The sequence below is a fragment of the Furipterus horrens genome, unplaced genomic scaffold (assembly GCF_987537825.1).
Source record: "Furipterus horrens unplaced genomic scaffold, mFurHor1.1.pri manual_scaffold_1, whole genome shotgun sequence".
NCBI classification, from domain to species: domain Eukaryota; kingdom Metazoa; phylum Chordata; class Mammalia; order Chiroptera; family Furipteridae; genus Furipterus; species Furipterus horrens.
In genome coordinates this window covers 95,801,747-96,090,104 of record NW_028327171.1, presented here as the reverse complement: position 1 = coordinate 96,090,104, position 288,358 = coordinate 95,801,747, and the positions used below count along the sequence as shown (strand labels likewise).

Here is a 288,358-nt window from a genome sequence, read left to right as displayed (position 1 = left end):
GCAAATAAAGATAAATGTATGATGTGCTCACTTCTGACAGGAGATTTTCCCTATCTAAAATGTTCTGCTTAGTTTAAGTCTCAGAACCAAAATATCACATAATGTAAGAAATTGGAAAGGAAGTTAGATACCACTTTACTGATGAGGAAACTGAGACTCCAAATGTTTCACAGAGGAGTAAGGGGGAAAGTAATTTCTTCATTCCTGATATAAAGCCCAGGAACATATGTCATATGTCTTAAACACAATGGTTTCAAACATTAATGAAGTGTGATCCTGAAATATTGCAATGTTCCTAGAAGTCTAAAATTTTAGTCTTTGCTTAGGTATCTGGAAGTAACCTCGCTGCCTTCTTAAAATTTCTTACTGGGGCTAAACAACTTGCCAGTCACTTTGCTAAGTGCCATGGATGAAATGCCGAGAAAAACAGATGTGATCTCAGCTTTCAATAAGTAACGAATCATACAAATAAACGTGAAATTACAAATGATGGAAATACTTGTCCCCTTTCCCCACTTACTCCAGTCACCTCTTACAGACTGTCCAAACCTCAGCCCAGATTTCCTTTCTGGAGAGAGCCTTTCAGACAAGGCCAGGTCTCTCGTCCCCCACCCTCTGTTACGGGACACGTGCTTATTCATTACTGTAGGAGGCCGCATCGATGTGAGGGGTGGGAACTAGACAGGCCACAGTGGTGACTTGGGTTTGTATCCATGCATGTGGAAGGCCTTTCAAGGCTTTAATCATACCTGTATTTTAAAAAGATCGCTGGAGTGTCTTCTCGTACTACAGGAAGCAAGGTTGAGGGGAGCCCAGCTACAGAGCTGTGGAAGGGGTCCAATGTGAGGTGATGGCAGCTTATTCTAAGGCATCTCCCTGAAGGGAGAAATGGATGAACTGGAGAGCTACTCAGAGAGTGAACTAAAGAACATGAGCAGAGAAATCCTGCGGGTGTGGCCAATGGCAAAGCAGTGACGGTATCTGCAAGTCTTCACCGTGAGCTAAGGAGCCTTTCTTCATTTTGTTGAATACGACGGGCCCACGGCCAGATTTGGTCCACGGGACAGCCGCAGATAGAGGCTTCAGAAGCATCTGCACGTTGGGCATCTCTCTCACTGAGCTCAGAACTGGGAGCTACTGCGAGGGGGCACTGGAGGACAGGGAGCCGCGGGGTGAGAAGCTCCCGTCCACGGCGCTGGGCCAGCCAACGTCTCTGAAGGAGCAGGGCTGAGAAGGGTCAACCTGGGTGGTACCGGAAGGATGGTAGACTGACCGTGGCATTATTGCATTTTCCCTCTGAATATGTTTTTCTTTTGTATTCTCAGCAGTGCTTAAAGAGCACTTTAAAAAATCAGATGTTGGTATCAGTGATTGGAAATATGGAAAACGCTTTCAAAATGTGAACAACAGGAATGTCCAAGCAGCTAGGGAAAGATTTCATTATTGAAGAGCTTTGATGTGGGAATTGCTGAGGGGTACTACTAATTAAAAACACAGATCTATTTATAAATCTGAACATTGTAATACAACTGCTTGACATAATGGAAACTTACGAAAATGTGACGGATGCTTTATGTATCTGAATATAGAAAAGGTAGTGTGTCCATATTAGCTTTCAAATTAGTTTTAGATCTTACACAAAGTATAGAGAAAATTCTGTTGTCTGAAATATATTCCTTGCTGATTTGGGATAATGTTGGTCAGTTGTTATGTCTATCTGAGATAAGCGAATAGTTTATTTTCAGGCAGAATAAGATTTAGCAGAAGAAAATATTAGACACAGAAATTACTATAAATTCAAAAAGATGTTTTCTGTATTATGGTAGGTAGAAAAGTTTTCTTCACCACCATAGAAAGCCAAATGGATTCTTTCAGGACACATCAAAAAGTTATCAGATTGCTATTTCTTTCTGAGATGTGTAGATTTTTCAGCCTTTCATAGAAAAAAAAAAAAAGAAAAGAAAAACTGTGGAAAGGACTAGGGATCAGATACACCTTAACTTCTTTGTGACTTTATAAGGTCTTGGATACTGACATAATCGATAGTCTCATGCTATTAAATCTAATTGAAAAATCTATCAGACTTTTTTCTTGTCTCTAAACAAATAACATTTTCCTCTGCACTCCAGAAATGATTAAGCTAAACTATGCATTTAATTCAGATTTCAATAATATGACGATGTTTACCTGACCTTGAAGGGACAAAACAACTTTAGAGTGTCACTTTATTAAAATTGGTTTTCAAATTGCTAACTAGTAGAGTCTCGAAAATATATGAGTCTGGTCATTCTGAACACATTCTTGAATTTCTTAATGCCATTCTGTTCAGTAAATGGTATGTTGTACCCACCTTCTCCACATATATTTTCATAAAAAACTCACGTTATCATCGGTTAAATTAAATAAGCCCTGACTTTCCGTGGTTATGTGATTTCGAAAACAAAGGAGAACGGACAACTGCTATCATATACTGGGTGCTAACTCTATGGTCTGTACTGTTACTTACATATGCCTTTATTCCATAAGGCAGCGGGTGGAGGTTACTGTCATAGACAAAGCACAGGTTGGCCACCTGACCGAAGTGACCCGGCCAGTGAGGGTGGAGGCGGGACCACACCAAGGCATGCTGTCACCTTGGCATGATTTTCACCTTGAAAGATCATTCCAACGTAGAATGACAGCTACTATGGTGTCTGCCCAGCCAGGGGTTGAAAAAAAAGAGAGGCCTAGGAAGCTTATACTTTGCTCTATCGCTGCACCTATTTAAGTAACGTTATAACAAAAACAGCTTAAGTCAACAAGGCGGGGGGAGAGGGAGCTTAAATCATATTTTCCTTTAAAAGTGCCATATATTACTCAGTTTTGACACACGCCGCACTGGTCTCCTCCAAGTTCAATATTCTATGATTATGTGATTCTGTTGGCTGTGGGTTTTGGTCTTATAGGAAACATTTCAAATGACTTCAGTAGGTGTTGAGTAATCCCGGGGTACGAGGAGAGAGTTCGGCTCTCCACACACCGGGGGCTGCCTTTACTAAACGCAGCCACGCCCTGCGGCGTGTCTAATGTTCACTCCTGTTGTCTTCTGAGAGAAGTGCCTGCGTGTGGGAGGAGGACGCGAAGGAAAACAGAGTCCTGGCTTCCGCCTGTGCGATGACTTCAGCTGAGACGCACAAACATCTGCGGGGTTACAGGCACCGGCTGCCGGCCGCGCGGAGCGGTCGCTGCAGCGCCGTGGGCAGCGGGTGAAGACGACCGTGGTGTGGGTGCATCGAACCGGGGGCAGGTGCGGAAAGGCTCAACGCCGCTGTCCACACTGACGCCTGGCCAATCGTAAAGGCCTTAGGTAACATATACTGATTTCAAGGCAATTTCCTTTTTATTCTCTCTATTTATGTCCCTGACTTTAAAATAGACCAATAACAGCTAGTGAAATTGAAGCAGTAATCAAAAAACTCCCAGCACACAAAAGCCCTGGACCGGATGGCTTCACAAGTGAATTCTACAAAACATTTAGGAAAGAACTAACTCCTATCCTTCTCAGACTATTCCAAAAGATACAAGAAGAGGGAAGACTGCCAAACTCATTCTATGAAGCCAGTATAACCCTAATTCCAAAACCAGGTCAAGACACAACAAAGAAAGAAAACTACAGGCCAATATCGCTGATGAACATAGATGCTAAAATCCTCAACAAAATATTGGCAAACCGGATCCAGCAACACATTAGAAAGATCATACACCACGATCAAGTAGGATTCATCCCAGGGATGCAAGGATGGTTTAACATTCGTAAATCAATAAACGTAATACACCACATAAACAAAATGAAAGACAAAAACCACATGATAATATCAATAGATGCAGAAAAAGCATTTGATAAAGTACAACACCCATTTATGATAAAAACTCTCAGCAAAATGGGAATAGAGGGAGCATACCTCAACATAATAAAGGCCATATATGAGAAACCTGAAGCCAACATCATACTCAATGGGCAAAAACTGAGAGCATTCCCCCTGAGATCAGGAACAAGACAAGGATGTCCGCTCTCCCCACTCCTATTCAACATAGTCTTGGAAGTTCTAGCCACCGCAATCAGACAAGAAAGAGAAATAAAAGGCATCCAAATTGGAAAAGAGGAAGTAAAACTGTCATTATTTGCAGATGACATGATAGTGTACATAGAAAACCCTATAGACTCCACAAAAAAACTACTCGACCTAATAAGTGAATTCGGCAAAATAGCAGGATACAAAGTCAATATTAAGAAATCAAAGGCATTTTTATACACCAACAATAAAAACTCAGAGATAGAAACTGAAAGAAAAATTCAATTTACCATAGCAACAAGAAAAATAAAATACCTAGGAATAAACTTAACCAAGGAGGTAAAAGACCTGTACTCAGAAAACTACATAACATTGAAGAAAGAAATTAAAGAAGATACAAATAAATGGAAGCATATACCATGCTCATGGATGGGAAGAATCAACATCATTAAAATGTCCATACTACCCAAAGCAATTTATAGATTCAATGCAATCCCTATTAAAATACCAGCAACATATTTCACAGACCTAGAACAAATACTTCAAAAATTTATATGGAACCAAAAAAGAGCCCGAATAGCCACAGCAATTTTGAGGAAGAAGAACACAGTAGGAGGAATCACAATACCTGATATCAAACTATACTACAAGGCCACGGTAATCAAAACAGTCTGGTACTGGCATAAAAACAGACATATAGATCAATGGAACAGAATAGAGAGCCCAGAAATAAACCCAGGTTCATATGGTCAACTAATATTTGACAAAGGGGGAAAGAACATCAAATGGAGTGAAAAGAGCCTCTTCAACAAATGGTGTTGGGAGAACTGGACAGGGACATGCAAAAAAATGAAACTAGACCACCAACTTACACCATACACCAGAATAAACTCAAAATGGATCAAAGACTTAAATGTAAGCCGTGATACCATAAAAGTCCTAGAGGAAAAAATAGGCAGGAAAATTTCAGATATCCCACGTAGCAACATTTTCACTGATATATCTCCTAAGGCAAGGGAAATAAAGGAAAGAATAAACAAATGGGACTACATCAAACTAAAAAGTTTCTGCTCAGCTAAAGAAAACATCAGCAAGATGAAAAGGAAACCAACCATATGGGAAAATATATTCGCCAATGACATCTCAGACAAGGGATTGATCTCCAAAATATATAAAGAACTCATACGACTCAACACCAAGAAGACAGACAACCCAATTAAAAAATGGGCAAAGGACCTGAACAAACACTTCTCCAAAGAAGACATACGGAGGGCCCATAGACATATGAAAATATGCTCAACATCACTAGCCATCAGAGAGATGCAAATAAAAACCACAATGAGATACCACCTCACACCAGTCAGAATGGCCATAATCAACAAATCAACAAACAACTTGTGCTGGAGAGGATGCGGAGAAACGGGAACCCTGGTGCATTGCTGGTGGGAATGCAGACTGGTGCAGCCACTATGGAAAACAGTTTGGAATTTCCTCAAAAAACTAAAAATGGAACTGCCTTTTGAACCAGCAATTCCATTACTGGGATTATATCCGAAAAATCCTGAAACACTAATTCAAAAGAACCTATGCACTCCAATGTTCATAGCAGCACTATTTACAATAGCCAAGTGCTGGAAACAACCTAAATGCCCATCTGTAGATGAGTGGATCAAAAAACTGTGGTACATTTACACAATGGAGTTCTATGTAGCAGAAAGAAAGAAGGAACTTCTACCATTTGCAATAACATGGATGGAACTAGAGAGAATTATGCTTAGCGAAATAAGCCAGGCAACGAAAGAAAAATACGTTATGCTGTCACCTATTACAGGAAACTAATGAACAACACAAACAAATGAGCAAAATTGAACCAGAGGTATGTAAACAAGGAGTAGACTAACAGTAACAAGGGGGGAGGGGGGAGGGAGAAAAGGGGGTAAGAAGGGGAAGTGTATAATCAAAGAACATGTATAAATGACCCACAGACATGGGCAACTGAGTGGGGACTGAATGTGGGGGAAGGGAGGGGCAGGATACAGGGAAGCAAGAGGGGAAAAATAAAAAAGTGAGACAACTGTAATGGAAAAACAAACAAAAAAATTTTTTTTAGTGGGGGAAAATGAAAATATGAAGAATGGAAATGCCAGTTCAGTGAATATTAGGACAAAGATTTTCCTTCACGTTGTATATTTTTCTCCCTATTTGATCTCTCCAGAGTTTGGCATTCTAAACAAGTAAGTAATGACTTAAGTTTCTTTGCATAGACCTAATAAGACCAGTTGTTAATAGAGGTTCCTTTTTCTGAACAAGCCTTTGACTGGAATGTCAAGCCTAAAGGAGACATGCTTGGGCTCATGTTGTTACCAAAAAGCCCTAAGGAACTGGGAATGACTTTCAAAGGTAATAAAAGCCCGCGAAATAAAAAGGCCTGCTGCCATGGTTGGTTGTGCGGTCCACAGCAATCTCTCCAGGGAAGGAACGAAGGTTGTTTTCCTGAAAGATGGCTAGAAGGGACCTTAAGGCACAATGGAAAACCAGAAAGACTTGGAAAGGACAGGTGTGTACAGGCAAGGATGAATGCCAGGTATGTGGCCCAGCTTCTGTGCACTGAAGAGCAGACTGAGGGCCACCCTAAATGTTCCTTGGGTAAGTTCCAGCAAAACAGAACTAAAGATCATAAGTGATCATTTGCTGCTCTTGTTATGTTTATGCAAATGAACAGGATAAATTAAAAATGGACTTAATGTAGTCCCTTTAAAGACAAGGAGAGTAATCTTAGGGAGAAAAATCAGTATTCAAGGAAAATCACAATGATCAGTGGCAGACTGTAAAGTAGGGCAGCTAACCGTCTTAAAAGTTTCTTCTCATTTAAAAAATGGTTTCACTTGAAAATTAAACCATATCTGTGATATCACCAAAGAGATTCAAGTTGCAGGCAAGTAGAATGTCAAGTGCCTTGCAACTGTATGTCTTCCCAATAAGACAGTCTTACAGATTTAGAGACTTTTTTGTTGGTTATGTTACATAAATTAACATGTGTTTTCTGTTTTCAAAGGGCATAAGCCTATGACCGCATTACCTGAGTGATTGTCTGTACGCATAAGCCTCACTTAATCCTCTCTGCAGCGCTGCCTCCGGAGACTCAACAGTTTGGCTGAACTAAATGGCTGAGTTGGTGAAGAATGGGGTGGTCTGTGGGCTTCACTTTAAAACTGAATTCTCTTTTCTATCCTAATGGCTTGGACAGAAAGGGCCCAGAGGTCTGAGAGGGGGGAAACATAAACTATTTCCCTCAGCCCAAACTAAATAAAATGGGCAAAAGGGTTTTGGACAGGAGAGATGTGCCTAGCACACCTTCCTCCAAAGAAGCCCTTTTTTTTTTTTTTTTTTTTTTTTTTTTTTTTTCTCCTAATGTGGAACATTGAAAAATTAATCCCTGCCTTTTGCCACCTAGTAGTTATGGATTGAATGATGCTTTTTAACCCTTTTTGCCAAATCTGTTGCCCCCAGAACACAACAAGGATGCCAGCCTGCTAAACCAAGCACGCCGTTGTCCTGAGACAGCCAACTGACCTGGAGTCTGCACAATCCTTCCCCATGTGGGAAGGCCACCCTCCCCTCCACACCCCCACTGTTATTAGGGATTTCTGGACCCAAGGGTAGGTAGGACGACGACCATGTCCAGCTTGAAGCAGCTAGAGGAGCTTGAGACCTTCGCCCATTGTCCTTTACAAGATTACAAAGGGTCTTAATATCTGAGAGGGAGGGATAGTTATTTTTTACGAACCATGGGTATGGACTTGGGGGGGGATGCTGGGGGAGGGAGATACTGGGTGGAGGGGAGTAAAGGGGAAAAAACTGGAACTACTGTAACAACATAATCAATAAAATATACTTAAAAAAAAATTTACATGCAATGAAATGCACAAATCTCATATGTAAATTTGCTAAATTTTGAAAAATGCATGCTTTTGGGTAACTCAAACTCCTATCAAAATATGGAGCATAATTATCACCTCAGAAAGTTTTTCATGCCTCCTCCCAGTCAATACACCCAACTCCCAGAGATCGTCGTCATCGGCAGCCGTCCGTCTCGAGAGACGATGGTGTAGCTTCTTAAGAGTCTATCTGCACCTCCGAGAATGGCTGTGCAGTCTGACTCGGGAGTGACAGTGTCTCCTCCCGTGTTGAATCGACATCTTGCGATGACGCTGGAGTGTCTGTAGCTGAAGCTACAGAGCCTGGGCAGGGTGATATGGAGGGTCTGCTGTTGCCCATGCAGCAGACCCCCCCCTCTCTTCGCAGCTGAAGGGTCCAAGGGAAAGACGGAGTCAATACAGCTTGGCTTCAGGTGCGCCGCAGGAGTTGCCGGTGTTGACTACAACGTCAAACCGCCTTAGGGACTCCGGCTCCGGATTTTCTGTCGGGGTTTACTCCCTTAGCCTTTCCCCTGAAGAGGTATGCCGCAAGGCAGCGGAGGTTTTTTGGAGTCAGTTTTCCTTCTCTGATGTGCCCTGACTGGAAGATCGAACCAGCGACACTTAGCTCGCCGGCCGACGCTCAATCCACTGAGCCAAACCAGCCAGGGGGACTCCCAGAGATACCATAGACATTATTAAATAATATTTAATATTTAGTAAATTCTTTTCACCATAGATATTATTAAGTAATGTATACCTGCATTTTTTAGAATGAGCATCTATCTAAATACATTAATATAACATTTGCTTTTAATGTGTTTATTGATTTGATTGAACTTATTCTTTACCCCTTCTTTCATATCTTACATTTAGTCTGCTTTGCTTATTTGTCACATTTCCTGTCTCTTTTCCTTTTCCCCCCTCAACTTATTTAAATATTTTATATTCTCATTTTATTTTCTAAAGGTTAATTTTGTGTGACATGTAACTAAATGTGTATTTTTTCTAACAATCAATGTCTAATTAATAACTATATTCTTCAATTGAACAAGACAAGAAAATCAGTACATTTAAAAACCTTTGCCCCCTTTCTAAGCCCCCCTATATCCTTTAATATTGTCAAGAGAGACAGTTTTGCTCACACATTTATACACAAACTCTGTGTGTGTGTGTATGTGTTCGTGTGTTTATTTCCCATTGTTGCTGTAATAGATGACCACAAACTTGGTGGCTTAAAACACTAAACATTTATTTTCTCACAGTTCTAAAGGTCAGAAGTCCAAAACTGACTTCACTGACCAATATCAAATTGTCAGAGAACTATGCTCTTTGTAGGCACTAGAGGAGATCCGGTTCTTGCCACTTCTAGATTCTATTACTGCCAGCAATCCTTGGCTTGTGACTGTATCACTCCAATATCTGCTTCCATGGTTACATTGCCTCCTCTTCTGCCTATGGCAAATTTCATTTTGCCTCTATTTTATAAGGATTCATATCATTGTATTTACTGTCCACCTGGATAATCCAGGATAATTTCCCCATCTCAAAATCCGTAACTTAATCACAGGTACAAAGATCATTTTTTCAATTAAGGTAATCTTTACAGATTCTAGGAATTAGTAACTGATATCTTTGGGGGCCCTTTTTAGACTATCACTATAAAGTCAATTCATCCATATTAAATGATAAGTCATTGAACATATTAACATTAACACTATCCAAAAGGTGTAATAAAATTGATAAATCCAGACCATATTTCTTTTCAATTACCTTAGCAAGAACTCATATTGTGAAAGTTCCAAACTCTAAGAATCCCAGCAGCAGCTTAGGCTATTTAAGGCACAATAAACCATTTGGGGGAGTGAAAAGAGTTAATAGCTTATTCTTTTGGAAAGTGGAAAGGAAAGAAGGGGAAATGCAATTAATCTTGAAAAGAGCAGGAGTCCAAAGCATACATGAAAGTTGTGCTGCTTAAGATCAATTCTTGGCAAAGTCTTGAAATTATTTTTTAGCAGACAGCTTGTTTTGCATTTATAAACAAAGTGCAGTTCAATAAGACTAAATGTAGTATTTACATATAAGTGTAAAAAAGCACACACAAACACACTATTTAATAATCTTTTTAGAAAAGTGTGCACCTAATTAAAAGCAACTGAAAGACAATTGGCTGGTGAAAATTAGGCCATGAGCTTTTTGTTGTTGTTTTGTTTTTCATAACAGACAAAGAGTCTTTGGAAGTGTTTTGTTTTGGTATACACAAGATTGTCATGGAAGAATGTCCTGTTCTTTGTTGCAGTCACAGTACTTAACACAGGCTTTGTTAACACACTCAACAGTTATTGAAGGAACAAATCAAATGAATATGCAAAGCTCCAAGGAGAATGATGGGTGACTCTCTGGGGACAAGAACCATCTCTCTTTTATCTCAACATTTCCAGTTTCTACCATAGTAGATTCTCAAAAGATGGTTGTATATTTGGATTCAATGTAATTGAGTAGGTCAGTTATTCTTTGTCATGAGACATTAGGTCATTTATAAGACAAATGGTCTCATGGTAGTTATCAAGTTAAATCCAAGTGATTTTTTCTTTACTGTCCACATGTCTATCTTTTGTTTTCCCACACAAGGACCACACTGATAATGCATGGAAGCCAATATATTATAGTGTTTAGTAATTGTATTTTTATGTACATGTTCTCATTGGATTATTACTACAACCATGTGAGATGGAAATCCTAATATCTTGCAGCTGAGTAAACAGGATCAGAGGGGATAGTACAAGGGCATATTCTGGAAAGCAGAAGATGAGCATAAGTCTTGGTGACAAATTGAGTGTTTAATCTATAAGAAGCTGTAAACATACTTTCCTAGTCCTTAGAACAGCAGTCTAGAGCAGATAGTCAGTAGATGTTTATTAAAAAGTTAAAAGCCAAATTTCCTTAACTTAAAATGAGAGTCAAAACAAGAAGAGAAATAAGAAAATAAAAATGAACAAAACCAAGTATGATACGTAGAGGCAATTTTAGATTTATTTTGTTTTGGTTTTATGTGTATAACTGATTATATGTACTTCATGGTCAAATCTCTCCAAAACGTTTATTTTTACTGAATGGAAATCTTTGCATAATTTTAAATTTCCTGTGGAAAAATGTTTTGATTATTAGTATATTAACCCAATTATGTCCTTGGCTAGCACAAGCCACGGTGTGAAGGGAAAATATTACTAAAGGGAGTAAAAATTCTTCTCAGTTCAATTGAGTTTCCATGACGGTCTTATTTATGGAATCCAGTATTTTTACTTTTTTAGAAATAGTATACTACATATATGTTGGAATCACTTTTAACCTTAACACTTTATCAGAAGTTTAGGGGCTCATAAAAAGTTTAGAGTAATTCCTTTCACATATGTTTATATACTCAATAGTTGTGTGTGGTCATCCTACGACCAAGTCTGCTCTAACCATAGACTGACTTTAGCTCAGTTGAATGATTCATTTTCTCCTTATGAACTACTAACTTAAAAACACTACCTGTCTTATGTTTATTTAGTTTGTATTTTCATTAATTAATTCAGTAAAAATTGACTATCTACTATGCAAAGATATTGTGCTAAGACTGTGGATATAAAAGTGAATAAGATAGGGACCTTTCTCTTAAGAATTTTGTTGTCTGCATGGGAAAAGATTAGGGCTGCCAGATTTACCAAATAAAAATTCAGGCCACTCAATTAAATTTGAATGTCAGATATATACATTTTTAGTAGATATAAGTATGTTCACATAGACTTTGGAATATGTTAAAAACTTTTATTCTGCTATTGAGCTGAAGTTCAAATTTAACTGACAACCCTGTATTTTAACTGGCAACCCTAGAAAAGAGACCAAGAAAAAGATAGTTTATGATATACAATATAAGTGTACATACAACTGTATGTACATATAAACATGCATAAGCACACACAAACACATTTTTCAGTAGTCTTTTTAAATACAATTGTAAGTGTTAGAACTTGGCTAAGTCCACACAGTGGCAGTAATATGTAGCACCCTGCTGATTAAGGATTTTATTAGTAGGTTTTCCATATATGTTGGGAGAGAATGTCACCCTTTTCTGTAATTTGACTAGGTCAGAAGATGAATGCCCTAGCAGGAGGGCAGACTCTTAGGCAAAAATAATGCAGTTATAAGAAAAATGTACAGGATAAATTCTTCAACCATATCTAGATTGACTGCAATGAAGAAACACTGAAGCCAGATCACAGTTATGTGAGGAGTAATTTTTAAGGACAGAACTTGTTACAAGTGTCCCCTTAATATGTTTCTGCATGGCAGCTGTGGAGAATAAACATACATTACTAATTGAAGAAAATAGGAAAATCTAAAGGTTGTCCAGAGGGAGAAAATTACTGTGGCAGAAGTCCTGGGTCTTGACCTTTTATTTAATTTTTTGTTATTTTTAAATATGCTTTATTGATTATGCTGTTACAGTTGTCCAAATTTCTTTTCCCTTTGTTCCCCTCCACTTAATGACACCCTCCCTCCAGTTACCCCCTTCCTTAGACCATGCCCATTGGTTGTGCATATAGTTCTTCTCAACATCTTCCTGTCTACTCCACTCCCTCCTACTATGCTTCTTAATTCCTGTACCATCTCCCTCCCTTTCCCTCCTCCCTGCTGACCTCCCCCAGTAATGTTCTCCATACCTATAATTCTTTTCCCACTCTCGTTGCCTACTTCGTTTGCCTTTGTTTCAGTTCCCTAGCTTCTGTTATTGGTTGTTGTGATACAGTTTTCATTTTAATGCTCATAGTTTTGATCCTCTTTTTCCTAAACAAGTCCTTTTAACATTTCATATAACAGTGGTTTAGATCTGATAAACTCCTCCAGTTTTACTTTGTCCTGGAAGCACTTTCTATGCCCTTCTATTCTGAATGACAACTTCAGTGGATAGAGTAATCGTGTCTGTAGGTTTTTGCTTTTCATTACTTTGAATATTTCTTGCCAGTCCCTTCTTGCCTGCAGAGTTTATTTTCAGAAATCAGCTGATAGTCTTATTAAGACCCCTTTGTACATAATTCTTTTCTTCTCTCTTGCTGCTTTTAAGATTCTCTCTTTATCCTTAATTTTTGACATTTGGTTATAATGTGTCTTGATGTGGTTCTCCCTGGGTCCAGTTTATCTGGAACTCTCTGTGCTTCCTGGACCGGTAAGTCTGTTTCCTTCCCCAAGTTAGGGAAGTTCTGCTTCATTATTTTTTCACATAATTTTTCAATTTCTAGTTCTTCTTCTTCACCTTCTGGCAACTCTATGATTTGAATGTTCATTCACTTATAGCTGACCCATAGGTTTCTGAGCCTCTCCTCATTTTCCTCACTTTTCATTTCCTCTTTCTGCACTGGTTGATGGTTTGTTCCTTCCCTATGTTTTGGTCTGTTGATTTGATCCCTGGTTTTCTTTCCCTCACCACTTGTTTCATATGTGTTTTTGTTCATTTCAGTAGGACTCACCTTCCTTCCCCATCTTGTTTAAGATCTTCTGTTAGGTCTGTAAGCATTTTTATAACCAGAGCTCTGAACTGTGCCTCAAAAAGATTTTCTATCTGCTGCTTCATTAGATTAGATATTTGCTGTCTGATCAGCAGCATCACTGGGATCTCTATCATGATCTGTGCCATCCTGACAGTATAGTGTTTACTTTTGCTTCTTGGGTGGGGCTATCACACTTCCTATGCTATAGGGGATGGAGCGCCATGCACTCGTCACAACTGGGTGACCCTTCTCACTACACTGTGGCATTTTCTGTAGGTGTGGGGGCTTAAGATGGATTCCTGCCATTCACTCTCCATTGAGAGACTGGGAGCCTCCTCCTCCATCCCTACCCGCTCTGAGCCTCACAGTCTGAGGCAATGGGGGTCTGCCTTCCCAGTGTTGGAATAAGAAGCTGATGAGTCTGGTCTGCAGCCAGGGGTGCTCCCCAGGTGCTTATCCCGTCCCCTTAAATATGAGTGCCTGTGCTTACCGCCGACCCACCACCATTGCCACTGCTGCTGCCGCCAGCACAGTCTGACCTCTCTGCCCCGGCTTCACCCCTCCTACCCGTCTAGATGAGCACCACTTCTTTATAACTTCAAACATTGGATTTCCATTTATTTTCTGGAACTTCTGGTTTTGTGGTAGTTGTATTCCTTCTTAGTTGTGGAGGGAGATGGAGTGTGTCAGTCCAGTCCTCCATCTTGGCTGGAAGTCTCCTGTTTTTGTGTTATTTTTTAAATAATTATTTTTCTTTTTTAATTAATAGATTAAATGTTTTTTATAAGATTTTATTTACTTATTCATTTTTTTAGAGAGAGGGGAAGGGAGAGAGAAAGAGAGAGAGAGAAATGGAGGGAGAGAGAGACAGAAACATCAATGTGTGAGAGATATACCAAGATACAGTAATCACTTGACTTTCACATTCCCTCAACTGAGGCTGTGAACCACAACCTAGCCATGTGCCTTTGACCGGGAATAGAACATGTAGTCTGTTGCTCAATCCACTGAGCCACACCAGCCAGGGCTAATAATTATTTTTCAATTATAGTTGATGTACAATATTATATCAGTTTCAGGTGTACGGCCCAGTGATTAGACATTTATATAATTATGAAGTGATCACCCTGATGAATCTAGCACCCATCTGACACCATACATAGTTATTACAATATTATTGACTATATTTCCTATGCTGTACTTTATATCCCCATGACAATTTTGTAACTACCAATTTTTACAGCTTGATTTCTTCAATCTTTTTATCCATCCTCCCAACCACCCTTCCAGCTGGCAACCTTCAATTTGTTCTTTGTATCTATGAGTTTATATCTCTTTTGTTTGTTCATTTATTTTGTTTTTTAGATCCCATATGAGATCATATGTCTGACTTATCTCACTCAGCACAATATTCTCTGGGTCCATCTATGTTGTCACAGGGGGCAAGATTTATTTTTTTTATGGCTGAGTCATATTCCATTATATATTTATATGTATGACTTCTTCATCTATTCATCTGTTGATGGACAGTTAGGTTGTTTCCATATCTTGGCTATTGTAAATAATGCTGTAATGAACATCAGCATGCACATGTCTTTTTGAATTAGTGTTTTGGGTTTCTTTGGAAAGACACACTGAAGGAGAAATGCTAGGTCCTTCTTTGTCTCTTGTTGTAGCCTTTATTATTTTTTTTTTTATGTTAGTTCTTATTTATTTGTTACTCTTAGAAAACCTCATTTTTGACTGGACTCAGACTTAGAAGTAGAAGCTCTCAGAGAGGACAGCCTGCGTCTCTTGGCAATCTGTTCCTGGCGTTTTTCTTTGGCCTCCTTCATCCTCTTAGCCAAAAGTTTAGCATATTCTGCAGCCTCTTCCTTATTTTTCTTAGTACGTTGTTTCTTCAGAGCAATGTGCCGACGTTTGTGTTGCAGGACACGTGGAGTAACGAGTCGCTGAATCTTAGGTGCTTTGGTCCTAGGTTTCTTACCTTCTTTGTTCAGGGGCTTTCTCACAACATACTGGCGGACATCATCTTCTTTAGAGAGGTTGAAAAGCTTGCGGATCCTGCTGGCTCTTTTGGGCCCCAGGCGCCGAGGCACAGTAGTATCAGTGAGACCAGGAATATCTTTCTCCCCTTTTTTCACAATGACCAAGTTGAGAACGCTGAGGTTGGCGTCCACAATACAACCCCGAACAGATTTGCGCTTTCGCTCTCCAGTCCTCCTGGGTCTGTAACAGGAATGGCCCTTGCTCAGCAGCAGGCGGACGCGGCCGTGGGTCAAGACCCCCTGCTTCATGGGGAAACCTTGTTTGTCGTTCCCACCACTGATTCGAACCACATAACCCTTCCATTCTTCACCCAGAGCGTCAGCGGCAACTTCTGTGGCCATACGCTTCTCATAAAAGGTCCGAAGTTTGCGTTCATCGTCCACTTCAATGAGTTTCTGGCAGCCAGTGGCTGGGAAAGAGATGTTCAGCTTCATCCTGAGGCCTAGCCTTTATTTTAAAATCTATTTTGTTTGATTTAAGTTTCATTACCTCATTTTTTTTCCATTTTCATTTTCATGAAATATCTTTTTCTATTGCTTTACTTTCAACCTCTGTAACTTTTTATTTGAAGGGAGTCTCTCATAGAAAGGATATGTAAGAGTCCTGCTTTTTTTCAACAACTGAATCACAAAAACAAACTGAGCACATGAGAAGAAGAGAGACAGAATCATGGATATGAAGAACATTTTGATGTTGCCAAAAGGAAGGGGGATATAGAAGAATGGGTGAAGAGGTGAGGGGATTAAGAAGTACAAATAGGTAGTCACAGAATAGCCATGGGGATGTAAAGTACAGTATAGGAAATGGACTAACCAAAGAGCTTATATGCATAACCCATGGACATGAACAATGATAGGGGGATTGTCTGAGGGAGGCGAGGTGCTAGGTGGAGGGAGACAGAGGGGGGAAAATTAGTACAACTATAATAGCATAATCAATAAAATTAAAAACAAAAAACAAAAAACAAAAACCTCCTCAAAACAAGACAAAAAATATTCTCTCGTTTTTCTTTAAACTTTGACATTTTAATTTTGTTGTGTCCTAGTGTGGGTCTCTTTGGGTTCATTTTGTTTGAGGCTCTGCACTTCTTGGACTTGTATGTTTATTTGCTTTACCTAGTTAGAAAAGTTTTCCATCATTCTTTTATCAAATAGGTTCTCAATCCCTTGCTCGCTCTTGCCTCCTTCTGGTACCCCTATGTTGCAAATGTTGGTATACTTGATATCTTTGAGGCTGGACCTTGACCTTTTAGAGGTTGCATCCAGAGAAGGAATATGAAAGTTAGACGACCAACTGGACTTATTTAGATTATGCCTCTCATCCTACAGACAAGAGAGCTGAGGCCAGTCATGATTAAGAGGCACAGTGGCTACTGCTGAAACAGATATATCTTTTCCGTAGAGTATGATAATTTTTTTCCAGTAGACAACTTACTAATGTGGTTAAAAATCACAAAGGGACTCTGAGTGATTTGTGCAATGAATAGAAGGGAGAAAATATGGAGAAAGGGAATGAGAAAAAACTAACAGGAGAAAAATTAATTTATTCTGTTTCAAATTAATGCACATTTAAAAGGATAAAAATTGTGTGGTAGTCTCTCCTACCCTATCTCTCTTGTTTGTTTATTTTTATAGTCTTAAAATTATGAGGGTTTAGTGAAAAGAGAAAATTTAACTGTCTTCCTATACTAAGAGTTTGTCAGGGGACATAGGAGTTCAACCTAGAAGCATCTGAAAATATACAAAAAGGAATTTTAAATAAATATGTTATCTATAATATATTTTAGCCTAATGTAAAAAATTTGGGAGTTGCTGTCATTGACTCCATGAAATTTTATATGACTTATTTCTGTATTTTGTTTTATTTATTTACTTTTTTTGTTTCCTTCAGCTGTAACTGTATTGTGTTCTGAACTCCAGCATTATCTTAACTTTGAAGTGTTTCAATAATCCTGGGAATCCATAAAAAATATGGTTTTCTCTGATTCTTGTCCATTGATTTAATTCTGCCCCTCTTTCTCTGGTATTCTGAATTTCCAAGGGAATATGCATAGGTTTTTCATTCGCTGATTGTCATTGGTTTCAGTGGTACCTTTCAGTATCATCCTTCACATGTGAAAATTATCTCCTTTTTTAAAAAAATGATTTTCTTCTGTGATAATTTCTTTCTGTCAATTCATTATTTTTAAAACCTCTTTTAGTCTGTTGTTGGACCTCCTGAGTTGATATTCTATTTCTCTCATGTTTCTCTGAGATTTTCCATTTCTCTTTTTTTCCCTTCTTTCCAGAGATTTCCTAGGTTTTAGCTTGTGATCCTTTAATCAATTATTGGTTTCAATTTGTTAGTATATCATATTTTTCATGTGTAAGAGGTCTTTCAGTATAACTGGCTTTTCTTTTTTTCTCTTTCAATCTCCTATACTTGTTTTATGTAAATAATAATCTCTCAAGTTTCTCTACAGATACTAAAATTTTGTCTGTTTTTAAGTTTCTTTTTGTTTCCTAAAGTATCTCTCTTTTAAAAGAAATGATTGAAGTTTCATTTTTGTTTTTAACTTGATCTTTTATTCATATTCCAAACTTCCTCAAATAGTCGGCAGTGATTTATGACTTGTTGCTGCAGGAACGTAGGTGGAGCTTCTTAACTGGTAGTTCTGCATTATGGAAACAAGAAGAGAGCATGCCAGTTATGCTTCAAGATTCCCCCAAAGCCTACATGTAGAGGGCTTTGCTCTGGAGAAACTGACATCCAAAAACTCTGCCTTAGGTAATCTCAGACAATTTATTTAATTTATTTGTGGAAGAATCCTTTGATTCTTTTTTTAGTGGGATGTAAATAACTAGCTTGGCTATGTGTTTGCATGTGGTTGGGGAAATTAGAGAACATAGTATAAGATCAATTGAATTTAAAGTTTCAGTTAGACAACGTTTGCATCTGAATTGTAAGCCTCTTCAGAGTTCTGACTCAGGATTCATTGCATTTTTCTCTTCTGGAGCCATCCCTCTGCTAGGCTCCCTTTTCCCCATATTGCTTCATCATTTGCTCCTATATTCAGTCTTCATCTTTCATAATTTTGTTAAAATCTCCTAGCTTTAAACATGTGCTCACCTTTTCTCCTTTTCTTTGGTTGCATATTTAGCATGTTTTAAGCTATTTTATTATCATTTCTGTGGTACTTTCAGGAGGTAGAAGAGATAAGCATGTGTAGTACATCTTTCATCATGATATAGAAGTCTATCGTTACATTTCCTTCAGTCCACAATGTTTGGAAAATATTTGTATTGATACACAACAATACATGAAAACTACAGAAATCTATCAGTGGTTTTCAAGGGATGGGTAAAGTATCAGGTTTGGAGACACCTGCTTAATATAAAATATTTTAAATGCACTAATTTATCACCAAGATATAAATATTACACTAAATATGTCATATATCAATATAAAGAAAGTCTTTTCTGTTCTGTTTAGCTTTATAAATCTGCAAGTTGGTTTGTTTGCCAAACCATGTCATTTCCATATAAATCTCAATCAAGTACTGGCAGTTTTCTGTTTGTTTTATTTTTGTAGAAATTGATAAATTGAATCTAAAATTTGTATGGACATGCATAAGCTTAGAAATGGCCAAGGAAATCCTGAAGAAGAAGAAAAAATCTGGAGGTGGTACTAGATAACAAGATCTGTTAAATAAACTAATTAAATAATTTATCTTAATCTTTATAATTAATTATATATTTAACATATGATATGATACAGTTTTATCATATAATTAACTATGGTTACTAATACACTGTGCTCTTGGCTCAAACATAGATAACTGACTCACCTGATTTATGAAAGATGTAACATTGCAGTACAGTGAGAAATGATGGGTCAGTTTGATATTCACATGGAAAAAAGTGTTTATCAACTTCCACCTACCTCACAAAAAACATCTGGAATTTTAAAGTATCTTAATGTGAGAGGTAAAACAATACGAGTTTTAGTAGTAAATATAAAATTTCTGTGACTTGAAATAGTTCAAATTTTCTGTGTAAAGACACATAAAAAAACCAACCATAAAGAAAGACATTAATGTAATTGGTTATATTAAGTTTCAAAAGAAACCACCAAAAGGATGAAAAAGTAATATTAAGACTGACAAATTAACAACAATTCAATGTTATTAATCATTAACGCTATACATGTGAATGTGACTTTTTTTTTATTTGAGGGTAGAGTTTGACAGGTGAAGAATCTAATGACTAAATGACTCTAGGCAAATGTTGCACAGAGACCCTGAGAGGTAAAATGTTTTCAAAGATGGGAAACCTAAATGAGCCAGGGAAATTAGAATGTAAGAAGAATGAACATGATTCCTACCTGTCACAAAAGATGTGAGAGACTTATTCATTCTTTCATTCATTTACTTATATAACAGATATTTACTGAGTGCCAACTATGTTCCAGGCATTGTTCTAGGCACTGAAAATATATAGTATGGAATGAGGCAATCAAAGTTTCTTTTTTCATGTTTCATTTATAGAGACAGGTAGGGAGGCAGCAGGAGAGGCATAAATTATAAAATAAATTAATAAAGAAGAAAAGAAAAAAAGTCCTGAAACTGAGACAATGCATCAATATATTGGGCAATGGGACAAGAGTGACCAGGGATCTTCTCTGGGGAATAGGAATGTCAACTGTCCTATGAATGGCAAGGATAAGCAAGCTCTCAGAGCTCTGGAGGAAGAACATTTCTGGCAAAAGGAATCAGTTTATGCAAAGGCCCAAAGGTCTAAAGAAGTCAAGTAGTTCAGGAACCCAGCTGAAGACCAGTGTGGCTGAAGTATAGAGAAGGGGATTAGAGTAACAATTCCAGGTGTTCTGATTGTGTTATCTCAGTAATTCTGAAGAAGAAATTTGGATTGCAATATTGGTTTTTGATATCCTGGTAGATGGTGGTAAAGTTAGATAACAAGACATTGTTTTGGGTGTAAAATTATTAAGATTTTTAAAAAAATGAATTATTAGCTCTACATATACTCATACTCATATACTGCACTGAAATGTTTAATCAAGCATATTTTATTCATTAAAAAGCATACTTCTATACTTCCAAAATTCTCATACACAAAAACAAAAACATCAGTTGATAATACAAACTTTATTATAGACACAATTCTTACTCTAGTTCACTTTCCAAACAAGAGGAATATGAACATGATGAAACTAAAATTAATACAGATATTAATCATTTCTATGAAACTAAAAAGAAAAACCAAAACATTTTCTCTGGAAACAACTATAATAGCAAAACTTACTCCAAATACAATAACAAATAAATAAATAAATAAATAAATAAATACTCTTAAAAAGATTTTAAACTTTTCAACAAGAGGTAGAATAATTTAAAAAGTGAATAAAGCAGAGAAAATATTTAGGGATAACATAAATATTTCTTCATAATTCCCCCCAAGTGGTATAAAAGAAAAAAAAGTTTTAAACAGTCTGAAAACTTTTTACAAAAAAAAATTACTGTATGTAGTTGACATAAAATCCATTGACATGATCAAATAATATTTAAATATTTAAATAATATTTAAAAATTTCTACATAAATTTATTTTATGTAGCAGCTAGTGTTTCAAATAATTGCTTTATTAAATTTTATTTAGAATTAGTTTATATAGAATTAAATATGCTTAACATTTATAATTTTAATTGAGATACAATTTACAGATAACATTGTGTAAATTTAAGGTGTACAACCTGTTGATGTGATACATTTATATATTGCAGTATGATCACCACCTTAGCTTTAGATAACACCTCTATTAGGTCACATAATTATCGTTTTCTGTGATGAAAATTTTTAAGATCTAGTCTTTTAGCAATTTTAAAGTACATAATACAATATTGTTCACTATAGTCACTGTGCTGTATATTAGATCTTCAGAACTTATTCATCTAGTTGTAAATGTGTACCCTTCAATAACATCTCCCCTGTTCCCCATTTCCAGGCCCCTGGTAACCACTTCTCTATTCTGTTTCTATGAGTTAAGCTTTTAAATTCCACCTACAAATGGTATCATACAATACTTGTCTTTGTCTGGCTCATCTCACTGAACATAATGCCCTCAACATCCTATTACAGAAGCAGAGTTTTCTAACTCTGACTATATATATATTTACCTTTACCTATGTGTTGTATACTTTCATATGATTTATATCACTAATTAGTGTTTTTTCACTTTAGCTTGAAGAACTTCTTTCAGCATTTGTTGCAAAGCAGTTTGTGGTGATGAATTTCCTCAGATTCTATTTGTCTGAGAAAGTCTATTTCTCCTTCAAATTTGCATGACAACTTTGTTGTATAGAGTGTTTTTGGCTAGCACTATTTTCTTTCAACACTTTGAATATGTCATTTCACTCTTTTCTTACCTGTGGAGTTCCTGCTAAAAAATCTGCATATAGCCTTATGGGGATAACTGTGTAAGTTTTATGTTTCTAGGACTTTAGCCATTTTTTGTTTTCTCTGGTTGCCTTTAGAAGTCTTTCTTTGTCTTTGATTTTTGACAGTTTCATTATAATGTGTCTTGGAGAGTATATTTTTTAAAATTTTTTTGCTTCATCCCAGATTTGGAAAGCTCTCAGTTACAATTTTTTAAATAAATTTTTCGACCCCTTCTTTTTCTCTTATCTTTTGGAATCCCAATTATTACAGTATTTGTGTGTTTGATGGACTCCTGTAGATGACATATTCTCTCTTTGCTCTTTTTTATTCTTTTTTCTCTGTTCTCATCTGATTAGGTTATTTCAAAGTTCCTTTATTTTAGATAATTAATTCTATCTTCCATTTGATCTACTCTGCTATAGATGCTCTCCATGCATTTTAAAATTTTCATTTATTGAATTTTTAGCTCCAGAAATTATGTTTGGTTCATATTATGGTTGCTATCTCTCTGTGAAATTTCTCATTTTGTTCATTTATTGTTTTCTTTTTTAAATTTATTGTTTTTCTATTACAGATGTCCCACATTTTCTCCCATTGCTCCTCCCCACCCAGCCTATTCCTTTTCCCACAGTCAATCCCCACCCCATTGTCCATGTCCATGGGACATTTATATTAGTTCCTTGACTAGAACCTTCCCCTTCTTACCCCCTTCTCTCCCTCCCCTCCCACCACTGGTAACTGTTACTCTGTTCCTTCTTTACTTGCCTCTTGTTCTATTTTGCTCATTTGTTTGTTTTGTTCATTAGTTTCTTGTATTAGGTTATATCATATGGTATATGTCTTTCACTGCCTGGCTTATTTCACTAAGCATAATACTCCATTTATTGTTTTCTTAATTTTGTTCAATTGTCATTCTGTATTTTCTTGTAGTCTTCAATTTCCTGAAAATAGCCCTTCTGAATTTTTTAATCAACTTACGTTGCAAAATTCCATGTCTTTGAGTTCAGTTATTGAATGATTGCTGTTTTCTTTTCATGATGACATATTTCCTTGATTCTTCACATTCCTCAGAGCTTTTGAATGCTACTTTTACATTTTAAATAAGAAACACCTTCTCAAACCTTTATTAGTTGTCTTTAGGTGCGTTATACTGTTGGTAGATCATGTTATATCTGGAATTTTCTTTGGTCTTGTATGGATATACCCAATTCACACTTCTTTCTCCCTCTTGTGGCAGAATTCTTAAGCTTTAATGTCTTCTGTGGTTCTTAAAACTTACCAGGCTGGCTGAGGGAAACCTCTCTTGTGTTTTTCAGAAGGTAGTTCTACAATTAAAATTTGTGTTTTCTCCCTTGTCACAGAACCTGGCCTGCTTACACTTGGGAGTGTCAGAGGAGCCAGCCACAGAGTGGGGAATGGTTTGAGTTTGGTATTTGAGAAGTTTGGGGTTCCCACAGTCCTGTTGGGGGACTCCTCCAGTGAGGATATCAAGAGGCTCATGGCCAGACTTCCTGCTGAAGTCCTGAGTACTGTCAGCAGGAACCACATCTCATTAATGCCCTTTGATATTCTTATCTGCCTCTTTCTCTGTCTTCTTCCTCTCCCCAGTTATGAAGGTCCCACCTCAGGACTTTGGGTGTTGCTAGAGAGAAATGGATTTCTCCAGCAGTGTCCACACATCTGGTGCAGTCAAGCACTCACCCCTCTCCTTTCCCCTCTCAGGGAAGTCACCACTGGCTAGTTCAGTCCCATGCTGTATAGCTTTGTGGGAGGGGTGGTGTTGCCAAAGTTTCTCTTACCTTCTCCGGTGCATCCAAATTTGTGTTTTTATTTTGTCCCAAAGGCATGCTATAATCTCCCCTGGGGAAGACTGGACTTATAAAACCTTTTTCTTTTGATGAGTGTCTGCTCAAATCAATACCCTTCATGTTTTCCCTGACTGTGCCTGAGAGGGGTTGAGACAGGTTTGCTTCCTCCTGCTGGTTCTGTAGCCTATACTGAAATGTATCTCCCTATTGCCAAATGCACAGGTGAGCAAGACTCCTCCCAGGACCTTTGGCATGTGATGCTGGATCCCACAACTCCCACAGAAACACTCATGTTTGTGGACAAGTGCCTAATTGTCCTTTAAAGGGGGGGGGGGGAAGAAGGGGTGTTTTACACCACATTGAAACTGACATCACTGACAATTATAGTTTTATAAGCACACTTAAATTTTTCTGGAGGCCAAGGAAAAGAAACCAGTAGGGAAACTGGTGTAAAACTGAGGAGAAGAAACAAGGGTTGTAGTTTTGGGTAATGGAGACTAAATATGAGCCACAGAAAGAGAAGTGACACCCTTGAGTTATGAGGGAAAGAGAAGAGGATAGAAGAGAATCAGGAGAAAAATGGGAATTTGACCCTATGCCTAAGTGTTTCTATTGTGGTATCCCTCTGTACCACAGACATAAATGCCCCGCTCTGCTTTCCTCTGTGAGAATGAGTGTCAGAGGGAAATGGCACTGTGCTGTAGGGCATATGGAAGGCTCTAGAGTTAGATCCTGAGCAATAAAGTCATTACATCCTTGGAAGTTCCAGGCAGAGATGTTCAGAATATATACCTATTTTTGCTCAGGCATTGTGGAGAAATGGAAGGTGTATGAGTTGGTCTAATACCCAAAAGCTTTTCAGTTCTGGGAGCAGCGGGGGACATCACCTAAATGAGGGAGGCAGTGTTGCACACTGAGTGCTGATGAAAGTGGCCATGGACTTGTTTCTAATGTCACTTCAATAAGGTCAATTTTTTAAAGGTGTTTAAAAAAAAAGTTGTCATGGGAAAGTGCCTCTCACACATAAATCTGGGCCAACAGATATCAATCTTAAAGAATATTGTGCTCTTGAGCACATCTGTGAAACTTCCTAGGAACACTTCAAAAAATAACTGAAAATGATTTTGACAGGGGAGACAGGAAGCAGGGCTTGACTAAGGTTGCCCAAAGAGATGAACAGTGATAAAATTTGTATTATCAATGTTAATGTTACCTCATTTGTACTCACAGGGTCACGGTATAAGAGGACTTATTGACAGCATGCATTTCAGTATGTCATTTTTATCTGCCTATTTCTAAAAGAAAAATTCCCAATAGCTTCAGCGTTTAGGTATAGAGGTTTAAATTCTAAATCAAAAGCTGAAACATGGTACAGATCATGTGACTTTCATGTATGAGATTCAAAAATATTTTGTTTTCATGAAGAGATGCTTGCTCAGGTGGAGGCCACATGTGCTCTCTGAGCTAGGAAGAGATGAGTTTCATTGAATGTGTACAACAGGGCTTATGTGTACACAATACACATATGTGTATGTGTATACTCCTGTCAAAATTATCAATATACTCTCGCCCTTAATTTCAGCCAAACTGCAGTGCTCAAGTACTCCTCATGGTGTCATTATGTTGTCAAAACATGCCCTGAATAGCAAATTTAGAGAGATAAATTTCCACCTTTTCTTAAAATATTTTTATCTTTGTTGTTTTACATGAAATGACTTCAAATGTAGAAGGTATCCATTATTGCTACATTTTCAGAATTATAATATATTAAGGCATACTTTTTATATGCCAGTGATGCCCTAGCTTATATCTCTAGCCCTTATTGAAACTCCAGATTCACAGATTTAACTTTATACTTGATATCTTTACTTAGATGTCTTATATAAATCTCATACTTGATGTGTCTAACATAAAACTCTTAATTTACTTCAACTTCCAAGCTTTACTCTGCTGTCTTTCTAATCAAGTAAATAACACCCCATACATCTAGTTATGTCAAAAACCTAGAAGTCATTCATCATCTTCCTGTTTCTTCTTTCCATCAGCTGATGTTTCTTCAAAAATGTGTCCTTAGTCTATCTACTCCAAACCATATCATTTAATAGCAACCTGTTCAAAATCACTGTAATTTTTCCTGTTATGGCAGCTCTTTGCCAGCCTTTCTACCTCCCCAACCCCCTGACCGCCTAAGATGCAGTCTTCACCCAGTAGCTGAAACAATCATTAAAAAAGCATAACTTACCTTCAGTCACTTTCCTATTTAAAACACTCCCACTAGGATTTTAGGGAGATAATAAATAATACTCTTTTTTAAAAGCTCTCAATTCTGGATTCGATCAAGAGATAGAAAGATTTGGACAGATAAGTAAAAATATTAGTTTTCTTATTAATAAATGCTTAGATTAACAAAGATTGCCTAGTAGTGAGCACGGCCATAAAGACCTCAATAATATTTAACTTAACTACCTATTTATTTTTCCTCATTTTAAAGTGTGGTTAGTATTTGAGGGAAGCATTGCCATGAAGGTAGAAACAAGATTGCCCTTATAAATTTCTCATATTTTTCCCAGGAGGAATTCTTCATCTTTCATTGCCCACAGGCTTAATCATTGTTTAAAGTTTAAAGAGAACAACAAAAAAATTACTTTTGCCTTAAGTTTTTGGCCTCTGACACTCCTCAAAGAGGCAAGTCTGATCTGACTAGTAATTTTCAAAAAAGAAATGGAACTTGGTGGAGATGACCTCTTTTGGAGTTTCCTATTGCCTTCTGTCCCCCATAAAGGTCTTGTTTCTGCTTTGATGGAAACCCACATGGGCACCCACAGTTGTACATCTGTGCTGGTGAGTAAGCTGGTACATTCTCTGCTTCAGAGACTCCTACTCGATAGTTAACACCCAGCTTGAATAACACCTGCTCTATGAAGTCGCTTCTAGTCAAGTTTCATTTTTCATCCTTCTCAGTTCTTGTAATAACTGCTACATACATCTGGGTTTTACCAAGCTAACCTACCATATATACAGATGGTGTTTTGTCATTTGTTTTTTTATCCTCACCCAATGACATGCTCATTGATTTTAGAGAGAGGAGAAAGGAGGGATAGAGGGGAAGAAACATTGATGTGAGAGAAACATCAGTCAGTTGCCTCTTGTAGGCACCCCGACCAGGGACCAAACCTGAAACCTAGGCAGGTGCCCTGAACCAGAATCAAACCCGTGACCTCTTGGTTTACAGGATCATGCTCCAACCAATTGAGCCGCAATAGTTGGGGGCTCTTGTGGTTTTTATGTTTGTATTTTACAACACACTCAACTTCTCAAAGGTAGAAACAGTGTTGTGGTTATTGTTTGGTTTTGTTCTGTGTATTTTTCTTCATTTTCACTTCATATTCCCAGGACTCTGGTGCAGAATATACTCAGATAATATTTGTTGAATGTATTTTCTCCCCCCTTTCCTTCTTCTTTCTTTCCTCCCTTTCTTCCTTCTTTCCTCCTTTTCTTCCTTTCTTCCTTCTTTTCTCACTTCCTTTCCTTCTCTCTTCCTATTTCCCTCTATCTCTTTCAGTCTTCTATCTTTTAAATCACCTAAATAATACTTTGTATGTAATGGGCATCTCCTTGACAAACATATATCCATGTTGCTATAGATTGAATGCTTTTGCCCCCACCCCACATTCATATGTTGAAACCTAATTTCTAGTGTAATGATATTAAGAAGTGGGACCTTGTTGTGGTTCAGTTGATGGGAGAATCATTCCATGCACCAAAAGGTTGTGGGTTCCATTCCAGGTCAGGGCACATACCCAGGTTTCAGGTTTGATCACCAGTTAGGATGTACAGGAGAAAACTGATTGATATGTCTTTCTTACATTGATGTTTCCCTTTCCCTCTCTCCCCTCTCCCTTCGTCTCTCTCTAAAATCAATAAAAATTCTCTGGTGAGGATTAAAAAAAAAAGAGGTGAAATCTTTGTGTGGTAATTAAATCAGAGAGTGGAACCCTCATGAAATGGGGAGATCACTCACTCTTCTCACCATCTGAAGACACGGTGAGAAGACAGCCATGTATGAACCAGGAAGCCAGACACCAAATCTGTAGGTGCTTTGAACTTCAACTTCCCCCACAGAAATGTGAGAAATAAATGTTTGTTGTTTAAACCACCCAGTCTATTGTATTTTTGTTACAGCAGCCTGAAAAGACGAAGACACATGTTTTATTCAATATTGTTTTATATTAATTAGTCTTAAAATCCAAATTAGATTTAAGAGGGGTTTGGATTTTATAAGTGTCCATTATCTGGGGAAAAATATTATTTTACTCTATTGTGATGTAATCTTAAGAAACAATCTAGTATATTAGCCTGTTCTCAGACTTATGAACACCGTATATTTTGATATCTCTACCATTTCAGTTGGTGTAAAACCCATTTTAAGTACTAAACAAATAACTAATAGAAGTGAAATCAGAAAAGTGAGTGTTCGTGCTGCCTATCACCACCAGAACCAATAAGTAGAGACAGTGATTGAATCTTTATGGACACTTTATTCAAATTGCTGATGATCTAAGATGGTGGATTATGTACCCTGTAAGACCATCTTACATCTCATTTCAAGTCAGCTTTTTTTATAAAGAGAAAAAGGTGAAGGTAAGGAGATTAAAATTCAGGAAAAAACGTATAGGTAAGGGATTTGGAACTCAGGAAAAAGGTTAATCAGATAAAAGCTACAATCCAGCAATTTTCCTAGCATTCCTTCATTTGTTTAGCTGTCCAGGTGATTCTTTGTCTGTGTCCTGGGCTTCCCAGATGTCTCTCCTCTGGAACACAATGGCTCAGATACCATCATGATTGTTTGCAGTCCCCTTGGGGCACAAGGATCAAATTGCTTATAGTCCTCTGGAGTCAAGGTGGGTCATATCTTCAGTTCCTGAAACAATAGCTTTTTACATGCATTTATTACTGAGCTTATTAACTACTAAACATAAAAATTTCCAACTTTTTTTAAAATATATTTTATTGATTATGTTGTCACAATAGTTCCAGCTTTTTCCCCCTTTGTTCCCCTAAACCCAGTAACCCCCTTCCCTCCAGCAATCCCACCCCCCCTTAGATCATGTCCATGGATCATGCATATAAGTTCTTTGGCTTCACCCTTTCCTATATTATTCTTTTTTTAATTAATTAATTTATTTATTTATTTATTTTTTATAACAATCCCCCCTCTCAGACTTAAGACTCTTTATAATCTTATAAAGGACAATGTCTTGAGTTCCCCAATCATAAGCTCACATCTCAGTACCTGGTCACTTTTCATTCCTTCCAATCTATATGAACAAAATTTATTTTCTGCCTCTCATCTCCTTATGCTCATCAGTCTCATCAATTTACACTTGAAACAGTGGTACACATTTTCACCAAGGTTGAAGGGCATGTTTAATATGGTAAATTGATTCATTAATTAGTAGATTTATGAGCCCATTTAACTGTAAGATCTAGTATATCTCATTCTGGAACAGCTTGATAAGAACCTTGTATCAAACTCAGGATTTGGTTTATTTTTGTCTGCTTTCTGGTTCTGCGTGCCTGTATTTTGAATCCATTCTCAGTCAGTCTCTCTCCTTGCAGCAGCTCCAAAACATATATCTTTGAAACTCCAAGTCCATGAGAAAAGGGGAAGTCTCTTTTTCTTGTCTCAGAAAACTCAAAGAGAAGCCTCAGAACTGAATTTCATACATTCTCATTTTATAGACCTAGATCCTGTGTCCATTCTTAAATTGTGACTGAACCAAATTGTGATACGTAAAATGTGTTGTCTGAATTAAGATTTGGCCACAAGTGCATTTCCAGATCCAAGTGTAAAGTCAGTTTCCCTCTATACAACTGAACAGAAGGGCAGAGGAAGGGTGACTTCCCAAACCAAAATCAGGGTCCTAAGGGCTCTGAGTGAGCAGGAGGCATTAGTTATAATGTCCAGGGTTTGAATGCCAAGGATAGAGAGGAAGTATTTGGGGGCAGATATCACTTCAGCTTTAAACATGTTGAACAGGTGAGCATAAAACTGGAGAAGAATTACAATGCTACTTGTTAACCTAAAAATAGAAAGCCAAATAAGAGGCAATAAGTGTTTATTTGAGATTCAAGAGAATAGATATTCAGGAAGCACTGATTCAGGCAGAAATGCAAATAGTATTCTGATTAGGAGGTGAAGGGGAATAATTACAAATATAAGAAATTTCTACAGGTGTTAAGCTAAGGAAGAAATTTCTATAGGTGCAGAAAAATTATAACATAGTGATGCTAATTCTAAAAAAACTTTAATTTTTTTAAAGAATTATAGTTATGATATTTGCTTTCCTATTATCTTTGCAAACAGTTGTTTGGAATACAGTGCTGCTTTAGGTTCATTCTGATCGTAATTTTGTCTAGTGTTTCCATTGTTATTGTTTGTTTGCCCAGTTTTAACATTTCAAGGTTTGAAGGGTAAGACCTATCATGTAGTTTCTTTGGAATTGCGGCTCCAACTCTGCTTTGAAGTGGGTCCACTTGTATTATTTTTCACGCAATAGTTAGGAATTTGTTCCAGTCTCCCCAAATTTCACAGTTTTATTTAAAAACCTCATCAAAACTTATAAAAATTAAAAGCCCCACATAACTAAGTATGCATTTCAAATGCAAAAATTTATGTATGTATAACAAAATATCAAATAAAATGTAAACTTATAGGTGTTAAATATACCTTACCATTCATATGTAAATTATTAGTCTTGCTATCAAGCTGCTTTTGTTAACATCAAATCCTTTAGTCTTAGAGCTTTTTCTGAGCTTTGTTTCTGATGGAGTTGGTCCCATTGAGCACAGTATTATCATCCTGTGCTTAGCTCCCAGGCTCTTCTCTGCTCTGGCCCTGTATCATGAGAATTGTTAATTCTGCTCAGTATTGTCTTGCCCAGAGTCCAAAACCTCCCCTCTGTAGGAGAGATATCCTCCCACTTCAGATGGCCTCTTAGTCCCTACCCAGTTTTTTTCCTTTAGTGGGAATGGGGTGGGGAAAGCAAAAGTAAGATGGAGGAGGGTGCTATGGGATGCTGGGACTGTGTTGACAAAAGGACTTATAGTGTTACCAAACAGAAAGAGTTCATCTACCCAGCACTAGCAGAACCAAACACTAGACACTGAGAACTGCAGTGGGGAAATATTATCCATTTTATTATGAATGGCACCATTCAGGAGAACAGGAAGTAATGCTCAAAAAAAAAAAAAAAGAACTCCCAATGGTGTGTGGGTTACAGATTGATTATATAGGGCAAAATCATAAGATATTATGGGTTGAAGCTCATGCTGGGAGCTGATTGGTGGAAGGTGAGGTAAAGGTAATGAATCATTTCTTCAGGTCTTCAGAATAGCTCTGAGGTCTATTACTGTGTTCCTCTGTCTGGAAAGTAGCATGGGGCAATTTCACTTTAGGGCTCAGTAGCTGAAACTAACTTACATCAAGATGTTATCTTTAGCCTGCTGGAGGTCTCAACTGTGTGACCATTAGTCAGGTCCAGGCTTCTGTCTTCTGCCTCAGGTGTTGCTGATTGTCACAAGAAAGACTAGGTCTCAGGAGTGTATAGACAGAAAGAAAGAAAAATGATTTCTAGAACTAGAACTTAAAGCTAAATTTAATCAGTCACAAGAACTCTCAGCTTCAGTAGTAAGGGTATTAGGCAAGAGGAAGGGATGGCAGGATTTATTTGAAGAGAATACACCCTCTTCTTTTCTGCGGCCTTTTAGAATTCATTTTTTTGTCTTTGGATCATAGTTTCTAAATTAAATTTTCTCTTTACTCTTTTAACAAATCTGAATCCAATGTCAATGGACTTCTTTCAGCAAATGAACAATATATGCTTTGAGAACTTTTTCTTAAAAATATTCTATGTCAATGTGAGAGCTCAACTTTAACAGGAAAAAAAATTACCCTTTATTGATATCAATGGCATTATTATTCATCAGAGAAGGAAAACTCTGATTCCAAAGAACCTCCGCTGCCTTGCGGCATACCTCTTCAGGGGAAAGGCTAAGGGAGTAAACCCCGACAGAAAATCCGGAGCCGGAGTCCCTAAGGCGGTTTGACGTTGTAGTCAACACCGGCAACTCCTGCGGCACTCCTGAAGTCAAGCTGTATTGACTCCGTCTTTCCCTTGGACCCTTCAGCTGCGAAGAGAGGGGGGGTCTGCTGCATGGGCAACAGCAGACCCTCCATATCACCCTGCCCAGGCTCTGTAGCTTCAGCTTCACTGGAGAGGACACTCCAGCATCATCGCAAGATGTCGACTTAACACGGGAGGAGACAGATACTGTGTCACTCCCGAGTCGGACTGCACAGCCATTCTCGGCGGTGCAGATAGACTCTTAAGAAGCTACACCATTGTCTCTCGAGACGGAAGGCTGCCAACGACGATTATTCATTCGGTTTTCCATGAGTCTTTTGCATTTTCTCCAGAAAAGTAACTTAATGAATTAAATGAAGGGAATACCCAACAAAGATTATAAACTATATCTTGGATACAAAGGTAAAATTTTAATGTAAGAGCCAAAGGAAGATTTTATAAATACTGTCTAAATATGGGGAAAGTACAGTTCAATGAGAGAGAAACAGAGAGCAAGAAAGAGAGGGAGGGAAGGGTGGAGAGAGAGAGAGAGAGAGGAAGAGAGAGAGACAGGATGTGCTTTTACACTAAGCACATGTGCTTTCTCAACAACACATTTGATATCTAAGCATAAGATTATGTTCCAAATGTCCATTTGTGTTCTTTTGTGTAGGACTTAGTACAATATTAGTTAAGACTAATGTCCTTAAGCAACAGTAATAACCTATTTAACTTTCAGTATGCCTAAAGTTCTGTAACAGTAGTAACTTAGCAGGCAGTGTGATTATGGCATTGAATAAAAAGTAACTCCAAGTTTTAATGTCAGATTCTAGGAACATATTCCTGCATTCAGGAGAAAGATCAAGTTCCCCGTATTCTATACACTGGTAACAACAACAATCTCCCAGTGGTGACTGCGTGACTGCGTGACCTGGACAGTCTTTAGAACGAGAATGGGAAAGAAACTGGAGAAAGGTGAATATACTATAAAAACAGAGCATAGCTGAAGAAGAGTTCTAAAAGACTGATGTTTGAAGAGGTATGGGGCTTTTGGTCTGTTGTTGCATAATTTCACAAGACCACTTTTAGTCTTCAATTGCTTTTTCAATCATTGACTTCCTTTGTTTCCTTAGTCCAACAGTTGTCAAATAGTTCCTCAATGGAAACTCCTGGGAAAATGTTGTGCACACTCACCACAAGAACTTGCCCTTCCACCATCATTGGTACATCCTTCCTCTTCCACTTAACAAAACATAGTAAAACGCAAATTAATGAGGATGACAACATCAGCAATTGTTCTCAGCTGAGGGTGGATTTGTCTTCAGGGAACATCTGTCATTGTCTGGACATATTTTTGGTTGTCACAACGTGTTGGAGAAAACCCCCAAAAGTCTAAATTCTGACATGTAGCCTTATTTAAATTTGTAAGAGCTTTGGAAAGAGAAACTTATATACACCGGCAAAGCACTGCTCTTCATGGTGCAAGAAGAATCCACACCCTGCCCAGGGCAGTCCCTTTTTTAAAGGGGTTAATAACAAAACCAGATAGCAGGTAGTTTTGGAGACCTCCCTGAGAGAGCAACATATCCATAAGTGAAAAGAAAAGTTAAAAGATAACAGCAGACAGTTTCTAAGTTCTATAGTTCATTAACCTCATTCCTGGGTGCTTGACATTTGTCTTTGTGTGGCATTTCAGCTTTCTGATCAGTTAGTCAAGGGTGGGGTTGCAGAGAGTTCAATAGTCACAAAGAGTTTACAGTCACAGGAAGTTCAACATCTCTCATGTGTCTTTGCTGCTGGAGCCATATTGCATTTCTAAATTGAGTTCCCATACACAACTGTAGGAATTGGGAACGCTACTGGTATTTAATGGGAAGAGGCCAGAGATATTGCTAAATATCCTACAATGCACAGCACAGTCCCCACAACAAAGAATCATTCATCCCAAAATGTCAATAATGCTGAAGTTTAGAAACCATGGCCTAGAACATAACCTTGAAATTTGTTAGAAAAGCCAACCAGAAGTAATGAAGCAGGAACTGGGGATTGGGGCCCAGAATTTGTCAGTTAAGAAGTCTTCCAGGGGATTCTTGGTGATTCTCAAGTTTGAGAACTACTGGTAGAGAGATAACCTTGAATAAATTACAATTTTTAAATAATTTTTTGCAAATTTCACTATATTATTACATTCAATTTTACCATATAATTATTTCTGAAATACTTCACAACTTAAGGAGACCATGACTGAGAACAGTTAGTTGCTTAGCCTTAGTTTTCAGAGAGGAGTAACTTAACTCACAGCCTTAGGTAATCACAATAAACTGAAAAAAAAGGGCTAAACATCTTGCTAACAAACGTATGCTTGTTACAGGGTGATCAGTCATACTCAGATGTGATGTCAGTTATTTCCTAAAGTGGTTCATTTGAAATTCTCAATGATGGAAAGTATTATAATAATAATATAGATTAATCAGAATATGTCACATCAACAAGTTTACATTATGACATAAATATAACCTATGGTTCAGGAAGAGTAAAAGATCGGTCTAAAGACTCACCGAGGGGACATTGAAGTACTTTATATTTGACATCAAGTATATATTAATAATAAAGTGATAATGTTTTGAGTGAAGATAAAAGAAAATATTAAATCACCCCCAAAGTAAACAAAACATACACTATTCAAAATGTAACCTGTGGTTTGATTCCCAGTCAGGGCACATTACTAGGTTGTACGTCAGGTCCCCAGTTGGGGGCGCAAGTGAGAGGCAACCACACAGGGATGTTTCTCTCTTTTTCTCCTTTCCCCCTCTCTAAAAAATAAAATAAATAAATAAAAATAAACAAACAAACAAACAAATAAATAAATAAATAATTTTAAAAAAATGTAACCTGTGATCAACATTAACGTCATCATTTGGAAGCTGTTAACAACACAGAGTCTCAGGTCCCACCTCAGACTCATTGAATCATAATCTGTAAGCCTCATATATTCTCCAGGTGACTCACATCAGAGTTTCAGAAGTACTACACAAGGATAACTCAAAAACAATGTTTTGTAGGAAGTAGGTCTTTCTCTTGCTGTTTTTTTTGGTATATAATAGAAAAATCTTTGTGAGTTCAGTTATTAATGACATCTGTTTTTTAACTTATTTTTTACTTAAGTATAGTTAAAATACAATCTTATATCAGTATATAGGTGTACAATATTGATTTTACATCTTTATACTTTACAATGTGATTACCCCACTAATTCCAGTAATTATCTGTCAAATAAAAATTAACACCTATCCTTTTCAAACTATTCCAAAAAATTTCAAAAAGAGAGAAGACTCCAAAATCAGTTAAAGCCACAACAAAGAAATAAAATTACAGACCAATATCTCTGATGAGCATAGGTGTTAAAATCCTCAACAAAATATTAGCAAACTGGACCTAGAAATGCATTAAAAAGATCATACACCCTGATCAAGTAAGATTTATCCCAAGGATGCAAGGATGGTACAATATTTGCAAGTCAATAAACATAATAATCAATAAACACAATAAACAAAATCAAGGACAGAAATCACATGATCATATCAATAGTGCTGAAAAAGAATTTGATAAAATCTAGTACCCATTTATCATAAAAACACTCAGAAAAATGGGAATAGAGGGAGCATACTTCAATATAATAAAGGCCATATACAAAACACTACCAGCATCATACACAATGAGCAAAAACTAAAAGCATTTTTTCTTAAGATCAGGAACAGGGCAGGGGTGGCTGCTTTCACCACTCTTATTCAATGTAGTACTGGAAGTTCTAGCCATAGTGATCAGAAAAGAAGAAAAATAAAAGGCATCCAAATTGGAAAAAAGGAAGTAACTGTTATTATTTTCAGATGATATAAAAGTGCACATAGAAAACCCTATAGACTTCACCAAATAACTACTCAAGCTAATAAGTGAATTTGGCAAAGTAGCAGGATACAAAGTCAATATTTATAAATTAATGGCATTTTTGTACACCAACAATGAGCTATCAGAAAAAGAAACTAAGGAAAAAAAATCCCACTTACCATAGCAAAAACAACAACAAAATAAACTACCTAGGAATAAATTTAACCAAAGAGGTAAAGGACCTGTATTCAGAAAATTACAGAACACTGAAAAAGAAATTGAGGCAGATACAAATAAATGGAAGCATATACTGTGTTCATGGATTAGAATTAACATAATTAAAATGACCATACTACCCAAAGCAATCTATAGATTCAACACAATTGCTATTAAAAAACCAATGGCATATTTCACAGATCTAAAACAAATACTACAAAAATTTATATGAAACCAAAAAAGACCCAAAATGGTAACAGCAATCTTGAGAAAGAAGACCAAATTGAAGGGATCACAATACCTGATATCAAACTATACCACAAGGCCATTGTAATCAAAACAGCCTGGTACTGGCATAAGAACAGACACATAGATCAATGAAACAGAATAGAGAGCCCAGAAATAAACCCAGGTCTCTCAATTAATATAGGATAAAGAGGGCATGAGCATAAAGTGGAGTAAAAATAGTCTCTTCAATAAATGGTGTTGCAAGAACTGGACTGGTACATGTTAAAAAAAAAAGAAAGAAAGAAAGAAACTAGACCACCAACTCACACCATATGCCAGAATAAACTCAAAATGTATGAAAGACTTAAATATAATTTTGACGCCATAAAAATCCTAGCAGAAAACATAGGCAGTGAAATTTCAGATATCTTACACAGCAATATTTTTGCCAATATCTTTCCTAGGGCAAGGAAAATAAAACAAAAATAAACAAATGGGACTACATCAAATTAAAAAGCTCCTGCATGCCTAAGGAAACCATCATCAAAATGGGAAGGGAACCTACTGTATGGTAGAACATATTTGTCAATGAAACATCAGACAAGGGTTTAATCTCCAAACTATATAAAGAACTCATACAAGTCAATACCAGGAAGACAAACAGCCCAACTAAAAAATGAGTAAGGGACCTGAACAGACATTTCTCCAAGGAGGACATACAAATGTCCATTGAAAAGATGTTCAATATCACTAGCCATCAGAGAGATGCAAATTTAAACCACAATCAGATACTGCTGCACACCTGCCAAAATGGCTATCATTAATAAATGTACAAACAAATGTTGGTGAGGATGTGGAGAAAAGGGAGCCTTAGTGCACTGTTGGTGGGAATGCAGATTGGTGCATCCACTGTGGAAAATAGTATGAAATTTATTAAAAAATAAAAAATAGAACCACCTTTTGACCCAGTGATTCCACTGCTGGGAATATACCCTAAGAATCCTGAAACACCAATTCAAAAGAATTTACGCACCCCTATGTTCATAGCAGCGCTATTTGCAATAACCAAGTGCTGGAAATAGCCTAAGTGCCCATCATTATATTGTGGATTAAAAAACAGTGGTACTTTACACAATGGAATGCTATACAGCAGAAAGAAAGAAGGAATTCTAACTTTTGCAACAGCATGGATGAAACTGGAGACTATCATACTAAGTGGAATAAGCCAGTTGGTGAAAGACAAATATCATATGATTTCACTTACAGGAGTAATTTAATAAACAAATTAAACTAATGAGCCAAATAGATCCAGAGGCGATAGATCATGGAACAGTCCCACAGTGGTAAGAGGGGAGGAGTGAGGAAGGGACTGTTTGAAAGAAAGAAAAGGGATTAGTCAAGGGACATATATGAAGGGCCTATGGATATGGACTATAGAGTGGGGATTGACTGTGAAAGCTGGGGGGACTGGACAGAGGAGGGTGAAGAAGATAATAATTGGAACAACTGTAAAATATTTTTAAAAGTTTTTAAAAGTCGCAAAGGTAGAAGAAGTGAGTTATGGAGGAAGTGAGCCCCCTGGGTTGCGTGGGCTCAGGAAACAAGTCACAGAGGGGAAAAAAGGGACCTTGGAACTTAGGAGAAAGAAAGCAAAGAGACATGCCCAAAGGAAGAAGGCACAGGTGGAGAGGGGGGAGGGAACTGGGCAATTTCTCTCTCCTCAGCTTCCTTTTTCTTCATCTCTGGAACGTTAGAACTTCTCAGTTATTACTTCTTATCTATGCATGGAAGGACTGCCCCCTCTAGTCTGTCAAAATTCTCTTTCTCTAAGAAAATTCCTGACCTGGAATGTGGAGGCAAACAAACACAGGAGCCTTCCAGAATGAGAAAACAGAGAAGTATGGCCCAAAAGGGGGAACAGATCAAGGTACCAGTGGGAGAACTAAGCGACGAGGAGATAGCCAGCCTAACAGATGAGAAGATAGACAACCTAACAGATGCAGAATTCAAAACACTGGTGATAAAGATGTTCACAGGCTTGACAGATATGCTTGAGTATGGCAAATGCATAAGAGAAGTGAAGGTTATGCTAAGTGAAATTAAAGAAAATCTGCAAAAAACCAATGGTGAAAGGAAGAAAATCGATTTCAAATCAATGATTTGGAACACAAGGAAGAAAAAAACAGTCAACCAGTGCAGAATGAGGAAGCAAGAATTGAAAAAATGAGGAAAACTTTCCAAATTTTGCGAAGGAGATGGACATGCAGGTCCGGGAAGCACAGAGGGTCCCGGGCGAGCTGGACCCAGGGGGGACCACACCAGGATGCATTGTGACTGAGATGCCAAAGGTGAATGATAAAGACAGAGTCTTGGGGGCAGCAAGAGAGAGGCAGAGAGTTGCCTACAGGGGGTTGCCTATAGGACTACCAACTGATTTCTCAGAGGACTCTTTGCAGGCAGGAAGGGACTGGCAAGAAGTGTTCAATGTGATGAAAAGCAACCCACAACCAAGATTATTCTATCCAGCAAAGCTATCATTTGGAATGGAAGGGCAGATGAAGGGATTCCTAGACAAGGTGAAGCTAAAGGAGTTCATCATCACCAAGCCATTATTATATGAAAAGTCAAAGGGACTTATTTAAGAAAAAGAAGATCAAAACTATGAACGCTAAAATGACAACACACTCACAACTGTCAACAACTGAATCTAAAAAATAAAAACAAAATCCAACTAAGCAAACCAGAATAGGAACAGAATCATAGGTATAGGGATCATTTGGAGGGTTATCTGCTGGGAGGGGGAAGGGGGAGAAATGGGGAAATGGTGCAGGGACTTAGAAGCATAATCGCTTGGTACAAAATAGACAGGGGGCTGTTAAGAATAATATAGGAAAGGTTGAAGCCAAAGAACTTATATGCATGACCCACGGGCATGAACTAAGGGAAGTGGAATTGCTGGAGGGAAGGGGAGTATTTGGCAGAGGGGAGCAAAGGGGAAAAAATTGGAACTACTGTAACAACATAATCAACAAAATATACTTTAAATAAAGAAAACTCTTACTTTAATTCTATTTATTCCTTCAAGAGTAACAAACTTATAACAAGTATAATGAGATGTGTAGCAGTCACAGACACATATCTAATTAGAAAACTTGATAAAATATATGTATAAATTTCTCTAACCAGTTAGCACATCCACCTGGTGTGTGTGTGTGTGTGTGTGTGTTTTTATATATAACTTGTTTACACATTTTGCTTTTTCCTGTTATTCTTCATAATAAAAAATATAGTTCAGTATTATATTAATTTCATATTTAAAAACTTTAATTTGAGTTGAGAGATTTGCTAACTTAAGTAAAGAAGCTCTAAGAATGTAAATTAAAACTTGTTTTTAATTCTTTATACTTTATCTACTTTGCTACTACAGTTTCTCAAGGGAATTCAGGCCTTGTAGATTTGTGAAGCTGTTCAAAGGACTAGAACTAGTTCTTGTGTAATACCCATCAAGAAGAAAAGAAATGGATGTGAGGGCGATCTGGCTGCGACATCTGTCACCCCATTGATCGCCAGGGTTGATTCGGCTGATCTGGCTGTCTAGGTGGGTGTCCCCTTCCTCCCTCACCGATCCATGTGCGTCCCTCCCGAAGCTGCGCTCAGTTGAAGAGGATGACTTTCCCAACTAGAGGAGAGGACCGGTCTTCGGTCAAGGGTATACGAGTAGCTGCGCTCCCTGCTAGAACCTCCAAACAAGCTCTCAAGAAGAAAAGAAATGATTAAATAAGTTTAAGAATAAGTCAACTCAAAATTGGAAGTTCTAAATTTTTTCTTCCTTTTTAAATATTCATTTGTTTATTAATTCATTTGTTTCTTTCTTCATCCAATAAATATTAATTGAACACTACTATATGCAAGTTACTGGGCTTCAGCAGTTCAAAATGGGAAGAAACTCCAGATAGAAGTGACAAGCCTGTATTATTTGCTGAAATAGTCATGTTGCCCCATGATATAAAAGACAACAGAAATTTTGTTTTTTTGCAATATGGTTTTTCCCTAAGAAATTTGTGCTTGTTGCTTCTCTCACAATAGTAATTAAAAATTCCCATCAGGAAATTCAATATTTTCTCTTCTTTCTCAATATAGATACCACATTTAATTTGCAAATTGTCACCTTTTGTGATTCATTGTTCCTGCCCTACAACTTCAGTGACTCCTATTGCTTTATCAAGGGCTTCCTCAACAGTGTTACCACTAAACTGTTAGAACCCAAGACTCCTCATGAATGAATGTTCTGTATCTTTGCCAAAACATTGCAGGCCCCAGTTTTTAAGAAATATTAAAACATACTGGAAACTACCCTAACTGCTGGATTAATAACATTAATTTTCCTACCTTGATTTTCTCTTTGATGTTGTACTTTTCACAATATTTATTTTTCCTGTTAAGGTTCTGCAATTTTTCTTCCATGTCACTATTAATGAAATCAAGCATTTATAATTGCTCAAGTAGTAGCCTAGTCACTATAATTACTTGCCTCACTTGTATACAACCTTCAACATTGTTATTAAAGGCTAATACTTAGAATGACAAGAGTAACTGTGACTTAGCAGATGTGTGGTGTTTTTACTTTTTAGTAGAATTATAATCATATTTTTTTAGAGTTCAAGAAGATTCAAGTTCAACCTTTACCCCCAAAGGGGAATTCTTTTCATGTGAAAGAAAGTAAGTTTTGTTTTGGAAACAGGGAGAAAAGTACATAAGCTGATTTTTGAACAAAATAAATGTGATATCTTTTGCAAATCTGAGCTAATAGTTTTTACTGCATTTTAAATCATTCCTAGAATCACAATTGAACACACTTCAGATAAAGGAAAAAGTAAAATAATATTTTATTATTCAAATCAAAAGCAGCCATTCCTGATACTGTTTCTCTCATCCCATTTAGTCACCTCCTTCATGTGAATCCCAAGTGCCCATACGTTTTACACATATTCATCATATTCACAGTAAGAAAACACCTCATCTCGAAGCTGTATTATTGAACAGAAAGAGCTTGTCCACTGTTGCTAAGAGAGCCAAGCACTAAACACTGAGAATTGCAGTTGAGAAACACTGGCTATTTTATTATGAATGGCACCATTCAGGAGAATGGGAAGCTAATGCTCAAAAGCCTGAACTCCCAATGTTGTGTAGGTTACAAATTGATTATATAGGGCAAAATCATAAAACACCATGGGTTGGGAGTTCAAACTCATGCTGGGAGCTGATTGGTCAGAGGTGTGGGGTCAGTACATGGCCTTTCCCACTCCCATGACTGAGGGCTAGTCAGAGGGTCTCTGGTCAGAAGGAATGTGCATTGTTTTGGGAATAGATTGTAACTCCCTCCTTATCTCCTTGTGGAGCAGCTTCCTCTCTTATGACTGCTTCCTGCTTCATGTACACACAGAGGTAATGAAGTTCCAGGCCATACGTAGGTTTGTGCAACCTGGATCCACGCTACCTTGGTCTGGAACATCTTGTAATTGTTACAGGTGGACACAGGTAACCAGGTTCTTAGTGATCGCAAACAATGAATTGAACTGAACACACAAATAGTTTATAGCAGAAAGAGGTAAAGCAGATTTATTAAGGGATAGTATACTCCACAGAATGTGGGAGTGGGCCTACTCTGAGCAGAGACTGACCCTCAGTGGCTGGAGGGATTCTTTTCTTACAGGGTGGGTATTTCCTGGCTAGGTTTGATGGGCTTTTATTGTGCATGTATAAGTAGTTATATTACTTTTTAAAAAAATTATGTTTATTTTATTTTTTTAGAGAGAGGGGAAAGGAGAAAGAGAGGGAGAGAAACATCACTGTGTGGTTGCCTCTCACTTGCCCTCAACTGGGGACCTGACGTGCAACCTAGTAATGTGCTCTGACTGGGAATCAAACCAGTGACACTTGGCTCTCAGGTCGATGCTCAATCCACTGAGCCACAGCAGCCAGGGCTATATTACTTTTTAAGCTACTGAGCATGCAGTCTCCTATGATTTTCCTTGATTATCCACTTGGGGGGCATAATACTAATTTATTATAATGCTATTATTATGAAGCAGGGGTCATGTATCATCTTCCATGCAAGTGTAGTCATGATTCACTGTGATTCAGCACTTTTCCAGAAAGTGGGGACAACCTGTCTTAGAACAGAGTCTCTGTCCTGTATCGAGGTCCTTTGTCATAGCCATGGGGCCCCTCCAGAGTTTTCTCATTCCTGAGGAACCTGTCTTAGGACAGTCTCTGTTCTGTATCAGTGTCCTTTGTCTTAGTCCTGGGGCAACTCTGGAGTTTTCTCATTCCTGACTATCTCTTGCCTCAAAATTAGCCTCAGCCTAGAGGAGGGGTGGTCTTTCTCGCATTGACCCACCACCATTGGTGCATTTCCCTGTAATGTGAGTAATAAATGGCATGTCCACATTGCCTAGTTCACAGGGTGGTTTTTTTGGAATATCACAAACACTTAAGCAGCTCCCCAGTTTAGGTTTGGTGCTCCTGTGCTACAGGAGGTGAGGTAAAGGTAATGAATAATTTCTTCAGGTCTTGAGGATAGCTCTGAGGTTTCTTCATGTGTCCCTCTGTCTGTTATCACTGAAAAGTAAGTATGGGGTGATTCTATCTTGTGGCTCAGGAGCTGAAACAACTTCTGTCAAGATGTTATCTTTAGCCTGCCAGAGGCTGGACCATGTAACCATTAGTCAGGCTCAGGCTGATGTCTTCTGCTGCCTCAGAGGTTGCTGATTATCTGAGAGAAAGGCTAGGTCTCTGATGTGGCTGGGATTGGGAGGGCGGTGGAGAGAAATAGAGAGAGGAATGATTTCTAGAGCTAGGATTTAAAATTAAAGTTAATCAAAGTCTTAAGAACTCTTGGTTTCAGCTGGAGTATGTCAAACTGTCTATAGAAACTCACTATTTAGGACCACACTTCATGACCTAAAGTGAAAGCCATTGTCTAACACATTCTTTCCTCACTGATGCTGCCCCAACTGCTACGCAAAGACCCTGGTTATGTACAGGAGGTGCTTGGGGTTGGTCTTGTTTTTATGCTGACATTGATACTTACCTGGGAAATCTTGAGAGAAAACTTCTCTGACTCTGAAGAACACTGGACTGTTGCTATCCTTACTACCCATTGAGCAGTTTATATTCATTCATTTCCAAGTGTCAGCCCTGATGCCAAGAACTTCCTAAGACAGAGGTGGGGAGCCTTAGCTTACTGCTCCCACAGAGCCAGACAGTTGCTTTCACTGTTTCTTGCCAACTTGTTTGTCCTATAATGTTTCTCAAAGTAGAGGGTGGATATAAAATGAAGTAACTCACCCTGATTCCCTGGGAGAGTTATAGCCAGTGATGACTTTTGCATGACTAAATAGGCTTGGTGCTAAGGAACCTGCCTTATTCAAAGCAACTGTGTGAACTAAAAAAGTTCTGCTAAGTTCTGCCTTCCCAGTCATCTTCCCACTACATTGTAGGTAAAAAGAAATAAAGATTTTTATTTGCTGGGTATATGTGTTATTTTTTTAGTCTCTCAGTTTACTATATCATTGAAGAAAGCTTAACTATTCATATCACAGGCTCATAAATAAGGCACTATAATAATAAATAAGCAAAAAAGACAACTAGTTGACTTGATAATAAATTCTTCAAATTATAGGCCATAAGTTCAGGAGGTACATCTTTGTGAGTGTCAGCTCAGGAAAAAGCAAAGTTATGAGGTCAGAGTGACATCCATACACATACAATTTTGCAGTGTAGCCCTTCATCTCTCTTCATAATGACAACTGTCTGCACTCAAGTCAATCTTGCATCACTCAAAATTTTTTCAACCTAGGTACTATAGATTTATGAGAGTACAAATGATAGCAGACTACAAGTGCAAAAGCTAAACAAAGCATCTATCTAGCATTGTCTTCCATGAAAGAACCATTTATTCACCACTGGGCTCCAGGATCCCCTAAGGTAAATTTTCTCTCAGGTTTCAACAAGCTTTGGAGACTGAGAAGGATATCTAGAAACAGCAGGTAGGAAAGAAAAACAAACAAACTGACATTACACTCTGCTATGCTTTCTCATTTAATCCTGAAAACAATGCAAAAAGACATGTAGACATGTAAAGGGATAATCTGTAATAATGTAGTTAGTATAGCTAATGCATTGCAGACCTTCTATTTGCACTGAGGCCTGACTCCAAAATCCTACTTCTCCGTCCTGCTGGAGGTCTCTTTTAATACTTATACTTTCTTGGACTAAAAATTCATATTTTCTTTTTAACCTGTACCATTTAAATCACAAACACGTAGTATGAACGCCATCAGTGCTAAAACACTAAAAATTTATCATGCAACTTCAAATTAATAATGTACTTTACTTTTTGGAAGTTTTTTTAATATACATTACCTCTTTGTATATCTCAACAACAGCGTGAGATAAATATTCTTATACCATCTGTTTTAAAAATGGAAGGACAAGGTAAGAGAGGTAAGGGACTTGTGGAGAATGACAGAGTGATGGTTGAGCCTGAATGTAAACCAGGGTCTTCTGGCTCCATGTCCAGAATAGCTGCATTATTTTGTTATGCTTATAGTGTTTTGTTGCGGACACATCCGTAGCTATTCTTCCTGGGGACAAATCATGAAGAAAAGGACAGCAAAGAGTGCAAATACTTTCTTACTGATCTTTGATAGTGGTTTCCTTCCACTAGCTACTTTAAGAGTTGTTCCTCCCCTATTTCCTTTCTCTTCTCTATGAAGGTCTAGGGTAGTTTATATTCACTGTAGTAAGTATTTGAGCTTTCTTGTCCTGGAGGTATGCAGCTCCTCTTTTATGACCTTATTCAGAGAGAAGTTCAAGCCAAATCAAACTATCTGCTGTGTGGATACAGAGATCCTACTGCTACCTGGAGAGCCTGTGTTGCACAAATCAGTGAAATAGCTGCCATCGTTGCCAAACTGGGAAGCATCAACTCATCTACTCATAGAGGAGCTCTTGTTCTGCTAAACTTTTCTTAGTTTTCTTGCAAAATTATCCATGTCCATATCCTTTGCCTTAGCAAGTACAAACATGAAGACTTTGCTCTTGGCTGGGGTTCTGAAAACTAGCACTGAATTTGATAACATGAAGCTTCATGAAAGAATAGATTACAGGGCAAAGGGGAAATTGAAGGCAAAATCTTGGGGAAAAGTTAACTTGAGAATCACATCGTCCAAATAAAGAATTTATTAAAAGGGTGTGGGGGTGAGTCTTGGGATAAAAAGCAGATACAAGGCTAAGAGGCCAAGGTCAAGGTGAGGAGAAAGGCCAGGGTTAGCCTAGAAGTACCTACACAGACAGAACATGAGGAGTTTTACTGAAGCACCCAAGTAGAGAAAAAAGACCCTTTTTAAAAAAATCCTTTGTCAACATCTTTGTTCCAATTCGTTTACTCTTCACTTGAGAATCTCAATTCCAAGGGGATAGAGGGAATGGATGTCTCAAGGGCTTCAAGCCAAATGAAATAGTCCATTGAGAGACTTGGAGAAAATTACCCTCAGCTCAGTCAAAAGACATTTTGGGACATTTGAGTAATACCAACAAGACATACTTAAAAATGTTAATTTTTATCAGTCAAAAGCTGATATCCAGAGCTACAGGACAATGCCCTACCTTCCTACTCATTCACTTTTCTACTACTTAAGACTTGAGTTCAAATTTGTTATAGATCCTACCCCATTTTTATTAAATCATTTATCTTAATTTACCCCCCCACATCGACTCTTGTAGTTATCTGAGACTGCAGCTCCCATTCTAGAAACATAAATAAACTTTGTTCCTATTCCTTTCTTTTTCACTAAGAAATCTCAATTCCAGTATCCTGAAAATTCAATCAACTACCAAGTAATTCCTTTCCTTTTTCCAAGATTCCCAGGAAACTCACTTTGTTCAGCAAACCATTAAACAACTATAAAGACAGTAAATAATACAACATAAATAATCTCATGTAGCAGTACATGATTAATTTCCAAATGTGCATCAAAAAGTATAAGGTAGGAGAGTGAGTTTAGAAATCATTGAAAAATTTTTAAAGAACAATATAGAGCTTTTTTCCTTTTCCTTTTGTAACTTTGGCAAATCTAAAATCATTTTGCTTAGGGGTGTGAACATGTATTATGTAATACTTGGCTTGCTTATTTAAACACTTTGGTTAGTTATATTTAGAATATAATGTATACTTGCCTTATGGAAAAATATATTATTCTTTATTAAGTTTTTCTTAATAAATTGGTTTAAATAAATGCAACTAAATTTTATTAATTGAAAAAAAAACCTCGTTACGGCTAAGATGGAGGTGTAGACAGACATGCTGCAACACCCTCCCCAACTAAGAAGGAATACAACTACCTCAAAACTAGAAACAACCAGAAGTTCCAGAAAATGAAACTGCATGGAAGTCCAGCAAACAAAGATATAAAGAATAAATACTCATCCAGACAGGTAGAAGGGGCAGAGCTGAGGCAGAGAGGATGCGGTGTGGTGGCAACAGCAGCGGTGGTGGCGGCAGTGGCAGGCGAGCACAAAGCACAGTTAAATGTTTTAAAAAGTCAGGATGGACACCTGGGGAGCATTCCCAGCTCCTCACCAGACCACACAACTCACAGTCCAGTACCAGGGAAAATCAAGCCTCATTATTTTTGACTGTCCAAACCATTGGGGGTTGGGGTGGAGGCAGAAACTGCCAGTATCTCAGCAGAGTCTGCTTGTTTAAAGGGCACCAACAGTCCTAGAATGTCCGCAGACTCATCCACTCTGGGAATGACAACCAGGAAAACAGCTAGAGAGACACCAGTCCCATACAGAAGTGGGATAAGTTCCTGGAAAAAGGGCAAGTGCTGGGCAAGTGGCATTGTTCCTTCTCAGACCCCTCCCCCACATACAGTGCCACAACGTGGTGAAACAGGTCACCCTGTACTGACAAATCCCTAAGGCTCTGCCCCTTACAACATAGTAGGAGCAACAGCTCTGCCTGGGACACAGAGACAAACACACACAGGAGACTTCTGGCCAAGATGGAGGCCTAGACTGACACGCTTTGTCCCCCTCCACAACTAAGAAGGAATACAACTATCGCAAAACCAGAAATAACCAGAAGTTCCAGAAAATAAATGGAAGTCCAATGTATGAAGTTATAAAGAAGTAGTGCTTGTCTGGACGGGTAGGAGGGGCAAAGCCCGGGTGGAGAGGTCAAGCTGTGCTGGCGGCAGCAGCAGTGGCGATGTCAGCGGGACGGCGGCAAGTACAGACACCCATATTTAAGGGGAAATGAGAAGCACCTGGGAAGCACCCCCAGCTGCAGATCAGACCTGTCAGCTGTAATTCCAACACCAGGGAAGGCAGACCCCCGTTGCCTTGAACTGTGAGGCCCAGAGGGTGTGGGGATGGAGAAGAAGGCTTCTGGTCTCTCAATGGAGAGTAAATGGCAGGAATCCATCTTGGACCCCTACCCCCACAGAAAATGCCACAGCGTGGTGATAAGGGTCACCCGGTTGTGTTGAGTGCATGGGGCTTCACCCCCTATAGTGTAGGAGGTGTGACAGCCCTGCCCAGGAAGCAAAGGTAAACACAAAATGGTCAGGATAGCACAGATCATGATAGAGATCCTGGTAACGCAGCTGACCAGACAGTATATATCTAATCTAATGAAACAGCAGATAGAAAATCTTTCTGAGGCACAGTTCATAGCTTTGGTTATACAAATGCTTACAGACCTAACAGCAGATCTTAAACAAGATGGGGAAGGAATGAAGGCTAGTCCTGCTGAAATGAATAAAAATACAAATGAAACAAGTGGTGAGGGAAAGAAAACCAGGGATCAAATCAACAAACTGGGACATAGGAATGAAGGCTAGTCCTATTGAAATGAACAAAAACACATAAAAAACTAGTGGTGAGAGAAAGAAAACCAGGGATCAAATCAACAAATCAAAACATAGGGAAGGAACAAACCATCAACCAGTGCAGAAAGAGGAAATGAAAAGTGAGGAAAATGAGGGGAGGCTCAGAAACCTATGAGACAGCTATAAGCAGGCCAACATCTGAATCATAGAGTTGCCAGAAGGTGAAGAAGAACTAGAAATTGAAAAATTATGTGAAAAAATAATGAAGCAGAACTTCCCTAACTTGAGGAAGGAAATAGACTTACAGGTCCAGGAAGCACAGAGGGTTCCAAATAAACTGGACCCAGGGAGAACCACACCAAGACACATTATAATCAAAATGTCAAAAATTAAGGATAAAGAGAGAATCTTAAAAGCTGCAAGAGAAAAGAAGAGAATTATGTACAAAGGGGTCCCAATAAGACTGTCAGCTGATTTCTCAAAAGAAACTCTGCAGGCAAGAAGGGACCGGCGAGAAATATTCAAAGTAATGAAAAGAAAACACCTACAACTATGATTTCTCTATCCAGAGAAGCTGTCATTCAGAATAGAAGGGCAGAGGAAGTACTTCCAGGACAAAGTAAAACTGAAGGAGTTCATCAGAACCAAACCACTGTTATATGAAATGTTAAAGGGACTTGTTTAGGAGAAAGAGGATCAAAACTATGACATTAAAATGAAAACTGTATCACAACAACCAATAACAGAAGCTAGGGAACCAAAACAAAGGCAAACTATGTAGGCAATGAGAGTGGAAAAAGAATTATAGATATGGGGAACATTATTGAGGGAGGTCAGCAGAGAGGGGGAAGGGGGTAAAGGGAGGGAGATGGTACAGGAATTAAGAAACATAGTAGGAGGGAGTGGAGTAGACAGGAAGATGTTGAGAAGAACTATATGCACAACCAATAGGCATGGACTAAGTGGGGGGGGACAACTGGAGGAAGGGGATGTCACTGGGTGGAGGGAAACAAAGGGAAAAGAAATTGTAGCAGCATAATCAATAAAGCATATTAAAAAAAAACACTCATTACTTTGTCCCTTGATAACCTATAGTGTCAAAGGAGAAATTGAAGCTGAACTTGAACCTGAAGAAGAATGAATAGACAAAACTCTGGAAACCCTTCTATGTAGAAGGTCTAAGGGAATTATGGAATCCATTCTGCTAGCCTTTGGGAAGATTTTACAAACCAGCTCATTTCTCTGCTTTTCTGTCTATAATGCAGTTTTGTTAAAAGTTTGAACATATGATAAAATACTTTTCTACAATGCCACTTAGAAACCAAGACACTAATGTAACTCTATGGAAAAGTTATGAAGACATTTAACCTGACTTATATCTGCCATTGAATTCAGTACTGGAAAGCACATGGTCTATACTGTATAGAAATGATCCTTTCTCCACATTTAAATCAGCTGGTAGTAAACTGAGTCTGAATTCTATGTCAAAGTTTCTAATAGTTTGATCAGAATTTCACTGAGTCAGCTACAGTTCATTAATCTGCTGACAACTTCTTGGTGGAGGGGGGATGTTAAAGAAGCATAGCATTGTCAGCAAAGCAAGTAAAAGCTACACCAAACCTAAAATGTTCCTGATCAATTACAAATTTATAAAAATTTTAGGGATGCAGGAGTGGATTTCATTCTAAGACAGCCCAGAAATCACCCTGGTAGAAAATATAGTGCCTTAACTATCCACACTTATTTAAAATTAGGCATGCAAACATACTTGAGTGTCATTTTTTATTTAAAATGCATTTTTAAAAATATAATTCAGCTAACATGAAACTGAATAGTTAGAACCAGAAGAATTTCTGCTAAGATCAGGAACAAAGTAAGAATGAATGTCCCCTCTAACCACTAATTTTCATCAATGCACTAGAAGTCTCAGCTGATGCAATAAGACAGAAAATGGAAATATAAAATATATAGATTGAACAGGAAGAAAGAAAACTGTCTTTGTTCACAGATAGCATAATTATTTATGTAGAATATTCAAAAGAATCAACAAAAAACACAACTCTGTATATTAAGAAGTAATAATAACAAGGTTATGAAATTTAAGATTAATATACAAAAGCCAGTTCCTTTCCTATATACCAGCAATGAACAAATGGAGTTTAAAATTAAAAATACAATACCATTGACATCATTACTCCTCAAAATGAAATAGATATAAATCTTACAAAATATATACAATATTGATATTGTAACAGAACCCCTGGGCTGCTCCAATTTGAAACAGAACCCACCTGATTACCCACAGCCAGAATTACCAGAGTTTAGTGAAAAGAAAAAGAACTCTTTATTTAATGGTTATATAGATTTACATTATTTGCGGATTTCTGCCGTTGTCTTATGTTCTTTAAAACACTCACAAACACATAATTCTGCCTCCCCCTACCAAACCAGGCTAGTTTCAGAAAAGTTAGAGATACAGTTTCCCTACTTCCTAGACACAATTCAGCTTTACCAGTAGCTGCCAATCATTTGATTCTGATTGGGAAGGTCTTTCTGTGTTGTGGTGCCCGCCAGCTTTCAATCCAAAATCACGTGGATTCTCAGCCTCCTTGTAAACTGTCTTCTAAAAGCCACATGGTGTTTCCCTCTCAAACAGCATGGAGAACCCTCTCAAAACCGCATGGTGTTTCCCTCTCAAAATAGCATGGAGAACCTTCTTAAAGCAGTCTGGAAATCCCCGCTAAAAATGTCTGCAGCTACTTTTTAAATCCCCGACTGCAGAGGGTGTGGTAACCAGTTCTGACCATTCACAGAACCTTACTCAGGCTCTGTAAGCTCTTTCAATACCATCCCATGGTCCAAGACCCCTCTCATCTTCCTGGGCCCTGGAAGCATAAAAGCCATTAGCACAACAATGTTACCAGCCACTAGCCCCAGGCATGCAAAGGCATCCTAAAAGCTGCTTCCTTTTCCCCATCCCCCAGCCACAAGCTCTGGGATTTTTTTTGGATACCCTCATTCTGTAACAATATGAGAAAAACTATACACTCTGATGAAAGAAATTAAAGAAGAACTAAATAAATAAAAAGAAATTCCATGTTCATAGATAAGAAGATTTATTATTGTTAAAATGTTAGTTCATCTCAACTCAATCTATAGGTTCAATACAATCCAATAAAAATATCTGCAAGTTATTCTGTGGATATCAACAAATTGATTCTAAAGTTTATATACATTGGCAAGAGATGCTGAATAGCCAACACAATATTAAAGAACAAAAGACAAAAGACCAACACTATTTGACTTCAAGACTCAACTATAAAGCTCCAGTAATCAATTCGTGTGATATTGGCAAAAGAATAGACAAGTAGATCAATGGAACAAAATAAGAAACACAGAGTCAATGGATCTTTGGGAAAGGCAAAATGCAATATAATCAACCAAAGATAGTTTTCTCAACAAATAATGCTAAAACAATAAGATATTCACATGCAAAGGAAAACAGTTATATCTAGTCAGAGCCAGTCAAGATGGACATGGGTAAACACGGCTTGCCTCCTCACACAACCACATCAAAATTACAACTAAAATATAGAATAACCATTACTCAAAACCACCAGAAATCAAGTTGAATTGAAGTCTGACAACTATGGAATTAAAGAAACCACATTCATTCAGATTGGTAAGAGGGGCAGAGATGTGGACTGAACTGGTCCTATATCCACATGTGATGAATAAAAATTCAGGAGGGATATCTCAGGAGTGAGCAGTCCCAGCCCCATTCCAGGCCCCCTAGGCTAGGGTTCCCATGCCAAAAAGATAAGTTGCCCATAACTTCTGGCTGCAAAAACTAGTGGAGATTGAGTTAATGGAAGAAACTTCTGGAGTCCCATGCAGTCCCCCTAAAGAACCCACACACAGGCTTACTCAGATTTACTCGTTCTGAGCTCCAGCACTAGGGTAGCAACTTGAAATCAACCAGTGACATTCAGTGAGGAACTGAAGTGTCTGGCATCAAGGCAGGACCTGTAGGATAGTATTCTCCCAGACAGAAAGGCTGGCAGAGGCCATTGTCCCTTTTCTGAGCCCTCTCCCCACAGAGCAACAGAGCCAGAAGGCCAGTGCCATATCTGAGACTCCATCAACCTTGCTAACACCATTTTCCCCACCCTGGAGATCCCCTGAGGCTCCATCCCACCCAAATTATGGGCCCACCCAAGCTGTTAACAGTGATTTTTCAATATAAATAGCTGGTCTTGGCTCATGCTTCACAACTCCTAAATCCTATCAAACAAGCAACAGCTGGCCTCAGTGAGCCTCCAGCCCCCAAGCCTCTTGCTAAGTGACCCCAGGACAGGCACTAGCAGCAGTCATCTTTGGAGCACAGCTTAGCTTCACCTGAGATCTCCAAGCCCAGCACAAGTAGCAGCCATCTCAGACTGCTTTATAGCTCATGCAGCATGGCTCCAGGCAGAACATAGGGAAGGGGGCTGACCTTCACCTGTACTTCCCAGAAAACCCCATAGCCTGCACACCTAGTGGTCAACTACAGACCATCAGAGTTCCACCACCCTGCACCTGCACAGGTGACACTCCATGGAGGATGGAGGTTGATGGTCAGTGATCACAGCCACTCTTCGCAGCTGATTGGTCTGGATAAATCCTTCCCATTAACCTGCCAAAAGCAATCAAGGCTTAACAATAAGAGGAGGATGTACTTAGCCCACAAAAAGGGCGTACCTTGAGTACCCACCTTGGATGATAGGGGAGGTTGTGCCACTGGATCCTACAGGACACTTACTACATTAGGTCATGCTACCAAGACAGGGAATCACAGAAGCTTTACCTAACACATAGAAACAAACACAGAGAGGCGGCCAAAAGGAGGAGAAAAAGAATCATTGTCCAAATGAAAGAGTACTTTAAAACTCTGGAAAAGAACTAAACAAAATGGAGATAAGCAATCTATCAGATGCAGAGTTCCAAACACTGGTTATAAGGATGTTCAAAAAACTTAGTGAGGACCTTAACAGCATGAGAAGGATCCAGCCAAAAATGAAGGATACACTAATTGAAATAAAGAACAACTTACAAGTAAACAACGGTAGAGTCGATGAAGCCAAAAATCAAATCAATGACTTGGAACATGAGAAAGAAAAAACAACCAATCAGAATAACAAGAAAAAAAGGAGAATCAAAGGAAGCAATGATAGTGTAAGCAGCCTATGGGACAACTTCAAGAGGTTCAACATTCACATCATAGGGGTACCAAAGGGAGAAGAGAAAGAGGAAGAAATTGGAAATCTATTTGGAAAAATAATAAAAGAAAACATTCATATGGTGAAGGAAATAGACATGCAAGTACCAGAAGTACAGAGAGTCCCAAGCAAGAGGGATGCAAAGAGGCCCACTCCAAGACACATAATTAAAATACCAAAGGTTAAAGATAAAGAGAGAATCTTCAATGTAGCAAGAGAGAAGTTAGTTATCTACACAGAGTTCCCATAAAACTGTCAGATGACTTCTCAAAAGAAACTTAGCAGGCTAGAAGGGATTGGCAAGAAGTATTCAAAGTGATGAAGGATCCCACTGTCAAGATTGCTCTACCCTGCAAAGATATCATTTAGAATTGAAGAGCAGATAAAGAGCTTTCCAGACAAGAAGATACTAAAGGAGTTCATTAGCACCAAATCATAATTATATAAAATGTTAAAGGGACTTATTTAAGAAAAAGAAGATCAAAACTATGAACAATAAAATAGCAATAAATATATATCTATGAACAATTGAACCTAAAAAATAAACTAAGAAAAGAAGAACAGAGACAGAATCATGGCTACAAAGAGCATTTTGATTGTTGCTAGATGGGGAGGGGAGCGGTGGGGGGATGAGTGAAGATATAAGGGGCTTAATAAATACAAATAGGTAGTTACAGAATATCCATGGGGATGTAAAGTACCGTAGAGGAAATGAAGTAGCCAAAGAACTTATACACATGACCCATGGACATGAACAATGGTGGGGGGATAGCCTGAAAGAGTGAGGGGATGCAGAGTTGAGTGGGGCAAAGGGGGAAAAATTGGGAGAACTGTAATAGCATAATCGATAAAATATAATTAAAAATAATAAATATATCTAGGCAGAGACATTATAGTCTTCATAAAAATTAACTTAAAATTGATCATAAACCTAAATATAAAATGCAAGACTGTAAAAATTCAAACAGATAACATAGGAGAAAAATCTAGGTGACTTCATTATAGTGATGACTTCTTTGACAACACCAAAAGAATGATTAACTAAATAATTACCTTGTATTTATTAAAATGAAAAACTTCTGCTTTTATAGGACACAGAGAATGAAAAGACAACCCACAGGTTGAGGAAAATATTGATATTTGCAAAATGCATATGTGATATAGGACTATTATCTGACATATACAAAGAACTCTTAAACTTAACAATAAGAATATAAAAAACCCACTTTAATAAAGGCCAGAGACCCAAGAAGACATTTCACCGAAACGGACATGCAGGTGTCAAATAAGCATCTGTATAAACAACAACATACCAGTGCCCACTTATTTGAATGAGCAAAATTCAAAAAACTTACAACACCAAATGCTAGTAAGGATCCAGAGTAACAGGAACTCTCATTAATTTCTGGTAGGAATCTGAGATGGAACAGCCACTCTGAAAGACAGTTTAGTAGTTCCTTATAACACACTCTTTTTTTAACTTTATTTTTATTGTTTACACTATTACAATTGTCTCCATTTTTCCCCTTTGTCCCAACTTCACCAAGCCTTTGTCCCCTCTTTCCTCAGGCCATCACCACATTGTTGTATGTGTCTATGGGTTATGTATATATGAGGTCTGTCCAGAAGATATGCGGCTGTTTAATATTAAAAGTAGAGACATTTATTGAAGAAGATACAAGATACAAGAAATATTGTTTCGGGGTATCATTATTATTAGAGCCTGAAGATGTGACTGAATTAGGGCAATTTTATGATAAAACTTTAAAGTATGAGAAGATGCTTTGTTATGGATGAATAGAGAATGTGGCCTCTTGAGAGAGAATCTACTCCTGGTGAAAATGCTATGAAGATTGTTGAAATGACAACAAAGCATTTAGAATATTACATGAACTTACTTGATAAAGCAGTGGCAAGATTTGAGAAGCTTGACTCTGAAACTGAACAAGTGGGTTCAGCTGCCTGTGGCAGCAAATGCCACACTCATGAGACAGGTTCTAGTGCAAAAAGAAAGAGGTTTTTATTTAGGTGCCAAGATATGGGAGAATGGTGGACTCGTGTCTCAAAGACCATCTTTTCTCTCTGCTAAAACCAGCAGTTCTTATAGGGATAGGGAGGGAAGGGCTTTCTTTCTCTGTCCAATCATCCTGCTAGCTATTGGCACACTCAGTGCAAGCTCCTCCCCCTGCACTGTCTTGGCCAATGGGGAGACTCCCCAGAGCTCTCTGTCTATAATAACAACTCCAATTTTGAAAGAAGTTTTGCTGTGGGTAAAATGCTATTAAATAGCATCACATGCTGCAGAGAAATTGTTCATAAAAGGAAGAGTCAGTCAGCACAGCAAACTCATTGTTGTCTTATTTTAAGAAATTTCCATGGCCACCGCAAATTTCAGCAACCACCACCCTGTTCGGTCAGCAGCCATCAAAATTGAGGCAACACTCTCCCTCAGTCAGAAGTTCAACATCATGGCGAGACTTGATTACAACTGGCTGAAGTTTCAGAAGATGGTTAGCATAAACAGCAATGCATTTTTAGTTAAGGTATGTAAATTGATTTTTTATATAGAAATAATGTTATTTATACTTAATAGACTATAGGACAGTATAAACATATTTTTATATGCACTGGGAAACCAAAAATATATGTGACTTTATTGTGGTCTTCTGGAACTGAACTTGTAATATCTCTCAGCTATGTCTGTATATATGTAGAAAACTGTAGAATGTCAATACCAAGAGTAAACCCTAAAGTGCAGTATGGACTTTGGTAATAATGGTGTGTCAATGTAAGTTGGTTGATTGTAACAAATCTATCACTCTGGTGAAGATTGTTGATAGTATGGAAGGTTGTCTAAGGGGGAGTGGACAAGGTATATGTGAGAAACTTCATACCTTCTCCTCAACTTTTCTGTGAACTTTAAACTGAACTCTATTAAAAAACACCAACAAATCTATTAAAAATTAAAAAACACCAACAAATCTATTAAAAATTAAACAAAACCTGGTACTTGCCTCCTCCCACAACCACACCAAAACTACAGCTAAATTGCAGAATAACTGTCATTCAGAATCACCCAAAATCTGAGTGGAAGTCCTACAACTAGAGAATTAAAGAAAAAGCCATGTCAAAACTGGTAGAAGGGGCAGAAACATGGAACAGACTGGTCCCACACCCACATGTAGCAGATAAAAATTGGGAGGGATATTTCAGTTACAGAGATCCTCTCTAAGAAGTGGCACTGTAGCTCCACCCCAGGCCACCTGCATTCTAGTGCCAGAAATAGAAGTCCCCATAATTTCTGGCAATAAAAACTAGCAGAGATTGAAGCTGAGGGAGATGGAGGATTCTGGAATCCCAGGCATTTCCTCGTAAAGGTCCCACACACGAACTTACTCAAATTTATCCTCTCTGAGTTTCAGTGCTGGAGCAGCAGCTTGACAGGCACCAGAGACAAATGAACAGGTACTGAACTGTCTAGCATCAGCATAAGAGCTAGGAAGAAATTTCTTCCAGACGGAAGTGTTGGTAGAGACCTGTGTTACTTTGATGAACCCTCCCTCCATAGAGCCAGCAGGCAAGTACCATATCAAAGTCTCCATCAACTTGGCTCACATGCTGGTGATTGCTTGAGGCCCCACCCCTCCTAACTTCCAAGCACACCCAAGCTGTTTCCAGTGGCTTTTCCATATGAATGACATTATTTGGCTAATGCTTCAGGTTTTTCTAAAATCTCTCAAACAAGCAGCATCTGGTATCAGCATCCTCCCTTACCTCTTTCTAAGTGGCCCCAGGCCTGATACTAGCAGCACCAGCCTCAATTTACAGCTGGGCCTCGCCTGAGCACCTCCAAACCAATCAAAAGTAGCAGCCACCTGAAGATCAATTTGTAGCTTATGCCAGGTGACCCCAAGAAGAGCACAGGTGGTGGCTGATCTTGATCTGCACCTCCCAAGGGTCCCCAGAGCCAGCAGACCCAGTGAACAGGTTCAGACCATAATGAAACATCACCACCAACTACCTCCTCAAGTTATACACTCAATGGATAGACCCAGCAGGTACCAGAGCCCTGCAGAAGTAAGCCTGCTCTGTTGAGTGGATCTCTACGTAGCTGATCCTCCAGGTGGTGAAACATCAGTGGTTGGTTGTTGCAGCCAGTCCTTGCAGCAGATTGGACTAGGGTTAAATCCCTTCCACTGATGGGCCAACACCAATCAAGGCTCAACTACAAGAGGAGGGTATACACAGCCTGCACAGTGGGCACACATTGAGTGCCCAGCTTGGGTGATCAGGGAGGTTGTTCCATGAATCTGACAGGACACTTACTACATTAGGCCATGCTACCAAGCCTGGGAAATGTAGCAGCTCTACATAATACATAGAAACAAATACAAGGAGGCTGCCAAAATGAGGAGACGAAGAAACATGTCCCAAATAAAAGAACAGAACAAATCTCCTGAAAAAAAAACTAAACAAAATGGAGACAAGCAACCTACTAGATACAGAGTTTTAAACACTGGTTATGAGGATGTTCAATAAACTTAGTGAGAACCTCAACAGCATAAAGAAGTGACAATCATAAATGAAGGATATACTAACTGAAATGAAAAATAACTTATAGGGAATCAATAGTAGAGTAGATGAAGCCAAGAATCAAATTAGTAATTTGGAATATAAGGAAGCAAAAATAGAAAGAAAGAAAGAAAAAAGAAAGAAAGAAACAAAGAAAGAAAAGGAAAGAAACGAAAAGAAAAGAAGGGAAGAAAGAAAGATCACCTAATAAGAATAGCAAGAAGAAAAAAGAATTTTAAAAATGAGGATAATGTAAGGAGCCTCTGGGACAACTTCAAGCATACCAAGATTCACCAGGTTTCCTAACCTGGTGAAGGAAGTAGACATACAAGTCCAGGAAGTGCAAAGAGTCCCAAACAAGATGAATCCAAAGAGCTCACATCAAGACACATCATAATTAAAATGCCAAACGTTAAAATAAAGAGAGAATCTTACAGTCAGGGCACATGACTAGGTTGCACGTCAGGTCCCCAGCTGGGGACATGAGTGAGGGGCAACCACACAGTGATGTTTCTCTCCCTCTCTTTCTCCTTTCCCCTCTCTCTAAAAATAAGTAAATAAAGAAATAAACAAACAACAAATTAAAAAAGAGAGAGAGAGAATCTTAAAAGCAGTCAGATAACTAAAAGGGAGCTCCCATAAAACTGTCAGCTGACTTCTCAACAGTAACTTTGCAGGCCAGAAGGGAGTGACAAGAAATATTCAAAGTGATGAAAAGCAAGAACTACAACCAAGATTACTCTCTCCAGCAAAGCTATTATTTTAGAATCAAAGAACAGATAAAGAGATTCCCTGAGAAGTAAAAATTAAAGGAGTTCATCATTATCAAATCAGTATTGTATAAAATGTTAAAGGGTCTTCTTTAAGAAGAAGAAAAATAATAAAAAATATAAACAATAAAATGACATTAAAGAAATATCTATCAACAACTGAATCTATAAAACAAGATAGATGAACAAGCAGAACAGAAACAGAGGAAAACAAAATAAAAACAATTAAATATTTGCAGAACTTAATGTGCCACTAAGAAATACAGCTTGAATCCCACCAAGTGAAACATTCTTTAATTTCGTAACTAATAACGATATCATCAGATGTCCCCATACACTCAACACAGTTTGAGCACATACCTCTTGAGGACTTTAGTAAATCTTTGCAAACATCTTCTTTGTTACTCTCTGCCCTTTATGGGGCAAATGTTGTCTTCAAATATTTTTACATTTAATGAAAGAGATATACAGATATCAGTGAGTTTCACCAAGTCACAAAGAAAATGTAAAAATTAATAAATAGAAAAGGGAAGACAGCCTAAACCCAAGGCTCTTGTATGCCAAACTGGTACTCATTTATTCTGGTCTCTTACTCTGTGAAGTGGGTAGGACATAGGGACACCAGGTATGAGAAAAATGTATTAAGTACACAGAATCCATTTGTGCTTTTAAAAGGCTTTGCTTTGTGAACTTTCCAAAAAGCTGCCTGAAGGATGGTGGCAAAACCTGTCCCATGCAGAAAGCAGAAAGCAGGTCTGTTGCTTCTCAGGAAGGTCTTCTCTGCCCCTTGGGTGAACTAACGTGGAAAATGCTGAAGAGGCCATTGAAAGAGGTTTTCACACTTCCTTTTCTCCAGTCATGTATCCACACATGTTTTCTGAGTGGCTATTATGTGAACATACTGTTCTGGAGGCACTGGAAGTATAGGAGTGGACAAGACAGAGAAGCTCTTGAAGTAAAAGAAATAGCAAATGCAAAGAAAGGTCCAAATGTGTGCAAGATACAGAAGATCCTTGTGGTTGAACCCTAGTGGATTTGGGAGAAGGCTGTGTTGGAGAAGTGGCCAGGAGGAGGAGGCATCTGAAATATCCGGGCGCACCAACAGCAGGGCGGAGCTCAATCTGGTTTGTGTTTTATAGCATTCAAACGTGTTTCCTCATGATCTTCTGTAAGGCTTCCTCCCATTCATGCCCATGTGTTGACTTGAAAGTAGATGGATACCCTCTGGCTAGAGGGGAGGAGGCCTCCTGTGGCCCTATGGCCTGTCAGGAAACTTATTAAGTTAAAAAGGGAGGGAAGAAGAGAGAGAGACAATTGAGCTCTGTTTCCTGAGCCACAGAGCTGTCACCAGGCTCTGCTGAAGGAAACACAAACCAGAGCCTTGTTTCCCACTGGCACTGCCCACCAAGGCTTCTTCTCAGAAGAGAGTTCTGGAAAAAGCCAGTTAGTTTCATTTTTACCATGCACAGTATGAGTCTGTGCTTAGAAATGGGAGGCATTTTGGAGAGCTTGTTTGTTTTTCCAGCTGCCTCTTGCATAGTTTTCCAATTAAGGAGTTTGGCATCTACTTTCTGAGGGATTTCTGTTTCATCCTATATGATCCAATAAAACTGAAGTTCCACAGTCCCCTCCCTGCACACTGTTAGTCCTGACTCCTGCTCAGGCCTCTTCTATTGTAGCTAACTCAGATTCCTTCTATCCAGCCTCAGTCACTGTCATCAGAAAAAAAATTTGGATCCACTTCTGGCTGACATCAGCTGAGGTTTTTTAAAAAGTCTCATAGAGATTTTTGTGTAAGAAGGCAATATTTATAGTAGCCAGTGTTATCATAGTTCTAAATTAAAAACTTTGCTTTTCTTAAGCTTTTAAATACAGTGGCAAAAATCTAGTAAATAAAGAATTTTGAGATTAAATTTGAGCACCCTTTGAACTTGTTAATTGTTAGGTTAGCTTATATATTTCACAACAAATGTGCATAATTCTTTAAATACTATATATAAAGTTAATTATTTTCTATTTTAAATAAATATAATTTAACAATGAATGCATAAATTCAATAATTTGAATGTTCTTATACATGTAAATACATTTTACAGACCTGGTAACTTACATTCTTGTCAATATTTTCACCTACAGTTCACATTTCATATAATGAATTTTCTCAAGAACCTTAAGCATCTAAGAAAGCAGACATACAAAACTCATAAACCAAACCATCTTAAACACATAAACAACTATAATAAAGCTAATAATAAAACTTATACATTTACATATGGTTCTCCTAAGTATTTTAACAACTTAAAATCTAGCCCTGGCTGGTTTAGCTTAGTGGATTGTGTGCCAGCCTGTGAATTGGAATGTCATCGGTTCGATTCTCAGTCAGGGCACATGCCTGGGTTGAAGGTCAGTTCCCCAGTAGGGGATGTGTGAGAGGTGACTGATCAATGTCTCTCTTGCACATGTCTCTCTTGCACATGTCTCTCTCTCTCTTTCTTTGTCCTTCCCTTCCCTTCTCTCTAAAAATAAATAAAATCTTTAAAAAACAACTTAAAATCTAAACTCATAAATTTAGTAAATCAGATTATCTTAACTTGAAAATTGACTACAAACATAAGTGGGTAAAATCCCCTTTGTTTACTATATTAGTAACTTTTAAACATCTTTAGTATGAAGCATATATAAAGCAGTAAAATAATTATATTTTCATAAAATGAATGTATACAAAAGTAGTAATATCACATTTATTTTTTATTCATCTATATATTTATTTTTGTGTATAGTCTCAGGCTTGTAAAGTCTTTTACTTAACTAAGTAGAACAAGATCATCATTTCAGGCCCACCACAGTAGCTGAGATTGTACAGAGCCCTCGGTCAGAGATTTGATACCAGTGCTTTGGACTTGGGGTTACTGGTCATTGGTTAAAGAATTAAAGCCTGGAAGATGTGAACCAATATAGAGCATATCTCAAGAAGATTTAGCTCAGGTTTACAGGTTAAGTCCCTTTTCAGGCATTCTGCCGTGTCAATGAAGAACCCATTAGAATTGGTTTAGCATATTATATAAGTCCTCACCCTTTCTCCAGTTTCACCTTAGTTAAACTTTATTAATATATACTTACAACATCATGTCACTTGATTTGGATAGATGAAACTGCAACACACACCCAGATTTTAATCTCTTTGATTCTTGATTGGAAAAATTAAGTGTTGTGTAAGATTGTAAATTCCATTGCTTTAACAACCATCATAATTTAAGCTACACAAGGCAGGAAATGAAAACATAAATCAAGTAAGTCCAGTGAAACCATGTGAATTAACTTCCTAGAACTGCTGTAACCAAGTACCACAAAATGAGTTGCTTATTGTCTCACAGTTCTGGAGACTAGAAGTCTGACATTAAGGTATCAGCAGGGCCATGTTCTCTCTGACACCTGGAAGAAACAATCCTCCCTTGCCTCTTCTTAGCTTCTGGTGGTTTGCTGGTAATCTTTGGCATTCCATGACTTGTAGATAAATCATTCCAATATTCATTCCTCACATGGAGTTCTCCCTGTCTCTCCTTTCACATAGCATTCTTTTAATGAGAACACCAGTCATATTGGAGTAGAGGTCTAGCCTACTCTAGCATGACCCCATTGTAGCTTACCTAATTATATCTGCATTGACCCTATCTCCAAATAAGCTCGCATTCTGATGAACCAAGAATGCGAGCTTCAACATGTGTTTTGGGGAGGACACAATTCAATCAATAACATCATGGTACCATCAAGGAACTGTAGATCCTGGTTAAGTAGACTTCCTCAACCTGGCATTACTGACAGTTTGGACTGGATAATTCTTTGTTGTGGGGCTGTCTGATGCATTGTAGGATATTAGGCATCATCCCTGGCCTCTACCTATTAGATTCTAGCAGCATTATCTTAGCATCCAGTCATGACAACCATAAACATCTCCAGACATTTCTAAGTGTCTCTTGGGGAATAAGAGCGTATGTGTCAAAATTGTCCTCAGTTGAGAACAACAGATACAGGGTAAAGAAACCCACAGATAAAGGATCACTGGAATTGGGGTACTTGAGGAAGTAAACAGGGGGTGTCTTAGGGCACTGGGAAGTGTGAAAATGAGGTCATGAAGAAGCAATTTCTATATTAACAAATATTAGGATATGATCACAGATGTGAGTTTCCAAGGTAGGGTGAAGACTACGTTACTAGAGGAAAAGAAGCCAGAAACTTGAAAGAATCATTGATATACATATTGTTATAACCAATAATTAGGACAGAAGTAGTTTAGGAGACAGTGACAGTCAGCCAAGAACTAAAATCTTCAAGGAGAAAAAGAAAAAGACCCGAGGGATGTAGATGACTGTAAGAAAGAGGGGGATTAGTAAATTGATAGTTTGAGATTCAAAAAAGGGGCTTTTCATGGAGTCATAAAGCAAAATGGCCTACAAGGAGCCCTAAGAGGCAAAAAACGATGGCTCCCAATGCCATACCCTGAGCCAGTAATCCAAGGAAAGCAAAACCAATGCAGGGAGCTGTAGGAGAACACCATCTCAAGGGGAACCTGGTTCATTTGGTGTAGAGGTGAAAGGAAATCTTCAGAATAAAATGTTGAAGACACAGGGGTGTCTGCTGATCATTGGTTATGAGTTCTAAGGAACAGAGTTGAAGAATTCAGGAGTTGGGGTTTGGTGGGAAGTAGAGACAGGAAAGGTGATTCACAACACCTTGTAAGATTAGTGTCTGGAGCAGTGAGTGCTTTCGAAGGGGCCAGTCTCACAGTGACTAACAAACAGAGATAAAGGCATGACAGTTTATGTTGACAAAGATGGTGCATTTGAGAGTCGTGGGGAGAGAAGTCTTACCAAGGGCATGCAAAGTTTTGGGACTCCCTTGTGATCTCCCATGATGTATTTTTCAGGGTCATTTCTCACAAGACCTTGAATAGCAGCTCTGAGGGAAGCTTCTGCTTCTGAGGACAATAGTTTCTGTCAATAAGATAGAGAAAAGAGAACCAGGGCTTTGGAAACTGACTCACCTGGGTCTGTACCCCAGTCCTGCTACTAAGAAAGAGGGGTGACATTTATCTTTTTAGATACAAGCCACCTTGTGTTTCTCTGTCAACAGTAGCTCCTGAGAAAGTGATTGTGTGTCTACATAATCATTTGACTATAGGAGAATCTCAGCACATTATCTGAAATTTTCCTAGGGGAAAGAATAGCTATGTTGGTTAAAAAAATGACATGTATATTTAAGTTTTTAACCAAAAAAAAAATCAAAATACATGCTTAAATGTCTGATGAATTATGCAGATATTAATAACTCAGTTTTATGCTCTATTTTAATATTTTTGCACTTTCATGAAACCCATGGGAAGAAATACATCTTATTTATGACTCAGAGTACATACTCATGAGCATTCAATGAATTAATAGCTGCCCTTATCTAGCAATGTCCTTTCTCCCCCATTGTTTCATATAAAAACAATTTTAAGTTTATTTTAGGATCTGAAATTTGAAGCAACTTTAATCTATTCAACAAATATTTATCGAGCACCTTTTGTGTGCCTGGCTTTGATGGCCACTGGGAATATCAAAAAGATTAAGGTATAGAGTCTGTTGCACAGGCCACTGAGTAAAACAAATGAATTGCTATATTAAACACCAAATTATAAATTTATAAAAGTCCTGTAGGATCTTAGCCTGGAAAAACTGCAAACAATTCTCAAAAGGAGGGAACACTTAAACTGTGCCTTAAAGGAAATGTAGGATTTGTTATGAAAATGTATCTTAAAGAAATGCTTCTTTAGTGGAGCTTTATTACAGAATTTTGAGTCATATAAGTAGTACTTTACCGCTTTTCTATGTCCTTGAATTTTAGAGAAATAATTAGTTTGTTTATGTAGAATCATCTCTCTGTTGGCTGCCTAACAGTAGACTCAAAACAATCTTCCAAAGGAAATCATAGGTGAGAATAGACTTGGATAAAGAAATGACAAACTAGAAAACCTTCTGGAAGTATATTAGTTTCTCCTGTATCTGCTGAGGATATATTCCAAGACCCCCAGTGGATGCCTGAAATCATGGGAGGCACCAAACAATATATATATATATACTGTAATAAAACTTCCATTGCAAGAGAAACTTTTTTAAAAATCCAATGTACTATTGCCACAAAAATAATAAGGTACCTGGGAATAAATTTAACCAAGGAGGTAAAAGACCTGTATTCAAAAATCTTTAGGACACTGAAGAAAGAAATTAAGCAATATATGAAAAAGTGGAAGCATATATTGTGTTAGTAGATGGGAAGAATTAAGTCATTAAAATGTCTGTAATGCCCAAAGCAATCTATAGATTCAGTGCAATTCCTATTAAAATACCAATGTCATATTTCACAGATCTAGAAAATATATTCCAAAAAGTTATATGGAACCAAAAAATACACCAAATAGACTGAGTAATCGTGATAAAGAAGAACAAAGTAGGAGGGATCACAAACTATATTACAAGGTCACTGTAATCAAAATATCCTGGTACTTGCATAAGAACACGCATATAGACCAATGGTACAGAACAGAGAGCCCAGAAATAAACTACACCTTCATGATCAATTAATATTTGACAAAGGAAGCAAAAGCATACAATGGAGCAAAGACAGTCTCTTCAATAAATGGTGCTGGGAAAACTGGACAGGTACATGCAAAAAAATGAAACTAGAACAGCAACTTACACCATACGCAAGAATTAATTCAAAATGTATAAAAGACTTAAATGTAAGTCACAAAACCAAAAATATCCTAGAAGGAAACATAAGCAGTAAAATCTTAGATATTGCACATAAGCACACAAAGCAATATTTTTGCAGATATATCTTCTAGACAGTGGTCCCCAACCTTTTTGGCACCAGGGACCAGTCTCCTGGAAGACCGGGGTTGGGGGGAAAGGGAGGAGGCAGAGCTCAGGTGAGCTTTGCTCTAGCTTGCTTGCTGTAGATTTGGGGGCAGGGGAGGAGGAAGACAGGAGGCAGAGCTCAGGCGTCAGGAGTTTGGGGACGCCTGGTCTAGGGCAAGGGAAACAAAGGAGAAAATAAACAAATGGGAGTACATCAAATTAAAAAGCTTCTGCACAACTAAAGAACCCATCATCAAAATGAAAAGGGAACCCACTGTATGGGAGAACATATTTGTCAATGATACACCTGATAAGGGGTTTAATTTCCACAATATACAAAGAACTAATACAAGTCAACGTCCCTGGCTGGTTTGGCTCAGTGGATTGAGCGTCGACCTGCGAGCTAAGTGTCGCTGGTTCGATCTTCCAGTCAGGGCACATCAGAGAAGGAAAACTCTGACTCCAAAAAACCTCCGCTGCCTTGCGGCATACCTCTTCAAGGGAAAGGCTAAGGGAGTAAACCCCGACAGAAAATCCAGAGCCGGAGTCCCTAAGGCGGTTCGACGTTGTAGTCAACACCGGCAACTCCTGCGGCGCACCTGAAGCCAAGCTGTATTGACTCCGTCTTTCCCTTGGACCCTTCAGCTGCGAAGAGAGGGGGGGTCTGCTGCATGGGCAACAGCAGACCCTCCATATCACCCTGCCCAGGCTCTGTAGCTTCAGCTTCACTGGAGAGGACACTCCAGCGTCATCACAAGATGTCGATTCAACACGGGAGGAGACAGATACCGTGTCACTCCCGAGTTGGACTGCACAGCCATTCTCGGCGGTGCAGATAGACTCTTAAGAAGCTACACCATCGTCTCTCGAGACGGACGGCTGCCGACGAATACTAGTCAACACCAGGAAGACAAACAATCCAATTAAAAAATGGGCAAAGGACTGAACAGATACTTCTCCAAGGAGGACATACAGAAGGCCCAAAGACATGTGAAAAAATGTTCAATATCATTAATCATCAGAGAGATGCAAATTAAAACCACAATGAGGTATCACTGCACGCTTGTAAGAATGGCTACCATCAATAAGTCAACAAACAGGTGTTGGCGAGGATTTGGGATAAAAGGAAAACAGTATGGAGTATCCTCAAGAAATTAGAAATAGAACTCTCTTTTGACCTAGCAATTCCACTTCTGGGAATACAAAGGGTACCCCCCCAAAAACTGGAAATTACTTATTAAAAAGTTGCATATTTAGTCTTATATGTTTAAACTTCAGTTGCCTTCTAAGTACTCTCCACTCGATGCACTACACTTATTGAGACATTTTTTCCACTGCTCAGAACAGTTTTTGAACTCATCGATTTGGATGTCTTTTATTGCTTCTGCTGTTTTTTGTTTTACCTCTTCCACAACAGCAAGATGTTTCACTTTGAGGACTTTTTTCATCTGGGAAAACAAACCAAAAAAAGTCACTTGGGGCAAGATCAGGTGAATAGGGAGTGTGGGGCATGAGGGGCATAATATTTTTGGTCAAAAACTGCTGAACACTCAGGGAAGTGTGGGACTATGTGCTTGTAAATCACCCACCACAAAATAGGCAAACACACCGAGTCTTCAAAAAAATTCACTAAAGCAGAATGCAGCCTCTCAGAACAACACCAGGTGGTACACTAATACAGATGGGTTCCTAGAAAAGTCACCTAGCAGGGGAAGCCTGTACTACAAGGGGCCTGCCTTGGAGAAAAGAATTCAGGTTTCTTGGGAGTATACTCTAAGAATCCTGAAACACCACTACAAAAATTATATATACACCCTTATGTCATAGCAGCATTTTTTACAATAGCCAAGATGTGGAAACAGCCTAAGTGCCACTCAATAGATAAGTGTATAAAAAAAGCTGTGGTGCATTTACACAATAGAATAATATACAGCAGTAAAAAAAGAAGGAGTTCTTACCTTTAGCAACAGTACGGATGGATCTGGAGAATATTATGCTAAGTAAAAAAGCCAGTCTGTTAAAGACAAATACCACATGATCTCACTGATGTGTGGAATCTAGTGAACTAAATTAACAAAATAGAAACAGAAGTATAGATACATGGAACAGACTGGCAGCTGTCAAAGGGGAGGAGTGTGGGATTGGATGAAAATAGTGAAGGGATTAACCAAAGAACATATTTGCATAACCCATGGGGATTGACTGAGGGAGGGGAGTGGGCTAGGGCTAAGTGGAAGTGTACAAAGGGAGAAAAAGCAGAGACAACTGTAATAGCAGGGGAAGGGTCTAATCAAGGAAAAAGTATAAGGGATCCATGGACATGAACAACAGGGTGGGGATTGACTGTGGGAGCAGGATGGTAAGTGAGGCAGGAGAGAATGGGGTAAAAATTGGGACAACTATAACTGAGCAATAATAAAATATTTTTAATGAGGAAAAAATAATAAAAATTAAAAATAAATTAAATTTATGTTGCATTATTAAGTTAAATAAGGGTTACTTGAACACAAGCACCGCAATACAACAAAAGTCAATCTGACAAAAACACTGAGACAGCTACAGAGAGAATAATGGGTGGGCAATGTATATAGCAGAGACACTGGACAAAAGGATGATTCACATCCTGGGCAGAATGAAGCAGGCTGGTGAGAGATTTCATGACACCACTCCAAACAGCATGCAATTTAAAATGTGAATTGTTTATTTCTTGAATTTTCCACTTAATATTTTTGGACTATGGTTTGATTGCAAGTAACTGAAACCATGGGAAGAGAAACCACAGATAAACAGAGACTACTGTATATCTATAGGATATGCCAAAAGAAGTACATACTGAGCTAGTGAGACCTTATCTCCCTGCCAAGCAACAGCACTGGGACTACAGAGAACACTTAAAATCTCTGCACCCAAGATACCTGCAGTTTGCTGGGGAGGGGAGACAGAGAAATTAAAGAGGAAGACAGGCAGTAGTGAGTGGAGCCAGAACATCTAGCCTAGGGAAGGGTGAGATGGGACTCAGGGGAAGCTTTCTGGGAGAGGAGGGTGCATGAAATCTAGATATATGTTCATTTTGATCAGAAGTTGCAGATACAAGCTCTATGAGGGGGTCAAGCAGGTAATCAACATGAGTGAAGCTGCCTGAGTATAAGACAAGATGTGGTCAGGTCTGTGGCAAAAAAAGAATCATGGCCAATCTAAAAAAAAGCAGTGGATCCGTGCACGAGGAGACCCTCTACAAGATCTAATAATTTTTTTTAAACTGAGTAAGATTACTCACTTTTATAGAATATTTTCTGATTTTGTTAAAATACTTTGTAGGCCAAAGAAAACACATCTGCTAAAAGATGAGGTCATTTGTGACCAACATTTGATCTCTGCTCAGTTAATAAAGTCTTTTCCCGAATTCTATATTTTTAAAAAGGAAATTTCCTTATTAGAAGTACGTAACTGTAACACCTTTTTGTGAATCAGTACATTAGATCACTTTCTCCTTAACCAGAGTAAAGGGAACTAGTGTTTTCTAAGTCTTTCTTATGGGCAAGATATCAGGAAAAGAGCTTTCAGCCTCTTAGAAAGAAACAACAGTTTTAGAATGGAATAAAGTCTGTGGAGTCTTTGAGTAAATGTAGAATGAAACACTCAAAAAGGAAAAGAAGAAACAGAGTCAGAGGCTCCAGAAGTACTCTCCTTTCTTTGTGCTCTTACCTTCTTGACAGAGTTGGAAAAGGGTGATTCTTTAATAAAAATCTGCTCTATTATCTTGAGTCAGTAATAAATTAATTTTCTTTTCCTTTTTCTTTTTAATTTAGAAACTATTGTTATCTCACAAGTGCAGTGTGTAGTCATGAGTCTCTGGATCTCTACCTCTTTCTGAATGTGGATTATAGAGGGAAGGATGTAACGAGAACAGCAAGTTAGGTAAAGGAATGAGGAAAGGGAGAGTCTGGGTAGAAGGGCAATTTGGAGCACATGGGCAGGCTTTCCCATGTAGAAGCAGCCCTGTCCCCAGTGGAGACCCAAGGGAAGGTTAACTACAGTACCTTCCTTTCTCTCTCCCTCTTCCCTTTCTTATCTGCCTTTTTTCTCCTTTACTTTACTTATTTATTTATTTTTCATTTCTTACATGAAACAACCAACTGGATGCACCAGAATATGGAGAGATTGGAGGCAATGAAATGTTAATATCACTGTAGTCTTCCAGGAACCTCTGACACACCAGCAAATATGTGCACATTTCACCAGAACCAAGGAGACAAGCAAAACCTTGTCAAAAATTCACAGAGCCAAAGAACATGTGGGTGCTGCCTGTCTTTGCTGACAGAGCCTTTAAAAACACTCTGCTTGTAGTTCTCATTAATATTACACAGACTATAAACTCTGATTTTTTTTTCTTTTTCTTTTTTTTTAAGAGAGAGAGAGGGAGGGGAAGGGAGAGAGAAAGAGAGGGAGAGAAACACCAATGTGTGGTTGCCTCTTGAGTGCCCCCAACTAGGGACCTGGCCCGCAACCCAGGCATGTGCCCTGACTAGGAATCGAACCAGCAGACCTTTGGTTTGCAGGCCTGTGCTCAATCTACTGAACCACACCAGTCAGGACTAAACTCTGACTTTTAGTTATAATAAAAGACCTGAAGGGTTTCCTGGGGGCAAAATGAGTGTTAAAAGGTTATAAAAAGGGGGTGGGGGGACCTTTGCTATGAATAACTTGTAAGTAAATGCTATCATTTCCAGGTCTGTCCTGTGTCACTTAAGAGAATCAGATGAATCTTTTAGAGGAGAGAAGCAGTATATGCTCATGGAAAATGAGTATCTCACTATTTATGCCATGATAACTAAGAGATTTGATTTTCTTCTCCAAATACAGTACCATCCTGGGCTTTACTAGTCACCAATTTCCTGCAGCTCCTGACAGCAAGGAAGCCCCAAAGCATAGATATGAGAAAATATTCTTAGCTCTAAAGATCTAATTTTTAGAAGCAAAAAAATTAGAACCATTATTAAGGGTGGATATACAGTATGGAAGGGAATAAACATTTATTTAGCATCAATGCCAAGCACAGTGCTGAGCATTGAAATGGGCACTACAGAATATGTCCAACACCTGCTTGTTCAAAAGGAGCCCAACTGTCTTATCAATGTCTCCAGCAATCAAATGCATTTTAGTTATGTCTTATGATTTCTTTTGCAATGAAAGTTCCTCAGGAACTTACAAGCCTTCTGTAGTACCTTCTTCCAAGGATTTATGTGCCCAGAAAACATCCAATACCCTTTTCTTGAAATAATTTTCCAGCCTGCCTTACTTCTTTCCTTCTCCACCTTCATGCCTCCCCATTTCTTTCTCAACTTAATGGCAGCTAATTTGAAGATTATTAGACTAGAGCAAGAAGATACTGATTGCATCCTTTTTTTTTCTCAAGTAAGTAACTCAAGACTAGAAAAAGCAAAGAAACATATTTAATGGAGAACTATTATCTAAAATATACAAACAACATTTACAAATAAACAATAAAGAAAACCAAACAACTTGATTTTAAGAATGGGCCAAAGCCCTTAACAGACACCTCACCAAAGAAGACAAACATATGAAAAGATGTTCCACATCAAAGAGATACTTCTGCAGATCTATTTGAATCACAACAGGAACCCCTATTTATTTTTGGTTGAAATACAAAACAGTATAGCCACTTTGAAAGACAGTTTGGTGGATTCTTATCAGATTAACATAAATCTTACCATATGATCCAGCATTCACAGTTCTTGGTATTTACCCAAATGAGTTAAAAAAGTTTATTTACATAAAAACATACACAGAAATGTTTATAGTAGCTTTATTCATAATTGTTCAAACTTGGAAGCAACCATGATGTCCTTGGTGAATGGGTAATTAAACTGTGGTCCATTAGATAATAAAATACCATGTAGTAAAAAAAACAAACAATCAAGACAAGACATGCAGGAATCTTAAATGCATTTTACTAAGTGAAAGAAGACAAATGAAAAGACAACATACTCTATAACCCCAATTATATGACATTCTATAAAAGGCAAAACTGTAGAGACAGTAAAGAAGGTCGGGTTGGTGTGGGGTAGGGTGTTAAATAGATAGAGATGAGATCACACAGGAAAAGAATACAAACTGAGAAAATGAGAGGTTTTATATCCAACATTTTAAGAACTGCAAAATTTATGTTAGGTACAGGAGGATGGGCTGGAAAGATAAGGGAAAAATTGAGAGCACACAGCATCATAGATTATAATGGGAGAGAGTTTCAAGAAAGAGATGCCCATGTTAAGAATTCTACCTGTGGCTTCCTAAAAGCCATCTAATTCACTAGATAACCTAATTGGGTTAGAAGTATTAATTCTGTACCTTCTCAAAGGCAAGGGAAATTATTTAACTGACTTTAAGGTCAATGGCAATTATGTTTGTTTTGAGTCCCCAGGCAGGCTAATGGCTCAAATAAAGGTAATGATAACATTAGGAAGGCAGTTTCTTTATTTGCCCATAGGAAAGTTGTTCCTCTGTAAGTGTAGAAAGCATCAGATGAATCAACTTCAGGGAGATGGCAGCCGGGACGTGAAGCTCTGTTAGGTTTTCCCAGTCTATTTTCCAGGCATGCTCAACATTGGCTTCTTCCTGCCATGGAAACTAATCTTCCTGTTTGGACCTAACTGTATTATTCTTAACGTAACCAAAAATAATAAACAATAATGTGAGGAAAATATGAGGGTTCCTGAGAAGTAATTCCAGAAAACTGTAGTCAGAAATATGTAAATCTGAGAAAATAAAAGTGTGAAAGTCTTAAAAGATATCCAGTTCAATGCAATGAACTTTCCTTCCTGACCAACCAACAACTGAACTACTTATTCCAATTGCCAAAGGCCAGTGATTTCACAACAGCCCCTCACACTCTTGAACATTTCCAATGATTACAAAGTTCACCCTTTTACTTTCTTCTAATTGGTTCTGGTTCTGTTCTCTAAATCTCTGTTATTTTCCTAGGGCTACCATAACATATTGCCATAAATGTTGTGGCTTAAAGCAACATAAATGTATTTTCTCACCATTCTGGAAGCTAGAAGCCTACAGGGCTACACTGTCCCTCTGAAGGCTCTATAGCAATCTGTTCTTTGCCTCTTCTAGCTTTTCGTGGCTACAGGCATTCTTTGGCTTTTTGATGCATTACTCCAGTTTCTGCTTTCATGGTCCCACTGCCTTGTCCTTTTCTCTGTGTGCCTCTTATAAATACACTTCTCATTGGATGTAGAGCATGCTGAGATAATTCAAGATGATTTAATCTCAAGGTCTTTAACTTAAATTACATATGTGCACTTATTTTCCAAATAAGATCACATTCTCAAGTTCTAGAGATTAAGATGTGGACTTTATACCCTTAGAAAAGAGTAAAGTGATCTGTTTAAGAACACCAAAGGCTGGGTTTTAGGTATTACTTCCTGGATAAATTCTCCATAACGTTTAGATCAAAACCTCTTCAAAAATTTATATCACATCAAAATTATTTTCATATACTTCTGCCAATTTATAATTGAAAAGACCACTTAGCTTTCCCCTAGTCTCCAGGATTTTTGTTGTAGTTGTTATTGTAGTATTTTTTGTTGTCATTGTAAAATAGAATAACGGTATGTTTTTATAGAGTTGTAGTAAATACTAAATGACATACTATATGGACAGCAATCGGCACTGCAGCTGGTAAAATAGCAAAGTACTCAATAAATATTAGCTTTTTAAAATTATCATTATTTTATAGTACTTTGAAGTTTTCAATGTATAACCAGTAACTTATCTGATTTATTCCTCATAATCTCACAGTTGACTAGGCATTACATGAGGAGACCTAAATTTAGCAAGAATTGCCTAATATTTCCACAATATTAGTTTAAGCATTTACTTTTACTTGCCCTTCCTCTTTCCCATAGTGACATAAAGCAGATTTAAAATATGTATGCTTAGCGAACCATGCAGTTTTGAGAGGGGACTGACGATGCAGTTTTAAGGAAGGGACGTACCTTGCTGCTTTGAAAGGGAAGGCTCTCCATGTAGATTACAAAGGACTAACCATGCAGTTTACAAGGAGGCTAAGAATCCACGAGGTTCTGTATTGAAAGCTGGTGACAGCATAACACAGACAAGGTTTCCCCAATCAGAACTGAATGATTGGCAGCTACTGGTAAAGCTGAACTGTGTTTAGAAAGTAGGGGAACGGTATCTCTAACTTTTCTAAAACTAGCCTGGTTTGGTAGGGGGAGGCAAGGATATGTGTTTATGGGTGTTTTAAAGAACATAAGACTTAACAGCAGAAATCCAAAAATAATTAGATACATATAACTGTTAAATAAACAATTCTTTTTCTTTTCATTAAAAAAAAATGTGTGCTTAAAAAGTAACAAATTGGGAAAATCAGAACCAAGTAAAAGTGAGCACTCATATCAACCATAATGCTAAATTCAGTCCCACCAATTGTGTGTCATATTTGGCTCTTACAAAATGTTAACTGTGTTTTCTGGATGCTGGGATATTGAGTTAATTTTCTCTCCTCTCCTCACTTTTGCTCTTCTGTATCCACTTTAAGAGCAGGGACACTCTAGTCATAGAGAAAGACAGTGGTACTCCCCCAAGGTGTGAAGTAAATATCACTCCTACTTTGCCATCTACAACAGTGTACGCTTTGATAAAGCAGTGGAGGTAGAGAGTCACCCCAATTGGTAAAGGAAACTATTGCAAAGCCCTTTGCTATGTATCTTGATTGTGGTGATTTTCTTTGAGTATCAAAGTATATCCTGTCTGACTACTTTCCTACTATGAGAGTGGTTGTATAATCATTTTGACATCTGAGCTTTGATGGAAGATTGAGCATAGACCATTTGGAATTAATTAGGTTTTCATTGATAAAAGTCAAGAGTAATCAAATTCAAGGTTGTTTGTTAAGGAAAATTTTTATTTGGAAACCAGGTGAAAAGGTGGCAATGATAAATAGATTGTGAAAACAGAAGAGATAATGGTGTTCTTGCTTAGATGAAAGGCCACTCTCAAGCAGGTGAAAAGGTGGCAATGATAAATAGATTGTGAAAACAGAAGAGATAATGGTGTTCTTGCTTAGATGAAAGGCCACTCTCAAGCAGTCAGTAACAAAGTTGGAAACTTTTTCTTTTTTTGAATTTGTGATTATGAGATTTTCAAACATATGCAAAAGTAGACAGAAGAGTATAATGAATCTCAGTTTTAATAGTGATCGACATATAAACAATCTTCTTCCCTATCAACCATATCCAAGGAATCATATCATTACACTGTAATTTTGTAGAATCAAAGTATAAATTGAATGATAATAGATCTATTTCTAAATTTTACTTCCCATTTATGGCATTATTTCATGAATGTCCACAAGTTTTTGTAAATATATGCAGGTAAGTTTATTTTGTCTATCATTGTGTTAAATTTGCCAGGAAAAGGATCTGATTGGTGCTTCCCTCTGCAACTATCTCTCAGGACCCAATACGGTGGGGATGGCTGAAACAGTGCCTGATAAATGCTACCCACTGATGTTCTCAGCACAACTAGCAGAAACACATGTACAGAAAAATGAAATGTCACTAACCACCATCTTGTCAGAAAATTAAGTATAAAATCCAGTTGCCACAAACTTCATCTAATAGCATCACCACCTTTATTCCACCTCTCTGTTCAATAAACCAAGCCAAATATGAGCCCCAAACTTGTGAAATCACTTATTTGCTTTCTTTTCAACTTTTTAGCACTATTGAAATGTTTTTTCTAATATGTTTAGCCTTTGATGAAAGTGAATGGAAATTCATTCAAGTCTAGCTTTATAAGTGTTAGCTTCATGAGTGGTTCTTGGGGTTTTTGTTCTTGCTTGCATATCTGGAAACTTTCTCCCCTTTACCCAAGAATGTGTTTCTCTCTCACACACCCACATCAAGATACAAGCCAAAAATAGCTTTGCTAAAAAAAAAATCAAAATTATTCTGGACAAAGATAAGAACTCCCCCAAATTTAAGCATAAGAGCAGAACTGTCCATATTGTCTATCAAATCAGATGTTTACCTGTTCGCTGCCAAAGAAGCTGGAGGTATGTCAAAAACTAATGATGAAAATAGCTTGAACCTCATAGGGAACCACAGAGGGAAGCAGTCCAGAAAATTTTTGGGTTCCAGTAAGTGCTGAGGTCCTGAAACTATATTTAAACGCAGAAAATGTTTTTTCTCTGCTGAGTCAGTACCCCTAACCATTTCTGTCAGGCCACACAAGTCCTTGTAGCTACATTGGGAATTTCTGCTCTCTGTTCTCTCATCTATCGTGGTAAAGGAGTGAGGCTTGTGGGATTTCCGTGAGTCACTTGACGTTCCTAGGCTTCAGTTTCCTCATCTCTGAAATCCCTTTTAACTCTGACTTTTTATGATTCTTACATGGTCTCTTCCATGGAGACTCACATGATGCCATGATGTTGGAAGTTTCAGCTTACCCAGGGGCATTAATGCCAGTCAACTCCTGAAACCTAAGTCTCACACTGTAGCTAACCTTTGTTTATACAAGACAGTGGCTTCTGATGACCCTTTGGGGATAAAACCCAGTCAAATAAAATGCAAGTTAATAGGCCCACAAGGAATTCAGGCTCTCTTTCCAAGGGATTTGTAAATTAAAATTAGCTATAGACAAAGTAGAGAGAAGCATTTCCTTTTTTTATTTTTCTTGAAGATTTTATTTATTTATTTTTAGAGAGAGGGGAAGGGAGGGAGAAAGCGAGAGAGAAACATCAATATGTTTCCTCTCACACACCCCAAACTGAGGACCTGGCCTGCAAATCCAGGAATATGCCCTGACTGGGAATCAAACCGGTGACCCTTTGCTTCACACGCTGGCACTCAATCCACTGAACCACACCAGCCAGGGTGAGAGAAGCATATTCTTTACCCAAAGGTTCCAAACATTTCTGAGCAGCTGCAGAACCAACTTGGCCTCTTAGAAATTCACTGGGACAAGTGAAAAATGGGAATAAAATTTTAGGATTTTGGGGGCTGTTTTCACAAACACTGGTCTAGTCCAGTCCTGACCATGTAATAGAATCATGTGCTTTCATCAGACTGCTCACTGTCACTGAAATTTTAGTTTCCTGATATTTCTTATCTAAGAGCCATTGGGCCTATTAATGAATACATTACTTAAGAGCAAGTAAAGCCATCACTCGACTTATTTTTACATGAAATGTTTAGAATATTGTCTTGGTTTATAAGAACGGAAACCAACAAGTGTACAAGTTAAGGAAATTACTACATACAGACTAAACATGGAAACAGAATCATGTGGTATTTGAAGTGCATCATCTGGGCAGCTGAGCTTCAGTGCCTTTCTGCTGTTGGACTAGAAAGTGCAAGGTACTTCCAGGAAAACAACTCCATTTCTGAGTTCCAACTCTGAGTTGAATATTTTACTATCCAAACTAATATGACTTTAGTTAAAAATATCAAAGTATCTGTTGAGTTCTCTGGATCCTGTTGCGTTCTGGCAAGATTTTTCTATCATGACATTACCAGATCTGGTAAAGCAACATAACTCTATGGAGAGAATTCAGGGAGATCAATTTTGGCATCCCCTTTAAATGTTTCAGAGGTCTCTCTGCCATCTCTGATGGCAGGTTGTGGCTGTATATACTCCAGAGCAAGATGGCAAAACTGTATTCAGAAAATCAAATGCTAAATAGCAAGAATGCTAACTTTTGTGTGTTTTATTCTTTTTGCCTCATCCTCAGCACAAGGAAAGGCCAAATCATTCTGGATGTGCACTGGGGTGTTTGCTTCTCTTGAATCAGATCCCAGCAGGCTTTTTTCTTTGCTAAGCCAAGGGGCAGCTCCCACTGCCAGCACTCCTACTTCCCCTTCAACCCCACCACCAACCTCCGCTTCTGGACAGGGGTGGGGCTGACTTTGGGGGTGAGAAGGAATTGGAAAATAACTAAGAACATGAACCCTGTGCTATTTCAGTGGGAGTTTTGGGGTTATATAAACTTGCACTTGAGCCTTATAGACACTCAGTAAGACAGACTTGATGCACATACAATTTATAATTGAGGAAACGCAAATTCAGAGAGATTGACTGATCACACATTACTAAATGTCAGGAATGGAACTTAACCACCCTTTTTGGCTCTGAATTTATTATACCTGTGCTAGGCCTCATGACCACCAATTTCTAAAAGTTCTTTTCCTCCTCTCTAGTACAATCACACTCTCCCATGGGCAGGAAGGATGTTCCAATGCAAAGGTGTTTGAACTACTCCTCCCTCCCACAATGTATTAGCATAAAATTAATTTGTTCAAGAAATATGTATTGACGACTTGTACTACATGCTCAGAAAAAGCAAACAAGCAAACAGGTTAACAAATTTCTGCCCTCATGAAGTTTATAATCTAATAGTAGGAGACAGGTAAAATAAGCAAGTACAGTATATTGCATTCTATAATGGTGATGAGTGCAGTGGAGAAAAATGAAGCAAAAGTCGAGAATGATTGCTGGGGATAGGGCTTATATGGCTAACTGAAAAATAAAAAACAACCCAAGCCCCTATATTGGGAGGTGGAGATAGGAGGTAAGGAGGTAGGTGAGCTGCCACACCCCTTCAGGTCCCCGTCAGCCCTGCCTCTTTTTTGCATTCAGCTGCTGGCCCATGAGGCAGAGGCCACAGTACTAGACATGGGAGGAGTTTGGTCGCATGCTGTGGAGACAGTCTACTTCTCTGACCTTATGAAGGCACATGAGGTTCTCAAATATAGGCATTCTGATGGGAGTTTGTGCATTAAAGTAACAGATGATTTAGTTTGGTTGGTATGTAGAACAGACCAAGTTCAAGATGTAAAGAAGATTGAGAAATTCCATAGTCAACTGATAAGACTTACGGTAGCCAAAGAATCCCACAATGTTGCCATGGAAACAGAATGTCTAGTTTGAAATGAAAACTTTGCCATGTTCTTAGGAAGTAAATATCTTTTGAATTTGAAAAAATATTGGCACAAAAAACACCTTATGTTGCTCAGTGGCCTAGCCAGAAGCTGAAAATAATTTTTTGTACTTTATTTTTTAATGTTTACTTTAGAGAGCTAGGAGTGTAAATGCTATCAATCAGAAAGCCTTTACTTATTTTTGGAAAATGAACAAAAAATGTGGCCATCTTGGAAATTTTCTGTAAGTTATTTGATGCTGGGCAAAATATATAATTATTTCTTTTAGTAAGTTTGTATTAATAATTTAAAAATGAAATATCAAGAAAAGCCTATTCTTTCTTAAGTTTAGTTTATTCATCTTTAAAAGAAATCAAATGTAACCATTTTTCTGCATCAATAGATTTCTTTTGGGGCATAAAATTTGTGCAGATGACCAACAAATACAAAATATGGTAACTAGAATTAACTGTGTATAGCAGTATACCTGATTATGTACAGTAATGTAGTCTCAATGTATCTAAAAGTAATTATGAAGACAATTATGCTTTATCTTGAGCTTTTCAAATTTAAACGATCTTTTTTAATATAAGGGATTCATAGTATTAACTTGTTAAGCAGACTTTGAATCTAGTTTTTGGTGCTCAAAATGCATGAACAGAATGATCACTGATGGGCTGAAGCCACCTATTACAGGACATTTGTCACATATAGCCCATGTACAGTTTCTCAGAAGGGCTAGGGACTAAGTGGGCTGTTCAATCTTTGCATACCTCTTTGACACCTTTGCCCCTTCTCCCCATACTTAACCAAGGTGTTAAGCATGACAACTGTTATGTTTTCCATTAAACCAGAATTATGATATTGTTTGACATTTACCTTATATTTGTAAGCAGAATTTAACCACCTAAATGTAATATTCTCATGTGGATTCCTACATTAAAATATTTTTTGTTAGGAAAACAACAACAGCAAAAACATTCCAGGCAGCAAAGAGTCTGTGCCAAGGCCCTGTGATGGAAGCAAGTCTGGGTGTTGGTGAAATAGCAAGGAAGTTAGTGTGGTTGGCAAAGAAAGATCAAGGGAAAGAATAGTAAGAGATGATTTTGGAGCCCAATCATGTAGAGAGAGCCATTGTAAAGACTTTGGCTTCTACTCTAAATAAGATGGGAAGTACTTGGAAATTTAGTGCAGAAGAATGACATGACTTGCCTTGACTTATATTTTAAAACAATCTTAAGAATAACTTTTAAAAAGCAGAAAGCAGAAGCAGGAAGATTAATTAGAAAGATACAGCAATAATTTGCCCTAGCTAATATGGTACAGTGGGCTGGGTATCAACCCGCAAGACAAAAGGTCACTGGTTCTATTTCTTGCACATTGATGTTTCTTCCTTCTCTTCCTCCCTTCCCCTCCAGAAGTAAATAAATAAAATTTAAAAAAGAAGAAGAAGAAAGAAAGCTATGACAACAACAAGGAGAAAAATAATGATGGTTTAGGTCAGGTGGCAGGATTGGGAGTAGCAGTAGGATTCCGAGTATAATGATAGAGCAAACAGGATATACTGACAATAGGATGTGGGATAACTCACTGGAGAAATAAGACAGAGAGGGCACTGGGCAAAAAGCCTGGGGTTCTCAGTTGGAGTTTCAGCCACATCTCAATTCACAGTGTTACCTGAGGAAAGTCACTGAAAAGTCTCATTTTCACACCTACAAAAATGGGCTTACATACCTCCCTGAACTCACAAGGCTCTAATGAATGTGAAGTCTGTACAAAAGTTAGCTTGCTTAGAACTGAATAATAGCTCCGTGTTTCCTTGTGCAAGTTCATTAGTCGGAGCAACTGTGGCGGTGAGATTGAAGTCAAATCTGGAATGTTTTGAGAAATAACATTATTGTATGATGAATTAGTTCAGGAGACTTTATTTTCAAACATAAAACCTCTTTCCTGATGACCTAAGAACAACAATAGAAGAAAGTTTGTCCAAGAAAACTGTTTTAACCAAAGCCTTATGAATTTTGTTCTCTTTAAACTGAGTTTATAAAATGTTACCTAGTTGGTGATTCATAAATTTGTACCCCCTCACTTTTCAAAATCCTGACTTTCAGTTTTAGTTTTATTTAAGCAAAAAATGTGTTTTTTTTTTTTCCTTTCCCTGTCTCTGAGTAAATTTACCATCACCCTGGAATTTTTCTAAATTTTCTAAATTTTTACTATGTGATTGAGTTACTCTAAGTGACTCAAATATTTACAACTTTCCCAACCTGGCTTGAGTATGCAAAGTTCAAGCTGCTACTTTCCAGTTCACAAACTCAGAAGAAGCACTACAAGATGAGTGTGAGGGTGAGCCTGTCCCAGGGGTGTGACAGCCAGAGTCACAAGGCAAGACAGGTGCTCCACAAGCATCAGATATGCCCTCCCTTCCTCCACCTCTCTTCATTCTCTATGATCCTCCCAAGCCTTGTTCATCAAAACCTACCTGTTCCAAGTCCAAATCTCTCAATATCTTGCAAGGTAACTGACAATCTATTCAATAAGCTAGTTTAAATCAAATTATTAGTGATTGAAGAGGGATTAGTCCTATGGCTCTCAGCACTTTAAGGGAAACTGCCAGAAAGGTAATTACTGGAATGCTTAGGCAACTGTGAATGTAGATAGCTGTATAGTAAGGAGTTCTTCCTTTGAAAAAGGCGCATGAAATCTTCTCATAAAGTTGTCTCCTTCTTTGTCTATACTTTAAGTGAGCAGTCTTCAGTTTTTTGTTTTTGTTTTGATTTATAAATGATTAGGTCTTTATTAAGAAGAAGTAGAAACAGGGAGGGAGGGGCACATGCCCAGTCTGAGCTGACCTGGGTAGGGGTCTCAGGGAAACAGTGAGGAGCTAAAGAAAGGGGTGTCTGGCTGAGGAGGGACCCCAATGGTGGGGCTCTCAGGGTTCTAAGAACATGGTGCGAAACACTGTCTTCTCCGTGGTGCTCCCTTCATGTGTGATGTGGAAGCTGTAGCTGCTGCTCAATTTCCACTTGTCAGACATCAGGCTCAGGTATCTTCTGGCCACGCACTTGTTTCTGCTCTGTTTCGAAGTCTTGGTGGTGCCCGCAGTCTGGATGACAAGGTTGTCATTTAACTTTCTCTCCACCATCACACTGCCAGGGTTGAAGTCACTTATGAGACACTACCAGTGTTGCCTTGTTGTTGAGCTCCTCAGGGGAGAGCAGGAACAGAGTCGCCAAAGGTGCAAACTTGGGCTGACCTAGGACAAGGAGCTAGGTCCCACCCCGGAAGATATAACAGTAACTGAGCGTCGGACTAAAACTCACCAGGCCAGCACCTGGGATCTGTCCCCAGGAGACCAGCAGGAACCTATGGTCCCTCAGGCTCCAAGGGCTGCTCCTGATGGGTCTTGGGGGCCTAGCACCATGCTCTGGAGTGTTGCTGTCAGGGGCAGCAGACCATTGGTGGCCACAGCCAGGCCAAGCAGCATCAAGAGCCAAGACTACTTGGGGCCAAGACTCTGTCCCCAGGAGTCCTCATGGCCCAGTTGGCCTATCCTGGGCCTCATCTTCCTTCAGAGTCAAAGGTACCTCCAGGCTGACTATCAACGTGAAATCCCTGGAGGGGGCAGGTGCTTTTGGCAGGTTCCCCAGTTGCTCATCGGCAGTGGCCATCCAAGTGTACCCTGTCCTCTTCCTGGGCCTTCTCTGGTGCCTGCCCGCAGGGCCCAGTCCTCTCCAAGGTTGATGCCCCTGGGGATCTTCTTTAGAGTAGCATCTACCTTGCTGTGGTTGGGATCCAGAATTCAACCATCTCCCACTGTAACCCCTGTTGGCTTCACCCCAGGGGTGCTGGGTGGGGCACACCTTCTCCTGATCTTTTACTCCAGTTCCCCGAGGGCACCTCTGGTCTCTGGAGCATTTCCCTGGGGCCTGGAGGGCCCATGGAGGGCAACCAAGTGCCCAGTGGATGATGAACTGATTTCCTTGGGGTGGGTCTTGTGCTTCTCTTCTGACTAGGCTCCCAGGCTGGGCCCCTGCACACTCCACTTCTGCCACTCAGATCTGGCCCTTCCTTGGCTGGTTTGGTCAAGTCTGATAGGTTTGGTCAGCTCCTCACTGGGCTTCTCAGCTAGGCAAGTGTTCTGCAGGGAGTGATCTATACACCACAGTTAAGGAGTAACATCAAGCTCGTGAATGTTGGAACCATCCAGACCTAGGTTACCTCTGTGCTTCAGTGTCCTTATCTGTAAAATGAGGAGAGTTCCTCTGCAGCAGGGAGGGTCTGAGGATGAATGAGATTATGTGTCTGCTAAGTATCAGCACACAGCAGGTGTTGAACAAATGCCAGTTCCATGTCTGTTTCCTCTTACTTTGGGATTCAGAGTGACTCTTAGTGTGTCCTTGAGCCAAGTGTCCCTGTTTTATGGTGAGAAAACTTAGGCTTAGAGAAGATACATGCAGGACTCAAGGTGGTTCCAGGATGCAGCATGCACGGTGAGCTGGAATGTAGGAGCGGGCTTGTCCCCTGCATTTCTAGCTCTCTGCTCACCTGGAAGTCCTACGCTTTGATCTCAAGGAAGTCAAGGTTTGGGTTCTGTTGGGCAGGGGCGCAGGCAGGATGGGCTGCACAGGTGCTTTGGGTTGGGGTCTGTTTTGAAGCCCAAGAATATAATACATAATACTATATGAGGGTGATGAGCAGTCTTCAATATTGTCCCTGAGACCATATTAGGAGATCAATAAAGTCAAAAGTATTGTCACAATCACACCAGTACATTATTTACATTTTTTACTCTCATTCTGTGCTGTGGAGTTTTCCAGAAGCTATATGACTTGTGATGTTGACGTCACTCTGACAGCTAATAGAATGTGGGCTTGTACATTTTTGTTTTTAAACTTTATCAGTTTTAATTTCAGATATGGTAAATATCAACAGACATAATTCACTTCACAAAAACTCTTTGGGGTCTTTAATAATGTTTTTAAGCATGTAAAGGGGTCTTGAGACCTAAATATTTGACAATTGCTCCTTTATGTAGTCCTGCCTGATGTGGTAGCTGAGATATGAGAAATATTGCAAAACCAGAGGCAGGGTAGTAATTCTTACTAAATTCAAAATTGTATGTGGTAATTAGTTTGCAAAAGTTGGTATCTAAAAGTAAAAACAAAAGCTCACATATAATGATATTCTCCAAAATTGACCCGGTGATGTTGAAAAGACACAGGCACCAACTTGAAGGAGCTTCCACTGATATCAGAGACATCTGATTTGTGACTTTGTGAATTATCAGAAATGTCAAGGGAATCTTTAGAGGATGGGGGGGGTTTCACACATCAAGGGAAAACACAAGGATTATCATTAATATTCATATTTACCACATTTCCCAATAGAATATCAAAAACAAATATTTGGAGTTGACACTTTTAATTTAATATCTTATACAAATGTAAGAAATAATACAGAATTAAATAACATCTGAAAAGATTACTAAATATATAAATACCCAATCCAACAGTGAAAACAACTTAAGTTTTAGTTTCTAGGTCACTGGATAGAGACAAGAAAGCAAAAGATACTAGAAAAAAATCACTAATTTGGTCTTATTATTATTAAAGAGTTCAAAAATTGTTCCACTAATTAAAACAATATATTTAGGACACAGGGAACTGTATACCCATACATGCTTCCTCAGCTACTGGGAAAAGTGAACTCATGGGAAAAGAAGACAGGAGAAACCAAGCATTTGAACTGGCCGACTGCTATTTAGGAAACCCCCACAATGCCTGTTTTTATAATATATTTTCATTACACTAGTCTGCATGTAGAATGACTAAAATAGGGTCAGGTCATATTATGAGACAAATGGACAAAGAATGCATGCTTTTTTTTTTTTTTTAAACAAATGTGAACTGCTGTCTAAGACTAACAATATTTATTCTGCTATAAAAATAGGTAAGTAAAGTTAAGGTTGCCAATGTTATTTCACAATAAATTTAGTCCCATTTTCATTGTGGTAAATGTCACAGAAATACACAAAGAATAGCAGTGAAACCAAGGGTTCTAGAGAGCGCAGCTATTAAAGCAGTAAGCAGGTAGTAGGGTAGACACCAAGTGACAAGGAAACAGACTCACGAACCTAAGGACAATAAGAGAAGAGATGGAACCGCCACAGAAAAGCGAAAGGTAATCTCAGAAATGTTCTTTGGTCCTTAACGTTCCCAACTTCTTTTTTATCTCTCTTTTTCATGTCTTTTCCCTTTTTCCTGGAATTACATCAGTTTTTAGAGCAGAATGGCAAATGATCTGGTCCAACTCCTTCATTTTCTGGATCCATAGTGGAAGTTCATTGAATACTGTGACTAACAGGGTTGTCGCCAGTCTCAGCCAAAGTCAGTCTCAAGCTGTGGCTCCTGGTTCTAAGTCCAGCATCCATTCAACAGGACAACACTGCACTGCTTTACAAAATCAATTCCTACAACAGACCTGAGAGGTAAAATGACTTCCTCTTGGAACTCACACAAGCACTGGGTAGCTTAGATGGCAGTAGAAAGTCTTAAAATTCTTAGGCCTTTTACTTCCACCTCTTTTGCTCTCATAGGTTCCTGGAGAATGACCTCTTTTCTCCTGCTTTCTTCCTGTGTCAGATTCAAGTAGACCAGTGAATAATTTTCAGGGTTCTGTGACTCTTCTAGGGCTCTGAATAAAAGAAAGACCAAGATATTAACTTTGCACACTTATAATTTCTATCATAATAGATTTTAAAAAGATAAGTAATAGAAGGGTCAAAAACATAGAATTCTCCTTGTGCAGATTTCATCAGCAAAGATAAAGAATTAGACATGCTTGATGCAATGTGATATTAAGGGAATGTGACTCTCTTTCAAAAATAGGTAATTCTAGGAAATAAAGGTTTACAGAATCACTTAAGACTACAAGTAAAAACATGTCCAAGAATTCCAAATGATCTGTATGTATTTTATTTATAAGACCTTGAGCTTTGTTTTCTGTAGATACTAACCTGCTGGACATCAGGTTAAGAATGGTCACGAAGCAGACAAATGGAGACCCTTTCAAGAACAATTGGCTTGCTAGCATAGAAACTGGGAGGATGTGGGCCTCCATACAACATGCAGACAGTGAAGTAAAAGACCTGGAATTTATCTTGGTGCTGTTTCTCAGTCTGTGTAATTTTAAGTATTTCCTGCGAAACTCTGCCAAGTTCTCTATGTTTGAACTTTGCCAATATTTCCAGTGTGCCATGTCTGTGGCACAGGACACACAACAGCTCAGGCAAGAATGCCCAAGGTCAAAGGTCTGTTAGCCAGTAACTTTGTGACCAGATTATATCATGAAATTTTTACATGATCAGTGGCATTTGCAACCCATTCAAGGGTAACATTTTATAGAAAAATAGGCCTTGGAAGGCAAGATTTATCCCAGAAATTCTGACTTAGAAGTTCAATAAAGGTTACTTAATACTTTTCTCATGAACACATTACATTTCTTCTTCCTGGAACTATGAAGAAATTGGGGTAGAGATGAGAATTACCACTCATCCAACTTTCATCTGGAAAGCCTAAGTACAATTATTTAGCAAAGCAAAGGTTCTTATATATTTCTTGGAAACAAATTTTCTTTATATAATCCTTCCAACTAATCACCAATTTCACCATTACAAACTGTTTATTAATCATCTCTGTTATTTGACATAGTACTAAGCTTAAAATAGGAGAAAGTAACATGAACCTGCCCAGGATGCAGTGTTTTACTAACATTGCCATTGTTATCATTGCAAAGAGCCCACTTACAGGTTAGGTTATTTTGAAGTAAAGTGAAAGAAATCAAGGTAATTACACAGATAATGAGGGTAGAAAAAGAAAACACTTTTACATGAAATAGCTATATTCTTGAAGAAAAAGTGAAATTTGGAACATGTATTTTACATGATTGTCTAAATTTTCTACTGTTTTCTAGTTCAGCCTTAACTCAATAAAACAAAAGAAAACTGCAACTCAAAATAAAAATTTCTAAAAATTAGGTGATAGTCTATGCTGATCTGCCCCAAAGTGAAGTTTTTGTTTCTGAGAAGCATGTAATCATTTTGGAGTTGACTAATGAGCAATAAAAGACTATTCTCAACCCCAACTTAACTTGGTTGTAGTTGATGTGGAAGGGACAAATTTATGACAATTTGGTTTTAATAGAAATTACTATTAGAGAATGGTGGAAAATTTCCCTGGGAAATTTTAATTTTCCCCACTTTCTATTTCAGTGATAAAAGACTTGATTCATAAAAGAAAAAAAAAAGTTCTTTGAAGACCTATTAACTTATTATCTTACTGTTGCAGTCTCATGAGAAGTAACTATCAGGAATGGTGCGAAGAGAAATTGCCTTTAATTCATCACACCTTCCTTCACAGATTTACTATGAAAAAAAATCAAAATCATACTCTTTGGCATTATATAGAACCACAAGAAAAGTAAAGGAAGTCTAACCATAAAAATAACAGTATTTATTAGAGATTGATTGTGCCTCTATCTAAAAACTATTAATTTACTTATGCTTTTGTGAGCAGCCAATAAGTAATTTTGATCTAAAATAAGCTTTTTTTGGTCATTTATCTAACAAAAAGTTGAAACTTCACAAACTTTCCTTTCCTACCAGATTTGTCTTCCTGCAGAGCAGCTCCATGGAGATTATTCTTGGTCTACTCACATTCAGTAAGTTCAAGAACTAATTAATCTCTCCTCTCCTCTCCCCATAAACTGAACACATATGTGCTCATGCACACACACACACACACACACACACTCTCAGTCTCTTTTTTTTATTTCTATTACATTACCATTTTTCATGTCAGGTCAAGAATCTTGGTGACATTTTCCCTGCCCATTCAAAAGTTTTGAGTTTTCAGGAAATGAAAGAGAGAGAGAGAGAGAGAGAGGAAATAACCAAAAGTAAAAGGAAGGAAAGGTGGAAAGCAAATGTAGTAGGACTATTTCCTTTTTTCAAAAATTGACAATCAGAATTTGTTACTTGAAGAAATAAAAATGATTTTCTTCCCCTTCTTCCAACTTGGTGCAACTTAAATTTTGGTCTTAAACCAGTATTTTCTTAGCCTTGAACATGTAAGTCTCCTGCATAAACAACTGGTTTTACTAGCTATTTAAATAGATAGGATCAAGTGATCTGGCTGTTTAAATTTTTGAAACCAGCCAAAAAATCCAGTCACTCAAAATATGCCACTGAACATTTAGTGTAATTAATTGAATTGGTGTTATATAATGAAGACATCATTAGTAAATGGCAATCCTAGCACTTGCAAGATTCAATGCAGATTTGGTTGTTTACAGTAGTCAATCCACCCTTACTCACAGTTTTGCTTTCCACGGTTTCAATTACCTGCAGTCACTGTAGTCTAAAATACAACATAGAAAATTGCAAAAATAAACAATTCATAGTTTTTAAATTAAATTATTGAGTTGACATTGGTTAATAAAATAGCTTTCAAGTATATAATTCTATAATACATTAGTACTTTTCCGCTTAACCCTTTGAGTGCCAACATCGCTGTGAGCGACACTGACAGGTTTTCCCAAAAGTGCCAGCGTTGCTCCCAGCAACTCTTTTTTCGATGGCTATAAATGTAAATAACAATGAAATAATTCATATTTTATGTTTTGTTCTCCTTTTTGGTACCTCAGGTTATATATTGGTGTAATGTTTTCTCATGTTGATCCAAATTTCAAATTATGCTTGGCACTCAAAGGGTTAAACTTTCCAAAAGAATACAGCAGTAACAGCAAGCACACAGTGAAGTAAGTATAATTGAAAATAACAGCGCCTTTCAATTCAGGACTCCAGGGCTCCTTGACTGGAAGAACATCCTGGTAGCGGTCAAGAGACCAGGGAGTCCTGAACCTCTTGTAAACTATTAGCCATGTGACCTTAGGAACCAATGTCAACTTTCCTCTCTGGGTTCCAGTTCCTAATTGGAAAAGTAAAATGTCTGGATAAAGGAGAACCTTTTGCTTTTGACATTCTGCAAATTGCTCACGGGGTCTATAGGCTTACATTTATGTACAATAAGATCAGTTGGTCTGCAATCTCCTCTCTCTGACAGAACAAATAGTTTTACCTACTCTGCGAAGGGGTAACTGACACAACAAGATCTGTTGCTCTTTCTTATATAACCACAAGAATTAATCTGTTATTTGTAAAGGTTTTATGCAAAATTGAGTGTACAAAAAACCTAGAACCTGAACGATATTAGTCTATGAGACATAAAATGAAAAGGAAAAAAAAAAGGTTGCATTTGAGTGAGATTTTTAACTGACATCTAAAATAACACTCAAAGCCAATGTATTTTTCTTCACTTTCAGCCATCTGAGATGAAAAGAACTCCCATATCACTCCTCCATCTTAGGAAATTCCCATCCCGCTCAACATAAATAGCAAAGTGCATTGACTTTAATAAACAAAATAAAGAAACTTAATTCTCTCTCTAGCTGACTCCTCCTGTTCTACAGCATCTCTAGTTTTATAATGTTTCACAATGTTTTAGACTTGGCATTTATGATGTACTGAAATTACAATAAGAAAAGGGAAATTTTTAAATCAGTTTGAAAATCTACCCTTCTATCCTTTAATTCATTCATTAACTATTTTAATGACTGTTTATTGAGCACTTGGTATCCATAAAACTCTGAGATAGATACTGGAGGAAATGGAGAGGGATTTATAATCTGTAAGGGAAGAATGACATAACACAGTTATTATAAGTGTAAATCACCCAGATGTTGCTTATAATGTCTGAGACATAGTGAGAGTATAACACAGAAAGTACTACTGAATTATGGATCACATCAGACAACTTCACAATCTCTTAAATGGAATAGCTGGCCTGTCGAATGCTATTAAAAGAGAGGAGTTGGTTACTCTCATTCGTGGATAGAAAGAACAAAGCATGGGTGCCAAACTCCTTTCTCTGGTTTTGTCATCATATGATTTCATAGTCATCATAAAATGTTTTCCATATTTCTTCTCCTCAGCCCTTACTCTCAATTTACAAAACAATTAGCCTTAAAACAATCTCAGCAAGTCAAATGTCCAACTGCAAGAAAATGATGCTAAATGTTGTTTCAAAATACCATTAACAGTTATGTATTTTGGAAGCAGCAAACAAAACTCACTGTTGCCATCCCCTTATTTACATCTTCATGTGACTCCCAAATTGTCTTTAACCCTTTGAGTGCCAATGTCACTGTGAGTGACATTGACAAAGTTTCCCAAAAGTGCCAGCGTCACTCCCAGCGACTCTTTTTTCGATGGCTATAAATGTAAATAACAATGGAATAATTCGTATTTTATGTTTTGTTCTCTTTTTTGGTACCTCAGGTTACAAATTGATATAATTTTTTCTCATGTTGATCCAAATTTTGAATTACGTATGGCACTCAAAGGGTTAAAAATCATGTTTCCTTCTTTATATTTCCTATAATGACTCACCTCTATCTTGGGTCCTGCGACGTTTCCAGTATAGTAAGATTGAAATTAAGATCAGAAGAATTACCAGGGAGACAATACTTAACAGTAGTGGAACAGAAAACCAAAAGCCTGTAAATATTGAAGGGAAAAAGAGGAAAAACAAAGTCATAAAAGGAAGCTACTGAGGGAAAAAAAGGGTAAAGCAATGGTTGTGTTGAGTTTTTACTGGAGTTAAGCTTTCAATGGAAATTATTTTTAAATGTATGCATATTGATATCTATATTTATGACATATTATTTTAAAAACATTCAGATAATAATAGCTAACATGTTTTATGTAGTACTATGTAATAAGAGCTTTGAATGTATTATCTCATTTAATCCTCAAAATTGCTCGAGAGTTAGGTATTATCATTATTATCTAATATTAAAAAAAAAACAAAAAACCTTAGGTTCAAAGAAGTTAAACCTAAAGTCAGCATAGTAAGTGGGAGAACCAAAGCTTGTTCAGAGGTCTCTTTGCCATACCTGTCCATTAAAGTAATATGCTTACAGAGGAAGTTTTGGAAAATATAGAGAAATATAAAGGGAAAAATTTTGGCATTCTTGGAAAAGGAATCTCATTTGTTTTTAGGTTATTGTTTTTCAGGCAATTTGCTGTACTGTAGCTTTAAAAAAAATTTTTTAAATTTATTTAGAGAGAGAAGAAGAGGGAGAGAGAGAAATATCAATTTGTTGTTCCACTTATTTATGCATTCATTGGTTGTTCTTGCATGTGTCATGACCAGTGGATCAAACCCACGACCTTGGGGTATTGGGACAATGCTGTAACCAACTGAGCTACTTGGCAAGGGCTACACTATAGCTTTCTTATGAAAGCATTTAACATGCAGTTTTATAATTTCTTAGCCACTTCAGTATTTTCCAGTAGACTAGATGCTCTCTGAGTCTTGTTCACTGTTGCAAAGCCTGCCACACAACACTCCGTAACATGTTAACATGGAAAATAAATGAATGAATGGATCTCAGCATTTGGTATGTGGGCACTATGCCACATTTACTAAAATAACATTGGCTTCATTGTCTTCCTCAACTCTGTTTTTCTTTTCCTACTTAATCCATTTTCTCCTCTATCAGCTCCTTTGCTAAGAGGCTGAGAGGTTCTATAGAGCATTCCCCACCTTCCAGATGTGTGTAGATAGGTGTGACCACAGAAATCTTTGTCCACCTTCTCTTACCTTTGTTCACAGTCTTCCTGAAGTTGGTCACAGTCCCCAGGTGCAGCACCTGGCAGATCACCTCCTTCCCCACTTGACTCTTGGGGTCTTTGACCTGGAGGACGCTGGTGACAGATGTGGTCCCATTGGGGTGTGATATAATCTCAGTACTGTTGTCCATTCCTGACCCAGAGACCTTCCAGGAGATCACAGGGGCTGGGCGGGCATTGGCAGAGCAAGTGATATTTAGGTGGTCTTCAGAGAATTTATAGTGAAGGGATACTGTGGGCTGCACTGGGACAAAAAAGAAAAAAAAGATATCAGTTAAGCACCTGGTCTGAGTTTTGCACTCTCCTAAGAAAGATAGCAGAATGAAGGTGAGAAAGATAAGGGAGCATATCCAATCCCAACTGAGGCCTTCTAAGTTCTTCCTGTGTCTAATTCTCTCATCTGCAAGATGGGGACTGGCCTAGTATAGCCCTGTGACAAAAAAAAAGAAGTCCTCACTGCAGTTTGTAGGTGAATTAGCTGAATGGACAAAGGATGTCTTCTCTCTCAAATAGTCCAGAACCCAGTTATTCTGTTCTCCTTTTCCATGGGCAATGCAGCATCCCTGCCTTTTTCTGGGTATCATTCACAAATAGTTTGACAATGACCACCAATGAACACCTCCATACAAGGAGCCTGCGCATCTCAGAAGCACTAGGGCAGTTTCAGAGCACAGAGCCCATAGAGGGACTGCTGCTTAATGATAACAGTTTTCTTCTTGGAGCTGAATCAGTAAATAAGTTGTACAGAATAACTTGGAAAATCCCTGTTTGTAGTATCTACACAAAATGAAAATTATGAATCATAGTCAATAACCAGAAAATCACAGAATGACAGTTGAAGAACCTTGGAGATCACCTTAATGAAGTTAAGAAAAAAATAACTAGCTTATGGGAAGAGGACATTATTTTTAGGCCAGTTTTATCCCATCCCCTTTTAAAAAGTCCCTTGACTAATGAGTTCATTGTCATTGGAATACAGTTTATCTCTGTTGAACAAAATGCAGACCTATCTTCCTGTGGTTGGCTTTATAGCCCACAAGATAATTAGAAGGCAGTGCTAAATTAAAAACTGTTCTGTATTTAGAAGTTCAAGAGGAAAATGGGTGGCAGTGGGCTGGAAGAAATAGGGCTGTGAGGACTGTGGCTCTGTCCAAAGAGCACCAAGGTCACTAACACAATGAGCACTAGGAAAGAGAAATGAATGTGAAGAAAGATGATTATGGTTGATGTGGCCAGACCAGATGATAGGGCTCTCTGGTATGCAAAAAATGACAGATAAAAGCTAGGTGTGTCTAGAAAGGCTCAGTGTAGAAAAGAACAACAATATTACTAGCTGGAAGACTCAGAGGAGTCTGATTTTCAGGCAAAAATTAATAAAAAGATTATGAGTAAAGGAGGGAACAGCAGGAAGAGAGAAAAATGAACAAAGGAAAAAGGAAAAGGAACAGAAATGAGAAACATATGACACAAGAAGGAGAAAGAAGAAAAATGAGATAGGAGGAAGGGAGGAGAGGAGGAAGAAAAGGATGCAGAAGTGAAGGGAAGAAGAAAAAAGAAAGGAATGATAGCGGGAGGGAGGATTGGAGAGAGAGAGAAGAGAGAAGAGAGAGAGAGATTGAGGGAGCCAGAGAGAATGAAAGAAGTAGATATGAAGAAGGGCTGATGCAAGACCCTGCAGAGAGGATTCATTATAGTCAAAGAGGTGAAAGAGAGTTGTGTTTCCTCCCTTGTGTTTTTATCTGCTTGTCATCCCCCTGTTGCATTCTTATCTACCTAGCTTCCTCTTCTCCTATATCCAATATATCTGGTGTGCTCAAACTCTCACATAACATTCCTAATAAAGTCTAAGTGTGTCTTTTCCCTCCTAAAACCACCACCAAGTGTGTCATGCTCCCAAGTTACCCCTCATTCCTACTTCTCAATTCTTGAAATCAGCTATGTGTCAGTTAAGAGAAAAGCAATCTCGTCAAACTAAGCCTCTTAGATTTTTAAAAACATTTTTACTACCCAGTTAAATTTCTAGTTGACATCAGGTATGAAGAGCCTGTGCTGCAGGTCCCGTTATCAATCCTAAGAGAGCCACACTGAAACAAAATGAGAGGGACCACCATAGCTGGCTCCAGGTTAGCCCTATCTGGCTCTGATCATAAACCCAGAAGTATTAAAGCTATTACAGACACTATAGTTAATCTATATCACACTTTCTGTGCAAATAAATTAACTTTCGTGCAGGACTCTTCTATGGTCACATGATTGCTAATGTGAAAGCCAGGTCTGCATCCCATCACTGCTTATGCAGAACTTGTCTTTACTGTTGTCCTTAATTTGCTCCTGCTGACAAGAGGATTTCTTGAAGCAAGGATAACTACAGGCAGAGATTCAGTGTAGCCCCATGAACTCTCCAGTAACCATAGCCACAGTTACAGTAAACACGAAAGGCTAAGAGTCTTCTAATAAGCCTTTCTGGGGTTAGGACCCTGAAAAATTAGGTACTACCACCATGTTCCAAACATTCTTGAAAATAACATTTCTAGTCAGAGAACAAGTATTCTCAGAGATTCTCACCAAAGAGAGTGAGGCAGGCTATTCCTGAGATCTTCCCGGCACCGAAGGTATTGAAGAGGCACTTGTAACACCCCTCATCCTCCAGAGTAGTATTCCAGAAAGTAATGGTTGAGTTCCGAAGTCCCAGCTCAGTTATGTTCATCTTATTCTTATAGGGAGGCTGGACCACAACGCCATGTTCATTGCTGAAGGTGACCATGTTTTCTGGGCTTACAGCCTTGATTTTCTGCCATGTCACAATCAAGACCTCCTGGGAAGTTTCCAGAAAGCATCGTAAGGAAGCAGGTGTGTTCAGTTGCTCTCTTTCGTCTTGGGTCACCACTTTCATCATGGAATCATAAAAAACATTTTATTTTAAATTTTAATTCATACATAAATACATGTTTTTCTGACTAAAAACAATGCATGATCAAAGTCAAATATAGAAAAGATAAAGAAAATGCAAAGAAAACATTTATTTATATTTATGTATTGCTAAAGAAATTTAACTTCAAATATGTTTTTTCCATCTTTAAAAGTAGCAGAGTAGAAAAACAAGAAGTCAAATTCTCAATGACAAAAATTGTGTGAAGAATATCTGTATGCTGGAAAGTAGGTGGAATAAGGTTGAAGGTAGAAAATGTCAGAAAAGATAGAAGCAGTACCAAGTGAGTTGATGCCCAGATAGGTAGAAGTCAGGAGCAGGGAAGAGCCAATGTACAATAGGCAGAGGGATTAGTTTGAATAAAGAAGATGTAACAGCCATATACATTCTACACACACACATTTCAAAGGAAGGGGCAGTAATAGTGGTGTCTGCCTCTAGGAAACAAGAGTGAATATAGGAACATAAGTTAGAGAGATACACAGTACAATGTTCCAGAAGGCTGATAGTAGCAGGGAACGTTGATAACAAATGGCAGTCTACACAGTCCCCCAGTCGTACTGAATGCAGTGCAGAATATATGGCATGGCAATAATTTCTTCCCCATCCAATGCTGGCTACTCTTATTGATAAGACAGGTTATTCAATGGGAACCTCAATATAATAACAAATAACCAAACACTTGAGAAGGCTAGCACAATGAAAAAGGAATAATAAAAATTTTACACATTCAAACGTTCATACCCAACGAAGAAATATTTCAAAAATAAATAAATACTTGGACAAAAATAAATGTGTAAAAGGAAGCCAGCATTGGAGTAAAAATTAGAGATGTAGAAAATAGAAATATAAAATCTTAACAGATTGGTTGACTTAGCAGAATGGATATCACTGAAGAGTAAATGAGTATGCAGAAAGACCGGGTCATGAAATTCTTCCAGAATGCAGCACAAAAGAATAGAGATATGGAAGGAATTAAAGAAAAATTCAAAGCTCTGAAATGTTTCAAAATAAGTTCAATTAGACATATTTTTAATTATGTTTTATTTTATCGTTGTTCAATCACAGTTGTCCCAATCCACTCCCCCTTGCGCTCCCCTGCCATGCCCACCCCTCCTCCTCCTCTCCCCCCAGTCAATCCCTTTAAAAAGAAATGGAAATTGGAAGACAAAAACACTGTAAGGGACTTTTTTTTTAAGTAATAAAAGGAATAATCTAAAATAAGATATATTAATCATAAGTCTCTATGCACCTAAAAAATAACTCAAAAATATATAAAAAGCTAATAGAACTACAAAAAAAATTAGAAATCCATAATCATAATGGGAGATTTCCATAGTTCTCTCAGAATTTTTACTTTCATATATTAAAAAATAAGTAAAGCAATGAAGTCAAATATGAAAACATAGAAGATCTGAAAAACAAATTATTTATAAATAGGGTATTTTTAAAACCTTTTACCCAAAAGGGAATATACAATCTTGTCCAAAACATGTGAGATATTCCCCAAAATTGAATTTGAAATAGGACACAAAAATATGTACGATCCTATGACCCTGAACACTGGGTACAATGCAACAAAATTAAAAATTTACATGTTTCTTTTAACTAATTACACTAGAAGTCACAGCAAGAATTATAAATTAGTATAAATGACATTGAGAACATAATATGTTAAAGTCTGTAGAAATTGATAAAGCAGTTCTCAGAGAGAAATATTTAATCCTAACAACATTTATTAGATAACAAGAGAGACTGAAAAATGAATACACACAGAAATTCAAACATCCCCCACCCCTAACTCCCTCAAAAGGAGTTCATTAATAAAGATAAAAGCACAGATTAAAGAAACAGTACCCAAAATTTAGACTTAATGAAAAACACCATAGTCTGTTGTTTTAAGACTAACAATACAGAGAAAATGTTATCTAGTGTAATTAGAAAAAAAGAAGTAAGCACAAACAAACAATATTCTCTTAACAACCCCTCAACATCAGGCATAAAAAAATAGACATAGCAACAAATACAATTGGAATCCGAGTGTTGCATGAGTCCAGTTTTTGTGAGATGAGCTCTTGGTAGTGAAAAGGTCTGAGGACAATACTTGTTGTTGGTATTGGGGTTGCCTAAAAGTTTGAGATTCTGCAAATCAGAGATTTGAAGAAATTGCTGCTTTTATTATAGAATGGAGAGTAGAAAGGGATCAAAGCTAGAGTTTTAACTTCTTGTGTGACTTTTCTCTTTAATTTTATATAAAGAAACCATTTGCTGGAAAATTTGCAATTCTTTACTGCTTATATAGAATTTTATTTAGAACCCCACAGTCAGTTGGTAAATACTGTTTTGCAGGTGATACAAAGTCTGTCTTTCCTTCACCTATGAAGGTTAATGAGCTCAATGTCACACAGAAGGTGGTAAAAGACCAGCAGCAAAGCAAGGGGTGGGTGACCTTCAATGGAATAGAGGAGAAAGGTCTGGCACAACCAGAAAATGCAGCGGATAAGTGAACAGCACAGGCATGTTTTTTATAACATACTATGTGAGCCTGTGTAACCTCTACATTTCATTCTTTTCTATATTTTTCTGTAAAAGAGAGGCACACCCAGTTTTAAGGCTTACTGCCAGATCACCTTCCCAAAGGTTATATTCATTCATACTCCCCCAAGCATTCCCATATCTTTATAAACATTGGTAATTATTGTGTCAAAAGTTATTTGATTCAATACATAAAAAAAAATCTTAATTTAGAATTCTCCATGCCTAGTTTTATCTACAGAAACAGTGTCTAAATAGCAAAGTCTTCTTTCACTTTGAAAACAAATATGTTTTGGAAATCAGAAAAAAACAATCCCACTCCTCCAATCAAATTATATGTTTAAATAATTCATACAGGCAAATGAACCAGAACAGCAGAAACAACAGTGGCCAAACATCTCCACTCCAGAAGTCAGGTTTCTTGGACTCCATGCAGGGGAATTGAGTATCTTTACCTTGTGCCCTGCATAGCATCACTGCTGCCAAGAACCAAATCAGTCTGTTGGTAGACAGATGACAGAAGGACCTCTCGAACACCTGAAGACAGAGAGCAAAGTACAAATATGGGCATTTGGATGTGGACAAAGCTAAGGAAGCTTCAGTTTCATCACTATCTCAGGGAATGCTGCAGCTGAAGATTAAACTACCAGAAAACTTTGGTTTTGAGGAAACAGAACCAGAAACTATAAATGAAAGAAATAACAGAGTGTGCTCAGGATACGGAAAGGGAAGGACAGTTTTGTGGCTCCTTCATTATGTCAGTCCCTAGCAATTTGAGGCCTTGCTCCTCAAGCCACCATGGTCAAGAGCAAAATCCTAACGGCATAGGCTCTCTGGGAAAAACAAACTGCTATAAATACACAGATGCTCCTATGTTAGAGAGTATTCACTTCCAAAATAATCCACATTTGTTAATATTACAAATGTAACTCAGGGGAATGACTTCTTAGTAACAAGTGACTACAAATTTTATATAAATTGTACCTTTTAAAAACCTGTAATTGCTTTATATGTTTCTTCATTGCTTTATTTTTGTGTGCCTGAGCATAAATCCTTGGTTTTTTACAAATCATGTTGATATTTAAGGGAATGTTATTCTGGGTATCATTTTGCTATAAAATGTGGGTAGAATGTGCACAGCTCAATGTCCCATGGATCTGTTCACTTGTCTGTGTTCGTTATCAGGGATACGGGTAAGAAATGTAACTCTTCCTTACATTTTTCTCTAGTTCTAGGTTTTTCTATAATAAAAGTAAGAAATACGCATTTTTCTGTATTTTTCTTAAACTGAACTTCATGTTGCCATTCCAATTAAAGGTAGAGACTTAGTTTCAGCCACTGTCACATTATCTCTGTCAATTTAGTGCCTGCAAACCCAACACTTCATTATTGTCCCAATCTCTGGCATCTCATCTATATTCCTGGGGGGATACTAATCCTTGGCAACAAATATCTGTCCATGCTGGCATTCCCTAAGGCTGCTCTGTTCCCCTTAAGTTATCAGGGTCATTGGTCTGTGCAATTAAATCTTGTGTTTACACAGTGTTCTCTCTCACTCTCTCACATGTTCTCCTGCTTCCCTGCTCCTAGATTCTTCCTGTGCTAGGCAAAGGGAAACTTCACAAGCCTCTCTGCCTACAATCCTATGTATCTATCCACCTCTGTTTCCTTGCCATGATGGGTAGGTAAGTCTCTCCCATAATTTCCACCTGTGCCCCTTCAGGAAAGCAAGGCAAAGGTGCTTTCTGTTCTTAGATTTCCACACCTATCTGTAAGTTCTATTTACCATCCTCCTGAATTCCCTACTCCAGGGGGATGAACACAGGGCCTCCTTTCAGGACACAAACTGGTGTCTGAGCCTAGAATTTAGTCAGTCCTTCTTTGCTCTTCCAGACTGAAAAATATTTATTTCCTCTAGGGTCAGAAAAGCTGGTTCTTCCCATCACCCTCCATTCTTCCCATTAACTCTTTCTGGAACTCTTTCTTGGTCTTTTAGTATTTAGGCTTTTAAAAACTTAAATGCTTAAGCTCTTGCTATTTAAAAATTTTGGTCTCTGAAACTAAAAATCTTCTTTGACATTTTAATTCCTCACCAGATTTAAAAAAAACATCATGATACTCTTGCATGCGGAAATCCAAATTTTAGCAAAGGTTGTGATGAGAAATACAGAACGGATTGACTTTCATAGTAAATCTGTGATTTATGACCAGAGAGAAAGCAGACACACACTATAACACAAGATGTGTAAAGTGGGAGCCAGTGACATTTAAGAAACAAAGACACAGTAATAGAGGCAAAGGAAGTTAGAAGGAAAGCCTTGCTATTAAATCTATGCATATTTACTCTGGCTGACTTGAGTTGAGGCTAGCAGAAATACTAGATGTGTGAACTAGGGGAAATGCTTTTACCTGCATAAGATGCAAGAAAAATAATAGTAAAGAGATTAAATGATGTAGTATATATAGAATTCCTAGAATAGTGACTGACAGATAATCACTAAATAAATGTTGATGTTGAGGTTCTGGTTAAGATGGCAGAGTCAGAGGATGCTATACTTGCCTCCTTCCATGACCACACCGAAATTACAACTAAATTATAGAACAGTAAACCCAGAGAACCATCCGAAGACTAGCTGAACAGAAGTCATAAAACTAAGAATATAAAGAAGAAGCCATGCTGAGACTGGTAGGAGGGGCACAGATAAAAAAACAAACAAACAGGCTGACTCCACACCCAAGTGTAGTAGTTGAGAATCCAGAGGGATATCTTAGCTGCAGAGGTCCCCCTGAGGTACAAGCGGTCTCAGCCACACATAGGGGCCCCCAGAACAAAACACCAGTGTCAAGAAGAGAAGACCACATGATATCTGGTTGTGAAAATCAGCAGAGATTCCCTCCATCTGGGTGAGATAGAAGGCTGCTAGAAACCCAGGCCATTCTCTTATAGGGCCTGCACACAAAAGTCTCAGTCACAAACACTCACCTTGGCCTCCAGCAGAGGGACAGTGATGAGGGGGTTCTGGGAGGTGGACATTGCAAGAGACATAGAGAGAAACTGAGTTGTGTGGCTTCAGAATGTGGGCTAGAAGGACACCAACCACAGTCTCTATTGAACATTCCTCCCACACAGTCAACAGGCTCCATCTTTCCTTTATTGAGCCCTCCCCACATACAGCCAAACCCCATTCTGCATTGGCCTGGTAAACTCCACTAGCTCTACAGTGATGACTATTTCATACCCCCTTCACCACCCAATGCATGCATCATTGGGGGCTCTTTGGGCACTACCAAAACTAGAGAGCTAAAAAACTCTCTATGTCTGGTCAAGCTTGGGAAATGCCAGAGAACTACAGGAAGAAAGTGAGTTGTATGGCTTCATGGTGAGGGTTGGAGGGATGACGGTCATTGTCCCTATGTTGACCAAACCTGATTCTATATTGTCCTGGTAAACTCCACTAGTTCCATTCTGACAACTCTCTGAGACCCCACCCCACTGCGGGGCCCCAGGCAGCTGTTGGCTTTTGTTGAGTAGCCTCAAGCTCAGCACTGGCAACAAATCAGAATCCATATTAACCTGGTGAACATCACTCACACCACCCTGGTAACTCCCTGAGAACCTGCCTCAGCAATTTGCATACCTCGTGAGGCTCTTTCAGCAGCTAAGCCTTAGGGCAAACAGCAGGTGGTAGCAAGTCTTAGACTGCCTTGGGCCTTTTGCTCAGTACTGGTGGCAGCCTAAGTTCACAGCATGGCCTCTCCCACACACACAGGTCTGGCACAGACAGCTATCAAGTGGATAGTGTTTTGTAGCTCCAAACAGGTAGCCCAGCTGGTTAGGACAGAGCCTGACATTGACCTGAACTAGAGCCCAACCCCTCAAGAAGCCCCAGCATCAACACACCCAGTGGATGTCTTCAGACTACAACAGAGCACCACCCAATTAGCTCACCAAGTGGCACATCCAAAGGATAGTCTCATCAGGAACCAAACCCTATTGGGACAAATCTTGCTCCATGAGGTCAGGCCCCACACAGCATCTCATATGCTACATTGCTAGTTAATCCTCATAGACAGTCAGTCTGAGGGTCAATCATGTGTACTTACATACCAAGCAATCAAGGCTCAACTACAACAGGGCACATACAACCCACAGAAGGAATACTCCTGGAGCACCAGTCTCAGGTGATTAAGAAGACTGCAACACTGAACCCCACAGGACACCTGCTATATAAGGTCACCCTACTAAGAATGGGAGATGTAACAGATCTACCTAATATATAGCAACAAACACAGAAAAGCAGCCAAAATAGGAAAACAAAAAAACATGTCCCAAATAAAAGAATAGGAAAATTTTTCAGAAAAAGAACTAAATGAGCTCTAGCTGGTGTGACTCAGTGAACTGACACCATCTTGCAAACCAAAGGGTCACCAGTTTGATTCCCAGTCAGGGCACATGCCTAGGTTGTGGGCCAGATCCCCAGTTGGGGCATGCAAGAGGCAACCACACATTGATATTTCTCTCCTTCTCTTTCTACATCCCTTCCCCTCTCTCTAAAACTAAATTAATTAATTAATTTTTTAAAAAATAACTAAATGAAATGGAGGCAAACTACTAAATAAAGAGTTCAAAACACTGGTTGTGAAGGATGCTCAAGGAATTTAGTGAGAACTTCAACATAGATATAGTAAGCATGAACAAAGAACATATAAATCATGAAAAAGAACCAGTGAAATGAAGACTATAATAACAGAAATGAAGAATACACTAGAAAGAATCAATCACAGAATAGATAAAGCAGAAGACTAAATCAGTGATTTGGAAGACAAGGTAACAGAAAAGACCCTTTCAGACCAACAAAAAATAAAAAAAAAAAAGATAGACTTCGGCCAAGATGGAGGCCTAGACAGACACACTGGGTCTCCATCCACAACTAAGAAGGACTACAACTACCTCAAAACTAGAGACGACCAGAAGTTCTAGAAAACCAAGCTGCATGGAAGTCCAACAAAAAATACTCATCCAGACAGGTAGGAGGGGAAGAACCAGGGCAGAGAGGACGTGGTGTGGTGGCAGGATAGCAGCGGCAGCACCAGGCCAGCAGAAAGCTCAGTCACATGTTTTAAAAGTCAGGAGGGGCACCTGGGGAGCGCTCCCAGCACCAGACCAAATCACACAGATCATGGTCCCAGCACCGGGCAAAATAAAGCCTCATTGCTTTTGACTTTGCAAAGCACTGGGGGTTGGGGTGGAGGAAGAAACTGCTGGTCTCTCAGCAGAGTCCACTTGTTTAAAGGGCTCCCATAGTCCTAGAACAACTGCAGATCCACCTACTCTGGGAACAAGGGCCAGGGCAACAGCTAGAGAGGCACCAGTCCCATACAGAAGTGGAAGAAGTGCCTGGAAAAGGGACAGGTGCTGAGCAAGTGGCATTGTTCCCTCTCAGACCCCTCCCCCACATACAGTGCCACAACATGGTGAAATGGGTCGCCCTCTACTGGCAAATACCTAAAATTCCGCCCCTTACAATGTAACAGGAGTGACAGCACTACCTAAGGCACAGAGACACATGAACACAGGAGCCTGACAAGATGAGACAAAGAAATGTGGCCCCAAAGGGGGAACAGATCAAGGTTCCAGTGGGAGAACTAAGAGACGAAGAGATAGCCAACCTAACAGGTGAGGAGATAGCCAACCTAACAGACATAGTTCAAAACATTGGTGATAAAGAAGCTCACAGGCTTGACAGATATGCTTGAGTACGGCAAATGAATAAGGGAAGAAGTGAAGGCTATGCTAAATGAAACGGAGAAAAATCCACATAAAACCAATGCTGAAGGGAGGGAAACCATGGTTCAGATCAATGATTTGGAACATAAAGAAGAAAAAAACAGTCAACCAGTAGAGAACGAGGAAACAAGAATGGAGAAGAATGAGGAGAGGCTTAGGAACCTCTGGGACAACTATAAACATGCCAACATCTGAACCACAGGGGTGCCAGAAGGAGAAGAAGAAGAGCACAAAATTGAAAACTTATGTGAGAAAATAATGAAAAAAATAAAAAAACTCCCCAAATTTGGTGAAGGAAATAGACATACAAGTCCAGGAAGCACAGAGAGTCTCAAACAAGCTACACCCAAAAAGGACCACACCAAGACACATCATAATTAAAATGTCAAAGGTTCAAGATAAAGAGAGAATCTTAAAGCAGCAAGAGAAAAGTAGAGAGTTACCTACAAAGGGGTGCCTATATCACTATCAACTAATTTCTCAAAAGAAACTTTGCAGGCAAGAAGGGACTGGCAAGAAGTATTCAATGTGATGAAAAGCAAAGACTTACAACCAAGATTACTCTATCTAGCAAAGCTATCATATAGAACGGAAGGGCAGATAAAGTGCCTCCCAGGCAAGGTAAAGCTAAAGGAGTTCATCATCACCAAGCTATCATTATATGAAATGTCAAAGGGACTTCTTAAGAAAAAAAGATCAAAATTATGAACATCAAAATGACAACAAACACAATTAACAGCAACTGAATCTAAAAAATAAAAACAAAATCCAACTAAGCAAACCAGAATACAAATAGAATCATAGGTGTGAGGATAATTTGGAGGGTTATCAACTGGGATGGGGGAGGGGGATAAATGGGGAAAAAGTGGAGGATTTAAGAAGCATAATTGGTAGGTACAAAATAGGCAGGGGGTAGTTAAGAATAATACAGGAAAGAGTGAAGCCAAAGAACTTATATACATGACCTATGGATATGAACTAAGGAGCATGGGATTGTGGAGGGAAAGGAGGTACTGGGCAGAGGGGAGCAAAGGGGAAAAAATGGGACTACTGTAACTACATAATCAATAAAATATACTTAAATTTAAAAAAAAGAAAAAGAAAAACACTAATCTAATTAATTAATTAATTTAAAATAAATAAAGATAGTTTACGGGACTTTGGGGACAACATCAAGCACAACAATATTTTTACCATATGAATACTAGATAAGGAGAGTGATAGAGATTGAGAACCTATTAAAAAGAAATAATAACTGTAAATTTTCCTAAACTGATGAAAGAAATAGATATACAAGTACAGTAAGCACGGAAAGTCCCAAACAAGATGACTCCAAAGAGGCCCACAACAAGATTATTATAATTAAAATGGCAAATGTTAAAGACAAAGACAGAATCTTAAAAATAGCAAGAGAAAAGTGAGTTACTTACAAGTGAGGTTCCAAAAGACTGTCAGCTGGTTTCTTAACAGAAACTTTTCAGGCCAGAAGAGATTGGCATAATATTCAAAGTGATGAAAAGAAAAAACCTGTAACCAAGACTACTCTACCTAACAAGGGTATCATTTAAAGTTGAAGGAGAAATAAAGAGCTTCCCAGACAAAAAAAAAAAATCTAAAGGAGTTCATCACCAACAAACCAGTATTACAAGAAATGTTATAGGGACTTTATAAAAAGAAGACAGAAAAGAAAAAAAGAGGAACATAGTTATGAATAATAAAATAGCAATCAATATATACCTATTAACAATTACATTAAATGTAAATGGATTAAATGCTCCAATCAAAAAACATAGGGTAGCTTAAATGAATAAGAAAATAAGACCTATAGCCCTGACTGGTGTGGCTCAGTTGGTTGAGTGTCATCCCACAAAACACAGGGTTACTGGTTCAATTTCTGATCAGAGCACATACCTAGGTTATGGGTTCAGCCCCAACTTGGGGCACATGCAGGAGGCAACTGATCAATGTTTCTCTCTCACATTTATGTTTCTCTCCCTCTTTCTCCCTCCCTTCCCATCTCTCTAAAAATAAATGAATAAAATCTATTACAAACAACATTAGCAAACCAATTTCAACAATATATTGAAAAGATCATACACCATGATCAAGTGGTATTTATTCCTGGGATGTAAGGTAGGTTCAACATTTGCAAATCAATTAACATGAAACAAAGAAAAGGATAAGATCATATAATTATTTCAATAGATGCAGAAAAAGCATTTGACACAATCTATCATACATTTATAATTAAAACTCTCAGCAAAGTGGAACTAGAGGGCCCATACTTCAACATAATAAAGGCCTTATATGGCAACCCAGAGGTAACATCATAGTCAATAGGGGAAAGCTAAAAGCATTTTCCTTAAGATCAGGATCAAAACAAGGTTGTCCACTTTCACCACTTTTATTCAACATAACATTGGAAGATCTAGCCACAGCAATCAGATAAGAAAAATAAAGACTATCCAAATTGGAAAGAAGTAAAACTCTCATTATTTGTAGACATAATACTATTATGTAGAGATCCCTAAAGATTCCACCAGAAGACCACTAGAACAGATAAATGAATTTAATACAGAGGCAGAATACAAAATTAATATGAATAAATCATTTGCATTTTTAAGCAGCAATAATGAACTATCAGAAAGGGAAATTAAGAAAATATTCTCATTTATAATTGCATTGAAAATCTATAGATTCATCATAATTCCTATCAAAATACCAATGGCATTTCACAGAACTCAAACAAATAACCCAAAACTTTATATGGAACTACAAATGACCCTGAATAGTCACAGCAATCATGAGAAAGAACAAAGTTTGAGATATCATGCTACCTGATATCAATATACTACAAGGCTATAGTAATCAAAACAGCATGGTACTAGCCTAAAAACGGACATATAGATCAATGGAACAGAATGAAAAGCCCAGAAATAAACCACATTTATATGGTCAATTAATACATGACACAGAAGGCAAGAATATACAATGAGATAACGACAGTCTATTTAACAAATGGTGTTGGGAAAGTTAAATAAATACATGCAAAGAAGTGAAATTAGACCACCTTCTTGCACCATACACAAGAATAAACTCAAAATGGATTAGAAACTTAAATATAAGAGTTAAAACAATAAAACCCCTAGAAGAAAATATAGGCAGTAAACTCTCTGACACTGCTCTTAGTAATATTTTTTCTGACATATCTCCTCAAGCAAGAGAAACAAAATAAAAAATAAATAGATGGGACTACATCAAACTAAAAAGTTTCTGCAAAAGAAACCATCGACAAAACCAAAAGACAACTTACTGAATGGGAGGACATATTCACCAATAATTGAATAAGGGGTTAACATCCAAAATTTATAAAGAACTCATACAACTTAGCACTAAAAAAACCAAACAACCCAATTTAAAAGTGGGCAGAGGACCTGAATAGATACTTCTCCAAAGATGCCCAACAGACAAATGAAAATATGTTCAATGTCACTATCAAAGAAATACAAATTAAAACCGCAATGATATATCACCTCACACATGTCAGAATGGCTACCATCAATAAACCTATAAACAACAAGTGTTTGGCAAGAATATGGAGAAAAGGGAACCTTCAGGCACTGTTGGTGGAAATGAAGATTGGTGAAGAGACTGTGGAAGATGATACAAAGCTTCTGTTAAAAAAAATTTTTAATGGAGCTGCCTTATGATCCAGCAATTCCACTTCTGGATATATATATATGAAAAAACCTAAAATACTAATTTGAAAGAATATATGCACCCCTATGTTCATTGCAACATTATTTACAATAGCCAAAATATGGAAGCAATAGCATGGATGGACCTGGAGGATATTATGCTAAGTGAAATAAGTCAGACAAAGAAAGACAAATAGCATATAATTTTATTTGCATATGGAATCTAAAGAACAAAATAAATGAACAAACAAAATAGAAACAGACCCATAGATACACAGAACAGACTGATGGTTGACAAAGGGAGAGGGTTGAGGAACTGGGTGAAAAAGGTGAAGGGGTTAAGAAGCACAGATTGGCAGTTACAAAATAGACACAGGGATGTAAAGTACAGCATAGTGAAGAGAGTCAATAATATTATAATAACTATGTATGGTGCCAGGCGGGTCCTAGACTTATCAAAGGGATCACTTTATAAGGTATATAAATGTCTAACCTACTATTCTGTACACCTGAAACTAATATAAAATAATATGGAATATCAACTATAATTGAAAAAATACAACAGCTAATATTGAGGAGGGTAAAAAATAAATAAATGGTGTTATTTCACTGGGTTGCTATAAGAATTAAGCATTTAAGGCACTTAATACACTACTTAAGACACAATAAATGCCAATATGTGTTAGGTTGCTAAAAAATTTATTATTCAAATCATATACAGAAAGTACAGTAATGGAAATGAAGAAAGTCCATTTCTACCTCTTGCAAAGAGGACCAGGTTTCATGGAGGCCAGAGTTTTGCCTGACAGCTGCTCACTGGGCAGATACATTACCCCTATTCATACCTCTTCCCCTATGAATTCTTAGATCCAAATCCTGATCCCACCACATGTAGTCAGATGGACTTGGAAAAATTAACCTCTCTCCCTGTTTCTTTACTTATAGAATCAGGTAATAATTCCTCTTCCAAAAGGACAGTTGTTAAGATTAAGAGCATCTGACACGCAGTTAAACAGCTCGATGGCTTCCATTCTCCTTTGTTAAGAAAGACATTGAAATAACTGGCTGTGTGGTCTTGCCAATAACATATACATGAAAAAAAAATTGCCTTGAGGCATTACTTGTATTTAGATTTTAATTTTTATTATTTGTTATTTTATTTTGTAATCAATTATGCCAATGCAAGTGAAAATCTTTCCCTTTATTTCATGCCATGTAAACAGATCCTGGATACACAAGATGTCTGTCTCTCCTAGATACCAGGACATCAGGCTTTTAACCCAAATTTATCTGATCCTTTATGGTTTCCCAAGCAAAGGCCTAGAGGATGGAGAAAGAGGCCAGAGGATCCAGGATGGAATGCGCTCTCCTAGAGTCCTGAATTCTGCAGCCCCACCCTGGCTGTTGATGTGAACACGGAGCCAAAAGGCACCCGCAATCCCCCTTTAGGGCAGTTTAAAATAAAATGTGCTTTCCTAGCCTTCAGCTAGAAAGAGGGAACTTCCTCGGGGCAGTCTGCCCAGAAGACCCGGGCTTCCAGGTCCAGTTCCACTCCCCGAATGACAATGATCTGGAGAGAAGTATCTCCGAAGCCCCTCCTGGCGGCATCTCTTTTTTCAAGACATTGAAACAGAGACGCAGAATGTCAGGAGGATGGGAGGCCACTTTGGAAGATAAAATTCACTTCCCAGCAAGATTAAGCGCTAAGAAGAAAGCACTGGCAGAAAACACAGCTTCAGACCAGAATGGGGCGAGCAGCAGCCTGGCGCACTCAGCCAGCCGCCACCCCAGGCCACCGGTGCGACATCGCCCACCCAGCACCCTCCTTCCCTCGCTCTGCCCCGCTCACCCGCCTCTCCATCCTCGCTCCTCGAGCAGGGTGTCCAGCTTCAGCTGAAAAGCCCAGGGGAGCTCACGCCGGACTAGGCTGTGCACCTCGAGCTCTGCCAGTGGAGGCTGGACCGCCAGCAGCTCCAGCAACGCTGCTGCCCACCTCCTGTTCCCTGCCCACGTCTTACTCCTCCCCCAACCCTGTGGGCTTTCCAGATAGACAGGCGCAGACGTGTCTAGGGCAGGTGGGTTCAGTTGGCCATTAACGACTCTATAAATCACCCTTTTTTACCTTTATGATATATGCATTTTTAGTGTTAAAAAAACACACTTTAGTCTATTTAATTTTTAAAACAGAGAAAGAAAGTGGAGGAAGGGGCGAGATAGGAATTAACTGCCTTAGCATTTGGAGGAATGGCAGTCTGCAGTGTTCAGCAAGCATGTAGGAAATCAAGATTTTTGAAAAATGTAATTCGGTCTCTCCAAATGTTGCCCATAAAAATAAAAAATGTTTTGAAGTGGAATTTAACCAATAAACATTTTTAAAAAACAGATGTACGTTTATTTCTATCCAGAATCAAATTATATATTCAATCAATAAATTTAGTAATATGATGTGACTTTCTTTTTTCTTTACTATGAGGAATTTCCTTCCACTTGCATTGATGATAAGGATTCTTCTTATTTTAAACAAGTTCCAGAAAATAAGAATAAAATTAATAAAAATACAATGTTCATCTCCTAAAGTCTTTTCTGTTTTCCTACCACCAACCTCTGACAAGGTGCTGGGACAGAGATTTTACTTAAGGATTCATGGGGCTATAAATCTGGGGGGCTGTAAATAATCACTAAATTTTTTCAGAAAATCAGAAACATTAAATATACATATTCAAAGGAATGAAAGACTCCTGGACTGTCAAAGAGGATACTTAACAGAAGACCAACTTATAGACATAGTGAAATTTGAAAGATTGAATTAAGAGAATCAAAAAGAAAATTCTAAAAGCTTCAAAAATGAAAAGAGAGAGGCACAAAGGAAAGAGAATCAAAGTAAAATTAAAGGTCTCAAGGCAGTGCTGTATGCAAGAAGGCCATGAGTTAATTTTCAGTGTTGGAGAAAAAAATAACATTGATTTCCACTTTGTCTTTTATAAATATGGCTACACAGGTATATTTTCTTTTTCTTTCTTTTTTTTCAGTGACAATTGACATTGAATATTATATTAGTTTCAGGTGTACAGCATAGTGGTTAGACATTTATATACCTTATGAAATGATCTCTTTGATAAGTCTAGGACCCACCTGGCACATACATAGTTATCATAGTTATTATAATATTATTGGCTATATTTTCTATGCTGTACTTTACATCACTGTGACTATTTTATAACTGCCAATCTGTGCTTCTTAATTCCTTCACCTTTTTCACCCAGTCCCTCAACCCTCTCCCTTTGGCAACCATCAGTCTGTTCTGTGTATCTATGGGTCTGTTTCTATTTTGTTTGTTCATTTATTTTGTTCTTTAGATTTCATCTACAAATGAATCATATGTTATTTGTCTTTCTTTCTCTGATTTCCTCTAGCTCCATTCATGCTATCACAAATGGTAAGAGTATTATTTGTATATGAAGCATAACTTTTTTATCCACTTGACTATTGATGGGCACTTGGGTTGCTTCCATATTTTGGCTATTGTAAATAACATTGCAATGAATATAGAGCTGCATATTTTCTTTTGAATTAGTTTTTGGGTTTCTATGGATATATATCCAGACGTTCTACTTCTCTGTGATTTAATCTTAGTAGGTTGTATGTTTCTGGAATTTATTCATTTCTTCTAGGTTATCCAGTTTGCTGGCATATAATTTTTATAGTAGTCTCATGATTATTTTTATTTCTGTAGCATCAGTCATAATGTCTCTTCTTACATTTTTTATTTCATTTATTTGGATCTTGTCTGTCAATTTTATTTAACTTTTCAAAAAACAAACTGTAAGTTTTGTTCATTTTTTTCTATTATTTTTCTATTTTCTACTTTATTTCTGCTCTAATCTTTGCTGCTTTCTTCCTTCTGCTAACTTTGGGCTCTGTTTTTTTTGTTTTGTTTTGTTTTTTTTTTTTTTCCTAGCTTTTTAATGAATAAAGTTAGGTTTCATGCAATCTCTATCAAAATCCCCAAAACATTTATTAACAGAAACAGAAAATACAATTCTACAGTTCATGTGAAACACAAAAGACCATGAACAGCCAAATCAATCTTGATGAAAAAGAATGAAGCTGAAGGCATTGCACTTACTGATTTCAAATTATAGTACAAAGCTATCATAATCAACAAAGTATGGAACTAGCATAAAGACAAGCATTTAGACCAATAGAATACAAAAGAGGGCTCAGAAATGAATCCACACATGTGTGGTCAACTGATCTTTGACAAGGGTGCCAAGAACACACAATAAGGCAAGGATGATCTCTTGAACAAATGATGTTGGGGAAATTGGATATTCACATGCAAAAGAATGAAACAGGATTAAAGGTTTAAATACAAGACCTGAAACTGTAAAACTCCTAAAAGAACACATAGAAGAAAAGCTTCATGACATTGGTCTTGGCAATGATTTCATGGATGTGACACCAAAAGCACAGGCAATAAAAATAAAAATAAACAAGTGAGATTCTATGTAGCTGAAAAGCTTCTGCACAACAAAGGAAACAATTAACAGAGTTAAAGGGCAACCTACATAATGGGAGAAAATATTTTCAGGAGTCCTCAAGAGTCATAAAACCCATTACAAGCAGGCAAATGTTGGTTTCGCACTTTTACATTTAAGACTGTAATCTATCTACCTATGTTCAAAATATGACATGGAAAGCAATTGCTCAGATACACTGGCATGTAGTTCCAGGTAGGTAATGAGATTTGATAGCTCTCTGGGTTTGTCTTTCATCTGAATTTTGAAGGTCTTGCCTCAGCCCCAAAGTGTTTGCAGATGGGACTGTCCTAGGTCTCTGCACCTTTCTTTCTTTCAATTACAGTCACTTCATCTGGCCTAATGAGTTTCTAAAATTTATTTACATATTTTTTAGGGCATGTTTCAGGTGTGTTTTTAACTTAATCAGTGCTAATAATAAAAGATAATATGACTACTGGAAAAAGTATATTTTCAAACCTTATATCTGATAAGAGGTCAATCTTCAAAATATATTAAGAACTCCTATACTTAATAGGGAAAAAAAACCCAAACTAATAACTAAAAAATAGACTGAGGGTTTGAACTGATACATGAAGATATACTCAACTTTACTAATTATCAGGGGAGTTTAAATCAATACCACAATGAGATATAACCTGACACCTGCCAGGATGTCTGTTATCAAAAAACAAATGACAGCAAGTGTTTGTGAGGATGTGAAGAAATTGGAATCCTTGCTCGCTGTTGGTGGGAATGCAACATAGTGCAGAAACTTTGGAAAGTGATATTAAATCCTCTCAAAAAATTAAAATAGAATTACATATGATCCAATCTTTTAGGTGTTTATCTGAAAGAATTGAAATCAGGACCTCAAAGAAATAGTAGCACTCCCAGGTTTTATTGCAGCACTATGTAAAATAGCCAATGTATGGAAACAACTTAACCATCTATCTACAAATGAGTGGATTTTTAAAAATGTACTATATACATTCACTAGAACGCTATTCAGCCTTAAAAAGAAGGAAACTCTGCAAAATGTGATAGCATAGGTGAACCTCAAGGACATCATGCTAACTGTAGTAAACCAGTCACAGAAAGTCAGATGGTGCAGGATTCCACTTATGCAAGGTATCTAAAATACTCAAATTCATAGAACCAAACAGTGAAATGGTTGTTGCCAGAGGCTGGGGAGAGGTAGCAATAGGGAGTTATTCATTGATAGGCATAAGTTACACAACATGAATAAGTCCTAGAGATCTACATTGTATTTACAATCTATAATACTATATTTTATGACTAAAAATCTGTTGAGGGTAGATCTCATGATAAATCTTTACCATAATAAAATAAAACTTTTAACCTGGCTGCTGTGGCTCAGTGGATTGAGTGTCAGCCTGAGAGCCAAGTGTTGCTGGTTCGATTCCCAGTCAGGACACATGACTAGGTTGCACGTCAGTCCCCAGTTGGGGGCATGAGTGAGAGGCAACCACACAGTGATGTTTCTCTCCTTCTCTTTCTCCTTTCCCTCTCTCTAAAAATAAAATAAACTAACGAACAAATAAATAATTAAAAAATAAATAAAATAAAACTTTTAAATTAAAAATAAAATTATAAAAATGAGCATTAAAATTTTTAAATTGAAAAGCCAATAATTTTGAAGACAACTAAATTTAAATTTTAAAAAGTCCCTTGCCAAAAAACCATAAGACCCAGATGATTGTTATAGAATTGTAATATCTATCTTAAATATGTTCCTAAAAGGAGAAATATTAAATGAGTAAACTTTTTTTCTGAGGCCAGTGTTAATTTCAAAGCCTTTAGTTATAATCTTTATTTCAAAGCCAGGAAAAAATAAATCAAAAAAATAATTATATTTCTGTTTTACTTATAAATAAACTTTACAGAATGGTTTAACATTAGAAAATTTGACAATCTAATTTATCCTATTAGTGGATTGCTATAGAAAATTCATATGACTATCTCAATGAGTAGAGAAAAATTTCTTAAGTTCAACAACCTATATATGATAAATCCACAGAAAATAGAAAGAATAAAACATTTTCTAAACTTGATAATGTGCTTAATGGCCAAATATTGTACTTAAAAGAATTTTAGACATGGTCTTTAAGTTCAGAAACAAGACAAATATAACAGCTGTTTATATTTTATATTTTAAAAAGGTATATGGATTGGAAAGAAACAAAAAATGTCATTATGTACGAGAGAGAGGAGATCATCTACATGGAAAACTATTAGATCAACAGAAAAACTTTGAAATAATAGAGTTTAGCAAAGTTTCCAAATACGGGTTAACTTGGAAAACTCAAAACTGTTCCTAAACCACTGATAACTGACTAGAAATTTTTATTAAAAGAAGAAAAGACCATTCATTATCATATTAAACAAATTGAAAGTACAAAGGAATTAACTTTGTAAAAATTACACAAAACCTACATAAAGAAAACTTTAAAACTGTCCTAAATGACATACAGAAACACTTGAATAACCTTGGCTAGTGTGGCTCAGTGGATTGAGTGCCAGCTTGCAAACCAAAGGGTTGCCGATTTGATTCCTAGTCAGGGCCTGGGTTGCAGGCCAGGTCCCCAGTTGGGGGCACATGAGAGGCAACCACACATTGATGTTTCTCCCCCTATCTTTCTCCATCCTTTTCTCTCTCTCTAAAAATAAGTAAAATCTTTTTAAAAAATGAAAAAAAAGTAAGACTTGAATAAATGGAGAACATATATATGGGTAGAGCAAATTACTCTTAGAAGATATCAATACTCCCCAAATTAAATTCATCTACAAATTTAATCAAAATTTTAGCAGTTTGGTGTAGTCCTATTTGTTTATTTTTTCTTGTGTTTCCCTTGCTTGAGAAGATATATCAGATAAAATATTGCTAAGAGCAATGTCTGAGATTTTAGTGCCTTTATTTTCTTCTTGGACTTTTATGATTTCAGGCCTAACATTTAAGTCTGTTATCCATTTTGAATTTATTCCTGTGTGGTATAAGAAGGTGGTCTAGGTGGGTTTTTTCTGCATTTATGTGTCCTATATTCCCAATACCATTTATTGAATAGATTATCCTTAGCCCATTGTATGTCAACATAATTGGATGAAGCCTTCCTAAATGAGACCCCAAACTCAAACTGTTAGATGAAAAGTTGATGGATTTAACATACTAAAAAACAAAAAATTATTATTTTTAATTATGTAATTGAGAAATTTCATAGAGCAATGCCATATAGGGAGAAGTAATCAAGATCTATTAATAGTATGTAAAGAAACTAGGATATAAAGAGTTTCTCCAAATACAGGCAACCAACCACCTATCACATGGAGATATACACAAGAACTTCACAGAAGCAGAAATTTAATGGCTAACAAATATATGAAGACATGCTCATACTTACTAATACTCAGGGAAAAAAACACAAGTCAAAGCAGCCATTGATTTGGTGATGGTGGGAGGAGTTCTGAATCGGGGATAAATAGAAACATTCAAAGACATTAATGTTAATATCACTTCATTTAAAACCACAAGTTTCTGAAACTGTAATATATAAACAAATATTTGTTTCCATTTGTTTTAAAAAGGATAATTGCTGCTGCCAAATGGATGATTTAATTTGGAATGTTAAGTCTAAATGTGAAGTATACACAATGACAACGATCAACACACATGCCTATTACCTATGACGCTCATAAAGGCTCCCCATGTCAGGCTGTCTCAGCAGGGGGTGTGGTTTCAAGTACATTCTATGAGCTAGAGATATAAAGACATTGATGAATACAACCCAAACACTCCCCCTTATGACCAAAGCAGTGCATTACAATGCACTGCCATTTTAAGAGTGTGCTATGAATAAAAAAGTGGGAGATTCAGATTCAAATTCTCTTGAGAGGTTGGTCAAAATGCCTTTCCAATGTTTAGTTCAGTGTATAAATATCCTAATACAGAACTTACATGTTATTTCTACTCTATAATAGTGAAACTCATAACTTACAATTTCTCCTTTAGAGAACATACTCTCTATAATCCCAAATTTATACCTCCTGTCCTTATCTGCTATGTAATCTTCAGATTTATATACATAGATAATGGATATATTTCCTTGGATGTCACAAAGTCATTTAAAAATTAACAAGTTCAAAACAGAACCATTGATTCTCCCTCCAAATTTTGTTCTTCTCCAATTTATTTTTATATTTGTAACAGGTTCCTTTATCCATGCCAAAAGTGTAGAATCATCAGGATAATTTTTCTCTTTCACTCTTTTCCCACATATTATTCATCAGCAAATCTTGTAATCACAAACATATCCCTACTCCTTCAATTCACTGCCACCATTCCAGTCCAGATCACTATTGATTCCCATGTTGACCAGGGCAATCATCTCTTTAAAAATATGCTTCTTTTCATTCTTGACTTCCAAGAAACTTATTCCACCTTCTTGCTACAGAGATCTTTTTTAATGTATAAATTAGATCATTGTACTTCCTTGTTTTAAATACTTCAATAGATTGATGTTGTGATAGTATAGAACCCAAATGCCTTTACAGACCTATGAGTCTTACCTGTTCTGGCCCCAATCTCTCTTTTTACATCATTGGTTTAGCCACACTGACATTCTCTTTTCTTCTTGGGACATACTGAACTCATTTCCACCTTGGGCTCTACACTAATACTTCTCTTTTTGTCTGGAACATTTTTCACCAAGAAACTTCACTCAAAATTTTTTTGTTTGTTTGCTTGTTTTTCAATGATACCATTTTACTTTCTAAGTAGTCCTATCACTACCTGTTATTTTCTTGAGGTTTGTTTTTTTGTTTGTTTGTATCTTTTCATTGTCTACCTCTCCCACTGAGATGTAAGCTTCAGAAGGCAAATAACCTGTCTGTTTTAATTGTCACTCTCTACCACACTGAGAAAAATGCACAACAATATATAGGCACTGTAGAAGTACTTGTTGAATAAATGACTTGATAAATAATTATATTAGTTCTGTAAAGTAACACCACTTTCATCTTTCTGTGGCCTTTTGGGGTAGCTTAATCTCAAGCTTCCAATCTCAGCCTTTTTCACACTCAGTGGACACTCTCCTACCAGTTGTTTAAAATGTATATGCTCTCTCCTATCAAAAATCTGTCTGAAGATCCAAGATGGCGGAGGAGTAAGTGGAAGCTACACTAACGTCCTCCAAGGACCAGTCTGGATTTACAACTTAATTTTGGAGAAATCATCTGGAATAACCAACAGAACACTACCAGGAAAGAAGTCTTATAACCACGGAGAGACAGAAAAGGCCGCTACATCACAACTTGACCGGTAGGGAGTGCGGAGACGCGGAAGGGCTGGCTGGGCTCACATGGGTGGCAGCTGAAGGGACTGAGAAACAGCTCAGCAGCCGGGGGTTCCCCCTGAGAAGGGCAGGGTCTAAACCCCCAGCTGGGCTGCCCAGCCTACAGCAACAGAGTGGAAAGTAAAATAGTATCAGCTGTGAAAAGCGAAAAGCCACAGGGTTTCTTGCTAGCCAGAGAGAAAAAGCAGGAGAAAAAGAGCTCTTAAGTGGATCACATACGAAAATCTTTTGGCCACCACTTACCCTGGGCTCAAGCAGAGGGAAGGCAGAGAGGACTGGAGACACTTGGGGAGAGTTTGGCACGGTGGCTTTGAGGGGAGAACTGGAGGAGCAGCCGACAGGGTCCCAGTGCTGACTTATCCCCAGTACTGCGGGTAGACCATTCCCCTCAAAGTGGCATCAGCCTGAGGGGAAGCAAAAGCCCTGCCTACAGGAATTAAGCTGCCACACCCACAGTCTTTAAGCCTGACAGCTAATCACAGATTGAGTAGATTAACAATCAAAGAAGACAGACAACAGCAGTAGATCCCTGGAAGTCACCAACAGGCTGCCTAGGGCCAGACTGGTACATGATCTGATGCCACCAGAGGCAGATCCAGGAAGTGCAGATCATTCTAAGAAGCACCAACAAACAAAGGAGTCAAAAAAATGGGGAGACAGAGAAACAACCTCCCATCAAAAGGAAAGGTAGAATCCCCAGAAAGAGTGCTAAATGAAATAGAGGGGAGCGAACTATCAGATATGGAATTCAAAACATGGATTATGGAGAAGCTGAATGAGCTCAGCGGAAACTACAAAGAACTCCAGAAAAACTACAAGGAACTCACAGAAAATTACGTGAGCATGAAAAAGGACATAGAAGCTATCAATAAGAGCCAGGAGGAAATGAAGAATAAGATCTCTGAATTGAAGAACACAGTAGAAGGAATTAAAAGCAGGCTAGAGGAAGCAGAAGATCGGATCAGCGAGCTGGAGGACAACCTACACAAAAACTCCCAGACAATGCAACAAAATGAAAAAAGACTGAACAAGACTGAAGAGGTTCTAAGACAGCTGCAGGACAACATGAAACATAATAATATCCGTATCATAGGAATTCCAGAAGGAGAACAAGAGGAGAAAGGGATAGAAAACCTCTTTGAAAAACTGATGACAGAAAACTTCCCTAACATGACGAGAGAAAGAGTCACGCAAGTCCAGGAAGCACAGAGGGTCCCAATGAAGATGAACCCCAACAGGCCCACCTCAAGACACATCATAATTAAAATGGCAACATTCAAAGACAAAGAGAGGATCATAAAAGCAGCAAGAGAAAAACAACTAATAACATACAAGGATACTCCAATAAGGCTATCATCAGATTTCTCAGCAGAAACACTACAAGCCAGAAGGGAATGGCAAAAAATATTCCAAGCAATGAAAAACAAAGGCCTACAACTTAGAATACTATACCCAGCAAAGCTCTCATTCAAAATTGAGGGTGAAATAAGGAGCTTCCAAGACAAAAGAAGGCTAAAAGAATACATCTCCACCAAACCAGCAATGCAAGAGATGCTAAAGGGTCTGCTCTAAGAAGATAAAGAAACAGAGAGAGACAGAGAAGAACACGAGTACAAAGGGGGAAAATGACAATGAATAAGTACTTATCGGTAATAACCTTAAATGTAAATGGATTAAACGCTCCAATTAAAAGACATAGGGTAGCTGAATGGATTAGAAAGAATGACCCACATATATGCTGTCTACAAGAGACCCACCTTAGAACAAAAGATCTACACAGACTGAAAGTAAAGGGATGGAAAAAAGTATTTCAAGCAAATGGGCATGAAAAAAAAGCCGGGGTAGCAATACTTATATCAGACAAAACAGATTTCACAGCAAAGTCCATAAAAAGAGACAAAGAAGGGCATTTCATAATACTTAAGGGAAAAATCCATCAAGAAGATATAACCCTTATAAATATATATGCACCCAACTTAGGAGCACCCAAATATATAAGGAAACTTTTGAAAGACTCCAAGAAAGATATAGACAACAACACACTCATAGTAGGGGACTTTAACACCCAACTGTCAACAATGGACAGATCTTCGAAGCAAAGAAACACCAAAGATATGGAGGCACTGAACAACACTCTAGATCAAATGGACTTAGTCGATATATATAGAAGTTTTCACCCCAAAGAAGCAAAATATACATACTTCTCAAGTGCACATGAAACATTTTCAAAGATAGACCACATGTAGGATACAAAACAAGCCTCAACAAATTCAAGAAAATTGAAATTATATCAAGCATCTTCTCAGATCACAATGGCTTAAAATTGGAAATCAACCTCAAGGAAAAAACTCAAAAACATTCAAACTCATGGAGAATGAATAACATGCTATTAAATAATGAATGGGTTAACAATGACATCAAGGAAGAAATCAAAAAGTTTCTGGAAACTAATGATAATGAACACACAACAACCCAAAACCTATGGGATACAGCAAAAGCAGTCCTAAGAGGAAAGTTCATAGCAATACAGGCCTACCTAAAAAAGCTAGAGGAATATCTAATAAAAAATTTAACCCTACAGCTACAAGATCTAGAGGAAGAACAACAAGCAAAGCCCAGATCAAGTAGAAGGAAGGAAATCATCAAGATCGGAGCAGAATTAAATGACATAGAGTCTAAACTAACAATTCAAAAGATCAACAAAAGTAGGAGCTGGTTCTTTGAAAAAATAAACAAAATTGACAAGCCTTTAACCAGGCTCATCAAGAAAAAAAGAGAGAGGACCCAAATGAATAAAATCAGAAACGAAAGAGGAGAAATCACAACTGATACCACAGAAATACAAAGGATTATAAGAAATTATTACGAACAACTGTATGGCAAGAAATTTGACAACCTAGAGGAAATGGACAAATTCCTGGAAACCTATAGTCTTCCCAAACTAAATCAAGAAGAAGCAGAAAGTCTGAATAGACCAATAACAGCTAGTGAAATTGAAGCAGTAATCAAAAAACTCCCAGCACACAAAAGCCCTGGACCGGATGGCTTCACAAGTGAATTCTACAAAACATTTAGGAAAGAACTAACTCCTATCCTTCTCAGACTATTCCAAAAGATACAAGAAGAGGGAAGACTGCCAAACTCATTCTATGAAGCCAGTATAACCCTAATTCCAAAACCAGGTCAAGACACAACAAAGAAAGAAAACTACAGGCCAATATCGCTGATGAACATAGATGCTAAAATCCTCAACAAAATATTGGCAAACCGGATCCAGCAACACATTAGAAAGATCATACACCACGATCAAGTAGGATTCATCCCAGGGATGCAAGGATGGTTTAACATTCGCAAATCAATAAACGTAATACACCACATAAACAAAATGAAAGACAAAAACCACATGATAATATCAATAGATGCAGAAAAAGCATTTGATAAAGTACAACACCCATTTATGATAAAAACTCTCAGCAAAATGGGAATAGAGGGAGCATACCTCAACATAATAAAGGCCATATATGAGAAACCTGAAGCCAACATCAAACTCAATGGGCAAAAACTGAGAGCATTCCCCCTGAGATCAGGAACAAGACAAGGATGTCCACTCTCCCCACTCCTATTCAACATAGTCTTGGAAGTTCTAGCCACCGCAATCAGACAAGAAAGAGAAATAAAAGGCATCCAAATTGGAAAAGAGGAAGTAGAACTGTCATTATTTGCAGATGACATGATAGTGTACATAGAAAACCCTATAGACTCCACAAAGAAACTACTTGACCTAATAAGTGAATTCGGCAAAATAGCAGGATACAAAGTCAATATTAAGAAATCAAAGGCATTTTTATACACCAACAATAAAAACTCAGAGATAGAAAATGAAAGAAAAATTCAATTTACCATAGCAACAAGAAAAATAAAATACCTAGGAATAAACTTAACCAAGGAGGTAAAAGAACTGTACTCAGAAAACTACATAACACTAAAGAAAGAAATTAAAGAAGATACAAATAAATGGAAGCATATACCATGCTCATGGATGGGAAAAATCAACATCATTAAAATGTCCATACTACCCAAAGCAATTTATAGATTCAATGCAATCCCTATTAAAATACCAGCAATATATTTCACAGACCTAGAACAAATACTTCAAAAATTTATATGGAACCAAAAAAGAGCCCGAATAGCCACAACAATTTTGAGGAAGAACACAGTCGGAGGAATCACAATACCTGATATCAAACTATACTACAAGGCCACGGTAATCAAAACAGTCTGGTACTGGCATAAAAACAGACATATAGATCAATGGAACAGAATAGAGAGCCCAGAAATAAACCCAGGTTCATATGGTCAACTAATATTTGACAAAGGGGGAAAGAACATCAAATGGAGTGAAAAGAGCCTCTTCAACAAATGGTGTTGGGAGAACTGGACAGGGACATGCAAAAAAAATGAAACTAGACCACCAACTTACACCACACACCAGAATAAACTCAAAATGGATCAAAGACTTAAATGTAAGCCATGATACCATAAAAGTCCTAGAGGAAAACATAGGCAGGAAAATTTCAGATATCCCACATAGCAACATTTTCACTGATATATCTCCTAAGGCAAGGGAAATAAAGGAAAGAATAAACAAATGGGACTACATCAAACTAAAAAGTTTCTGCTCAGCTAAAGAAAATATCAGCAAGATGAAAAGGGCACCAACCATATGGGAAAATATATTCGCCAATGACATCTCAGACAAGGGATTGATCTCCAAAATATATAAAGAACTCATACGACTCAACACCAAGAAGACAGACAACCCAATTAAAAAATGGGCAAAGGACCTGAACAAACACTTCTCCAAAGAAGACATACAGAGGGCCCATAGACATATGAAAATATGCTCAACATCACTAGCCATCAGAGAGATGCAAATAAAAACCACAATGAGATACCACCTCACACCAGTCAGAATGGCCATAATCAACAAATCAACAAACAACTTGTGCTGGAGAGGAAGCAGAGAAATGGGAACCCTGGTGCATTGCTGGTGGGAATGCACACTGGTGCAGCCACTATGGAAAACAGTTTGGAATTTCCTCAAAAAACTAAAAATGGAACTGCCTTTTGAACCAGCAATTCCATTACTGGGATTATATCCGAAAAATCCTGAAACACCAATTCAAAAGAACCTATGCACTCCAGTGTTCATAGCAGCACTATTTACAATAGCCAAGTGCTGGAAACAACCTAAATGCCCATCTGTAGATGAGTGGATCAAAAAACTGTGGTACATTTACACAATGGAGTTCTATGTAGCAGAAAGAAAGAAGGAACTTCTACCATTTGCAACAACATGGATGGAACTAGAGAGAATTATGCTTAGCGAAATAAGCCAGACAACGAAAGAAAAATACCTTATGCTGTCACCTATTACAGGAAACTAATGAACAACACAAACAAATGAGCAAAATTGAACCAGAGGTATGTAAACAAGGAGTAGACTAACAGTAACAAGGGGGGAGGTGGGAGGGAGAAAAGGGGGTAAGAAGGGGAAGTGTCAAATCAAAGAACATGTATAAATGACCCACAGACATGGGCAACTGAGTGGGGACTGAATGTGGGGGAAGGGAGGGGCAGGATACAGGGAAGCAAGAGGGGGAAAAAAAAGTGAGACAACTGTAATGGAAAAACAAAAAAAAAATTTTTTTTAGTGGGGGAAAATGAAAATATGAAGAATGGAAATGCCAGTTCAGTGAATATTAGGACAAAGATTTTCCTTCACGTTGTATATTTTTCTCCCTATTTGATCTCTCCAGAGTTTGGCATTCTAAGCAATAAGTAATGACTTAAGTTTCTTTGCATAGAACTAATAAGACCAGTTGTTAATAGAGGTTCCTTTTTCTGACCAAGCCTTTGACTGGAATGTCAAGCCTAAAGGAGACATACTTGGGCTCAGGTTGTTACCAAAAAGCCCTAAGGAACTGGGAATGACTTTCAAAGGTAATAAAAGCCCGCGAAATAAAAGGCCTGCTGCCATGGTTGGTTGTGCGGTCCACAGCAATCTCTCCAGGGAAGGAACGAAGGTTGTTTTCCTGAAAGATGGCTAGAAGGGACCTTAAGGCACAATAGAAAACCAGAAAGACTTGGAAAGGACAGGTGTGTACAGGCAAGGATGAATGCCAGGTATGTGGCCCAGCTTCTGTGCCCTGAAGAGCAGACTGGGGGCCACCCTAAATGTTCCTTGGGTAAGTTCCAGCAAAACAGAACTAAAGATCATAAGTGATCATTTGCTGCTCTTGTTATGTTTATGCAAATGAACAGGATAAATTAAAAATGGACTTAATGTAGTCCCTTTAAAGACAAGGAGAGTAATCTTAGGGAGAAAAATCATTATTTAAGGAAAATCACAATGATCAGTGGCAGACTGTAAAGTAGGGTAGCTAACCATCTTAAAAGTTTCTTCTCATTTAAAAAATGGTTTCACTTGAAAATTAAACCATATCTGTGATATCACCAAAGAGATTCAAGTTGCAGGCAAGTAGAATGTCAAGTGCCTTGCAACTGGATGTCTTCCCAATAAGACAGTCTTACAGAGTTTGAGACTTGTTTGTCGGTTATGTTACATAAATTAACATGTGTTTTCTGTTTTCAAAGAGCATAAGCCTATGACCGCATTACCTGAGTGATTGTCTGTACACATAAGCCTCACTTAATCCTCTCTGCAGCGCTGCCTCCTGAGACTCAACAGTTTGGCTGAACTAAATGGCTGGGTTGGTGAAGAATGGGGTGGTCTGTGGGCTTCACTTTAAAACTGAATTCTCTTTTCTATCCTAATGGCTTGGACAGAAAGGGCCCAGAGGTCTGAGAGGGAGGAAACATAAACTATTTCCCTCAGCCCAAACTAAGTATAATGGGAAAAAGGGTTTTGGACAGCTGAGATGTGCCTAGCACACCTTCCTCCAAAGAAGCCCCCTTTTTTTTTTTTTCCTCCTAATGTGGAACATTGAAAAATTAATCCTTGCCTTTTGTCACCTAGTAGTTATGGATTGAATGATGCTTTTTAACCCTTTTTGCCAAATCTGTTGCCCCCAGAACACAACAAGGATGCCAGCCTGCTAAACCAAGCACGCCGTTGTCCGGAGACAGCCAACTGACCTGGAGTCTGCACAATCCTTCCCCATGTGGGAAGGCCACCCTCCCCTCCACACCCCCACTATTATTAGGGATTTCTGGACTCAAGGGTAGGCAGGACGATGACCATGTCCAGCTTGAAGCAGCTAGAGGAGCTTGAGACCTTCGCCCATTGTCCTTTACAAGATTACAAAGGGTCTTAATATCTGAGAGAGAGGGATAGTTATTTTTTACGAACCATGGGTATGGACTTGGGGGGGGGATGCTGGGGGAGGGAGAGACTGGGTAGAGGGGAGTAAAGGGGAAAAATTTGGAACTACTGTAACAACATAATCAATAAAATATACTTAAAAAAAAAATCTGTCTAAGAGGATCCAAGATGGTGGAGAAGTAAGTGGAAGCTACACTAACCTCCTCCCAGGACCAGTCTGGACTTACAACTTAATTATGGAGAAATCATCTGGAATAACCAACTGAACACTAGCTGGAGAGAAGTCCTATAACCACAGAGAGAAAGAAAAGGCCGCTTCATCACGATGTGACTGATAGAAAGCGTGGAGAGGCGAAATGGCTGGCTGGGCTCTCACGGGTGGCAGCTGAAGGGACTGAGAATGAGTGCAGCAGCTGGGAGTTCCTCCTGAGAAGGGCATGGTCTAAACCCCCAGCTGGGCTTCACAGCCTACAGCAACAGAGCAGAAAGTAAAATACTATACAACGGTGAAAAGTGGGAAACCCACAGGGTTTCTTACTAGCCTGAGAGAAAAAGTTGGAGAAAAACAATTCTTAAGTGGATCACATACGAAAATATTTTGGCACCCACTTGCCCTGGGCTCGAGCACAGGGAGGGCAGAGAGGACTAGAGACACTTGGGAAGAATTAGGGGTGGTGGCGTTGGGGGGAGAGCTAGGGGGGACAGTTGACCGGGTCCCAGTGCTGACTCATTCCCCATACTGTGGGCGGACCGTTCTGCTCTGGGTGGCGTCAGCATGAGGGGAGGCGGAGGTTCTGCCTTCAGGAGTTGGGCTGCCCCATCCTTGGTCCTTACGCCTGACAGCTGATCACAGACTGAATATATTAACAACTAAAAGAGATGGAAAAAGGCAGTAGATCTCTGGTAGTATCCAACAGGCTGCCTAGGCCCAGACTGGTACATGATCTGACACCACCAGGCACAGATCCAGGAAGTCCAAATCAATCTAAAAAGCAGCAACTAACAAGAAGAGTCACAAATATGGGAGACAGAGAAACAACCCCCCATTGAAAAGAAAGGAAGAATCCCCAGAAAGAATGCTAAATGAAATAGAGGTAAGCAAACTATCAGACATGGAATTCAAAAGATGGATTATAGGGAAGCTCAATGAGATCAGCAAGCTCAAAGAAAACTACAAAGACCTCCAAAAAAACTCCAGTGGACTCCAGGGAAACTACAAGGAACTTCCTGAGAATTACACCAGCATTAAAAAGGAGATGGAAGCTATCAAGAGCCAGGAGGAAATGAAGAATATAATCTCTGAATTGAAGAACACGGTAGAAGGAATTAAAAGCAGGCTAGAGGAATCAGAAGATCGGATCAGCGAGGTGGAGGACAATGTAGAAAAAATTCCCAGACAGTACAACAAAATGAAAAAAGACTAAAAAAGAATAAAGAGGTTCTAAGACAGCTGCAGGACAACATGAAACGTAATAATATCCATATCATAGGAATTCCAGAAGGAGAACAAGAGGAGAAAGGGATAGAAAACCTCTTTGAAAAACTGATGACAGAAAACTTTTTTAACATAATGAGAGAAAGAGTCACACATGACCAGGAATCACAGAGGGTCCCAATGAAGATGAACCCTAACAGGCCCACTTCAAGACACATCATAATTAAAATGCCAACATTCAAAGACAAAGAGAGAATCCTAAAAGCAGCAAGGAAGAAACAACTAATAACATACAAAAGAGCTCCAATAAGGCTATCATCAGATTTCTCAGCAGAAACACTACAAGCCAAAAGGGAATGGCAAAAAATATTCCAAGCAGTGAAAAACAAAGACCTACCACCAAGAATACTTTACCCAGCAAGGCTTTCATTCAAAATGGAAGGTGAAATAAGGAGTTTTCAAGATAAAAGAAGGCTAAAAGAATACATCTCCACCAAACCAGCATTGCAAGAGATGCTAAAGGGTCTGCTTTAAGAAGATGAAGAAACAGAGAGAGACAGAGAGGAACACAAGTACAAAATGGGGGAAATGACAATGAATAAGTACCTATCAATAATAACATTAAATGTAAATGGATTAAATGCACCAATAAAAAGACCTAGGGTAGCTGAATGGATTAGAAAGCATGATCTACATATATGCTGCCTACAAGAGACCCACCTTAGAACAAATGATCTACACAGACTGAAAGTGAAGGGATGGAAAAAAGTATTTCAAGCAAATGGGCATAAAAAAATGCTGGGGTAGCAATATTTATATGAGACAAAACAGATTACACAGAAAAGGCCATAAAAAAGAGACAAAGAAGGACATTTTGTAATACTTGAGGGAAAAATACATCAAGAAGATATAACCCTTGTAAACATATATGCACCCAACATAGGAGCACCCAGATATGTAAAAAAGTTTTTGAAAAATTTCAGGAAGGATATAGATAGCAAGACACTCATGGTAGGGGCTTTAAAACCTCATTGTCAACAATGGACAGATCTTTGAGGCAAAAAAGCATTGAACAACACTCTAGATCAAATGGACTTAGTCGATATATATAAAACTTTTCATCCCAAAGAAGCAAAATATACATTCTTTTCAAGTGCACATGGAACATTTTCAAAGATAGACCACATAGTAGGACTCAAAATAAGCCTCAACAAATTCAAGAAAGATGAGATTATATCAAGCATCTTCTCAGATCACAATGGCTTGAAACTAGAAATCAACCTTAAGGAAAAAACTCAAAAACTTTCAAACTCATGGAGAATGAATAACATGCTATTAAATAACAAATGGGTTAACAATGACATCAAGGAAGAAATCAAAGAGTTTCTGGAAACAAATGATAATGAACACACAACAACCCAAAACCTTTGGGATACAGCGAAAGCAGTCCTGAGAGGAAAATTCATAGCTATACAGGCCTATGTAAAAAGAATAGGAGATCTCCAATAAAAAAATCAAACCCTACAGCTACAAGAACTAAAGAAACAACAACAAACAAAGCCCAGAATAAGTAGAAGGAAGGAAATCATCAAGATCAGAGCAGAATTAAGTGACATAGAGACCAAACAAACAATTCAAAAGATCAACAAAAGTAGGAGCTAGTTCTTTGAAAAGATAAAATTGACAAGCCTTTAACCAGGCTCATCAAGAAAAAAAGGGGACCCAAATAAATGAAATCAGTAATGAAAGAGGAAAAATCACAACTGATACCACTGAAATACAAATGATTGTAAGAAATTATTACGAAAAACTGTATGGCAAGGAATTTGACAACCTAGATGAAATGGACAAATTTCTGGAAACATATAATCCTCCAAAACTGAATCAAAAGGAAGCTGAAAGCCTGAACAGACCAATAACAACTAGTGACATTGAATCAGTAATCAAAAACTGGCGGCACACAAAAGCACTGAACTGGATGGCTTCACAGGTGAATTTTACAAAACATTTAGGAAAGAACTAATTTTTATTCTTCTCAGATTATTCCAAAAAATCCAAGAAGAGGGAAGACTCCCAAACTCTTTCTACAAAGCCAGTATTACCCTAAGTCCAAAACCAGGTCAAGACACAACAAAGAAAGAAAACTACAGGCCAATATTGCTGATGAACATAGATGCTAAAATCCTCAACAAAATATTGGCAAACCGAATTCAGCAACAAATCAGGGAGATCGTACACCACGCTCAAGTGGGATTCATCCCAGGGATGCAAGGATGGTTTGATATTCACAAATCAATAAACCTAATACACCACACAAACAAAATGAAAGACAAAAATCACATGATCATATCAATAGATGAAGAAAAACATTTGATAAAGTACAACACCCATTTATGATGAAAACACTCAGCAAAATGGGAATAGAGGTAACATACCTCAACATAATAAAAGCCATATATGAGAAACCTGAAGCCAAAATCATGCTCAATAGGCAAAAACTAAGAGCATTCCCCCCAAGGTCAGTAACAAGACAAGGATTTCGACTCTCTCCACTTCTATTTAACATAGGTTTGGAAGCTCCAGCCACAGCAATCAGACAAGAAAGAGGAATAAAAGGCACCCAAATTGGAAAAGAGGAAGTAAAACTATTATTATATGCAGATGACATGATAGTCTCACAGAGAACCTTACAGAGTCCACTAAAAAACTACTCGACCTAATAAGTGAACTTGGCAAAATAGCTGGGTACAAAGTCGATATTCAGAAATCAAAGGCATTTCTGTACACCAACAATAAAATATCAGAGAGAGAAACTAGAGAAAAAAATCCCATTTACCATAGCAACAGGAAAAATAGAGTACCTAGTAATAAACTTAACCAAGGAGGTAAAAGACCTGTAGTCAGAAAACTGCATAACCCTGAAGAAAGAAATTAAGGAAGATACAAATAAATGGAAGCAAATACCATGTTCATGGATGGGAAGAATCAACATCATTAAAATGTTCGTACTACCCAAAGGAATTTATATATCCAATGCAATCCCTATTAAAATACCAATGACATATTTCACAGACCTAGAACAAATACTTCAAAATTTATATGGAACCAAAAAAGAGCCGGAATAGCCACAGCAATCTTGAGGAAGAAGAACACAGTAGTAGGAATCACAGTACCTGATATCAAACTATGCTATAAGGCCACGGTAATCAAAACAGTCTGGTACGGGCATAAGAACAGACACAGACCAATGGAACAGAATAGAGAGCCCAGAAATAAACCCAGGTCTATATGGTCAATTAATATTTGGCAAGGGGGAAGGAACATCAAATGGAGTGAAAAGAGCCTCTTCAACAAATAGTGTTGGGAGAACTGGACAGGGACATGCAAAAAAATGAAACTAGACCACAAACTTACACCACACACCAGAATAAACTCAAGATGGATCAAAGACTTGAATGTAAGCCATGGCTCCATAAAAGTCCTAGAGGGAAACATAGGCAGAAAAATTTCAGATATCCCACAAGGCAACATTTTCACTGATATATCTCCTAAGGCAAGGGAAATAAAGGTAAGAATAAACAAATGTGACTACATCAAACTAAAGAATTTCTGCTCAGCAAAAGAAAACATCAGCAAGATGAAAAGGGAACCAACCATATGGAAAAATATATTTGCCAATGATACCTTAGACAAGGGATTGATCTCCAAAATATATAAAGAACACAAACAAACAAGGAAAATTGAACCAGATGTATGTAAACAAGGGGTAGGCTAACAGTGACAAGGGGGAAGTGGAGAGGGAGAGAAGGGCGTAAGAAAGGGAAGGGTCTAGTCAAAGAGCATGTATAAATGACCCATGGACATGGACTACTGGGTGGGGACTGACTGTGGAAGAAGGGGTGGGCAAGGTGCAGGGAAACAATATGGAAAAAAGTGGGACAACTGTAATAGAAAACAAACAAACAAAAATTTTTAGTTGGGAAGCCCTGGCTGCTGTGGTTCAGTGGATTGAGCGTTGGCCTGCGAGCCAAGTGTCACTGGTTCAATTCCCAGTCAGGGCACATGACTAGGTTGCACGTCATGTCCCCAGTTGGGGGCACAAGTTAGAGGCAACCACACAGTGGTGTTTCTCTCCCTCTCTTTCTCCTTTCCCCTCTCTCTAAAAATAAATATATAAACAAAACAACAAACAAACAAATAAGTAAATAAATTAAAAAATAACTTTAGGCCTTGCAGACGCCGCCGCCGCCGCCCCGGATATTCCTGCATCCAGCCATGGTCAACCCCACCGTGTTCTTCGACATCGCTGCCGACGGCGAGCCCTTGGGCCGCGTCTCCTTCGAGCTGTTTTCAGACAAAGTCCCAAAGACGGCAGAAAACTTTCGTGTTCTGAGCACCGGGGAGAAAGGATTTGGTTATAAAGGTTCCTGCTTTCACAGAATTATTCCGGGATTTATGTGCCAGGGTGGGGACTTCACACGCCACAATGGCACAGGCGGCAAGTCCATCTACAGGGAGAAATTCGATGATGAGAATTTCATCCTGAAGCACACAGGTCCTGGCATCTTGTCCATGGCAAATGCTGGACCCAACACAAACGGTTCCCAGTTCTTCATCTGCACGGCCAAGACCGAGTGGCTGGATGGCAAGCATGTGGTCTTCGGCCAGGTGAAAGATGGCATGGGTGTTGTGACAGCCATGGAGCGCTATGGGTCCAGGAATGGCAAGACCAGCAAGAAGATTACCATTACTGACTGTGGACAACTCTAATACATTTGACGTGGGTTTTATTTTAACCACCAGACCATTCCTTCTGTAGCTCAGGAGAGCACCCCTTCACCCCTCTCTGCTTGGAAATGTTCTGTAATCTTCGTGCTCTCGCCGCAGTTCATTGGGTTCCATATTTTCCTTACCCCTTCCAAGTCTAGCTGGGTTGCAGAGTTAAGTTTATGATTATGAAATAAAAACTAATCAACAAAAAAAAAATAACTTTAGTGGGGGGGGGGGAAAGAAAATATAAAGAATGAAAATGCAATTTTAGTGAATATTAGAAAAACAAGGATTTTCCTTCACACTGTAAATTTGTCTCCCTACCTGATCCTTCCAGAATTTGACATTCTAAAGAAGTAATCAATGACATAAGGTTCTCTGCACAAAACTAATAAGACCAGTGATGCTGGAAATCAAGGTTCCTAAACTGAGGCATGCCCTCATGCCTCTCGGTCCAGGTGCTCTATGATCCGAGCTGGCGAGCTGGACTCGCTGGCGCTGACAGTCTTTGACTGATCAGGCTAAGGGTTTTAAGACATTCTGTGACTTAAAAGGAATCTTTCAGAGTACTCCATCTTCCCTGATGTTGCCAAGGAAACCAAACAAAGCCAAAAACAGGTGGTGTTTAACCCTGTGTGCTTTCTGTTAAAGTTTAAGGAACAGTGTGGCTGTTCCCATAGTTTTAAAAGAATAGATGATTGAATTCCTATTTTTTGTTTTTGATAGAAATCATTCTTCATAGTTTATATATTAACCTCCCATTGTTTTAATCCCAAGTAAGTAATTGTATATTGTAATCAATACTGGAATGTACCTGTGAGCCCATTCTTTACCCTCCCTATTGATTTCTATACTTGCAAAACTCAATAAAAGGAGAGGTCTTTGCGCCGCTCGCTGCTGACCTGCCAGAGCATGCACCAGCCCTCCATATGACCCATTCTCCTTGCTGGAATTACTTCCGTGCCCTCACCACATTTAATACAACAGACCAGTTGTTAATAGAGGATTTTTTTTTGTTTTTGTTTTTTTTTCACCAAGACTTTGACTGGAATGTCATGCCTAAAGGAGATATGCTTGGGCTCTGAATGCTACCAAAAAGCCCTGAGGAACTGGGATTGACTTTTGAAGGTAATAAAGGCACATGAGAAAAAAAGCCCTGGTACCTTGGTTGGTTTTGCGGTCCTCAGCAATCTCTCTATGGAAGGAACGAATGTTACTTTCCTGAAATGGCTAGAATGGTCTTTAAGGCACAATGGAAAACCTGAAGGACTTGGCAAAGACAGGTATGTGGCTCAGCTCCTGTGCCCTGAATGGTAGGCTGAAAATCACCCTAAATGTTCCTTGTGTAAGTTCCAGCAAAACAGATGTAAAGATCATATGTGATCATTTGTTGCTCTTGTAGTGTTTATGCAAATGAACAGGATAAATTTAAAATGGACTTAATGCAATCCCTTTAATGACAAGGAGGGTGATCTTAAGAAGAAAAATTGTCGGGACTTCCGGCCAAGATGGAGGCTTAGACGGACACGCTAGGTCTCCCTCTACAACTAGAGAGGAATACAACTACTTCAAAACAAAGGATAACTAGAAATTCCAGAAAATAAAACTACACGGAAGTCCAACATATGAAGTTATAAACCAGCGGTGCCATTTGGGCAGGTAAGAGTTAAAGAGGGCAGTGCTGTTTGCGGTCGCACCCGGAGCGGCAGGCGGCGAGGAATCCCGGCTGCGCAAGCCCCTGGCGGTGCGCGACCCTGGCGAGGAGTCCCGGCTACACAAGCCCCTGGCAGTGCGCGACTCCGGTGCTGGGGAGAGCGGCCGCCGCATCGCCTTGAACAGTGAGGCCCAGGGAGATGGGAGGACGGATCCCGGTCTCCTAGCTGAATAACTGTGTGAATCCATCTTGGACCCCCGCCCCCAAAGAAAGCACCACAGGGCTGCGAAATAGGTCGCGGACAGGCAGGCGCCGGTCGCTGATTTGTGACGCCAAACGGCGCCGGTCGCTGGGTCATTACGAGTACACAGGCACTGCCCCCGACAGCCGGCCCAAGAAAACAAAACGCATCTGTCAAAATGAGGCAGACAACTATAGAAATACCGGTGACACAACTCACCAGACAGCAGATAGAGAACCTGACAGATGAACAGATAAGAAACCTGTCAGAGGCTCAGTTCTGGGCCATTGTTATCAGGTGGCTTACAGAATTCACAAAAGAGCAGGAAAAAGATAAGAAAGAAGCGAAAAAATTTCATAACGAAAGGAACAAAACCGCATACGAGAGAGAAGGTGAGAAAAAATCCAGAGTTCATTTCAACAAACTGGAATATGGAGAAGGAACAAGCAGTCAACCAATGCAGCGAGAGGAAATGGGAAGCAACAATGAGAGGATCAGAAACCTCTGGGACAGCTATAAAAGGCCCAACATAAGAATCATTGGTTTGCCAGAGAATGAGGAAGATGAACTAGAACTTGAAAAATTGAGTGAAAATATAATAAAGGAGAACTTCCCAGACTTGGGGAAGGGAATAGACTTGCAGGTCCAGGAAGCAAGGAGAGTTCCCAAGAGACTGGACCCAGGGAGAACCTCTCCAAGACACATTATAATCAAAATGTCAAAAATTAAAGATAAAGAGAGAATCTTAAAAGCAGCAAGAGAGAAGAAAAGAATTATGTACAAAGGGGTCCCAATTAGACTATCAGCTGACTTCTCAAGGGAGACCCTACAGGCAAGAAGGGACTGGCAAGAAATATTCAAAGTAATGAAAATCCAAAACCTACAACCACGAATACTCTATCCAGCAAAATTGTCATTCAGAATAGAAGGACAGAGAAAGTGTTTCCAGGACAAAATAAAACTGAAAGAGTTCATTAGATCCAAACCACTGTTATATGAGATGTTAAAGGGACTGGTTTAAAAAAACAGAAGCTAGGGAGATGAAACAAAGGCAAACTAAATAGGCAACGAGAGTGGAAAAGGAACTGTGGGTACGGGAAGCATATTGGGGGGAGGTCAACAGGGAGGGGGAGTGGGGAAAGGGAGGGAGATGATATAGGAATTGGGGATCAAGGTAGGAGGGAATGGAATAGACGGAGAGAGGTTGGGAGGAACTGTATGCACAACTAATGGACATAATCTAAAAGGGGGGGGACAACTGGAGGGAGGGGGACCACCGGGTGGAGGGGAGCAGAGGGAAGGGAAATTGGCACAAATGTAATATTTTAATCAATAAAACACATTAAATCTGAAAAAAAAAAAAAAAGAAGAAAAATTGTGATTCAAGGAAAGTCACAAGGCTCAGTGGTAGACTATAAAAGAGTGCAGCTAACCGTCTTTAAAGTTTCTTTGCATATACAGTTTGTTTTCATTTGAAAGTGAAACTAGACTATGGCATCATCAAAGATGCTTAATTTACAGGCAAGAAGAATGTCAAATGCCTTGCAATTGAATGTCTTTCCAATAAGACAGTCTTACAGATTTAGAGACTGGTTTGTGGGTTATGTTGCATAAATTAACATGTGTTTTCTTTTTTTTTTTGAGTGTTTGTCTGTACGTATAGGCCTGACTTAATCCTGTCTGCATTGCTGCCTCCTGAGACTCAACGGTGTGGCTGAACTAAGTGACTGGAGTACGACAAGGATGCCAGCCTGTTAAACCAAGCAAGCCATCATCTGGGAACAGCCAACTGACCTGGAGTCTGCAAGATCCTTCTCCATGTGGGAAGACCACCCTCCCCTCCACAGCCCTACTCTTACTAGGGATTTCTGGACCCAAGGGTAGGTAGAATGATGACCATGCCCAGCTTGAAGCAGCTAGAGGAGCACAAGACCTTTGACCATTGTCCTTTATAAGATTATAAAGGGTCTTAAGTCTGAGAGGGAGGAAATTGTTATTTTATATTGTTACAAAAAATTAATTAATAATTTTAAAAAAGAATAATATGGGAAAGGATGAAGTCAGAGAGCTTGTATGCACGACCCATGGACATGAACTGGTGGGGGTGGGATTGCTGGGGGAGGAGGGGTACTAGGTGGAGGGGAGCAAAGGGGAAAAAAATTGAAACTATTGTAACAATATAATCAATAAAATATACTTTAAAAAAATCTGTCCTTGTTTCCTCCCTTCTGCTTGAACATTAGCCACCATCATGAACGACACAGTGACTATCCGGACCAGGAAGTTCATGACCAACAGACTGCTTCAGCAGAAACAAATGGTCATTGATGTCCTTCACCCTGGCAAGGCAACAGTACCCAAGACAGAAATTCGGGAAAAACTAGCCAAAATGTATAAAACCACACCCGATGTCATCTTTGTGTTTGGATTCAGAACCCGTTTTGGTGGTGGCAAGACAACTGGCTTTGGCATGATTTATGATTCCTTGGATTATGCAAAGAAAAATGAACCCAAACATAGACTTGCAAGACATGGCCTGTATGAGAAGAAGAAGACCCCAAGAAAACAGAGAAAGGAACGCAAGAACAGAATGAAGAAAGTCAGGGGGATTGCAAAGGCCAATGTTGGTGCTGGCAAAAAGAAGGAGTAAAGATTCTTCAGTGACTTTATCTGTGCTGATGATGCAGATTTTTCATGAGGATTAATAAAAGACCTTTTATGTTTCTGGTTCTTTGAAATATAAAAAAAAAAAAAAAAAAAAATCTGTCCTCAAGAGAGAATCTTAAACTCAATGTACTATAAGCATGAATGATTACTAACAGCTGACCTTTACAACAATCTCAATTAAGATATCATCTAAACAAGGATAAATCTTTGACTGCAAGAACTACAAAGTCCATGGAAAAGAGTTTTCCATGATGATTCTTCCCATGACAAATTTTGCTAGAGCCCTTGGGTGTTTTTTTAGATTTGAAAATAGCCATATTTTATCTACCTCTCTATCACAGACAAGTAGTAATACAACTTACTCTTTCTTTCTCAGAACAACACAAAGAATGATAAGTAGAAAATTTATAAATGCAACAACTACATGCAGCTAAATATAAGAAAAAACAGAACTACCTGAAAAACACAAACCAGATATATGTTCTTTATGACTATATTTCTTTATTATACAATGTACTGACATTTTGATACCATTAATCTCCAATGCTCTTTTGATACACGTTTGCTTTGTTGGCATCCAAATGGATGTTTTAATATTATTTGCCATATCCCATTTTATAAAAGAATATACTAATGCATATTGAAATTGAAGACAGTGCAAAAGAGTTCCCCTTTCTCCATATCTTTGCCCACACTTGTTTGTTGTTTTGTTAATGATGGCCATTCTGACAGGTGTGAGATGATATCTCATTGTGGTTTTAATTTGCGTTTCTCTAATGTTTAGTGACATTGAATATATTTTCATGTCTATTGGCCATTTCGATGTCTTCTTTACAGAGGTGCCTATTCAGGTCCTGTGCCCATTATTTTAATTAGATTGTTTGGGGGTTTTTTTGGTGTTGAGTTTTATTAGTTCTTTATAAATTTTAGATATTAACCCCTTATCAGATGTGTCGATGAATATGTTCTTCCACTATGTGGGTTATCTTTTTATTATGTTGATGACTCCCTTTGCTGTGGAAATATTTTTTAGTTTGCTGTAGTCCCATTTGTTTATTTTTCCTTTTGATTCCCTTGCCTAAGGAGATATATTAAATAAAATATTGCTACAAGCAATATTCTAGATTTTACTGCCTATGTTTTCCTCTAGGATTTTAAGGTTTTAGGTCTAACATTTAAGTCTTTAATCCATTTTGAATTTATCCTTGTGTGTGGTGCAAAAAATGGTCTGGTTACATTTTTCTGTACATATCTGTTCAATTTTTCCAACATTTGTTGAATAAACTATCTTTAGACCATTGTATGTGCTTACTTCCTTTGACAAATATTAATTGATTATATAGGTGTGGCTTTATTTCTGGGCTCTCTTTTCTGTTCTGTTGATCTATGTGTCTGTTTTTATATCAGTACCATGATGTTTCAATTACCATGGCCTTACAGTATCATTTGATAATAGGTAGTCTGATTCCTCCAACTTTGTTCTTCTTTCTTAGAATTTCTGTTGATATGTGGGGCCTTTTGTGGTTCCATATATATTTTTGAAATATTTGTTCTAGTTCTGTGAAATGTCATTGGTATCTTGAGAGGAAGTGGGTAGAATCTGTAGATTATTTGGGGTAGTATGAACATTTTTTTAAAAATGTTTTATTGATTACATTGTTACAGTTGTTGTAATTTCTTTTCCCTCTGCTCCCCTTCACCCAGTGACACCCCCTCCCTCCTGTTGTTCCCCCACCCTTAGTCCATGCCCATTGGTTGTGCATATCGTTCTTCTCAACATCTTACTATCTACTCCATTCCCTCCTATGCTTCTTAATTCCTGCATCATCTCCCTCCTTTTCCCCCTTCCCCCTCTCCACTGACCTCCCCCAATATGTTCCCCATACCTACAATTCTTTTTCCACTCTCGTTGCCTACTTAGTTTGCCTTTGTTTCGATTCCCTAGCTTCTGTTGTTGGTTGTTGTGATATAGTTTTCATTTTAATATTTATAGTTTTGATCCTCCTTCTTCTAAACAAGTCCCTTTAACATCTCATATAACAGTGGTTTGGGTGTAATGAACTCCTTCAGTTTTACTTTGTCCTGGAAGCACTTTCTCTGCCCTTCTATTCTGAATGACAGCTTCACTGGATAGAGTAATTGTGGCTGTAGGTTTTTGATTTTCATTACTTTGAATGTTTCTTGCCAGGCCCTTCTTGCCTGCAGAGTCTCCTTTGAGAAATCAGCTGATAGTCTAATTGGGAACCCTTTGTATATAATTATTTTCTTCTCTCTTGCTGCTTTTAAGATTCTCTCTTTATCTTTAATTTTTGACATTTTGATTATAATATGTCTTGGTGTGGTCCTCCCTGGGTCCTGCCTACCCAGAACTTTCTGTGCTTCCTGACCTGTAAGTCTATTTCATCCCCCAAGTTAGGGAAATTCTGCTTCATTATTTTTTCACATAATTTTTCAATTTCTAGTTCTTCTTCGCCTTCTGGCAACCCTATAATCCAGATATCCATTCACTTATAGCTGTCCCAGAGGTTTCTGAGCCTCTCCTCATATTTCTCACTTTTTGTTTCCTCTTTCTGCACTGGTTGATTGTTCTTTCCCTATGTTCCAATTTGTTGATTTGATCCCTGGTTTTCCTTTCCTCACCACTTGTCTCATATGTGTTTTTGTTCATTTCAGCATGACTAGCCTTCATTTCTTCCCTGTCTTCTTCAATATCGTTTGTTAATTCTGTAAGCTGCCTTATGACTATAGCTCTGAACTGAGCCTCAGAAAGATTATCTATTTGTTCATCAGTTAATTCATGTATTTGCTTTTTGGTCAGCTGCATAATTGGTATTTCAATCATGATTCTTGCCATCCTGACCTTTTTCGTTTATCTTTACTTCTTGGGCAGGGCTGTCACACCTCCTACGCTAAAGCAGGCAGAGCCCTATGCACTTGTCACTACCAAGCGACCCTTCTCACCACACTGTGGTGCTTTGTGTGGGGGTGGGGGTCCAAGATGGATTCCTGCTGTTACTTTCCGCTGAGAGACCAGGAGCCTCCTCCTCTGTCCCCACACCCTCTGGGCCTCACAGTCCAAGGCAATGTGGGTCTGCCTTCCCCAGTGTTGGAATCATGAGCTGATGGGTCTGGACTGCAGCCAGGGGTGCTCCACTGGCACTTCTCGCCTCTCCTTAAATACGGGTGTCTGTGCTTATCGCAGTCCCACTGCACGTCACTGCAGCTGATGCCAGCAGCACAGCTTGATCACTCTGCCCCGGCTTCACCCCTCCTACCTGTCTGGACAAGCACCACTTGTTTATAACTTCATATGTTGGACTTCCAAGTAGCTTTATTTTCTGGAACTTCTGGTTATTTCTGGTTTTGCGGTAGTTGTAGTCCTTAGTTGTGGAGGGAGACAGAGCGTGTCAGTCTAAGCCCTCATCTTGGCCAGAAGTCAGTATGAACACTTTAATGATGTTAATTCTTCCTATCCACAAACATGGCATGTGCTTCCACTTATTTGTATCTTCTTCAATTTCTTTCTTCAATGTCTTATAATTTTCTGAGTACAGGTCTCTCGCATCATTGGTTAAACTTATCCTTAGCTTGTTCTTTTAAAAGCAATTGTGAATGATATTGTTTTCTTAACTTCTCTTTATGAGAGTTTTTTTATTACTGCTTCAATTTCACTAGGTGTAATCTGTCTATTCAGATTCTTTGATTTATCTTGATTTAGTTTTGGAAGATTGTGTGATTCTAGGAAATTATCCAGATTGTCCAATTTTTTGGCATATAGATGTTCATCATATTTTCTTACAATCCTTTGTATTTTTGGAGTCAGTTGTTATTTCTCCTCTTTCACTTCTGATTTTATTCATTTGGAGTCTCTGCCTTGTGTGTGTGTGTGTGTGTGTGTGTGTGTGTGTGTGTGTGTTTTATTATGTTGTTACAATAGTTCCAATTTTTTCCCCTTTTGCTTCCCTCCACCCAGTACACCTGTCCCTCCAGGAATCCCACCCCCCTTACTTCATGTCCATGGGACATGTATACAGGTTTTTTGGCTTCTCCGTTTCCTATATTTTTCTTTTTTTAATTAATTAATTAATTAATTTTATGACAATAAAAAACAATTTCCCTTTCTTAGACTTAAGACCCTTTATAATCTTATAAAGGACAATGGTCAAAGGTCTTGTGCTCCTCTAGCTGCTTCAAGCTGGGCATGGTCATCATCCTACCTACCCTTGGGTCCAGAAATCCCTAGTAAGAGTAGGGCTGTGGAGGGGAGGGTGGCCTTCCCACATGGAGAAGGATCATGAAGACTCCAGGTCAGTTGGCTATCCCCGGACCATGGCATGCTTGGCTTAACAGGCTGGTATCCTTGTTGTATTCTGGGAGCAACAGATTCAGCAACAGGGTTAAAAGACATCATTCAACCCATAACCACTAGATGACAAAAGGCAGGGATTAATTTTTCAATGTCCCATATTAGGGGAGAAAAAAAAAAGGCTCTTTGGAGGACGGTGTGCAATGCACATCACACCTGTCCAAAATTCTTTTGCCCACTATACTTAGTTTGGGCTGAGGGGAATATTTTAGGTTTCTGCCCTGTCATTAGAGTCTGTCTTTTTATCTTGATTAATCTGGTTAAATGTTTGCCAATCTTGTTTATCTTGTCTAAGAAAAAGCTCTTGGATTCATTGATCTTTTGTATCACGTTTGTAAATTCTATTTTATTTATTTCTGCTCTGATCTTTATTATTTCCTTCCTTTTATTCACTTTGGGCTTTGCTTTTTGTTCTTTTTCAAGTTCCTTTAAGTACAAAGTTAGATTTTTTTTGTCATATTTTTTTCTTGTTTCTTGAAATAGGCCTGTAATACTGTAAATCTCCCTCTTAGGATTGCTTTCCTTGTGTCCCACAGATATTGGGTGGTTGTGTTTTCATTTTTATCTGTTTCGAGGTATCTTTTGGTATCTTCCTTGGTCTTGTTGTTGACCCATTCATTGTTTAATAATATGTTATTTAGCTTCTATGTCCTTGCATAATTTTTCATTTTCTTCTTATGATTGATTTCTAGTTTTATAGCATTGTGGTCAGAGAAGATATTTGATATGATTTCAAACTTCTTATGTCTGAACATGTAGTCTATCCTAGAAAATGGTCCATGTGCACTTGAAAAGTATGTATATTCTGTGGCTTTGGGATGAAATTCTCTGTAGATATCAATTAAATTCATTTGGTCTAGTGTGTCATTTAAGCCCACTGTCTTCGTATTGATTTTCTCCCTGGAAAATCTATCTATTGACATCAATGGTGTGTTACAATCCCCAACTATGACTGTGTTTCTGTCCACCTCTCCCTTATGTCTACCAGATTTGCTTTACATATTCAGGAGCTCCTATGTTAGGTTCATAAATGTTTAGTAAGGTTATATACTCTTGTTGGATTGTTCTTTTATCATTATGTAGTGTCCTTCTTTGTCTCTTACTACAGCTTTGGTTTTAAAGTCTATTTTGTTGGATATGCATATTGTTACCTCAGCTTTTCTTTCCATTTGCATGAAATATCTTCTTGCATCCCTTTACTTTTAGTCTCTGTGTATCATTCAATCTGAGGTGGGTCTCTTGAAGACAGCATATAAATGGGTCTTGTTTCCTTCTCCTTTCTGCTACCTTATGTCTTGATTGGAGCACTTACACCATTTACATTTAAGGTGACTATTGATAGGTAGTTATTCATTGCCATTTTTTCTTTATACCTGTTTCTCTCTCTCTTCTTAAAGCAATCCCTTTAAATTTTCTTGTAATACTGGTTTGTTGGTAATGAACTCCTTTAACTTTTTTTTGGGGGGGGGGCGTCTGGGAAGCTCTTTATTTTGCCTTTAATTTTAAGTGATAGCCTTGCTGGATAGAGTAGTCTTTGTTGCAGGTCCTTGCTTTTCATTACTTTGAATACTTCATGTCATTCTCTTCTAGCTTGAAGTGATTCTGTTGATAAATCAGCTGACATCTGTATGGGAGCTACCTTATAGATAACTAAGTTTCTTTCTTGCTGCCATTAAGAATGTCTCTTTGTCTTTAAAATTTGCCATTATAATTATGATGTGTCTTTTGTGGGCCTCTTTGTGTTCCTCTTGACTGGGGCTCTGTTTCCTAAACTTGTGTGACTTTTTCCTTCACCATATTAGAGGAGTTTTCTGACATTATTTCTTCAAATGGATTTTCTATCCTTTGTTCACTTTTTATCCTCCTGCTACCACTATTATGTGGATATTGGTATGTTTCTTGTCCCAAAGTTCCTTTAAACTACCTCAGTCTTTTTAAGTCTTTTTTTTTTCTTGTTGTTGCTTTGATTGGGTTTTTTTTTTTTTTACCTTGTTATCCAAATTGCCAATTCAATCCTCTGCTTTATTCAACCTATTTTTCATCCCTTTTAGAGTATTTTTCACTTCAGATGTTGTGTTCTTCATTTCTGACTGACTCTTATTCAAGGTTTTTATGTCCTTCTTCATGCTTATATATTGGGTGTTGCAAAAAAAAATGTATTCACACTTCAATAACTGGTAACTTGCTGAATTTATTTTTCTGTTTTAGATTTAACCATTGAGAAATAATGGCTGAAACCAGATCACGTTTTGAACAAAGGAAGTTTATTTTGTAGTGCTACTGGAAGTACAAAAACGCAGTAGAAGTGCAAAGAAATGGCTGATGGTGTGGTGCGGCTTCTCTGTGTGTGGATTAATTGGCCCTTTCTTTTCTGCAGGTACTGCCCAAAACTGGTGCCACTTACTTGAATTTACTGCAGGAATCAGCCATGCCACGTATTCACAAATATTTTCTTGGTGAGGACTTTTATTTCCAACAAGATGGAGTGCCTCCACATTACCATCATGATGTAAGGGCCTATCTTAATGAGAACCTGTCAAACAGATGGATTGGGAGAAGAGGTCCTGTAGATCACCCTGCACGTTCAACAGACCTCACACTACTAGACTTTTTCCTTTGGGGATTTCTCAAGAATAACATTTATGCTAAAAAACCTGAAACCATTGATGAATTACAAGTAGCCATTGAAAGAGAATGTGCCTAATTACCAAATCAAATGATTCTTGATGTTTGTGATTCCATTGCTTTGCATTGCCAGCAATGTCTAGACCAGAACAATTGTCGGTTTGAAAACAGATGCTAAGTATAAAAAAGTACATTTATGTAGTTTATTGTGAATGTTGAAAGGGAACTATATACTAATAAATACAGACTTTATAATCATTAAAATTATGGATACATTTCTTTGGGACACTGTAGTTCCCACTAAGCTTCTTGTAGTTCCCATTAAGGTCCTTATAATTCTCACTTTCTTTTTTTTTTTTTTTTTTAACAGATCAGTTATTTAATTGGGTTTTTCGAAAGCTCAGAACTTCATCTTGTGAGGATAAAGCCCGTTCATGAGAGCGAACAAACAGCAGAGGTAGCCCTGCAGCTGAGAAACAGCTTTGGTTTTTGTCAGAATTTGGGAGTCCACGGATTTCTGATCAATCTTGCGCTGCTCTGTAATCTCATATTTCTCCTTCTCGGTGTTGAAGATCTCTCCCTCCTGGTGTCTGGGCTTGCACAGCTTCTTCTTCTTGAAGTAGGCGTCAGTGAGGTGCTTCGGGATTTTCACACCGCTGATATCGATTTTGATGGAGGTGGCGATGACAAACTTCTGGTGTGTTCTATGCAGAGGAACTCGATTAAGAGCCAGAGGTCCGGTCACAAGTAGCAAGCCACTGCTCAGCTGCTTTAGGAAAACCACCTTCTTGCCCCAGTGGCACCCGGTGAAGATGATGAGAATGGTCCCGGGAGTAATGCTGGCCCGCAGTTTCCTCACGTGCTGACTGAAGGGTTTCTTGCCGTGGCTCAACAGCTTCCAAGGCACATCTTCAGTGGGGTAGTATCGAGGCATTTTGCAAAGTTTAACCACTTGGGTACCACCGTTCTTGTTGCCACCAACTGGTTTTATGACAGTAACAAGAACCTTCTCCTTTTTCTTTTCAATCCTGGATTTGGCTGCTGAATACTTCCTCTTGTACATGGCCTTTCAGGAATACATCGCTGACCAGGAATACCTGCCAATTCCTCGGACCAGGACAGGGTTTCGGCTGCAGTGGGGCTTCCCCTTCTTAGGCATCTTGGCCTTGGGGTCACCTTCTTAACCTTGCCGCCAGCATCAGCCTTCTTGGCTTCGGGTTTCTTCTCCTTAGGATCCGGCTTCTCGGGTTTTTCACCTGCCATCTTGCAAGATGGGAGGAAGAACTCACTAAGTTTCTTGAGCATCCTTATAACCATTACTTTGAACTCTGTGTATGATAAATTATTTGCCTTCCTTTTACTTGGCTCTTTTTCTAGAGATTCCTCCTTTTCTTTCATTTGTTTTTGTTTTTTATTTTGTCTCCCCCTTTTAGGTATCTCTTCATGTTTGTTTCATATAATAGATAGAACTGCTATGACTCCCAGTCTTCAAGGATGACCTCTTGTAGTAGGTGTCCTGTAGAGTTCAGTGGTGAAGTGTCCTTGTTCTCCTAAGATGGATGCTCTGGGAATGTTCCCTCTGTGTGTTATGTGGACTCTCCTATTGTGATTGGGTCTTGATTATTGTTGGCCCATTTCTGAGTGAGATATCTCCATAGGTTGGCTGACAGAGCAGCTCAACTCCAACTACATCATTCAAGCTGTTGTACACATGCTAACACAACAAAATAAAACAAAAACAACACACAAAAAACCAAAATTCAAACAAAAATCCAACTATAACAACAAAACAAAAAAAACAAAAGAAAGACTGAAAAAGAATAATAAAATAAAAAAGAATATGAGAAGAAAAGATAAAAGAAAAAAGAATATAAGAGGTAGAAGGAAGAGAAAAATAAGAATAAAGAACAGAAAGGGGAAAATGGGAAAAAAGGAAAAAGAAAGTGAATGAAAAATAAGAAAACAAAAAGAGAAAAACAATACAGTATGAAAGGAAGGAGAAAAATTAGATATGAAAGAAAAATAGAAAAAAGCTCTAAAAATTAAAAATAAAGACAATAATGAAAAAGAACAAAGTGAAATTCATCTCAGCAGATTTTAGTGCCTGCCTGCTGGGATCTCCCTTTGGATACTGCATCAATGTTGTCTGAAGCTGGTGCAAGCCAATGTCACATATTGTTCATGTCTGACCCTCGGCAACCTGTTTGAAGCTATATGATATCCATAGTAGTGGCTGCCTCTGCTAGGATTGGCTGCACATGGCAGAGACCAAGATGTGCTCCAAGGTTGGCTTTTACCAGCAAAGGGGTCAGGGGTATGTGTAGATTTAATTGTGATCCCAGACACGCAGATAATTCCAGCAAGCAGAATGACAAAAACCATCGGGGGGCTGCAACACTCTCTGGCAGTCAGCGGAGAGCATGAGACCCCACCGTCCTTTTATTAGGATTTCAAAAGTTACAAAAAATTGAACAGGGGGGTGGGGGTGGCTCTACAGCCAATAGTGAAAGAATTCTTACAATGTATTATTAATGTGTAAAATACAGCTAGGGTAACTTATGACCTAGATAGCACCTATCAAGGATACAAAGCAGACCCACTAATCCTCAAGGCCAGCTCCAATTAAGACTTTATTTATAAGGAGACAGATGGAGTACTTAACAGATCTCTTTGTTCTCAGGATTCCATGATGTAGTGACCTGTACAGCCTAAAGCTGCAGGCGGAGACAAGGCCAGCTTATCTCCTGAGCCATGGGACACCTGGACAGAGGAGCATGTAAACATGCCCCTACCCAGAGATTTGAGTTCCTGCAACAGGTATGTCTGCAAATGTCCCAAAGTACAGCAGGATCTTCTTCTGCCTGTCTCTTGCCTATTGGCCAGCTATCAGTCTGAGTCCCTGAAAAGGCTGTTTATGAAAGAGCTTTTGGAAGAATTGGGAGGATGGGTTCCCTGGATCTCCTGTGAAATTAAGGTGCTGTTCAGACCTCAGGGAAGATAGTGGGTGTATTCCCTTGCCCCAGGGTCACACATCTGTGTCTGTCCCATATTATTACCTTGACCTCAGCAGGGTAGATCCCCTAATAGGAAGGCACATGGGGTCTCTAAAGCCTGGGGTTTGGATCTGCTGGAAACGCAGAGAATGTTTCTATTGAGTGTTTCTATCAGCTCTCCTGTGATGGGGAAACATCAGTCCAGTTCCCAGAAAAGTGTGTGGAATAGCCATGCTCCAAAGCCAGATTCTGACACCCCTGAGTGTGCCTATGTGGCTCTTTCCTCAGCAGGGTTTAAAATGCAGGATGGGGTGAGAAATATCCCAGAGGGTGGGGTAATTTCTTTTTCCCAGGCTAATTTCTTTGGGAAGGGCTTGCTCCTCTCAAAAAAAAGAAAAAAAGGCTGTTGGGATATCAGAGAGGTGATGACCTGGCAGTGAACCCAGCAGCCTCTCCCCCATGTCTCTCCCCAATGCTTCCCACTCTAGATTCTCCTCGGGTGACTCCAGTTCTGTCAGCCCTCCCTTTGCTGGAGCCCAGAGTGAGTGGCTGCAAATGAAAATCTTATGCTTTGACCCCTTAAAAAAGTGGCTTTGTATTCAGCAGGTTCCGTCTCCACAGCAGATAGAAACCAGAAGCCCCACTACCTTTCACTGCTGGATGCTACATGGGTGATTGATCCCAGTTCTGGTGCTGTCACGAGTGTCTGTTCGTGATATAGTCTTTCCTATAAGTCAGCCAGGCAGCTGCTCAGCTAGCTGCCTGCTGAGCAGCCCGGCACCAAGGAATAGACAAGAGTCACACACAGTAACTGTGCTATTCACTCAGCTTTTATTGAATGCAGTTTCACTCAGAGTAGAATATCAACATGCTTTAATATCCTACTTGCATTCTAACAATCTAAGAGAATTATAACACACACAGAGCTATCAATGAGGGATAAGGAACCTGAGTCCCAAAGTCTCAGTCTGCAGGTCTGGGAGAGAACACGGTGGGCGAGGGAGCTGTCAGCGTCTTGGAAGGATCTCTGGAGCCAGGTGGGCAGTAGGGCAGATGAGGACCTCAGTCAAGTAGGGCAGAGCCTCTGGCAGCCTATGCCAAGGGAGATCAGTGTGGCATGGAGCAGCACTCTGATGTGTGGAGCTTGGCTGTTTCAGCAGTGGTCTTAAACCTGCCTCAGTTATACCTGAAAAGTGGTATAGTCCACCCTTCTGGGTCCTTTCAATAAATGTCTTGGCACCCCTGGTGCCAAGTTTGGAATTTGTCCAAGCACCTATGGATGGTACATGGCTGTTTTGCTTGACACCTCTGCTAGCAAGAGTAGAATTTTCCCAGGAGCCTATCTATGGGTAACCCCACTCTGATGACATGGCCATTCTGGTCACATGGGCAGATATCTTAGCTAAGTCTCCTGGCCAGACATGTCTGTTCTGACCATATGAGTAGATATCTTAAGCATGTCCCCTGGCCATGTGTGTCTTTAAGTAGTTTTTATCTTGAACCAAAGTGTCATGGCTTACTGAAAGCCAGTTTAGTTGACATGAGTTGACTCTTCTTTGTTTTATATACTTTATGCTATCTTGATTAGACCAATGCCATTTTATTGGTCCTGCTCTCCACAGGTGCTCTGGGCTGAGGAACCTAGTCTGGGGTCTGGGTTTTACTCTTCTCAGGGGAAACCTTTCACATGCATGTTATACCACTGCAACCTTTGCCTACCACCTATGGTAGTCAGGCCAGCTCCTTTCATGACCCCACCTTTCCTACCAGTCTTGAAGTGTTTTTTCTCAACCTTGGTAAAGTCTCCTCTTCAGCTAGACTTTTGTTGTTAATTCAGGATGAATGTTCCTCAATTTAGTTTTATTTCCAGTTTGGTTTGGAGAGAAAGTGCAAGAAAAATCCACCTACTCTGCCACTATCTTCACATCTAGGATATAGAAAATTTTCTTGAGGTAAAAACTCCATTCCAGATTCTTTTCTTATGAGTAATAAAAATGTAAATACAGCATTAGAATTTTTTAAAAATTACTGGGATTCAAACACAATGCTCTAAAAAAAATAACGTCTAGAGAATTAAAGGAAAGTATGAGGATGATGTCTCACCAAATATGAAATATCAATAAAGAAACTGAAATCATAAAAAAAGAATAAAAATTCTGAACTAGGAAATCACATTAATTGAAAAGACATACTCACTAAAGGGGCTCAATGACAAGTGAAGCAGGCAGGAAATAGAATCAGTAAACTTGAAGACAGAGCAATTAAGATTTTCCAGTCTGAGGAACAGCAATAAAAAGAATTAAGAAAAATTAGCAGAACTTCAGTTACTATCAGTATACCACCATACTCATAATGAGAGTCCCAGAAGAAGAACAGAGATAGATAGAGGGGTAGAAAGAATATTTAAAGAAATAATGACTGAAAACTTCCCCTATTTAATGAAAAACATTAGCCTATATATCTAAGAACAGCAAACTACACAGAATAAACACAAAGATATTCACATACAGACACATCTTTTTAAAAGACAAAGAAAGAATCCTGAAAGCAGCAAGAGAGAGTGGCTCATATGCAAAAAAGATTTTCAGTAAAAGCTGGTTTTTCACCAGAAACCACAGAGGTGAGAAGGCATATTAAAAGAGCTAAAAGAAAAATATATCAACAAAGAAATTTATATTTGGTAAAACTGTTCACCAGAAATGAAGGAAAAGTAAACATTTCCAGATTTTAAAACATGGAGAGAATTTATTAATAACAGATCTACCTTACAAAAACTTTAAAGGGATACCTTCAGGCAGATATGAAATGATGCACATTATAGACTACATGTTTGTGTTCCTCCAAAATCCATATGTTGAGATCTAATTCCCAATGTTATGATATTTGGAAATGGGACCTTTGAGAGATAATGAGCCATGATGGTGAGGCCCTCATTAATAGAATTAGTGTCCTTGTAAGAGGAAGCCACAGAAAGCTAGCTCACTCTGCTTCCACAATGTGAGGACACAATGAGAAGATGGCTGTCTGCAAACCAGGAAGGGGTATTCACCAAAACTTGACAATGTTGGCACTCTGACCTTGGACTTCCAGCCTCTAGTACTATGAGAAATAAATTTCTATTGTTTATAAGCCAGCCAGTTTCTGTTAATTAGTTATAGCAGCCCTTACTAAGACACTATGAGACAGTAACTGAAATCCACATGAAGAAATAAAAGACATGGTGAAGGTTACTGTAGAGATAAATGTTAAAGACAGTGTATGTGGAGTACCCTTCTTCTTACTGCCCTTGCATGGTTTCCACTAAAACCATGAGAAGTAAGTAGCCTTTCTTTGTAACTGAATGGTGATGAATTCCTGACTTTTTACATGGCTTCCTCTGACAGCAGCACCCCAATGAGGAGGGCAAGGGAACGCTGCTTGACTGGTGGGGGTAGAAGTCTAGGCTCCTGCATGGTCACTACTGAATCACAGGATCTTTACTGCCTGGTAGGTATAAAAGTCTCAGCTCTCACTAGGCCTTTTGTGATACCACCCTGGTTGGTAAAGGATGGGAGTGGTAGGGTTCTGGTATCTCATTATAGTCTTGCATGGGTAAAGTCTAGGCTTCCCACTCAGTTTTTGATGGTGTGTATATTTGTTTGTGTGAGGGAGGGAGAGGTGAAAGTATTCCTGTGCTGTTTGACTAAAATAAAGCAATTATTGGTAAATTTTTTATGTTTTGAGAGGATGCTCTTTTCCTTTTTTTATTTTTTTAGAACAGGCTTTTATTGGATCTTTTTAAAATTTATAACTTATTGGCATATTCTGGTTTGCTTAAAATACTCTGTGTCTTTGTATGGAGTATAGTCTTATGGGTTGATATATAGATAAAAATTAATTTTGCATGTGTGTATGTTCAAAACATCTTTTGAATTATTTCTTCTGTTTAACTTTTTAACTTTTGAGACCTTTTATTCAATCACATCTTCCTCAACTACCCACTCTTTCTATCTTAATTACTATTATACATATTTACTCTTAAGCTTCCTTAGTCTTCTACCTGTCTATCAAGACTGATAATATTGCTCCAATGGCTCACTACAGTGAACTATGAATAATATTTCAAATACATTATAGTATTTCACAAAACCCTATGTATATGTAAGCTTAGTTTATCTCTCAAAATCTACTAAGACATTACCTCATTTATGCCAACCTCTTATTAATTCTCAGAAAAAGTTCATAATTTTTTGTATAAATAGTCTCCGATTCAAAAACCTGGGAAAATCTGGGTGAAATCTGAACCTGACTCCCCATAGATGGAGGACAAGGGAAAGACTAATGAAAGGGGCAGGGCACCCCAGGTTGGTAGGTGGCATATTTGATAAGCAAGGGAACTTACAATACTTAACAAGGCTTACCTTAGGTGACTGCAAGACATGCAGATCTCCCCACCCACCTGCTAAATTTTAGAACTTTCTATAGAGACTGAAGTGTCTGACATCAAGGTGAGAGCTGGAGAACAGCTTTCTCCCTAACAAAAAGGCAGACAGAGGCCATTGTCCCTCTTCTAGCCCTCTCACCATAAGCTACAGAGCTTGCAGGCAGGTGCCATAACTGAAACTCCATCAACCTGGATAACACTACTTACCCTATCCTGGAGATCCCCTGAAATTCTGTCCCACCCAACTTAAGGGCCCACCCTGTTAACCATGACTTTTCCATATGAATGGCTAGTCTTGGTTCATGCATCACAATTTCTTAGATCTACTCAAAGAAGCAACAGCCAGCCTCAGCAAGCCCCTAACCCTCATATCTCTTACTAAGTGGCCCCAGACATGGCACTAGCAGCAGCCAACCTAGAGTCACAGCTTGGCTTTGCCTAGAAATCACCAAGCCAAGGACAAGTAGCAGCCATCTCATATTGTTTTATAGCCCAGGCAGGGTAGCCCTGGACAGAACAAAGGTAGGGCTTATACTACCCAGGAAACCCCAGAGCCTGCATATCCAGTAGACAGCTATAGACTACATCAGAGCACCACCACCCCACCTCTGCACAGTTGATCTCCCACAGAGGGTGAAGGTTGGTGGTCAGAGATCACAGCCAGTCCTTGCAGCTAACGGGTTTGCATAAACCCCGTCCATTGACCTGCCAACAGCAATCAAATCTAGACTACAAGATGAGGGTGTACTCAGTTCACAGGAAGGGCTCACTTGAAGTACTCAGCTTGGCTGACAGGGCATGCTGTGGCACTGGACTCCATAGGACACCTACTACATTAGGCCACACTACCAAGACAAGAATCATAGCAGCTCTACATATCACCTAGAAATAAATACATGGAGGCTGCCAAAATGAGGAGACAAAGAAACATGGCCCAAATAAAAGAACAGATCAAAACTCCAGAAAAAAAACTAAACAAAATGGAGATAAACAATCTGTCAGATGCAGAGTTCAAAACACTGGTTAAAAGGATGATTAAGGAACTTAGTGAAGACCTCAACAGTATAAAAAAGATTCAGTCAGAAAATGAGGAATACACTAATTGAAATAAAGATCAGTTTACAGGGAAGCAACAGTAGAGTGGGTGAAACTGAAAATTGAATCAATGATTTGGAACATAAGGAAACAAAACACACCCAATATGAACAACAAGCAGAAAAAAGAATCCAAAAGAACAAGGATAGTGTAAGCAGCTTATGGGACAACTTCAAGCATTCTAACATTCACATCATAAAGTTTCCAGAAAGGGAAGAGAAAGAGCAAGATATTGGAAATCCATTTGAAAAAATAATGAAAGAAAACTTCTCTAATTTGATGAAGGAAATAGACATGCAAGTCCAGGAAGCACAGAGTCCCAAACAAGATGGATGCAAAGAGGCCCACTCCAAGACACATCATAATTAAAATGCCAAAGTTTAAAGATAAAGAGAGACTCTTAAAAGCAGCAAAAGAAAAGAAGTTAGTTACTTACAGGGGAGTTCCCATAAGACTGTCAGCTGACTTCTCAAAAGAAACTTGGCAGGCTGAGTGTGTCAAAAAATATTTAAAGTCATGAAAAGCAGAGATCTACAACCAATATTGCTCTACCCAGCAAAAGATATCATCTAGCATCAAAGGGCAGATAAAGAACTTCCCAGACAAGAAAAAACTAAAAGAATTCATCATCACCAAACCATTATTATATGAAAGGTTAAAAGGAATTATTTAAGAAGAAGATCAAAGCTGTGAACAATAAAATGGCCAAAATACATATCTAGCAACAATTGAATCTAAAAAACAAACTGAGAAAACAAGAACAGAGACAGAATCACAGATATGCAGAGTGTTTTGATAGTTGCCAGTTGGGAGGAACATGTCGGGGACTGTGTGAAGAGGTGAGGGGACTAAGAAATACAAATAGGCAGTTATAGAATAGTCATGGGGATGTAAGTACAGTATAGGACATGGAGTAGCCAAAGAACTTATACGAATGACCCATAAACATGAACAAAGGTATGGGGATTGCCTGAGAGAGTATGTGATGCTGGGTGGAAGGGGCAAAGGGGGAAAAATTGGGACAACTGTAACAGCATAATCAATAAAATATAATTAAAAATAAATTAATTTAATTTAATAATGGTGAAAATTTTAGAAAGCAATAATGGATGAGAGGAAATCAGAGTATATATTATAGAAATAAACCTGACCATTTCCCACTGAATACAACCCAGATAAATGACATAAAAGTGTATTTATTGGCATAGAATTAAGTGGAACTAGAGAAATAAATTAAACACAGAGAAAATAAAATAACTTTAAAGTAAATGTCAATATCTTTCTCACAGTGTACATGTTACTGAGCAAAAGGGGATCCTTTCATGTGGTGCCTTGGTATAAAACCCAACAACTAGTGTTGAGGAAAACAGGTCTTTATTTACAATATTCCAACCTGGGGAGAGCTGTGAGCACTTCAGCTCCGAGCCCTGTTCTCCCACAGGACCCAGCATGTCCCTTGTTCCCCAAAAAGCTATAAGCCAGAAGCAAGTCCAGTAGTTGCCCATCCCTTATATGTCAGCTCTTTCCTTCAGGATCTGGGGCACGTTGTCTTCAGCTTCCATATAATAGTCCAGAAAAACATGCTCCATGTTGCACTGGATAATGAAGTCCAGTAAAGGCACAGTCCCAAGAAAGTCCTCTCTGCATGCAAAAGTTCAGAAGGTCCAGGTGTGCAGAGCAGAGTCCTTGGCAGCTTTGGAGTCAGCTGAGGTCGGCACAATCAAAACAGCAGCATGCTGGCTTTCTTACTAGCCTGGGCCGCATGGCCCTGCTTTCCTTCTTTAGACTGCATGGCTCTGCGCCTTTTCAAAACCACATGGTTCTCCCCCTTTCTCCTTGCAAACTGCATGGTTCTCTCTGCAAATAGCTGCTGCCTTATTTTTAAATCCCTGACCTTAGCCTGTGAGGCAGTGGGCAGGGTGACCAATTGCAGCCACCTGCAAAATCTTGTGCAGGCCCCATAAGCTCTTTCATCACTATTCTATGGTCAAAACCCTTCCCATCTCCTTGATATCTTGCAAAGCCATGGCCATTTGCATAAGTAAGACACTAGCTATCCGCCATAGATATGCGAAGGCATCGCTCAGGAAAAATGTCTGTGCTCCACTGAGTCCCATCCCCCACTCACCAAACCATGGGCTGTGGGGAATTTGGGGGACCCCTTTTTCCACCCTGTGACGTTTCATTGCTAATCTAATTATAGATCTAATAGAAGAGACTTTGCATGCGATCCTTATGTTTTCATCTAAATGAGTTACTCATAAGCAATCTCATTTTCTATTTTATTAAAATATTTTGTGCATACTATCAGTTTTAAAAGCCTTTCCTAGTTTCCTTGACTGACTACTCCTAAAATGGATTTACATTTTTAACTTTGTGAAGAGAATTCCCTTCAGCAAAGCTATTCTTTGTGGCCACAAGGAGACCACCTGTGAGGGCTGTGAGGTCTTCTTTGTGAGGCAAGAGGATAATTTCATCAGAGACTCTTTTGCATTTACTTCTGTCTTTGGTGGGTTTACTTTTTTCTTTCTTGTTCTTTGACCTCTTTTCTCTGCATATTTTTTTCATGTGGGGACCAGAATAGCTTCACAAAGGTTTTGTGTGAATAAAATTATAAAAATATATCACACAAGCCAAAGAAGTATCAAGATTTCAAAATCATTGCAAAATTTCTCCCAAAATATTTTATGAGTGGGAATATGAAAATTGCCTCTATGATAATATCAATAAGTAGTTTTAATTAAAATATCCTTTACATATTATGCTGAGAAAAAAGATATGAATATATCATTATTCCTAAAAATTTCCCTAATAAATGACCCAGAAGTGAAAGTTCACCTTGCCCGTCTGTCTTGATTCCATTCTCCTATATTCTCAAAATCGCTATTTTTTTCCTCTAACCCAGTAACCTCTTTTTATTCAGGAAACTCACTGCTTCTAGAATTCTGGGAAAACAGTGCCCATTGGCTCTTTGTCAGAAATTCACTGTACAGAAGCTCTAAATTAACATAGCAATAAAATTTTTGAAGTTTCCTTTTGACTATTGTTTATTTTTTAACGTACAAACACTCCTTAAGTCTTTGAAGGTTGCCTTAGGTGTGCAAGGGGAAGGATGCTGTGCAGCACCATCAAGGACTGTAATTCATCAGCCAAGCAAGTCAAAGGTTATAAACTCAGAGCCAATGAGTGTGGACCAGGGGCGGGGCTTTGAGCAAATAACTGTCAGTGAGGTTGGCCAGTTGGTTGTGGCTGTTCTGGGGTGAACCGAATAGCTAGCCTTCTCACATACCACACGATATTCCTCCGGAGGCTTTGGAAGGTGAGCCCTGCCTCCCTAGTTTTCCCCTTCTGGAAGTTGCCCTTCCACTCTGGTACTTTCTCCTTCAGCCTCCCCTCCCAGGGAACAAATGTATTCCAGCCACAGATTTGGCCAACCATTACCTCTTGGCGTTTCCACCTTTTCTGTAGCAACTAGTTATTCAAGGACTTCCCCAAAGATCAAGCAGCCTCTCCGTTGAACCTTTTTCTCTTACCCGCTTCCCCTTCTCCAGTAACTTCCTATATCAACTTCTCTAACTAGTTATCTGGCTCGTATTTGTTTCCTTTGTCTTAATGAGGCACTGGGAGGAAATCTCACTGACCTGTGCCTGGAGCTGAGGGGGGAAGGGCTCATTCTCACTGAAGAAGAATTAGGAAGGCAGCAGGCCACCCACGTTCAGCCTCTGAGTAAGCCTGCTGCTGTGTTGTGTGGTAGGAGTTTACTGAGATCAGCCAATCCCAGTTCTTTATCTGTCATAAACCATTAAGCAAGAGCTTGGCAGCTCGTGAAGATTACTGGGGTCCCACAGACAGTGCCCTCTTCAAGATACTTTTGTCACCTGAATCCTGCAAAGTGTACTGATTAAGAGAAAGAAAGACTTCCCATATTCAGGGACAGAGTGAATTAGTAGGATTACTACTCCATGAGAAAGAGAATTTCTGAAGACTGATCTTTGAGGACAAATGCACATGCCATTTATGAGAGGGCAGTCATTAATGAAATCCACACACAAAGAGAATCTAGCCATTATCTAGTTTATTGATGAATTATTGTAGGGAACTTATATAGTAATTTCAAGACCAAACAGTATGTCTTTCTTAATCAGACATAAGCTCATAAACTTACCCAAAATAGTCAGAAGTCAGTTTAAGCTAATGAAGAGTTTTAACTACATTGAAAATCTGTTTATTCTCACTGCTTGTGCTTACCCATATCTTTTAAATTATTAACCTAGAGTGATATTAGCATTTACCTGTTAATTTAAGGTGAGATCACTTCTTGAGAGAAAGGTTTGTTAGGAGAACTGAGTATATTCACAGTCAAATAGTGCTTATATATACCTTAAATTTCAAGGAAAAGATTTAGAGTAATTTTGTTATTTTCTAAAAGTGATTTATTAGGATTGAATGTGTAAATTCTTATTACAGTTTTTAAATAAATAATGTTATAAATAAGAAAAGTGCTTATGGAAATATGAATCCTCACTTTTAGTTTGAAAAAAACCACAGACTCTATAAGTGTATTAAATTCTGAAAGCATGTAGGAGTGTATAACTATGATCCAGAAAATTATTATTTTTTGGTCAAGCCCAGGATGTTTAGTGCTAGAATAACAGTAAACAAGTTAATAAGTGTCCTAAATAGTTTATTATTAATGAAGAACAACTATCATCAGTCTATCACAATGGCACGGAGTTCTCCTAGTGCAGTGTTTCTAAATATGGCTCCTCCTTAGAATCACTGGGAAGCTTTTAAAACTCCCAATACCCAGGCCTCATGCCAATTAAATTAACCTCTAAGGGTGCCACCCAGGCACCTATATTTTTAAAACCCTCTAAGTGATTCCAATGTGTGGTTAAGATTAAGAATCTCTTTCTTAAAGGGATAGCTGAACTTGTTCTGCTCTATTACTCATATTATTACCAAGATCCTCTGATCTACTTCCAGCTCTTCACATGTTAATGTGAGGTTTAGAAACTCAGAATTCCTTTGAGGTAAAACAAAAATCAATCGAACAAACAAACGGCAAAAAAAGAAAGCAGCTACTGACACCAGGGAACCAGTCTGACACTCAGAGCTAGGTCTCACTCATTGTTACTACAAGTGAGTTTGATGCTTACAACTAATCTATGTTACTCTCTATTGAACATAAACAATCTCACAGAATATCAACATCCAGTGAAGTCATTCTGAGACCACAATAAAGGGAGACAAAACAAAAGTTACTCTACAATCCATACAATATCAAACATCCTCTCTCTCTCTGCTAAAATGAGTGACTGCTGCATCTGTACACATTACAGCTCGTTCTAGTCTGCCCTCCTATAGATAAGATCATTGAGATACCCAGTCACCAGTGTCACCATGTGTTCGCTCAGCGTTATTCATCCAGCATCTATCCAACTGTCGGAAAAGATTTTTCATCTAACCTGTAGCTAGTCTTCATCACTTGAGGTTGTACCTTTTCTATTTCATTTAAATTGAAAGCATTATAGGAGGGGGGGGGGCAATCCTAATTTTGGCAGACCCTAAGATATTACTAAAAATAATTAAGGAGAAATAAGGCTTTTCTTTTCTTTTTCTTTTTCTTTTTTTAAAGAAAAGCATTAGAAGACCAGCAAGAAGGCAAATCTTACTTTCCTTTGATCTTATGTGAGTTTTGCAGAGTGACTTAAGAGCTGGATTCAGATGGTCTGTGAGAACCAACAGGATGGATTTGACTTCCACTATTCATAATATCACTTATCGTAACAAAGGATTTGCTGGCACTTGGGAGGAATTTATCAGGAATAAATTAACTAATTATCCTCAAGACCTCCCTGAAATTATTCTAATATTGCCTTTGATCTGCACAATTGGAGGTAGGTGTAACTCTCTTTATTTTAGCTTATTTTACAGATTTATTTTGTAAATACCACCATATAGAATTTTTTTAAAGTACCAGTAATAGGAAATTAGAATTTTGTCCTAAATTCATACTTTTTCCCAAGATTTTCAATTAAATGAATCCAATAATAATCTGACCCCTGAGAAGAAACATGTAAATCTAATTCATATTATTTATCTTTATTGGGTTCAAAATATTCACACCTTCTAACTTGCTAGATTATGGGTAGATGTAATTGATGGGAAGATAAGCAGAAAATTAAGGATTGGAAGATTTTTTGTTATTTGCATTATCATAAACTATAGTTTCATTAATATTTTAAAGTTAGCTGCCCCACTGCTTTCTCCAACTGGACAAAGAATTTTCATAGTGATAGGTCTCCTGAATGGTTCAGTTATTTTTTGACCACTTGGCAGGGTACCTCATTAATTTTGTCCAAATGATAAATTATTCCCAGCTATTACAAGAAGATAAGAACACTGTAGAAACCAAAAGAAAACACTATTTTTTTTTTTTGGCTTTTTTTTTTTTTACCTCACCAGTAATTGTACTAAAAAGAAACAGAAAACATTAAACTGAAGAAAATGTTATGATATTGCTTATTACAGTTTGATAATAATGATGAGCAAAGTTAAATAGTCAGGTTTTCTAATGTGCATTAGCTAACTAGTAATAAGTAGCTAGTTTGTTTTTTTTTCCATTGGACAAATTATTGTAGCTACTTTCTCTTTGTTACCTTGGGAATCAGCCAGCAGGTTTTATTAAAATTTATTTATTAACCTCTCACTGCAGGATTGCTAAAGAAACTACCTGATTTATAGCAAGTGCAAAAAACGCTATCAATATTTTAGTAGTGACCCAAGAACCAATAATTGCTAGCAATATTTACTAACAATTAAGAAATGAGATACTTCATAGAACAGGTCAAGCAGATATCTAGTGGATTAACTATTACATTGCTTCTGTGTGCTTAACTGTGAAGGAAGGTTTCAAATATGAAAGAATAAGAATTGAGTAGTAGAACAGTATTTCATTGTCCTCAGTATTAAGAAATCATATCAAATTAAAGTTCTTAAAATGTGATATTTTACTGCTTTTTAATAAAGACATCTTTTTGCAGCATTTTTGAACCTACGCTTGAAAGACTTTCCAATTCCTTTCCCTGTGATACTATTTTTACTTGGATGCAGTCTTGAAATGTTAAGTTTTATGTCAGACCAGGTGTGTATAGTAAATATGAGTATTTTGTACTATAGCTAAGATTCATATAAGTACAAAGATGGCTTAAGAAAATTTATAAAAATACTTGTCTCTTCACTGTTTTGTCATTTGATAGATGCTTAGAATCTAGATAATATCATATGTGTAGGGGAAAAAAAAAACAGGTGTGAAAGAGCTGAAATCCAGATAAACACAGCCAAACAGAGCCTAGGTCTGAATTTATTTATTTGTTTATTTATTTATTTGTTTGTTTGTTTATGTAGAACAAAAACAGATTACTACTTTATTTGTCATGAACAGGTTTTATAATTACATGCTTTTGGTACAAAAGCAATTTTAATAATTTTTTTGACAATGATCTAAGACCTTTAGCAGGTGCTTGCAGCTTGTTGATTTTTTGAAAAAATAAAGTTGTAAACTTTTAATACAAATTAAAAATGAGGTTCTTAAAAATCTCAACTTGACCATACATGAAACAATTTAAAAACATTTAAAAGTATATTGAGAAAAATCAAGTTCTAAGGTTGTTGGTGTGAGATGGAGGGACGAAACAAAAAGAAAAAAAGAGAAAACTCATGGACAATGTGTGGTGATTGCAGAGAGTGGGGTGGGGTTATGGGTGGGGGTGGGAGAGTGCATGGGGGCATAAATGGTAGTGGAAATAATACAATAAAATTTTAAAAAGCAGTGAAGAAAACATGTCTTTCATTACCAAAAAGAGATACCTTTAGGTAAAAATAATAAAAACCCCACTCTGTAGAAATAATGCAGATAGTTCTAGTTATCTGGTCAACAGGCAAAAAGCAAGCACTTAAGGATTTCCGCTCTAATCTTTTGTTCATTTCTTATTGCTGGAATTTCATATACATTTATAGAGATGGTAAGCTAGCATTTACTCAGCCTCACTCTGCTCAGCCTCCAAAGGGACAAATTCTCAGCTGGTGGATGGGCAGCTTTTGTTTCTTTGCCATCTGTGGTTTAGGGTTTTCTGGGCATTTGTGTCATTGAAGTTGCAGTAGTACAGACTGTTGAGGTGGCTGCTGATCTTGGGTCTCATCTCCTTGATTTTCCTTATCTTCTTCATTGTTGCCCTAGGCTGTCTTTGGTGAAGAATGCCCCAATGGAATCGTGGTCTATAGCCCCAACACTTATTCTGTCTCACTGGTCTACCTTGTTCTCCTGTGCTCTGGTTGCCAGCACCCGCCTTCACTTCCCCTTGCACAGGAGGGTTGGCATGAAACTGAGAAAATGACATGTACCCAGGTCTAGACTGCCTGTCACCTTGAAAGCCAAACTCAGGAGACAAGTGCTGAGATGAAGGAAAGAAGTTTACTCCAATTATCAGTTTGGGAGATGGGGGACTTTTTTGTCCTCAAAATCCCATATCCCCTCTCTGGTCAAGCCAGTGATCCTTTTAGGGAGTTGGTGAGAATTCAGGAGGGGAAAACTTCCCAGAGGGAGTGTGGGCATGCTGTTCCTCTTGGGAGTAAGGAGAGGAGGGCCTGAAAGGGGATTCACACCCTTCATTCTGGTGTCACCTCTCTATTTGCATTAGCATTCCTCCCTTCCTTGGATACCTGTGGATTATGGCCAGCATATCTCCAAGCTTGCAAGAAAACTGATATAATTGATTACTAGCTGGGAGACTTACAATTTAACATCTGAGCACAGCCAGAGGCTTTTACGAGGACAGATAAGAGGGAAAGCAGCAGGGGGAGGAGTTGTAGACATAAGGACAGTGTCCTTGCTGGTCCCGATATGGACCTTTATGGTCATCATCCTTGAGTCGAAGGGGCTCTGAGGTCAGACTGTCAGGCTGTTTCTTAGGTTTACATAGGAATTGAACCTGTTGATTCAGGTAAAGTACACTTAGAAACTTTTAACATGTAAACTCCAGCTTCGAGAGAAAAATCAAGTTAGAGTAACAAGCTGGGTTTAATATTTACTTAGATTAATATGGATAGCTTTATATAAGTATAGTGAGTTCATTCCCCATTACAGAAATACTGTGGTCCACACCCATAGGGTCTCCACATGTAGAAAAGTGGGAACCATCACCTGCAGTAAGGGCAATGCTTTTGGGCCTGGCCTTTGGGAGCACTCTCCAGTCCCTCACTCTCTTCTCCATTCTCACCATTCTGATAATTCTGCTAGAAATTGCATGGAGGATCCCTGTGATATGGATAGCATCTATAAAAGTTACAGTAGGCTGCATATTTACTGCCTTGCACTGGAACTCCACTGGCACCTCTAACATTTGCTGCCTACGTATTCATTTCTAATTCAACATCAAACTCCACAGCCTCTTCATCTCTCACACTGTGAAGGTACTTCCTGGGGTTATTCTTCTTTATGGCAGTCTGGTATACAAATACATCTTCCTTGGTGTCATTTCTGTTGTTGGAACCATATCTGTTTCTTACATTGAACCATTTTACTGTCCAAAAAACTTTGTTGCAATGATGTTCAGGTTTCCATGAATGTGAGGCCACCCAAAACTGGGATGCTGCTGCCTGTAGTGCTGGGCTTAGTGTAGGCAGTGCTGAGGGTGGGGATGAGAGTGGAGGGGGTGTGGGCTGTTGCTGGGTCTTGGCCTCACTGCTCGTGGTTGCCCTGATGGTGACTGGGGCCAGCTACAGGCAGCTGCAGCTCCTCCTGAGGTGTGATGGTAACTAGATCAGCAGTGGGGTTGATCAGGACTCTTTGGGGTCTGCTCTCTGCTCCTACTATGGATTGAATTCAATTTTAAGTACATCTATAGACTTTACTATTTGTCAGTTTTTTAAAGGAAGAAGCCATATGTCAAAAACTGTGAAGGGTCTATGATTTTACTCTACTTGCAAGCTAATACTTTAGCCTGCCAAAGTTTCATGGGCCTGGCAAAACCCATGCAACTTCTGGGCCAACTAAAAAGAATTTTATCACTCATCTCAATACTGAAAGCCAAACTAATAGCATTTTCTTGGGCCTGTTCCATGAGTCCCAGTTCCCACAGAGAGGAGCTAAGAGGGCCAGACAAAACCTGCATACGCAATGGGATGGATTACTGGAGATAAAACCTGAGCTTAGAGAACTTGAATATTTTATGATGCACAGTTAGCTCATCTGCCCTCTTGCCCAGGGGGAGATATTATCTTTACTAAACTGGACAATATATTAAATTTGCCTCTTGCTCTAGAGAGAAAAACTTGCTCTATCTTCCAAATTGTTAGCCATTTAACTTCCAGTCAAGACAGTGGCATACATAAACATAGCTTACCTCCTCGCACAACCATATCAAAATGACAACTAAACTATAGAACAACTATCATTCATAACTGTCAGAAATTGAGCTGAATGGAAGTCCTATAACTATGGAATTAAATAAGAAACAACATCAAGACTGGAAGGAGGAGCAGACACATGGAATAGGCTGGTCTCATACCCACATGTGGCAGCTAAAAATTGGAGGGGATAGTTCAGGAGCAAGGACTCCCAGCTCCACACCAGGCAGCCCAGCCCAAGGTTTGAGTACCAGGAAGAAAAGTCTCTATAACTTCTGGCTGTAAAAACCTGTAGGGGTTGAGTCTCTGGAAGACAGAAATTGCTAGAACGCCAGGTAGTTCCTCTTAAAGGGCTCAAACACAGACTTAATCAGACTCAATCCCTCTGAGCTCCAGTGCTAGGACAGTAGATAAAAGGCATCAGAGACATATGGGGAGGAACTGAATTGTCCAGCAACAGGGAGAGAGCTGGCGGGGAGGGCAGCTTTCTCCCATACAGAAGTGCTGGCAGAGTCTATTTTTCCTTTTCTGAGCCCTTCCCTAACAGAGCTACACAGCCACACAGCCAGCAGGAGAGTACCATATCTGAGACTCCATCAGCCTGGCTCACACTGTTTGCCCCACCCTGGTGATTCCCTGAGGCCCTGTTCCACCCAACTTTCAGGCCACCCAAAGTGGTTCCTGTGGTGTTTCCTTACAAATGCCTTTCCTTGGCCCATGCTTCAGGTTTTCTTAAATTCTCTCAATCAAGAAGCATCTGGCTCCAGTGAGCCTTATACTTCTCGCTAAGTGGTCCCAGGCCTGGCACTAGCAGCAACTGGCCTTGGTTCACAGCTTGGCCTTGCCTGGGTACCTCCAAGCGCAGCACAAGTAGCAGCCACCTGAAAATCACTTTGTAGTTTATGCTGTGTGACCCTGGACAGAACACAGGTGGTGGCTGACCTTGGGCATGCCAATAGTAATCAAGGCTCAACTACAATAGGAAGGTGTACACAGGCCATACAATGGGCACCCCTGGAGTACCCAAGCCACTGGACCCTACAGGTCACCTACTATATTATGCCACTCTTATCAAGCCTGGGAGAGATAGCACCTCTACCTAATACATAAAAACAAACACACAGTGGCTGCCAAAATGAGAAGACAAAGAATCACGACCCAGACTTCCAGCGAAGATGGAGGCATAGACAGACATGCTGCGTCTCCCTCAACAACTAAGAAGGAATATTACTACCTCAAAACTAGAAACAACCAGAAGTTCCAAAAAATTGAACTGCATGGAAGTCCAGCAAACAAAGATATAAAGAAGAAATACTCATCTAGACAGGTAGGAGGGGCGGAGCCAGAACAGAGAGGACACGATGTGGTGGTGGCAGCAGCGGCAACAGCAGCAGGCTGGTGGAAAGCACAGTTACACGTTTTAAAAAGTCAGGAGGGGCACCTGGGGAGCATTCCCAGCTACTCACCAGACTGTGTAGCTCACTGTCCCAGCTCTGGGGAAAATTAAGCCTCATTGCTTTTAACTGTGCAAACCAGTGGGGGTTGGGACGGAGGCAGAAACTGCCAGTCTCTCAGCAGAGTCCTCTTGTTTAGAGGGCCCCCACGGACCTAGAACATCCGGAGACCCACCCATTCTGGGAACGATGGCCAGGACAGCAACTAGAGGGGCGCCAGTCTGGTGCGGAAGTGGGAGAAGTGCCTGGAAAAGGGGCAAGTGCTGGACAAGAGCATTGTTCCTTCTCGGACCCCTCTCCCACATACAGTGCCACAACGTGGTGAAACAGGTCACCCTGTACTGATAAATACCTAAGGCTCTGCCCCTTATAACATAGTAGGAGTGACAGCTCTCCCTGGGACACGGAAGCAAACAAACACAGGAGACTTCCGGCCAAGATGGAGGCCTAGACTGACACACTCTGTCTCCTTCCACAACTGAGACGGAATACAACTACCACAAAACCAGAAATAACCAGAAGTTCCAGAAAACAAACGAAAATCCAACATATGAAGTTATAAAGAAGTGGTGCTCGTCTGGACAGGTAGAAGGGGTGAAGCTGGAGAGGAGAGTTCAAGCTGTGCTGTCCACGGCGGCAGCAGCAATGGAGGCAGGACAGTGTGGTGAGATGGGTTGCCCAGTTGTGATGAGTGCACGGGGCTCCACCCCCTATAGCATAGGAGGTTTGACAGCCCTGCCCAGGAAGCAAAGGTAAACACTAAGTTGCCATGATGGCACAGATCATGATAGAGATCCCGGTGACACAGCTGACCAGACAGCAAATATTTAATCTAACAAAGCAGAAGATAGGAAATCTTTCTGCGGCTCAGTTCAGAGCTTTGGTTATAAAAATGCTTACAGACCTAACAGCAGATCTTAAATAAGATGGGGATGGAATGAAAACTAGTCTTGCTGAAATGAACAAAAACACATATGAGACAAGTGGTGAGGGCAAGAAAACTAGGGATCAAATAAACAAATCGGATCATAGGGAAGGAACAAACAGTCAACCAGTGCAGAAAGAGGAAACGAGAAGTGAGGGATATGAGGAGAGGCTCAGAAACTTATCGGACAGCTCTCAGCGGGCCGGCGTCTGAATCATATGGCTGCCAGAAGGTGAAGAAGAACTAGAAATTGAAAAATTACATGAAAAAATAATGAAGCAGAACTTCCCTAACTTGGGGGATGAAATAGACTTACAGGTCAGGAAGCACAGAGAGTTCCAAAAAAACTGGACACAGGGAGAACCACACCAAGACACATTATAATCAAAATGTCAAAAATCAAGGATAAAGAGAAAATCTTAAAAGCAGCAAGAAAGAAGAAGAGAATTACATACAAAGGGGTCCCAATAAGACTATCAGCTGATTTCTCAAAAGAAACTCTGCAGGCAAGAATGGACTGGCAAGAAATATTCTAAGTAATAAAAAGCAAAAACCTACAACCACGATTACTCTATCCAGCAAAACTGTCATTCAGAAAAGAAGGGCAGAGAAAGTGCTTACAGGACAAAGTAAAGCTGAAGGAGTTCATCAGATTCAAACCACTGTTATATGAAATGTTAAAGGGACTTGTTTAGGAGAAGGAGGATCAAAACTATGAACATTAAAATGAAAACTGTATCACAACAACCAACAACAGAAGCTACTTAGGCAGACTAAGTAGGCAACGAGAGCGTGAAAAGAATTATAGGTATGGGGAATATTATGGGTGGAGGTCAGTGGGGGGGGAAGGGGTAAAGGGAGGGAGATGGTACAGGAATTAAGAAGCATAGTAGGAGGTAGTGGAGTAGATAAGAAGATGTTGAGAAGAACTATATGCACAATCAATGGGCATGGACTAAGGGGGCAACAACTGGACAGAGGGGGGGTCACTGGATGGAGGGGAACAAAGGGAAAAGAAATTGGAACAACTGTAATAGCATAAACAACAAAGCATATTTAAAAAAAAAATCATGGCCCAAATGAAAGAATAGATCAAACCTCCAGGTAATGAACTAGACAAAGTAGAGATAAGCAGTCTATCAGATGCAGAGTTCAAAACACTGGTTATAAAGATGCTCAAGGAACTTAGTGAGGACTTCAACAGCATAAAAAAATACCAAGTCAGAAACAAAAGATACAACAATTGAAATAAAGAACAATTTCTCATCCACAGTAGAGTGGATAAAGCTGAGAATCAAATCAGAAATTTGAAACATAAGGAAGCCCAAAACTACTTTTAGCATAACAACATTTGCACCTTGGGAGTGCCAGAAGAAGAATAAAAAGAGCAAGAAATTGGAAACCTATTTGAAAAAAATAATGACAGAAAACTTCCCTAACCTGGTGAAGAAATAGACATACAAGTCCAGGAAACACAGAGCCTCAAACAAGAAGAACCCAAAGAGGCCCACACATATCATAACTAAAATGCAAAGTTTAAACACCAAGAGAGAATCTTAAAAGTAGCAAGAGAAAAGAAGTTAGTTACCTACAAGGAAGCTCCCATAAGACTGTCAGATAATTTCTCAAAATAAACTTTGCAGGCTAAAAGGAATTGGCAAGAAATATTCAAACTGATGAAAAGCAAGGACCTACAACAAAGATTACTTTACCCAGCAAAGCTATCACTTAGAATTGAAGGACAAATAAAGAGCTTTCCAAACAAGAAAAAAGCTAAAGGAGTTTATCACCACCAAATCAGTATTATATAAAATGTTAAAGGGACCTTTTTAAGAATGAGAAGATAGCAAATATGAACAATAAAATGACAATTAATACCTATCAACAATTGAATCTAAAAAATAAAATAAACAAGCAGAACATGAAAATAATCATAGATACAGAGAATGTTTTGATGGTTGTGAGATAGGACAGGGTTAGAGGAGGATGGGTGAAAAAGGTAAAGAAATTAAGAAGTACAAATTGGTAGTTACAGAATAGTCATGGGGATGTAAAATACAGCATAGGGAATAGCGTAGCCAAAGAACATATATGCATGGTCCATATGCGTGGTCCATGGACGTGGACAATGGTTTGGGGATTGCCTGAGGGAGTGAAGAGGGGCTGGGTAGAGGGAAACAAAGGCAGAGTAATTGGGACAATTGTAATAGCATAAAAAAATAAAATATAATTAAAATATCAAAAAATAAAAAGTAAATAATATTATCATACTAATTTTGCATTTAGAATAGACAAGTTTCTAAATGTATATTTAAACAGAAGAAATTGGAAGATGTGAGGACTTGGGTGGTTGTTTTGCTGATGGGATAATTTTTATTTTCTACTTTGTACTTTCTGACATCTTACAAATTTCCTACCATGTACACATATGGCTTTTGTAATCAAAATATACATATCTGCATAAAGTAAAATATTCTTTCTAAGAAAACAAACAAATTAAAAAATGTCAGTCATTCAAGTGTTCTTGGAAAGGTAGACTTGAAAGAAGAACGATCAGTACCTCCACTCATAAGACATGGAGCACAAGAGACCATGGAGAATCAGCTCCCAAATGCATAGCTATCGCCTAACTCAGAAGATACTCAGTATTTCTTTACTGAATGGATGTTGAATGGATGCCCATAATAAAATTTATAAGTAACAATTAAATAGTTTATGATAAACACCATTAATTAGTTATTTCATAAGCTGCATTAACTTCCCACACAGTGCTATTCTTCCATACACAACTTCTATCTAATCCATGGCTAATTATTTGTAGTTTCTAGAGTTTGGTATGATTGTTTATTCCTTTGTGGACTTTGTGTATGATAATTCATTAATCTGAAATATTCTTCCTTTTGTATGCCTGAAAATCACCTAGATAATATCTAGTGTCCATGTAAATGTACTTTCTATTTATACTGTATTTTCTTTAAACAAATACAATTAATGTAGATATGTACATTAACTTCCACTCTATTTGGTGATAATTTGATGGAAAATTATAAAAATTCAACAGTTAAAACTTTAGCACTTACTACATTATGATGTATATTTTTCTATTTTGCTAAAGATAAGAGTGCCTGGCGTGTATTCTATGCTAATAGAAGTATGGATAAATGAGAAAATGACATATTTTATATTATTAGGTCCAAAGATATGCAGATGCCATACAATGGATGGATCCAAAACTCTTTTTTGATTTATTTACACCAGTAATTATCTTTAACATTGCATTTGACATGGATGTTTACATGCTCCACAAGTTATTTTTGCAGGTAAAAAGTTCTTTTTCAATAATATTATTCACTCATGAGCCACTACACTTTATCTATGTTCACATTTTTTAAAGATTTTGCTCAAATTAGAAAATAAATATGATGGGAATAAGTATGAAGTATGGGAGCAGTACATTCAACTTTATATTTTAGTGAATAAACCATATCTTGGCATATGTCTAGAATAGTGAAGACACAGGGAAAAAATTATGGAAGAAAAAGTAATTCTGAAAACCTGAGTGGTAGAACTTAATGTCAGTTATAATTTTAACCCTGATATGCTATAAGAGTGTATTATGAAATATATGAGGTTCAGTAAAAGAAAATTATTAATAAAGTTGTTTTAAATACTTACCTTCTAAAACTTGCCACACCCACACATAGAAGAAAAATATAGAGACGAATACTTACAGAAACAACTATAACTGTAATTTACCAACTATTATGATTTATTTTTTCTAATCATGTGAGATTTGACATCATCAAGGAAAGACCTTGAGGGAAAAAAATGCTTCAGATCTCAAGAAGGGGTGCATTGCTTTCAAAGTAAACAAAACATTAGAAGCAAAACTATTAAAACAATGTACAATACACTTGAATTTGAATCCAGAAAAAATGGAGGTCAAATTAATGACCAAAAAATAAAATTGAAAAGAAGAGAGATTTAAAAGTAATTTGGGCTGGTTCTGATTATCTCTGCTGAGCTGTCTCCTGAGCCTGTTCAACTTGGGAGGTCAGCTGAGGCAGCAGGCTGAAGGCCCCACTCATGTGTCTGCTGGCTGGTACTGTTAGTGTTGGCTGTAGGCAACAAGGTCACTGAGACACATATATCTCATCATCTAGAAGGTAATTTCAGGCTTCTTCACATGGCAGTGCAGAGTCTCAAACAGCAGCAAGAGAGGGAAAGCTCAAATTTGCCAGTGCTTTCTAAGTTTCTCCTTTTAGACAAAGTGAATCATATCACTGACCCAAGTCAGAGTGGGAGATAACAACTTAATGGTGTGGCTTCAGGAAGCAGAATTACTGCAGCCACTTTTGCAAACAACATACCATGTGATTTATTGAGGTATCAACAACAGCTATGTGGTGGAAGAACAAGGATTTGGGCCTAACAACCCACAATCTCCTTGTCTCAGATCCTCATTTTAATTTGTTTCTTCAAATAGGAGTCAATAATACAACAACCCTGACCACAAACCTTAAAAATGAGAACTCACCCACTCTAGAAGTAACTGATCTATAGGGCCTTAATTTTCTTTCACCATCCTGATGCTGTCATCAAGCTTTATCCACAGAAGACGCCCCTCAGTAACACCACATAAGCTCTCTACTATTGTTCTGCTGCTTCTAAGATTGGGTTAATGATGTATAATCAAGTGACTTAACCAAAATCACTCAGCACTAGTACCTGCACCTGGGCCTGCTGAATTAGAGTCCAGCGCTCATTCCCCAGTTCATATTGTATGAGTGTCTCTATACAAGTGAAGCAGCTAAATAGTCAGAAGACAATTAAGAGCATTTTACATTATTATAAAACCCTTACAATTATTCTTTTTTATTTTATTTTTAATTGAAATAATTGACATGTAACATTATATTAGTTTCAGATAAACAGCATAATTATTTGATATTTATATATATTTTAAAAAGACTATCAAAATAAGCCTAATTGACATTCAAATATACAATACAGCTGTATTAACTCTAGCAATCATGCTGTATATTACATCCCATGACTTATTTATAACTGGAAGTTTGTACCTTTTGACCACTTCATCCATTTCCCTCACCCCCACCCTCAGCCTCTGTATTTATGAGTTCAGGTTTTTCTTTTTCTTTTAGATCCCACATATAAGTTAGTTCATATGGTAATTTGTCTTTCTTTGTCTGATATATTTCACTTAGCATAATGCCCTAAAGTTCTATCTATTTTGTTGCAAATGGCAATATTTTTTAAAGGCTAAATAATATTTTATTATGTATATGTGTGTGTGTATCACATTTTCTTTATCCGTTCATCCGTTGATGGACACTTAAGGTAACTTCCATGTCTTCAGTATTGTAAATGATACTTCAATGAATATGCAAGTGCAGTTCTGAATTCTTATAAGTAACTTTAGGCACACTCACCATATTTTCCCAAGTCCATTTGGGAATAAAATTGCTAAATAGACACCAGAGTTAGAATCAGAGAATGTAGAAGGAAATGGTGGGAAGACAGAAGGTAGATAGCGTTTCAGTCATAAAATAACAGAATTTTTCTTCCCACCTTTTTTATAGTCCTCTGCCATTTCCCTACATTTTGTTTGTTACCATATTTTCTCTTTCCTTTTCTTTTTTGTCACTTTTTTGTAAATTTGTGTTTTTCTGTGTTATAAGCTATGTCTCAGTTTTTATGCATAGTCAAGTGTGTGTGTATCTATATATCTGTATGTATATATATATATATATATATGTTATGTATGTCTATACCTGATAATACATATCTATATTTAATAGCTTTAGCAAGAAAATTAAAAGTTTGTTTTTTAATTATAATCTAGTATTTCTTAGGTCCTAAGAATCTCATTGCAATATATCCTCTTTATTTCCAGAATTGCAAGTACGTAGTTGTTAAATAAGATAATTTGAAATTTCCCTTGTTAGACTGAGTGTGGTTGTACTTCTCCAGTAATCCTGATTGACTGCTTTTAAAAATAAAATACAAAGTCAGTTTAATTTTTCTTACTGTAAAAATTCTTTGCAGGTAATTTTAATTACAATCCCTGGATTTTTCATCAATTATACCTTAATACTTTGGTATCTGACATCCGTGAATATATTAAATTTGAAAACCACACCATGGTTATTATTTTCTGCCATCCTTCTGAGTTCAGATTCCATGCTAACTGTAGCTGCTATAAGAGACCTTGGTATGTATATTTTTCTCTTTTTCTATATTTAAAATATATTATATGTTTAACTTTTCGATTTTAAGATCTTTTGTTCACTGTGGCTTTTCACAATGTAAAATGGGGTACTGGAGCATTGAGATGAGCATAGAAATTTGAGTGGTGATGCATAGAATAGAAGGAAATGCCACTGATGAGCTTAGTTAGTATATATTTTTTTAAGTCTTACATTCAGTTATGGAATAGAGCAGGGGATTATTTGGAATCCTTACCTTTCTACATGCTTCTACTTTGAACCAACAGAATAGTTCTGTGGGCTTTACAATATAGCACATACATTGTGGTGACATTTCAATTGCCCAACACCTCCTTTCCTTTGAAAGCACTGTCATTAAGATAACGCAATTTGCAAAAAAAAAAAAAGGGAGAGAGAGAAAGAGAGAGAAAATGCCTTTGAAGTCAGTGTCACCATTCAAATAAAAAGCCTGAAAAGTACAAAATAATAAAATCATTAATCATACAGTGTTTCAGAGTACCCTATTTTAGGAGAAAATATATATATTTAAAAGTAAAATACCAAATCAAGGCAATGCATTGCAAATCAATTCAGGAAAAATAATTACCTAATTTGTTTTCTTTTTTTTTAAGTATACTTTATTGATTATGTTGTTACAGTAGTTCCATTTTGTTCCCCCTTTGCTCCCCTCTGCCCAGTACCCCTCTTCCCTCCAGCAATCCCACTCCCCTTAGTTCATGTCCATGGGTCATGCATATAAGTTCTTTGGCTTCACCTTTTCCTATATTATTCTTAACTTCCCCTGTCTATTTCGTACCAACTAATTATGCTTTTTAATCCCTGCACCATTTCCCCATTTCTTCCCCTTCCCCTTCGCAGCTGATAACCCTCCAAATGATACCCATACCTATGATTCTGTTCCTATTCTGGTTTGCTTAGTTGGATTTTGTTTTTATTTTTTAGATTCAGTTCTTGATAGTTGTGTCTTTGTTGTTATTTTAGTGTTCATGGTTTTGATCTTTTTTTTCTTAAGTAAGTCCCTTTGACATTTCATATAATAATGGCTTGGTAATGATGAACTCTTTTAGCTTTACCTTCTCCGGGAAGCACTTCATCTGCTCTTCCATTCTAAACAATAGCTTTGCTGGATAGAGTAGTTTTGGTTGTGGGTCCTTGCTTTTCATCACATTGAATACTGCTTGCCAGTCCCTTCTTGCCTGCAAAGTTTCTTTTGAGAAATCAGCTGATAGTCTTATAGGCACCGCTTTGTAGGCAACTCTCTACTTCTCTCTTGCTGCTTTTAGGATTCTCTCTATCTTTCACCTTTGGCATTTTAATCATGATGTGTCTTGGTGTGGTCCCCTCTGGGTCCAACTCACCTGGGACTCTCCACACTTCCTGGACTTGTGTGTCTATTTTTTTTTTTGCCAGATTTGGGGAGTTTTCCTTCCTTATTTTTTCTCATAAGTTTTCAGTTTCTCGCTCTTCCTCTTCTTCTTCTGGCACCCCCATTATTCGGATGTTGGCACGTTTAAAGTTCTCCCAGAGATTTCCAAGCCTCTCCTCGCTTTTTTCAATTCTTGTTCCCTCATTCTGTACTGGTTGACTGTTTTTTCCTCCCTTATGTTCCAAAGCATTGATCTGAACTCTGGTTTTCTTCCCTTCACCATTGGCTTTGTGTGGATTTTTCTTCATTTCAATTAGCATAGCCTTCACTTTTTCTCTTATGTATTTGCCGTACTCAGGCATATCTTTCAAGCCTGTGAGCATCTTTATCACCAGTGTTTGGAATTCTGCATCAGTTAGGTTGGCTATCTCTTTGTTGCTTAGTTCTCCCACTGGAACCTTGATCCATTCCCTCTTTTGGGCCATACTTCTCTGTCTCCTCATCTTCATAGGCTCCTGTGTTTGTTTGCTCTCGTGTCTTAGGTAGAGCTGTTGCATCTGCTACATTGTAAGGGGTGGATCCTTAGGGATTCATCATACAGGGCAACCTGTTTCACCATGTTGTTGCGCTGTATGTGGGGAAGGAGTCTAAAGAGGGAACAATGCCACTTTCCCAGCACTCACCCCTTTTCCAAGCACTTCTCCCACTTCCATATGGGACTAGTACCTCTTGAGCTGTTGCCCTGGCTGTCGTTCCCAGAGTGGATGGGTCTGCGGATGTTCTAGGACTGTTGGGACCCTTTAAACAAGTGAACTCTGCTGAGAGAATGTCAGTTTCTGCCTCTGCCCCACCCTCCACTGGTTTGCACAATCAGAAGCAATGGGGCTTGGATTTCCCTCGTGCTGGAACCGTGAGCTGTTCGGTCTGATAAGGGGCTGGGAACACTCCCCAGGTGTCCCTCCTGACTTTTTAAAATGTGTGACTGCCGGATTTCTGCTGCCGCCACTGCTATCACCACCACACCAAATCCTCTCCGCCCCAGCTCTGCCCCACCTACCTGTCTGGATGAGTATTTCTTCTTTATAGTTTTGTTTCTTGGACTTCCATAAAGGTTGATTTTCTGGAATTTCTGGTTGTTTCTAGTTTTGAGGTAGTTGTATTCCTTCTTAGTTGTGGAAGGAGGTGCAGCATGTCTGTCTATGTCTCCCTCTTGGCCAGAAGTCAAGATTTTATTTATTTATTTTTAGAGAGAGGGGAAGAGAGGGGGAGAGAGGGAGTGAAACATCAATGTGAGGTTGCCTCTTTTATACCCTGAACTGGAGACCTGGCCTGCAACTCAGGCATGTGCCCAGACTGGAAATCAAACCAGTGACCATTTGATTTACAGGCTGGCACTCGATCCACTGAGCCACACCAGTCAGGGCTGTTTTCTCCCAGTACTTCTTAATAAGGAGACACAAGTCCATCTGTATAAATAAAGACAAACCAAGTCTTCAGAACAAGGAGATTAAGATTATGAGGAACTTTGGAAGAAGGAAGTGCCAGCATCTATCACCTAACCTAGCCTCTATGGGACACTGTCAGTGCCACCCTCTTTTCTACTCAGAAGAGTTGGGGAGCTCTACACTACCTGTGACATGTCATACTTCCCTTAACACTGTTGATAATCTGATTATCTAGTTAATATTCCACTAGTTCCTGGCATGCTATTATTGAATTTAAAAAATTTCTCTGGGTAAATTTGCAGTTATTCTTATAAATTTTGGCCCTCTTGTCATTACTTTTGGATCTTTGTTCTCTTCTCACTTTGTATCTTTTAAAACAAAAATAGAGGAAGTTCAGTCAAGATGAGGGCCTAGACAGACACGCTGCATCTCCCTTCACAACTAAGGAGGAATACAACTACCTCAAAACTATAGACAACCAGAAGTTTCAGAAAATCGAGCCGCATGGAAGTCCAACAAAGATATAAAGAAGAAATACTCATCCAGACAGGTAGAAGGGGTGGAGCCAAGGCAGAGAGGATACTGTGTGGTGGCAGCAGCAGTGGCAGCAGTGGCAGGCTGGCAGAAAGCACAGTCAGCATGTTTTAAAAAGTAGGAAGGAACACCTGGGGAGCTCCCAGGACCAGACCAGACCATAGAGGTCATGGTTCTAGCACCAGGGAAAATAAAGCCTCGTTGCCTCTTATTGTGCAAACCAGTGGGGGTTGGGGCAAAGGAAGAAACTGTGGTTTCTGAGTAGAGTTTGCTAGTTCAAAGGGCCCCCATTGACCTAGAAGGCCTGCATACCCACCCACTCTGGGAGCGACAGCCGGGGCAACATCCAGAAGGGTGCCAGTCCCATATCAAAGTGGAAAAAGTGCCTGGAAAGGGGGCAACTGCTGAGCAAGGGACATTGCTCCCTCTCAGACCACTCCCTCACATACAGCACCACAACATGATCAAATGGCTTGCGCCATACTAACCAATACCTAAGGCTCCACCCCTTACAATGTAGGAGATGCAACAGCTCTACCTAAGACACAGAGGCAAACAAACACAGGAGCCTGTGAAGTTGAGATGACAGAGAAGTATAGCCCAAAAGAGGGAATGGATCAAGGTTCCAGTGGGAGAACTAAGCGACAAGGAGATAGCCAACCTAATAGACATAGAGTTCAAAAAACTGGTGATAAAGATACTTACAGGCTTGACAGATATGCTTAAGTATGGCAAATGCATAAGGGAAGAGTTGAAGGCTATGCTAAATGAAATGAAGGAAAATACACACAAAACCAATGGAGAAGGAAACTGGGGTTCAAATAAATGATTTAGAACATAAGGAAGAAAAAACAGTCAACCAGTACAGAATGAGGAAACAAGAATTGAAAAAGATGAGGAGAGGCTTAGGAACCTCTGGGACAACTTTAAACATGCCAACATCTGAATCACAGGGGTGCCAGAAGGAGACGAGGAAGAGCAAGAAATTGAAAGCTTATGTGAAAAAAATAATGAAGAGAAACTTCCCAAATTTGGCAAAGGAAATAGACATACAAGTCCAGGAAGCACAGAGAGTCCCAAACAAGCTAGACCCAAAAAAGGACCACACCAAGACACATCATAATTAAAATGCCAAAGGTTCAAGATAAAGAGAGAAACAAAAACAGCAAGAGAAAAGCAGAGAGTTATCTGCAAAGGGGTGCCTATAAAACTGTCAGATGATTTCTCAAAAGAAACTTTGCAGGCAAGAAGGGTCTGACAAGCAGTATTCAATGTGATGAAAAGCAAGGACTTACAACCAAGATTACTCTATCCAGCAAAGCTCTCATTTAGAATGGAAGGGCAGATAAAGTGCCTCCCAGGCAAGGTAAAGCTAAAGGGGTTCATCATTACCAAGCCATTATTATATGAAATGTTAAAGGGACTTACTTAAGGGGAAAAAAGATAAAAACTATGAACATTAAAGTGAAAACAAAGTTACAACCATCAACAACTGAATCTAAAAAATAAAAATAAAATCCAACTAAGCAAACCAGAATTGGAACAGAATCATAGGTGTGGGGATATTTTGGAGAGTTATCAGCTGGGAGGGCGAAGAGGAAGCAATGGGGAAGTGGTGCAGGGATTAAGAAGCATAATTCATTGGTACAAAATAGACAGGGGGAAGTTAAGAACATAGGAAAGGGTGAAGCCAAAGACTTATATGCATGACCCAAGGACATAAACTAAGTGGGGGTGGGATTGCTGTAGAGAAGGACATTACTGTGTAGAAGGGAGCAAAGGGGGAAAAAATGGGACTACTGTAACAACATAATCAATAAAATATATTTAAAAATAAATAAATAAAGTCTTTTTCTTGGGAATATTTTTGCCTGAGTTTTCAAAGCAGGTTTTTATATTGTTTAACTTTAGTCTCAAGAAAAGAACAAAAATCTGCCTAGACCTATGAGTACATGAGTACATTCACATTGTCTTGAGCTTGGTATGGTCTCTTGACTACTCTTATGCCCTCAGGCCTATTATTTATTTTCAAATATTCACATTTTGTTATAGTTCTATTTTCTAAAATTAAATAATTATATAACACTATCCGGCTTTTCTGAGTAAGAAAAAACTCCAAAACACAGTGGCTTTTAAAAAATATTTTATTTATTTTTAGAGCAAGGGTAAGAGAGAGAGGGGAGAGAAACATCGATGTGTAAGAGAAACATCAATAGGTTACCTCTCACAAGTCCCCAATCATGGACCTGTCCCTCAACACAGGTATGTGCCCTGACTGGGAATAGAACCAGCAACCTTTCACTTTATGGTATGATGCCCAACACACTGGGCCACACCAGTCAGGGTCAACATGCAGTGGGATAAAACAATGATATATTATTTCTCATGAGTCCAGCAGTTCTGATGATATAGGCTGGATTCTGCTGATCTTGGCTAGGCTCACTAATAAATCTACAATTGGCTGGAGGGTCACCTGGACACTAAGTGATCTTTTGTGTCATCAACAAGGAGGATCCATGCTTAAGTATTTCCCACATTTCTCTAGTAGGGTAGTCAGGAATTGCTACCATGCTGGTGGCAGGACTGTCTGCTTGCATCAAGTTTTGTAATAAAATACACTGGATATCTTTGGTGAGAGGAGCTGCAAAGTCCTACAGCAAAGGGCATAGATGCAGGATTAGGTGAAGAAATGAACCATCAAGGCAAATGAGCTCCCAGAAGAACAGACTGTCTTTTTTTCTTCTCCTCCAATAGCATGTTTACAGTACTAGGTTGTGATCACAGCTATAGAGGGAAATGTTCACAAGAAAGGCTTTTACCATGCAATAACCTTTTCTTCCTGTGGGAATTTGGAAAATTATTGCAGAGAAAAATGATAATGGCTATCGAAACTTAGAATATCATCATAAATGAAGGAAAATTAGTATAGAAGTAGATAATATCAGGCTTCCCTTAATTCATGGAGCTTGATTTCAAAAATCATAAAGAGGTATGTATGGGGAAATAAGACTATTTCTATTATAGAGCAAGTGTCTGGACAATTGCCTTAATCCTTCACTTTGGTACAGAGTTATAAAGTCTTGGTTTATAAATTTACTGTATTCTTTCACTGTTTTTGATCTCAACATAAATACATGATGTATTTATATAAGCAAAATTACTGAATTAAAACATAATAAATTTTGTGTTTTCACCAGCTTTGAAACAAGGAGTAAGAGCTCTAGTTTATTAACTCGATTATGTAAACCATAATCAAGCACAGTTAATTTGGTACCTAATTACACTTGTCTAGACTTAACTTACATTTAATATACAATTAAATTTTCTTGAAGTGAATTTTCAAATGTGACTAAAGTTTATTTAAGTATGTAGGAAAAGTATGGGATGTATATCTATAACTAAGAATATTCTTCTACTTGCTAATAAAATTTTATTCTTTAATGTTAATGAAGACTTTTTTTCACCTAAAATGTTTTCCCTTCTATAGGTCTTTCTAGAGGCCTAAGTAATTTAATTCATGGAGAAAGTCTGATGACCTCTATAATGTCTTTTATTATATTTAATAGTATTATGGATATTAACTCCAGCCTGAAATATATGAACCATTCCTTAGGTAAGGACTTATTTCTTTCTCTTAATTTCATAAAAGAATCTTGTATTTTCTAAAAACTGACATTGATTTTGTAATATCTTACCACAATTAATATTTGTACAAGCATAATCATATTAGTTTGCCCTGGCTGGTTTGGCTCAGTGGATTGAGCGTTGGCCTGCGAGCTAAGTGTCGCTGGTTCGATCTTCCAGTCAGGGTACATCAGAGAAGGAAAACTCTGACTCCAAAAAACCTCCGCTGCCTTGCGGCATACCTCTTCAGGGGAAAGGCTAAGGGAGTAAACCCCGACAGAAAATCCGGAGCCGGAGTCCCTAAGGCGGTTTGACGTTGTAGTCAACACCGGCAACTCCTGCGGCGCACCTGAACCCAAGCTGTATCGACTCCGTCTTTCCCTTGGACCCTTCAGCTGCAAAGAGAGGGGGGGTCTGCTGCATGGGCAACAGCAGACCCTCCATATTACCCTGCCCAGGCTCTGTAGCTTCAGCATCATCACAAGATGTCGATTCAACACGGGAGGAGACAGATACCGTGTCACTCCCGAGTCGGACTGCGCAGCCATTCTCGGCGGTGCAGATGGACTCTTGGGAAGCTACACCATCGTCTCTCGAGACGGACGGCTGCCGACGACGGAATCATATTAGTACAGTGACTTACTTCTTAAAAAGCACTACATGTGTTTATAAAACACATTCCTTATTTAATATTAGTTGTGATGTTGTAAGGCTGAGTTGGGACTTTTACGAGGATGCCTATTAAAGCAGCATTCTTTCACAGTCCTAGGCTAAAACATTATACTTGACAACAGGAAAGAAAGATATTGTTGATGTGCTGAAGATGAACTCAGAAGGAAAGCTAGGTAGAGAGTGCATTCCCCAATGATGAGAGGAGGCAACTTCCCTCCCCTTTTCTATGAGACTATGTCCCTGCAGGCAACCTGGAGAGCATCAGCTCAGGGAGGAAGTGTGAGTCATATGGCCATCTGCAAGGCCTGAAAGCAGTACTTATAAGCAGAGAAATTGCATGGTGCACATGAGCTCATTTACCATACTTATGGTACTGAACCATAAGTATTTTCTCCCTTTATCTTATGTATGTGTGTGTGCTTATAAAAATATGATACATGTGAAATTGCTGCTCAAGGTGAGAAATATAATGTCACCAGCACCTCCAAAAGTATCTTATGTGCCTCTCTCTGATCAAAACCCCATACATCTCTCCTAGAACAGTGGTTCTTAGAATGTAGTGTCTGGGTTGGGGAGAGGGAGTCCATAGGACCCTTTAAGGGTGTATATATAAAGTCAAATATTTTCATAATACTACTGAAAAGTTAATTTACTTTTTTACTGTGTTGCCATTTGCACTAGTTTTAGAAGCTCAATTATTATAGTCTTCTGGAGAAAATGGCTGATGTATATCTTTCCCACTCACTGGACATCTTCTGCGTTCTAAGGCCTTCTGCATCATTTTCTCATTCTACCTCCCTATTCCCTAAAAAAAGAATGTTTAAGAGGCACTTCCAGGTCACATTCTAGTACATCAGGGGTCTGTATGATGCCAAATAATCTATTATGTTGAAGTAAAATCATTCTACTATTCCCATCCCCAGCAAACCAAGCATAACCCAAATTACCTTTCCAATCACTCAAGAAAAAGTTTTAGCCATCATTGTTTTCCTTGTCCTTGGAAAGTGCTTCATTGTTGGGCACCCAGGGGCCCTGTTTACCTCTATTTTGACTCATCATGCCTTATATATTCATAAACAGTGCTTCCTTAAAGGAGCTGGTCCAGATAGTGGACAATTATCTTACTTCAGCAAAAAAGTACTCATCTTTATCTTTGCTCTGTATCCAATTATTTGACCAAGTTCATGGCAGTTGAAACCTCTAGAGTGACCCTAGAACCCCAATTTAGCACAGGAAGGTACATCCTCTCTAAATGCTGCATATATGTTATATATGGTGTGTGAGAAAGCCAAACCACCACGCACATACAACCTCTTCCAAAATCCAAGTAAAAAGGAAGGTGACACAATATGGTAACCAGGAGGGGCTTTTACCATAAAACTTCCTGCAGATAACTAAAATGATCAACAAAGAAATAGCTAACTTCAGAACCATCTTAAAAATTCAAAGACCACTGTAGAGAAAATTGAAAAATGCAAAGAACAGTCTTACATAATACTAAGAAGGATATATGCCCAGCCTGTAAATCTGGTTCAGTATTCTACCAGACCTCAGTTAAGATAGTAAATATTGACCACAGAATTTCAGGGAACCATATCAGCAATGACATCTACCGTCTAATCAAGATAAATTTCTTGATATTATATTGACTACAAAGAAAAAAATAAAAATGAAAGGAATGAACTGATGCAGAAGTTCATTCATTCATTAATCGAACAATTATTTATTGATATGTACTATGTAATAGTTCCTATTCTAAGCCCTGGTGATAATAGCTTTTGCTTTCATAGAGTTTGCCTTATAATTTTTGTAATAATCAATGAAACACAAATTTTATGTTTAAAAGTTTCAGAGAAAAAAATTTTAAGCAATTACTCTATTAATAATAAAAGCTCTGCTATATTGACTAGTGAGTTTATTTTCTTAGCCTTTAGGACTTTCTCTGAACTTTAATAATTTTGAAAGAAAATTTTCCCATAAGAAAGAAAGAAACTTGCTGTTTTGCTGATATTTTATTTATACTTCGTTGTTATCTATTGACACAATTTCAAAGTAATGATTTTCACAATAATTATTTTTATAAATTATTTGAACAGTTGCTTTACCTTTAAAGTTAGCACATGTTTCATAAGAGGAAAAATTTAAGAAAAGTGATTGCACTCAGAATTCTTATCTTTTCTAACTTGAGTGTTAAAAGTTTAAGGACATTGTAAGAAATAATAAATATGCTTTGAGGCTTTTCCTGGCCTAATACAATAAACCCATTCAGCAAATATTTTACAGATTAAAATCTATTTTCTTTCTTAAGGTAGAAAGTAATTTTCACACTGGGTCTTCTAACTCCAGTTCCCTGCATCTTTGTGAAAGCACAGTTGGCCTCCTGAGTTTCAGTTGCAGATTCCCAAAATTATCAACATGGCCAAATTCATGAAACTCTCCTCCCATGATCATACTACCTTTACAGATGTTAAATTTTTCTACTTGGCAAGTGTAAAAACCAGGGTTCCTTTTCAACCATGGGAATGATGTTAGGCAAGAGCAATTCTAAATTGCCTCAGTACTCTTCATAGTACCCTCCCCAGCAGTGGATGTTTAAAGACAAGGATTCATGAAAGAATTTTTTTAAGTATATTTTATTGATTATGTTGTTACAGTTGTCCCAATATTTTTTTCCCGTTGCTCCCCTTTGCCCAGTATCCTCCTTCCCTCCAGCAGTCCCACCCCCCCCCTTAGTTTGTACACGGATCGTGCATGTAAGTTCTTTGGCTTCACCCTTTCCTCTATTCTTATTAACTCCCCCCTGTCTATTTTGTACCAACAAATTATGTTTTTCAATCTCTGCTCCATTTCCCCATTTCTCCCTCTTCCCCCTCTCAGCTGATAACCCTCTAAAATATCCCCACACCTATAATTCTGTTCCAATTCTGGTTTGCTTAGTTGGATTTTATTTTTATTTTTTAGATTCAGTTGTTGATGGTTGTGACTTTGTTTTCACTTTAATGTTCATAGTTTTTATCTTTTTTCCCCTTAAGTAAGTCCCTTTAACATTTCATATAATAATGGCTTGGTAATGATGAACCCCTTTAGCTTTACTTTGCCTGGGAGGCACTTTATCTGCCCTTCCATTCTAAATGAGAGCTATGCTGAATAGAATAATGTTTGTAAGTCCTTGCTTTTCATCACATTGAATACTGCTTGTCAGTCCCTTCTTGCCTGCAAAGTTTCTTTTGAGAAATCATCTGACAGTTTTATAGGCACCCCTTTGCAGATAACTCTCTGCTTTTCTTTTGCTGTTTTTGTTTCTCTCTTTATCTTGAACCTTTGGCATTTTAATTATGATGTGTCTTGGTGTGGTTCCTTTTTGGGTCTAGCTTGTTTGGGACTCTCTGTGCTTCCTGGACTTGTATGTCTATTTCCTTCACCAAATTTGGGAAGTTTCCCTTCATTATTTTTTTCACATAAGCTTTCAATTTTTTGCTCTTCCATTTCTCCTTCTGGCACCCCTGTGATTCAGATGTTGGCATGTTTAAAGTTGTCCCAGAGGTTCCTAAGCCTCTCCTCATCTTTTTCAATTCTTGTTTCCTCATTCTGTACTGGTTGACTGTTTTTTCTTCCTTATGTTCTAAATCATTGATTTGAACCCCAGTTTCTTTCTGTTCACCATTGGTTTCATTTAGCATAGCCTGCACTTTTTTCTTTTTGCATTTGCTATACTTAAGCATGTCTGTCAAGTCTTCAACACCAGTGTTTTGAACTTTATGTCTGTTAGATTGGCTATCTCCTCATCGCTTAGTTCTATCACTGGAACCTTGACCCATTCCCTCCTCTGTGTCTCAGGTAGAGCTGTTGCACCTGTTATGTTGTAAGGGGGTAGAGCCTTAGGTATTCATCAGTGCAGAGCAACCTGTTTCACCATGTTGTGGCCCTGTACATAGGGGAGGGGTCTGAAAGGGATCGATACCACTTTCTCAGTACTTGTCCTTTTTCCAGGCACCTCTCCCGCTTCCCTTATGGGACCGGTGTCCCTCTAGCTGTTGCCCTGGCTGTTGTTCCCAGAATGGGTGGGTCTGAAGATGTTCTAGGACTGTGGGGGCCCTTTAAATAAGCGGACTCTGCTGAAAGACTGACAGTTTCTTACTCCACCCAACCTCCACTGATTTTCACTGTCAGAAGTAACGAGGATTTATTTTCCCCAACACTGACATTGCGAGCCTGGAAGTCTGATCTGGTGCTGACAGCACTCCCCAGGTATCCCTTCCTACTTTTAAAAATATGTGATGGCGCTTACCACCGACCTTCTGCTGCCACCACTGCTGCTGCCACTGACACAAGACATCCTGTCTGCCCTGGCTCTGCCTCTCCTACCTGTCTAGCTGCGTATATCTTCTTTACATTTTTGTTTGTTGGATTTCCATGCAGCTCAAGGTTCTGGGTCTCTGGTTGTATCTAGTTTTGAGATATTTGTAGTCATTCTTAGATGTGGAGGGAAACAGTGTGTCCTTAGAGGCCTCCATCTTGCCCATAAGTCCCCATAAAAGGATTCTTTCTCCTTCATTTTGCCAGCTCAGAGAACAGTTTTAGGATTTACCTCAAATTTTAGTCTTATTTTTTGTCATGACTGCTATTACTATTTTCTGCTGGCCATTCTTTGTTTTGGTTTTGTTCTTGCTCTCCTTCTATTTTGTTGGAGTTGACCCTTCAGAAATTCCTGACCCTAGGACCCACTCTAATCTTTGACTCAAACTCTGCTCCTCTGTTCCTCACACCATAAAGATGAGGAGTACTTTCTCACCCACTGGCGCACCTGATTCCAGCAAATAAGCCTACCAAAGTCTTAGGCTTCCTGTTTTCCAGGGAAGGGAATCATAATGACTGTAGAAAGCAATTTGGCAAAATATAACCATATCAAAGAAACAACTGTCCTTTAGTGCATAATTCCACTTCTGGAACCTAAGGAAATAATCAAAGAAGTACAAAAAAGTTTATGTACAAAAAGACATGCTTCAGCATTATTATCAAGGGAAAAAATGTAAAACATGAAGTGCCCAACAAAAAAGGAACCAGTCGGTTGGCAGGCCAGAACAATACAGGAGATTCACTCAGCTGAGGTCCAGAGGCATCCCTTTTTCTTTATTTCCTTAAGTAACATGAATTTAGAGACTTCCTACTTATTATTCATTACTTTATCTCCAAAATGTATTATACTATTTGGCACAGAATCAATATACAAGGTTTGTCCAAAAGGCATCCGGCCATGTAACATGAAAAATAGAGACACTTATTGAAGAAGAGAAAAGATACAAGAAATATTGTACATAAGACAAGGATGCCTCAGTCCTCCTCAAAGTAGGCACCCTGGGACTTCACATAGTTCTCACACTTGCCATCACTTGCCCTGTTGCATTTTCCTGAATCTCATCAATGGTCTGAAATCTATTCCCTTTCAAGGGTGATTTTAGTTTTGGGACAAGCCAGAAGTCACAGGACATCAAATATGAGCTATATTGGGGCTGAAACACCATGCATGAGTGGGCATGTTGTCATGATTAAACTGCTCATCACCAGTTGTCCATAACTGCAGCTTTCTGGATCATCTGTGGAGGAATATTTAAGCTTAATGCAAAATGTGACACAAATTTGTCCTACTCACTCAGTCATTTTGAATACAATGGCCACACAGTATGCATGCTCACTCAAGGGAGTCTATTCTCCCCACTGATTAGTACAGTGAAGTCATCACTGTTCACAGATGTGCATTTCTGTCCACCATCCTTGGCTGCCAGGTTACATCAATGTCAAAAAAGCTGTTATCATTATATTAACAATGGCTGGACTTTTTCCAGACAGACCTCTTATATTCCTTAATGGGGACTGTAAGAAGTTCTTACACTAGAGGAGATCCAAGATGGCGGAGGAGTAAGTGGAAGCTACACTAAGCTCCTCCCAGACCAATCTGGAATTACAACTCAATTGTGGAGAACTCATCTGGAATAACCACGAAGAGACAGAAAAGGCCGCTTCATCACAATGTTACTGGTAGGAAGTGGGAAGACACTAAAGGTCTGGCTGGACTCCCACAGGTGGCAGCTAAAGGGACTGAGAAACAGCTCAGCAGCTGGGGATTCCCTCTGAGAAGGGCAGGGTCTAAACCCCCAGCAGGGCTTCCCAGCCTTCAGCAACAGACCGGAAAGTAAAATAGCATCCAGCTGTGAAAAGCAAAAAGCCACAGGGTTTTTAGCTGACATGAAAGAAACAGCTGGAGAAAAAGAGATCTTAAGCGGATAATTACAAAAATATTTTGGCACCCACTTAACCGTGGTCTCAAGCAGAGGGAGGGCAGAGAGGACTGGAGACACTTGAGGAGAATTGGGGGTGGTAACTTTGAGGAGAGAACTGAGGAAGAAGCTGGCCGGGTTCCACTGCTGACTCATTCCCCATACTGCAGGCAGACCATTCCCCTCCAAGTGGCATCAGGCTGAGGGGAGGCAAAAGCCCCACCCCCAGGAATTAATCTGCCCCATCCTCAGTGCTTAAGCCTGACAGTTGATCAGAGATTGAATAGATTAACAACTAAAGGAGACAGGAAAAGGCAGTAGATACCTGGAAGTCTCCAACAGGCTGCCTAGGGCCAAACTGGTACATGATCTGATGCCACCAGGGGCAGATCCAGGAAGTGCAGGTCAGTCTAAGAAGCAGCAACAAACAATAAGAGCCACAAAAATGGGGAGACAGAGAAACAACCCCCCATCAAAAGGAAAGGCGGGATCCCCAGAAAGAATGCTAAATGAAATGGAGGGAAGCAAACTATCAGACATGCAATTCAAAACATGGATTATAGAGAAGCTCAATGAGCTCAGCTAGCTCAAAGAAAACTATAAAGAACTCTAGGGAAACAACAAGGAACTTCAAGGAAACTACAAGGAACTTACTGAGAATTACACCAGCATGAAAAAGGACATAGAAGCTATCAATAAGAGCCAGGAGGAAATGAAGAATACAACTTTTGAATTGAAGACCACGGTAGAAGGAATTAAAAGCAGGGTAGAGAAGCAGAAGATTGGATCAGCGAACTGGAGAACAACATAGAAAAATATTTCCAGACAGTGCAACAAGAAAAAAAAAGACTGAAAAAGAATGAAGAGGTTTTAAGAGAGCTGCAGGGCAATATCCAGATCATAGAGATACTGAAAGGAGAAAAAGAGGAGCAAGGGATAGAAAACCTCTTTGAAAAAGTAATGACTGAAAATTTCCCTAACATGATAAGAGAAAAAGTCGCATAAGTCCAGGAAGCACAGAGGGTCCCAATATAGATGAACCCCAACAGGCCCACTACAAGACATATCATAATTAAAATGGCAACATTCAAAGACAAAGAGAGAATCCTAAAAGCAGCAAGAGATTAACAGATAATAACATAGAAGAGAGCTCTGATGAGGCTATCATCAGATTACTCAACAGAAACACTACAAGCCAGGAAGGAATGGCAAAAAATATTCCAAGCAATGAAAAACGAAGGCCTACAACCAAGACTACTCTATCCAGCAAGACTCTCATTCAAAATGGAAGGTGAAATGAGTTTTCCAGATGAAAGAAGGCTAAAAGAATACATCTCCACCAAATCAGCATTGCAAGAGATGCTAAAGGGTCTGCTTTAAGAAGATGAAGAAACAGAGAGAGACAGAGAGGAACACAAGTACAAAGGGGGAAAATGACAAAGAATAATTACCTATTGATAATAACATTAAATATAAATGGATTAAACACACCAATCAAAAGACACAGGGTAGCTGAATGGAATAGAAAGCATAACCCACATATATGCTATCTAAAAGAGACCCACCTCAAAACAAAAGATCTACACAGGCTGAAAATGAAGGGAAGGAAAAAATATTTCAAGCAAATGGACATGAAAAAAAAGCTGGGGTAGCAATCAATGCTTATATCAGACAAAATGGATTTCACAGAAAGGGCCATAAAAAGACAAAGAAGGACATTTTATAATACTTAAGGGAATAATTCATCAAAAAGATGTAACTCTTGTAAATATATATGCTCCCAATATAGGAGCACCCAGATATGTAAGGAAAATTTTTAAAGACTTCAGGAAGGATATAGACACAACACACTCATAGTAGGGGAACTTAACACCCCATTGTCAACAATGGACAGATCTTAGAAGCAAAGAAACACCATGGATATTGAGGCATTGAACAACACTGTAGATCAAATGGACTTAGTTGATATATATAGAACTTTTCACCACAAAGAAGCAAAATATACATTCTTTTCAAGTGCTAATGGAACATTCTCAAAGAGAGACCACATGGTAGGACACAAAACAAGCCTCAACAAATTCAAGAAAATTGAAATTATGTCAAACATCTTTTCAGACCACAATGCCTTGAAACTAGAAATCAATCTCAAGGAAAAAAAATCAGATATTCAAACTCATGGAGAATGAATAACATGCTACTAAATAATAAATAGGTTAACAATGACATCAAGGAAGAAATCTAAAAGTTTCTGGAAACAAATGATAATGAACACACAACAACCCCAAACCTATGGGATACAGCAAAAGCAGTCCTGAGAAGAAAGGTCATAGAAATACAGGCTTACCTAAAGGGGATCGAAGAATCTGTAATAAAATATCTAAGCCTACAGCTACAAGAACTAGAGGAACAACAACAAACAAAACCCAGAGTGAACAGAAGGAAGGAAATCATCAAGATCAAAGCAGAATTAAATGATATAAAGACTAAACAGGGACTTCCGGCCAAGATGGAGGCTTAGACGGACACGCTAGGTCTCCCTCTACAACTAGAGAGGAATACAACTACTTCAAAACAAAGGATAACTAGAAATTCCAGAAAATAAAACTACACGGAAGCCCAACATATGAAGTTATAAACCAGCGGTGCCATTTGGGCAGGTAAGAGTGAAAGGGGGCGGTGCTGTTTGCAGTCGCACCTGGGACAGCGGCAGGGCGAACAATCCCGGCTGCAGTCGAACCCCCGGAAGCTCGCACCCCAACGCTGGGGAAAGCAGCCACCACATCGCCTTGAACAGTGAGGCCCAGGGGGGCGGGAGGACGGATCCCGGTCTCCTAGCAGAATAACTGTGTGAATCCATCTTGGACCCCCGCCCCCAAAGAAAGCGCCACAGGGCTGCGAAATAGGTCGCGGACAGGCACCGGGCGCAGGATTGTGACGACAAAGCACCACGGCACAACAAGAAAGGTTCCCAAACGGCGCCGGTCGCTGGGTCATTACGAGTACACAGGCACTGCCCCCTACAGCCGGCCCAAGAAAACAAAACGCATCTGTCAAAATGAGGCAGACAACTATAGAAATTCCGGTGGCACAGCTCACCAGGCAACAGATGGAGAACCTGACAGATGAACAGATAAGAAACCTGTCAGAGGCTCAGTTCTGGGCCATTGTTATCAGGTGGCTTACAGAATTCACAAAAGATCTGGAAAAAGATGAGAAAGAAGCGAAAAACACTCATAATGAAAGGAACAAAACCACATACAAGACGGATGGTGAGGAAAAAAAATCCAGAGTTCATTTCAACAAACTGGAATATGGAGAAGGAACAAGCAGTCAACCAATGCAGAGAGAGGAAATGGGAAGCAACAATGAGAGGATCAGAAACCTCTGGGACAGCTATAAAAGGCCCAACATAAGAATCATTGGTTTGCCAGAGAGTGAGGAAGATAAACTAGAACTTGAAAAATTGAGTGAAAATATAATAAAGGAGAACTTCCCAGACTTGAGGAAGGAAATAGACTTACAGGTCCAGGAAGCACAGAGAGTTCCAAAAAAACTGGACCCAGGGAGAACCACTCCAAGACACATTATAATCAAAATGTCAAAAATTAAAGATAAAGAGAGAATCTTAAAAGCAGCAAGAGAGAAGGAAAGAATTATGTACAAAGGGGTCCCAATTAGACTATCAGCTGACTTCTCAAGGGAAACCCTGCAGGCAAGAAGGGACTGGCAAGAAATATTCAAAGTAATGAAAATCCAAAACCTACAACCACGAATACTCTATCCAGCGAAATTGTCATTCAGAATAGAAGGACAGAGAAAGTGTTTCCAGGACAAAATAAAACTGAAAGAGTTCATTAGATCCAAACCACTGTTATATGAGATGTTAAAGGGACTGGTTTAAAAAAAGGAGGATCAAGACAATGAAATCTAAAATGAAAACTGCATCACAAGAAACAACAGAAGCTAGGGAAATGAAACAAAGGCAAACTAAACAGGCAACGAGAGTGGAAAAAGAACTATAGATACGGGGAACATATTGGGGGGAGGTCAACAGGGAGGGGGAATGGGGAGAGGGAGGGAGATGATATAGGAATTAAGGATCATGGTAGGAGGGAATGGAATAGACAGAGAGAGGTTGAGAAGAACTGTATGCACAACTAATGGACATGATCTAAAAGGGGGGGACAACTGGAGGGAGGGGGGCCACCGGGTGGAGGGGAGCAGAGGGAAGGGAAATTGGCACAAATGTAATATTATAATCAATAAAACACATTAAAAAAAAAGACTAAACAAACAATTCTAAAGATCAACAAAACGAGGGGCTGGTTCTTTGAAAAGATAAACAAAAATGACAAGCCTTTAACCAGGCTCATCAAGGTAAAAAGAGAGAGTACCCAAATAAATAAAATCAGAAATGTCCATACTACCCAAAACAATTTATAGATTCAATGCAACTCCTATTTAAATACCAATAACATATTTCACATACCTAGAACAAAGTAGACCATCAACTTACACCATACCAGAATAAAGTCAAGATAGATCAAAGACTTAAATGTAAGCCATGACACCATAAAAGTCCTAGAGTAAAACATAGGCAGGAAAATTTCAGCTATTTCATGTAGCAATATTTTCACCGATGCATCTCATAAGGCAAAGGAAATAAAGGAAAAAATAAACAAATAGGACTACATCAACTGAAGAGTTTCTGCTCAGCAAAAGAAAACAGCAGCAAGAAGAAAAGAGAACCAACCATAGGGGAAAATATATTTGCCAATGATACGTCAGACAAGAGATTGATCTCCAAAATATATAAAGAACTTATACAACTCAACACCAAGAAGACAGACAACCCAATTTAAAAATGAGCAAAGGACCTGAACAAACACTTCTCCAAAGAAGACATATAGAGGGTCCATAGACATATGAAAGAATGCTCAACATCACTAGCCATCAGAGAGATGCAAATAAAAACCAAAATGAGATACCACCTCACACCAGTCAGAATGGCCATCATCAACAAATCAACAAAAAATATGTGCTGGCGAGGATGCAGAGAAAAGGGAGCCCTAGTGCACGGCTGGTAGGAATGTAGAGTGGTGCGGCCACTATGGAAAATAGTATGGAATTTTCTCAAAAAAACTAAAACCGGAACTGCCTTTTGACCCAGCATTTCCAGTGCTAGGATTATTTCCAAAGAATCCTGAAACACCAATTTAGAAGCACCTATGCACCCCTATTTCATAGCAGCACTATTTATAATAGCCACGTGCTGGAAATTACCTAAGTACTCATCTGTAGATGAGTGGATCAAAAAACTGTGGTACACTTACACAATGGAGCACTATGTAGCAGAAAGAAAGAAGGAACTTCTACATTTTCCAACAACATGAATGGAACTAGAGAAAATTGTGCTTAGCAAAATAAGTCAGGCAATTAAAGAAAAATACCATATGCTATCACCTATTACAGAAGACTAATGAACAATACAAACAAACAAGGAAAATTGAACCAGAGGGATGTAAACAAGAAGCAGATTAACAGCGACAAGGGGGGAGTGGGAGGGGGAGAAGGCGGTAGAAGGAGAAGGATTTAGTCAAAGAACATGTATAAATGACCCATGGACATGAACAACTGGTTTGGGACTGACTGTGGGAGAAGCGATGGGCAGGGTGCAGGCAAGCAATGGGGGAAAAAAGTGGGACAACTGTAATAGAAAAACAAAGAAACAAAAATATTTAGTGGGGGAAAAATGATGGAATTAAAATAAATTAATAAATGAACCAGCAAATCTCTCCTTCCCCTCCAAAAAAAAAAACAAACCTCACATATTGGAAAGTGAACACAAGAAAATGTAAAGCAGGGAAATGCAATTTTAGTAATTATTAGAAGAACAAGGAGTTTCCTTCACACTATATTTTTCTCCCTACCTGATCCCTCCAGAATTTGGCATACTGAAGAAATAAGTAATGATATGAGGTTCTTTGCATAAAATTAATAAGACCAGTTGTTATAGAGGTTTTTGTTGACCAAGTCTTTGACTGGAATGTCATGCCTAAAGGAGGCATGCTTGGGGTCTGGTTGTTACCAAAAAGTCCTGAGGAACTGGAATTGACTTTCAAAGGTAATTAAAGCCCATGAGAAAAAGGCCTGGTATCTTTGTTGGTTGTGCGGTTCATGGCAATTTTTCCAGGGAAGGAACGAAGGTTGCTTTCCTGAAAGATGGCTAGAAGGGACCTTAAGGCACAATGGAAAACCCAAAGGACTTGGAAAAGACAAGTGTTTACAGCCAAGGCTGAATGGCAGGCATGTGGCTCAGCTTCTGTGTCCTAAAGGGCAGAGTGAAAGTCATCCTGAAGTTTTCTTGTGTAAGTTCCAGCAAAGCAGACTTAGAGATCATATGTGATCATTTGCTGCTCTTGTTGTGTTTATGCAAATGAACAGGATAAATTAAAAGTGGACTTAATGCAGTCCCTTTAATGACAAGGAGGGTAATCTTAAGAAGAAAAATCATGATTCAAGGAAAGTCACAAAGTTCAGTGGTAGACTATAAAGTAGTGCAGCTAACTGTCTTTAAAGTTTATTTTCATTTAAAGTTTGTTTTCATTTAAAAGTGAAACTAGGTCTGTAACATCATCAAAGATGCTTAATTTATAGGCAAGAAGAATGTCTAATGCCTTGAAACTGGATGTCTTTCCAATAAGACAGTCTTGCAGATTTAGAGACCGGTTTGTGAATTATGTTGCGTAAATTAACATCCGTGTTCTGTTTACATAGGGCATAAGCCTATGGTCTCATTACCTGAGTGGCTGTCTGTCCGAATAGGCCTCACTTAATCCTGTCTGCATCACTGCCTCCTGAGACTCAACGGTTTGCCTGAACTAAATGGCTGTGTTGGTGAAGTATGGGGTGGTCTGTGGGCTTCATATTAAAATGTTTCTCTTTTCTATCCTAATGGCTTGGACAGAAAAGGCTCAAAGGTCTGAGAGGAGAGAAACCTAAAATATTCCCCTCAGCCCAAACTAAGTATAGTGGGCAAAAGGGTTCTGGACAGGGGTGTCGAGCCTTGCACACCTTCCTCCAAAAAAGCTTTTTTCTCCCTTAATGTGGGACATTGAAAAATTAATCCCTGCCTTTGTCATCTAGTGATTATGGATTGAATGATGCCTTTTAACCCTGTTGCCAAACCTGCTGCCCCCAGAATACAATAAAAATACCAACCTGTTAAAGCAAGCATGCCATTGTCCAGGGACAGCTGACTGACATGGAGTCTGCAAGATCCTTCACCATGTGGGAAGGCCACCCTCTCCTCCACACCTCCACTCTTATTGGGAATTTCTGGTCCCAAGGGGAGGTAGGATGATGACCATATCCAGCTTGAAGCAGCTAGAGGAACATGAGACATTCACTTATTGTCCTTTATAAGATTATAAAGGGTCCTAAGTCTGAGAGGGGGGAATTGTTACAGAGCGGTGGTCCCCCCAAATACCAGTTAATTAATTAATTAGTTAATAATTAATTTTTAAAAAGAGAGAGGACCTAACTAAATAAATCAAAAATGAAAGAGAAGAAATCACAACCGATACCACAGAAATACAAAGGATTGTAAGAAATTACTACAAACAAATATATGGCAAGAAATTTGAAAACCTCAATGAAATGGATGAATATCTGGAAACATATAATCTTCCAAACTGAATCAAGAAGAAGCATAAAGCCTGAACAGACCAATAACAACTAGTGAAATTGAAGCAGTAATCAAAAAACTCCCGGCACACAAAAACACTGGATTTCATGGTTTCACAGGGGAATTTTACAAAACATTTAGGAAAGAACTAACTCCTGTCCTTCTCAAACTATTACAAAAAATCCAAGAAGAGGGAAGACTCCCAAACTTTTTCTATGAAACCAATATTACCCTAATTCCAAAACCAGGTCATGACACAACAAAGAAAGAAAACTACAGGCCAATATCACTGATGAACATAGATGCTAAAATCCTCAACAAAATATTAGCAAGCTGAATTCAGCAACCCATTAAAAATATCATACACCATGATCAAGTGGGATTCATCCCAGGAATGCAAGGATGGTTTAACACTCACAAATCAATAAATGTAATACACCACATAAACAAAATGAAAGAGAAAAATCACATGATCATATTAATAGATGCAGAAAAAGCATTTGATAAAGTACAACACCCATTTATGATGAAAACACTCAGCAAAATGGGAATAGAGGTAACATACCTCAACATAATAAAGGCCATATACGAGAAACCTGAAGCCAACATCATACTCAATGGTTAAAGACTGAAAGCATTCCCCCTGAGATCAGGAACAAGACAAGGATGTTCACTCTTTTCACTCTTATTCAACATAGTCTAAGAAGTTCTACCCACAGCCATCAGACAAGAAAAAGAAATAAAAGGCATCCAAATTGGAAAACAGGAAGTAAAACTGTCATTTGCAGATGACATGATAGTGTACATAGAAAACCATATAGACTCCGTGAAAAAACTGCTCGACCTAATAAGTGAATTTGGCAAAATAGCAGGGTACAAAGTCAATATTCATAAATTAAAGGCATTTCTGTACACCACCAATAAAATATCAGAGATAGAAACTAGGTGAAAAAATCCCATTTACTATAGCCACAAGAAAAATAAAGTACCTAGAAATAAACTTAACCAAGGAGTTAAAATACCTGTACTCAGAAAACTACATAACACTGAAGAAAGAAATTAAGGAAAATACAACTAAATGGAAGCAAATACCATGTTCATGGATGGGAAAAATCAACATCATTAAAATGTTTATACTACCCAAATCAATTTATAGATTCACAACAAATCAAGTGCTGACCATGATGCAGAGAAAAGGGAATTCTAGTGCACGGTTGGTGGGAATGCAGACTGGTGCAGCCACTATGGAAAACAGTATAAAATTTTCTCAAAAAACTAAAAATAGAACTGCCTTTTGAACCAACATTTCTATTGCTAAGATTATATCCTAAGAATCCTGAAACACCAATTCAGAAGCACCTATGCATTCCTATATTTATAGCAGCGCTATTTATAATAGCCAAGTACTGGAAACAATGTAAGTGTCTATCTGTAAATGAGTGAATCAAAAAACTGTGGTACATTTACACAATGGAGTACTATGTAGCAGAAAGAAAGAAGGAACTTCTACAATTTCCAACAACATGATGGAACTAGAGAGAATTATGCTTAGTGAAATAAGCCAGGCAAAGAAAGAAAAATACCATATGCTATCACCTAATACAGGAGACTAATGAACAACACAAACAAATGAGCAAAATTGAACAAGAGGGCATAAGCCTATGATCTCATTACCTGAGTGATTGTCTAAATCAACAAGGATGCCAGACAGTTAAACCAAGCACACCATTGACCTGGAGTTTGCAAGATCCTTCCCCATGTGGGAAGGCCACCCTCCACGCTTCACCCTCACTCTTATTAGGGATTTCTGGACCCAAGGGTAGGTAGGACGAAGCAGCTAGAGAAGCACAAGATCTTCACTCATTGTCCTTTATAACATTATAAGGGGTCTTAAGTCTCAGAGTGAGGAATTGTTATAAATTAATTAATTAATTAATTAATCAATTAATTAATTAAAAATAATAATATAGGAAAGGATGAGGTCAAGGAACTTATATGCATGACCCATGGACATGAACTAAGGGGGGTGTGGGACTGCTCGGGGGAGGGGGGTATTGGGCAGAGGGGAGCCAAGGGGAAAAAATTTGGAACTACTGTAACAACATAATCAATAAAATATACTTTTTAAAAAATAGAAGTTTTTACAATAAACAGACTAAATTTTATAAACAAGTGTGGCTTTCAGAACTTGAAAAAAATTCCAGTTTAGGAATATGAAAATACCCTATATCTACCCTAAAAGATATGAATGAGCTATTTTTTTTAAGATAATTAGAAAAGAAAAGTTGCCTCAGAGCATCACTTAAAATTAAGTTCTATTAACCATTTTTTGTTTCTTCCCTTTCTTGCAGCATATAACATCATGGATCAAATATTGTCATATTATGTACCAAGTTTCTTGTTTGGAATTCTAAGTTCAAAACTAATTCATTTGTGGATGTCTACTATTTCTGGTGATGATGTTAATCATATAAGTCTCAGCTTTTCAATTCTGTACCTCATCTTTTTTATTTGTAAGTGAGGGGTTTTTTTTCCCAAAAATTAAATGACATAGAAAAATCCTAAATAAAGATAGCAAAGATAAAAACTAAAAATAAATATACCAGGCAAAAGTTAGTTTTAAATTTTTTAACTAATCTAAAAGTAATATTTTTGTTAGAATAATCTATTTAAAAAGATAAAAATATTAGTATCTATACAACAGGAAACTACATGCTAAAACATATAAAGGAAATAACATTACTAAAGACAGAAGAATTTGACAAAATCATAATTGCAGTGAGATATCTTGGCATGACTTTCCCTGAGAATTTCATAATCAATTTTTCAAAAATTATCAAGCTATAAAAAGATTTAAATAAAAACTTAAATATGTGGCTTATAAGATATGTAAAGAGTTTTTCTTCCTAAAAAAATATGCATATCCTTTACATATACCTGTAGACCATTTACAGAAATAAACTGGACTACAAGAACTTTTCAACAAAATTCTAAACATTGCTCGACCACAATGCAATTAAATACTATACAAAAGGAAGGTCTTTTAAAATAATCATTCTACCTGCCTGAAACTAAATATACTTTTTTTGGTAACTCTAAGATCAAAAGGAATACAAAATAGAAGTTACAGATTAAGTAAGGCTACATGTTAGAAAATCTATTATTAATCCATTTACTACCCACTTTCTTCTCATGGAAGTATGGCAGGTACAGTATTGAAAATTAGCCACATCAATATTTCCTGCTACAGGTTCAGAATCATGTTCAATCCAGCTCTACAGACAGCTCTTCAAATGATTTGAAATTTGCATATGTGATAATACCTAGTTAACAACTTATGCTATGTATTTTCATTACATTTAGGAATAAGACAATGTTGCCTATTCTCATAACCAAGATTAAAAGTAGTTCTGGAAATTCTAGCTAATACAATAAGAAAAAAAGAAGAGGAAAGTTTATATATATTTTGAAAGAGAAATTGTTACATTAGTCACAATACTTTAAATTACATAGAAATCTCAAGAGCATTAATAAACTAAGCCAGCAATGCTTTTTAATAGCTTGATATGAAGTTAATATACAAAAAAAAGTCAGTAGGATGTTTATAAGTCAACAATAACTATTTAGAAAATATAATGAAAATTTGATACTCTTTACACTTGCAAAAAGTTATATCATGGAATAAATTTATCAAGAAATTTAGACCTAAACAGAAAGTTTTAAAATTTTACTGAGAACTATAAAATTTAATAAACTGACACAGAAAAAGGCTTGTTTACAATTGCTAACATAGCAGGATTTATTATTTTCACATCTATAGAAAAAAAGGCAGAATGTAAGATCTTGAGGTTTCCTAATTAATCAGTGAGTTAAAGCCAATTGTAATCTACTGAGGTTACAGGATCAATTTAATAGACAGTGATAAAATGATCAGCCAGTACAAGTACTTTATCATATATTACTTTAATTGTGTATACATAATTCCTACAAAAATATATTCCAACAAATATAACTTCTTCTAACTTTATTTAGTAAGCAAGCATAACCTCAATATTAGGAGTTATACCCAAGGAAATAATAAACTTTAAGTCAAAATATCCCAATAAATATTTTAGAAAGAAAACTTCTAAGATAAAATCTTATGAAAACAGGATACAGAATGAATATAAATCTAATGTAAAAGGACTTTCACTCTGTCCTGGCTTAAAGTTTACATTTTTAGTATCTTCAGGGTAGCCATCATGAATATTTTCTAGATTTTACCATTATCTAACGAGTTCCAATGACTATCCAAGACTTGACTGACTTAAAGCACCTATGTTCACAATTCCTACTTCTTTTATGACTGTGTTAGTGTCTGGCTCAAGTACCATTTCTAGTCAAGACTAAAATAAGAATATAAAACTTGTAATTTTCCATCTCTAAAACTGATAACAATACTAATTTAATCAAATTAAAATGTATCAGAATCTGAATCAATGACAAAAATAGTTTTGATTTTGAAATTTTACAAAATAATTTTTAAAGTTTATCTGGTAATATTAATTGTGAGAATAGGCAAAACAATTTTTTTAAGGTGGATAACTTTCTCTACTGTGCAGGAATTAAACATTTAATAAGCCTACATTAATTAGAATACAACTGTTGTAACAAAGGAATACAAAGTAAACCATAAAAAGCAAGAGGCACACATATGGCAACTTGGTAAATACAGCAGTATGATAAAAGTGGCAGAGCCACAGTATTCTTCAGTATTAAAACAAAAATTGTTATTTTTATTAACTAGAACAATGTCTACTAAACATTAAGTTGAAAGAAGCAGCCCATTACAGAACTTCATTACTGTATAAGCCCACTGTAGATTTTTATGTTACTTTATTTGTGTATATGCATGTTGGATGTATATAGCACCATGAGTGTTCACTGGGTACTCTATTCCTCTCAAAGGTATTTGATCCAATTATATTAAATTTCCAATTTTATAGCTATAAGACCCCAAATATCTCTTTTTGATTTCTAAAAATTTCTGGAGCTCCCTTCTTTGTGATCTCTGCTACTTCCTCTTAAATATACCAGAGTTTCTGGTTCTTAGTAAATTTTACTTAAGATGGGGACAAGGAGAGCTCCCAGGGTGTTATATTATGTAGTTCAAAGTTCTATGGGATCTGATATCTATCTCTATAAATATAAAATAATTTAGGCTTTTCAGTACCCTGTAGTACATGCATCAAAACAAAATTAAACTGGGAAAGTAGATTCATATTGAGTTTCTAATGACTCAATTCCCTTAGACCTGTCACAAAGTCAAACCGTTTGTAATTTCCTATTGTCTCCCAAGAAGAAAGCATATGAAGTAGGCTAGTCCATAAAAAATAACTCACTTCCCTTTCATTCAACAAGAGCCCCTATGAAAAATTTAGACTTATAGAGTATGCTCTAGCCTCACTAGGGCCCATGAAGAGTTTTGTGAGCTCCATATTGTTGTCAATGATTTGAAGCCAAACAATGTAAGGATATCCTATATAGACTTTACTACACAATTGGATATGTCTGAGAAGGAAGAAGGATGATCGGTGGTGGTAGTAATTTGAAATATTATCCAGTTGAAACCAAGTCAGGTAGCCTTGCTGTACTATCAAGATATTTTCATCCTTGATAATATTAATACTTTATTTCTTTTTAAAAATAGGTGAGCTACTTGGAATGTCTGGGATCTTTACACTGGCTATTATGGGACTTCTTTTAAATTCTACAAGTTTTAGACCAGGAGTTGAAGCATTAGTTCTTGAGTGAGTTGTTAGCATATTTTCACTTTATTCCATACATTAGAAGCCATAATGTTGTAATAGTAACTACATCTACATCTATATGGTCAAAGTAAGATGCTGATTGGATTACTGAACTAAAAACACTTCCAAAAACTCTCTTGCCTGTGTCTTCTACTCCTTAACTTTAGTCAAAATTTTTAAGTTCAGAGCCCAAAGATGGCGGCGGAGTAGGTAGCGGTGTTGTCTGCTTGCTCCCATCATGGAAAGGCTTGGAGTACAAATACGGAGACGAGTTGAGTGAGTGTGGATTTCACATAGCGCAAGCAGGGAAGAGAGTGTGGGAGCGAAGTGGAAAAGGGCAGAAGGCTCGCCCTGGGGAGTCGCTGGGCCCCCAGCCTGGTGCCACTGCCACACTGCACCACAAAGGGGAAGCTGCAGACCAGCTCATTGGCCAGGATCTGTTTGGAAACTGCTCCTTGCCATAGGAGCTGGAACAAGCAGAGTCCACAAGAGAGACAATAGGAAAGTTTCCTTGAAACAGCAGGAGGTTTGGGAGGACAGCTAGCAGCCCAGACTGTGGAAGCTGCATTAACTGAATCTAGGTGGGGATTCCCAGGGCTGGCAACTCTGGGCTGGCAACACTGCACCCCAGGTGTGTGCACCGCCGCACAACTAAACAAAAAGGAGTGGAACTAAGCTGGGGAGAGGGACCCATACGGGAGAGCTTCGGCAGAAACACAGACTGAGTGGGGACCCCAGGCAGGCAAGCTGTGTGCACACGTGAACAGTAAGATGCTGCCAGCCAGGGACAGATGCAGCCTGGTGCTGCTGCTTGGAGCACAGAGACTTCTTGGGAGGAGAAGCAAAGACAGGACCCAAGGCTGGGCAGGGACTAGGAATATGCACACTGGCTTGCCAGCAGAACAGCATTGCTAGAGAAGCCTGAGGACTGCTGGAGGGTGCTGTAGGACAAGTGGGAAGAGACCCAACTCAGTGTGGTTCACAGCAGAAAGTTGCAACAGGCTCACGAGTGAAAGAAAAGCAGCCGCGGAAACCAGCCAAATCTCCTCACAGCCAGCCAGCCAGAAAAGATTTGAAACCCATGGAATTTTCATCACGTGTGGATCCAGGAAAAAAAAGACTGTGCACAAAGGTTGAACTGAGTAAAAATTCTTTTTTGTTTTTTCTTTTCTTTTTTCCTTACCCTTTTTTCTCCCCCTTTTTTTCCTCTTCCTTTTTATTTTATTTTATGTTTTTCTTCCTTTTTTAAAAACTCTTTCTTTAATCTATTTCCTACCTTCTCTCCCTCTTATCCTTCTTCTTTAATTTTTGTTTGTCTGTTTTGTTTTGCCTTTCTTTCACACTAAACATATAGCATATAACTGCTATTTAAACCTAATACTATACACTTCCACTTTCTCACTTTATTCTGCATTATTCCCTCTCTTTTTAAACATACAATGTAAATATTACTAACTGTCTTGCATAGCCTTGACCCTACTTGCTACTATTATTATTTTATTATCTTCCCTCTCAAAAATCATCTTTTTTACATTTAAAACAACTTTTATCTGTTTCTCCTATAGTATAATAGTCTTAACTTCTCTACATTTATATTGATACTGGCTCATTTGCTGCCAATAGTGGGATTGTTAGGTGGAGGATATTTTTGAGGGTGTGGGTTTCTTGCCTGGGTTGTGTGTTTATGTTTTAACAGCATCTCCACAAAAGAACTCAAGACAAGGTGGGCAAAGTGACACTCAATCAACTAGCAAGAGGGAAGAATCCACCAAAGAGTAACTGAAATACAACCAGACAACATAAACAAATGTCATAAAGGGCATCCCAAGAGCATCAGGCTCAGGAAATCAAAGAGACTGCACCACTGAACCCCCCAGTTCCCCTATAAATAATCTCATACCAAAAAGGTGGGAAATCAAAACAGACATATCTAATAAACAAAAACAAACAAGAAGAATTCAACATGGGAAGACACAGAAACAACCTCCCAATGAAAGGAAAAGAGGAATCCCCAGAAAGAGAGCTAGAGGGACTAGACATAAGCCAACTATCAGACATGGAATTCAAAAGAATGGTGATTAAAAAAAAAGTCAATGTACTTGACAATCTCAAAGAAAACTATGACAAACTCCAGGGAAATTACAGGAAACTCCAAGGAACTACAAAGAATTGCAGGGAAGCTACAGGGAACTTACAGAGACCTACACCAGCATAAAAAAGGACACAGAAACTATGAATAAGAACCAGGAAGAAATGAAGAATACAATTTCTGAAGTGAAGAACACAGTAGAATCAATCAAAAGCAGGCTAAATGAAGCAGAGGACTGGATCAGTGAGTTAGAGGACAATGTAGAAAAAAATTCCCAGACAATGCAACAAAATGAAAGATTTTAAAAGAATGAAGAAGGTTTAAGAGAACTGCAGGACAACATGAGACTAAACAACATTAGAATCATTGGAATACAAAAAGGAGAAGAGGAGGAGCAAGGGATAGAAAACCTGATAGGAAAAGTAATGGCAGAAAATTTTCCTAACCTGATGAGAGAAAAAGTCATGCAAGTCCAGGAAGCACAGAGGGTCCCAATGAAAATGAACCCCAACTGGCCCACTCCAAGGCACATCATAATTAAAATGGCACATTCAAAGACAAAGTGAGAATCCTAAAAGCAGCAAGAAAAGAACAACAAATAGCATACAAGGGAGCTATGATCAGGCTATCAACCGATTTCTCAACAGAAACACTACAAGCCAGAAAGGAATGGCAAAAAATATTTCAAGCAATGAAAAACAAAGGCCTACAACCAAGAATACTCTACCCAGCAAGGTTTTCATTCAAAATGGATGATGAAATAAGGAGTTTCTCAGACAAAGGAAGACTAAAAGAATTCATCTCTACCAAACCAGCATTGCAAGAGATGCTAAAGAGAATGCTTTAAGAAAAAGAAGAAGAAAAGACAGGGAGAGGAACACAGGTAAAAAAGGAAATGAATAAATGCCTGTCAATAATAACCTTAAATGTAAATGCATTAAATGCTTCAATTAAAAGACATAGGGTAGTGGAATGGATACCAAAACATTACCCACATATATGCTGTCTACAAGAAACACACCTCAAAACAAAAGATTTACACAGACTGAAAGTGAAGGGATAGAAAAAAGTATTCCAAGAAAACGGACATAAAAAAAAGCTGGGATAGCAATACTTATATCAGACAAAACAGATTTCACAGCAAGGCCATAAAAAGAGACAAAGAAAGACATTTTATAATACTTAAGGGAACAATCCATCAAGAAGGTATAACTCTGGTAAACATATGTGCGCCCAACATAGGAGCACCCAAATATATAAGGAAAATACTAGAACAATACAAGAAGGACATCAACAGCAACACACTCGTAGTAGGGGACTTTAACACTTTATTATCAACAATAGACAGATCTTCAAATCAAAGAAACACCAAGGATATTGAGGCATTGAACAACACACTAAACCAAATGGACTTAACTGATATATATAGAACTTTTCACCCCAAAGAAGCAAAATATACATTCTTTTTAAGTGCACATGGGACATTTTCAAAGATAGACCACATGATAGGACACAAAACAAACCTCAAAAAATTTAAGAAAATTGAAATTATATCAAGCATCTTTTCAGACCACAACACCTTGAAACTAGAAGTCAAACTCAAGAAAAAAAATCAAAGACATCCAAACTAATGGAGAATAAATAACATTCTACTAAATAATGAATGGGTTAACAATGACATCAAGGAAGAGATCAAGAACTTTCTGGAAACTAATGATAATGAATACACAACAGCCCAAAACCTATGGGACACAGCAAAAGCAGTCCCGAGAGGAAAGTTCACAGCAACACAGGCCTACCTGAAAAGCATAGAGGAATCTCAAATAAAAAATTTAACTCTACAGCTACAAGAACTAGAACAACAACAAACAAAGCCCAAGGCAGGTAGAAGGAAGGAAATCATCAAGGTCAGAGCAGAATTAAATGACATAGAGACTAAACAAACAATTCAAAAGATCAGCAAAACTAGGAGCTGGTTCTTTAAAAAAATAAACAAAATCAACAAGTCTTTAGCCAGGCTCAACAAGAAAAAAAAAATGAGAGGACTCAAATAAGCAAAATCAGAAACAAAAGAGAAATCACGACTGCTGTCACAGAAATAAAAAGAATTGTAAGAAATTACTACAACAACTATATGGCAAGTAATTTGAAAACCTAGATGAAATGGACAAATTTCTAGAAACATATAATCTTCCAAAACTGAATCAAAAAGGAGCAGAAAGTCTGAAAAGACTAATAACAAAGAATGAAATTGAAACAGTAATCAAAACTCTCCTGGCACACAAAAGCCCTGGATTGTATGGCTTCAGGGGCAAATTTCACAAAACCTTTAGGGAAGAATTAACTTCTTCCCTTCTCAAACTATTCCAAAATATCCAAGAGGGGAAAATCCCAAACTCTTTCTATGAAACCAGTATTACCCTAATCCCAAAACCAGGTCAATACACAACAAAGAAAGAAAACTATAGGTCAATATTGCTAATGAACATAGATGCTAAAATCCTCAACAAAATATTGGAAAACAGGATCCAGCAACACATTAAAAAGATCATACACCATGATCAAGTGGGATTCATCCCAGGGATGCAAGGATGGTTTAATATTTGCAAATCAATAAATAAAATACACCACCTAAATAAAATGAAAGAGAAAAATTACATGATCATATCAATAGATGCAGAAAAGCATTTGATAAAGTACAACACCCATTTATGAAGAAAACACTCAGAAAAATGAGAATAGAGGGGGCATACCTCAATGAAATTAAGGCTATATACGAGAAACCTGAAGCCAACATCATACTCAATGGTCAAAAGCTGAAAGCATTCCCCCTCAGATCAGAAAAAAGACAAGGATGCCCACTCTCTCCACTCCTATTCAACACAGTGTTGGAAGTTCTAGCCACAGAAATCAGACAAGAAAAAGAAATAAAATTCATCCAAGTTGGGAAAGAGGAAGTAAAACCGTCATTATTTGCAGATGACATGATAGTATACATAGTAAAGCCTATAGACTCCACTAAAAAACTACTCAACATAATAAGCGAATTTGGCAAAATAGCAGGATACAAATTAAATATACAGAAATCTAAGGCATTTCTGTACACCAACAATAAAATATCAGAGATAGAAACTAAAAATAAATCTCATTTACTATAGTAACAAGAAAAATAAAGTACTTAGGAATAAACTTAACCAAAGAGATAAAAGACCTGAACTTGGAAAACTATGTAGCACTGAAGAAAAAAATTAAGGAAGATACAAATAAATGGAAGCATATACCATATTCATGGATGGGAAGAATCAACATCATTAAAATGTCCATTCTACCCAAAGCAATTTACAGATTCAATGCAATCCCTATTAAAATACCAATGACATATTTCACAGACCTAGAACAAATACTTCAAAAATATATAGGGAACCAAAAAAGACCCCAAATAGCCAAAGCAATCTTAAGACAAAAGAACACAGCAGGAGGAATCACAATACCAGACATCAAACTATACTACAAAGCCACTGTAATCAAAATAGTCTGGTACTGGCATAAGAACAGACATATAGATCAATGGAACAGAATAGAGAGCCCAGAAATAAACACAGGACTATATGGTTAAGTAATATTTGAAAAAGGGGGAGGGAGCATAAAATGGAGTGAGAAGAGCCTCTTCAACAAATGGTGCTGGGAGAACTGGAAAGGGACATGCAGAAAATGAAACTAGACCACCAACTTACACCACACACCAGAATAAACTCAAGATGATCAACGACTTAAATATAAGCCATGACACCATAAAAGTCCTAGAGGAAAACAATGGCAGGAAAATTTTATATATCCTATGTAGCAGTATTTTTACTGATACATCTCCTAAGGCAAGGGAAATAAAGGAAAGAATAAACAAATGGGACTACATCGAACTAAAGAGTTTCTGCTCAGCAAAAGAAAACATTAGAAAGATGAAAAGGAAACCAACCATATGGGAAAACATATTTGCCAATGATACCTCAGACAAGGGATTGATCTCCAAAATATATAAAGAACTTACACATCTCAACACCAAGAAAACAGACAACTCAAATAAAAATGGGCAAAAGACCTGAACAAACACTTCTCCAAGGAGGATACACAGAAGGTTCATAGACACATGAAAAAATGCTCAACATTACTAACCACCAGAGAGATGCAAATAAACACCACAATGAGATACTACTTTATACCTGTCAGAATGGCCATCATCAACAAATCAACCAACAAGTGCTGGCGAGGATGTGGAAAAAGGGGAACCCTACTGCACTGTTGGTGGGAATGCAGACTGGTGCAGCCACTATGGAAAACAGTTTGGAATTATCTCAAAAAAAAAAAAAAACAGAAAATGGAACTGCCTTTTGAACCAGCAATTCCACTGCTAGGATTATACTCAAAAATTCCTGAAACCCCAATTCAAAAGAACTTGTGCACCCCTGTGTTCATAGCAGCACTGTTTACAATAGCTAAGTGCTGAAAACAGCCTAAGTGCCAATCTGAAGATGAGTGGATCAAAAAACTGTGATACATTTACACAATGGAATACTATGCAGCAGAAAGAAAGAAGGAAGTCCTGCCATTTGCAACAACATGGATGGAACTAGAGAGAATTATGCTTAGTGAAATAAGCCAGGCAATGAAAGAAAAATAGCATATGATATCACCTAATACAGGAGACTAATGAACAACACAAACAAATAAACTAAATTGAACAAGAAACAGAATAACAGTTATCAGGGGGGAGAGGGGTTTGAGAGAAGGGGGATAAGTAAGGGAAGAGTTTAGTCAAAGAACATGTATAAATGACTCATGGACATGGACAATGGGGGAGCATATGACTGTGGGAGAAGGGGTCAGTGGGGTTAGGGGAGCAATGGGGAGGAATGGGACAACTGTAATTGAAAAACTAATTAAAAAGAAATATATATATATATATATATATATATATATATATATATATATATATATATATAAAATGTGTAAGTTCACCTCAAATTCATGTTGGTTCTATTCCTCACTTCATAATCTCAATTTTAAGAATCTTAGCATCTAAAATATGATATATACCAGCTTCTATCCTCCAAATAGTTGAAATGATATAATAATGATAAATTCCATTAATTGCACAATAAACTACAGAAGGTCCATATTACTCTTTAAGAGCAGAAGTGCACTATCTCCCATCTTTTTAGCTTTCACCCAGCATGACCCCAATTCTAACAATTCCACAAACTCACTGAGATTATAATGCATTGATCCTATGATCTTTTACTGATTCTTACCCACCTCACTTCCTCCTTTCTCAGATAATTTTTTTCCTTTAAAATCATCTAATTTCTCATCTCATTTGGCTACAAGCCAAAATAGTTTTAATGGGAAACAAAGTCCTATAATATGTCCCTCCATTATCTCTGAGATTCATTTCTACCACTCTCATCCTCACTCACTCTAATCTATACACTGATCACCTTGCTGTTTCTCAGATATGCCAAATGTGCTTCTATTTGGGCTTGTGTCCTTCTACATATTGCCTTTTCTACATATTGCCATACTTCCCTTACATATCAGCAAAAGTAGCTGCCTCACTTCCTTCATGCTTCTATTCATACATCAGCTTGTTAGAAAGAAATTCTCCATGTATGAACTACTTCCTTGCCATCCTGTATAATCTTTTATTCCAGGCAAATTGGCATCCCTAAAATGTCTACTCCATAAGTTGTTGTCATTCTTCTAGGCTAGTAGTGGTGCAACATTGGGCAATAAAAATAATATGGATGCATAGGACTTCTGATATTTAAAAACTCTCCAGGTGAAACTTACATACAAAATTGTGACCCTTTGCTGCAATAAAAGATCTATATTTTTTAGCATAACTCATGATTATCAGATGAAAGAAAGGGACTTTAAAAAATATTTAGAAGCTCTTTTTTGCATGTTCATGACTTATTGTATTTATATATATACACACACACACACACATGCAGACATCAATGAGATGGTTTTAGACCTTGGTTGTTTGACTCATACTACTATGAATTTGACAGAAACTGATTCCTTAGAAAATCTGTTCTCCTCCTCATCAGGTTTATTTCATAAATTTCTATCACACATGAAAGATCTTGTCAGCTTCTCAATATTTATGGATTAATTAATTTGATTACATTTTATGCTAAATAACAAGACTAACTTTTGCTGTTTGGTGGCATTTTCCACAATGTTAAAGTTAATTTTTAAATTATGTAATTGTTAAATAAGTAGCAAAGTATGATATTGATTCATATTCACCACTCCCTTGACTGAATCATCCTACTCAATGTTTACAAGTGATTTCCTTAATTATATGATTAGGTGGATAAAGTGCTTTGAGAAATAATTTTGAGGGGTGCCTATGTTTATAGGGCAACAATTGGATTGCTTTTGATAGGGAAGTCAAAAGAAGAGTAAAAAATAGAAAAATTACACAGTTGTCATAGAATAGATCTCAGTGTGTTTTCCTTCAAGTTAATGTTGGATGCAATATTTAAAACCAGAAGATAACAAAATTTAAAATATGTCCATGCATTTACAAGAAAGGAATGATAGCTCTCAGCATAGAGTAATAAGCCTAAATTCAGTCATAGAAAAAATATTTTGAATGATTTCCTTTAATATTTTCTAGGCTAGAATGTTTCATATTACATCTTTCTCTGATAATGTCTCTTAGATATAGTTCAGAAACAGATTTCTGTTTATTAATGTAACAGAAAAAGGTTTGCATTTAGTATTGAATTTGTTTTTAAGCAAAAGCAGTATTCCTGGAGAAGAAACAAAAGTTATCTTTAAAGGGTTTCTAGAACAGAGTTCTAGCCTGTAAAACCAGGCTACCTTCTCTCATGAAATTGTATTCATATGCCTTTTTAAACTTTTCAATTAATTTTGTTATAACAGTCGAAATCAAAGACATGAAATATAGAAAGAGACAATGATAAATCAGTTTCAAATAGCCTCCTGTGGTCCCAACACCCAAACATGTAAACATGACCCACATTGGATTTGCATGTGCTTTTTCAACTGCTCTGCATGCAGCTGATGAGAGCATGAACTTTGGGATGATACAGAGTTTTCCTGTGCTCCAGAGCACTTGAATAAACACATGCTCACAAATCCCAAAGGGAGAATCTATAAGGGGCATTCATGTGAATAAAAGAGCCATTCATGTCTTCCAAGTGCTTTGTAAATTTTAGGCAAAGGGTTAATTCTCTCACTATTTAAATCATAGTAACAGTTCAGTCTTCCCTTTCAAGATCAATGATTTTAGTTCTTCCTATTGATACAAGGATTTTACAGTCAATATTTTTCAGCTGTGTGAACTGTGGTGCCTGAAGGAGTTTTGTCAAAATAGCATAACTACAACCTAAATCTGTCTTTCAAAGTCAACCCAAGAAGAAAGACACCAATTTACAATCAGTGCAAAGTGGTTAAAATTGCTTTGGAATTGTTTGTTTACTTGCCTTAGTGTTTCTTTCTCCCTAAATTATAAGACCCTTGAGTGTTAATAAATACTTTATCCATCTTTACTTTCTTGATAATGCCTAACTTAATGCCTCACTCACAGATGAGCCTTGCAATGAATATGTTAATTAACCATAATTAACTATAGATTTTTTTCTGAAAATGCAGATTCTGGAATTGTGTATCATTTGTGGCTTTTGTTATGGTGTTTACTTTCATTGGACTTCTAATTCCCGCATATACATATTTATATATATCATTTTCTGATATATACTATTCATTAAATATCTACTTCACACTTATTGTTTTAAGGTAAGAATGTCATTTAAAGTTTTCTATTTATAAGAAACAGAATAAACCTGAAGGTATTTGTTTAAATAATAAAAATGCTTCATTTCTTAGAATGAAAACTTGATTCTTTCTTTTTTTTTATGGTTTTATTTATTTATTTTTGACAAAAAATTAAATTTTTTTGTTCTTCAATTACAGTTGTCCCATTTTTCCCCCATTGCTCCCCCCGCAGCTCACCCCTTCTCCCTCAATCATATCCCCACACATACACATTGTCCATGTCCATGAGTAATTTATATATGTTCTTTAAACCCTTCTTTTCCAACCTAAGCAAATTAGTGCTTAGAAGTTTGTTTGTTTGTTTGTTTTTGGTTGGTTGGTTTTGTCTATTTTAGTTTTTAGCTACATTTCAAAGCAATGCAAGACCTTTATACAATTTTTGAAAATTAGAAAAAGGAAAAAAAGATCATATGTTTACTACCTAGAGGCAACTGCTATTAACATTTGGTGTATTTCATTTTTCTTTTTCTATGAGGGTTCATGAAGTTAAACACCTATCATAAATTTTTTTAAATTTCTTGCTTTGTTTGCTTAATTTTGTGTAACAAGTAATTTTCTAATAATCATTGTTGGAAATAGCTTTTTAAAATCATAAAGAAGTCCTCTTTTTAAATGTCTTTCTTCCTCAAAAAATTTTTGTAGTCCCTTTTCCAACATAAAGAGGCAGAAAAAGAGTCTGTCAATGTAGGCAAAAGCAGATGATGTAGAGAAGAAAAACCACCAAACTGGAATCTCACAGTTCTTTAATCTCCATCACTCAAACTGCTAACATTTCACTTCCCTCTAGGAAAACCAGTTGGAAGTAGACATCAAGTCGGCTAGTGCTAAGTGAAAATTAGTCCCAAATTATCAGATAGTGTTAGTATAAACTATAAAAATGGTATGTAACTGAAAGAAGAAATGGAAATAAATTGATAAATATTGTACAGGTTTAGTAAGATTTAAGTCTACAAGGAAAAAGAAAGGGAGAACTTTTTTCCTTACTTCTTATTCATTAGATTGGTTTTTATTTCTTTTGAGGATCCCAGAATAAAATATGTATCTACAAAATGTCTCTAACTTTTTCTTTTCTGCCTAAAGAAGCACTACTCAAAGGTGATGTGTAATTTCCCCACTACTCACCCAGCTGGAAGAAGCAAAGAAGATTTAATGACTCTTCTGGCATCTTTTTCTATGGAATGCCCTCTGCCTTCCTTTAATGCTATGCCAACAGTGGGTGAAAGAAGGTTCATTTGTCTAAGAGTTGGCAATTCCACAAAGAATAGATTAGAATGAATAGAGTAGGATGAAATGGAAAGAAATTTCTATGACAAGAATAACTTTTTAAAATTTGTTTTGTCTTTTAGACTTCTGGTCCTTCTGTTACTGAGCCCTCTTTTGTCTCGACTTGGTGATGGGTTCAGCTGGCGCTGGGCATTCATAATGGTCTGGAGTGAAATGAGAGGGGTGCCTAATATAAGCATGGCCCTTCTGCTCGCCTACTCTGACCTTCCTCTTGGAACTGAGAAGGAAAAATCGCAAGTAAAGAAACATGTATTTTTTTATTTGAGTATTTAATCAAAACTGTTGCTGCATTAACATGTGCTTTTGTAGTGTAATAGCTCAACCCCACTTGGACTATGGGGGCGATTTAGCTATGATTGCAAGATTGGGCAGAGGAGAAACAAATGAAAGCTTTCCTTTTCCCCATTCTAGCTTTGGGGTCCCTAAATCCTTCATCACACACCCAAAAAATAGTTTATTATGAAGGTTGAAGGAATTAAAACTTATAAATCATTTAAAATAGTATTTGATATAGCATATGCACTCAATAAATGTTTTTATTTTTATTTAGTCTTAATACACACTCAAGAAAAACAGAAACCTACTTTTGACTGGCTCTTTTGCCTTTCGTAACTTTATCAGTCTATGTTCAGTAATGCTAGGAACCAAAACATTTTAATTGTCAAGTGAAGTTATATCCAAGAGAGTACCCCTAAACTCTCCCTAATAGAACACAATGGGCATGACTCTCCCTCTACTTCATCTCAAGGTAAGTTCTCTGTAAGAAAAATTTTTTTTCTTTTTTCTTTTTTGATTTATTTATTGTTTTCCTATTTCAGTTGTCTCACTTTTTCCACCATTGTTCCCTCCAGCCCCCCTTCTCCCACAGTCAAACTCCACCCCATTGTCATGTCCATGGCTCATTTATACTAGTTCCTTGACTGGACTCTATCCCTGCTTACTCCCCTTTTCTCCCTCCCTGCTCTCCTTAGTAATTGTTACTCTGTTCCTTGTTTACATGCCTCTGGTTCAATTTTGCTCATTTGTTTGTGTTGTTCCTTAGTTTCCTGTATTAGGTGATACCATATGGTATTTGTTTTTCATTGCCTGGCTTATTTCACTAAGCATAATTCTCTCTAGTTCCATCCGTGTCATCGCAATGGTAGGAGTTCTTTCTTCCTGCTGAATAGTATTCCATTGTGTAAATGTACCACAGTTTTTTGATTCATTCATTCACTAATGGGCACTTAGGCTGTTCCAGCACTTGGCTATTATAAATAGTGCTGCTATGAACATAGGGGTACATAGGTTTTTTTTGAATTGGTGTTTCAAGATTCTTCGGGTATAATCATAGCAATGGAATTGCTGGGTCAAAAGGCAGTTCCATTTTTGGTTTTTTGAGGAAATTCCATACTGTTTTCCATAGTGGCTGCACCAGTCTGCATTCCCATCAGCAGTGCACTAGGGTTCTATTTTCTCCACATCCTTCAAGGCATTTGTTGTTTGTTGATTTGTTGAGGATGGCCATTCTGACTGGTGTAATGTGGTATCTCATTGTGGTTTTAATCTGCATCTCTCTAATGGCTAGTGATGTTGAGCATTCTTTCATGTGCCTATGGGCCCTCTGTATGTCCTCTTTGGAGAAGTGTTTGTTCTGCTCCTTTGCCCATTTTTTAATTGGGTTTTCTGTCTTCCTGGTGTTGAGTCATATAAGTTCTTTATATATTTTGGAGATCAATCCCTTGTCTGACGTATCATTGGCAAATATGTTTTTCTGTACTGTTGGTTTTCTTTTCATCTTGCTGCTGTTTTATTTTGCTGAGTAGAAACTCTTTAGTTTGATGTAGTCCCATTTTTTTATTCTTTCCTTTATTTCCCTTGCCTTAGGAGATGTATCAGTGAAAATATTGCTATGTGGGATATCTAAAATTTTTCTGCCTATGTTTTCCTCTAGGACTTTTATGGTGTCATGGCTTACATTTAAGCCTTTGATCCATCTTGAATTTATTCTGGTGTAGGGTGTAAGTTGGTGATCTAGTTTCATTTTTTGCATGTCCCTATCCAATTCCCCCAGCATCATTTGTTGAAGAGGCTCTCTTCATTCCATTTGATCTTCCTTCCTGCTTTGTCAAATATTAGTTGACCATATAGACCTGTGTTTATTTCTGAGCTCTCTATTCTGTTCCATTAATCTATATGTCTGTTCTTATGCCAGTACCAGACTGTTTTAATTACAGTGAGTTTGTAGTATAGTTTGACATCAAGTATTGTGACTCCTCCTACCATGTTGTTCTTCCTGAAGATTGCATTGGCTATTTAGGGTCTCTTTGGGTTCAATATAAATTTTTGAAGTATTTGTTCTAAGTCTGTGAAATACGTCATTGGTATTTTAATAGGGATTGCGCTGAATCTGTAAATTGCTTTGGGTAGTATGGACATTTTAATGATGTTAATTCTTCCCATTCATGAAAATGGTATTTGCTTCCATTTATTTGTATCTTCCTTAATTTTTTTCTTCAGTGTTACATAGTTTTCCAAGTTCAGGTCTTTTATCTCTTTGGTTAACTTTATTCCTAGGTAGTTTATTTTTCTTGTTACTATAGTAAATGGGATTTTTTTTTCCAGTTTCTATCATTGATATTTTATTGTTGGTGTACAGAAATGCCTTCAATTTCTGAATATTGACTTTGTACCTTGCTATTTTATCAGATTCACTTATTAGGTCTAGTAGTTTTTTCATGGAGTCTGTAGGCTTTTCTATGTGAACTCTATCATGTCACCTGCAAATAATGACAGTTTTACTTCCTCTTTTCCAATTTGAATGCATTTTATTTCTCTTTCTTGTCTGATTGCTGTGGCTAGAATTTCCAAGATTATGTTGAATAGGAGTGGAGAGAGAGGACATCCTTGTCTTGTTCCTGATCTCAGGGGTAGTGCTTTCAGCTTTTGACCATTGAGTATGATGTCGGCTTCAGGTTTCTCATATATGGCCTTTACTATTTTGAGGTATAGTCCCTCTATTCCTATTTTGTTGAGCATTTTCATCATAAATGGGTATTGTGCTTTATCAAGTGCTTTTTCAGCATCTATAGGTATGATCATGTGATATTTGTCATTTATTTTGTTTATGTGGTGAATTACATTTATCAAGTTGTGAATATTAAACCATCCTGCATCCCTGGAATGAATCCCACTTGACCATGGTGTATGATCTTTTTAATGTGTTGCTGAATTCGGTTTGCCAATATTTTGTTAAGGATTTTAGCATCTATGTTCATCAGTGGTATTGGCCTGTAATTTTCTTTCTTTGTTGTGTCTTGACCTGGTGTAAGAAAATTTTTTATGCAGACATCACAATGCACCTAATACTTCTACTGTGGTTTTCGGCATAAATTCCAAGAGTAAACGGAATAACAGCAAGATAATTATTTTGTGTCTAAGTAATAATCTAAACATTAAAAACTAAATATTTACACACCCTTTCTGAAACTAAAATTATCAAATATTACATGGCCTCCCTTTTCTTTTTAGCCTATCTCAACCTGCCTGAATAATCAAAATCAGTGTCATCGCCATACATACCAATGTAATAATAGTGGATACTAAACATGAATCTAGATTCTGAAATTTTTAGTTAGCCATTACTTGCTGTGTGGCCAGCAGAAAGTTATTTAATTCCAACCCCCAACCCATATCACTTAACTCATTCTAAAATAGACTTAATAATAATATTAGTGGTTTGCTAGTAATTGTTTAACAAGTAACTTTCTTGAGGTAGGTGGAGCCCTAATGGGTAGAATTTACCAATTTTTGTTGTATGATCACTCTCACCAACAGAACATCAATCAGCTTATAAACTTCCTGAAAATTTAATAATCAGCTCTCACAAACTGGTAAGAGTCAGCTCTATCACACTACTATATCAAAGGGTTATGAGAAATTGAAAATATACATAAAATGCATAGTGTATTGTTAACATAAAGTAAATGTACAATAAATGAGCTATGACAATGATGATGATGATGATGATGGTGATGATGATGATGCCATGTAGACTTTTTTTTGAAATAAAACCTTAGTAAATACAGTGGTATCTCAGTACTCATTAATTTGTTCTGACAAGTGGCAAGCAAGTGACCACTGATGAAGCATTTTCTCTTATGGGACAGCATTATGACCCACCCCACAAATTCTAGCAAGTGCAATGAGTGATGAGCAAGTGCCAAGTGCTGAAACATTTTTTCTCATCAAAATTCAATGAGTGCCAGGTTTGATGAGTTCTGAAGTTGACAAATACCAAAGTACCACTGTAAAATAATTTAATGAAATGTCTTCACTAGTAGTAGCTAGTTGAGAAGAAAGTAACACTTCCTTTTTACTTTAATTTGGCTGAACCCTACAGCTGATTCATTAATACTCCTGAAGAGGTACTACAGTACAGTAAAAGCTTAAAAATATTAACTTAATCTTGTCTCTGCTATTCACAAGTTAAATGAGCTTCAGTAAGTTATAATGCCTCAGTTTCTCATCTGTATATTTGGACCCTATCGATGTTTATTTCATGGAATTGCAGTGAGAATTAAATAAGCCTGATATATTGTACAATATGCTTACTGTGTAAATATTAGCTCTCAATACTATTAAAATATATTTAACTAACTCGGGGTCCTCAACGTTGAATGCATTTTAGAATGCATGAGGAACTTTAAAAATAATACCAATGCCTGTGGAATTCTGGCTATGGACATGATGAATAATGGATATCAGACTTATTTCCCATAGTAAATAATTATATAGTTGGTTAAAATATAGGATGCAGCTGATTTTAGGTATCAGACAAAGACATTGCATGATTAAATCCTTGAGAGAAGGATAAACATATTAGGTGAATTCACATTCATTCTCTGGCTTTCTTCCAAACTGTGGCACAAAGAGGTGGAAGCCAAACAGAGAATGGTATTCTCACTGAATATAAAAAATAGAGTTGGAGCTACTGAAGCAGCCTAAATTTGTGGGGCAGAGTGCCAGGGAGAGAAGACATGTAAAGAGAAAGAGCACCAGAAATCTGCATGAGGATTCTCGGGTCATTAGCCCAATACTAATCTGAGCAAGCAGAGAATTACAGACAGACTAACAGAAGAAAGCCAGTGGGAATCTTTGGGCATTCTAGAGGCTGCACAGAATGGACAGATACTACAGTTTTGAGTAGGTATAGAATAAACCTCATGAATGCCATTCACATTAATTTGTGACCCCCAAAAGACCATGCCTCAGAAATAAAAATTATGTCCTACAGTAAGGTTTACTCTAGACTCAGTCTAAGAAAGACTAGAGCCATGCCTGTGTGGGATAATATGATCTGCCAGGACATTAACTGACTGACATAATAACACTTAAAATTCTTTAAGGGAAGACAACAACCAAGAATCTCAAGAATGTAGATACCATAGTGTCCAACCTAAAGTCAAATATTGCAATACATGTGAAGAAGCAGGAAAATGTGAGAAAATTATTCAATTGAAACAAACCCAGAGGTGATACAGATGTTAAAACTAGGAGCACTATTAACATACATTCAAGGATTTAAAAGAAAAAAGGTGAACAGAAGTCATGTAGACATGGAATACTTTTGTGGGGGGAAAAAAGAAACTAAAAAGAACCAAAGATAAATTCTATAATAGAAAAATGTATTATCTGAAATAAAGAATTTTATTTATACCATAATAGTAGATTGAAATGCAGAGAGTAAAAATAAACAATCCTAAATGAATATGTTCCAAGCAAGAGTGGGAATTATGTGAAACAAAAACTAAAAATTAAAAGGAGAAATAGTAAAATTTTATTTGAAGACTTTAACACTCCTCCTTGTAATTTGTTTAACGAATTATAGACCAACAATCAGAAAGGCTTTGGAAAAAATAAACAACACTATCAACCAATAGGATGTAGTTTACATTTCTAGAATATGTAGTATAATTGATGTAGAAAAAATCATTCAACAAAATTCAACATCCCTTATGATAAAATCTCTCAAAAAATAGAAATGGAAAAAAACCTCCTATTGTTAGTAAAGAACATCTAAAATATATATATATATATATGTGATATTATGACTAGTAGTAAAAGACTACTTTCTCCCTAAGATTGGGAACAATGCGAAAATATCTACTCTCACTCCTCTTATTGACTGCACCATAAGACAAACAAAGAAAAAAAAAAATGCATGATCATTGAAAAGAAGTTAAACAATCTCTATTTGCAGATGCTATGATTATCTATATAGAAAATCCCAAGGATTAAAAAAAAACACCCTAGAACTACTAAGTGAATTTATCAATATCTCAAGATATATGATAAGCATAAAAAATCAAATGTATTTCAATATACTGGCAGTGAATGCAAGGGAACAAATTAAAGATCAATACCTTGTACAATTGTTCAAGAAAATAAAAAGGCAAGAGAATTACAATAACAAAAGCAATTTTGGAAAAGGAGAATTGGAGGGGTTAGTATACCTGATTTTAAGGCAGTATTACATTTACAGCAATGGAGACTATGCTGTATTTACACAGAGAAAGACACATGGAACTGAATAAAGAACCTAGAATACATCCATACAAAAATTCCTAACTGATTTTTGATAAAGGTACAAAAACAATTCAGTAAATAATGAATAATCTTATTAACAAATGGTGCTGAAGAATTGGATATTCATAGGCTGAAAAAAAAATTAACCTTGACCTAAGACTCACATCTTTCACAAAAATTAATTAAAAATGATCACAGAATTAAATATATAAAACTAAAAAAAACTTAAGATAAAATTTGTGGAATGTACCATTGGGCAGAGTTCTTATTAGATTTCACCTTAGACACCTAGAGCACAGTCCGTAAGATAATTAGTTTTCATAAAAATAAAAATATTTTACTCTAATCTGAGAAACAATATTTACAAATCACACATCTGACAAAGTTTAATATTCAGAATACATAAAGAACTCTCAAAACTATACAATAAAAGAAAAACAGTCTAACCTATAAAATACATGAAGAGACACCTCACTAAAGAGGATATACAGATGATAAATAAGCATGCAAAGATGGTAAACAACATTACTTATTAGGGACGGGCAAATTAAACACAATGAAGAAACATAGTGACAACACCAGTTATTGTTGAGAGTATAGAGAAAGTATAACACTCATATGTTGCTATTAAAAATAATCAGTCACTCTGGGAAAATAATTGTCAATTACTTTTTTAAAATTATACATGCAACAACCATACAGTCCAGCAATTGCTCTCCCAAGGATTTATCCTAGAGAAATCAAACTTCTCTCTATACAAACCCCTATATAAATTTTTATAGTAACTTGTTTTTAATGTTTTATTGTTTATGCTATTACTGTTGTCCCATTTTCCCCCTTTGTCCTCCTCACCCAGCCTGCCATCTCAATTCAATAGCCAATCCCCACACCATTGTCTATGTCCATGGGTCCTTCATGAATGTGCTTTCACTAAGCCATTCGCCTTCTTTCAATCAATCCCCACCACTCTCCTTCCCTCTTACAACTGTCTCTCTATTTCATAATTCCATGATTCCATGACTCTGGTTCTATTTTGCTCATTAGATTTCTCATATAAGTTGAGATCAGATGATATTTGTCTTTCACTGACTGACTTATTTCACTTAGCATAATAGTCTCCAGTTGCATCCATGCTTTTACAAAGGTTAGAAGTTCCTTCTTTCTTTCCACTGCATAGTATTCCATTGTGTAAATGTACCACAGTTTTTTTATTCACTCATCTACTGATGGTCACTTAGTCTGTTTACAAATCTGGGCTATTGTAAATAGCACTGCTATGAACATGGGAGTTAATGTGTTCTTTTGAATTGGTGTTTCAGGATTCTTAGGACATATTCCCAGCAGTGAAATCAAAAGGCAGTTTCGTTTTTAATTTTTTTTTAAGGAAACTCCATACTATTTTTCACAGCAGATGCACCAGACTGCATTCCCACCAACAATGAACTAAGGTTCCATTTTCTCCACATCTTCACCAGCATTTGTTTGTTGTTTTATTGATAATAGCCATTCTGACAAGTGTGAGGTGATATCTCATTGTGGTTTTCATTTGAATCTCTCTGATGGCTAGTGATGTTGAGGATCTTTACATGTTTGTGGGCCATCTGTATGTCTTCCTTGAAGAAGTGTCTATTCAGGTTCTTTGTCCACTTTTTGGATTGTTTGTCTTCCTGGTGTTGAGTAGTATGAGTTATTTCCATATTTGGAGGATTAAACCCTTGTCTGATTATCATTGGCAAATATGTTCTCCCATATAGTCTTTTATCTTCTCATTTTGATGATGGATTCTTTAGCCAAGCAGAAGATTTTTAATTTGATATAGTCCCATTTGTTTATTTTTTCCTTTATTTCTGTTGCCCTAGAAGATATAGTGACAAAAATATTGCTATGTGAGATCTGAAATTTTACCGCCTATGTTTTCCACTGGGATTTTTATATTTATCATGACTGATATTTGCCTTTCATCCATTTAGGATTTCCTCAGGTGTATGGTGTAAGTCAATGTTCTAGTTTCTTTTTCTTTTTCTTTTTGCATATACCAGCCAAGTTCTCCCAACACCATTTATTGAAGAGACTGTATTTACTCCATTGTGTGCTCTTGCCCCCTTTGTGAAATATAAGTTGGCCATAAAGACATGGGTTTATTTCTGGGTTCTCTACTCTGTTGCATTGATCTGTGTCTGTTTTGACTACAAATGGCCTTGTAGTATGGTTTGATATCAGGTATTGTGATCCCTCCAACTTTGTTCTTCACAAGATCACTGAGGTAAACTGGGGTCTTTAGTTCCATATACATTTTTGTAATATTTGTTCTAGATCTGAAATACGTTATTGGTATTTTAATAGGAATTGCCTTGAATCTATAAACTGCTTTGGGTAGTATGGGCATTTTACTGATGTTAATTCTTCCAATCCATTAACAGGGTATATACTTCCATTTATTTGTGTCTTCTTCAATTTATCTCTTCAGTGTTCTACAGATTTCCAAGTATAGTTCTTTGACCTCCTTGGTTAAGTTTATTTCTAGGTACTCTTTTGTTGTGCTATAGTAAATGGAATTTTTTTTCTTGGTTTCTCTTTCAGATAGTTCATTGTTGGTATACAAAATGCCATCAATTTCTGATTATTGACTTTTTATCAGGCTACTTTGCCAAATTCACTAATTAGGCCAAGTAGTTTTTTGGTGGTGCCTACAGGGTTTTCTGTGTGCACTATTATATTGCCTTGAATAATGATGGTTTTAGTTCCTCCTTTCCAATTTAGATACCTTTTGTTTCTTCTTCTTGTCCAATCACTGTGGCTAGGACTTCCAAAACTATGTTGAAGAAGAGTGGTGAAACCAGACACCCTTGTCTTGCTCCTGATCTTAAGGGAAATACTTTTAGTTTTGCCCATTGAGTATGATGTTGGCAGTAAGTATTTTACATATGGTCTTTATTATAATGAGGTATGCTCCCTCTATTCCCACTTTTATGAGTATTTTTATGATAAATGGATGTTAGATTTTATCAATACTTTTTCTGCATCTATTGATATAAATGTGTGATTTTTGTCTTTTATTTTGTTTATGTGATATATCACATTTACTGTTTGTGAATATTGTACCATCCTTGCATCACTGGGATAAATCTCACTTGATCATGGTGTATGGTCTTTTTAATGTATTGCTGGATCTGTATTGCCAACATTCTGTTAAGGATGTTAGCATCTATGTTCATCAGAGATATTGGCCTATAATTTTCTTTCTTTGTTGTGTCTTTACCTGGTTTGGGGATTAGGATAATACTGGCCTGGTAAAAAAATAAAAAAAAGAGTTCGGGAGTATTCACGCTTCTTGAATTTTTGAAATAGTTTGAAAAGAAAATGTGTTAATTCTTCTTTGAATGTTTGGTAAAATTTGGGAAGCCCTCTGGTCAAGGGCTTTTGTGTGCCAGGAGTTTTTGATTACTGCTTCAATTTTACTAGTTGTTACTAGTTCATTCGGTTTTCTGCTTCTTCCTGAGTCAGTATCGGAAGAGTGTATGTTTCTAGAAATGTATCCATTTTTCCCAGGTTGTCCAATTTTTCGGCAATAGTTGTTCATAGCAATTAAAATCCTTTGTATTTCTGTGGTATCAGGTGTTATTTCTCCAAATACTTTGTTTTTGTTTTTGGTTTTTCAATTACAGTTGTCCCATTGTTCCCCCATTTCTCTCCCCCACCCAGCCCACCCCTTCTCCCACAATCATACCCCTCCTCATTGTCCATGTCCATGAGTCATTTATACACGTTCTTTGACTAAACCCTTCTCTTACTTATCTCCCTTCTCTCCCTCCCCCCTCCCCCTTATTGACTGCTATTCTGCTCTTTGTCCTATTTAGTTCGTTTGTTTGTGTTGTTCTTTAGTTTCCTGTATTAGGTGATATCATATGCTATTTTTCTTTCTTTGCCTGGCTTATTTCACTAAGCATAATTCTCTCTAGTTCCATCCATGTTCTTGCAAATGGCAGGACTTCCTTCTTTCTTTCTGCTACATAGTATTCCATTGTGTAAATGTACCACAGTTTTTGGATCCACTCATCTGCAGATGGGCATTTAGGCTGTTTACGGCACTTAGCTATTGTAAACAGTGCTGCTATGAAAATAGGGGTGCGTAAGTTCTTTTGAATTAGTGTTTTAGGATTTTTTGGGTATAATCCTAACAGTGGAATTGCTGGTTCAAAAGGCAGTTCCATTTTTAGCTTTTTGAGGTAATTCCATACTGTTCTCCATAGTGGCTGCACCAGTCTGCATTCCCACCAACAGTGCAGTAGGGTTCCCATTTCTCCACATTCTTGCCAGCACTTGTTGTTTATTGATTTGTTGATGATGGCCATTCTGACTGGTGTAAAATTGTATCTCATTGTGGTTTTTATTTGCATCTCCCTGATGGCTAATGATGTTGAGTATTTTTTCATGTGTTTATGGACCTTCTGTAGGTCCTCTTCCAAGAAGTATTTGTTCAGGTCCCTTGCCCATTTTTAATTGGGTTGTTTGTTTTCTTGATGTTGAGTTGTATCAGCTCTTTATATATTTTGGAAATCAGTCCCCTGTCTGTGATGTCATTGGCAAATAGGTTTTCTCATATGTTTGGTTTCCTTTTCATCTTGCTGATGTTTTCTTTTGATGAGCAGAAACTCTAGTTTGATGTAATCCCATTTGTTTATTTTTTCCTTTATTTCTCTTGCCTTAGGAAACGTATCAGTAAAAATACTGCTACATGAGATATATGAAATTTTCCTGCCTATCTTTTCCTCTAGGACTTTTATGGTGTCATGGCTTACATTTAAGTCTTTGATCCATCTTGAGTTTATTCTTGCGTGTGGTGTAAGTTGGTGGTCTAGTTTCATTCTTTTGCAAGTCCCTGTCCAGTTCTCCCAGCACCATTTGTTAAAGAGGATCTTCTCGCTCCATTTTATGTTCCTTCCTTCTTTATCAAATATTAGTTGACCATAGAGGCCTGGGTTTATTTCTGGACTCTCTATTCTGTTCCACTGATCTATATGTCTGTTCTTATGCCAGTACCAGACTGTTTTGATCACAGTAACTTTGTAGTATTGTTTGATATCTGGTGTTGTGATTCCTCCTGCTGTGTTCTTCTGTCTCAAGGTTGCTTTTGCTATTCGGGGTCTGTTTTGGTTCCATATGAATTTTTGGAGGATGTGTTCTAGGTCAGTGAAATATGTCATTGGTATTTTAATAGGGATTGCATTGACTCTGTAAATTGCTTTGGGTAGTATGGCTATTTTGATTATGTTGATTCTGCCCATCCAAGAACATGGTATTTGCTTCCATTTATTTGTATCTTTCTTAATTTCATTCTTCAATGTTACATAATTTTCAGAGTACAGGTCTTTTATCTCTTTGGTTAAGTTTACTCCTAGGTACTTTATTTTTCTTGTTGCTATAGTAAATAGTATTTTCTTTTTTGTCTCTGTCTTTGATATTTTATTGTTGGTGTACAGAAATGCCTTAGATTTCTGTATATTTATTTTGTACCCTGCTATTTTGCCAAATTCACTTATTATATTGAGTAGTCTTTTAGTGGAGTTTATAAGGTTTTCTAGGTATACTATCATGTCATCTGCATATAATGATAGTTTACTTCTTCTTTCCCAATTTGGATGCCTTTTATTTTCTTTTCTTGTCTGATTGCTGTGGCTAGAACTTCCAACATTATGTTGAATAGGAGTGGAGAAAGTAGACAGCCTTGTCTAGTTGCTGACTTCAAGGAGAATGTTTTCAGTTTTTGTCTATTGAGTATGATGTTGGCTTCAGGCTTCTCATATATAGCCTTAATTATGTTAAGGTATGCTCCCTCTATTCCCATTTTGCTGAGTGTTTTCATCATAAATGGGTGTACTTTATCAAATGCTTTTTCCACATCTATTGATATGATCATGTGATTTTTGTCTTTCATTTTGTTTAGGTGATGTATTATATTTATTGATTTGCGAATATTAAACCATCCTTGCATCCCTGAGATGAATCCCACTTGATCGTGGTGTATGATCTTTTTGATGTATTGCTGGATCCTGTTAGCCAATATTTTATTGAGGATTTTAGCATCTATGTTCATCAGTGATATTGGCCTATAATTTTCTTTCTTTGTTGTGTTTTGACCTGGTTTTGGGATTAGGGTAATACTGGCTTCATAAAAAGAGTTTGGGACTTTTCCCTCTTTTTGGATTTTTTTGAATAGTTTGAGGAGGGTAGGAGTTAATTCTTTCCTAAATGTTTTGTAAAATTCATCTGTGAAGCCATCCAGTCCAGGGCTTTTGTGTGCAGAGAGATTTGTTATTACTGTTTCAATTTCCTTCTTTGTTATTGGTCTGTTGAGACTTTCTACTTCTTCTCGAATCAGTTTTGGGAGGTTATATGTTTCTAGAAATTTGTCCATTTCTTCTAGGTTGTCAAGTTTCTTGCTATTCAGTTGTTTGTAGTAATTTCTTACTATCATTTGTATTTCTGTAGTATCAGTCATGATTTCTCCTCTTTCATTTCTTTTTTTTTTTAATTTTATTTTTTGTTATTCAATTACAGTTGTCCCATTTTTCCCCCATTGCTCCCCCCTCCCAGCCCAACTCTTCTCCCACAATTATATCCCTCCCTGTTGTCCATGTCCATGAGTCATTCATATACGTTCCTTGACCTGACCCTTCCCTTACTTATCCCTCTTCTCTCCCTTCCCCCTCCCCCCTACTGATTTGGGTCTTCTCTCTTTTTTTCTTGATGAGCCTGGCTAGAGGCTTGTCAATTTTGTTTATTTTTTTTGAAGAACCAGATCCTAGTTTCATTGATCTTTTGGGTCATATGTTTAGTCTCTATGTCATTTAATTCTGCTCTGATCTTGATGATTTCCTTCCTTCTTCTTGCCCTAGGCTTTGTTTGTTGTTGTTGTTCTAGTTCTTATAGCTTTAGGGTTAGGTTTTTTTTGTTTGTTTGTTTGTTTTTTAGATTCTTCTATCCTTTTCAGATATGCCTGTATTGCTATGAATTTTCCTCTTAGGACTGCTTTTGCTGTGTCCCTTAGGTTTTGGGCTGTTGTGCGTTCATTATCATTAGTTTCTAGAAATTTCTTGATTTCTTCTTTGATGTCATTGTTAACCCACTCATTATTTAATAGCATGTTATTCATTCTCCATGAGTTTGAGTGTCTTTGATATTTTTCTTTGAGGTTGATTTTTAGTTTCAAGGCATTGTGGTCTAAAAAGATGCTTGATATGATTTCAATTTTCTTGAATTTGTTGAGGCTTGTTTTGTGTCCTATCATGTGATCTATCTTTCAAAATGTCCCATGTGCATTTGAAAAGAATGTATATTTTGCTTCTTTGGGGTGAAAAGTTCTATATATATCAGTTAAGTTCACATGGTTTAGTGTGTTGTTCAATGCCTGTATATTCTTGGTGTTTCTTTGCTTCGATGATCTGTCTATTGTTGATAATGGAGTGTTGAAGTCTCTTACTATAAATGTGTTGTGTTAATATCATTCTTGTAGTCTTCTAGTATTTGCTTTATGTATTTGGGTGCTCCTACGTTGGGTGCATATATGTTTATCAATGTTATAGCTTCTTGATGGATTGTTTCTTTAAGTATTATGAAATGTCCTTCTTTGTCTTTTTTTATTGCCCTTACTTTGAAATCCATTTTGTCTGATATGAGGACTGCTACCTGGCTTTTTTTTCAGGTCTGTTTGCGTGGAATATTTTTTTATATCCCTTTACTTTCAGTCTATGTAAATCTTTTGTTTTGAGGTGTGTTTCTTGCAGACAGCAAATATGTGGGTCCTGTTTTTTTTTTATCCATTCCGTTACCCTATGTTTTTTAATTGGAGCATTTAATCCATTTACATTTAAGGTTATTATTGACTTGTATTTATTCATTTCCCTTTGTACCTCTGTTCCCCTCCTCTTTTTTTTCTTCTTCTTAGAACACTCCCTTTAGCATCTCTTGCAATGCTGGTTTGGTGGAGATGTATTCTCTCAGTCTTCCTTTGTCTAAGAAACTCCTTATTTCACCTTCCATTTTGAATAAGACCCTTGCTGGGTAGAGTATTCTTGGTTGTAGGCCTTTGTTTTTCATTGCTTGAAATGTTTTTGACCATTCCCTTCTGGCTTGTAGTGTTTCTGTTGAGAAATTGGTCGAAAGCCTTATCAGAGCTCCCTTGTATGTTATTGGTTGTTTCTCTCTTGCTGCTTTTAGGATTCTCTCTTTGTCTTTGAATGTTGCCATTTTATTTATGATGTGCCTTGGAGTGGGTTTTTGGGGGTTCCTCTTTATTGGAACTCTCTGTGCTTCCTGAACTTGTATAACTTTTTCTCTCATCAGGTTGGGAAAATTTTCTGTCACTATTTCTCCTATCAGTTTTTGTATTCCTTGTTCTTCTGATCCCTCTTTAATTCTAGTGATTCTGATATTGTTTTTCCTCATGCTATCCTGTAATTCCCTTACTTCTTCTTTGTACTTTTTCAATCTTTTTTCATTTTGCTGTATTGTCTGGGAATTTTTCTCTACATTATCTTCTAACTCACTAATCCGATCCTCTGCTTCGTTTATTCTGTTTTTGACTGATTCTACTGTGTTTTTCAGTTCAGAGATTGCATTCTTCATTTCTTCCTGGTTCTTGTTGATAGTTTCTATGTCTTTTTTTATGCTGGTGTAGTTCTCTGCAAGTTCCCTGTAATTTTCTTGGGGCTGTTGGTAATTTCCTTGGAGGTTGTCATAGTTTTTTTTAAGGTTGTTGAGTATATTGAACTTTTTCACCACCATTGTTTTGAATTCCATGTCTGAAATTTGGGCTATATCTATTCCATCTACCTCTCTTTCTGGGGATTCCTCTTTTCTTTTCATTGAGAGGTTATTTCTGAGTCTTATCATGTTGGATTCTTCCTGTTTGTTTTTATTTTGGGGGGTTTGTCTGCTTTGACTTCCCACCTTTGTGGCATGAGATTCTTTATAGGAGATCTGGGGGTTGCAGGGGTGCAGTCTCTTTGATCGCCTGAGCCTGATGTTCTTGGGTTACGCTTTATGTCGTTGTTTATGTTGTCTGGTTATATTTCAGATTCTCTTTGGTAGGATCTTCCTTCTGACGAGTTGATTGAGAGTCACTCTATTCACTTTGTCTTGAGTTCTTTTGTGGAGATGCTGTTAAAAACATAAACACATAGCCCAGGCAGGAGACCCACACCCTCAAAAATATCCCCCACTCTCTATTCTGCTATCATCAGCCAACGAGCCAGTATTAATAGAAATGTAGAGAGGTTAGAGCTTTTATACTATAGGAAGAATAGATAAGTGTTTTTTTTAGGGAGGAAAAATATAATTTTTGAGAGAGGGGATGATAGATTAATAATAGTTGAGACTATGCATGACAGTTGGTAATATTTACATTGTATGTTAATAATAGAAGAAAAGGAGCGAAGAAGGCAGAATATAGGAAGAAAGTGGGATTGTATAGTATTGAATTTATATAGTAGTTATAGTCTACTTATTTAGAGTGAAAGGGAGGTTAAACTAGACACACAAATGAATAAACAATAATTAAAGAGAAAGGATGAGAGGGAGAGATTCTATGAAACTGATTAGAGATATAGTTGTTTTTTTTTCTTCCTCCCTTTAATGAAGAAAAAAAAATGTTTTTACTCAGTTCAGCCTTTGTATGTCGTCTTTTTTTTCTGTGTCCACAGCTGGTCTAATGAGGTGGGTCAGAGGTTCCTGTTCCCTGCAGCAGCGGTGTGTGCCCGCGGTGGCCGGCACAGCGCGTTCCTTTGGCGCCGGTTGGAGCTAGCCGAGGTGCCTTTGTGCACGTGCCCCTGCATGCGCAAGGCGGCCTGAGAGCTTGCCTCAGGCCTGTGGAGCCGTGTTCCGGGAGTTGGTCTCTCACCTCTTAGGGCAGAGCCCCGGACACAGGCACAGTGGAAGTGAGAGATTGGCGCCTATTGAAGCTGGCCGAGGTGCTTTCACACTTGCGTGCCTGTGCGTGTGCAAGGAGGCCCGAGAGCTAGCCTTAGTCCTGCCAAGCCGCGCTCTGGGAGTTGGTCTCTCGCCTTTTAGGGCATGCCCTGGACACTTGTGCACAGTGGAAGTGAGCATCTGTGAGTCGCTGCTGCCAGCTGTTCCCACGCCATAGCCACCCACCATTCCTGCACCCGCCTTGGTGGGCACGAGCAGAGCCTGAGCAAGTGGTCTGCGCTCCGGTCTGGTGCCCACTGGAGCTGGCCAGCGGTGTCTACACACAGTCTTCTGTGTGTCCAGTGGGCCCTCCTTGCACCCGTTGGGGCACTGATCTTATGTCTGTTGGGGCGTGTCCAAGGGGCACCCAGACTCATGGCCCAGCGCACCTGGGCCAGTGAATGAGGGCACTTCCCTATGCACACCCTAGCGACCCAAGGGGAGGGTTGGGAGTGGATGAGCGCACCTCTGCGCCTGCACTCCTCAAGAATGTCCTACCACCCCCAACCTTTCCTCCCCCTCTCCGCAGTTCACAAGAGAAAAATATAAAGGAAAAATTACGTTCTCACTTGCACAGCAGCACGCTGTTTCTTGTCTTTCAATGCCAATGCCACCGGGTCGAGTCCTATCTCTGCCAGTGGGCAGAGATCCGCTCTCCTCCCGACTCCTCTCTGGGGAAGCCTGTGGTTGCCAAAACGCCTTTGTGTACTTCCAGCTGCAGCTCGGGCAGCCACTCCAGTCAGGAATCCCATCTCGTCCCTTTTTCCTCCGCTATCCTCACTAAACAGGTTTTTCCCAGATGGTTTTTCTCTAATCAAGCAGTGCCAAGGCTCCACTCCTGCCAGTTTCCAGCTGCTCACTGAGATGTTCTGTCTGCAATTAATCCAAACTACAGACGGGTCTCGGGAGCCTGAAAGCGCAGCCTTCCCTCACTCCTCCACCATCTTCCTTCTCTCCACTTTCATTTCTGGTTTTATTTATTTGGGTCTTCTCTCTTTTCTTCTTGATGAGTCTGGTTAAGGGTTTCTCAATTTTGTTTATCTTTTCAAAGAACCAGTTCCTGGGTTCATTGATCCTTTGAGTTGTCTTTTTATTTTTATTTTTTTATTTTATTTTTTATTTACTTATTTTTTTAATTTTATTTTTATTGTTTTTCTATTACAATTGTCCCACTTTTTCCCTCATTGCTACCCCCCACCCAACCCACCCCTTCTCCCACAGTCTGAGTTGCCTTTTTAGTCTCTATGTCATTTAAGTCTGCTTTTATCTTGATATTTACCATCTTTGTACTCTGGATTTTGTTTGTTGTTCTTCTTCTAGTTATGTTAGGTGTATGATTAGGTTGTTTATTTGAGATCTTTCTAGCTTCTTTAGATAGGCTTATAATGCTATGAACTTCCCACTCAGTGTTGCTTTTGGTGTGTCCCATAGGTTTTGGGATGTTGTGTTTTCATTTTCTTTCTTTTTTTTTTTTTCAGGTACTTAAAAAAATATTTTAGTTATTTATTTTTAGAGAGAGGGGAAGGAAGGGAGAAAGAGATGAAAACATCAATGTGTGGTTGCCTCTCACACACATCCAACTGGGGACCTGACCTGCAACCCAGGCATGTGCCCTAACTGGGAATCGAACCGGTGACCCTTTGGTTCACAGGTTGGCACTCAATCCACTGAGTCACATCAGCCAAGGCTATTTTAGGGTACTTTTTGATTTCTTCCTTGGTCTCATTGTGAACCCATTCATTGCTTAATAATATGTTATTCAGCCTCCATGTATTTGAATGTTTTTGAGTTTTTGTCCTGAGGTTGATTTCTACTTTCAAGCCATTGTGATTTGAGAAGATATTTGATATGAATTTAATTTTCTTGAATTTGTTAAGGCTTATTCTGTGTCCTACTATGTGGTCTATCTTTGAAAATGATCCATGTGCATTTGAGAAAAAAAGTATATTTTGCTTCTCTGTGGTGAACTTTTCTGTAAATATCAATTAAATCTGTTTGATATAGTGTATCATTTAATGCCGCTATATCCTTGTTGATTTTTTTGTCTGGAAGATCTGTCCCTTATTTAGAGTGAGGTGTTAAAATCCCCTATTATGGCTATATTGCCAATGTTCTCTTTCTTAAAATCCTCCAATACTTTATATATTTAGGTGCTCCTATATTAGATGCATATATGTTTATAAGAGTTATATCCTCCTGTTGGACTACTCCCTTAAGTATTATGCAGTGATCTTTCTTGTCTTTTGTTTTGAAGTCTATTGTCTGATATAAGTATTGCTACCTGAGCTTTTTTTTTATGTTCATTTTTTTCATGGAGTATTTTTCTTCATCCCTTCACTTTTAGCCTGTGCAAACTTTTGTTCTAAGATGGGATTCTTGTAGGCAGCATATATGCAGGTTATTTTCTTATGCAATCAACTACCCTATATCTTTGACTCTCTGTCTTGTGGAGCAGACTATATCTTTTGATTGGCACACTTAATCCATTCACATTTAGTTATTATTGAAAGGTACTTATTCATTGCCATTTTCCCCCTTTGTACCTGTCTTCCTCTCTCTATTTCTTTTTCTTCTTAAAGTGGTCCCTTGAGCATCTCTTGCAATGCTAGTTTGGTGAAAATGTATTTTTTTTTTTTTTTAGCCTTTTTTTAATCTGGAAAACTTTATTTTGCATTCTATTTTATTTTTTTAATTTCTTTTCTCCTTTGCTGTTCTATGACAGCTGTCCCAATATTTCCCACATTGCTCCCCACAGCCCTGCCCTCCCCGCCCCCATTTCTACAGTCAATTTCTGTTGTCCATGTCCATGGATCATTAATGCTAGTTCCTTGACTAAATACTTTCCCTTCTTTCCCTCCTTCTTCCCCTCCCCACTCCCCTCTGGCCACTCTGTCAGTCTGTTCCTTGTTTCCATGTCTCTGGTTCTATTTTGCTTGTTTGTTTGTTTGTTTTGTTCATTAGGTTTCTGTTATAGGTGAGATCATGTGGTATTTGTCTTTCACCACCTGGTTTATTTCATTAAGCATAATACTCTCCAGTTCCATTTTAAACAAGAATCTTGCTGGATAGAGTAGTCTTGTTTGCAGGTCCTTGCTTTTCCCTGCTTGGAATATTTCATGCCAATCCCTTCTGGCCTGTAGTATTTCTATTAAGAAATCAGCTGATAGCTTTATTAGAGTTCCTTTGTAGGTATCTAGGTTCTTCTCTCTTGCCTCTGTTAAGATTCTCTCTTTGTATTTAAATTTTGCCATTTAAATTGTGATGTGACTTGGTTTGGGTCTCTTTGGGCTCCTCTTGATTGGGACTCTGTGAACCTGTGGCACTTTCTCCCTCACCAAGTTTGAGAAGTTTCCTGTCATTTTTTTAAAACAGATTTTATATCCCTTGCTCCCTTTCTTCTTTTTCTGGTATTCATGTGATGCAAATATTGTTATGTTCATGTTGTCCCAAAGCTCCTTTAAACTATCCTCACTCTCCTTGAGTCTTTTTTCATTTTGCTACTTTGACTGGGTGTTTTTTCTACCTTGTCTTCCAATTCACTCATTCAATACTCTGCTTCATCTAACCTACTTTTAACTCATTCTAGCATATTCTTCATTTCAGATATTACATTATTCACTTCCAACTGGTTCTTATTCAAGGTTTCTTTTTCATGTTGATGTAGTTCCAACTAAGCTCCTTGGAGTTCTAAGTTTCTTGAGCATCCTTAGTACCGCCATTCTGAACTCTATGTCTGATAAATTGCTTGTCTCCAATTCATTTAGCTCTTTTTCTGGAGATTCTCCTTTTTTGTTCATTTGAAGGTTATTTATTTGTCTCCGCATTTTAGTTGTCACTCTGTGTTTGTTCCTATATATTAGATTGATCTGCTTTGACTCTCTGTCTTGTGGAGCAGACTTACATGTTAGGAGTCCTGTGGAACCCAGTGGTGCAGAGTCCTTGATCTTCCAATCCGGATGCTCTAGGAATGTCGTTTATGTGAGTTATGTTGACTCCCCTTGTTGTATTTGGGCCCTGCTTGTTATTGATCCATTCATTAATGGGAACTTCCCTCCAGCTTGCTGACTAAACCCCCACCATATCTTGCACACTGTTGTATAGGTGCTGTAATGAAAAACACAGAAACACACAAAAAAAGCAACCCCCCCAAACCACAACAGCAATATCAATGACAGGAAAGCAGAAAAAGAAATGGAATAGTAAAGAAAGGGGAAAGGAAAAAAAAAACATGAGAAGACCAAGGAAAGACATGTGATTATGATAGGAGAAATTGGGAGGGAACTAATACTAATAATGAATAAAAGAAGAAAATGGAGAAAAGGAACACCAAAAAAGTAATAAAAATAATAAAAGGAGAGAAGAAGGGAACAATTAAGTATCAAAGATGAGTAAAATAGGAGATATGAAAGTAAAATAAGAGCACCAAAAAAATAAATAAATAAATTAAAAAATAATAAAAAGACTCTGAAAAAGAAAAAAGAATAGGGAAAATAATTTAAAAAGATCTAAGTGCATTTGTCTCAGCAGAGTTTAGATTTTTCCTACTGATTTCTCCCTTTTGATACTACTCTGATGTTTGAGTCTTGTGTAAGCCAATGTCAGGTGTTGTCCACATTTGTCCTTTGGCAGCCTTTTAGAAGTTACAAGTGATCCACAGTTTGTGGCTGATTCCTCTAGGCTTGGCTGCTCCCACTGTGGGCCATGCTGCTCTGCAAAGCTGGCTTTTATCAGCACTGGGTCCAGGGGTGTGTCAGCAAATGTCCTAAGTCACCTCAGGATCCACCTCTTCCAGCCTCTGCCTGCTGTCTTGCTATCAGTCTTAGACTAGTCACAGACCCAATTGTTTCTGGGATGGTTTACGGTGTAAACAGAGGGTGTGATTCCTGGATCTCCCAAGGCAGGTGCCTTTCACATTTCAGCAAAGATTCTGGGTGTGTTCCCTTACCCAGAGCCACTAGCCTGAGTCTGTATGGGATTATTTCTCTGTACTCAGCAGGGAAGCACCCTTAGAAGGCCTCCAGAGCCCATATTTTGGGTCATCCAGATGCCAGAAAAACAATCTAATCTTCAAAAAGAAAGATGTATACCATTAAGCACATTAAAAGTGCTCAAGAGCATTACTTTAGGGAAATACAAATTGAAACTACAATGAGAAAACTAATATTCAATGTATATGAAGGTTTTTAAATGGACAGTTCTTATGTATAAAAATAGAAGTTAGAAAAGTAGTTGCCTCTCATGGGGTGGGGAATGATTGGGAAGGGTCACTGGAGAAATTTGGGGGTATCTGAGAATACTCTACATCATGATAGGATTGAGTGTATGCACTGTCAAAACTTATCAAATTGTACATGAATACCTTTAATGTAAGTATGTTATACCTTTGTTTTTCTAATCACCAACACTTACACTGCACCTTAAAGAATTAAATCAGAATATTCGTAAGAATATCCTGGGCACCAATATTTTAAAGTTTCTCAAGTGATTGTAATGTGTAACTTTGAGAGCCTGTGGTGTGGTTTCATGCTCTGCCCCTAACGTCCACCTGATACCAAAGACAGAGAACTAGCTAGGGGTTTAACATAAGTTCTGGAAGTCAGATTCTATGAATCAACTGAAGTGTATAGTTTCGGATTGAAAAGCATTACACCATTTGTCTATGGAGACCAACTTGAAATATAAGAGACAGAAAACAAGTGACACTAAGCACCTCTCAGCTGTCTCTTTTCAGGGGTGAGGAGAATTGTCTGATACAGATGTGCTGGTAATGTTGAGCAAAGAACTGTGTAGCCGTGCATGTGGAGGTGTGTATAGTGAATAAGAATTGATAAAGTACAGGCATATTCCCAGGACTCAAAAAATCCAGCAATTAGATTTAAAGCATGTGTTAGTATTTTTTCCCTATGTCTGTGTATGTTTACTTGTCAAACCACATCCTGATTCTTGATTTTGTTCCAAATGTAAGGAAAAAAAACATATGCAGGAAGATAGGGGATCTCCAGAGTGCTTTCATCATGTCTGACATCCAAATTCTCGACTCCATGAACATCTACTGACATAGTACAATATAGCTTAATTTACATCAGTAAATATAAAAGATATTATATGACAGTGTCATCAATACTTTGTATTTTTTCAATTCTAGGTATTATTTCATGGAGTATCAGTATGCTTAATTACCCTGATTGTCAATAGAGTTATTTTGCCAATGGCAGTTAGTGAACTAGGTAAGCCTACTAATTACTGTTCTGTGTGAAGTGAAAAGTTATCTAAATATGCTAAAGAATTGGTAACAATGAAGAAAAAAGCTATATAAATGCAAATCAACAATGTCTAATTGGAGAGGTATTGGATTTCTATGTAAAGTTATATGAAAGGTTTAGGACAGTAAGCTTGTTTATTTACTCATTTTTTAAGTATATTTTATTGATTATGTTGTTACAGTTGTCCCAATTTTTTTCCTTGTGCTCCCTTCCACCCTGTACTCCCCTTCCCTCCACCAATCCCACCCCCACTTAGTTTATGTCCATGGGTCGTGTATGTAAGTTCTTTGGCTTCACCCTTTCCTATATTCTTCTTAACTTGCCCCTGCCTATTTTGTACCAATAAATCATGCTTCTTAATCCCTGCACCATTTCCTCATTTCTCCTCATTCCCCCTCCCAGCTGAAAACCTTCCAAATGATTCCCACACCTATGATTCTGTTCTTATTCTGATTTGCGTAGTTGGATTTTGTTTTTCTATTTTAGATTCAGTTGTTGATAGTTGTGAGTTTGTTGTCATTTTAATGTTCATAGTTTTGATCTTCTTTTTCTTAAATAAGTCCCTTTAACATTGCATATAAAAATGGCTTGGTGATGATGAACTCTTCTAGCTTTACCTTGTCTGGGAAGCACTTTATCTGCCCTTCCATTCTAAATGATAGCTTTGCTGGATAGAGTAATCTTGGTTGTAGGTCCTTGCTTTTCATCACTTTGAATACTTCTTGACAACCCCTTCTTGCCTGCAAAGTTTCTTTTGAAAAATCAGCTGAGCATCTTATAGGCACCCCTTTGTCGGTAACTCTCTGCTTTTCTCTTGCCACTTTTAAGATTCTCTCTTTATCTTTCACCTTTGGCATTTTAATTATGATGTGTATGGTGTGGTCCTCTTTGAGTCTAGCTTGTTTGGGACTCTCTGTGCTTCCTGGACTTGTATGTCTATTTCCTTCGCCAAATTTGGGGAGTTTTTCTTCATTATTTTTTTCACATAAACTTTCAATTTCTTGCTCTTCCTCTTCTTCTGGCACCCTTTTGATTTGGATGTTGGCACGTTTAAAGTTGTCCCAGAGGTTCCTAGGCCTCTCCTCATTTTTTAAAATTCTTGTTTCCTCATTTTGTACTGGTTGACTGTTATTTTCTACCTTATGTTCCTAATAATTGATTTGAACCTGGTTTCCTTCCCTTCACCATTGGTTTTGTGTGGATTTTCCCTCGTTTCATTTAGCATAGCCTACGTGTCTTCCCTTATGTGTTTACCATACTTAAGCATATCTGTCAAGTCTATGAGCATCTTTTTTACCAGTGTTTTGAACTCTACATCTGTTAGGTTGGCTATCTCCTCATTGCTTAGTTCTCCCACTGGAACCTTGATCTGTTCCCTCTTTTGGGCCATACATTGTCCTCTCATCTTGACAGGATCCTATGTTTGTTTGCCTCTGTGTCTTAGGTAGAGCTGTCATACCTATTACATTGTAAGGGGTGGAGCTTTAGGTATTTGTCAGTATAGGCGACCTGTTTCACCACGTTGTGGTGCTGTATGTGTGGTAGGGGTCTGAGAGGGAACAATGCCACTTGCTCAGCACTCACCCTTTTTCCAGGCACTTCTCTGGCTTCCTGTATGGAACTGGCACCTCTCTCGCTGTTGCCCTGGCTGTTGTTCCCAGAGTTTGTGGGTTTGCGGACATTCTAGGACTGTGGGGGCCCTTTAAACAAGTGGATTCTGCTGAGAGACCAGCAGTTTTTTCCTCTGATCCAACCTCTACTGGTTTGCACAGTCAAAAGCAATGAGGCTTGATTTTCCCCAGCACTGGACTGTGAACTATGCAGTCTGGTCTTGTGCTGGGAGTGCTCACCAGGTGTCCCTCCCTACTTTTTAAAATGTGTGACTGCTTTCCGCAGGCCTCCCACAGCCACCGCTGCTGCCACCACCACTGTGTCCTCTCCACCCCGGCTCCTCCCCTGTCTGGATGAGTATTTCTTCTTTATATCTTTTTTTGTTGGACTTCCATGCAACTTGATTTTCTGGAACTTCTGGTTGTCTCTAGTTTTGAAATAGTTGTATTCCTTCTTAGTTGTGGAGGGAGATGCAGCATGTCTGTCTAGGCCTCCATCTTGGCCAGAAGTCTCATTGTTTATTCATTTTTATTGTATTTTTTCCACTACTACTTTCCCCCTATACTCTCTTGTACCTCCCTTCTCCTCCCAATAAGCTTTCTTATTTTAAAAGATTACTTACATTTCCAGTTTGAGTAACATAATACTATGAGTTTATTCAATTATTTGACAAACATTTATTAAAAGCTTCCTATATGCCAGGCACTATGTTAACTGAAGGTGATGCATTATGAAGACAGACCAGATATCTGAGTTGATAGAGCTCACACTGAGATAGGTAAACAGTCAGTAAAGTCAAATAAGGAAATACTAGAGAATCATGTGCGCATCAAAATAAGCAACCCACATATAAAAGAATTAGAAAATACAACAGGTGGTAGATTACTGAGGAAGCTACATGTGTAATTAGTATATGATTAAGTCTCAAAAGACCACTCTAGTTCTGTGGATAACTAATTGGGAGTGGAGAGATAAGGAGTGGAAGCAGAAATAGCAGTTTTATGAGGATACTTGCTTAATGCAATACGCGTGTTTAATCCCCTACTTTTCAACAATTGAGAAATTGAAATTTAGGAGTCAACAATCCTTGCCCAAGGTCACACAACTAGATAATGGCAGTTAAGAACTAGAAACATATTGCCTTGATGCTTTTAATCCATTAAACCCTTAGCTGCTCTATTACCCTTTTTTATTACATGCAGAATATTCACTCTAATGGACATGTTTTTTCAATGTCAAATTTCATCTTTATAGAAATATTATACTACCCAATCTTCCTTCCTTCCTCATATTTGCAACAAAATCTTTTTCCTTTATTTTCTTTTAAATTCTGTGATCCTTATCATAGTAAAATGGGAAGAACAGATAAAGAGGCAAAGTTTTGCAAAGAGTATTAGATATTCTATTTAGTAGCTAAATAAATTTACATTTTTTCAACCCTCACTCAAGGATATATTTATTGATTTTAGGGAGTGAGGTAGGAAGAGAAAAAGAGACAAGAGAAAGAGAGAAAAACATCAATGTGAGAGAGAGGGACATTTGACTAGTTTCCTCCTGTACATAGCCCAACCAGGGATAGAACCTGAAACCCAGACATGTGCCCTGACTGGGGATTGAACCTGTCAACTTTTGGTGTATGGGACAACACTCCAACCAACTGAACCACCCAGCCAGGGCAAACCTAAAATTCTTTGTTTTTTAAAATTATTTATTTGTTTATTTATTTGTTTATTTTTAGATAGAGGGGAAAGGAGAAAGAGAGGGAGAGAAACATCAATGTGTGGTTGCCTCTCACTCGCACCTCCAAATGGGGACCTGTTATGCAACCTAGTTATGTGCCCTGACTGGGAATTGAACCAGCGACACTTGGCCCACAGGTCTACCCTCAATCCACTGAGCAACAGCAGCCAGGAAACCTAAAATTCTTAGCGTTGTAGCGTCTGTTTATTTGTACTGAGAGCAGTGAACATTTGCTCATGAAACAATATTGCTTTCCAAACAATGTTCTATGGCTCAAAAAAAAAAAAGAAGGAATTTCTGTCTGATAGAGTCTTTCAAACCTTAATGAAGTCTGGATATATATAAATGTGTATGTGTATACAATATATGTGTGGATAAATATATATCACACATACATGATCTTATGTATAGGTAGGATATTTGTGTACATATACTCTGCATGTTTGTATATATATATTATAAATATGTATGTATATGTATCTGCATGTATATCTATATGGCATGTATAGGTATAGAAGATGCATATGCAGTCCAAAGGCCTGAGAGCCAGGAAAGACAATGGTTTAAGTTCCAGTCCAAATCTGAGACAGGATAGAATCAATGCCTTACCTTGAAGACCATTAGTCAGGGAGAGTAAATTTTATTGTGCTCAGCCTTTTGTTCTATTCAGGCCTTCAAGAAATTGGATGAGGCCTGCCCACACTGAGAAAGGCAATCTGCTTTACTCAGTCTACCAGTTTAATCCTTTGTCTTCTCATCAATCAAACTGAGATAAGCAACTCACCTCAAAAGATCAAGGTAATAAAAAACCTTAATACATGCAAAATGCTGAGATGCACTTCTCAGCATATGGTAAGCACTCAGTAAATATTAGCTATTATTATTGTGTTTCTCAACTACTGTGAGGAGTATGAAAGTAGAAAATTTTAAATTGTTAGTGTTCCTATTATTAAACAATTTATGTTGATTGCGTCTTTAACTTAAAAAAATACTTAGTACATACAATAAGAACAAAAGGGAATTTTATAATTCAGATCTAAATGGTGATATTCCCACTATTTATACAATGTGCTCTTTGTATCAAAGGTCTTCATGATGTCACATCAAAAAAATATAAATCACTTTATTATACATTTCAACACTTCCAAGAGATAACCAAATCTGCAGCCTCCGCACTCAAATTTGACAAAGATCTTGCTAATGCAGATTGGAGCATGGTTGAGAAAGCAATTATATTTCAAAACCCATATTCAGTAAGCAAGTAATATTTTTAATTTATCCCTTCAAAATAGGTATGATTGCCCTTAAATGAGTATAAATGTTATAAATATCAATTCATAATTTTAATACTTATAATTGACAGAGATATTGTATTGGTAAGTCCTTATTGACCACAATAGTAAGGAGGAAATCTTAGGAAATTTTGTGGTCACTGTGGGGCAAAGTAGAAGTGACAACGTCTTTGAGGATACACAAAATATGTGGTGTAAATTCAGAAGAAGAAGCAGTGTGACCAGTTCCCCAGAGTTTCTGGTTCAGTAAGTCTGTGGAGGGATCTGTGTGCATTTCTAACAATTCCCAGGTGATGGTGATGTTAACATACTTTCAGAAACACTGGTTTAAAGTGTGATTATACTGTATATGCAATATTTTTTATAAACTGTTAACAATGCCAAGTAAAGATAAAGATACACTATAACTCCTTCCCCCCAAAACTGGCAATAATTTTATGTTCTAGATAACTGTGTAAGTAAGTAATAAGGAAACTCATCTGATTTTCTGTATCTACCAAATTTTCTATAATTTTCCAAGCCAAACTGGTATATGAGTTCTTGAGGTTTATGCTAAACAATATGTTAATATTTATGTATTATTTTCTTGATTTTGATTTGTGTTTTACTTAGCTGAGCCAAGGAGAAACAACAGAACATCACAAGGTGACCTGTCCAAACTGTGACAATGAAATAGATGAAACCCTTTACATTGAAGCAATAGAGATGGCCAACAGGTGTCTTTTGTCAGCACAAATAGTTAGTATTTTATTATCTACTTTAAAATAATTTTTGATGTAAAATTATACTGAGAACTTTCTCCCTTGCTGAAGGCATCTTGATTATGCTAACCTGCATAGCTTAATAGATTGTTTACAAATGTAAAGGGAAGTTTGGCATTGTCTTAAGAATCTGCTTGACTGCAAAAAAATGAAATAAAATCCACTTAGATTAGTTTAACTAAAATGCGTTTTTATTATGAGGAACTGGGAATTTCTCAGGCCCTGATGACAGAAAATACAGCTAAGCTCACGCTTCTGATTTGCTGTGCATTCACTTCCATGACACAGCCTATCTCTAAGTCCAAGCCAGTTTTTCATGAAAGGATACCACCAAGTTCACTAATAAATGCAAGTATAGGGTAGTATATCTTAATATAAAATCTTGGGTAAAAATTAGAGAAATTCTGTAACACAGCAGCATACACAACTCTGTGGGAATCTGCTAATAGCCTACTCACCATCTTCTATCCAGGCTGGAATATTGACGAGTTGCCATGACTCATTCTTTTAAAATGTTCATGTTGGGCCTTTCTCATTGTAGATGGAACTGTCACACATTCCTCAGCTATTGCAGCCATACAGGATTCCAAGCATTTTACTTGTCCAGTATAGCTTGGGAAATAAAAGATCTATAGGGTGCAGGCAAGTTGAGTCTCAAAGGCAGCTTTTCCAAGGATCTAAATAATGTTTTTAAGCAATGGAGGTTTTGCATGAAGAATGAACTTATGCCCCTATGATGTTTTATTTCACCTTCAGATTTTAGGAGATCATGCCTTTGAGGCATTTCCAGATTTTTAATTTATTCAGGAAAAGATAGTGTTCAACAGTCCTTAAACCAATGCAGGAGAGAGACCCCATTTTGAGTCTTGCTTTTATTATTATGATGTGTGACTCAGGAATTACTTTTTTCAGTCTTTAATCTCTCTGTCTGTAAAAAGGAAACTTATTCTTTCCTCTTGTGATGTTTTATGTTTTTGCAATATACACTCCAGGTACCTTTTTGATTCCTTGTCTTAAATGTTTGTTTTCTACTATAATATATTATTGATTTTGTGCTATGTGTGGTTGTTAATCAGGAAATACTATTTTTCCAAAGTAGGTTTAATCTCTCTCTCTGCTCTCATATCTCATATATTTTTAGTCATTCTTCTTTCTAGATATATTTTCATGTTAATCTTGGTTTGTTGATTTGGTTGCTGCAATCTCAGTTCTAATATTCACTGTTCTTAGCCATAATATTTATTAGTCTATTTAAGTTTTTAGAGCTTTGGGAATGTCTACTTAAATCTTAGTCATTGGGAATGTCTATTTAAATCTTAGTCATTTCTTGTTAACTGAGGCAGGATCTTCTCTACCATGGCAAGACATGGTATAGAAGAATCAGTATACCAAACAGGGAAACAGGAGATAGGTTTATATTCAGAAATAACTGAGTTGTTGATGTGATCTTGGGAAAACTACTGAACTCACTAAACCTCAGCTTTTTAATCTCTAAAATAAAGATTAGAATATCTTCCTCACAAACTTGTTGCAAGAATGAAATAAGTTTATATAAAACATACATAGATCAGTAAATTCAATAATAAGGTAGAGCCCTGGCTGGGTGGCTCTGCTGGTTGGAGCATCATCCCATACACCAAAAAGTTGCAGTTGCAATTCCTAGTCAGGGCACATACACAGGTTGCAGGTTTGAACCCCAGTTGGGATGCATACAGGAGTCAACCAATCCATGTTTTTCTGTCCTATCAATGTTTCTCTTTCTCTCCTCCTTCTTCTCTTCCTAAAATCAATAAACATATCCTTGGATAAAGACTATCAAAAATTATTTAAAAAATAATATTAAAAAATAATATAGACTTCTGTCCAAGATGGAGGTGTAGACAGACACACTGCATCTCCCTCCACAACTAAGAAGAAATACAAGTACCTCAAAACTAGAAACAACCAGAAGTTCCAGAAAATCAAACTACATGGAAGTTCAGCAAACAAATATATAAAGAAGAAATATTCATCCAGACAGGTAGGATGGGTGAGGTAGGGCAGAGAGGACAGTGTGGTGGTGGCAGCAGCGGCAGGTCAGTATAAAGCACACACATTTTAAAAAGTCAGGAGGGACACCTGGGAAGTGTTCCCAGCTCCTCACCAGACCTCGCAGCTCACTGTCCCAGCACCAGGGAAAATCAAGCATCATTGTTTCTGACTGTGCAGACCAGTGGGTGTTGCAGTGGAGGCAGAAACTGCCGGTCTCAGAAGAGTCCACTTGTTTAAAGGATCCCCACGATCCTAGAACATCCTCAGACTCACCCACTCTGGGAATGATGGCCAGGGCAGCAGCTAGAGGGGCGCCAGTCCGGTGCAGAGGTGGGAGAAGGGCCTGGAAAAGGGGCGAGTGCTGAGCTGGCAGCATAGTTCACTCTCGGACCCCTCCCCCACATACAGTGCCACTACGTGGTAAAACAGGTCGCCCTATACTAATGAATCCTTAAGGCTCCACCCCTTACAACATAACATGAGAGACAGCTCTACCTGAGATGCAGAGGCAAACAAAGACAGGAGCCTGTCAGAATGAGGAGACAGAGAAGTATGGCCCAAAAGGGGAAATGGATTAAGGTTCCAGTGAGAGAACTAAGCAACAAGGAGATAGCCAACCTAACAATTGAGGAGATAGACAACCTAACAGAAGCAGAATTCAAAACATTGGTGATAAAGATGCTCATGGGCCTGACAGATAAGCTTGAGTACGACAAATGCATAAGAGAAGAAGTGAAGACTATGCTAAGTGAAACAAAGGAAAATCCACACAAAACCAATGGTGAAGGGAAGGAAACCAGGGTTCAAATCAATGATTTGGAACATAAGAAAGAAAAAAACAGTCAACCAGTGCAGAATGAGGAAGCAAGAATTGAAAAAATGAGGAACACTTCCCAAATTTTGCAAAAAAGATGGACAGACAAGACCAGGAAGCACTGAGGATCCCAGGCGAGCTGGACCCAGAGGGGACCACACCAGGACACATCATGACTAAGATGCCAAAGGGGAAAAATAAAGATAGAGTCCTGGGGGCAGCAAGAGAGAAGCAGAGTGTTGCCTCCAGGGGGGTGTCTATAGGACTATCCGCTGACTTCTCAGAGGACACTTTGCAGCCAGGAAGGGACTGGCAAGCAGTTTTCAATGTGATGAAAGACAACCTGCAACCAGGATTACTCTATTCAGCAAAGCTATCATTTGGAATGGAAGGGCAGATGAAGTGCTTCCCAGACAAGGTGAAACTAAAGGAGCGCATCATCACCAAGCCATTATTATATGAAATGTCAAAGGGACTTATTTAAGAAAAAGAAGATCAAAACTATGAACACTAAAATGACAACAAACTTACAACTATCAGCAACTGAATCTAAAAAATAAAAACAAAACCCAACTGAACAAACCAGAATAGGAACAGGATCATAGGTATAGGGATCATTTGGAGGTTTATCAGCTGGGAGGAGGAAGGGGGAGAAACGGGGAAATGAGTCAGGGACTAAGAAGCATAATCAGTTGGTACAAATAGATGGGGGGAGGGTTGTTAAGAATAATATAGGAAAAGGTGAAGCCAAAGAACTTTATGCATGACCCATGGACATGAACTAAGGGGGATCGGATTGCTGGAGAGAAGGGGGTTACCAGCCAGAGGGAAGGAAAGGGGGAAAAATTGGAACTACTGTAACAACATAATCAATAAAATATACTTAAAAATATAATAATATAGTAGAGAGTTCAATAAATGACAGTTATTTGGGGGAATTAACCATTCTCTAAATTCTTCTCACATTCTGGTGTAAATGATGATATAAGAATAAACATTTTTCTACTTCTGGCCAAGATGAAGGCATAGACAGACATGCTGCATCTCCCCCCACAGCTAAGAAGGAATACAACTACTTCAAAACTAGAAACAACCAGAAGTTCCAGAAAATCAAACTGCATGGAAGTCCCACAAACAAAGATATAAAGAGGAAATACTCATCCAGACAAGTAGGAGGGGCGGAGCCAGAGCAGAGGGGACACGGTGTGGTGATGGCAGCAACGACAGGCCAGCAGAAAGCAGTTACATGTTTTAAAAAGTCAGGAGGGACACCTGGGGAGCATTCCCAGCTCCTTACCAGACCACACAGCTCATGGTCCCAGCACCGGGGAAACAAGCCTCATTGCTTTTGATTATGCACTGCAGTAGGGATTGGGGTGAAGGCAGAAACTGCCAGTCTCCCAGCAGAGTCCGCTTGTTTAAAGGGCCCCTATAGTCCTAGGATGTCTGCAGACCCATCCACTCTGGGAACAACTGCCAGGGCAACAGCTAGAGAGGCACCAGTCCCATATGGAAGTGGGAGAAGTGCCTAGAAAAGGGGCGAGTGCTAGGCAAGTGGCATTGTTCCTTCTCAGACCCCTCCCACACATACAGCGCCACAACATAGTGAAATAGGGCACCCTGTAGTACTGACAAATCCTTAAGGCTCTGTACCTTATCACATAACAGGAGTGACAGCTCTACCTAAGACACAGAGGCAAACACACAAAGGAGACTTCCGGCCAAAATGGAGGCCTAGACTGACACGCTCCATCTCCCTCCACAACTAAGAAGGAATACAACCACTGCAAAACCAGAAATAACCAGAAGTTCCAAAAAATAAATGGAAGTCCAACATATAAAGTTATAAAGAAGTGGTGCTCATCCAGATGGGTAGGAAGGGCAAAGCCATGGCAGAGAGGTCAAGCTGTGCTGGCGGCGGCAGCAGCAGTGATGGCAGTGGGACGGCGGTAAGCACAGACACCCATATTTAAGGGGAGGTGAGAAGCACCTGGGGAGCACCCCTGGCTGCAGACCGGTTCCGTCAGTTTGTAATTCCAATACCGGGGAAGACAGACCCCCATTGCCTTGGACTGTGAGGCCCAGAGGGGTTGGGGATAGAGGAGGAGGCTCCTGGTCTCTCAGTGGAGAGTGAATGGCAGGAATTCATCTTGGACCTCAACCCCCACAGAAAACACCACAGTGGTGAGAAGGGTCACCTGGTTGTGACGAGTGCATGGGGCTCTGCTCCCTATAATGTAGGTGGTGTGACAGCCCCACCCAGGAAGCAAAGGTAAACATAAAACTGTCAGGATGGCACAGATCATGATAGAGATCCTGGTGACGCAGCTGACCAGAGAGTAAATATCTAATCTAATGAAGCAGCAGATAGGAAATCTTTTTGAGGCACAGTTCAGAGCTCTGGTTATAAAAATTCTTACAGACCTAACAGAATATCTTAAACAAGATGGGGAAGGAATAAAGACTAGTCCTAATGAAATGAACAAAAACACATATGAAACTAGTGGTCAGGAAAAGAAAACCAGGGATCAAATAAAAAAAAATCAGAATATAGGGAAGGAACAAACAGTCAACCAGTGCAGAAATAGAAAACAAAAAGTGAGGAAAACGAGGGGAGGCTCAGAAACCTTTGTTCTCCTCCACCCAGTGACCTCCTTGTCTCCAATTGTCCCTCCCTCTTAGTTCATGACCATTGGTTGTGCATATAGTTCTTCTCAACATCTTCCTATCTACTCCACTCCCTCCTACTATGATTCTTAATTACTGTACCATCTCCCTCCCTTTACCGCCTTCCCCCTCCCTGCTGACCTCCCCCCATAATGTTCCCCATACCTATAATTCTTTTGACACTCTCACTGCCTACTTAGTTTGCCTTTGTTTTGGGTCCCTGGCTTCTGTTGTTGGTTGTGATACAGTTTTCATTTTAATGTTCATAGCTTTGATCTTCTTTCTCCTAAAAAAGTCCCTGTAACATTTCATATAACAGTGGTTTGGATCTGATGAACTCCTTCAGTTTTACTTTGTCCTGGAAGCACTTTCTCTGCCTTTCTATTCTGAATGACAGCTTCACTGGATAGAGTAATTGTGGTTGTAGATTTTTACTTTTCATTACTTTGAATATTTCTTGCCAGTCCCTTCTTGCCTGCAGTTTCTTTGGAGAACTCAGCTGATGGTCTTATTGGGACCCCTTTGTAGGTAATCCTCTTCTCTCTTGCTACTTTTAAAAGTGCTACCCTATTGAATTCCCTCATCTTCAAATTCAGTCCTATCTCTTTCTAGTATCTATCCACCAGGATCAAAACTATGTTTTAATATGCATAAGTGATTGTGCAGATAGAATGTCTTCTATGAAACCCAGGAATCTCAGTTATAGCATACATTCCAATGTTGAAAGCTGGTTTTTTACAATAATTTTCAACAGTGTTCAGCACACTGAGGCCAGAGACAGTGTCAGAGAGTGGTTTCTCCAGCCTACACCTAAAATGGAGTGGGCTTTCAATATATAGACTGAATAAATGAATGACCATGTTCTGCTCAATAATAACAGGTTGTTTAATGCTACTTACTGTAGAATTCCTCAAAGACTTTAATATTCTAATGCCCATTATGAACTATTAAGATGGGAATACAACTTTAAGTAGTTTCCCATACTTATGTTACCATAGAATTCCACTTATTTTGGAAAACATAATTAAAATCTAGCAGTTTCCTAGTTTTCTACAGAACCAGCTGGGTTCCACCCACAGCTAAAACCTATCTTTTACACTGATCTCATGGTCTGGACTCCATAGATTCTTTTTTATAAATATACTAAAGTATTTGGGGATTTTGACTTGTTTCTCACATTTGTTTCTCCATTAAAGAAATAATTATTGCCATTACTATTCCCTCTGTATAATGATTTAACTTAACATTCTTTTAGGCAAGCTACCAGATACAATACAAGAATGAGACTCTGTCTCAGAGTGCAGTCCAGATGCTGATAGGTGCAGCAGGAAGCTTTGGTGAGAAGGGAGAGTAAGTACATTGTCAAGATAAAATTTCCATCCTCCTAAGGCACTGCATTTAGGAAATTGTGCAAGTTAGTTTTCTTGCTCTTGTCTGGCAATTTGGGATCATCTAGTATCATGTGTCTAAGCCACTGTCTGCTCTACACACCACAGTCAAGCCAAATCACTTACACTCAGTTTTTCTAACTTGCTGTCCTCGTTCAGACCTCTGTGCATATGAACAAGCTGCTCCTTCTGACTGAGATGATCTGCCCCTTGTCCTTTTGCTCCCCAAATCTAAACTGTGATAAACATTTTATTTTTAGACTACTCAAATGCCTCACTAAGTCAAAGACTTCCTTGATCTTTCTAGGCACATCTTCCCACGACACATCCTCACTGAATATTTAGAGTACACTGGTAATAATTTGTTTCTATGTAAGTCTCCACAGTAAGCAGTGAGTGCCTCAAAGTCGGGGTTTTAGGGATTACCCTCAGATTATGCGCTGTGATGGGATGAAGGCTACAAAGCCTAGACATTCCTTTCTGTTCTAGTCCACACTCATGGTACTAAGGATACCAAAGTTTCCTACTCAAATGATTCCAATTTCATTTGTGGGTTTTTCTTGGACCTTTTCCCATGGACCATCATTTCATAAGTAAACTGGGACTGTAAACCTAACTCCAAAACCTAAAAAATATGTCAGCCTAGCGTCCACTACATGTACCAGCTTGTGCTATGGTGAGAGATAAAACCATGTGTGAGACGATAATCAGCCCGACACTGGAGCACGTTCTCATTAGAGTTCAAGTACAGATTTTCAAAGAGTCTATGAATTTTAATTTCAAGTCTAGCCATGAAAATCATTATGATGTTATATTTGTCAAGATAGGAAGATAAAATATCTTACTTAAAATTGTGGTTTCTTGGTAAATAATGTTTAAATATTTCATATATAGTCCAAGGGTCTCCATTTGCTCTGTTGCTTCAGGCCCTACAAATACTTAGGGGACCTGAGTGACAATATAGTGTGTAATTTTCAAAGAATGAATAAATGGCTTGCTGAAAACCATTACCATTGCATTAAGGAGCAATTAATGTAAAAAAGAAATAAAACGTGCAAAGCAGTTCAACTCACTGCCTTGATTTTTCCTCTTTAAAATTTCAAATAAGGCAGAAGCAGCATATGCCTATGAATAAATGGGCACAAAGAGGAGGTCAAGAGTGGGAGAAGGGGTTTAAAGGGTTGAAAGGATTCATAGTGAACAATGTTTTAGAATATATTACATTTTTATTCACACATGTAAGAAATGAATATTGAATACAAGTATGCACAAAGCACTGTGAAGAATGTCAAGATCAGTGAAACAGTGTTCCAATCCCCAAAGAAGTTTCTATTAATTACACTTCTATTAAATATTTGGCTCCTTGACAGAGAAGTACAGCTGAGAACGGGGGGGGGGGGGAGGGGGAGATCAAGGTCTCAGTGACACAACTAAGCAACGAGCAGATAGTGGACCTAACAGATGAGGAAATAGCGAACTTAAGAGATGCATAGTTTAAGGCAATTGGTGATAAAGATTATCACAGACTTGGTAGAAAAGGTTAAACAGGATAAGGAAAGAATTAAGGCTATCCTGGCTGAAATGAAGGAAAATCCCCATGAAACAAAGGGTGAAGGAAAGGAAACCAGGGTTCAAGTCAACAAATTGAAACACAAGGAAGAAATAAACAGTCAACCAGTACAGAAGGAAGAAATGAGAATTGAAAAAAATGAGGAGAAGCTTAAAAACCTTGGGAATAGCTTTAAACATGTCAACATTTGAATCATAGGGTTGCCAGAAGGTGAATAGAGAGAGCAAGCAATTGAAAAATTATGTAAAAAATTAATGAAGGAATACTTTCCTAATTTGGGGAAGGAAATGGACATACCAGTCCAGGAAGCACAGAGAGTCCCAAATGAACCAGACCCAGGGAAGACCACACCAAGACACATTATAATCAAAATGCCAAAGGTTAAGGATAAAGAGAGAATCTTATAAGCAGCAAGAGAGAAGGAGAATTACCTACAAAAGTGTATCTATAATACTGCCACTGATTTCTCAAAAGAAACTTTGCAGGCAAGAAGGGGCTGGCAAGAAGTATTCAAAGTCATGAAAATCAAGGACCTACAACCAAGATTATTCTATCCAGCAAAGCTATCATTCAGAATGGAAGGGCAGGAAAAGTGCTTGCCAGACAAGGTAAAGCTGAAGGAGTTCATTATCACCAATCCATTATTATATGCAATGTTAAAGGAACTTATTTAAGTAAAAGAAGATAAAAACTATGAACATTAAAATGAAAACAGTATCACAACTATCAACAACAGAAGCTAGGGAATGGAAACAAAGGCAAACTAAGCAAACAACCAGAGTGAGAACAGAATCATAGGCACAGGGAGCATGTGAGAGGAGATCAGATGGGAGGGGAAACAGGGGGGAGGGAGGGAAATGGTGCAGGAATTAAGAAGCATCGTAGGCGTGTGCAGAATGGACAGGGGGCTGTTGAGAAGAGCTTATATGCATGACCCATGGACATGGACTAAGGCAGGGGGGACTGCTGGAGGGAGGGGCATTGCTGGGTGGAGGGGAGCAAAAGAAAATAAAATCGGGACAACTGTAACAGCATAATCAATAAAACATACAAAAAAAAATATTTGCCTCCTTGCTTGGCTGCCTTGGAGTTGATTTTTGCCATTTGCTAATGATTTCTACCAGTAGCCCCATGTGTTGGAGTGTCCTGTCACAAGAAAAATGTCAGGTTTAAAAAAGAATAATAGGACCTGTGCTATGTGCCTGTCTGATTACCTAAGAAATAATACTTTAAATAGAAAGCTTTTATTTATTAAAGTCCTGTGTCAGGTACAGCCTTAAACATTTTACATATAATATCAATTTTATGTCTAAAAATCCTATCAGATAAGTGTGATTATTATTTTCATTTTGCAGATGAGAAAAGTAAGGCACAGAGAGATTAAACAATTTACCTGAGGTCATTTGTCTTATAAATTACAGAGCTTGTATTTGAAGCTAAGCTGCCTCCCTATCCAGTTAAAAAGATCATACTCTTTTCCTAGTAGATCTAAACAGTGAACATGTTGATAGAAAATAGGAATTCAGGAGTCTGAATTACTTAGTAATTTGGGCTGTAAAATATCACACACTTACTGATATCACAGAACTTTAGAATTCATAGGAACTTGCGAAATGATCATAGCTTAGATATTAATTCCTTCAGAAAACTTTCCTGATTGCCTAAGACTATATTAAATGTGCCCCCTTGTGGGTCCAGTGGGTCCTCTTATTTATTATCTCCACAGCAGCATTTATTATACTTTACTACAATTGTTATTTGCTTTACTTCACTAGTCTGCTAAATCCTTGAGGGCAGAAACCAGTATTTGATTATGCTTTATCCCCAGCACTTAGCAAGCATAATAGGTGTCCAATAAATATTTCAAAAATTAGGAATGAATCAACCCATATACATATCAATTATTTTCCATGTAATTACCACATTATTATACTAAATCCCAGAGAATTGAATAATTTTATTTATTTATTTTGATTGCATGAATTTCCCTGTAGCAGAGAAATTGCCCAAGTTTCAGAGTGAGAACATTATAATCAATGGAAAGGATAAGGTCCACCTTTGAACTTAAGCCATCAATGACTTTCCATTAAGCCACTTTTTAAGGTAGGACCTCACACCCAAGGACAGAACTCTGTCCTCCTTCTGACAAAGACAATGAAAATATCTGGTCATCAGCAGGTAAGTTCCTCATAAAAACCAAGGGAATTGCCTAAGCAAGAACAAATCATAGCACACAGATCTAAGCTGTCTCTACAGACAAGTCAGCAGAAAACTTCACACAGCTTGAGACAAGTGCCACCAAAATGTCTTTCTGGGTTTTATTACCACTAGCTTCTCCAAGAAACCATTTTAACTCTTAATCTATCACTTGTATTTCCCCCATAAATATTTGATTAGTTGCCCAGAAGGCAAAAGAAAAGAGATGGGAGAATATGTAAGATGGGCTGGATGTTTCATAGATACTTCCTCATTTAATTATTCCAGGTTGGCTTAGGTGTTTTTACCTCCATTTTACAGAGCAAACAAGTTAGTGAGGTAATTGGTTCATTTTCACACCAAATAATGGCAATCCAGCATGAAAACCCATTGGTATTTGAATCCCAAATATTTGAATCATGGTATGCTTTCTACCCCCTGAACCTTGACCTTTCTACTATTTTAAACTATGTGTCACCATTTTTTAATATTCTCTATTTAATGAGTGAAACTTGCAATATAACTTCATAATTATATGTCTACTGTATTTAAAACTTTATGACTTGAACCTATGCTCATGAAAGTGTTTTATTTCCAGTCACTACTGGACAAAATAGTCTTTTTGCTTTCTGACAATACTGCATTAGACTTATCCCAAAATTTTAAAAGCACATTTAAAGATTTCTTTTTTTTTTTTAGATCTATGAATCCTGATGCAATAAAGAAGTATTCCGAAAGCAAAAAATTTCTTAGCTTTGTTAGAAAAATATTGATCACTTTGGTGTATAAAATTAAAAAGGAAAAAAGAATCCCATCAAGGTAAGTTCTTTTGAACTTTACTAGAAATACTATTATATTCATTTGAAATTCCTTTTTAAATCTTTTAAAATGTATATTCTGAATACTTCCCAAAATATGATTTATATATTGTACATAAAATTACTTAAAATAAAAAGAGATAGTATAATAACTTTATTTTGGGGTAAATTTTATATAACAAGATTAACTATTAACCGTTTTGTGGGCTCTTTAGTGTTATTTAGTAAATACACAATATTGAGTAACCGTTATCTCTAACAGATTTCACATTTTCATCACCTCAGTACCCATTAAGCAGTCACTTCCATTTCTCCTTTTCCCCAGCACCTACATAACATTAGTCTTTTTTCTGCCTCTATGAATTTACCGTTTCTGAATGTCTCATATAAATAAAATTATACAATATGTAGCCTTTTGTTTCTGGTGTTTTTTACTCAGCATAATGTTTTCATCCTCATTATAACATGTGTAAATACTTTCTTTCTTCTTACCCTGAATAATGGTTCACTGTATGAATATACCCATTTTGTTTACCCATTCATCAATTGATAGATAGACATTTGGGTTATTTTCAACATTTTGCTATTGTGGACAGTGCTGCTATAAACATTTGTGTTGTCGGCAGCCGTCCGTCTCGAGAGACGATGGTGTAGCTTCTTAAGAGTCTATCTGCACTGCCGAGAATGGCTGTGCAGTCCGACTCGGGAGTGACACGGTATCTGTCTCCTCCCGTGTTGAATCGACATCTTGCGATGACGCTGGAGCGTCCTCTCCAGTGAAGCTGAAGCTACAGAGCCTGGGCAGGGTGATATGGAGGGTCTGCTGTTGCCCATGCAGCAGACCCCCCCTCTCTTCGCAGCTGAAGGGTCCAAGGGAAAGACGGAGTCAATACAGCTTGGCTTCAAGTGCGCCGCAGGAGTTGCCGGTGTTGACTACAACGTCAAACCGCCTTAGGGACTCCGGCTCCTGATTTTCTGTCAGGGTTTACTCCCTTAGCCTTTCCCCTGAAGAGGTATGCCGCAAGGCAGCGGAGGTTTTTTGGAGTCAGAGTTAAACATTTGTGTACAAGTATAGTATTCCCTCACTTATCGTATTATGTTCTAGACACACACACCCCGCAAAGTAGGAACCTTACATTTATTCTACACTCTTAAACCTACATAACTTTAACAACATACATATGCAGTACCAAAAAGTCCTGCGATATAGCAAAAAATCCGCAATAAAAATTTAAATATAATATTTTTTTTAATCCCGCAATACAGTGAGGCTGCAATAAGTGAACCGTGATAGAGAGAGGGACTACTGTATTTGTTTGAATACCTGTTTTCCATCTTTGGGATATAACGCTAGGAGTAAAACTGCTGAATTACGTGATAATTTTATGTTTAATTTCTTGAGAAGCCACCAAATTGTTTTTCATAACTTAGACAATTTTGAAATCAGGAAGTCTTAAGTCCATCATCTTTTACTTTTCAAGACTGGTGCAACTATTTGGGGTTGCTCGCAATTGTACACAAATTTTTTAATTAGTTTGTCTATTTCTGGAAAAATTTCCATTGAGATTTTCATAGAGATTGCATGGAATCTGTACATACCTTTGGGTAGTATTGCCAGCTTAAAAACATTACACTTTCCAATTTGTGAACATAGAGTGTCTTTTCATTTAAGATCTTTAATTTCTTTCAGGAATGTCTTACCATTTTTAGTGTACAAGTTTTCAGTTAAATTTAATACTAAGTATTTTTTCTTTTTGGTGCTACTGTAAATTAATAATTTTCTTGATTTTATTTTTGGATTGTTCATTTCTAGTGTATAGAAATACAACTGATTTTTATATATTCATCCTGTACCTGAAGCTTTGCTGAATTCACTTATTAGCACTCAGTTTGGGGGAATTCTCTAGGATTTTCTGTACATAAGATTATATCATCTATGAATAGAGATGATTTTACTTCTTTCTTTCCAATTTGGATAGCTTTTATTTCTTATCTTTAATTCAAGAGGAAGAAATATAGACCCCTCTTCTCAATAGAAGTATCAAAGATAGTTTATCTTTAACCCACTGCACTCAATAAATACCAAAAGGACATTTTTGTACTATAGTTATTTTAAAGCCTTTAATACTAAGTTAAGCTACAACTTTCTGCGTAATTGTTTCTGTTGATGTAACTTTAAAAAAGGAAAATGTGAAAAACTAGAATTGATAGTCAACGTATCCTTTAAACTATCTCTAAGATGCCATTCATCTCAAAGGAGATAATATAGATTTTGGAGTTACTTGCTTGGTTTAGAATTCCCCATCTCCATCACTTATTTGCTGAATAGGTTTTTCAGGTCTCAGTTTCCTCACTTGAAAAATGGATATACAGTATTCCCTCACTTATTGCAAGTGTTCCGTTCTAGACAACCCCCATGATAGGTGGAAATCCACAAAGTAGGAACCTTACATTTATTTTAGTATTTATGTATATTTTAAGGCTTTATAAACCCTTCCCACACACTTATAAACTGTTCCCAGTCCCTTATTAACCTTTCCTACTCCCTTATTAACCTTTTCCACACTTTTATAAACACTGTTTATGTTCTTAAACATATTCTACACTCTTAAACCTATGTAACTTTAACAACATATGTATACAGAACCACAAAATCCCACAATATAGTGAAAAATCTGTGATAAATTATTAAATATAATATTTTTAAAAATCCCGTGACACAGTGAGGCCACGATAAGTGAACCGCGATATAGAGAGGGATTACTGTAATAATATTCTGGAGGCTAACTGATTTGTGTAAACCATCTGGGAAAGTAACTGACATGTAATAGATGCTAAAATATGCTAGTTTGGTTCTCTTCTGTATACTTCATGGGATTGTTGTCAATATTACGTGTGGGTAGAAGTCCTTAGTCCAGGCACTAGGGCTGTGTAAGTGCTTAACAAATGGTAACATTTATTACTAATGCTGAATAGCATTCTGTTCAAAATTGAGTTCTCTAGCCAATGATGAAGTCATCACTATCAAAGATCAACAACACACAAGAAAACAAATAACCATGAAAGATAATCAGCAGAAGAAATAAGAGCAGATTTATATCCCTAAACCTCCAGTTATTAGAATTATTCTATATGGACATAAGTATTACTGAAATGATAAATTTGGTAAGTGATGGACTCACAAATATGAACGAGTCAATCACCAAAAGGAACTGAATAGAAAACTGGAAAAATATGTACATTTCTTAAAATAAAAAATTCAACTTAAGTTATTCAGCCTTGAATAAAAAATCAATATGGTATAACTAATTTGGGGAGGTGCAGCTAGAGCTGAGCAAATAAGAAAAAATGCATAGCATTGGCAGAGCTGCTGTAACAATGTCATGCCTCTGATAGAAAAATATCAGGACCCTGAGATCAGAAGTGGTGATACCTGAGTGGACAAGCCTAATGTTCTTGAACCCCACATTCTCATGAAAATTCTGGCCAGGCAGGAGCAGCCACCTCTACCCTGCTGACAGATAATAGTCTCCTAGCACTTTAAGAGCCTGCAAAGACATCACAAGATGAAGCTTGTCTTTGTTTCAGGGTTAACCTCTACCACCTTTCATTGCTTCTGATGTAATTACCCAGGTCAGATCTCAACACAGCTAGAGGGTGAAATATAGTGCCTATTTCAGGATGCTACAACTTATCAACAAAAGTAATTACAGGACCTAATACCAGAGAACACTAATAGAACATATAAGGGAATGAATCTTGAGAAGATTTCAACATAAGGCCAGGTTGTGAAGGATTTATTGGCGTGATGGTCTTATCCATGATAATTCAAGGCTCAGCATTCTGTCAAGGACTCTTGGAGTTAGTACTATTACCCTCCTGGGATGGTTGTTTAAAGCTTGACCGAGCCAAAAACCTACAGTAAATGCAGATGATAAGAATTACAGTATGTAATTAGATTAATTATATGAGAATGCAGAACCAACCACACAAACTTATTCTTTGGGAAGACCTGAAGGACATTTCCCTCCACCAAGGCACTGGTGATAAACTTGGTGATAGATGTCTTCTGCAGGACATGATTGACAATAGTTGAAGCTGCAATAGAATTGGTCTCTCTTGTATAAAAAAGAATTTGGGAATGGCAGAAGCCAAATGGCAGAAGTTAACTGTCAGAAGAAAAGTGGGCATACTTTATATTCTGAACAGCAAACCTCGGAATGGCTAACAAATATTATTTTATGTCAAAGGGCAACATAGGCAAAAAGTTAACTCAGTGTTACTTGACTTTTCTAATTATATATATAGAGAGAGAGATGGTGGGCAAAAGGAAGATAATACCCCCTACAAAGGAAACTCATGATCCCTTACTTTTTCTCTATATCTAAGTCAGTCCTCAGATCCAGAGCCCTTGAGAAAGGACAACAACAATTCCACAAGTATACAGAATAAATATTCTCTCAAATTTTTTACAAATGGACTTTTAATCACTTTACCAGAGTTAGTGTGCAGTGGGAAAAAGAGAATACCCAGACTTTAGTACTTTTGGGATATGACATTTAAAATAATATTGATACCAAAAGCTTGAAATGTTATCATGGTCCTCAACCTCAAGTTAAAGCTGGGAGCTTTTAGGCTAGATAATATATGAAGTTTCTCACTCCATCTCATAGAAGTCCAGCAGGTCCACTATGTGATAATTTCCCCATGTCCCAAAGTATATGATTGGGATGAACATACTTAGTATCTAGCCATATACTCACATTGTCTAACTGATCTACAGAACAAGACTCATTATGGCAGGCAGGACCAAGTGGCCAAGTGGCCAAGTGGAACCCTTGGCCAAAATAGTAATAAGAAATAATATAGCATTTAAGGATTAAGATATTAACATCAACATTAAAGACTTAAAGAGAGAAGAAACAAGATGGCGGAGGAATAAGTGGAAGCTACACTAACCTCCTCCCAGAACTAGTCTGGATTTACAACTTAATTTTGGAGAAATCATCTGGAATATATATATATATATATACAGAGAAGGAAAACTCTGACTCCAAAAAACCTCCGCTGCCTTGCGGCATACCTCTTCAGGGGAAAGGCTAAGGGAGTAAACCCCGACAGAAAATCCGGAGCCGGAGTCCCTAAGGCGGTTTGACGTTGTAGTCAACACCGGCAACTCCTGCGGCGCACTTGAGGCCAAGCTGTATTGACTCCGTCTTTCCCTTGGACCCTTCAGCTGCGAAGAGAGGGGGTGTCTGCTGCATGGGCAACAGCAGACCCTCCATATCACCCTGCCCAGGCTCTGTAGCTTCAGCTTCACTGGAGAGGACACTCCAGCGTCATCGCAAGATGTCGATTCAACACGGGAGGAGACAGATACCGTGTCACTCCCGAGTCGGACTGCACAGCCATTCTCGGCAGTGCAGATAGACTCTTAAGAAGCTACACCATCGTCTCTCGAGACGGACGGCTGCCGACGACGACATCTGGAATAACCAACCGAACACTAGCTGGAGAGAAGTCTTATAACCATGGAGAGACAGAAAAGGCCACTACATTACAACGTGACCGATAGGGAGTGCGGGGATGCGGAAGGGCTGGCTGGGCTCCCACGGGTAACAGCTGAAGGGACTGAGAAACAGCTCAGCAGCCGGCAGTTCCCCCTGAGAAGGGCAGGGTCTAAACCCCCAGCTGGGCTTCCCAGCCTATAGCAACAGAGTGGAAAGTAAAATAGTATCCAGCTGTGGAAAGTGAAAAACCACAGGGTTTCTTGCTAGCCGGAGAGAAACAGCAGGAGAAAAAAGAGCTCTTAAGCGGATCACATACAAAAATATTTTGGCCCCCACTTACCCTGGGCTCAAGCAGAGGGAAGGCAGAGAGGACTAGAGATGCTTGCGGAGAATTTGGTGTGGTGGCTTTGGGGGGAGAGCTGGGGAAGCGGTCAGCCAGGTCCCAGTGCTGACTCATCCCCACACTGCAAGCAGACCCTTCCACTCCAAGTGGCGTCAGCCTGAGGGGAAGCAAAAGCCCTGCCTACAGGAATTAAGCTGCCACACCCACGGTCCTTAAGCCTGATGGCTAATCACAGATTGAATAGATTAACAACTAAAGAAGACAGACAAAGGCAGTAGATCCCTGGAAGTCTCCAACAGGCTGCCTAGGCCCAGACTGGAACAGGATCTGACACCACCAGGGGCAGATCCAGGAAGTGCAGATCATTCTAAGAAGCACCAACAAACAATAGCACTCACAAAAATGAGGAGACAGAGAAACAACCCCCACCAAAAGGAAAGGTAGAATCCCCAGGAAGAGTGCTAAATGAAATAGAGGGGAGCAAACTATCAGATATGGAATTCAAAACATGGATTATGGAGAAGATCAATGAGCTCGACGGAAACTACAAAGAACTCCAGAAAAACTACAAGGAACTTCCTGAGAATTACACCAGCATAAAAAAGGACATGGAAGCTATCAATAAGAGCCAGGAGGAAATGAAGAATATGATCTCTGAATTGAAGAACACAGTAGAAAGAATTAAAAGCAGGCTAGAGGAATCAGAAGATCTGATCAGTGAGCTGGAGGACAATGTAGACAAAAACTCCCAGAGAGTGCAACAAAGTGAAAAGAGACTGAAAAAGACTGAAGAGGCTCTAAGACTGCTTCAGGATAACATGAAACATAATAATATCCGTATCATAGGAATTCCAGAAGGAGAAGAAGAAGAACAAGGGATAGAAAAACTCTTTCAAAAACTAATGACAGAAAACTTCCATAACATGAAGAGAGAAAGAGTCATGCAAATCCAGGAAGCACAGAGGATCCCAATGAAGATGAACCCCAACAGGCCCACCTCAAGACACATCATAATTAAAATGGCAACATTCAAAGACAAAGAGAGAATCCTAAAAGCAGCAAGAGAGAAACAACCAATAACATACAAGGGAGCTCCAATAAGCCTATTATCAGATTTCTCAGCAGAAACACTACAAGCCAGAAGGGAATGGCAAAAAATATTCCAACCAATGAAAAACAAAGGCCTACAACCAAGAATACTGTACCCAGCAAGACTCTCATTCAAAATGGAAGATGAAATAATGAGTTTTCAAGACAAAAGAAGGCTAAAAGAATACATCTCCACCAAACCAGCATTGCAAGAGATGCTAAAGGGTCTGCTTTAAGAAGATGAAGAAACAGAGAAAGAGACAGAGAGGAACACAAGTACAAAGGGGGGAAATGACAATGAATAAGTACTGAAAGAAAGAAGGAACTTCTACCATTTGCAACAACATGATTGGAACTAGAGAGAATTATGTTTAGCGAAATAAGCTAGGCAACGAAAGAAAAATACCTTATGCTATCACCTATTACAGGAAACTAATGAACAACACAAATGAGCAAAATTGAACCAGAGTTATGTAAACAAGGAATAAACTAACAGTAACAAAGGGGGAGATGGGAGGAAGAGAAGGGGGTAAGAAGAGGAAGGGTCTAGTCAAAGAACATGTATTAATGACCCATGGACATGGACAACTGGGTGGGGACTGAATGTGGGAGAAGGAGGGCAGGTTGCAGGGAAGCAAGAGGGGGAAAAAAGTGGGACAACTGTAATGGAAAAACAAAAAAAATTTTTTTGGTGGGGGAAAAATGAAAATATAAAGAATGGAAATGCAAGTTTAGTGAATATTAGAAGGACAAGGATTTTTCTTCACACTGTATATTTTTCTCCCTATCTGATCCCTCCAGAGGTTGGCATTCTAAAGAAGTGAGTAATGACATAAGTTTTTTTGCATAAAACTAATAAGACCAGTTGTTAATAGAGGTTGTTTTTTGTTTTTTTTTTAACTAAGACTTTGACTGGAATTTCATGCCTAAAGGAGACATGCTTCAGTTTTGGTTGTTACCAAAAAGCCCTAAGGAACTGGGATTGACTTTCAAAGGTAATAAAAGTCCATGAGATAAAAGGCCTGGTACCTTGGATAGATGCGCAGTCCATGGCAATCTTTTCAGGGAAGGAATGAAGGTTGTTTTCCTGAAAGATGGCTAGATGGGACCTTAAGGCACAATGGAAAATCAGAAGGACTTGGAAAAGACAGGTGTTTACAGGCAAGGCTGAATGCCAGGTATGTGGTTCTGCTTCTGTGCCTTGAAGGGTAGGCTGAAGGTCACCCTAGATGTCTCTTGCGTAAGTTCCAGCAAAGCAGAACTAAAGATAATAAGTGATCATTTACTGCTCTTGTTTTGTTTATGCAAATGAACAGGATAAATTAAAAATGGGCTTAATGCAGTCTGTTTAATGACGAGGAGGATAAACTTAGGGAGAAAAATTGCGATTCAAGGAAAATCACAATGCTCAGTGGTAAACTATAAAGTAGTGCAGCTAACTCTCTTTAAAGTTTCTTTTCATTTAAAATTTGTTTTCATTTGAAAGTTAAACTATGTCTGTGGCATTATCAAAGATGTTTAATTTACAGGCAAGAAGAATGTCAAATGCCTTGCAACTGGATGTCTTTCCGATAAGACAGTCCTACAGATCTATAAACTTGTGTGTGGGTTATGTTACATAAATTAACATGTGTTTTCTGTTTTCAAAGGGCATAAGCCTACGATCTCATTACCTGAGTGATTGTCTCTATGTATAGGCCTCACTTAATCCTGTCTGCATTTCTGCCTCCTGAGACTCAACGGTTTGGCTGAACTAAGTGGCTGGGTTGGTGATGAATGGGGTGGTCTGTGGGCTTCACTTTAAAACTGGTTTCCCTTTCCTGTCCTAAAGGCTTGGACAGAAAGAGCCCAGAGGTCTGAGAGGGAGGAAACCTAAAATATTTCCCTCAGCCCAAGCTAAGTATAATGGGAAAAAGGATTTTGGACAGGTGAGATGTACCTGGCACACCTTCCTCCAAAGAAGCCCTTCTTTTCCCTAATGTGGGACATTGAAAAATTAATACCTGTCTTTTGTCATCTAGTGGTTATGGATTGAATGATGTCTTTTAACCTTGTTGCCAAATCTGTTGCCTCCAGAATACAACATTAAATCAAGCATGCCATTGTCCGGGGACAGCCAACCTACCTGGAGTCTGCACGATCCTTCCCCATGTAGGAAGGCGACCGTCCCCTCCACACCTTCACTCTTATTAGGGATTTCTGGACCCCAAGGGTAGGTAGGATGACGACCATGTCCAGCTTGAAGCAGCTAGAGGAGCTCGAGACCTTCACCCATTGTCCTTTATAAGATTACAAAGGGTCTTAAGTCTGAGAGGGAGGAATTGTTATTTTTTATTGTTAAAATAATTAATTAATTAATTAATTAATTAAAAGAAGAAGAATATATGAAAGGGTGAGGCAGGAGAGCTTGTATTTATGACCCATGGGCATGGACTTGGAGTGGGGGGTTGTTTGGGGAGGAGGGGTGCTAGGTGGAGGGGATCTAAGGGGAAAAAATTGGAACTACTGTAAGAGTATAATAAAATATACTTAAAAATAAAATAAAATAAAAAAGGTTTAAAAAAATTGTGAGTTATTCCCATCAAAATTTTTTCAATTTATTTGTGTGGCATAAACAAGTCAGATTATAGTTGATTATGAACTGGGGCAAAATGTAACCTCAAATGCAGTGCTGTGCCAGATATAATTTTATTGCTGGAAGAAAGCAAGTAAAACAGTCTCACTGGGACTTCCAGCCAAGATGGAGACATAGACAGAAAGGCTGTGTCTCCATCCACAACTAAGAAGGAATACAACTACCTCAAAACTAGAAACAACCATAAGTTCCAGAAAATCAAACTACATAGAAGTCCAGCAAACAAAGATATAAAGAAGAAACACTCATCCAGACCAATAGGAGGGGCGAAGTTGGGGAGGAGAGGATGCGGTGTGGTGGCAGTGGCAGAGGCGGCAGCAGTGGCAGAGGCGGCGGCAGTGGCAGGTCAGCAGAAAGCACAGTCACACATTTTAAAAAGTCAGGAGGGGCACCTGGGGAGCATTCCCAGCTCCTCACTGGACTTCGCAGCTCACTGTCCCAGCACTGGAGAAAATGAAGCCTCATTGCTTCTGACTGTGCAGACCAGTGAGGGTTGGGGTGGAGGCAGAAACTGCCAGTCTCAGCAGAGTCTGCTTGTTTAAAGGGGCCCCCACGGTCCTAGAATGTCTGCAGACCCACCCACTCTGGGAATGACGGCCAGGGCAGCAGCTAGAGGGGCGCCAGTCTGGTGCAGAAGTGGGAGAGGTGCTGGGAAAAGGGGTGAGTGCTGAGCAAGCAGCAGTGTTCCCCCTTGGACCTCTCCCCCACAAACAGCACCACAACATGGTAAAACAGGTTGCTCTGTACTGACAAATCACTAAGGCTCTGCTCCTTACAACATAACAGAACTGACAGCTCTACCTGGGACACAGAGGCAAACAAACACAGGAGCCTGTCAGAATGAGGAGACAGAGAAGTATGGCCCAAAATGGGAAACGAAACTAAGCAACAAGGAGATAGCCAACCTAACAGATGCAGAATTCAAAACATTGGTAATAAAGATGCTCATGGGCTTGACAGATAAGCTTGAGTACGGCAAATGCATAAGAGAAGAAGTGAAGGCTATGCTAAGTGGAACAAAAAAAATACACACAAAACCAATGGTGAAGGGAAAGAAACTGGGGTTCAATCAATGATTTGGAATATAAGGAAGAAAAAAACAATCAACCACTGCAGAATGAGGAAGCAAGAATTGAAAAAAATGAGGAACACTTCCCAAATTTTGTGAAGGAGATAGACATACAGGTCCAGGAAGCACAGAGGGTCCTGGGCAAGCTGGACACAGGGGACCACACCAGGACGCATCATAATTGAGATGCCAAAGATAAAAGATAAAGACAGAGTCCTGGGGGCAGCAAGAGAGAGGCGGAGAGTTGCCTACAGAGGGGTGCCTATAGGACTATCAGCTGATTTCTCAGAGGACACTTTGCAGGCAGGAAGGGACTAGCAAGCGGTATTCAATGTGATGAAAAGCAACCTAAAACCAAGATTACTCTACCCAGCAAAGCTATCATTTGGAATGGAAGGGCAAATGAAGTGCTTCCCAGACAAGGTGAAGCTAAAGGAGCGCATCATCACCAAGTCATTATTATATGAAATGTCAAAAGGACTTACTTAAGACAAAGAAGATCAAAACTATGAACACTGAAATGACAACAAAGTCACAACTATCAACAACTGAATCTAAAAAATAAAAACAAAATCCAACTGAGCAAACCAGAATAGGAACAGGGTCATAGGTATGGGGATCATTTGGAAGTTATCAGCTGGGAGGAGGAAGGAGGAGAAATGGGGAAATGGGTCAGGGACTAAGAAGCATAATCAGTTGGTACAAAATAGACAGGGGGAAGTTAAGAATAATATAGAAAAGTGTGAAGCCAAAGAACTTATATGCATGAACCATGGACATGAACTAAGGGGGGTGGGATTGCTGGAGAGCCAGGGGATACTGGGCAGAGGGAAGCGAAGGGGCAAGAAATTGGAAATACTGTAACAACAATCAATAAAATATACTTAAAAAATAATCTCGAGATTGTAACTCTGGAGTAACCAGTAATGGAGAAACAAGGAAGAAGGAGAGGGGTGGGGGAAGCTAATCCCGTTATGGTGGGGAAGCTAATCACTTTCAGGTGGGGAAGCTAATCTCTTTCACGTTAGGGTGGGGCACTTTACTATAAAATCAGCTTTCTTTGTCTACTTTGTGCGTACATTGTCCTGGCTGAGGGTGCGCCTGACTCTGCATACTCGTGAATAAACGCCTCGCTTTGCTGCTCAAAAAAAAAAAAAAAAAAAATAATCTCACTGTCTGAGGCCTTGGACAGGATTATATATATGTTCATAATTTTATGTTCTTTTCTTAAATAGGACCCCAAACTGTAAAATTTTCAGGTCCTGTGTAACACAGATTGACCTCTGAGAATGGTGAAGTAATCCAGTACTTTAACCAATCTTCATTCAGTAATTAATTAATCATTTTATTTGAATTTTAACAATAAAAATTCAGTATTACACTATTTGAATAATTTAAAATAAAATTATAAACACATAAAGTAAATCCTCATTCACAATTCCACTTTCTAGCATACTTGGTATGGAAACTATTTTCCATGGCATACACATTACTTTAAATTTTTTTATAAAATGTGGAACCATACTCTTCCACCACACACGTCCTGGGATTTGTTCTCAATTTTATGCCTTGACAAGGAATGGGCCTCATAATACATTGTTAAGAGAGAGAAGAGGAAAAGCAGGTTACAGTACAATGTGTATGATATAATTCTTCTTTTGTTTTTGTAAATAGTGATCATATAAACCAAAGGATTGAAACAATATTCAAACTGTTAATAGTAGTTATGTCTGAGGTAAAAGGGATTTCCTTCACTTCTTAATATTTCCAGTTTAAATTGTCCCTGTCTTATAAATGAAAGTATTCCTATTAAAAGTACAGTAAAAATGAGGAAGAGGTGAGGAAGATGAGAAACAAAGAGAGAAAACCAGCATCAAGTCATTTAGCAGAGGAGGAAATAAAAAGGACAATATCTGAAGTATGATGCCAGAAAGTGTCACATAGTGATGGCTACTTCTCAGCACTAAGCGGGGCTCTGTAGCTATTGATGATTGGAACAGAACTGAATATATAGTGAAAATAATTTGATGTAATTCCTTTATCAAATACAACTATCTTTTTTTCTTTACAGACATTTTTTTCTTCGTGTATTCCACAAAATAGTATTTGCTGATGAATTTGAGTATGTTGGATATCTTGTGATACTAATGAATATGTTCCCTATTCTAATTTCTTGGATACCTGCATTAGATGATATATATGAGAATGAAATAAGAAATTGTAACTACTTTTTTCTTGCATTGTACATCCTAGAGACACTAGTTAAGGTAATCTAAAGTGTGTGTGTGTGTCTGTGTGTTATATCCAAGAGTGAGATTTCCTAACTTCATTTTTCAACACCAGCTACAGCCAGTTTTCTAAGAGTGTTTGGAATTTTCTTATACTTCTCAAACAAATAAACTTCCGTTTTTCACAGTCATTTTTAGGGGGACTCAGTAGAACATATCCAGACTTTAAGAACTGATTTTGTATTTGCAAAAGTAAAATTTTATATCCCTGGCTGCTGTGGCTCAGTGGATTGAACATCGGCCTGTGAACCAAGTGTCGCTGGTTTGATTCCCAGTCAGGGCACATGACAAGGTTGCTCGTCAGGTCCCCAGTTGGGGGTGTGAGAGAGGCAACCACACAGTGATGTTTCTCTCCCTCTCTTTCTCCTTTTCCCTCTCTCTAAAAACAGATAAATAAAATAAAATAATAATAATAAAATAAAATAAAATAAAATTTTAAATAGTGTGTGTCAAAGGGACCCAGAGTGAGTTTTACAAGTTTTGGCAATAGTTGTAAAGTTATCAGGGTAGTGAACACATGGATGTTGGTTTTGTTATGTTATTTTTTATACTAAATCAATAACTAAATGGATAAGTAGATTGATAGATACCATTTATACTAAAAAAGATATCATAATTTGATTTTTAAATCCAATATAAAGGTAGCTATTAAATGATGGAAATATACATCACAAACTGACAACAGTATCATGTCAACAAGTTGTAATATAAAATAATTTAGCCAGAAAATTTAAATAGAAGGATTATATCTGATATTTGGACAACATAAATGACTCTCAAGTTTTTAGTGGAAAATATAAATGCTATTGCAGAGCCATAATGTTGGGGAGGAAATGAATTCACAACTGGTCACATTTTATGTAATAATTTTTAAGTTAGTTGGTATGACCATAGGGTATTTCATATATTTAAGAAAAAATAAAGCAATTAATAATTAGGGTCAATTATATGATGAGAGTGAAAAGCTTCCTAAAATATGTAATATTTTGTACTATAACATGATCTATAGTGGGAAGAGCACAGAGCTGGGATTCAGTAAATTTGCTCTGGCTTTGGTTCACTCTTGCAAAACTGTTCACAAGGTCACTGAACTTATCCCAACTTCAATTTTTTCCTTCTATAAAAAGTCAGGGTTGGTCTAAGTAATCAATGAAGATCCCTATTGCTCTATTATTTTTTGTACTCTACCACATATAAGCTACTGTCATAGCCACACAAAGCCATAGCTTCAATCAATCAGGCCCACTTACAATAGCAGCACTGGACTGCCAACATGGATATACTTCATAGCTGAGAGGATACTCCCAACTGTGCAACCCTGTTCTTGTCTCCCTTCTACTTAATTCAAGATTCATCCGCAATGCCCAATTTTCCAACTTACCTTTACTTGCCATGTCATTTACCCTCTTTTCTATTTAGCTCAATTCTGTTCCTTTGTATCATGCCTTTTAAAATATCCATTATGTTAATAACAATAATAATAAATAATCACCTATAAACTATCAATCATTTTGATAACACTTCAAATCCTTAAATTAATCCTTTAAGACAGATATGTATCATGCCTTGCATTTTACATATAAGGGACCTGAGTATCTGATAAGTTGTGTAACTTATCTAAAGTCACATAGCTAATGAATAATAGAAGTGGGATCCAAACCTTCAAAATTATTGTTTTTTCTAATAAACAATGTTGCCTTGAAATGCCCTTCCTGTATTTTCAACATTTTCCCAAACACTCTTCAACCTATTAGAGGAATTGGTCTTTTGAAACTTTCTCAGAGGAAGTGTAATCACTTTTCTTCATCTGAGAGCAAACTTAATTCAACAAACCCCTATTTCTTCAAAGCCCACACTATTCTTTCACATCAGGCCCTTCCTCTCTTGTGGCTGTTTCCTAGTGACAACCTCAAGATAACTCCTTCACATTTATAAATACTTCGTATTTAGATAGTCTTATTCTTTATATCAATCCTTTCAAGTTCCTACGAGAATCATCCAACCTATACCTGTTTCAATAAGAAAGAAATGAGACATCTACAGAGACTAAATGGTGATGTGGGCAGGACCTCACAAGACCAGGATTTGGACTTCTGCTTTCTAGATTCAGACATTGAATTTCCTCAGCTTGGCCAAATGTGAACAGATTCATGGAAAATGACTCTACTACTAAACACTCGGGAGCCTGTTTATAAATAAGTATAGAAATTTCTTAATTTATAATAGAGGATATGTTTTCTCTGGGACATAAATATGTCTGCCTCCTACACTTTCTTTAAATAATGATGAGTAGGGGGATTGGATTTCTAAGAGAAGACAAATTAAAATTACAAATCAGTATCTGAACTATTATAATAAAGGGCTACACAGGCGCTAGTTGTGGGGAAAAGACATGAGTTTCTTACACAGAATAGTAAGGTCAGAAAAGAAAGTCTTTCAAGGGTAGTAGATGCTTGAGTTGCATTTTGAATAATGAATAAGGGTCAAAGTAAGGAATATGGACCAGGATTATATAGCATAATAGACAACAAGAACAAGAGAAACTTAGAAGCCACATTGTGACTCAGACAAGGATCATAATTCCCAATGACTCGAGCTTAGCCATGGGTTGGTCAAGGTGGATCTGGAGAGATGTTAACTTTGTGTGGAAGATATAGAAAATGAGAGAGGAGATATAGCCATGAATCAAATAGGAAAGGGCTTCATAGGCCATGCTATCTCTTCACTTCCTTGGCATCAACTACTTTTCATAGTCTAATGACTCTTATATTCATGTCTCCAGCTCAGATTTTATCTAGAGTCTCAGAGAACATGAACAATAGATGACTGGATCTCTTCAACAAAGTATTGTGCTGACATCTCAAACAGCATATTCAAAATAAATATAGTTTCTCCAAACCTACTCTTTCTTTAAAATTCCACAAGAAATCTAATTTCCCAGGATGAAATCCACAATATTTTTGACACCTTCAACTTTCTTAGATAGAGTATGCTCTCAATAAACATTTTTTTGAAATAAAAATGGAATGAATTAATAAACTATCATAAAATAGTAGGTGTTTTGAAAATTTTCTCCTTTGGAATAGATACTTCAATGTCTTAACCATTTAATTTCAAATTATTTAAATTATACTTAATTTAAAATATAATCACAGTAATTCAGAAAAGTAGAGTCTTAAGGTAATCAAAGAAAAATCTAACTAGTGATGTTTCAGTTATTGTGGAAATGGTATAGTAAAAACACAAACAAATAATATAATTTATTTTAAAATCAACAGATAGCAGCAATGAAGAAGGAATATTATTTACAGACCTGGAACCTATGTGAATTAGTAATTACATTAGCTGGAATCATAGATGTAATACTTTTTGAGACACATTCCATTAATGATACTTCCAACCTGGTTCCAATAGTTTTTAAAACTATTCAACTTCTTCGCATGCTACGCCTTGTGAAGGTAAAGAACTATTAAATTATGCAATTTCAAATTTCTTTTGACAGTTTTTTAAAATGTAAACTAAAATAAGTTGACTAGTTTTATGGCTTCCACTTCTGTTGGGCTGTTTATATTTTAAATTTTAGATTCTTTTGACAAATCAATTTTTATGACATATTATATTATAAATATTCAAATTGTATTGGAAAAACATTTAGTACATGAAAGTACAGACATACTCATCATAGCTTTTTCTTTGACTAAAGAGCACATGAAGAATTCCATATTAATATAAGTACAATTTAACCCCAAAGTAATCTTTATTATTATAGATGCCTGGAATAAAAGATGGGAATCAATGACAACAACAAAAAACTAACCATTGCAAACCACTCATGGTGTCAAAACAATGTACATTTATATAATTCAAAAAGCCAAAAAATACATACTTTGTGTTATATGAATTTATAGTGTTATAGAATCACAGCATCAAAAATTACCTTTGATTGTCTAATACATCTTTGTACAAGTACGATGGGTAGTTATTTTCTATGTGATTATTTCAATGACATAAAAACTCTGTCATAAAGAATATAAAAAATGTATATTTTTTATATGTGGATACAAATATTCTCTCTCTGTCTCTCTATCTCTCTCTTTTCTTCATATACAAACAAGACACTTACACAGATAAGCACTGTGGGAAAGAAAAAACTAAATAAGACATAGTTCATCTAGATATAAAGTTAATAGATTAGAACCTTTACATTTAGAGCTTTCTTACATATGTTTAAAAAATACTTTCACTGTGGAGAGGCATGTACCAGCCAGGTCTAAGAGTATGTAAACAGTAGCTGTTTCTTTTTTATTTTCATATGAGACTGTCTAGTGGTGTTAGTGTGTATTTTGACGTGAGGAAGGCAAGTCTAGTGTATTCTAGTGACTAGTTAATTCTTTCTGATAGGAAGATATAGGGTCAGTCAAATATTTTAAATGAAGAAATTGGTAAGCCACCTAGAAAAGTTTGTTCATATATTCAGAAACCTCTTAATTCTTATTTTATGTCAAATGGTAGTCCTCAAAATATGAAAACAAATTAGATATAGTCTCTGCTTCTAGACATCTTATTGAAGAAGAGAAACAAGAAATCTATCTAAATATTCCCATGTTATATGGTAGGGAGAGTGCAAAACAGTAGTATGCACGATGGGGTATAGAAAACTTCCTTCACTAGTTGATGCTTGAACTGAATTTTGAAGGATGAATGTAAGCTCTTTGAGGATTAATGGCAGGTGGTTGGAGGGTGGAGTGTGAAGATTATGGAGCATAGGAAAGCAGGGGACAACCAACTCCGCTCAATTTAGAGGACTGCACAATGGTAACAGGTAACCCGAAGACTTAAACCGTCAGCACAGAAACAATGAGAAATTAATTGTAGAGTCAAAAAGAGAGTATAGCTGTTGTAGGTCCTAACCCAAATGAACCACCTAGTAAGTTTAGTGGCAGTCGTTTTATGCCTAAGCCCAGAAAAGACTGATTACATTGTTTTCCGAGCATTAAACCAATTGAAAATAGCATCAAATTCTTTATAAAGAAAACAAGTAAAGAGTAAAGTCATTACAGAGGCATGGGGAGGGGGTGATAACGGGAAAAAAAGAAAAAAGGAAAAGTGCAATAAAAAATGAACTATTAAATAAATAATAAAACCATAACTTCACATAGGTGTCCAACATTATTTGTTATAGGAAAGTAGCTCTATCTATGAAGTTATAAAAATACCATGAATATAAGAACCTTGACAGGTTGCTATAGTTACTGCTGAGAGCATGTTGTTTTTTAATATTATCTATTTTAGTTAATCAATATATAATCAACTAAAATTTGTACAATTAAAATTAAATACTAGTTCTCTTTTTTTCAGCTCATAACACCAAAGTTGCTGCAATTAATAGATAAAAAGATGAGTCACCAGCTGTCCTTTAGGTATGCTATACTAAAAGGGTATATCCAAGGTGAAGCAGACATAATGACTATAATTGATCACACTGCAAGTTCTAAACAGGTTAAACAGGTGAGATAAACCAAATACTAAGAAAATGGTTGATTTTTCCCACCCCTCAGTTGCTACCTTCCATCATGTTCTCTGTCTCGTATGTAGATATAGTCTTTGATTCCTGATTTGCTAGGTAATTTTTGTAAAACCTTAAACTAGTCTACATTTAGATTACTGAAATGCATCCTTACTAAAATATCTGTGCCATATTAGCAAGTCACAAGGCTCTTGCAAATGTGAGACCCACGTGCAGTGGTCAGTTCCTTCCCAGTACAAGTTCCAGGGTATATCAGGCTACAGATACATTAAATAAGAAATATTGGAGAATGAGAAGTGATCGCAGTGTTGAGCAAATAGAGCTTCCTCAGAATTCACAAAGGTTCCTTCTATTTCCTACTATCCCTGAATTTCCCACAGTAAATAGCAAAACAAGGGAAAGATGGGATTCTGGCAAATGAAAAAAAGAACAATAACTCATCTAGAGGGAAACTTTGTTTAATTTGTTCATTATACAGAGGAGAAAAATGAGGCCAACAGAGGTTAAATGATTATTCCCCAAAACATGTAACTAGTAAATGGCAAAGAGAATTCTAGGACCTAAGTTCTAGCTTTTATATTTTATATTTTATTTTCTCAATTAAGGTTGATTAACACTGACATGGGCCCACAAGTTTGTCAGAAATTAAATATTTACTTTTCAAGGCAATTTAGAACATTTACATGCTATATGTTATGTGCTCAATGCTTTGTACTTGAGAAAATTGAACTCTTAATTATTGTACATAATAACTAATAACTAATAATACAAGAACAAACTTTTGCATACTCACAACTGTAAACCTACTTTTGCCCCACCCTGCCTGTAGTACAATGCAAAAAGCAGTACCTTTCCTCCCTTCACCACCTATAACTTTAAAAATATTTTCCTGAATTTTGTTACTTCTGTTAACCACTCATATTTAGCACTGCAATTTGAGGAAACACAGTAGAAAATACAAAAACTGGTCTTGAATCTTGAAGATGTTGCCCACCTTTAGCTCTCATTTTTGCTCTCACACAGCTTGGCCAAATACCTTCTAACTCACCTAAAGTTGAAAGCCACCTGAATGTCCCAAATTTGGAGCCTGTCATAAAGTTGAATAGCAAAGTACCTGCCATGCTTGCATTTTTCAGAATCAATCGTATCCTAAAGCAAGTTCTTTAAAGGAAGATATGACTCACCTTCAGGCTTCTCAAAATCAACCTAGGTGATGCCACTTCTTATCCTCTCCACCATTCAAAATAAAATTCATTGCACAAAATTCAATACTAATCCCTGAAAAGCTTTCTCCATACTTTTCTTTAGTTGTTAATCTGGGTTAAAAATTCATCAGTTGCCAATGTTATGACATTTTATAACATTTTGTTTTCCAATGGAGATAATGTTTCTTTTGTTTCATAGATGTTATTAAGGAGGATAATGAGGAATATGGTACATGCTATGAAAGAGTTAGGTAGGTAACTCTCAAGTACCTCTCACCCTAAAAAATTCATGATCATCTCTTATCACCACCAGTTCAGAGAGGCAAAGGTTTTGATAACTAAGCTGATATTTAAGGGGGCCCTCTTACTACTAAAAATAAAGTGGATTACTTCAGCAATCAATATGATCATATTTTTGGCTGGACTGAATAACATAGTATTACCTCTATGACTTTGTTCTGACTTATGCCACAATGCAGGCCTTTTAATTTATGTTTCTAAAGAAAACACATTTGCATGGCATGATGACACATGTTATTATCACCTTATAAATTCAGTTTCTTCCAAAGAAAAGTGTGCATACCTTCCTGAGCAACAAAAGGAAGAAGTTATTTTTTTCCTGCCACTTGCCACCAAGCTGACATCTGAGGATTTAAGCTTTAGAAAGAACTGAAATGAGAACAGTCTCAAAGACCTCAGTTGTGGCTTCTGGGAAGCTCAATGCCCAAACATGGCAAGAGCCTATTCTCTGAATCATGCCAAGTCACGCTCATAGTACAGGACAAATCCCAGGAGTAGGATAGACACACTTCTAATAGCACAGTGTATGTGAGGAGAAGGGATTTTTGCACACAGCAAGCCTGGGAATGAGCCATGCTTGAGAGCGCTTGCATGACAGATAGCTATCAAGCCACACAAGAAGTCATGACCAAGGAAAAACCCAAATGCAGAATCTAAGAGGATTAGATTCACATTTCACGTCTAGGAATCCTGACCAGAGAAACAGATAGGTGGATGGAGTACATGGATGCACAGACAGGGTGAGCAGAACAGGACCCAGATTGATTGAAAAGACTTAATCAAAGCCATATCTAAACCCACAGTCTGTAGTCAGAAATCTTGATTCAAACAGAATAGAAAAGCAGATCATGAACTTCAGACCTAGAGCCTAGAAGAGCCTCTCAAGTGTCCAGTGCAGGTGGATTGGTAGAATGATTAATCCTAAAACTGAGGCTGTCTGTCCTTCATGGCACAAGTATTATATGAATTAAAGACAGGAAAGTGGCAGGCAGAACTCTGCAATGACTGATTGCTGAGGCCCCATTAGGGAGAGGGACTTTTCCTGTATTGAGGGTTGTATTCTATGGATTTAGAGGAGAAATACTAGTTTATTGTCTAAATGAAGTATTTAGACAATGTCCTTATGTCACCTGAAAATATTTTGTTACTTTTCAGGCTACTTAGAGTATGATCACCCAGAAATTGCTGTCACTATTAAAACAAAGGAACAGATTAATGTCATGCTCAATTTGGCTAGAGAAATTATTAAGGTTTTCAGGTTTGAAGGAATTCTTCATAAAATTGAGGCTTCTGAAATTAACAAGGTGAGGTAGAATATCTTCAAAGCAATTATTTGATATATAGTCATTTATGATCTTCAAGCCTACCTTTGGTGCTTTCCAATATAGGCCATCCCTGAGACATGAATATCTAACTAAATAATTCTCTAGAACAAAGCACACACCATAGAGAGTTTTCTTCTGCAGCTCCAGTGATGGACTTTTCTTTCCCATCTTGTCATAGTGAAGGATCATTACTTTCTATGCTTCAACCCTTCCCTAACACCATATATAAAAACTTCTTCCAAATCAGTAATGATAAGACAAAAAATATTTTTCAGTGGGCAAAAGATTTGAATAGGTACTTCACAACAGAGGGTATTCAAAAGCCAGTAAACACAACAAAGTGTGCCAAATATAATTTTATAAGCTTAATGCAAATTAAATCTAAAATGAAATACAAATACACAACTACCAAAATTCTTCACTCTTTTAAACTGACAATGCCAAGTGTAAGCAAATGATGGAACACCTGGACCATCAGAATGGGAGTGTAAGCCAGTGCAATCACTTTAGAAAATTGCTTGGCAAAATCTACTAAATTCCCATATATTTGATGACACAAAAATTAGATTATATAACTCTATATTCAACAGACATGTATACATATGAGTATGTACAGCAAACAACTACTCATAGCAGCATTACAAAGCCCCAAACTGGAGTAACCAAAGTGTTAATCAATGAGAGATAAAGCTGTGGTATAATACAACATAATCCTATACAACAAGGAAAATTACATAAATGAAATTTTGCTCCCTGCAACATTGTAGATGAATCTCAGAAACATAATTTGAGCAAATGAAACCAAACATGAACAGGTATATACTCTTTGATTTTATGCAGATAAAGCTCAAACCCAGACAAAGCTAGACTCTGGTGATAGAAAAGTGATTATCTTTGGATAGAAATAATGACTAGTGGAAAACATAAGGGAGGATTCTAGGGTACAGTAAATGTTTTATTTCTTAATCTGGGTGCTGGCTACACAGATGTTTTCACATTGTAAATTTTTTTGAGTGAACTTTTATGATTTGTGCACTTTTTGACTATCTGCTGTATGTCAGTAAAAGTGTTTACTTTTAAAAGTTTAATCTATTACTTCAGAAAATGATAGCAGAAAAATGCTATAAAAGGGGAGAGGTTGGAAAAACCAGTCTCTGAAAAGGAAGAAAAAAAAAATAGTACAAAGCTATAATTGTTTTAAATATTCTGTGAGCGCCAGTTTTGTTCATCTTCTTTCTTAAATGTTGTGATTTTAGTTAATAATGGACAAAAAAAGAGACTTACTTGATTTTCAACCTATTATCCAGCCACTTACTATTACTGAAGCACTTTACCATATTCCATGGCTAGCTAAAAATGAAGACCATATAAAATTTATTCAGGTAATATTTTTTATTTCCTACTAATATCATCTTTAATGTACCAACAAATGACCTTAAAAATAATGATTTAGCCATGATATTCTCCAGGTTAAAATTCTTTAAATGCCCTTTATTGCCTGTAGGATAAAATAACAATCCCTCTGAATGAAATGCAAAGTCTTCTGCAGACTTTCTCCTGCCTGCCTCTTCATTTTCATCTGTTAGCCTATACTCTATACTGAACTACTCATAGTCCCCCAAGCACTTTATACTGTTTTCTTTTTTTAAGTATATTTTATTGATTATGTTGTTACAGTAGTCCCAATTTTCCCCTTTGCTCCCCTCTTCCCAGTATCCCCCTCCCCCCAGCAATCACACCTCCCCCTTAGTTCACGTCCATGGGTCATGCATATAAGTTCTTTGGCTTCACCCTTTCCTATATTATTCTTAACTTCCTCTTGTCTATTTTGTACCAACCAATTATGCTTCTAAATCCCTACACCATTTCCCCATCTCTCCCCTATCCTCCTCCCAGCTGATAACCCTCCAAATGATCCCCATACCTGTGATTCTGTTCCTATTCTGGTTTGCTTAGTTGGATTTTGTTTTTATTTTTTAGATTCAGTTGTTGATAGTTGTGAGTTTGTTGTCATTTTAGTGTTCATAATTTTGATCTTCTTTTTCTTAAATAAGTCCCTTTAAAATTGCATATAATAATGGCTTGGTGATAATGAACTCTTTTAGCTTTACCTTGTCTGGGAAGCACTTTATCTGCCCTTCCATTCTAAATGATAGCTTTGCTGGATACAGTAATCTTGGTTGTAGGTCCTTGCTTTTCATCACATTGAATACTGCTTGCCAGTCCCTTCTTGCCTGCAAAGTTTCTTTTGAGAAATCACTTGATGGTCTTATAGGCATCCTTTTGTAGGTAACTCTCTTCTTTTCTCTTGCTGCTTTTAAGATTCTCTCTTTATCTTGAACCTTTGGCATTTTAATTATGATGTGTCTTGGTGTGGTCTCCTTTGGTCTAGCTTGTTTGAAACTCTCTGGGCTCCCTGGACTCATATGTCTATTTCCTTTGCCAAATTTGGGAAGTTTTCCCTCATTACTTTTTCACATAAGCTTTCAATTTCTTGCTCTTCCTCTGCTCCTTCTGGCATCCCTACGATTTAGACACTGGCACATTTAAAGTTGTCCCAAAGGTTCCTAGGCCTCTGCTTATTCTTTTCAATTCTTGTTTTCTCATTCTGTACTGGTTGATTGTTTTTTTCTTCCTTATGTTCCAAGTCATTGATTTAAACCCCATTTTCCTTCTCTGCACCATTGGTTTTGTGTGGATTTTCCTTCGTTTCACTTAGCATAGTCTTCACTTCTTTCCTTATGCATTTGTTGTACTCAAACATATCTGTTGAACCTGTAAGGATCTTTATCACCAGTGTTTTTAATCCTACAACTGTTAGGTTGGCTATCTCCTCATCTGTTCCTACTGGAACTTTGATTCATTCCCCCTTTTGGGCTATGCTTCTCTGTCTCCTCATCTTGACACTCTTGTGTTTTTGTTTTTGGTTTTTTTTTGCTTGTGTCTTAGATAGAGCTGTCGCTCCTGTTATGTTGTAAGGGGTGAAGCCTTAGGTATTCATCAGTACAGGAAGATCCATTTCACCATGTTGTGGTGCTTTATGTGGGGGAGGGGTCAGAGAGGGAACAATGCCACTTGCTCAGCACTTGCCCCTTTCCCAGGCACTTCTCCCATTTTTGTATGGGACTGGCACTTCTTTAGCTGTTGCTCTGGCCATTGTTCCCAGAGTGGGTGGATCTGCTGAGAGACTGGCAGTTTCTTCCTCCTCCTTAATCTGCACTGGTCTGCACAGTCAGAAGCAATGAGGCTTGATTTTCCCTGGCACTGGGACTGTGGGCTGCATGATCTGGTCAGAAGCTGGGAACGCTCCCCAGGTGTCCCTCCCCACTTTTTAAAATGTGTGACTGAACTTTCCACTGACCTGCTGCTGCTGCTGCTGCTGCTGTTGCTGCTGCTGCTGCCACAGCCACCACCACCACCACCATGGCCACCACCACACCGCATCCTCTCCGCCCGGGCTCTGCCCCTCCTACCTGTCTGGATGAGTATTTCTTCTTTATATCTTTGTTTGTTGAACTTCCATGCAGCTTGATTTTCTGGAACTGCTGGTTGTCTCTAGTTTTTAGATAGTTGTATTCCTTCTTAGTTGTGGAGGGAAAGCCAGTGTGTCTATCTAGGCCTCCATCTGGGCTAGAAATGTCTATACTGTTTTCTAATTCCATTTCTCTGTGGGTGCTATTTACTTTTCTTGAAATGCCCTTTTTCTCACCTTTTCCCCCCATATTTTTCATGATTATTGCTTCTCTGGAAACACCACCATTGAAGGTACTCATAAAAATAGACTTTGGAGTCAAACACCCTATCAGTAGATCATTCTGTGCTCCATCTTGAGTTTAGAAGATCAAAGGTGTCACCATTATATCCATTACATACCTTTATTATAACATTAAGTACATTACATTATAATCATCTTTATATCTCCCTTCTGAACTATATATTTTAGCTCGTCCATTTTTTTGAATACTCAGCTCCTGGCACTCTGCGTATTGAATAGTAGATGTTTGATAAGTGTTTGTAGGATGAACAAATAAATTCACTTATCTTGTTCTAATAAGATTCTTTTTTTATATCTACTTGGTGCCAAAAGACCAATTATATTTGTCTACCTGATTAAAATATTTAAAATGAATAAATTTTATTTACTTCATCAGATGTTTAAGAGCATGAGTGTGAGTGAGACATGTATGTGCCATTAGCCTGCATCTGTTCTGATTATTTTTCACCCGGGTAAAATGTGTTCACATTTCCATTACATCTTATTCCTAGATTCTTTCTTTCTTAACCCATGTATAAATACCCCATCTGAAATGACAGATATTTATAAATATTCACCTTCCTCTTTTTGCTATTGGTAATTTCTACTATTTTCTCTTATAAATTTATTACTAATACAATGTCTCAGATCTTATTGAGTGATATTTACTTTAAAAATATCAAAATTTTTTTATTAAAATGTAAATTTTAATAAAATTTACCCAACCACTGCTAAAATCGTGTTTATACCATATATTTGGTGATTGTTTTTTAGGAAAGAGCCAAATTTGTAACATTTGATTGTGGAAATGAAATATTTGAAGAGGGTGATGAGCCCACAGGAATATATGTAATTATTTCAGGCATGATAAAGGTAAGTCAGAGTTAATTAAAAATGCACTTGTGAGTTTAGTTAAAAACTTTATAAAATTAATAATTAATAGTTTTCTATGTTAAGAACTGCATTGTTTCTGTTTTAGGTCAGCAACTACGTTCCAAACAGCAAATTTCTTTTTCGAACACTGTGGATAACAACACACATTACCTTTTAATTCACATTTCCCAATAGATAACATAAACAAACAAATAAATAAATAAATAATCTTTAAGATGGAAAATTATAATATCAATTGTTATTCATCTTGTGTTTCTCTGATTTGGGCATTTAGTCATTTAAGGAAGGTACATGTTGGCTGAGCCAGAGGTATCAGAAAGATCAAAGTATTTAAGAATGTTTTGTTTCTAAGTCATTACTAATTTAATAAATATGTTCAGAAAGATACAAGTAATAAGTATTCTCAAAATAATATGTACATATTGTTAAAACCAAAAGAAAAATTAGATAGTTTTGGTAAATTAACTAGCACACATCTTTCTCTCTCTCCCTCCCTCTCTCTCCCTCCCTCCCTCTCTCTCTCTCTCTCTCTCTCTCTCTCTCTCTCTCTCTCTCTCTCTCTCTCTCTGTTTGTTTCTGAACAGCTTCAAAGATCAAAACAAGGTTTGGTAACTGACCAGATACTCTCTGAGGCCCAGGAAAAAGATCATCAGATAACTTCTAAAGACTATGTGATCAGTGGGGAAATAATAGGAGAGCTAAACTGTTTAACTAATGAACCCATGAAATATTCTGCCACCTGCAAAACTGTAGTGGAGGTCAGAAAACATCACTTTATGTCTTACCATTGTATCTTGTTAAATATCTAGTATCAAGTTTAAGGTTATTTTTGTACTTAGTACATGCTTACAATCTAGTAGAAATTATTTTTAAAAATAAGGATGGTAAAGGAACTTAACAGATTTTACTTACCCAGTATAGTGTCCTGATAAAATGCCGTGCAAAAGTTAACCTACCATATTGAAAGAAGGATTTAATCTGAACAGTGGTCATATGAGGTCACTCATGGGGAAATTAGGCAGGTTGTGTTAACTATCAATAATTTGGAGAATAAAACAAGGCAAAAGGAACAAGTAGCAGACATCTCAGATTGATTTATAGCTGAATCCGGGTGGCCTATGGCAAAACACAAGTGGGGGTTGATCTTGGCCAGCACCACCAAGGAAACCCCAGGGCCAGCACACTCAGTGGAGAGCTACAGACCACATCAGAGCACCACCACCCTGCCCCTGCACAGCTGATCCTCCATGGAGGTAGAAGGTTGGTGGTCTGTAGTCATAGCCAATCCTTATAGCTGACTGAACTGAATAAATCTCTCCCATTGATCTACCAATAGCAACCAAGGCTCAACTACAAGAGGAGGGTGTACACAGTTCACAAGAAAGGCACACCTTGAGTACCCAGCTTGGATGATAGGGCAGGCTGTGGCACTGGACCCTATAGAACACCTACTACATTAGGCCAAACTACCAAGACACAGAGTCCAAGCACCTCTCCCTAATACATAGAAAGAAACACAGGGAGGCTGCCAAAATGAGAAAACAAAGAAACATGGCCCAAATGGAAGAACAGATCAAAACTCCAGGTAAAGAGCTAAACTTTCCTAAAATGGAGATAAGCAATCTATCAGATACAGAGTTCAAAACACTAGTTATATGGATGCTCAAGGAACTTAGTAAGAACTTCAATAGTATAAAAAAGATCCAGTCAGAAACAAAGGATACACTAACTGAAATAAAAAACAGTTTACAGGGAAACAACAGTATAGTGAATGAAACTGAAAGTCAAATCAATGATTTGGAACAAAAGGAAACAGAAAACACCCAATCAGAACAACAAGAAGGAAAAAGAATCCAAAAAAACAAGGATAGTGTAAGCAACCTATGGGACAACTTCAAGCATTCTAACATTCGCATCAAAAAGGTGCCAGAAGGAGAAGAAAAAGAGCCAGAAATTGGAAATCTATTCGAAAAAATAATGAAAGAAAAATTTCTAATTTGGTGAAGGAAATAGACATGCAAGTTCAGGAAGCACAGAGAGTCCCAAACAAGATGGATTCAGAGGCCCACTCCGAGACATATCATAATTAAAGTGCCAAGGGCTAAAGATAGAGAATCTTAAAAGCAGCAAGAGAAAAGAAGTTAGTTACCTACAGAGGAGTTCCCATAAGACTGTCAGCTGATTTCTCAAAAGAAATTTTGCAGACTAGAAGGGACTGACAAGAAATATTCAAAGTCATGAAAAGCAGGAACCTGCAGCCAATATTGCTCTACCCAGCAAAGATATTTAGCATTGAAGGGCAGATAAAGAGATTCCCAGACAAGAACAAACTAAAAGAGTTCATCATCACCAAACCATTATTATATGAAATGTTAAAGGGAATTATTTAAGGAGAAGAAGATCAAAACTATGAGCAATAAAATGGCAATAAATACATATCTGTCAACAATTGAATCTGAAAAACAAATTAAGCAAACAAGAAGAACAGAGACAGAACCATGGATATGGAGAACATTTTGATGGTTGCCAGTTGAGATGGGTATGTGGGAGAATGGGTGAAGAGGTGTGGGGATTAAGAAGTACAAATAGGTAGTTACAGAGTAGCCGTGGGGGTGTAAAGTACATCACAGGAAATGGAGTAGCCAAAGAGCATACACACATGACCCATGGACGTGAACAATGGTGGGGGAATTGTCTGGGGGAGTAGGGGGTACTGGGTGGAGGCAGAGCAAAGGGGGAAAATCAGGACAACTGTAATGTCATAATCAATAAAATATAATTTAAAATATAAAAAGAACAAAGGAAAAAAGTTAATTCGCTATAAATTAGAGGTAATTTTGGTAGATTCTTTAGCATTTTTGGAATGTAGATATGTCACCTACAGAGACAATTTTAGTGTTTTCTCTATAATTTTGATGTCAGTTTATTTTTCTAGCCCTGTTGTACTAAATAAATGGATAGAAATAAAGTTAACAAATATGTGCAAGCCCTCTACAATGAAAACTATGAAATATTTTCTAGAGAATTTATAGAAGCTCTAAGGAAAGAGGTAGAACATCTTCATGGATTGGACAACCCATAATTTATTGATGTTCATTCTTCCCAAATTGACCTAGAGATTTAATGCAATCTCAATGAAATCTTATAGAAATGTACAAGCTGCTTGTAAAATATATATGGAAATACAAAGGACCAAGAATAGATAAAACAAATTTGATTTTAAAAAAATAATGTTAGGTGGTCTATACTATCTGATTCAAAGGCTTATTATAAATATTTAATAATCAAGACTGAGTGGTATTGGCTTAAGGTGAAGATAATATATATCAATAAAACAGGGGAGAGAATTCAAAAGTCTACATACATATAGTCAATTGATTTTTGACAAAAAATGGCATTTTAAACAACTAATCCTAAGAACACTAACTACCTCTGCAGAAGCAATGACATACTACATACAGAAATTAATTGAGAATGACTATAGACTTAAACATAATAACTGGAACTATAAAAAAGTCAAAAAAAAAAGCATAGGAAATCTTGAAACAGGCAAAGATTTCTTATCCAGGACACAAAAATCATTACCACAAAAGAAAATATTGATAACTGAATGTTACTAAAATTAAAATCTACTCTTTAAAATGACACCATGAAGAATATGAAAAAGGCAAGCCACTGACTGGAGGTGGAGGGGTTAGCTGCTTTTCACAATATCTTTATCTAAAAAAGGATTTGACGAAGAGACCTTTAAAGAATTCTTACAATTCAGAAGTAATAATACAAGTTAACAAATTAAATATTGTACAAAGGATCTGAACAGACATTTCACAAAGGAATGTACAAGTGACCAATAAACACATGAAGATCATGCTCAATATCATTAGCTCTCAGAAAAATGCAAATTAAAAATATGATGAGAATATCACTACACACCTACTAGACTGCCTGAAAATAAAATGCCTAAATACCATGTATTGGCGAGGATGTGGAGCCAACTGAAAGTCCCATACATCATGGCTGGTTAAGAGTGTAAAATGTTACAACCTCTTCTAAAAACAGTTTGGCAGTTTCTTATAAAGTTAAACACACACCATCTACCCAGCAATCTCACTCATAGATACTTACACAAGATAAATAAAAAAACAACATACAATGTCTTGTCCATTCAAAACATCTTATTCCTAATAGCCAATCATCTATTTTTGTTATTATCATCAGCATTTTATTGTTGCCTAAAATGTTTGTTCCCTTCCAGTAATGTATTTATAGGAATATTTACATCTTTAGTTTAAAAGTTTAAATGATTTTTTGTCAGATTCTGTAAGAATAATAACAAACCTCTCATTGGATCATGTAGACTTTTAATACTGAGCATATAACATAATCACACAAATATTTACTAATATAAACATTTTATTAGGTTTCCAGGCAATTACATGAATCTTACATAATTTAAATTCTTAGCTTCAATTTACATATGAATGAGTAAATCTTATTTTCTTAAACCACAGGTGCACAGAATAAAATATTAAATTTATATCCTGCTTTTTCCAGACATGTTTTATTCCCAAAAATCACTTGTATGAAGCTTTTGAACAATGCTGTTCTCACATTGAATATAAAATGTGGCTAAAACTTGGACTTTCTATTACTGCCAAAAAAATCAGAGAACATTTATCTTATGAGGTAAGAGGTGTTTATGTAAATGTGTCCTTCTCTCTGAGTGGAATTGCATTAAAGTATTGTTAGAAATTAACTACTTAGGGATTTAAACTTTATAAAGAAATAGTGGACTCTGAAAGTGTGTTTTTCATACAGGATTGGACCTACAAGATGCAATTAAAGCTCTGTAATGTTTATGTAAAAGATATACCAAAGAGCACCAAGAGTGATATCTATGATGAAAGTGTAATATATGTCATCCTCATACATGGAGCTGTAGAAGATTGTCATTTACAAAAATCTTATAAGGCACCTTTCTTAATTCCTATAACATGTCATCAGGTAAAGAAATACTGATTTGTGTCTTCAGGTCAGCATGCCATATATCCAACAATGTATTCATGTTAGAAAAATTGTCACTTTTCCACCTTCCTATGCTCTCTCTTTCCCACACCACCCATAAACACACACATGTGCACACACACGCACACCCCAAGTTCACTGATTGCTTTGGCAGTGGGTTGCCAAAATACCAAGCTATTACTGTTCAATGTCAAGGAGGCCAGTCAAGCTGTATATTTTGGCCATTATTAAATTTTGTTTAGTTTTAAACAGCAAAGAGGGCCTATTAAGTTCATTCACACAATGTAAAAGGATCACACTCTCTGGACTGTATTAATTACACTGTAGAAAGGATCTACCAGGTCTGTGTTGAATTAAGTACCAGTACTATTTCCCCAGCTACTCTGAAAATAAATGTAAAAGTAAAGAACATCTCATATTTAAGCTGTCAAGTTTTCTTCCAATCAATATGAGAAGCTGTGCCATATGAAGAAGGAAAGAAGACTCGTGTGTGTGTGTGTGTGTGTGTGTGTGTGTGTGTATCAGAGTAGAAAAAGATGCATATGTCACAAGGAATCAACAGACAAATAAAATACAGGTACAGAAAGTAAACAGACAGACTTTGGGTCACGGTGGTGTAGGCATATTCGGCTGACCTCCTCACACAACCACATCAAAATTACAACTAAATATAGAACAACTGTCATTCAGAATTATCAGAAATGGAATTGAATGGAAGTCTGACAACTACAGAATTAAAGAAACCACATCCATCCGGACTGGTAGGAGGGGCACAGAGATGAAACGTGTTGGATCCACATCTACATGTGATGGATAAAAATTCAGGAGGAATATATTAGGAGAGAGGAGTCCCAGTCCCACACCAGGCCCCCCAGCCTAGGGTTCCCATGTCAAGAAGATAAGTCCACATAACCTTTGTCTGTAAAAACCAGTGGGGATTGAGTCAGTGGAAGAAACTTCTGGAGTCCCAAGCAGTTCCCTTTAAAGAACCCACACACAGACTTACTCAGACTCACTCCCTCTGAGCTACAGCACTGGAGCAGCAGCTGGAAAGACACCAGTGACATTCAGGGAGGAACTGAAGTGTCTTTCATCAAGGCAGGAGCTGGAGGACAGTATTCTCCTAGAAGGAAAGGTGGGCAGAGGCCATTGGCCCTTTTCTGAGCCCTATCCCCAAAGAACAACAGAACTGTCAGGCCAGTGCCATATATGAGACTCCAACAACCTGGCTAACACCATTTTCCCCACTCTGAAGATCCCCTGAGACTCTGTACCACCCAACTTATTGGCCCACCCAAGCTGCTAAGTGGCTTTTCCATATGAATGGCTGGTCTTGGCTCATGCTTCACAATTCTTAAATCCTTAAAACAAGCAACAGCTGACCTCACTGAGCCTCCAGCTCCCATACCTCTTGCTAAGTGGTTCCAGATCTGGTACTAGCAACAGACAGCTTGGCTTCACCTGCAAATCTCTAAGCCCAGCACAAGTAGCAACCATCTCAGATTACTTTATAGCTCATGTAGGGTAGCCCTAGGCAGAACACAGGTTGGGCTGACCTTGGTTGGCACCACCTGGGAAACCCCAGGGCCTATACACCCAGTGGACAGCTATAGATCACATCAGAGCACCATCAGCCTGCCCCTGCACAGCTGTTGCTCAATGGAGGGCAGAATTTAGTGGTCAGTAGTCACATACTGGCCTGGGTAAATCCTTCCCACTGAACTGCCAACAGCAATCAAGGCTCAACTACAAGAGGATGGTGTACTCAACTCACATGAAGGGCACACACTGAGTACCTAACTTGGGGGATAGGAGAGTCTGTGCCACAGGACCCTATAGGACACCTCCTACATAAGACTATGCTACCAAGACAGGGAGCCACAGCAGCTCTACTTAATACATAGAAACAAACACAGAGAGGCTGCCAAAACAAGAAGACAAAGGAACATGAACTGAATTAAAGAACAGATCAAAACTCCAGATAAAGAGCTAAACTCTCCAAAATTGGAGATAAGCAATCTATCAGATACAGAATTCAAAACACTGGTTATATGAATGCTCAAGAAACTTACTAATGACCTCAACAGCATGAAAAAGATATAGTCAGAAATGAAGGCTATGCTAATTGAAATAAAGAATAATTTACATAAAAATGACAGTAGAGTGAATAAAGCTTGGAATCAAATCAATAATTTGGAACATAAGAAAGCAAAAAATAATGAATCAGAACAAGAAGAAGAAAAAAGAATTTTAAAAAATGAGGATTGTGACTTCCGGCCAAGATGGAGGCTTAGACGGACACGCTAGGTCTCCCTCTACAACTAAAGAGGAATACAACTACTTCAAAACAAAGGATAACTAGAAATTCCAGAAAATAAAACTACACGGAAGTCCAACATATGAAGTTATAAACCAGCGGTGCCATTTGGGCAGGTAAGAGTTAAAGAGGGCAGTGCTGTTTGCAGTCGCACCTGGAGTGGCGGGGCGGCGAGGAACCCCGGATCCGTCAAGCCCCTGGCGGTGCGCGACCCCCGCGAGGAATCCCAGCTGCGGCCAAGCCCTTGCCCGTGCGCGACACCGGCGCTGGCGAGAGCAGCTGCCGCATCGCCTTGAACAGTGAGGCCCAGGGGGGCGGGAGGACGGATCCCGGTCTCCTAGCGGAATAACTGTGTGAATCCATCTTGGACCCCCGCCCCCAAAGAAAGCACCACAGGGCTGCGAAATAGGTCGCGGACAGGCAGGCGCCGGCCGGTCGCTGATTTGTGACGCGTACACAGGCACTGCCCCCGACAGCCGGCCCAAGAAAACAAAACGCATCTGTTAAAATGAGGCAGGCAACTATAGAAATCCTGGTGGCCCAGCTCACCAGACAGCAGATAGAGAACCTGACAGATGAACAGATAAGAAACCTGTCAGAGGCTCAGTTCTGGGCCATTGTTATCAGGTGGCTTACAGAATTCACAAAAGAGCAGGAAAAAGATATGAAAGAAGCGAAAAACTTTCATAACGAAAGGAACAAAACCGCATACGAGACAGAAGGAAAGGAAATAAAATCCAGAGTTCATTTCAACAAACTGGAATATGGAGAAGGAACAAGCAGTCAACCAATGCAGCGAGAGGAAATGGGAAGCAACAATGAGAGGATCAGAAACCTCTGGGACAGCTATAAAAGGCCCAACATAAGAATCATTGGTTTGCCAGAGAATGAGGAAGATGAACTAGAACTTGAAAAATTGAGTGAAAATATAATAAAGGAGAACTTCCCAGACTTGGGGAAGGGAATAGACTTGCAGGTCCAGGAAGCAAGGAGAGTTCCCAAGAGACTGGACCCAGGGAGAACCACTCCAAGACACATTATAATCAAAATGTCAAAAATTAAAGATAAAGAGAGAATCTTAAAAGCAGCAAGAGAGAAGAAAAGAATTATGTACAAAGGGGTCCCAATTAGACTATCAGCTGACTTCTCAAGGGAAACCCTACAGGCAAGAAGAGACTGGCAAGAAATATTCAAAGTAATGAAAATCCAAAACCTACAACCACGAATACTCTACCCAGCGAAATTGTCATTCAGAATAGAAGGACAGAGAAAGTGTTTCCAGGACAAAATAAAACTGAAAGAGTTCATTAGATCCAAACCACTGTTATATGAGATGTTAAAGGGACTGGTTTAAAAAAAACAGAAGCTAGGGAGATGAAACAAAGGCAAACTAAATAGGCAACGAGAGTGGAAAAGGAACTGTGGGTACGGGAAGCATATTGGGGGGAGGTCAACAGGGAGGGGGAATGGGGAAAGGGAGGGAGATGATATAGGAATTGGGGATCAAGGTAGGAGGGAATAGAATAGACGGAGAGAGGTTGGGAGGAACTGTATGCACAACTAATGGACATAATCTAAAAGGGGGGGACAACTGGAGGGAGGGGGGCCACTGGGTGGAGGGGAGCAGAGGGAAGGGAAACTGGCACAAATGTAATATTTTAATCAATAAAACACATTAAATCTGAAAAAAAAAAAAAGAAATTAACCTTGAACACTGATGCCACAATTTAAAAAAATTAACAAACAAAGCATGTCCCACCAAACGTGGTCATCTGACAATGTTCTCTATCTCAGTGAATGATACTACAATCCCCCCAGTTACATAAGCCAAAAAGCTAGTGGTGTCCAATGGCACCTTCCCCTCCCTCATTCCTCATACCCAATCCATCACCCAGTTCTACCTCCTAAACATCTCTAAAATCCATCCACTTCTACATATCTTCACCACCACTTAGTGGAAGATACTATTATCTGTCATCAGGCCACTCCCACCCACACTCTTATCCCCTCTGTAATGTTTTACTTCCGTAGTATAGCATGTACTTCTTCTTAACACTTATAATAGCTGCAACTTTAAATTTCTTTGATGGAATATTTGATTTATGTCTGCCTCCCCCACTATACAAGAAGGTCCATGAGGATAGATTTTGTTTACTGACCACTAGAACACTGTGGCCTAGAAGAGTGCCTAGTTAATAAATAAATGTTAAATGATTGAATGCATGTCAAAGATCACAAATTTATTTATAAATAGTCCAAAAAAAAAAAAAAATGAGGATTGTGTAAGCAGTCTATGGGATAACTTCAAACATTCCAACATTCACATCATAGGGGTGCTAGAAGGAGAAGAAGAAGAGCAAGATATTAGAAATCTATTTGAAAAAATAATGAAAGAAAATTTCCCTAATTTGGTGAAAGAAATAGATATGCAAGTCCAGGAAGCACAGAGAGTCCCAAATGAGATGGATACAAAGAAACCCACTCCAAGACACATCAAATAATTAAAATGCCAAAGGTTAAAGACAAAAATAGAATCTTAAAAGCCACAAGAAAAAAGAAATTAGTTACCTACTGGGGAGTTCCCATAAGACTGTCAGCTGATTTCTCAAAAGATACTTTGCAGGCTAGAAGGGACTGGCAAGAAATATTCAAAGTCATGAAAAGCAGGAACCCAGCGAAGATATCATTTAGAATCAAAAGGCAGATGAAGAGCTTCCCAGATAAGAAAGAACTATAGGAGTTTATCATCACCAAACCATTATTATTTGAAATGTAAAGGGACTTAAGAAAAAGGGTAAGATCAAAACCATAAAAGACAAAATGGCAATAAATACATATCTATTAACAAATGATTCTTTAAAAAAATCTAAGCAAACAAGAAGAACAGAGACAGAATCAGGGATACAGAGCGCATTTTGATGGTTGCCAGATGAGAGGCGGGTTATGGGGAAATAGGAGAAAAGGTGAGGGAATTAAGAAGTACAAATAGGTAGTTACAGAATAGCCATGGGAATGTAAAGTACAGTATAGGAAATGGAGTAGACAAAGATCTTATACACATGACCCACGGACATGAACAATGGTGGGGGGACCACCTGAGGAAGTGAGGGTGTTATGTGGAACATAGAGCCGATTTAATTAGGCATATATATATATATATTATTAAAGAGAGGGACTGAAACATCTATGTATGAAGAAACAATCAGTTGCCTCTCTCATTCCCCCAACTGGGAACCTGCCTGTATCCCAGGCATGTGCTCTGATGGGGAATCGAATCAGTGATCCTTTAGCTCACAGGCCAGTGCTCAATTCACTGAGCCACACCAGCCAGGGCTAAGCATATATTTTTAAAGCAACTAATATATGACAAAAACAGTGCTAGATGTTAAAATGATCAAGACAAATAATATTTGCAACTTGCCCTCAAGAAAGCTCTCAACCAAGTAGAAAGAAACATATATAAATACATTCAATTAAATATTTAGAGATGTGATAGTAGTGCTTACTAGGTATATTTGTGACACAAGAAAAATATGAGGTGAAAATAAAATGACTCTTGAGTTAAAAAATGGTCCCAGGAAAATTTTCTAAATGGAATATCACCAGCACTAATGTGATGCCTGGTGAAAAGGAACAAAGCATTATTCTTAACTATGGTGCTCCCAAACTCAATTCTCGAATACATAACAGAATTTTGGTATGGGTGCTAGTTGGAAATTTAGATGATCTACCAAGAGAATCTTGAGGCAGCCCCAAACCTGCCTGATTCTATCCACTTCCCTAGGCACAAAGCCCTGCTCTCTGTGTATCTGGGGACCAATGTGATTCAAAGCATACTGAAAACAACCCAACACAAAGTTGAAAGATTTAACTCCTGTAATTTTTCTATTACAGTTGACATTTAATGTTATTTTATATTAGTTTCAGCTGTACAGCATAGTGTTTAGACAACTATATAAATTACAAGTGATCCTCTCAAAAATTCAAGTACCCACCTGGCACCATACATAGTTATTACAATGTTATTGACTATATTTTCTATGCTAAATTTTACATCATTGTTTTTCTTCTTCTTTTTATAGTTCATTTTTTATTGTATTTTTTTTATTACCATTTGTCCCCCTTATACTCTCTTCTACCTCCACTCACCCCCCCATCCCCTGCAACCGCCACACTGTTGTCTGTGTTCATGAGTCCTTTCTCTTTTTTGTTCAATCCCCGCACCATCCCCCAACACCTTCATAGCTATCATCCTGCTCTCTATGAGTCTGTCCCTCTTATGCTTCTTAGTTCAGTTTGTTCATTAGATTCTACATATACATGAAATCCCATAGTATTTATCTTTCTCTGACTGGCATATTTCACTTAGCATAATGTTCTTTAGATCCATCCATGCTGTTGCAAAGGGTAAAAATTTCCTTTTACTTATGGTTGAGTAGTATTCCATCTATAAATGTACCATAGTTGCTTTATCCACTCATCTACTGATGCACACTTGGGCTGCTTCCTACTGGCTATTGTAAATAACACTGCAATGAACATAGAGGTGCACATATTCTTTCAAATTAGTGTTTCATGTTTCTTTAAATAAATTCCCAGAAGTGGAATCACTGGGTCAAAAGGCAGTTCCATTTTTAATTTTTTGAGTTAACTCCATACTGTTTTCCATAGTGGCTGCACCAAGCTGCATTCCCACCAAAAATGCAGAAGTGTTCCCCTTTCACCACATCCTCACCAACACTTGTTATTTGTTGATTTATTGATGATAGCTATTCTGACAGGTGTGAGATGATATCGCATTGTGGTTTTAGTTTGCATTTCTCTGATGATTACTGACATTGAACATCTTTTCATATGTCTATTGGCCACCTGTATGTCCTCTGTGGAGAAGTGTCTACTCAGGTCTTTTGCCTATAAAAAAAAAAAACAAAAAAACAAACAAACAACCCATTGTTTTTTAAACTACTTTCTGCCATGTGAAAGAAAAAAGCCTCTATTGATAATTAACTCTTGATCATTTTTCTCACTTGTAAGAGAAATGAAGAAAATATTTAAAAATCAATGAAAGTGTATGGAACATTGACTTTCACAAAAACATGTCCAGGTATTTTAAAATACCTTGCAATATCTCATGATGTTTTCAACTTTCAGCACAGATGTTTAGAAAGGGCCAGGGATAGTAGCTTACCAGAGGAATATTTAATTGTATGATATTTACTTAGAAATTAACTTATATTCTGTCAACTTTTAGATACAAGGCACTGACGATTTCACAAAGGTTATGATTGTTCAGACTCCAATTGATGTAAACAACCTCAAATGGAATACTAGAAAGTATGTATCTTCATCTAAAATGCCTGGTCAAGCAGCATCAGTATGTGAGTTAGATTTCTTTGAACAATTGAGAACTTACTTTTCATTTATAAAATAGCCATGTATATATTTGGAAATTATATGCATCCTGATCAGAGTATTGAGGAATTCTTTCAACTGCCATATTTCATTTTTAAAGTATGCAATTAGACTGAGAATATCTGTTATAGTTAAAAATTATTCTATATTTTATCTATAAGAATAAACATGTGTAATTATTAAAAGTAATATGAAAAAATGATTGAGAGAATTTGTAGCTCTTCCCCCAAATTAAAATGTATTATATAGCAGTAATAATGAAAATAGTGTTGTACTCTCTGAAGAACAGAGGTATAAATCATTGGAACTGATGGATATCTATAATTTGTATAACGCTCATACAAATTTCTCATGATAAAAATTAAGTCATAAAGAAATGATTATTTAATAACATCTATTGAGCTATTGATTAAAAGTTGGAAAATAAGTTCCAGATAGATTAAAAAACTGAATAGTAGAAAAAAATAAATTATGGAAATAAGTGAAAATAATGCAATATTTATCATTTCATGGAAGGGAAAATAATATTCTAAATTTAGAAATATAGAAATTAATTTTAAAATTCTGAGTCTTAAAAAAATATTGCTAATCAAGAGATCAGCAAAAGATAATTCAGAGGAGAAAACTTAAATTGAAAACAAGATGTAGAAAAAATGTTCCACACTACTAATATTTAAAGAAATAGAAAGTTAGTGTTTATTAGTGAGATTTTTAAAAAGAATTATAATGCTTACTAAGCAAAAAAGAAATGTAGAGAATCTGACATAAATTCTTAGTTTGTCGGTAGCAGTATAACTTAATAAAGTTAATTCAACACAAGATTCCAAAGGCTATAAAAGTGTTTATATCTTTTTTAAAATATGTTTTATTGATTATGCTATTACAGTTGTCCCAATTTCTTTTCCCTCTGCTCCCCTCCACCCAGTGACGCCCCCCTCCAGAAGTCCCCCACACTTTAGTCCATGTCCATTTGTTGTGCATATAGTTCTTCTCAACCTCTTCCTGTCTACTCCACTCCCTCCTACCATGCTTCTTATGTCCTGCATCATCTCCCTCCCTTCCCCTCTTCCCCCTCCCCACTAACCTCCCCCCAGTATGTTCCCCATATCTATAATTCTTTTTCCACTCTCATGGCCTACTTAGTTCGCCTTTGTTTCAGTTCCTTAGCTTCTGTTGTTGGTTGTGATACAGTTTTCATTTTAATGTTCATAGTTTTGATCCTCCTTCTTCTAAACAAGTCCCTTTAACATCTCATATAACAGTGGTTTGGATCTAATGAACTCCTTCAGTTTTACTTTGTCCTGGAAGGACGTTCTCTGCTCTTTTATTCTGAATGACAGTTTCACTGGATAGAGTAATCATAGCTGTAGGTTTTTTATTTTCATTACTTTGAATATTTCTTGCCAGTCGCTTCTTGCCTGCAGAGTATCCTTTGAGAAATCAGCTGATAGTCTAATTGAGACCCCTTTGTACATAATTATCTTCTTCTCTCCTGCTGTTTTTAAGATTTTCTCTTTATCTTTAATTTTTGACATTTTGATTATAATGTGCCTTGGTGTGGTTCTCCCTGGGTCCAGTTTTTGTTCCGATATATTGATTTGATCCCTGGTTTTCCTTACCTCACCACTTGTTTCGTATGTGTTTTTGTTCATTTCAGCAGGACTAGCCTTCATTCCTTCCCTGTCTTGATTAAGTTCCACTGTTAGTTCTGTAAGCTGCCTTATAACTATTGCTCTCAACTGAGCCTCAGAAAGATTATCTGTTCATCAGTTAATTCATGTATTTGCTGTCTGGTCAGCTGCGTGATTGGTATCTTTATCATTATCCCTGCCATCCTGACAGGTTTATTCACCTTTCCTTCTTGAGCGGGGCTGTCACACCTCCTACACTATCGGGGGCGGAGCTCCATGCACTCATCACTACTGAGTGACCCTTCTCACCACACTGTGGCTCTTTGTGGGGGGGTGGGGTCAAATATGGATTCCTGCCGTTTACTCTCCGCTGAGCCTCTTCCTCCATCCCCACCCCCTCCGGGCCTCACGGTCCAAGGCAATGGAGGTCTGCCTTCCCCAGCTTTGGAATCGCAAGCTGACAGATTTGGTCTGCAGCCAGGGGTGCTCCCCAGGTGCTTCTTGCCTCCCCTTAAATACGGGCATCTGTGCTTACCATAGTCCCGCCGCTCGTCCCTGTAGCTGCCGCCATCAGCGCAGCTTGAATTTCCACCCTGGTTTCGCCCCTCCTATCCATCCAGATAAGCACCACTTGTTTATAACTTCATATGCTGGACTTCCATGTAGCTTTATTTTCTGGAACTTCTGGTTATTTCTGGTTTTGCATTAGTTGCAGTCCTCTTAGTTGTGGAGGGAGATGGAGCGTGTCAGTCTAGGCCTCCATCTTGGCCGGAAGTAATCTATATCTTTTGATTAGGTAACATAATTTCTATTTACGTCATTATGCTTCAATGAAAAGGTAAGTTAATAATAATATAATTTCTAGAC

General features: G+C 38.0%; 2 protein-coding genes, 3 long non-coding RNA genes and 7 pseudogenes across 9 annotated transcripts; 5 read left to right on the top strand and 7 right to left on the bottom strand.

Moving 5' to 3' along the window:
• Positions 1–15,192: 15,192 nt before the first annotated feature.
• Positions 15,193–15,985, bottom strand: LOC150021536 (small ribosomal subunit protein eS6 pseudogene; annotated as a pseudogene).
• A 12,340-nt stretch (positions 15,986–28,325) lies between these two features.
• LOC150021535 (uncharacterized) lies at positions 28,326–31,533 on the bottom strand. Of its 2 annotated transcripts, none has more exons than XR_016508252.1 (3): positions 31,273–31,533; positions 30,525–30,687; positions 28,326–28,722 (listed from the first exon to the last, which is right to left on the bottom strand). It is a non-coding gene; the product is annotated as an uncharacterized LOC150021535 (long non-coding RNA). The 2 variants fall into 2 exon arrangements; XR_016508250.1 differs by having other exon boundaries at positions 28,326–28,710.
• A 1,306-nt stretch (positions 31,534–32,839) lies between these two features.
• On the bottom strand, positions 32,840–56,914 carry LOC150021534 (uncharacterized). Of its 2 annotated transcripts, none has more exons than XR_016511135.1 (5): positions 56,799–56,914; positions 55,301–55,399; positions 54,758–54,837; positions 34,595–34,728; positions 32,840–33,157 (listed from the first exon to the last, which is right to left on the bottom strand). It is a non-coding gene; the product is annotated as an uncharacterized LOC150021534 (long non-coding RNA). The 2 variants fall into 2 exon arrangements; XR_016511136.1 differs by having other exon boundaries at positions 34,610–34,728.
• On the top strand, positions 55,686–98,087 carry LOC150021531 (uncharacterized). The gene is made up of 3 exons (XR_016511137.1): positions 55,686–55,945; positions 94,086–94,215; positions 97,187–98,087. It is a non-coding gene; the product is annotated as an uncharacterized LOC150021531 (long non-coding RNA).
• Positions 78,341–78,621, top strand: LOC150021533 (signal recognition particle 9 kDa protein pseudogene; annotated as a pseudogene).
• On the bottom strand, positions 80,834–83,238 carry LOC150021532 (immunoglobulin lambda-like polypeptide 5; annotated as a pseudogene).
• CD200 (CD200 molecule) lies at positions 83,416–108,331 on the bottom strand. 3 transcript variants are annotated; one of them, XM_090276472.1, is made up of 7 exons: positions 108,165–108,330; positions 97,285–97,366; positions 93,931–94,251; positions 91,337–91,609; positions 90,121–90,228; positions 88,015–88,030; positions 83,416–85,307 (listed from the first exon to the last, which is right to left on the bottom strand). In XM_090276472.1, the coding sequence occupies exons 1-7, from the start codon at positions 108,174–108,176 to the stop codon at positions 85,145–85,147; spliced, it is 975 nt and encodes a 324-aa protein (XP_090132598.1). In that variant the 5' UTR covers positions 108,177–108,330; the 3' UTR covers positions 83,416–85,144. The 3 variants fall into 3 exon arrangements, with proteins under 3 accessions (XP_090132598.1, XP_090132615.1, XP_090132607.1); XM_090276481.1 differs by having other exon boundaries at positions 85,242–85,307; positions 87,988–88,030; positions 108,165–108,331; XM_090276489.1 differs by lacking the exon at positions 88,015–88,030 and having other exon boundaries at positions 85,238–85,307; positions 108,165–108,331.
• A 20,893-nt stretch (positions 108,332–129,224) lies between these two features.
• Positions 129,225–129,926, top strand: LOC150021529 (peptidyl-prolyl cis-trans isomerase A pseudogene; annotated as a pseudogene).
• Positions 129,927–133,882: 3,956 nt separating this feature from the next.
• LOC150021528 (small ribosomal subunit protein eS24 pseudogene) lies at positions 133,883–134,370 on the top strand (annotated as a pseudogene).
• Positions 134,371–141,682: 7,312 nt separating this feature from the next.
• LOC150021527 (large ribosomal subunit protein eL6 pseudogene) lies at positions 141,683–142,253 on the bottom strand (annotated as a pseudogene).
• A 13,311-nt stretch (positions 142,254–155,564) lies between these two features.
• SLC9C1 (solute carrier family 9 member C1) lies at positions 155,565–288,075 on the top strand. The gene is made up of 26 exons (XM_090286892.1): positions 155,565–155,715; positions 156,862–156,962; positions 165,796–165,924; positions 168,671–168,836; positions 175,685–175,810; positions 192,807–192,968; positions 196,145–196,244; positions 206,017–206,160; positions 207,546–207,720; positions 230,162–230,243; positions 234,717–234,883; positions 235,535–235,660; positions 242,451–242,545; positions 247,049–247,168; positions 259,885–260,080; positions 263,380–263,559; positions 265,460–265,609; positions 267,033–267,084; positions 268,289–268,437; positions 269,715–269,840; positions 272,987–273,085; positions 273,691–273,864; positions 277,661–277,792; positions 277,925–278,110; positions 285,700–285,826; positions 288,032–288,075. The coding sequence occupies exons 1-26, from the start codon at positions 155,565–155,567 to the stop codon at positions 288,073–288,075; spliced, it is 3,459 nt and encodes a 1,152-aa protein (XP_090143018.1).
• On the bottom strand, positions 157,848–161,176 carry LOC150021526 (Y-box-binding protein 1 pseudogene; annotated as a pseudogene).
• Positions 288,076–288,358: the final 283 nt, after the last annotated feature.

Bases quoted from the DNA above. Each gene is read 5' to 3' on its own strand.
- SLC9C1 (XM_090286892.1), top strand. From the start codon at position 155,565: ATGGATTTGACTTCCACTATTCATAATATCACTTATCGTAACAAAGGA. The intron at 247,169-259,884 runs GTAAGTTCTTTT...TTTTCTTTACAG, and splicing joins GAAAAAAGAATCCCATCAAG to ACATTTTTTTCTTCGTGTAT. The intron at 273,086-273,690 runs GTAAGTCAGAGT...GTTTCTGAACAG, and splicing joins TTATTTCAGGCATGATAAAG to CTTCAAAGATCAAAACAAGG.
- CD200 (XM_090276472.1), bottom strand. The intron at 94,252-97,284 runs GTAAAGATACTC...CCATGATGAAAG, and splicing joins GATGCTATGCAGGGCACAAG to TGGTGACCCAAGACGAAAGA. The intron at 91,610-93,930 runs GTGAGAATCTCT...TTTTTGTCCCAG, and splicing joins AGCCTGCCTCACTCTCTTTG to TGCAGCCCACAGTATCCCTT.